The sequence below is a fragment of the Kogia breviceps genome, chromosome 3, assembly GCF_026419965.1.
Source record: "Kogia breviceps isolate mKogBre1 chromosome 3, mKogBre1 haplotype 1, whole genome shotgun sequence".
NCBI lineage: Eukaryota > Metazoa > Chordata > Mammalia > Artiodactyla > Physeteridae > Kogia > Kogia breviceps.
The window spans coordinates 102815139-103060111 of record NC_081312.1 but is presented as its reverse complement, the minus strand read 5'-3'; the positions used below and the strand labels follow the sequence as shown (position 1 = coordinate 103060111).

At 53.6% G+C, this 244973-nt stretch overlaps 1 protein-coding gene and 1 long non-coding RNA gene across 10 annotated transcripts; one reads left to right on the top strand and one right to left on the bottom strand.

Annotated features, from left to right (window-relative positions):
• Positions 1-7756: 7756 nt before the first annotated feature.
• Positions 7757-208323, bottom strand: LINGO1 (leucine rich repeat and Ig domain containing 1). 9 transcript variants are annotated; one of them, XM_067029383.1, is made up of 6 exons: positions 207450-208323; positions 184538-184651; positions 128481-128532; positions 87102-87267; positions 73190-73287; positions 7757-10606 (listed from the first exon to the last, which is right to left on the bottom strand). In XM_067029383.1, the coding sequence occupies exon 6, from the start codon at positions 10592-10594 to the stop codon at positions 8750-8752; it is 1845 nt and encodes a 614-aa protein (XP_066885484.1). In that variant the 5' UTR covers positions 10595-10606; positions 73190-73287; positions 87102-87267; positions 128481-128532; positions 184538-184651; positions 207450-208323; the 3' UTR covers positions 7757-8749. The 9 variants fall into 9 exon arrangements, with proteins under 9 accessions (XP_066885484.1, XP_066885485.1, XP_066885487.1 ...); XM_067029384.1 differs by lacking the exon at positions 128481-128532 and having other exon boundaries at positions 207450-207566; XM_067029385.1 differs by lacking the exon at positions 73190-73287 and having other exon boundaries at positions 8381-10606; positions 207450-207635.
• Positions 207840-233837, top strand: LOC136793825 (uncharacterized). Its single transcript, XR_010839730.1, has 4 exons — positions 207840-208670; positions 209461-209535; positions 215198-215246; positions 231267-233837. It is a non-coding gene; the product is annotated as an uncharacterized lncRNA (long non-coding RNA).
• The last annotated feature ends 11136 nt before the right edge of the window (positions 233838-244973 follow it).

Below are 244973 nucleotides of genomic sequence, written 5' to 3'. Positions count from 1 at the left end.
CTCAAGTCGCCCTCCCTCCCACAGGAGCACCGAGAGCCAACAGGAGCGGGGATTCTGCCCCTGGTGCAGGGGAGGCTTCAAGAGCAGGCGTGAAGAGTTCAAAGCAGATTTTCTTAAACCTAAGCCAGGGGAAGTGGAGCTGAGGGTCTTAGGAGCCTTGGAAAGCTGGGACCTGTCTGCTGTCTCCCCTATTTTCTCTCTCTACACGAATGGTAACCTTCCCTTAGGCCCCCAACTGCCTGTGAGACACTGGACTCCACAGCTGTGGGGTGCTTACCAGGTGTTATTCCCTCATCTACCTCCCCACCCCATCCTCCCCTGCCTGCAAGTGTGTTTGGGAAACTTTCTTTCATGCCGGGAGGGCTAGAGGCCAGCTGGAGCGCCCAGCTGGGACCTGGGAACCCATCATAGCCTTTCCAGCTCTTTGCCTCACCACAGAACAATCCTCCCATCTACCCCACACTTTCAGCAGTCCTGTCTGCCTCTGGGCAGGAGTCCATCAACCTTGCAGTGTCCCTAACACTTCCAGCTGCCCCACAGGACAAAGGAAACAGCTGTTCTCCTGACTACTGGCCAGCCAGGTGCCAGCCAGTGGCCAGGCAGTCCTGCTTGGCACTTCTGGCTGAAGGGCCTTCCACCAGTCCTACTTCTATGCTGGTGGCTCTACCTGGACTCACCATGGGGCAGAGGATCTTGTCCCACTCCTCATGGGCCATCCTGCCTAGCTGAGCTCTTGGGGCCCACCTAGTCCAACCCTAGCTGTGCAGAGAGAGGAAGTGAGGCAGAGGGGCAGGGACTCACCCCAAGTGTCAGAAGATTGGCAGCCTCCCTGAGGAGGACACAGGAAGACTCCAGAAAGGTGACCTCCAGGGTATGTGTGGGGAAGGGGCTGCTCTGATGACTGGGCCTCTGGGGGCTTTGGCTGTCCCGGCTCCAGACTGAGAAGCATCTGAGGAAGGTTGAGGTGGCCTGAGGCGGCCAGGGCTGGGGCAGGTGGATGGACCAGCAGGTCCCTTGGGCCTCTGTGCCAGGTGACTGAGCGGTTGGTATCAAGCATGGTGAGGGGGATTTATGAGCCCAGGCCAGGGCTGGGCAGTAAATGTCCTTGTGCTAGAGAGGCTGTAACCCTACTTTGCTTCAGCAGCAGTGTAGGGGCAGGGAAGTGAGACGGGAAAACCACTGAGTTCTGGGGTGAACCCTGAAGCTGGAAGGGGGTAGGGAGACCCAGTTGGTATAGTCCTCCCTCAGGAACCTGGGACGGTCGGCCCAGAAACGCTCAGGGACCGGTGCAGGGTCACACAAAGAAGTGTCTTCCCCTCCCAGTGCTGGGCGCTGGACAGAGCCAGGAGACAGGCACACGGACAGCCCCACTCTGACCCAGCTCTGTGCTACCGGGGGGCAGACGAACTCCCCTTCCCACCCAGGGCTGTCCCCTGTGCCCTTGGCGTGTCCTGAAAGAGGCTCTGGCGCTGACAGGAAATGGAAGGGACAAGGGTTTACGGTGCCTGTGTCTCTCCTCTTTACGACACTATATTTTTTAACGAGCTATGTAAATGTCTGCTAGTCGGAGAGCAAAGTCAGGGCCCCCAGCTGCCCCCCTCCTCTGGGGCTGGGTGTCCCCTGGGGCCAGCCTGACCTTGTGTTTCCTATGGGAAAGCTTTCTGGATGCTACAGTGGTTGCCTCCCTGTCGCCACATCGCAGTTCAGCGGAGTCAGAGCTGGTGCTACTACTGATTCATTCTGTGACCTTGGACCTGTCACTCCCCCTCTCTGAATCTCAGTTTCCTCATCTGCAAAATGGGAGCACACACTGGGCATTGTGTGCGTTGTGAGGTGCCACGCCTTAGCTGTGCAACTTTGCACAATGGCTCAGCCTCTCTGAGACTCGTGTTTCTCATCATCAAACAGGGAGACAGTCATGCTGATCACTGCTTTGGGCTCAGCTTTGGACACTGGGGCCTGGGAATGGTGGACCATTGGGAGGGTCCGCAGTCCTCTCACCTGCCTGGCTTTCTCTTTCCTCCACCTCCAGCTTTACCTCCAGCTTCTTCCTCCTCCTCTGTTCCTCCAGAACATCTTGTTGCTCCATCCCCAGGATTGGCTGTCTCCATGGTGGTGTGTCTCAGCCCAGGCTGGGAGTGAGGGGGTGCAGGACAGGGTGGAGCTGGTGGGGGGTACAGGAACAGCCATGCTCTGGTTCCTGCTGGGGTCACATCCAGGGCATGAATTGGCATGCGGGTTGGGGTGTGAAGGAACTGGGAGAGGAGGGGTTGGGGGCCGAGACACTGGGGCATCCCTCAGCCTCTGTGGCCCACAAGTCCCCAGCCTAGCCTTCCCAGACAACAGAAATCACCTGGCCTGGGCTGGGATATAGGATGAACCATAATAGGGTTTTTTGTTTGTTTGTTTGTTTTTTGCGGTACGTGGGCCTCTCACTGTTGCGGCCTCTCCCGTGGCAGAGCGCACGGACACGCAGGCTCAGCGGCCACGGTTCACGGGCTCAGCTGCTCCACGGCATGTGGGATCCTCCCAGACCGGGGCACGAACCCGTGTCCCCTGCATCGGCAGGCGGACTCTCTACCACTGCGCCACCAGGGAAGCCCCCATAATAGGTTTATGGGGAGTCTGTAAATCCCTTCACAGGCTAAGCAATCAGTTCCCTCAGGCAGTCAGAGCCAGGGCTTAGTTACATGGCCACTGTTCTCAGACCCCTGCCCCATAGTCTCCAGTTGCCTGGCAGGTACCAGGGCCAAATTGCCAGGTCCTTAGAACAGGCTGCTGGGCCTTGTGTATATCATGCTCTGATCTCAGGAACCCACAGAGATGCCAGGTAGACTGGGAGCCTGGAGGGGAGAATTGATTAGCAGAAGCTTTGATTGTGACCCCCACCCATGCACTCACCCACCTGTGCCAAAGCATACTCTCCATCACTGACTCATTCCCATCTCACAAAGGAAGGAGGCCGCAGGAGGTGATGGGACCATGCCTACTCCACAGCTGAGAAGGCTGAGCCTAGAGTGGCTCAAAGTAGAGACCAGTCTGGTGCTTTTTTTTGCCATGAAGTACTGGTGTCCTGAGTATGGATCCTGGCTTCATCACCTACCTGATGGTGAGCCTCAGGCAAACAATTCTCCTCCCTGAGCCTCAGGGTTCTCATCCAAAAGGAAGCACATGAGAACCTCCTTGTGATAGGATTAAATAAGAGAATGTGGGTATAGTGTCTGGCCTGGTGTCTGGCACAGTCCTTGATAAACAACAGCTGTTACTATTATTGCTGTATTAACCCTGGTGCCACCTGCCTCCTGCTTCTGCTTGAAACGACACTGCACCAGGGGCAGCGAACTTGGGCTCAAGTCCTGGCTCTTACTTACCACCTGTAGATCATCTGTAGCCCTGTCACCATCACTCTCTAAGTCCCCTACTCCTGGGTAAACTGTAAAGGCCTGTTCACAAATGAATGGCTCCTGAAAGAAAAAAGGCCCTGTGGAGGTTCCTATGGAGGGTGACTTCCGACAGTGGCTGCATCGACCCTCGCATCCATGTGACTTTGCAGCTCCTCCCACCCAGAGCTGGGTCTGACCTCCCTCACCTGAATCTAGGTGGGCCTGTGACTTGCCTTGACCAATAGAATGCAGCAAACGTAAAGCTGTGGGACTTCCTGGCCTAGGCCTCAAGAGACCTGGCAGTTTTCGTTTTGCCCTTCTTGGAGCGCTGAGCTACCATAAAGAAGTCCAGCTAGTCTACTGGAGAGACCATGTGGAAAGAGAGAAGCCTGCTGTCCTCCAGCCCTTCCAGCCTCCCCAGCTCAGGTGACAGACATAGCCAGAAGCGGCCCCGGATCTTTCAGCCCCAGTCAGTTCTCCCCGGCTAACACCAGACACGGCAGAGATGAGCGGTCCTTATCAAGCCTGCCCAGATTATGAACAAACAATAAATGGTTGCTGTTATTTTAAACCACTAAGTTTTGGGGTGCTTGTCATGCAGCAACAGATAACTGATATAGTCCTTTAGCCCTTTCTGTACCATCTTTACCCAGACTTGGCCTGGATGGGTGGAGCTCCTTGGCATCAGTTGTTTGGACAGGAGATGAGCACCTGACTTAGAGGCAGCACATCCATTGGCTGACAGGTGGCCAATCAGATTTTTTTTCCTCTGGAGACTACGAATGAAAAGATCAGAGATCCTAGCAAGCCAGAATATGAAGTCAGCTGAAGCTGGGGTTTTGTAATAGGAGCTGAGGATGACTTTCAGCCCTATGCAGGCTGTCCTGTCATCAAAGGACGCCAAACTGGGGAGAGGAGCAGGAAAGCTGATAGACCATGGAACCAGGTTCTGTGAGGGCCCAAATAAATCACTGAACTCCAGTTGGTCTGCTCTGACCTTGCTCCTTATACCTCACGAACCCTGACTTCAGGCCCTGAAAGGCTCAAGGTCCCCCAGGACTCCTAATACTTGCCAGGGGTCTACACTGCTTCTCTGACCCCCTCTCCTTTGCTCACGGTGACCTCCATGGCCCAAAACACATACAGGTTGTGGCCTTGTCCTCCAGGGTCCCAGGGCATGGCCACTCTTTTTCCATCCTGGGCAGTCAGGGGTGATAGCCTAGAGTCTGCTGCCATCCAACCCACACAGCCCCAAGGCCTTTTGTGGCAAACCAGAGGGTATGACCAGGTTTGGTTTCGACCCCAACCCCACTGGAGTTTCAGCTCTTTGGGATTCCCCATTATGTTCCCCACGCAGTTCCTGAGTTCAACCACCACTTCTCTGCTTGTCCATAATGAGGCCATGATAATAACAGTGGTCACTGTTGTACACCAAACAGGTGCCACACCTGAGATGGTGTTTGAACCAGGGTCTGCCTAACTCCAAAGTCCATGCCCCATCCACCGCTCTGCTGTGTGACTCTAGGCAGGTTACTTCCCCTCTCTGAGCTTCAGATTCACACTTCTGACGGGTAAGCCGGGGGTGGGGGGCATGGTGTTTTCTGCTCCCTCTAGTACTTACCCTGCTGGATGCTATCCTTGGCCCAGTCCACTTGCTTGTCCAAGGGTAGGCTCCCAGTCTTATCACCCTTTCTCTTTAAGGTATGCTGTATCCTGAAGGAACAGGCCTGGAGGCTGCCTCTGGTCTTGGTCTTCTGGAAAGCAGGCTAAACTCTCAGGATTCAGTATCTTGCCTTTTCCCTAGTAGCTTGGACCCAGGCTGAAAGGTGAGCAGAGAAGCCAGCTCCCTATAGGGCTTGACGTGGCAGGACACCCTGACTCCACAACCCCATTGGGTCTGAGGCAGACTGGGGTTATGTGGTGAGTGGTATCTGTGCCTTCTCTTTCTCTGTCGGAGGCTGTCAGGCCATGGAGAAAGTAACCTCTCCAGTCTGACTTTCCACGCTATTCCCCCTTAAATCTGCCAGGATTCTTAGCAGTTGAGTTCATTACCCTCTTCTATAGATGAAGGTCCCACAGTTAGGAAGGGGCAGAATTAAAACCCAAGCTGCCTAGCTCCCAGCTTGGGCTTTTCCCGGGGCCCAGGCTCTTTGGCTTGGGCCAACCCAGCCCCCTGACCCGGGGTGCCCACATCCCCATGAACTGACTCTCTCCCCCGTCTGAAAACAACCTCACAATTTTCTTCTGTACTGAATTTCCTCAGGGGTCCTGGTCCCTCACAGTAGCCGGGAAGATATTGGCCCTGCTCTTACTAGAACCTCGTAAAGCCCGAGGTATCCCGGCATCCCAGATGGGTTAAGTAATAATCCCATGGGCTGCCTTCTGCGTGAGGTCGGTGCCCACCAGGGCATCCAGGGCTGTGGCGATGGAGAGCCTATCCTCTGGTCTCTCTCTGGAGGTGGGCAGGCCTGTCGAGTTCTTGAAGCCTCATGCGATACCACTGGCCTCTTGTTGCATACAAGCCACCCCCATGTCCAAGGACTCCTCTCCCTGCCCTTGAGGTCCCCAAAGTTGTCTCCTGCTAGATGCGGGTCCCCAGGCCTGGCCCTGAGAAGCCCTGAGCCAGGCTTAGAAGTCTGCAGCTCTGGACTTTCCAGGCCCTGGTCCTGTCACTTAGAGGCCCCGTGACTTTGGCTAGGCTACCACCCTCTCTGCTCCTTGCTCTGCATCACAGTTGGACCCAACAGTAATCATCACCACCACCACTGGTACAGGATTTACTGAGTGCCAGGCACTACATCAATCAACAAATATACCTATGCTCCATCATTTAACCTCCTAATGGCCAAAAGTCTTAAGATCATCTTTATGTTACAGATGAGAAGACCGAGGCTCAGAGGGGTTAAGAAACAGTCCCAAACAGCTAGTAAGTGCTAGAACAGGACCTCAAACTCAGACCTGACCTCAAACCTCAGGGTCTTATCATCACTAGTCTAGGCTACCCCCCGACCCCAGGACCAGCAACATTTTCCACATCAAAATTCTAGGATCCTGTGGGGAGAGGATCCTGTTTCTTCCCAGGATAAAACCACAGTTCAGAGGGCTTGAGGCTTCCCCAGAACCAGGGACAGTCTGGGGTGGTGGTTGGGAGATGTTGGGCAAGTGTACACAGACGGCCTGGAGAAGAGCAGGCTCTTGGGTACATCTGTAAACTGAATGAATGAGTGAATGAATGAATGAGTGCCAACTCCATGCCAGACTCTGCTCACTCTTCCATCCCACCAGAGGCTTGGTTTAGAAGCTGCTAGGCATGCAGCTACCCAGTTCATGACAGCTTGGGTGGGGGGGGGTGAGCCCCAGGAGGAGCCCTGATTGGAGGAGCTTCATTCTGGAAGTTTCTTGCTGCTGAGGGCTGACTTCCCTATTGCATCCCCCCACCCCCAAGTTCAGCTAAGTCTGTACCCATGGGTTCCTGCATTGATGGATTCTCCCCTAGCCTGAGGGTTAATGGGCAGCAGGGTCACCCTGGGCCCACTGTGGGGCTGAATCCAAGGAGTCCCCGAGTAGAAAGAGGAAACTTGGATGGGTGAAGCCAAGCTTTCCTGAACCTGGTGCCCCTCCCTGTCCGACAGAGATGGGGGGTGAGCACATGGTCTGCTGGCTGAGCTACTGCCCCAAATTCTAGAGCCCATGGATTCAGGAAGAGTTACAAGGTGAACTGTCTGGCTCTTCACACTTCTATCATCCCTCAGAGCATCCCTTTCCAGGGTTGAGCTTGGAGTGTCTAGGTTTGGTGAGCATGAACAGGGCCACTTCTGACTCTCCTGGTCAGCTCACATGCAGGTGGCTCCCAGTCCCAAACCCAGAGCCCTTCAAAGCCCAGGGGAGGCTCAGAGTAAAGCCTGGTGGAAGACGGGGCATGACTGGGTTGGTGACCTGGGTCTGGGCGGTCCTAAGGGCAGCCCCAGAACTGCCTTCCTAGCCCCAAAGACTGGGGACTCTACATGGGAAGTGGCATACAGTAGGCACTTGATAAATGCTTATGGAAAGAAGGCTTGGAGAGATCTGGTGTTCCCAATCCCTGGGTAGGTCCAGGTCAAAGCTGTAAGGGGCTTCTGCCTGGGGGGACCCCACACCAGAGGTGGTGGAAGCGATCATGCTCATGGGCCTCGGGGCTCCTCGGGGGGTCTAGAGCCCTGGCCATCCAGGCAATGCTTATGGTCACCGCCAGGCAGCTGTCGTGGGAGAAGCCTCTGGAAGTCCCTGGAGGCGGCCCTCCCTTGCATGCCCCCAACCCTGACGCCATGGAGATCCCTTAGGAGCCCCACCACCCACACTGAGATAAGAATGACCATAATGAGAACAGTCACCCACACATGTGCACAGCGCTTTACAGGTTACAAAGTGTTTCACATACATCATCTCATCAGTTCCTCACAACAGCCCTGTGAGGTAGGCAGGGCGGGGAGTAGCGTTTCCGTTTATACAGATGTGGAGACTGAGGCCCAGAGAGGGTCAATGACCTGTTCGAGGCCACACAGCAAGTCAGCAGCAAAGCTGGGACCAGAGTTAGGCCTCGGCCCCTGGCTCTCTCCACTGACTGTGCTGTCCTCCAGGAGGACCCCAGCCCCTGCCCAGAGTCTCAGCCACACCCGAGCCAGGCCTTGCCCCCTGGCAGTAGTGCTGCCTGGGAACTCAGCAGACAGGCCCTCACCCCCACTGGGCAGCCCTGTCCCCTCCACCCGCTCTCTGCAAACAGCCAGCCCAGAGCTGGGCCCAGACCCACCACCCAACCTGCTCCTGGCGACTGCCCTGGCCGGGTGGGCAGGCAAGTGGGGCTGGAACCTCCTTCCCTGTTTTCCTGAGTGATCCCTCCCCACAGGGGAAGAGAAGAGAAAGGAGGAAGAGAAGGAAGAGAAAAACAAGAAACTGAGCTGGAAGAGGGCCCTGGAGCAATCAGGACATCAAAAGTTTGCATTCCGACTAGCTATAGGAAATAGTTTTTTTTTCTCTTTTTATTATTTCAAGTTTTCATAAAAATCCATAATTACTGAAACCCAAGTTACAGAGGAAGTTCGTAACTTTTTTATTGAATTATTGACTGTGCCGTGTCAGCTTCCGACTCCAGTCTGTCAACGTGTGCCCCTGTGCAGGTGGGGTCCCCAGGCCTGGACTTCTGAGGTCCTGGTAGAAATTGGGCAGGCGGTGAGGGCCAGCGGGGGCAGCAGGGGACGGCGTGGGTGGGAGAAAAAGAGTGTGTGTGGAGGGGTTGGGGGGAGGTGGGAAGGACTGGAGAGTGAGCAGATGGCGGCCAGGTCCCTTCCCCCGCCCAGCACGCCCCAGGGTCCCCGCCCCCCGCCCCGGCCTCATATCATCTTCATATTGAACTTGCGAGGTGCGTCGGCGGAGCTGATGCCTGCGTCCGACTTGCGGGGCACATACTCAATCTCGATGTTGTGCTTGGTGTTGCCCTTGCCACGGCTCCAGAGAAACAGCAGCACCAGACAGAAGAGGACGACGCCCAAGAAAGAGATGAAGCCCATGGTGGTGGCGATGATGAGGGTCTTGATGTCGAAGGGGAAAGGCACGGTGGCGCGGGTGCTGTTGGCCTCTCCCTCGCCCGGCTGGTTGGAGATGAAGGCGAAGGTCTTGTTGGGCTGATGGGGCCAGTCGGGCGAGTAGCTGCGCACGTGCAGGTGGGCAGGCATGGAATCGTTGCCGCCTGCGTTGGCCGCGATGCACAGGTAAGTGCCGTTGTCCTGTACCTGGGCGTAGCGCACCTCCAGCGTGCCATCGGGGAAGACTGTGAGCCGCCCGTTGCTCTTGGCCGAGACCAGGTGCTTGCGGGGCGAGAGCCAGAGGATGGCGGGCGGCGGGTCGCCATCCGCCCGGCACACGAACTGCACTGTGTGGCCCTCATCCACAAACACCTGCTGGGCCTTGCGGTCCCGGATGCGGGCACGGCGGCAGGTGAAGTAGTTGGGCAGGAGCACATCAGGGAAGTCCTTGAACTCCTTGCCCTGGACGAACTCGGGCGTGGCACACGTGGGCTGCTGCCGGTTGAAGTTGAGCCGCCAGCGGCGCCGGAACACCCACAGGAGCCGGCAGTCGCAGGCCAGCGGGTTGGAGTCCAGGATGAGCGTCTCCAGGTTGCCCACCGAGTGGAAGGCCGACTCCTCCAGTGTGGTCAGCTGGTTGCCGGAGACATTGAGCACGCGCAGGTAGTTGAGGCCGCGGAAGGCGTAGGGCTCCACCACGGCCAGCTGCCCACCCACCAGCTGGATCTCCTGCAGCCTTAGCAGCTCATGCAACATTGAGCCCTCAATGGTGCTGATGGGGTTGTAGGAGAGGTTGAGGAAGCGGAGATAGACCAGGTGGCGCACCGCCAGGTAGGGCACAGCGGTCAGGTTGCAGTGCGTGATAGACAGGGACGTCAGGTTGAGGCCGTAGAGACAGTTGGGAGTCATGGTGTCCAAGTAGGGCCAGTGAGAGATCTCCAAGACCTTGAGCCGGTACAACCTCTTGAAGGAATAGTCCCGGATGGCATTGATGTTGAGGTGCCGGAGCCGCAGGACGATGAGACCGTGCAGGTGGGACAGCGCCTCGGTGGGGATGGAGGTCAGGTTGCATTTCTCCAGCGTCAGCTGCTCCAGGCTGTTGAGGCCGCTGAAGGCTCGGTGGGAGATGTAGACGAGGTCGTTGTCACCGACTTCCAGTGACTTGAGGTTGTACAGGTCCTGGAACATGTAGTCCAGCAGGATGACAATCTTGTTCTCGCTGATGTCCAGCTTGGTCAGGTTACTGAGGCCGGTGAAGACGCCCAGGGGGATGAGCTTCAGGCGGTTGCTGCGGAGCCCCAGCGTCCGGAGGTTGAAGAGGTTGTTGAAGGCACCAGGCTCCACGGCGCTCACGATGTTCTCATTGAGCTCCAGCTCCTCCAGGTGCGGGAAGCTGGCAAACTCGTCCTGGTTGAGCGTTTTGATGCGGTTCTTGCCCAGGTCCAGCAGGCGGGTCTCAGTGGGGATGCCCTCGGGCACCGCCACAAAGCGCTTGCGGTGGCAGAGCACTGCGCGGTCCTGGGCGGAGCACTCGCAGCGGGGCGGGCAGCCTGTGGCTGAGCCTGACAGCACCGAGCCCAGCACCAGCAGGAGGATGGGCTGCCAGCAGGCCAGGAGGGGGCTGGGCATGCTCCTCACGCCCCCCGCCAGCATCCTCTCGCTCACCTGTGGCCAGGAGCAAGCACAGGACAGAGGGGGCGGTTAGAGGGCAGTGTCTGCTGGACCCCCACCCAGAGCCCTCTGTGCCCTCTGCCCTCCTGCCCTGTCAGGATGTCCCTGACACAGTGAGAGAAGCAGGGGTCCAGAGTGGCATATGACACCTGCCTGGGACCCCACAGTGAGGTCCAGATGCCCAGGCCAGGGGGCCTCCTGCCACCCCATGCTGCTTCCTCCTTGCCCCTTACCCTACCCAGAGCCCTCCTGAAGGACCCTCTGGCATCCCTGGGATCCAGGGGGGTCATGGAAGGGGCAGGGTCACTTCAGATGAGCCTGGTGTTGGCACCCTAGGCTGCATCCACCTCCTTTCCATTTTACATTTTACAGACAATGCAACTCCAGGCATGCACCTCACACCCCACCTGGCACCCTGAGCCTCAGCTTCCCCTGGTGTTCATCAGGGATAAAGCGAGACCTGTTGAGCTGTCCTCAGGGCTCACAGAGGGAATCAAAGGGGCTCAAAGGCTGAGACCTCTAGGAATAGCAACAGAGGAGCATGTCTGGGCCCCAGCTTGCCAGGCAAGGGCTTCTGAGGCTGCTGGGGCCCACCCTCTCAGAACTTCAGCCTGAGCATCCCCAGGCACAGACACCACAGCTCCCTCCCCATCAACACTGTGCTGAGCTCGAAGCCCAAGAATCTTGGGCAACCAGCATAGCCAGTGGTTCCCGCCAGTGTTTGTGAAACTGCTCCCCAGTGGGGTTTCTGGATCAGTGGAGGGTACCCCCTTCCAGAAAGCCAGGACCCAGCCACAGTGCCTCCCTGGGGAATCTTTCCAACTCTACCCTCCTCTGGGTCCCCATGGTGACCCACCCAGGCTCCTGAGCCCAGGCTCCTGAGCCCAGGCTCCTGCTATGCTTTCCTCCTGGAATGTCCCTTCCCCCGGTGTGTTGAAATCCCATCTTCAAGGCCATTGCTCTGAGAAGCTTTTTCTGATCCCCAGTTGGAAGTGTACTCCCCTTCAAAGACTCCCCCCAGGCTTCATTCGTCTGTCTCTCCGGCTTCCAATCACCCTCTTCCTAGTACCAGGGTCCTGTGCAGCTGCTGGTCCGATGGGGAAGCAGTCAGACCCCCACAGCCCAGGACGGCGCAGGCAGCCCTGGTGGTGCCGGTTCACACTGGGGCACTGGGTACATGAGGTTTGTTACAGCTGGGCCCTGAGGAACGTGCAGGATTTGGGTGGTGATGACAAGGGAGACAGTGCCGGGATAGGGGTCCAGCCTGAGTACAGGCTGCAGGCGGTGTGAGCAAGGGGTGTGCGGGAGCTCGCCCCCCGATTACTCTCTCCTGACCCGCATTCAGAGGCCACTTGCTCCCACTTCTGTTACACTGCCCTTCCCTCCTCTATCTCTGTTACACCCTGTGGGAAACTGGCCCAGCAGGGTACTTAGGGGGCTGGGAGGACTAGTCTGGACTCCTTCAAACTCCAGAGGCTGGACCAGACGGTCTCTGGGGGCCAAGCTGAAGCCCTTCTACTGCTAGTGGGGGCGAAGATACATCTCACCCAGCCTGGCACCCTTGGGGCTCTGCTGCCATCCACATAGCCCACACTCATGGCCCTGAGGGGGCCTCACTGTAGGAAGGGGATGCCCAAGCTGGGAAGGTCCCATCTCTCTGCCCCAGCTCAGGCCCTTCTCCCACCCCTTCAAGCTCCTCCCCACACCTGCACACAGCCTCCACTTCCAAAGCTATAGGTCTTATCATCTGCACTTCAACCCTTATGGCAACTGGGGCTCGGAGAGCTTGTGGCTGCCCAAGAACACCCAGCCAGTTGAGGAGGTGGATTTGGGACCAAGGCTCTGGTCTGTCGGACTTCAATGACAATGCTCCAGCGGTCTCCCAGGACTGACAGGCACTCCCTGGTTGTTGATCGACTAAGTGACTGATTAACTAGAGAGGGCTCCTGGTGTCACTGACATGTTATAGAATCTGCAAGGTTTTGTTATTCCCAAGGGCTCTGTCCACCACCCCCCCTTCCCCTCAGCCCCTCTCATCCTCTCTCCAGAGTTTTCTGTGGTTTGGCCTCCCCCACCCCACCCTCATCAGGCCATTTTCCACAAGTCACACACGCTCCAGTGACCCACCAGAAAAGCAAACATCCTGACAGGCAATCAATAAGTAATTGGGACGGCAGCTGGGGCTGGCGTGGGTGTGAGCTTGGGGACCGGGAGAGGTAAATAGGACTTTTAGCACCCAGCTCACCACTGCGCTGGGGCATGGGGTAGGCTGATGGAGAGGGTGCTAAGGAATGAGAGAGGGGATAGCGAGTGCACAGGCTACCTTGAGATGTCCGTAAGACCCTCATACAGACAAGAATCTGGCATACGAAGACTCCACCCCCTTGTCTCAACCTACCCATCTACCTCCTCTCCCACCATTCCCCCCAGGGAAAACACCCAGGTATCCCAGCCTTGTCCTGCACATTCCTGGCTCTAAACCATCTCCTTTTGGAGATCTCTCCCAGCCTCACTGCCCCAGCAGCCTTTGTGACCATCCATCCCAAAGGCCATCTCCTCCATGAGGCCACCCCTGATCTACTCAGTCAGAAATCATCTCTTGCCCACAACTCTGAAGTACCTTAGATTTATTAGTAATGACATTATGTAACTGATGTATAGCACATCTCATTCCAAAAATGATTTGAGCCAATGACCAAAAAATTATGTTACAAGATGATAAGATAAAGCTAAAGAAGGCAAGCCAGTCAAGAAAGAAGGTCACAAAATCCTATATAATGATTAAAGGTGAGAGCTTCCTAGTGACCTGAGCAAAGAGGGGAATGTGCTCCAAAGCCTCAGCATTTGGCGCCTCTCCTGTGTCGTATGTTTAACCCTGGGTCAAACTCCCATGGGTACTTTTCTCTCACCTGCTAGAGAATGAGGTGCCTGAGGGCAGGTGATGTGTCTGCAGCCTCAGACGAAGGTGTGGCACGGAAAAGACTCAACTGAATGTTCTTTGAAAGGAAGTGTGTGTGCATGAGAGAGTTTTTGCAGGGGCTGAAGTCACTCTGATGAAGCTGACCATGGAGCAGGCCCATTGAGCAAAGAGAGACCTGGTGGATTCAAATATGTTGATAGAAAAAGAAAAGCTGATCGGCATTGCCCTGTGTGGCAGGCTTGGCAGTTAGACCCCCAGAGCAATGGGCCATACTCCACGGGACCAGGATAGCTCCAGAAGGGCACATCCTCCGAATTGCCTTTTACATGTGACTGTCCTGAAAGATGGGGAAACTGAGGCCTAGAGGGGCTAACAAGGCTTCCCAAGCTGGTTCAGCATACTGGGCCTGGTCTCCAGGTCTAACACCCTCATGGAGTCCGTCATCTAGGGATACTGGTAGGGTCGTGTCTGACGGGGTCACCAAAACTGCTGAGTGAGCAACGTGCTGCCCCCGCCCTCCTGGCACCATTAATCCTGCTGGTTACTCCTGCAATGGCCAAGGAGAAGTGTTTTATGCATTTTAATCAGTGTTTTATTTTGGATCCTTGCCCCCTGAAGGGCTTCCCACAAGGGCAAGACTTTAAAAATTGGACCAATAAATACAAAGGAAATGAACATCAAAGGCTGGCAGGTGGGCAGGCAGAGGAGAGCCGTGCCTGGGCCACAGCATACAGAGCCGACAGCAGCTTGCGTCCTCCCAACCCCAGAGCGGCGGGAGCAGCCGAGCCATCAGACCTGCACTGCAGAGGGCCACCTGCCATCATCACACCCTCACTCACGTAGTGGGGCAGACACAGCCTGGCTCACTTGCTCCCCACACCAGCCACTCCACTGTCTGCCCCTCAAGGACGCCTGCCCTCTCTGCCCTTTCCCCCGCTGTGCAGGGAGGGGCTGATTCCAGGGTCCCTGAGGGAACACACACAGAAACTGGATCTTCCCCAGCTAGAAAGTCAACATCCTCAAACCTGCTTAAGGAATGAAGATGAGTAAGGGCTCAGGCCCCAAACTGCAGTTTTACTGGGACTGGAAGGATCTGAGGTTGGCATGCCCAGTTGGGGCCTCACATAGGGGCTGTCCCTCGGGGCTCAGGGTTGAAGAACAGGTGGAGACAGAAGGGGCATGGGATCATCCATGGGTGGACTTGGAGGACCCTAAGGGAGGTCAGGTGTCATTCTATCTCCTAAGGCAGCATCTGGAGGCCCCTGGGGGCAGGGGCGTGCCTCTACCACGCAGCCAGCCTGGCCCATACAAGCTGGTCAGACGCCTGCACTTAGGGAAGGGTTGGGACTAGCATCTTCAGACCACCTGCTACAGGCCAGGTTTTAGGCTTTATACACACTGTCTAGAAACCCTCACCCAGCATTCAGGGATATTTCCTACCCATTTTACAGATGAGAAAAGCTGAGGCTTCCAAAAGGAAATTCCTTTGCCTTTAGGCCTAGGCTACAAAGCTAGGAAACAGCAGAGCTCCGTTCCTCCTGGTCAGGCTGCCTGTCCCAAGAGCTACCACAAGTGGAGCAGGACTTCTTTCAGACACACAGGCCAGTTCAGAGCCAAAGGAGGGGCAGGTGTGTTGCGGCAGCGCTAGGGTAAGGCCGCCAGGGCTAAGGGAAGGCACTAGTTCTTAGGTAGCTGCATGTAGGTAACTTGCCCCCTAAATGACAAAAGCTTTTCCCCAACTGTCAGAAAATGGTATGTTGAACACACTGAATTTTTTCAGGGTTTTCCCACCATACCATTCTCCTTCGCCTGCTGCCACTGTCTATGCTAGAATCTCACCTAATTTGGGGTGGGCTGCAGCACAGGATAGAAGGTTCAGTTATTTTTGGTTTACAGTATCAATATTTCATGGTGTTCCCACTCAGTGTTCCTCAGGGACCGCAGGGATCCCCAGTACACAGAGGCATGAGATCCCTGGCACAGAGGTGCCCACTGCCATCCCCGGGACCCGTGGGCCCCTGAGTTCTCAGCCTGGCTGTGTGACCTGGGGCAACTGTCACAGGCTGCTTCTTCACTGGGAAATGAAGCTGTTATGCAGGATCTCATCTTGTCCTGACACCCTACATTCCTAAGACTGGGCCTGCAGCAGGAAGGAGGGGGGAGGGAGGGCAGACGTGGGATGGGGGGCTGAGGGCTTCAGAGAGTCAGCCTCAGGCCCTGCCCAACTCTACTACCCTTTCCTGCTGATTGTCGAAAGCCCTGGGCCTGTCAGCACATCCTGTTCCCACCACCACCCCTTGAGGTGGGTCGATTACTCGGAAAGGTGAAGGGACTTAACGCTGTGTCACCAAAGACTGGAGGCAAGGCAAGGTCTAGGTTCTTCATGACTTGCCCTGTCCCCAAGTTCCTGCCTGTCTGAAGTCGCACAGAGCAGCTGGATCCATTCCATGAAATGATAAAGCACGTTCGTGATAAGAGTACCTGTTCAGAGGCAGCTGTGGCCACATGGCTGAAAGTAGGGTAATGGGGGGGTGGAGTGAGGCCTGTCTAGAAAGCCCCAATGGTTGCTCCATCCCGGAGCCTTTCTCCCACAGCGATGGTCGACCATCTGCCCCATGCCTGGAGATCTCCCACCCAGTCTTCAGAATCCAGCTCAAGGGTCTTCTACCCCAAGCCGCTCTTTGCAAGTCCCCAGGAAGAAGGGATCACCTCCTGGGGGTCCCTCTGGATCTTGGGTGGTCCTCTGCCAAGCACTGCTGGTGTGTTTACCTCTCTCCCTTCCTCCCTCTTTTAGAGCCTCTGCTGCCTCCCCTTCTGTGGCCCCCAGATTGAGAGCCCCCAGTACAGGGCTGGGGCTGCTATAGCTCAGCACCACCAGGGCCAGCTTCAAGGAGCAGAGAGCCCCGGCACACAGCTGCTGGGACAGCTCCCCAGAACAGCTCTTGACTCCTGGTCTAAGCTCTTTACAGAGGCTTCAAGGAGGAGGAAGAGGTGTCACGTGGGCTCAGGCTGAACTAGATACATTTCCACCACCCAAGTCAGGGGCGGGAGAGGCGGCATTTCAGCCAGGAGAACGGTGCGGGCAAAGGTGTGCAGGGTGGAGGTGACTCATGTCCGGGAACGTTTGAGAGCATCCAGGGGCTCCTAATTGCTTCTCTCCTACCCCAAATCCTGACCTGGGTCCCTGGACTCCTTTTAAAGATCCTCCATTCTGGCTTTCCCCAGCTAATCCCTGCTGAGGTGTGAATGGCTGATAATGGCTTAAGGTGTGAGCTGCTAAGGGGAAACTTGGTATTCCCTGGCCAGTCTAATCCAGCAGGGCTATGCTGAGAGCCTGGGGAAGGGCAGGGGCTGCCCCCTGGCACACGGGGAGGGGGCATGGGGGCAAAGGAAACCCTGGGAGGAGGGGTTAGCACTAGGTTGAGCTCTGGCAGGAGAAATCCAGACCGACTGTGGCCTGCAGGCAGGCAGCTGGGCCGCGTCCGTCTGTCCGTCTCCTCCTGGGCTGGTCTGCCTGCCTTTGCCTGCCCTCTCCCTCTCCATTCTCCTCCTCCTTTATCCGCCCCCAACGGGGAGAGAAAAATCAACCTTAAAGAAAATTGAGGTCATGTCCTTTGTCGTGTATAATTCTTTATTTTCCTCTTGCTCTTGGTTCTAGCAAACAGTTGCTGGGCCCCTGGGGTGTCTGTCTGTGTGTGACGTTTGTGAGCAGGCAGCCATGTGTGGCCTATGTGGGTGTGTGTGCCTGCTGTCCCTCCCCCTGCCACTGCTGCTCCCTGCACCCAGCCCCACCCCCCACCACTGCCATCAGCCCCATCTCTTAGGTGCACTTGGAAACTCACTCCTCTCCCAAAGGTGCTCACCTGGCCTCTCAGCCATGGCCGGGCTGGAGGGTGCTGACAGGGCGCAGTGTGGCTGCCTGCCTGTTTGCTAGGGCAGCTGCCCCTGTGTGGCCCTGGGCAAGCACCCGTGCCCCCTGCACCTACAGGAGGGACGCCCCTGCCCACCCCACCGCCTACCCCACTGAGCACAGCTGATCTCAGGAGCTGACAGTCTTCCAGCCAGTTCCCAGCCCCAGGCCATTTGTGGGATAAATTATGAATTTTAATTGGCAAAGCATCTTAGTGTTTAAAGGCTTCTGTGTATAGGCTTTGCCCTCTAGGAGCTGCTGGCTCGTTGCAGAGGAGCAAGGGTGGGGTAAGGCCTAGAGAAGGCTACTTCTGAGTGGGCAAAGGGCACTGGGCTCTGGCCAGGGCACCCTGCCCTGCTGTGTGACCTTGGGTGAGTCCTGGACCACTCTGGACCCTGCCTGACCTTCCACACGGTTGTTCTGAGGTGAGAGGCCAGTGGGGAAGCTAGGAGCCGGTCTGGGGGAGGCACGAGGGAGCCACTGGTTCTGGGAAGCTTCCTTGTTGTCTGCTGTGGGCCTGCCTGACCAGACAGCACTCCTAATTAGATTGGTGCTGTCCCAGAATTGAGGAGGGGTACACAAGCACCCTTGTGGTGACCTGACGGGTCTCAAGGAAAGTGATGGTCCTGCACCCCCATACCTCCCTTCCCATCTCTCTCCAGGTCTGAGATGCCAACCCAGGCCCTCGGGGACAGGAAGATGCCCCCGAAGGACTCTGGCCCCATCCACCGCCCAGGCCAGGGGCCCCTTGGGAGGTGCCTAGCAGACATGCCTGCTTCATCTCCCCTCAGCCCCCCTCTTTCTGGGGCACCCAGGGCCCTCTCCCAGTTGCTCCAACCCTCAGGCTCCTCTACCTTGGGAACAGCTCAGGCTGGCCCATTTCAGACTTTGGAGGCCTGAAAACCAGCCAATCCCCACCTGGGAGGGTCACAAGCCTTGGGCTTGGGAGATGGGGGAGGTCACAGCCTCAGAAATCCAGGGTGGAGATGGGGGAGCTAAGGGGAGTGGTGGATCTAATGTGGGATTTGAAGGCCAGAGACCTAATAAATATAATGATGATGATGATGATGATGATTGGAAAAACCCTAACAGAGGACTTTTGGTGTGCATTATGCTAAGTACTTTACATATAAAAATTAATTTAACCTCACCACAACCTGTTGAGGTAGGTCCTGTTATTGTTCCCATTGTGCAGATGGAAAAGACGAAGCACAAGGAGGTTCTGTAATTTGCTCAAGGTCACAAAGAGGTTCTGTAACTTGCTCCAGGTCACAAAGCTAGCATGATATGAACTCAGAAATGAACTTGTTTAATCTTCACAACAATCCTATTAGATTGGTACTATTATCCTCATTTTAAAGATTAGATAACTGGGGCAAAGAGAGGTGATGCTACTTGGCCCAAATCACACAGTGGTAAGTAGCAGAGCTGGAATTAGTCCTGAGGCAGTTAGACCACAGGTTGTCCTGACCACTCTTATATACTGCCTCTCTCTGATTCAAGTTCAAGGGCTGCTGAGCTGCATGATCGTGGGCAAGTGGCTTTATGCCTCGGGGCCCTAAACTCCTCATTTAGAAAAGGGAATGGCAGATTTTATACTGCTCTCATAGAGCTGGGGGCAGAGAATTCAAGGAGAAGGAAGGGAAGAGACATTTATATGGAACACATAAACTAAATGCTTTGCAGAATGACCCCACCAACCCTCACCACATACCCTGTGAGGGAAGTACCATTAGCCCCATTTTACTGATGAGGAAACTGAGGCTCCAAGCCATTAATTCACCTGCCAAAGGTCACTGAGCTTGTCTAACTCCAGAGGCATGATAACCCTAGAGACCATCACTCAGGTGAGGAAACGGAGGCCCAAGAGCATCAGCAACTTGTCCAAGGTCCCACAGCATCTCAGAGTTAGGGCCTAGGAAGAGGCCCGGCCTCCTGACGGCATCCTTCTCTCTCCAACATCATGCAAGGATAACATAGCCTCTCCATTCATGCTGCAGCCAGGTCAGGGACAGGTGAAGGTTTGCATTATTTCTGCCTCAGAAAAGGGAGAAGACTTAAAAACAACCACCAGTGCATCACAAACCAAGGTCCAGTGAGTTATTTACACCATGGACAGGCAAACTATAAATAAAAACACTTGCCCTTCTCTTGGCACTGACTGTTCAAAGCCCTCTCTGCTCAACTGAATCTTGGCCAACCTCTTGCCAAAGCCCATTTTTTCCAACCTGGTATGTATACTAAGCTCAGTATCAAGAGGCGATGAACACATCTGGTCAGACACATACAGGTGGTGTGTTCTGCTCAGGCACAACTGATGCCACCACCTGACTGTGCATTCACGAGAAGCCCAAACTTGGGACGGCCCTGGCATCTCTGCAAATCTCTAAGGTATGTCCCAAGGCAGAGGGTATAAAGGGTCCAGTGCACACCCACAAGGTAGAACCAAAGACCCACGTGCGGAGTCATAGAAGAAGTCTATTCAGTTCAGTACAAGGAATCAAATGGAAGATCAGAAGGCTCAGGATAGAAGATGTACCTTGGTAGACAATGAGTGAGCAGGCTGTCATGAGAGGTACGCAAGCAGAGACCGTGGATCAGGGACACTGCAGGAAGACTCCTCTGCTGGGTCCACATCTCAGCGGCCCCTCTTAGCTCTGAGATACCCCCATCTTGCACCCCAATAAAGGGAGTTGACATGGCCAGACCCCCAACTGCATCTGCAACCCTGTGCTGGGCCAGACAGAGGAAGCATGCTGGCCAGGCCCCCACCCCCTCCTGCAGCCACGAGCCGGTTCTCTGCAGAGGGAAGCAGAGGAGGTGGCAGAGAGAGATTAATTCCCTGAAATGGGAAAAAACAGAAAAACACACACACACCACACACCCTAATAACACGTAATAAGAGGTTGGAGACAAGGAACAATGCCCTGGTAATGTCACCCTGGCGGCAATCAATTTGGGTGTCACATGAAATAGGCATAATTATTCCGCCAGCCCCGTCGCTCATCTCTAACCAGCTCCAGGGGCCCAGGCCCGGGCGGGGAACGCTGAGTAGAATCAATTGTTGGTGCACCAGGCTGGCAGAGGGAACCGCTCCAGATTAGCTTGCCAGCACCAGGTTTCTCAGCCCCTGAGGGTAGGCAGGGGCTTGAGGGCCTTGCAAATGCCCAAGAGCCACCTTGCTCAGCCAGCCCTCGCTTGCTCAGTGGGCAAGGGAAATCAGGGAGGACTCCCCAAGGAGGTGGGAAAGAAGGAGGAGCGAACATATATATGTTCATCATTGTTCATTCCCCAGGTCACCAAACTCCTAGCACTCACAAAGGCCAAGCCCCACACCAGGTGCCAGGGGTTTATTGGGGGCTGTGCATTATTAAAATAATGAAGCAAAGTCTCCTTCTACCTCCCAAGCTAGGACCACCCTTGCCCATCCTGTGGGTGAACACAGAGCCACTAGGATTCCTTTGGCTCTAAGTGTGCAGGGACTTAAGCTCTCCTTGCTCCTCCTTCATTCCCACTTCACTGGGGAGAACTCCATGACTGCTCTTGCCCATCCCTGACCCACTTGCCCAGGGTTTATACAGACAGCACCTCAACACCTGGGGAAACTGAGGTGCAAAGGGAATGATTGCTTAGTGAGCACCCATTACACACTGGCTGCTGCTGCCTATCTCAACCCCCATTTCATACAACAGAAACTGTGAATTTTGGATATGCAAATCAAGGCCATAATATAAGATCATCTTACACTCATTCTATCAGTAAAAGTCAAGATGTCTGAGCATACCAAGTGTGGGTGTGGGTGGGGAATAATGAGGATACTCATCTCCTGCTGGCAGAAGCATAAACGGTCCAACCAATTTGGAAAACACTGTGGCACATTTCCTAGTAAAGCTGAATATGAATATGACCTACAGCAATTCCGCTCCTAGCTGTGTGCCCCAGAGACGCTCTGCCTGTTGTCTCAGGGGAAGGGACAAGAAAGGACACCACAACACTGTTTGTAAGAGTAAAAAGGGAAACAACTCACGTGCCCATTAGTAGAAGAATAAATACACTGTTTATGTTCAAACAACAGAACATTATGCATCAGTGAAAATGAATGAACTACATTTATCATTATTTGTAACAATATAGATGAAACTTAGGCATACAGTGTTGAAGAAAAAAGGCAAATTCCAAGGACTGCACAGTTTCATGTTCCTTTTACAAAGTTCAAAACTAACTAAAACTGAACAATTTCTCTATATTAAAGTGTGATTTTTAAAAGGCAAGAGAATACTAAATAGATAATTTAGGGTAGTGGCTGCCAAGGGATGGGGTGAGAAGAAACATATGGGAAGATGCATATCCTTATTAAAGTGCTAGTGCTCAGGTTGGGGAGTAGGGTCATGGTGTTCATTATATTCGTAGTCATAGTAGTAGTAATCCTAACTACATTAATTAATTAACAGGCCATACCTGGACCAGTGAGCAAGAGTCGCAGACCAGAGCTCAGGAAGAAGGCATTCTAGACTGAGCCTCATGCTTGTAAGCTGTGGTCTTTGGGCAAGTTGTTCTACCTCTCTGGCTCTCAGTTTTCTCAGCTATAAAATCAAATCTCTGTACCACCTACGAGTCTAAGATTGAGAGCACATCATTGATACAAACTATGGAGTAGCTAGCAGTTCTGGAGAGTTTTCTGTATACCAGGCACTGTTCTAACTGCCTTGCATACATGAACACACTTAGTCTTCATAATGGCCCTCTGTTATCCTCACTTTACGGATAAGAAGACTGAGGTCCAAAAGATTAAGTTACTTGCCCACAGTCACTGAGCTAGGCAGCGTGGAGCTGAGATTTGAACCCAGGCATCTGGCTCCAGGTACTACACTCAACAACCTCACTATAAAATGACACTAAAGGAACTGAACACAGGAGGAGAGGACTGTTGTCAGAACAGCTCTACTGGGTCCACAGAGCCCAAGGATATTCATTCATTCATTCAACACATAAATGAAGGTCAGCATCCCTCAAATGCATTTGGAAATGAACTTGCCTTCCCACTGTCTTTCTACAAAAAAACCGTCCCTGATTCTGGAATCCTGCTTTCTGTGTCTCTGCCAAGTCTTTTACTGCCTCAAGAGATACCCAGTCTCTCTCTCTTCCTGGAGGATCCCTGACTGCCACAGCCCCCAGGAGCAAATCCCGTCCTGCTCTGAGTACCAGTGTGTGCTACTGAATACCCTGCCTTGGCTCTCCCCAACCCCTGCCTGGGGCATCCTTGACACCACCTACCTCTGTCCATCCATTACAGGCTGAAGACACTGTGTTCCTTCCAGGTAGTTTTTGCTACCAGAATCAGCTGCTCCCTGGTGCCTCCCAGCATCTTTCCTATCCCCAAGGCCAGGCAGGGGAGCCCAGGGGATGGGTCCGGGATTGCCCCGGGTGTTCAAGGCAATCCATGGGGGCCATGGGAGGGCCTAGCCCAGAGCAGAGCAGGCAGCTCAGCCAGGATGTGTAGAATAAATGCATGAATGAATTGGCTGGTACAATATTAGGTGCAAACCAGGCACTGTAGGTGTGCGGAGGAGGAGGGTCAGTGACGTGGAACAGTCAGGGAGGCTTCCTAGAGGAGGGGCCAGGAGAATAGAAGACCTTCTGGGTTGGTCTTCTCACAGCTAGACCAAGAGACCCCAGGCAGCAAAACCAAGGCTCTCACTCTGAAACCACCACCACCTACAGCCTCCCCTCCCTGGTTCTTCCCTAGTCCCACAGGACCCACTTCCTCAACCCTCCACCTGACACACTGCCTCATGCCTCCATGGGACCCTGTGCAAACCACTGCACTGCTTCATCTCTCAGCAGGAATGCATTTCTCCCACCCTCCGGACCCAATCATGATCCTCTCACCATTTGCTTTGGTGGCACGTGGAGAGCAGTACCAGATGAGCCATCGCTGGTACCAGGGATCCTGTCTGGCTTTATGCTGACCAACCCTTACAAGACTTTTTTTTCTTTTCTTTTTGATATCCCCCTGGAATTCTGGGTTTTAGAAAATAATATCTAGTATAGGAAAAATGGGTGCTCCGGGGCAGGGGATAGGGGAACTGATCCCTAGGAAGAAGACGACTGCAAGGAGTAGAGTGGTCTCTACAATATGCCCTCAGCCCACAAGCCATGATACCTTAGCCTTGAGCACCCACCCATCCCCCCAAACCTGGCCCCTTGGATTCAGGACCAACTCTAACTCCAGGCACTGGGGAGCACTGCAGCCTTGACCAAGCCCTACCCAACGCCCATCTCACACATAAACTGGCAGGGAGTGGGAGAAGGGGCAGAGACAACAAGAATACCACAGGGGGCCTGCCCTCGCCTCCGCTAAGCCTCCCTCCAGGAGGGGCAGCTGGGTGCTGCCGGGGAGCCCCTATCTGGGTTCCGAGGAGTTCTTGGCCTCTCCCTTCTGCCACCTCATCCCCTGTCTCCTGCCTCTGGCCATGGGGAGAAAGCAGGAAGGGCAGGCAAGCTGTCCCAGCAGACCAGGTGCTGGCATCTTCCCAGAGGTGTGAGGACTCTGAGCCCCTCCTGGCCCACACAAGGACAAAGGGTCTGGGAGCAGCTGACCCTCCCTTCCCGCACAGCACTCCTTGCTGGATGTGCGGAAGCCCCAGGCTCTCTGCCGCCTCAATGCCCCGGCTCATTGCTCCCTGGGCATGGGAGGCACCGGTGCTGGAGCCATTGGCATAACGACCAGCAGGGCTGAGCCAGAGCCGGAGCCGCGGGCCAGGTTGGGCTGCGCACCCTCCAGCTGCCCAAGCCGAGCAGAGGAGGACGGAGGGAGGGCTGGGCTGGCAGGAAAGGGGCTTGCCCAGATGGTACTGCCCCCACCTCAGGGCTTCCTGCACTCCCACCCAACCAGGGCAGAGCTGTTGCCATTCTCCCAGACGCCCCAACTCCCCCACCCCGACCCCAGGACCTCTGAGAACAAAGAGGAGATGCGATGCCGGCACAACCAGGGCTGGATGGAGTTGGGCTGGGACCCAGGGCAAGAGACAGGAGGGGGCTGCCCACTGGGCCTGGCCCCACCCCTCCCCAAAGTGGGATCCACCTGGAGGTGCCTGGGGGAGCAGGAAGCCCACTTTGCAGAGGTGGGGGGCCGAGAAGGAGACCCCTTCTTCTCAGCCGGTTCCTACCTCCCAGCAGCTCTGCTTTGGAATGAAAAGTGGGGCAGGGGGAAGTGAGAAGCCAGGGCTGAAGACAAAGGGGAGGCCCCCCAATGGTTCCTGGGTCCTCCTCCACCCCAACTCCCTCTCCTAGCCCCTATTTCCCCTTTCCTCCCCCTCACTGGGCAGGAGCTGGAAAGGGGCTGCCCCTTGTTAGGGGAGTCAGGTGGCGCCCAGCCCCGTGCCTGTGGAGAAACCTGGTCCCTGACCTGCATCCACCCGCTTGGGAGTGCCTGGTGCAGGCTAGGGCTGCCTGGGGGTGTCTGGGGTCTATGGAGAGAGGCAACCACCCAGTGCTGAGCAGCGGGCTTACCCTTCAGGGTGACCAATGCTCAGAATGGGAGGTGGGACAGAGGACGAGCAGGACTGTGACCCCTCCCCAGCTCCGGGGGTCCCAGCTAGACAACCTGGAATTTGTTAGGTGGGAGGGACGGGAAAGAAGAAATCTTCATTTCTGAGGCTTCGGGGGGGGCGATCAGATCTGTGACCCCCAAAGCGGGTCTGGGTGACGCTGGGGTGCCCCACAGCCCCAAGATGGGCACAGCCCGGGCCGACGGCGGCCCCCAGGGGCGCTCGCCGTAGGGCTGCCCACTCGGGGCTGGGCCGCGGCCGCCGGGCTCACCTGCATTTCGGGCGCGCTGTCCGTCCGCTCCGCTCGGTCACCAATCGCATGTCTCCCCCGCCAGGGCCCCAGCCCCTGCCCAGCCCCTGCCCAGCCCCCTCCTTCGTCTCCTCCTCCTCGTCCGACACCTCCGCCCGGTAGTCCGCGCGCCCTCGCGGGGCTAGCCGTCCGTCTGTCTGCCCCACGCGGGCAGGAGCCAAGCCGGAGCCGGGGCCGGGGCAAGGGCCGGGGAGTGGAGAGGCGGGAGGCCGGGGCCCCGGCGGGCGGAGGGGCGGGTGCGCTCAGGACTAGCGACGCGGGCTCTACGAGCCTCGTTCTGCGCCCCGGACCAGCCTGGAGCCGCCGCCGCCGCCGCCGCCTCTGCCACTGGGGCCGGGGTCGAGGCCGGGCGCGCTCCGCAGCGGGGCCGGGGCCAGGGCTGAGGCCGGCGGGCAGCGGCCGCGCATGCTGCTCGGAGCCCCGCGTCGGGAGAGGAGCCGGAGCGGCGCGGGTGGGGACTCCGCGCGCTCCGGGGCCGGGACCGGGACCCGCCGCCACCGCCTGTGCTGTCGCCGGCCGGCCGCCCGCGCCGGCTCCCGCGCCGGCTCCCGCCCGGGCTCCGCGCTCTGCCGCGGCGCGGGGAGGGAGCGCGAGGAGCGAGCCAGGGAGGGAGGAGGGAGGGAGCTAGAGAGAGAGCGAGCTAGCGGCGGGAGCCGGGCGGGGGAGGAGAAGGCGCGGCCGCAAAACCGAGTGGGGGGGGGGGGGGAGGTAAGGTGGAGGACTCGGCTCCTTTCAGCTAAGGGGGCGGAGAGGGAGGAGCGCCCCAACCACCGCCCTGCACTGATGGGGCAGCGAAACTGACAAAGGGGCGCGGGCTAGGGTTGTGCCAGCCTTGCGCGGGGGCCGGCGCCTCCGAGCTCCAGCCCCGCACACGACCGCGCTCCTCCGAGTCCCAGGCCAGCGCGGCCGCGGGGAGTCCAGTCTATGGTCCTCCCTGGGGGGTGTGTGCCCACCCTCGCGTGTGGCTACTTGCGTGTACATGTGAGCGCGTGTGTTCACACGTGTTAACTGGGGTCATTGCACACTGCCATGTGGACCGACACACGCACGTGAACCGGCAAGGCTCCCCACCGACCAGGGTTGTTTGGAGGACGGCGTGGGAAGGGTGAGGCCTGGAGCCGCGGTCAAGCGCCTTGTCCCCGCTTTTCGGAATTGTCTGCGAATCCCTGGAGGGCCCACATCCTGGCGGCCTTGGAGCGAGGCAGGTAGAGAGGGAAGCTCCGGGGTACGCCGAAGAAGGCGCGCCAGCCCCGCGGCTCTACCCCAAGCGTGGTCTTGCGCCCTCTTTTGCAGCCTGGGTCCCCGCCCAGCCTGGCTTCCTGTCCAGCAGAGGGCAGCAGGCCTCTCTGGCCAGCTCTGGCCGCGGGCACTGCATCCAGAGACCAGCAGAGGGCAACACAGAGCCTCAGGATTCGGCTCCCCAAGGGTCCAGGGATCCTGAGTTGAGGCACATACTCAGACAGGCCCAAGGAATGGGACCTCTCCTCAGATCCACATGCTCCTTGACCTGCAGATACAGAGATTCAGCTGGTGGAGGTGTCTTGGCAAAGCCTGCAGAGTGGGCTAAGACCCTTGGGACCTCACCTTCCCTGTAGCACCCCCTTCCATCTCCTTGAAGCCAGATGCCCTTTAACACTAAGCTAGTTTGATTAGAATAACCATCAACGCTGACACCACCCCTCATGCTCGCCCCTTCTCCACTGTTGGGAGTGCATCACATGAGCACATTAGGGGTAGGGGTCCCGGCAGGCAGAAAAGGAAGCTGAGGCTGGGGGCCACAGACGTGGGGGAGGAGACTGGCCCAAAGCCTTTCAGTCTCTGGGGCAGAAACGGAGAATCCTGCTCCCAGTGCCCTGACCCCCATGGAGCCTGTCTGACATTCACTGCAGTTACCTGGCTAGCATGGTGGGGCCGCCAGTCCCCCCCCTCTCCCCCCCAGCACCATCTTACTTCTCCACTGTTCAGCCTCACACACAGCCCAGAGAGTTGCACAGACCTTCTGTTCTAGCTCGACAGAGTTTGCGTACTTCTCAGTCTCACAGCCACACCACAGCTCTGAACAGTCATGCCTGGAGAACCATCTCCTGTCTCCTATGTCCATCCTCATCCTAGGCCAGGCCTAGCTGGAGCCCCCTCCTAGTAAGTGAGGATGCTGTGCTGTGCACTCTACATTCATCCTGCAGCGACCCTGGGAGAAGGCGCTGTTGTTCCCCCTGTGACAGAGAGAAGGAACCCCAAGTTCAGAGAGGTTCTGTGATTTCCCTGTGGTCAAACAGCTAGTAAAGCCTAGAAAGGGAATTTGAATCGCCTTCCAGGGCCAATTCCAGCAGGGGGCAGGCTTGGCAGAGGGACTTATAAAAGCTGGGAGGGGAAGAGAGAAGGCGACACAGGAGTCCCCTTCGCTTCAACAGCCCAGCGCAGGCGGTTCCCCGACCCCTCAACCCTGTGCCGCCTGGACCCCCATCCCAGGCTTCCCAGCTCCCCAACCCCGGCTGTTTGTGAGTTACCCGTGAGCTCCCGCCCTCCCGCGCCGCCTCCTCCCACCAGCCAGACAGGAATAGACGCTCTCTCGCTCCTGCGTAAAGGCTCCGCCAGGCACCCGACGGGCTAGCAGACCCGCTGCGGGGCGGTGGCGGGGGCGGGGGCTATTCCTGGTGCGGCGGCTGACGCAGACACTGCACGGCCACGGCGTATCTCCGCCCCCGACTCACCTGCTCCGTGCCTCAGTGATCTCGACGGAGAAATGGGGGAGAGCCCACTGCTCCCACCCCCAACCCCCAGATGCTGGCTGAGGAAGTTGGCGTCCCGAGGTGAGGTCTTCTGCGGTCCACAATTGCCCCTCTGCACCTTGGAGGCAGCAGGGATGACCAAAGAGCTGTGTGTCTGGGAGGAATTGCCCCAGAGTCTTAGTTCTCCGTGTGAACAGTATCCAAGCCATTTCCCCTTCCGTTTCTCTAAAAGAAATGACCCCTCCCAGCATTCCCTGTCTTATTTCACCAATGGAAACAATGGGGAAGGGAAGGCTTGGGGGTGGGGAGAATTTGGAGAAAAGGCCTTTTTGAGGGTCTAGCCTGGGCTTGATGAGAGTGCGGGTCCCTGGCCTTGTCACCAGAGACCCCATGAAAGGGGTAGGGTGTCACTGGGGACAGGAATCTTTCCACTCCTGTCTGGTGGGCCGGTCCCCAACACAGCCCTCTCAGGGATCCTAGGGCCATGAAGAATGTGGAACATCAGAATGGCCCAGTCCAAGATTTCACTGGCACAACCTGGGGATCATAACCCTGGAGCTTCAGCTGAAGAATGTTCCCCCACACCTCCAGGCCTTTATCCTTACTGGTCCACCTGCTCGGCCTTTCCTCTCCCTGGTTTCCACCTGTGCTTCAAGACCAAACTAAGACCATTTGCGTCTATTCCTGTCTCTCCTCCTCAGGCTGAAATGCCCTTAGAGGAAAGGGCCCAGTCTCCTCCCTCTTTGTCCTCAGACTAGGAGCTCCCAAGAGCAGGCCTGAGACAGCATGTTCCTGGCTTCAGGGTGAAAACTCAGCAAGTCCCAGTAAAGCAGGAATTGATGGCTGCAAGGAGTCAGTCTGCTACAGCCTGAGTGCTCACAGCAAAGCAGAGAAGCTGGGAATGGGTTTGTCAGGGGACTGTGGAGGAGGGGCAGGACCCTCCAACATTTATTTGGCTTCTACCGTAAGCCAGGGTCTAAGCTATACTTTACATACTTCATCCCACTTCAAGATTGAGATTGCTTTCCCCATTGTACACATGAAAAAACTGAGGCTCTGGGAGGGCTGGTGACTTGCCCAAGTTTACTCTGTGAAAGAGGTAGAGCTGGACTTTGAAGCTCTGTGTGTGTCTGTCTGGTATCAGAGCACAAGCCCTGCACTCCCCCCAGTGTGGGAGACTAAGGAGGCAGGGCCTAGTCCCCTGTGGCACAGGAAGAAATGGGTGGCACACACAGACCTGCATGCATGCCTGCTTTGTGCTGGTCCTGCCCGCTTGCATCCCAGCAGCTCTCAGGGTTTTACAGTGATGATTATTTCTGAAGGCACTTGAAATTAATGACAGCTCTAAAATGTCTGGGACAGTGGAGTCATGGCTGAGACCTCTAATTAGCAAGAAAAACAGAGACCAGGAGCCAGGGAGGCAGGTGGGGGCTGGGCAAGTGGCACGGGACATGGAGCAGGGTTGGGGAAGTGGGTTGGAGCTGGCACCCATCTGGAGGTCTCTGTGGGGCAGGTGGAACCCATGTCCCACTTTATGCCACACATTTGATTCTGAGCACTCATTAATTTGCTGTGTCATCTTGGGGGGAGTCACTGCCCCTCCCTGGGTGAAAGTTTCCCCAGTTACACAGTAAGAGTTTGGCCTGGGGGTCTCTAAGTTCAGGGTTCTATGGGGAGAATAGGATGAAGGCGCAAGAGGGGGCTCCTTGAAAGACCCTGAGTCCCTAGAAGGCTGAAGCCCAGAAGCTGGGGGTCCTATAGTCTCCGGGAGCCACTGAAGAAGCCCTGCATAGCTCTCACAGCCCTCCATGTTGGGGTTGCTGAGGCTGCCGGTATAATGAAGTCCTAAAGACTCAGGCTGGAGTGAAGTGGATCAGGAAGTGGCAGAAAATCCATAGGTCAGAGCCCCGTGCTGGTGCAGCTATGGAGGGGGCAAGGGATGGGGGGACACCTGAGGGGGCCGGCAGGAAAGTCCCCTCTAGGAGGTAGGCCTGGAGCTGTGCCCAGGCTTAAGGCCTTCCTGCTCCCTCTGAAGTCCTTCCCTAAGAGCCAGAAGGGACTCAGGGACTCCAGGGTCCCACCTAGGCATGTTACGGAGGGTCTGGCTGAGGTACCTAAAAGGGAAAGGACTTACTCAAGGTCATTTGTCCAGGTGCACCCTAGCTCTTGGTCTGCCACATCCTGCATGGAGAAGCTGGTACAGGGAGGGTCACGGGGGGGGGGGTCAGCTGAAGGGGACCTATTTGCACAGTGGCTGGCCCAGCTGGATGTGGAGATGTGCTGGCTGACATGGAGGGACACCCACTGTGGTTACAGGCTGAGGCCAAGACTCTAAGGGCAGGGGTGTGAAGAGCCCACCCTCACTTCCCTGGGGCATCCTCTTCCCTGGCAGACCCCACTGCAGCCATGTCTTATTTATCATTAACAGCTTTAAGACCCTAGACCCACTTCCCTGAATCCTTTCACCCACTCCCCTTCCAATGCAGGGCACTATGTGGCCCCCTCCCTCCAGAAGCCTGCTCGAAGCACCTCAGTCTCCTGCTCTTGAGCTGGCCTTTGCATCCTTGGGCACCTCTCTAAGCCTCAGTTTCCTCCTCCGTAAGATAGGAATATCAGTAGAACGCATTTCATGGGGCTGGTGTGAGGATCTCATGACAATGTACAGTCATCCCTCCAGAACCCCCCACAGATACCAAAATTCACAGATGCTCAAGTCCCTTAAAGTCGGCCCTCTGAATCTGTGGATGTGGAAACTGTGGATACGAAGGACTAAAATATATATCTAGTACTTGATGCTGGGCCTGGCACACAGTAGGTGCTTAATAAATGTAGGTATTTTTATGGTTATTATACTGACTGTTATGGTTGCTCTCTGCCCTCTGACCCTGTAGCCCTTCCTCCGTAAAGACAGGGGTCTACCCTAAGCTCCCTTTCAGCATTCCCATCAGGAGAAGCCTGGACCAAGTTCTTCATTCTCTAAGAATCAGGAACACCCTGAAGGCAGGGATTGTTCTTGTGTCTCCTCCAGTTTCCTCAGAGAGCCCAAAGCCCAGATTCCAGAGAGTCTGATGTGTGCAAATTAAACTCAACTGAAATCCATTCATCAGGAAGGACCAATGCGCTCCTCTGGAGAAGGGAACCAGGGCATGGGGGTGGGGGTGGGCAGGGATACTCTTGAATCCCCAGCTCTCACCTCCCCTCACCTTGGGGGCCTCGATCACCCACGCCTCCACTGGAAATGTTCCAGCATCAGTGATGTTCACTTATCTAGAAACAACATAGGTAGCAGCCTCCACTACTTGTAATTGCACTGAGAATTGGGGGAGGCCAAAAGGCTCCTGGAGGACCCAAGACAGAAGCCCGCAGGGAGATGAGGTCCTGGGGCTGGCCCCTACTCAGTGTGCTGAGCTTGGTGCCTGGTTGCTGCATCCATAATGGCTGAGAAGCAGGAAATTTGTCTGGGGCCAGTCAGTGAAGGGGCTCGTCTGCCCTGCCCACCCTGAAGTCCCTCCAGGGGAATAACTGATGTTCCTGACCTTGAAGTTAGCTCTCCTTAAGAACACAGGGAAGCGTGCACGCCATTAAACATGCACACACGTGCACACACACACACACACACACACACACACACACACACAATATCCAAATGATTAAATTGAGAGCAAAAACAAAAAAGCAAATGTAAAACGTAGTTTGTATAAAGGGATACTCCCTGGCTCCTTGGGAATCTAGACTCCAGACTTGGCAGAGCGACTTCTCCCAAGAGTTTGGGCTCGGCTGTCCCCACGGATCATGTCAGGGGGAACTTGAGCTAATGTGTGTAAACAGACAGCACTATTAACAAATCCATTTATTAAGCACTTGTCTTGAGTTCTGTTGTGCAGGAGACTTGTTTATTAAGTCGGAACCTGTTATTAACTTGAGCCAAAGGCAGCAAGGCAGCTTGGAAGATGTCCAGCCCTAGAGCCAAGCAGTCTTGAGTTCCAGTCCTGGCTTTGCCTCTAACCACTGCATGACACTGGGCAAGCCACTTCACCTCTCTGAGCCTCAGCTGCCCTGTGATAGGCAGCCCCTAAGATGGCCACAAATCGTCCCTGTCTTCTGGTATTTACCTCCCTTGTGTAATCTCCTCCCCTTGATTGTGGTCTGGACTAATTGACCCAATTCTAGTGAACAGAATATGGCAGAAGTGATGGGATATCACTTCTGAGATTAGGTTACAAAAAGACTGTGGCTTCCATCTTGGGCACCCTCTCTCCATCACTTGCTTATTCACTATGACAGGGGCCAGCTGCCATGTTATTAGCTGTCCTGTTGAGAAGCCTGAATGGAAAGGAACTGATGTCTCTAACCAACACTCCACGAGGGCCTGAGACCTGCCAATAGCCACACAAGCAAGCGTGAAAGTAGTCCCTCCCCAAGTCCAGCCGTGAGATGACTGACGCCCTGGTGGACGTCTTGATTGTATCCTTGTGAGACACCTTGAGCCAGAGGCACCCAACTAAGGCTCACCCGGATTCCTGACCTACAGAAACTGTGAGGTAATAAATATTTGTTGTTTTAAGCCACTATGTTTTGGGATGATTTGTTATGCAGCAATAGATAACTAATACATGCTTCATCTGTAAAATGGGCATAAAAATTCCTTCCTCCCAGTATGGCTGGGGGCATTGAGATAATGCAGGAAAAGTGCCTGCTGCCTGTCAGGGTGAGGAATGACACAGCAACTAGGTGGTTATCTGGTAAAGTTGAGGAGATGCACACTCTATGACCCAACAATACCCTCCTGGGTATACACCCTGGAGAAACACGTCCACAGAAGGCAAGCACAGGAATGTTCCCAGGGGTAGTGTTTGTATTAGTGAAAAATGGGGAAAGCCCTAAATGCCCATCACGGGGAGAAGGCATGAACAGAATGTGGTATAACCATGTGGTAGAATACTACGCAGCAATGAAAATGGACAAGCTGGAGCCACACATGTCAGTGTGGGTCCTCTCACAAACACAAAGTTGAGGAAAAAAACCAAAGATGGTACCATTTATATAAGGTTTAAAAATAAACCCCAAACCCTATAAATTATGTATGGACATCTACATATATAAGAAAAGCATACAAACATGCATGAGAATGATCAACTCCGATTCCAGGGGAGTGTTACCTCTGGGGACAGAGGAAGGGAAGGTGGTAGAGTTGGGCTTATCCTGAACCCCATACTCCAGAGTGTTTACCATGAGCATGCACAGTGGTTTTAAGTCACTCATTTAATACTTTCAACAACCCCATGGGGTCCATTCTATTATTCTCTCTTCTTACAGAGGGGGAAACTGAGGCAAAGGATCTCCAGGGAGATTTTCTTGGAGTGCAGTGGGAGGCCAGGGCTTTGTTCCTCACTTTATTGCTAACTTGGGGGAGGCCACATTACCACCCTGGTCCCGGTCTATTCTGTAACATGGGAGAGACTTGCCCGCCTTCCCCCTTTCCCCTTCCCCCTTCCTAGGTGTGGATTGAGATGCTGGGAAAGTGTTGATTAATCAATCTGGAATATTTGCAGAGGCTCCCCATAAGCCAAGCCTGGGGCCAGCTACACAGTAGGAGAGACTAAAATCAAGGAGGTGTGGACAAGAGAAGGTGTGAATAAGATGGTTAAATTCAACACAATGCAGTTCAGTTCAATTTTGCATTGACTCAGTTCACAGACAATAGTTGAGGTGAAGGAATATTGCTTGAGCACCTACAACATGCTGGGCCCTGTATTAGGTACTTTTTCTAAATTATCTCATGTAAGCCTCAACCACAACCCAGTAAGTAGGAACTGTTATTATCCCCACATAACCAACGAGGAAACAAAATCAGGGAGGGTGAGCAACTTCCCCAGGTGGCACAGCAGAGCTGAGATTGTCAGGATTTGTCTTCCCTCCACCCTGACCTGCCCTCTGTTCGGTGCTAGGGGCAGAGATGGAGGGTCCAGGCCTTGTTGCCCTCTGGGGATCCCAGCCCTGACCAGGAAGGTCTGGAGGAGTTGGGAGGAGAGAAAGATGTGTGTGGCTGGAGCAATCAGGTCAGGTTTCCTGGAGGAGGGGGCGGGGGAGGTGCTTCACTGGGCTCATTAATGCTGAAGCAGGTGGAGGCATTCATCCATCCCTTCTCCCATTCATACCCTCAACAAACATTCACTACAGCTTTCTCTGTGCCCCAAAGAGCCCATGGCCCCATGCACAAGACTCAGCTCAGCGTGATCTAGGCTGAGGCAAGGGAAGCATGGGGGTTCATGCACACACAAGAGCAGGCACTGGGCAGGCAGGATAGACAACCAGGAGCTGGTGATGGCTGAGCTGAAATCCAAAGGGTGAGTAGGAGTCAACCAGAAGATGGAAGGTGGGGGATGGTACTCCAAGCAAAGAGAACAGCAGGTGCAAAGGCCCTGGGACGGTGGGGAGAGACAGCAGACCCCAAAGAAGGCCAGCAATGACCAAGATGGTTCCAACTCAGCTGAGAAGCGGGTGTGGGGCTGAGGCTGCCACCATCTCTCTCCCAAGTAGGGAGAGTGTCTGCCTGCTCGGTTCTCTAACCAGCTGGGTTCTCACACCAGCTCAGCCCTGTTGGGCAGGCAGGGCCCCTCTCCAGAGGGCTTAAGAGCAGGGGAGTTCAAACCATTAACGGCGTATGTAACTATGTGCAAAAATGAAGGAGCGCTCCGTACTAATCAATGGTGGGAGAGAGTAAATATCGGCAGAGGCACCCGGCTGCATCTCCCCGTCCAGTCTGGCTGGGACCCAGGGCAGCCGCCTGGCCACTAATATGCCCATAAATTATTGAAGTTATAAAGAAGAAAGCAGGTGTCATGTGGCACCCATAAACAGCATGTTAGCCAAGACTAACAAAGGGGCAGCCTGCTGCTTGGCGTTGCGTGGGGTCCCCCCACACCCTCCCTGACTGCAGAGGGAGATGCATGAGGGTGGGTGTGGAGAGAGGCAGAGAGACTGGCTGCCCCCCTCCCTGCCCCCCTCCAACATCCTGACTCACTGTGGAGTCCAGTGGTGCTGGGAGAGACAGGAGGTCCACAGACATAAAGAGCCCAAAACGGGCCATGAGCTCCCCATCACTGCAGCAGGCAAGCAGAGTCTGGACAAACCTGTCACAGAGGACAGAGGAGCTGGGAAAACTCTGAGGCCTGCCCAGTCTGATGTGCTTAGGCCAAATGGGTGCTGGGAAAAACCGGATGCTGAGGCTAGACACACAGGGTGCACATCACAGGAAAGCCACCTGCCAGCTGTGTGACCTTGGGTAAGTCACCCACCCTCTGAGCCACTTTCCATTCATGCTACCTGGGTATAGCCATGCCTATCATGGAGGATTGTGGAGGGGGTCCTAGGAGCATATGTATGTGATACTCTGGGTGCACATAAGCTGTTGTGCATAGGACACTCCTCTACCTCCCACATCCACCCCCAATCTCACAGGGGGCTTCTAATTAGATCAGGCCTAATGAGGCTTCCCTCTGCCAGGCTCTCTTTACGCTTCATTTAAGCCTGAGTCTGGGACATTAGGAGGAAGGGGGAGGCAGCCGAGGAGGCGGAAGGTGTCCAGCTGCCAGGTCTTGGCCCACCCCAGGCTCCACCTCACACAAGGCACCCTCACCCCAGGGGAGCAGAGGAAGAAGATGGAGGTGGTGCTCTAGAGCTAGAGCTGCCAACAGAGAGAGGCCTCAGGGGGAGTGGGGAGGTGTAGGAGTGATGGTTGGGAATGCTAGCATTTTGGATCCTTGATGATGAAGAGCTTGAACCTCACTGTCTCTCACGCTGGGGATCTGTAGTCTCTAAGATGCTTTCTTCCAGGAGGTGCAGCCAGGCAGCCTGATTGGGGCACTTGGGTGCCCATGGTGTGCTCAGCTACCAAAGGCCACACAAGACAAGAGGAGGGGACTAGGGAAGGTGCCCTGGAGAGGCAGCCAGATCGCCCTCCATAACCTGTCTGAGGCCACACAGGGAGCAGAACGGGGCGACATCTGGGCTTGGCTTGGCTTCGGGCAACAGATGGGTTCCTCTCCCCAGTCCTGAAATACCCCCAGGAGAGCGTTTGTTCTGTCAGTGGTTTCCTTCTTCCTGAGGAAAGAAGGGAATCCTGAGAGTTTTTATCAGCTATGCTTCGGGCTGGGCCTCTCCTCCAGGGGTCCTCTCTGCACCCCTTACCTTATCTTGTACAGGTTTGGTCTGTCCCACTGCAGCCTGTTTTGCAGATGCACAGAGAGGCATCATCGCTGCCCCAGGTCACACAGCAAGTCAGTGCTGACGCCTGAAGCTGGGGCCTCCTGCCTCTCCCCACACCTGCTGGACTCATCCCTGGGAGGAAGTGGGAGACTCACACTGTCACGCTGGGCGCTGGGCATTGCACTGTGACTGTTGAGATGAGCGCACTCTGACAGCCACTGTGGTGTGGCATTCCCAGGGGCACCCTTCCTGCCTAAGGACTCCCAGCCCTCAGCACCTGCCTATCTATCACCTGCCCAGCGGGGTGGGGGCAGCTGGGCTAGGTGCCTGAAGTGACAGCCAGGTGGCCTGGTCAGAGAGGGATGGAGGCATTTTGGAGGGACAGCTCTTGGGGCTGGGTGCTCACCTGGGGCCTAAGGACAGCTCCCCCCCACCTCCAACCTGAGAGGGGACATCTTTTGCTCAAGATCACAAGTCAGATGTAGGGGGAGCTGGAACATATCTGTCTGGTTGCAAAGTCTGCACCAAACTAAATGGGGGGAGCATGTAGATGGTGCAGCGGTATGGTCACTGGCTGGTGTGTACTGTGGGCTGCTCAGGTCAGCCCACAGACCCTCATGGCCCCGAGATCAGCATCAGCCCCTCCTTGACCCCTTGAGGGTCTGTCCCTCCCTCCATCTCTCTGGCTTACCCTCCTTCTCTCAAAGGGTCAGGGGAAAGAAAGGCAGGCCAGACCCCTGGGCCAGTGACAAGTGGATCTGACCAGGCCCCCTGGATGGTGCTGGGAGCTGAGGAGTGGAGAGCAGGAAGGCTGCCTGGGCTGGACCAGGTGGGAAAGCAGGGCTGTCCAGGGGGTCAGGGGAAACACAGGGCCCTGGTAGGACTGGGGGCTGAGGCAACCCTCAAAGGCGAGAAGGAACTTCTCTTCTCCCTTAGCTAGGTCAGACCTTGATAAGGACTGCAGACCATCAGCAATAGTCAGGCTACACAGAGGGAAAGAGAGGCTCATGGGGGAATGTGGAGAGTGGGCACACAGGGAGGAAAGCCCAAGAGCCTCAGGTCTGTGGCACTTCCTCAGGGCCTCTTCCGGCTACGTGGGCCTGCGCCTCCTTTCCTGCCATTCTTGGGTGTGCCGTCCCGCCAGGCATAGCCCCGGTGTCAGGGAGGGCCCATCCCAGGAGGGTTTAGGGTTTCTACCTTGAGAGGAGCCACAGCTCTGGCCCAGAGGCAGCAAGCCGGAGGAAAATCTCAGGTAGGGATGTGGGAAGCCAGGGCATCCCTCCTGAGAGTCTAGTGCCACACCCAGGCAGGACGCCTGGGGTTTTTGTCCTCCTATCCCGTCTCCCTCTAGTACGGGACGGGGCAGGGGGATGATATATCTGCAGACAGGGAAATGGGTGGGTGTAATGAGTGGGAGAACGTTCTGGAACATGGAACCCTCTGGGCAGAGCACTTAGGCAAATCCCTTAACCTGCTCCAAAGTGTCATGAGGATTAAATGACATAATCTATTCAGGTCCCCGGGAACAGGGCCCAGCACATGGTCAGCGCTCAAGAGGGTGCACTGTTGTGATAATGAGTCTAGCTGGTGCAGGGATGTCCGCTTTGTGTGTGTATCCAGTTTTTTGTGCTATGGTTTTTTATGATAATGGTGTTGTATTACAGATCTGTTCCGTGTGTATCACTGTTAAACGTGATGTGTCATCGTTGTTGTGTGTGTCAGGGTTAGGTGTCCTGAGCAGGTCTTTTCTGCATCTCCCCCATTCTCTTAGCTCCATCAGTCCACAGACAGAAAACCCAAGCCCTCATTCAGGGCTTCCAGCTGTATGGAGAGGAGCAACAATTGTGGTCTATACCTGGACCATGCCTGCCCTCTCTATCCCTTCTCTGCCCATGTTGTCCTAGAAGCCCACCTCCCACAACTGGCTGACCAGAGCCTGGAGGGCAGGTGAGTGAGGGAGGTACCCTGGTTCCAGGAGTCCCAAGGGCAGACCTGAGTATCTACCTGCTCCTTCTGGAGCAGGTAGACTACCACCTACTTGTGGCATTTCTATAACCTGGGAAATGAGGTTGGCACTGATAGAAGTGTGAGTGATACCAGGAGGGCAAGAAAGAACCTAGCGCATGTGCCCCTGAGATGACAGGAAATGGGTCCCAAAGCAGGGTTGAGCAAGGGGAAGGCTGAGCCCTGGCTGACTTCTCACTGGTCACCCCTGAAGCTGATAGACACAGACTTGGGCTGGTTCCCTCACTCCCTTCAAGCAACACGCACAGAGGGCGTTACTGTGCCCATTTCACAGATGAGAAAACTGAGGCTCAGAAAAGTGAGGTGACTTGTCCTAGTCAGTGGAGCCAGGACTAACAGCCAGGTCTGGCCCTGGTGATAGTCACAGAGGTTTGGGGGTAGAAGGAGAAACCCCAAATGGAAATGTGTCCATGGGGCAAATGATGTGGCTCAGGCTGGCAGCCTGAGGTGGAAAGATCTGGAAGTCCCCAAATAATGGGGGCCCCCACCCTGAACCAAAACATGGGCTCATACACTCAGATGCAGTGTGCTCACACCACCTGCTGGGGTGTGAAAACCAGCCATAAATACCTGCATTGTTGTGGTGGCTCATCAGGCAAGTGGGAAGAGAGGTCTGGTGTGCCCTCAGGAAATTTCAGTGACTCACAGACTTGTGGACCCCCGCCTCTGCACACCCAGACACTCCTCCCATATGCACACCCCCGAAACTGGCTTGTCTGGGAGCCTCCTTCCTCCCCCAAAGAGAGCGGGGTAGAGAAGACCACCCATCCACTCCCCGACTCAGGGGGCTGAGGGGTCTGGGAGTGGGGAGCCCTGGCCAGCCAGCTTGCAAAGACTCCATACATCCCAGCCCAGGAAACAGGGGCCAGGGAGGGTCCCAGGGCACACAATGGGGTGGGGAGAATGGGGTGGAATGGAGGGCTGACCCCCGAGGCCCACTCCTTCTCCCTGTCTCTCTCCCCAGAGTCAGCCCAAGCAGAAGTGGAGAGGTGGAACTCATCACCACTCATTCCACCAGTGCCCAGCTCTCTCTCCACTCTTGAACTTGGCAGGGACAGCTTCACATTTAGTTAACACGCAGGAGGTGTGTGTTGGGGTGGAGGGGGTACCTGCACATTTCATGGCTAAAGATAAATGCCAGCTAATATCTGAAGTGTAGGAAGCGTTATGAACAAATTCAGACCCACAGTGTGTGCCCTCCCACCCCCAGGCAGGTTATCCCCTAATGCAGGCAGGGCGGCTGCCTCAGACCCTCGCTCACTTTGTTACACACCTGCACTCACTGCACAGCTTACTGGTCCCCCTAGAGAGCAGGCTCCAGAGCCCCATTAGAAAGGCTAGCGGGCTTTCCTTAAGCCATTAGTTAGCTCTGGGAACTGAAGAAAAAAGAGAAGCAAAGTTAAACATCTTGCTGATAATTCTCCCCTTGTGGTGGACATTAGTCTGCCTTCCCAGTGGACGAGGAGACAGCCCAGGGTCATAGGATGCCCCAGAAGAGCCTCAGCTCGGCTGGTAGTCCAGGGTGAGTCCAGGGAATGAGCGAGTGCATGACGAGACCTCAGTTTCCCCATCTACAAATAGGGACTGCACTGTCTATCCTGCCTGCCTCATGAAGGGGCCAGACACATGAGAAGGGCCTTCTGCACGAGCCTGGTGGGGGTGTGATGGGGGCAGACACCCAGCCACTGAGGGGAAAGACACATCTATGGCCCCCATAGTCAGTAAAGGCATGGATTGTTCCTGCCTGTGCTTTAGCTACATGTCAGGGAAGTGTGTGTGTGAATCAGGCCTGCAGCCCTGAAGGGACCCCACCCAAACACACGGCCCCCACCGCCACCCCACCACACCCCAGTGTGCGGGAGGACCCGGGCATGTACACGAAGCTCCCCGCTCCGGGCACACATGCTGGCAAACTCTGGTTCTGTCCCCATACGGAGTCCCACTTCCCAGAGCCCTGCTGTCATGGCAACCAAGAGAGCTGAGTCAGGGCAGGGATGGGGAAAGAGGAGTGGGCTGAGGGGACTGGGCTGTGGCTCACAACCCACTTGAGAGGGCCAAGTGCTCCTTCCCTCCTCTTTGTGCCCCTTCCCTCCTCTTTGTGCCCCCTATATAGGTCACAAATCTCTGAGCAGGTAGAGCTCAGGCTGGAACCTGGAGCTTCCCCCACCCCCAAGTAGACCAGAGCAGAGGCCGGCCGGCCCTCTCTCCTGGGGACAGATGCGGGAGAGTAAAAACCCACATTCAGGGCAAGGTTTGAGGGCCAACCCCTGGCCAGGACAGCTCCCCCTGCTGAGTCTGCTGCGATTCTTCTCCCATCTCCATCCCCACTGCCTGAGGTTCCAGCATGAGCGATGTCCTCCTTGGGGCCTCTGAGGTGTCTCTGTCCTCAGGAGTACCCCAGGAAGGGCGGGGACTTTGACAGTCACAAATGACTGGGCTGGGATTAGCTGACAGCCAGGTAGGGTGTGCTCCTCTAAACTAGGCCCAGAAGAGAGAGGCAGGCCCCACCACAGATGGTAGGAAAAAATAGAAATGCCTGACACTTCCGGTGCATTTACTCTGTGCCAGGTACCAGAGCCCTCCTGTAATCTAGGCATTAACTTATTTCATACTCTCAACAACTCTATGAGGAAGGTGCTCTGAGCGTCTCCATTTTATAGGTGAGGAAACGCAGGCACAGAGAAGCACAGTAACTTACCCAAGGTCATAGAGAAGTAAGTGGCCCCCTGGGTACATTCCAGCTGTAGAGTGTGGAGGTCGGGGAAGGCTCTAAGCTGGTTGAGTGTGTGGTGGGGGACCTAGAATTCATTTGCCTAATTGCCTATTTTATAGGTGCTAATGCTGAAGCTGGGAGGACAGTTTCTCTTGTAGCTTCCCTGGTGGGAGTCTAGGGATGGGCCAGTGCCCTGCTGAGAATCAAGGCCCCTAGAGGCTCCCAGACCAGGCCCTGCTATGGCCCCCATGCTGTCCTGCCCCCGACAGAAGGCACTAGGAAGCCAGAGATGAAAGGGTCCCAGTCTGTTTGCCAGAGCACAAGCCAGGGGATAGGAAGGCCCAGCTCACAGGAGGGTCTGACACAAGATGGGTAGTGATCAGAGCAGGAGAGAAGGAAAGATGAACCCCAGGGAAGGGAGGAAATCCCAGTGGCTTCCCTGGAGGAGGCAGTCTTTCAGGACTGGTAGGATCCTGACCTTCAGAGAGGTGCACAGACATTCTAGGAGGAAGGAACAGTAGGTATAAAGGTATAAAGGCTGGACAGAGTGGGGTCTGTACAAGGCCCATGGAGTGGCCACAACTGCCCAGCATGGGGTCAGAGTCAGAATACAGTCAGAGGCTGAGTGGAAGCCTGGGAATTCCTCTCCAAGGTCTCCCTCCCCAGCACCGAGGGCAGTGTTTTAACTCATTGCTGAGATGCAACCTTTTCTAAAAAGCCAAGGGATCAGAGAAGCTCCCTGAAATTGAGCAGGAAGACTCACAAAAACAATCCTAGTGTTAAAGATCACAGATGGCTTCTTTCACTAGAGCACATGCGGGGTCAATGGCAGCCTTGCTGAATGCTATTCCAGGCAGCCTGAGAAAGGCCCTGGCAAAACCTTGCTCCCCTCTCTGCTGCTGTGCCCCATGCCCTCTCTTCCCTGTCTGCTTTGCCCACCCCTCCCTTCCCTCCCTCCCTACCCTCCCTCCCTTCTTTCCTTGTGTCTTTCTATCATTGTTCCTTATTTTATTTTCAGCCCTCAGCACTTTTCCTGAAAGAGAACAGCTGAGCTGCTGGAGTCAAAGAGAAAATATTTTTTTTGACTACTTTGCAGATTCCCCTTCTCATGAAAACTGACGCCACCATTGCTAACTGATGGATGGACGGTAAGATATCTATTTCCTTGTCTCCTTCTTTCCTCCCCATCTCTGGGCTCTGTTCTGTGGGAATCTAGGAAAGACCGGGCAGTCATAAAGCAGCTGGGGGAGAAGGGTAGTAAATGGGGATGACTTTGGCATCAGGTGGGCAGCTGGGGCCCTCAGTAGCATCATTAAGCCCATTTTACAGATGAGGAGACTGAGCCCCAAGATCACCCAGATACAACAATAATTACAATACTAACACTAACCATAGAGTCAGCACTTAAGGAGCACTTGCTGCATGCCAGGCACTGTGCTAAACATTTCACATGCAATGAACCTATGAGAAAGATACATTACTGACCCTGTTTTACAGAGGGGGAAACTGAGGCTCAAAGAAGGGAAGTCACTAGCCCAAGGCCACACAGCTGGGCCCATAGAGCTGGAATGTCCCCCCATACAACCATACCCATGTTCACTCTGTGAGCTGCAACCTTCCCCTGCCCTCCAGCCGGCTGCTAATGGGAGAATCAAGATTTGAACCCACACTTGTCTACATTCTCATTCCAAAGCTGGGCTCTACTCCATGTTGACTGCTGTTGCCAAGAGAACATTAAACAGCAGTTCTAATCACAGGATGACCTGGCCTGATCCTGACCCACACCTAATTCCTCAGGCCAAGGGGTACAGAGCTCCCGGCTAAGCCTGGCTCATCCTCATGACCTACCTGCCCTGTCTGGGCCTCAGAGACCCTGCTAAGAAAGGGGGAGACTGGACAGCCTGGGCCCTGGATAGCAATACATGAACTGGGGCCAAGGCCCCCCAGGACCATGCTGAGGAACCCATGCCTCCTTCCCAAGGGTTACCTTTTGCTCACTCTGTTCTCCAGGACTGGAGACCACAGGCAGGGCCCTGCTCCTCTGGGATCCCAGTCTGCTCCCTGTGGCCAGAAGACACAAGGAGGGGACAACAGGAACCCTGGCCTGGGCCTCAAACCTGCTGTTACACAGCCCAGTGGCTCCCAGGAATCTTGCACACACACCCTGGAGCACCCCTGTAAGGCCAGGAGGCCCTCAGCTATGCATGTGTTATCGTGGGTCTTGATCTGTGCACTCTCAAGTCCAAACTTAGGGAAAGTGCTTTTAAGACACATCCGAGGAATGACTATCAATCCTGCAAGCTAAGAAAGGTTGTTTGGATCAGACCTGGGAGTAAGATAGGATAGCGGTCTGTGTTATCTGCAAACTCAGAGCCCTGCTTGGCTGTCCAACGTAAATGTGTTTAAATATCAACACACATGTTCATGTCAATGGGAATGTTCTAGGCTAATTGTGGCTGGTGTAAATGTTCATGAATTCAAAGTGAACATGATAGGTGGTGATGTTGTGTTCAATGTAAATGTCCAGTCTTTGGTAAGACAGAGGACTTCATGAAAAATACATTTGGTTGATGGAAATGCACATGTGGGGTCAGTGGTAACGCATGTGTTCACTACAGATGCAAGCTTGAGGCAAATACCCATGTGAATCTGCAATATGGGGCTGACTATCAGAGATGGAAATCACGGTGAGAAATGGTGGCACAGGGAGAGCCAAGACCCAGGGGCACGATGTGGAAAGGAGAGGAGGATTCTGAGTGGGGAGGAGGGTGCAGAAAGAAGCTGGGGGTAGTGGACTCTGGCTCCTGGGTCAAGGTGGAGAACCTGCTCAGCTGGGGTCCAGACGTGGCTGGGGAAGGTCTCTAGCTGGAAAACAGAAGCCAAGAGAACACAAAGTGCAATTAGAGGACCTTGGAATCCTGTGTGCCCAGCTGGACCCAGGCTGGGCTCTACTGCTCATGACTGGGCAAGTGAGGCCCTACCAAGGGGAGAGTGGGGAGGATGAAAGGGTGGGGATCCTTCCACCCCACCCCCAACTCTATCATCCCAGGGGGTCAATGACAGAAAAATAAAACAAGAGTGTCAAGAAGCCTTAGTTCCAGCCCTAGTCAGCCACCAGATAATACTGGTCAATGCACCTAAGATCCCAAGCCTCGATCTTCTCACATGAATAATGGAGGGTGTGTTAATACCCCCTATGTGGTTCCCACATGAGATAGGATGTGAAAGGGCTTTGAAAGCTGTAAAGTGATGTGCAAACGTGAGGTGGAGGAGTCCTGGTCCCTGGGGCTTATGCAGTTGATTGATAAGCACCAGGGAGGCCAATTTGATGTCTACGTGGTGTGTAAGCATGTGCACAGCATGTGCACACATGTGTGTATATGTTTTTAAGACCTGAGGCTCTCGGAGACTCTGCCACAGAGTTTTGAAGTGAGGGGGAAGAGAAGTGAGATTTGGGGATAATCTTAAAAGCAAAAAAAAAAAATTATTACGTGTCAAAAGGAGTGTGGAGGCTTAAATGGCTCCCAGGTGGGACACAGAATAAAACAGTCTTTGCTTTTATTTTTCAATTGTCTCCACGCAGGGAAGACAGGCAGCGGGTTGCCATAGCAACTCTGGGCATCCGGCAGGGGGCAGCCTGGACTCTGTAGCTCTGGGCTGAAGAGGGTGAGTCAGCCCAGCAGATCCTAGAAGGTGGGGCTGGGTCCAGTACTGTACCCTTGTCCTGGAGGTCACCAGTTCCTTCTCTCCTGGAGGCCACCACGATGGACAAACAGGAGTTGCCTAGTGGTGGGGCCAGGCCAGGTTGAGACTGGGAGCTGAGTCTGAAGGTAGAGAAGTCTCAGGATGGGAAGGGGATGAGATGGGGGCTCTGAAGGGTTGACAGAGGCAGCAAGGGAGTCCCACATGGTGGTCACAGAGGGGAGAGGCCATGCATGGCTAATACAGATGATGGAATAAGGATTGGGAGATGGAGTAAGTGTTGGAGGGTCCAGGTGCTGGAGTGGACAGGGCATGGTGTGGAAGCTAGTGGCTCTCCCAAGCCACCCCTGAGCCTATGTTAATGGAGGGCAAGTAGTCATTTTAGAGGCTGGGTCTAGAGTGAATTTGGCCTCAGGGTTGGGCTTCAAAGGCAGGGGTCAGGCAGGAGAGAAATATGGATAAGAAAAATCCTGATTGGAAAAAACTAGCTATGGCAGATTCATGCATCTGGGTACGCACAGAGGCCACGTTTAATAGAAAAGTGAACTGGGGGGAAGAGAGAGTCCTACATTTGTGGAAAGTAGCTGGGAGTTCACTACCTCTTTTATTGTGTATCCTTAGTGACTGACTTCAAGGAATACTCTTTTGAACAAATGAATGAATGACAAACGACTGAATATATGGTGTTCAGAAAGCTACATGGAAGCTCTAAGGAGGCAGTTGACACCTTGTCTCTGATCATTTGCAGGCTGGTATTGAAAGCTAAGCAGCAAAAGAAGCCAAGCCAACCTAAAAATACAAATGAGGAGGTTGCTGGCCCAGGAGACCAAAGGACTCTGAACATCACGTGGCCCAGGGCACACCCAGAGCGTCTGGCAACACAAATTTGGAAAAAGTGGTCACAGTTCCTTCTTAAGGTCAAATGATAAAAGCCCAAATTTGTATCAAGTAGTGACTGATAACAGTCCATTTCTACCAAGAAGGTACCACATTGTACCCACGTGTTTAGATTTCTTTAGGTCATGCTTTAACTTAATAAGCCCTGATTCTGAAGCTCGTGCTCACCTCACAGCTTGAAGTCCTGGAAGTCATGCTTTCCAAACAGCTTCAAATGAAGAACAAACACATACAAACTCCAGCTAGTGGAAATATAGATTCTGGGGCAGGGTCGTGGCTGACCCCTTCACCCAATGAACTGGCTACTTTTGCCACAGTCTTGCTTCAAGAGAAAGAGGCTTTGAAGTAATTTGGGGCCTGGGGTCTTTGGATCTCTGGGTTTGGTCAAGCCCTCGGGGACTCTCAGCTGAAGGCTGAGCAAGGGGAGCCTTGGGAGACCTCTCAAACTCGAGAAGTCAAGGAAAGCCACAGAGCAGTGAATCTAAAAGCCATTTCCCATTCATGCGAGAACCATACTCCCTCTATCACCAAGGAGCTGAGGAGCTTCCCCCTCATGAGGGCCCATTCGGCTTCTGAAAAGCAGGCAGAATACACCACGGAGTCAAAGGGCATGAGCACACCTCATGGACCCACCGGCTTTGGGCAAAACTTTTGCCTTCTCTGTGAATCAGGGAATCAATGGGACAGAGCATCCCTCAAAGAGCCACTGTGAGGATTGAATAAGACGATGAATACTCGAGTACTTCATTAACGGTAAAGTGCCAAAAAGAATTACTACTATTCTTGTTGCTGTTATTGATTCACTGAGTAGAAGGGGGTCCCTTCCTACAGTCCCCGGGGATTCAGAAGCCAGTCTGGGCCTTCCAGCAGCATCTCTGCTCTGCACTATGAAATCTTGGCTGACAGCTCTTCTGTCTTCCTGGGCAATCCCAACATCCCTTGCCTGTGGCTGCAGCTGGGGAAAGTGTGTGTGTGTGTATGTGTGTGTGTGTTGCTAGAACATGGAAATCACCTTTCTGCATGTAAATATATCCTCCAGGTGACATCTGTCACTCACACCCAGTCCAGATGCACCCCACCTCCAAGCTATTGCTCCTGCTGTTCTCCACCTAGAACCTGCTCCCCCTCCTTGTCCAGCTAAGTGGTTTAGGGTCCAGATCCAATTCTTCCTTCACCAGGGAGTCCTCCTAGATTTCTCCGGCCCAGTAGTGGTCAATGGCAGGACCAGGGAAGAGAAGGCAGGAAATTGGGCTCAACCTATAGCCTGTCTGGTTTGTGCCATGGCTGGCAAGGAGTGAGCCTCCCTGGAGGGAGTGTGTCTCTGTCACACCACCTGGTCTTTGCCTGGTTACCTGCCTATCTCTTCCTCTGACTGTGAGCTACTGCAGGGGAGGGCAGGGTCTGACTGGCCCAGTGAATATAGGGTGAGGGGTAGGGTAGGAGAAAGCCACCTCACTTTGGGGAGGGGGAAGTGCTGGCTGGTAAAGAAGTTCTCAGAACCCTGATGTCAGAGGTGGGGGTGGGGACCTAGGTCAATCCCTTCATTGGAGGAGACTGAAGGCCAAAATGAGAAAGGGACATGACCAAGGTCACACAGCCTTATGTGGCCGTGGACTCAAGCCCAAGTCCTAAGTCACTGTTCCTGCCCCCTGTCCCCTCCCTGTCCCAGCTCTTGGTTACTCATCTTGGACTCTAAGGCAGATGTGTGGCCTCCAGCAAGGGGGGAATGGCGCCTTCCTGAGTGATGAGGGAAGGTGTTGAGTGAGAGGAGGGGTCCTCAGCCTGATGGGTCACGCAGACCACCCCAGGCCTTCTCCATGTCAAATGCAACATTTGTTGAACAGAATTGAATTTACTGTTCAATTGCAGGAGGTGTAATTTGATCTGGATCTTATGAAGCCCTTAGTAAAGTCAAGGTATTACTGGTATCTCCTGCTTTTTTTCATTTGTTAAAAGAGGCACTGGCGGCAGGGGTTGCGGGGGGTGCTCAACTGGGAGTGAGGACATCTGTCTGCTTTCTGCTTGTCCTGGCTCTGCTGCCACCATGCCATGTGCCCCAGGGAAAGACACCACTCTGCTCTGTCCCAGAAGTAAAAGCCTTCATTCTCAAGGCGGGGACTGTTGGTCAGCCCTGATGACATCAGGGGAGACAGCCAGGAAGGGAAAGGGGGTTGGATTCCCTTCGAGTTGGAAGTGCAGGGGAAGAGAGCTAACATTTATTAGGCACATTCTGTGCGCCAGAGTCTCCACTGTATTAGCACATTGTATGCTCATGGCATCCCTGTGGGGCAGTGCTGGTGGTCATCAGTAAGCAATGTTTGCTAAGATCTCAATTGTCTTCTTTCAGGCATGTGGTAAGGAAATGTACTTCCCTATTGCCTTTGAAGCTGGGAACGGCTATGTGACTTGCTTTGGCCAATGAACTGTTAGTGGCAATTACCTGTGTCGCTTACAAGAGGGAGCTTTAGAGCCACTGCCAGCTTGGTCAGGCCTCTTCCTGTTACTATGGTATCATGGGCGCACATGTTGAAATGGGGGCAGCTCCTTCAGCCTAAGGTTCTGAGTGACAATTAAGAACAGACCCTCCCTCCCCCAGTCGCAGTCATTCAAGAAATGCACCTAAGCTGTTTTAAGTCTCTGAGATTTTTTTTTTTTTTTTTTTTGGCGGTACGCAGGCCTCTCACTGCTGTGGCCTCTCAGGTTGCGGAGCACAGGCTCCGGACGCGCAGGCTCAGCGGCCATGGCTCACGGGCCCAGCTGCTCCGCGGCATGTGGGGTCCTCCCGGACCGGGGCACGAACCCGTGTCCCCTGCATCGGCAGGCGGACTCTCAACCACTGTGCCACCAGTGAAGCCCAGTCTCTGAGATTTTTAAGGTTGTTTGGTATCGCAGCAAAACCTATCTAGTCTGACTGATACAGTGCCGCTCTGTTCCCGTTTTCTAGATGAGAAAACCGAGGCATAGAGAGGTTCAGTACCTTGTTGGGGAACCAGAGTGAGTAAGTAGCAAATTTCGGTCAGTCTCAATATACCTGATGCCAAGACCATGCTCTTCCTAAGCTGGGGTCCTGTGTCTGCCCCAGGCTGGCTGGGTGTGGTCAGACTCCAGCAACTGGGGATTGGGGCCTGCTGCTCAGCATCCATTTCTCCTCATTTTCCACTCTGCTGAGCATAGTGTCCCTGTAACCCCTCCCAGTGGCCCACTGGAGAGGCCGGACTGGGGCCTTTCAGTCTGTGAGGGCTGGTGGACGTCAGAGGGGAGAGGCTTGGAGAGGTCATGGATAGGGTTATGAGTTAGGCAGACCTGGGTTCTAGTCCTAGCTCTGCTACCCTAGCTGGGTGACCTTGGGCAAGTTACTGCCCTTCTCTGAGCCTCAGTGTTCTCAGGTGTCAAATGGGAATAATGCTACTTCCCTAGTTATTGTAAGAATGAAATGAGATGCAAAGATCTTGGCACATAGTAGGACCTGATACTTGGGCTCTGTTATCACTGTTGGCAACGCCCAGAGCTGAGTCCACCCCACCTCTCCACCCCTGCCCTCCCCACCTCCTCGACCGGAATAAAGCCAGACTTCCCTGCCCTGTTTTCTCTAGACACATCCTAAAGGAAGCTTGCCCCATCATCTCATAGGGCCCTATCAGCCCCTGGAGGAGGGAAGGATAGCTCTCTATAAACCCATTTATAGTCAGAGAGGAGAGGCTTTCCCAGCATCACACATCAGGAAGTTCTGGTGGAGCTGGTGTCACAGTGTTGTTAAGTAGCCCCATTTTCCAAGGGTCTGGAGGGGACTTCCCAAGAAGGAAGGCTGGCCGCCCCAGACACGCCAGGCAGGGCTTCCAGGAAGACGAGCTAGGGGAGAGCTGGAGATTCAATGGAGGCGACGGTCCTGCTTTAGAACTGCCCACATGGCCCAGTTCTGCCCCCAGACCCAAGATCCCTAGTTGCTATCCCAGCCTTTTTTCTGCCAGCTCACTCTTCTTGATCTGGATAGCCCCTCTCTACACTGTTGCTTACCTGGAACACGGCCACACTAGGTCCTACCACCACGCCTCTGCTCAGGGCAGGTCCCCCTCCAGGCTCAGGACCACATAAACTCATCCCTATGTCCCCAGCAAATGCCAGAGATCATGTCCTGAATAACCACACCAGTGGCAGCTACCATTTAATGAGATCTATTCTAGGCCCTGTGCTGTGTGCACACCACAGGAACCCTTCAAGGTAGGGGCTATCAGCCCCATTTTACAGAATGAGGAAACTGAGGCTCAAGGAAGCTCATTTACCAGAGGTACCACAGGTATGAAAAGAGGGAGCTGGACTCACAGCCATGTCCCCAAAGCCTGTACTCTTAGCATACCTACCCCCGCCATCCATGACCAGATGGATGGGTGGAAACAGTCCTCTCCTTTCAGCTCTCCAAATCCTCCCGAGCCTCACCTCCCACCTCTGCACGATTCCCTGTTCTCCAGGCAGCCTTCCGCATCTGCCCTGGCCATGTGGAGTTCCACTACCACCCAATGAGTCTATGATGTACTCCGGTTAGATTTTGATGCCTGCCCCTGACCAGGAGAAGAGCCCGAATCTTCTGCTGTCTCTGCCCTAGTTTCACTGTCCACAGGGTGAACACTCAGGAGACAGGGATAGGGTGAGGAACCCAGAAAGGGCCGTGGGGTTGACGTGAACCCTCAGGTAGGGCACAGGGCTGCATGTTCTAAGGGAAAGTTTTACCCAAGGCCTGGACAGGGGGTCCCAGGGGACACCAGGCCTGTTTTGGCCCTGGGCTGAGCTCTGGGGAACACAGGACCCCAGTCAACCCTCAACAGCCCCACAGAGCCCCCGCCCTTCTACTGCTCCCTGCGTCTTACTCCGTCTCTCCCTCCTTGCCTTTCCCACCCCCTTCCCCTGCCCTTTTTCCCTTCCTAAAAAACACAGAGAAAAGGGATTCAGAAGCCTACACCGCCTGCGAAGTATGGTTCAGCCTCCCCCAAAGAGGAAATGCCAGCATGCGGGTTCTCATGGCAACCCCAGCTCCTCCCTGCCGCAGCCGCCCTGCGCCCATATGGTGAGATTCACATGGCATTGACTCAGCTGGGCCCTGGGGTCCCAGGCCTAGGCCTCAACGTGGATAATGTTGGTTTATTCAGCTGCCTTGGCCAAAACCTAACCTCCTGAGCAAACAAGACCACCTCCTGCAGGGACTCTTTGGGGGTGCTAAGTCCTACCAGTGTGCAGGGAGCGGGGTGCAATATTCAGGAGCTGCCTCAGCCCTGAGGAGGGGGCTTTTCTCACCTGATGCAGACTTTGTTTCTCACCTTCAAAGGCAGAGCACAGTGGGCTGGCCTAAAAGGGTAGGAGGGGGCTCCCTTGCCTCCCCCTTCCCTCTGCCTTTGCTCCCTGGTATGTTTCCTGGACTTTAGGACTTCCATGTTAGGTGTGGATGGATACAGGAAACAGTATGGAACTGGGCCTTGTTTCTTTGCTCCTGGCAATCGTGCACCAGCTACTTGCCCCCATCCCAAGCCACAGCACGGGTACCCAGCAGCTCTGGTCTCTGAGCTGTGGAATAAGGAAGCAAGGTTTGGGCCCTTGCCATGGCTGAGCTGCCCCAGGGCACTGCCCGTTCATGCCTCTAACTGCTCTCCATGCCCAGGGCAGCTCCTACCAGCCTACTATGTGGACTCATGATTTTCCAGGCCAGTTGGCATTTCCATGACTAATGAAATGGAAGCTAGTGCCAGACAGGCTTGGGGACAGCAGGGCAGGCGGCTGAGAAACAAATCTTCCAGGGCCTGGAACCCAATCTGCTTCCTTTCCCAGGGCCCTGCAGGACAGACAAGCACAGTGGTGCAGTGGAGGGACGTCTAGGTCCCTAGTACTGCCTGGATCCCTCCACCTGACCCTGGAGCAGCTGCCCGGAACTCAGATCACCTGCAAAGAACCACCCTGGGTGGGTTAGGTGTAGTGGGAGTTAATGGGGGGACCAAGCCCCAAACCTGAAGGGAGTGAAGGTTGGGACCCACTTAGTCTGGCTTCATGAATGTGGCTCCCTTCACCACCTTGGGGCCATTCTCCCTGGATGCTCTAAACCCCAAACTTCCCTGTCTTGATCCCTCCTGCGTTCTCCCATTTCTAATCCCCTCTCCCCAGATATTTCTATGAGTGTCAGAGTCAGGGAACCCCAACGGGGATGGGCCTGAGCCCTTAGGAGCACATAGTTGGGGCCCAGAGAAGGTCAGAAACTGCACAAGGTCACACAGCAAGTCTGGTGTCAAGTAGTCCCAGAAATAGGGACCCTGCTTCCCTGCCCAGTGTCCTCTTGGAGTACCAATCTGCTTCCTCTGATTCTCTCTCCCTCCCTCTCAGCTGATGGGAGAAAAGGAAGGAAGGAAGGAAGGATGGATGGATGGATGGATGGATGGTTGGATGGGGGCGGGGGGAGCTGGGAGCAGGGATTCAGGAACAGATGGGCTTTGAGGCTCCTCCGCAGGGGCTTGGGGGAGGGGGAGGAGGCCTGGAGAAACTGGAACTGTTACAAAGTTGCGAGTTAAAACATTCTTCACACTCCCGCCTCCTTTACTGTTCTGATGCACCAAGATGTGACAAAAATGTGTCAGATTTTTAAAAAACCACACACATACACAAATGCCAGTCCCCATCTCTGCCGCCCGCCCAAGCTTGGGCCATCTGTTCCCCGGAGGTGGGAGGGGAGTGGGGCTTGGCAGTTGGTGTCATCACTCTGGACACCCCCAATCCTAGGTCTGGACCAATGTCCTGGCCCAGAAATGGCCCTCAGGTAACAGCGGGATGTCTAAGAAGGTGAGCGCTTAGACGCTCTCCCCCAGCCGTGCTGCCCCACCCTGCTGCCAGGCCACTGCCAGCTCTGCCCACCCTGCAGTCCAGCTCATGCGCAGCCCCTCACTGAGCTGGGCACTGCCCTTCCTCTCCAGTTTGCTGCATTTGGATGCACTGGGGCTGGGAGCCCACCCTCATGGTATCGATGGGAAAGCAAGGCCAGAGAGGAGGAGAGGCTTGCCCAGGTCCAAGTCCATGCTCCTCATTCATTCATTCAATGAATGAATGTCTTCCAGCAGAAGGGTGGTGAAGACAAGAAAACAGGTGGGCCTGGCAGCAGGGCTGGAGGGGAATTAGGGTGACCAATCATCCTGATGTCTCTGGGACTGTCCTGGTTTTACCTTTAAAACTTCTGCACCCTGGAAATACCTCGGTCCCAGGTGGACCAGGATGACTGGTCACCTGGTGGCTACTTTAAGCTGGGCATACATAAGCTGAGTCACAAACATGGGGATTCAGTGTGAGGGTCTGGGACACTGAGAGAGAGGGGGTGGGCTCTTGGGGGAGGGAGTAGGCAGATACATAGGGCCTTATGGGCCCTGGAAGGGAGTCGGGGTTTTATTTGGTCACAGAGTCAAATTTTATCGTGGTCATAGAGTCAAATTAGGGAGAAGCTGGTGCAAAGGTTATAACCTGTAGAGAATTTTTTAAAAATTCATCAAGGCTGGAGACAGTGGCTTGAGTATGTGAAGCTGGCGGAGACTAGATCTTACCAGGCCTCCGAAGCTTCCCAAGGGAATGGGCACTTTAGCCCAAGGGCATCAGGGAGCCACTGAAGGGTATAAAAGTCGGGGCTTGATGTGGTCAGATTTGCAAGTAAGAAATCCTAAGGCCCCAGGCTGGTCATGCCTCCATGTAGGGCCCTAGAATACCATACATCACTGTCCCCAACCCCAAATGTAGGAGAGTCTGGTCATCCTTCAGGGCCCAGCCCAAATGCCACCTCCTCTGAGAAGTCTTCCTGACTTGCTGAGAGAGGCAGGTGCAATCATGCCCTACTCTGGGCTCCTCCACCCTGAGGCCCCTCAAGCATGGTTCCCAAGGGAACCCTCATCACAGTGGCCACCCTGCCAGCTCCCACACATTGTCACACTAGACCCCCAAAGCCATCTGGCCAGATCCACGTCCCAGGTGTGGACACGGAGGCTCAGAGAGGGCAAGTGGCTTGCTTGAGACCATACAGCATTTGGTGGTTGAGGTCAGTTCAGAGCCATGTCACTTCTTTCTGAATTCAGAGTCCCTGGGGCCCTGCCAACAGGGCTGTGGGGATGGGGAAAACAAGGAACAGACGAGCGGTCATTACCAGGGAAAGCTGGACGGAATGGGCTACGGGATAGGGCAGCTGGCTGTATGGGAAAAGCCGGCCACGGCTGGGAGATATATAATGGAAGTGTCCCAGAACAATTACTGAATTACCAGGCAACCTGACCTTGCAAGCTGGCAGGCAGGAGAGGCTGGGGTGAGGTGAAGCCTAGGAGCAAGTGCTCAGCCTCCTCCAACGGGGGGTCCCCTGGGGAAACAGGAGACCGCCTGGTGGAGAGGGAAAGCGGTGGGGACTGAAATGCCACCATTAACTCACACTTGTCTGTTTAAATTGGTGAGGTCCCTGTCAGAATGCAATAAGCCCTCCTCGCCCCGCACTACAGAGTTCATCAAGGCATCCTTCTGGATGGGAGGATTCAGCACAGTTATTTCTCTTCTCTGAGTCTCCGTCTCCCCATCTGCAGAATGGGGATCCTCATCCAAGCTCCACTCACCCTACAGGGTTTGTTTGAAGCTCACGTTAAGTCAAGCTTATAGACAGGCTCTGGGTCATGTCCAGCCTACTGTAGAGTCAAGGGTGTGGCCAGAGGGCCGGGCAGCTGCTTGGCCACAGGAGACTTGGAGGGGTTCAGAGACCGTGGAGGACGTTGCCTTTGACTTCTCAGGGGGCCTGTGAGATGACCCTCAGAACCAAGGGACTTTCTAAGGGATGCTCTGAGGTTCCTGCAGGGAGGCTGCCAACCCTGGAGCACCAGCCTCCCAGGCGTCTCCTGGGAGAACCGTGAGCCCCCAGGGAGGAGCAGAGACTCTCTTGCCCTTGCAAGGTGACCTCAAGTGAATGCCTGACATAGTTTGCAGTGCAAAACAACTGGACTCTCTTCTCTGTGCCAAGTGGGAGGTAATCCCTGTACAATGGGATTGTACAGGGTACAATGGTACAATGTACCACTGTAAACATGGTACTTCTCTGTACAACTGGGGTAGAGGTTTGGAGGAGGCAGGGGTTTGCCTCCTGCTCCCCCATTCTCCTCCTGCCCCTCAACACTCTTCCCAATTAATGTGGGTTAGTAGATTAATTAAATGGCTTAATACAGCTTTTTAATACTTGTACAGTGTTAACAACAGTGCCTGACCCAGAGTAAAAACTGAGTGTTAGTGATTATTATTGCTATTATTATTAACACTATTACTATAATGCTCTTCTGTTCAAATCCAAACACCATAGGCAGGATAAGTTGCTACCAACCACTCACACCTTAGTATGAATTAGTTTAAAAAACCATCTTGCTTTCCTGCTCAACCATCTAAGGTCAGATTCTCTTGGGATGAGGGTAAATTTGGAGCTTGTCATGTGGGGGGCACATAATAAGAAAGACCTGGGCCTCTGAGCATTGTATTTCAGGGTGATGTTGCCCAGGGCTTCCTAGCCTGGGTAGGCGGAGAAGGTAGAGAGTGAAGGGTGAAAGGCCGTCAAGGGCTTAAGAGTCTGCCCCTAGTTCTCGACCAAACCAGGAATCTGGTCTGGGAGCAGGGAAATCCACAGAGGTAGGGGTGAGATGCCTGCCTGGAACACAGGCCTCTTCCCAAGACAGGCTGGCAGTAGAGGGGAGGCACTGAGCTGTGCCCAAGCCTGGCTGCCTGCCCACCACTGCTCTGAGCACTGCAGGGGGAGGCTGGGGAGATGGGGATGGGTGGGGGGGTGAATATGGGCAAACAGAGTAGAAAATGAAGCCCTTCAGATGGCAAATGAGTTTAACAGAAATGAGATGGGCAGAAACTGTGATGAGAATGGCAATGCTGGGCAAAGGTGAACTGACTCTCAAACAGGCCTGGCTGGGAAGGCTGGGGTAGGTCAGCTTTGCCCCTTGCCCTCACGGGCTAGCCAGGCCACAGGGGCCAGTGTGCATGCCCCCATACCCACCTGGAATGAAGAAGGCAGAGGAACCGAGGAGAGGTAGTAGGACCTTTGGATTAACAAGATCCCACAGGAGTGGCAGGGTGAAGTTAAAGCATGAGGGACTGTGGTCAGACTTGCAGAAGAAATTCTCGGCCAGCACAAGGAACACACTGAGGAGTCTGGTGTCCTAAAGGCAAGCGTCGACCCCTCTCAGAGGAGCTGGTCCCAGCTCTGCCTCAAGGGAGCAAGAAAAGCTCCCTTTGCTAAGAGTGTTCAGTTGTGGGAGACCCCTCACCAGGAGCAGGTCTGTGTCTCCTACGTGCAGGCACTGTCCCTCCCTATACATAGGCCTCGGAAAGGCCTCCCTTTGGGCCTCAGTTTGTGCATATGAAATGGGAATAACAGTGCCTACCCTGCCAGGCCATATGAGGCTCCAAATGAGACACAGTGCAGGTCACTGTCCATTCCCCAGCTGGGCCACCATCCCTGAGGGCAGGGTGGAGACAAGCCCTTCTCTGGCCCAGGGGATTAGATGTCGTTTGCGGAGTGAACAGTTGGTCACATCCTCACACCAGTCTAGATCCTACACCCCTTTCCTCCCTGACCTCCCCACACTCTGCTCCTTTTTTCCCTCCTATCCTTCTCAGAGCAGGCTGAGCAAGCTGGGACAGGGCGGCCCTCACCACACACAGGCACGAGTCAGCCCTCTACCTTCGCTGGGCCTCAATTTCCCTGTCTGCACGATGGCTATGCTGACTCAGATGTTCTTGCAGACCCTCCAAGGGCCAATGGCTCTGGGCAGGGAGAGGCTGTCCCAGATTCTGCCTCAGTCTTCACGGGTCATTCCTACCCGGGACACTGCCCAAGCTGCATGCGGCCCAGCTCTCCTTCCAGCAGGATCCTGCTTGGCCCTCTGAATGGAGGCGAGAGGAGAAGGCAGAGGAGCGGCAGGAGCCACTGCCAGCACGGTAACTGGTAACCGGGCTGACAGATTGAATTATACCTTTTCCACTTCCTTACCCTATTGATCCGGGAGGACTCACACGTGTGAGAATGTGTGTGCCCCTAGCCCGTGAGGTTCTGGGGGCTCCAGTGCATGCTCTGAGCCAGTCAGCTTATCAGGGGATGACGTGCTGGCAGCTTGGGCCCTCCCGGTGGGAACTGAGCTTGCCCCGGCTGCCCTAGCCATCTGGCTCCTGCCCGAGGGGCCCTGAGCATGTGCTTGCAGCTCAGCCTGGCCAGGGCCGGAGGGAGCGGGAGCGAGGGAAGGGCCCGGGCGTAGTGAGAAGGGAAAATGGATGGGCCTGGCTGGGGCCCTTGGGAATGAGGGGGCAGGAAACTCTTTTCCACAGGTTCTCAAGGAGGGGCCAGGCTGTCCAGGAGCCTAAATAATGCCACAGGGACCCCAGTGTGAGAAAAAAAACCCAGTCCAGCTCTGGGGCCCCATCTCAAGAGGCCATGCATGACCCTGCCCTCACCTCTCAAACCTCCACCCACACCATCCTCTCTTCCCTGACCCTAGTTAACTCCTCTCACAGCCGGACCAGTGTTTCCCTGAATGCCCCAGCCTGGGAGTCTTCACTCTATAAGTGGCTGGTGAGTCAAGGGAGGCCAGCCACCCTCTCCATGGCCTCAAAAACAATCCCTTTAGCCCCTAAAGATGGATGGTCTCTGCTGCCATATTTCAAAAGAGTTTTTAAGTCCATGAAGCGACTCCTGAGCCATCCTGTGCACATACACACACAGCGCAGATGTGTGCCAACACATCCACACAAGTGACACCAGCATTTCAACAGCCAGCCCTCACATGGGACACATGCACTCTGAAAAGAGACGAGCATCCCAGCAGGCTCTGGGCCTGGAGGTTCTGGGACAAGCTGAAGCCCCTGCAGGCAGGCAGCTGCCGCTCCCCACACCTGGCAGGCAGGAACTGGCCTCTACGGAAGCTGGGGGTGGCTGGGTTCCCCCCTTCCACACGACAGCCCTTTCGAGGATCTGTCTCACCTCCATCTGCATCACACCTTGAGGCTAAGGCTACCCCAGTGGCATTAGGAAGTCTTTCCAATGTCTAGCTTAAATCAAATCAATTCCCTGTCCTTTCACTAAACAGACATTCTTGGGCAGGCACTGAGTACCCCATGATCATGCCCTGGTAGAAGGAAGGAGAGATTTTCTGGGTCACCTGAGAACTGTGTGCCAGGGGCAGTAAGAAGGAAGTGGCTTTGGTGTCTCCCAGGGGTGGAGGTAGGGGAAGGCATCCAGTGTCCCCGGGTGACTTAAACCACAGCAGTTCCCCATGATCCCGTTTTCCCAGCTGAAGAGGAAATACCCCTTCCCGCCCTGCCCCCAGTCCAGTGAATGTCTCCCTGAGCTCACTGGGAGTGGCGAGGCTCCCACCCTGGACTTAGGTCCTGTCTCAGACATTGATTTAACTTAGCTGAGTCCATCCTGAAATGGCAGTAATGTCTTTAGCCGTTTATCTGTCCACCTTCTCTTGGAAACCCCTTCCCACCCCTGAGGCATCCTACCCAGACCTCAGACCCTGCTTATTGCCTGAAACTCCACCACTAGGGGTCCCTCCTCTGTGTCAGGCATTCTCTCCATGGGAGTGCTATTACACAGGCCCCAGCTCCAGGCAGGCCTCCCCAGTCACTCCTCCCCTCATCCCCAGAACCCAGGGGCTGAAGCTGGAGGGGCCAATGGGGGAAGGGAGAGCTTCTGCCACCCTCCATGCAATCAGCAGAGAGTGGCAAAAATGAACTGTGAGTCCCGGGGCCTGGCTGGGGAAACACTGAGGCCAGAACATGAGGTCACCTGCACAGAGAGGCCCAGGGAGGGGCCAGGAGGGGTGAGTCTGGGGTCCCACCACAGGGCATCTGAGGCAGGACTGAGACAGGCCTTGGCCTTCAGACCACAGTCTGAGTTTGCAACGTTGAGCATCTGCTGTCGAAGGTGGGGAGATGTCACGGAGCTTTCCCTGGGAGACTGACCCAGATTTCCCTCCCTCTCTCTCAGCCACATAGGAACACCGGGTATGAGTGTGTGTGCGTGCGTGTGTGTGTGTTATTCGCAGGCCTGGCAGGCAGAGGGGTGGTGGGAAGGGAGGAAGCCTGCTGAAAGCTCTGGGAAATGAGAGAGAAATCCTCCCCAAATCCCTTGCTCTAGCACTAATAGCTAAAATATGCTCTTGACAACAAGGTGAAAGGCTCCGAATACTTGGGCCTGACCTTGCCACCAGGAGCTAGAGCCCCAGGCCTGGCTGTTGGGGGAGAGCCCCAGGCCCTGAGTGGTCAGGGCTGAGCCTTAACCCCACCCTCTGGCCTTCCTGACCTCTCCTTCCTGGGCAGTGTCCTACAGGTCACACTGATGCTGCCCTGGAAGGCAATGAGCTCCCCATCATGGGGGCTGTACAAGTGGCAGGGGGAGGGTACCTACCTCTCAGGACCCCATGGCAGGCACTTAGGGGTGGGTAGGGAGGGGGCGAGCACAAAAAAGAGCTGGATGAAGGGCTTCCCTGGTGGCGCAGTGGTTGAGAGTCCGCCTGCCGATGCAGGGGACGCGGGTTTGTGCCCCAGTCCGGGAAGATCCCACATGCCACGGAGCGGCTGGGCCCGTGAGCCATGGCCGCTGAGCCTGTGCGTCCGGAGTCTGTGCTCCACAACAGGAGAGGCCACAGCAGTGAGAGGCCCGCGTACCGCAAAAAAAAAATGGGCTGGATGGCCCCTCCCAGCATGAGCTGTCCCCTTGATGCCAGGTCTACCCACAATGCCTGTCCCCAAGGGATTAGACCTTAGCACTCAGGGAAGGGCTTTGTGAGGGGAGGGCAGAGCTGGGCCCAGGCCTGGCAGCGAGATGTTCGGTAGCTTTCTGGCTCCGGTGGAAGGAAAAGGGTTTGTCCGGTAGGGCTGCTGGTCATGGCCGGGGGCTCTGGTGTACACATACAGATGCAGAATTGTACTCACAGGGTCACACTCCATCAGACACACACACATGACATACACAGAGACCTGCATGTGCAAACAGAAGCAGGGCTGTACACTCAAATATGAGCTGATACAGTCACGGGCACACAGTGGACAATGGTTGGTTCCCTCGTGGGCTCTTCTGGGCCCCATGAGGCATGTGAGAGAAATTTTCCCCAGAGACTACTAGGGGCTCTAGGTAAATCCTTGAAAACCTTCTTGTGGTAAGACTCCAGAGGGAGACGTCCTCCTCTGCCCTCGGCAAGGAACATTCCAGGTTCCTTGCCAGACGTCTGCCCTCGGCAGGCCCGGCACCAACTCCTCTCCAGCCAGGCCTTCTCTGCGCCCTGCACGGCGGCCACCCTGGCTCCATCCTGAACCCTGAGAGCTGGGGGGTTTTTCCTTGCTGAGTCCCCCAACATCCCGCTGAAGGGTGGGAGGAACCCTATGTTCACCCACTGCTCGTGTGAGACCCTGGGCATGGCCCTGCCCCTGTGGGGCCTCAGTCTCCCTTCTGCCCGATAAGGCTGACCCCACCGGAGGGGTCACTGTGAGGACTGGAGGTGTGGCACAGGTGGATGCAGCCACAGCCATGGGTGCCCTCCAGGCCAGCTGCAGCCCACAGCACCTAGTTCCTGAGCCCGAGGCAGCCTCCCAGCATGGTCAGGATACCCTTTGCCCTCACACACCCCCTCTACAGTGGGCTCAGTCACCACCCATGGCTGCTGACCTGTCCACACCTCACCCGACACCAGGCAGGAAAGGAGCAACGCTGAGCTTCCCCAACATGTGTGCTGGGCCTGTGACCGTCTGCAGAAGCCCTGGTCTCTGTCCTCACACGCCCTGCAGTGCATCTCTCCAGCATCTGCAGGAGAGAGGAGGTGCACCCGTCCTCCCGACAGCTCCCTCAGCCACACCTGCCCTGTCTCCACAGCCAGGCCCCCTTGGGTATTCTGTAATTGAACTCCTTGCCTTTTCCTGAGTCTGCCTGGCTCTCTCAGACTCAGAGCCTTTGCACAGGCTGTTCCTTTGCTGTGATGACCTTCCCTCTCCATCAGTCTGAAAACGCTTCCCTCTCCTTAATGAATTCAAATGTTTCCTCCTCTGTGCAGCCTGCCTCCCCCATTGTGCTCATACCCACATGATGCTCTGGTACTGTCTCGATGGGGCAAGACTTAACCCAGCACTGGTCAGGTCTGGCTGAGCTCTTGTCCTGACTGGCTGTGGGCTCCCCCAGAGCGTGGCCAGAACCTTCATCTCAGCATGCTTAAGGCTCTCCTTAGGGCCTTGCACTGAGTACCCAGCATCCAGCAAATATTTATTGAATGAATGAATGAATGAATGAATGAACGATGCGAACATGTGGACATCCTTGCCAAGTCCCAGCGTAAGCTGAGACACAGCTTCGAAGGTCTCTTTCAAGGGGGTGGATGTGCTTTAGGGAGTCTTACAGTCAGATGCTGGTCCTTCATTCAGCAGACACCACCAGCGAGGCATACAGTGTATGAAGCCTCCATCCTCAGGAAGTGCACGGTGCTCCTGGGAGCAGCAGAGAGCCCTGGGAGGGGAACCATCTGCATGACGCAGAGCTCCGAAGAATGTGTTGTTGCCACCACTACCTCATTTGCCGACTATGAGCACCTGCTGCAGGACCAAGGAAGATGTGGTCCCTGCCTGCCCCGGGAGCTCATGAAGTAGAGATGCAGGTGGAAGAAACGACTTGATGGGCTAAAGCTAGAGGCAGAGGAGGGTGGCTTGGGAGCCACACATCCTGGTTCATGCTGCCCACCTCTTAGCAGCCCTGTGATCTTGGGCAGCTAGCTTAATTTCCTTGCATCTCAGTTTTCTTCATCTGTAAAATGGGGATGATACGTGTATTTATCCCATAGGGTTGTTATGAGGATCAAGTGCTTATAAGATGCTTTTAACAGTGCCTGGCACAGAATAAGCACCCAAGGAACAAGAACGGCCACTATTATTTGTTTTATCACTAGTTAGAAGCAGCCCTAGACTAGGTGTGCAGAGAACAGGCAGGCTGGCAGCAAAGGAGGTGGGGAGATGTCTAGGGCTGAGTAAATCAACCTCACCAGAGGATGTTTGGTTTGGCTTTCTCTGCTCAAGGAACCAACAGATCTAAAGAGATCTGGGTGGAGGGACCCTGAGAGGAGGAAAGAGGGGAAGGCTTCACTGAATGGACAAGTCGTTTCCCAAGGGTCTGGGAGTGCTAATCTTAGCCGTTTTGCTCAGAATGTACATGGATGAGAGAAGGTGCGCTAGGACCTGCTGGAAGGGGCTGTGTTTGCCTTGCCGTGGAGGCCAGCGCCAGCAGGGGGATGCAGATCTGATGTGGCAGGACTGGGGGTGGGGTTGGGGGGCATTCTCCCAGCTGGAGGAGAAAGACAGAGGGCTGAGGAGCTGCTTTCCCACCTCTGGGGAGGCTTCCTGAGATGTGGGGGACCTCAGGCTGATGCCTGTGGACTTTCCCAGGGGTGTGGATGCGTCTGTTTAATCCAAGCTGTCCTGGCAGAACAGGTGGGGGGGGCATGGGGTGAAGGAGGCAACCTGGGAAGTGAACTCTCTTGGGGTACACGGGACGAAGCATGCTCTAGCGGGCTGTGCTCAAGGAGAACAAGTGCCTGGGGAGGAGGGAAGAGCTGTCGACCTTCTGCTCAGCCTCTCGCTTCTCCTTCTCCCTACCTAAGGCCACCACCCCCACCCCCATCAGCTGTGTCACTGTGACATTAACGGGCTGACATTAACCAGCTGGAGCTCCTCCATTTGTCTGCCAGATCGAGCCTCAGCCATGGAAGAATTGCTAATTACAGCCACAATAAGGAAATATCAATGATGGACGTCAATATTATTGCCTCTGCATCCCTGCCTGTTGATTTGGAGATGATGAAAAGACCCCTGTGGCTGCCTCCCCAGGACAATGTTGAATGATGACAGAGGAGAGGAGAGCTCCATGTGGAGAAGGGAGCACCTTCCAGCTCGATTCATTCATGAAACTGGGGACTGTTTCCTCTTGGCAGGGTCCCCTCTACCATGGGCCAGGGCTGCGGCTGCAGGCAAAGGGTTCATACACAGCGAGGAGAAGCTAGTGATCTTGCTTGAAGCCCTGGTTCACCACGTGACTTCAGGCATGTCTTTTGCCTCCCTGGACCTCAGTTTCCTCATCTGCCAAATGGGTACAATAATTCTAGTCCTGCCTATCTTGTGCAATGTGGAGGAGTAAATTAAGTTCAAAAGCAAGGGTTGAGAAGGGTGACCTTCAGTGCAAATACAGGGGCTTTAAGGGCCAGAGGAGACAAGTGGGGTTAGGGTTAGGGGCTTGGGGGCACTGACAAAGAGACAGACATGTCCCAGTGCAATGAACTCTCAGAAGCAAACATGCTCCCCCAAGCCTCCATCAAGCACCCAAAACTTGGTGGAAACCAAACAAACGATAAGCCAGAGAGAAGAGAGGCAAAGCTTGACTCAAATGTGCAGCAAACCAGTTGACACCTCTGAGTCCCTGAACTTGTGAGGACTTCAAGGCTTTCAGTGCAAACCCACAACCCTGAGTGCCGTGCTGGTCACAGGCAGAACTCACACACAGGGTGGACTTTCACCCACCAAGAGGGTCTCATAGGCAGCCTCCCCAGAATCAGAGAACAGGGCACAGTGGAGAAGCACCTTCAGAGACAACCCAGAGAGCCGTGTGAAATGCACTGTCCATGCCAGGGTGCATCAGAGTCATGTGTAAGCACGCACCCTCAGAATACACACGCACGGCCAAGTTCATAAATGAATGTGCAGAGACGACACAGGCAAACACACACACATATGTACGCAGCGTCTTAGGCCCAAAGCCAAGGTTCTTCCTAGTCCATGAAAAACTCTCCCTATCGAGAAGGAAATAAAAAGCCCCATGCGGCCTTCTAGGCACATGTGGCCTCTCAAACTGTGGCCAAGCCAAGCAGCAGTGGTTAGGTGCCTGGGAAGTGAAGCCCAGCATGGCCTGAATATTTCACGGGAGATTTTGCTTCACAGAAAATCCCTTCTTTGCCTCCATGCATGTCGGGGTATAATTACCCATTAGGTAGTGGAGCAGAAACCTGGGAAGATGTGTGTGCAGCTCCGAGTCTGGGCCCCTCGCTCTGCCTCTGCCTGCAGGCCTGGTCCAGCCTGGCGAGGCCCATCCCACCTCTCATCTGCCCCCGAGGGAGGGAAAATTGGATGCCATTTGGGACATGGAGTGTTCTGGCTCAGGGTCACCTCTGTTCTAGGTTTTCGGACTTGGCCCCTATAGCTAAGGAAGGGCCGCAGTCCCCCATCCTTTTGCCCCTCACCCCACCCTGCTCTCTCTGCAGGGGCTTAAGACCACTGGTTTATCTCACTCCCTCATCTTCCCTCTTCTCTCCAGCCCGTTGAACTGTTTGCAGTTCCCCAAACAAGCAACAGAAAGGACAGAAAAAAAACAAGAAAACAGAGAAACAGAGAAGACTGAGAGAGAGAAGACAGACAGCAGGTAAGCGCTAGAGGAAGGGAGAGAGGGTAGCTCGGCTGGCCCCTGGAGCACCGCCCCCCCATCCCCCAAGGCTCTCCCCTCAGGGAAGAGAAAGAGTAAGAGGTTTCACACCTCTTTGCTTCTGCTTCCCGCTGGAGCACTCTCCCTCACTCCTTTTGCCCTTAAAAGTGTCCACTCAGGGGACTTCCCTGGTGGCGCAGTGGTTAAGAATCTGCCTGCCAATGCAGGGGACACAGGTCCAGTCCCTGGTCCGGGAAGATCCCACGTGGCCACATAGTAACTAAGCCCGTGCGCCACGACTACTGAAACTGCGCTCTAGAGCCTAAGAGCCACAACTGCTGAGCCCACACTCCTAGAGTCCGAGCTCCACAAGGGAAGCCACCACAATGAGAAGCCCTCGCACCGCAACTAATAGTAGCCCCTGCTTGCTGCAACTAGAGAAAGCCCCCGCACAGCAACGAAGATCCAGCGCAGCCAAAAATAAGTAAATAAATTTATTTTTTTTTTAAGTCCACTCAGGACTTCCCTGGTGGTCCAGTGGTTAAGACTCCGTGCCTCCACTGCAGGGGGCTCGGGTTCGATCCTTGTCAGGGAACTAAGATCCCACATGCCCTGTGGTGCAGCTAAAAGTTTAAAAAAAAAAAATGTCCACTCAGCCTAAATTAAGCTCAGGTGATAACTCCTCCAGAAGGCCCTCCCAGACCCCTCCCCAGGTCAGGAGCCTTCTCTGGCTCCTACAGCCCCCTGTGTTTCTCTCCATCACTGTTCTGTAATCAAGGGCTGAAAACTTAGATGCCTACAGGGACCAGAGAGGAAATGACAGTGAGTGAAGAGGTGTAGGTAATGCAATCGGGAGATGGGCAGGACTTGAGAAGTAGAGAGCACACGCCCTGCCTAAGGCATCAACACCAAGCCACTTTATGGCCCAGTGATTCCACTCCTGGGATAAACCCAAGAGAATGGAAAACAGGTTTCCACAAAGACCATTACACAAATGTTCATAGTGGCAGTATTCATAATTGCCAAAAAGTGGAAATATCTAAATGTCCATGAACGAATGGATAAACAAAATATGGAATATCTGGAGAATGGAATATTATCAGGCCATAAAAAGGAATGAAATACTGACACATGCTACAACATGGATGAACTTTGAAAATATTGTTATGGGAAAGAAGCTAGTCACAGAAAGCCATCTCTTGTATGATTCTATTTATATGAAATGTCCAGAATAGGCAAATCCATAGAGACAGAAAGCAGATTAGTGGTTGCCAGGGCCTGGGGGATGGAAAGAGGGGGAGTAACTGCTAATGAGTACAGGGTTTCCTTTTGAGGTGAGGAAAATGCTCTGGAATTAGATACTGATGATGGTTGCATAATCTTGTGAATATACTAAAAAAGACTGAATTGTACACTTTAAAATGGTAAGTTTTATGGTACGTGAATTATATCTCAGTGAGAAAAAACAAATTGTTTAAAATGGAACAAAACCTATCCATAAGCCACATCCCTGGCTGGGGCCTCCAATTTTCAACCTCTAGTTCATACATCTGTCTCCCCCACAAGAACGGGGATTCGGCCCTACCTGAGGCTCTTCAGTGGTCCCCAGAGCTGGTGCCCCAAGGGCAGGCATTTGAGCCACAACAGTGACCACAGCAGCATGTTGACCCAGGCCACATTTTGTGGTTTGGTCCAGAGTCCCTCCCTCAGACAGCTCTGGTCCAGAGTTACAGACGTGTCTCAGGTAAGGCCACAGAGGCCCAGGTTCAGGATTGACTGAACTAAGGTCACATGGCAAGTCGGGGGCAGAACAGAGAAACCAGGCCTCCCAACCCAGTACAGGATGACCAGGGCAGCTGGTAGCCAGACTCTGGTGGGCAGAGGAAGGTGGACACAAAAGCATGGACAGCTCTGCCGCTGCTTCCTGCCTCGAGGCCCCCCATATTCCCCAGGCCTCAGAATCAAGTGCACCTACTGGATCTGGCCTCAATCCCCTGGGGCCCTAAAGGTATCTTAGCCACTGCGGTGAGGCCCCTGCCCCTCGCTCCTTCCTCAGCACTCCCGTCCCCCAGGGACCCCAGCGTTGCTTCCCACAATTCCTAGGCACAGCTGGCACCATGACCTAGACATCCAGGTCCTAAGAGGCCCAGCACGGCTTGCCTGGACACTGTGGTTTGTCAGGGGCAAAGGCTGAGCTTCCAGTGCAGAATGGCTTTCTGGTAGGGTGATCAACCATCCCAGGACTGAGAAGTGTTAAAACTGAGACAGTCATGGCCTCCCTGTAGACTGGCAGGTCCTGCAGGGCAGGAAACTACTTTTTGTTTGGTTCACAGATGTGCCTAGTCTAGACAACTAGGTGCCCATTTGCTGAATGAACAATTGGGTCTATTTTTCACTCTAGGCATCCCTACTGCAGGTTTGAACTGCTAAAGAGGTCTTCAGGTGGCCATGGAGGCCTCCTCTATCTGACCCCTCACACCTCCTAGCCACTCCCCAACTCACTGACAGGCCCCACCTCCAGCACTTCCAGAGACCCCCAGCCTTTTCTCCCATAGATCCCCTTTCTGGAGACTCTCTCAACCTGTTCCTAGGCATCAAGCTCAGTTCCTCCCCTCCTGGAAGTCTGACTTTATCACTACCTGCCCCTCCCATGAGGCTCCCTCCCCAGTTGAGCCCTTGAGCACCTTAGGGAGGGTGTGCAGGTGAGAAGGAGGGAAGAGCTGGAGGTGTGCCTGACTGCAGGTTACCCAGGACTCGGGCCAGCCTCGAGCTTGAAGGGTATCTGGGTGTCTCCGGGTCTGTCTGCCAGCAACTGGGTGCAAGGCCAGCGTTGGCTGGCAGAGGAGAGGAGGGGAGGGGAAGGGAGAAAAGGGGAGAGGAGGGACAAGATAGGGAGGAATAGGGAAGATGAGGGGGCTGCTTTTAGCCCCGGGGTCCCAGGAAGGCTAAGTCAGAGTCCAACACAGTGATGAAGCAGCTGGGCAGCCAGTTACATGTGGACACAAATATCCCCCAAAGACACAGATCATTCCCCCTCTGTTCAGAGTGAAGTAAAGGGGGGAGGAAGCCCCTCCTAAGCCTGTTCATACATTGACCCTTGAGCCTGGTCACATGAGTGCCAATCCTCTTCACACAAGGAGCCCTGACACCCAGACCCCGGTCCCACACACCGAATTGAGACCCTCCTCACACACTAAGCCCAAAGCCTGCTCACATGCTGAGCCCAAAGCCTGTTCACACCGAGTCCCGACCCCCCCTCACACAAGGAGCTGCAGCCCTGGTCACACGCTGAGCCCTGACCCTAGTCGCACGGGAGCCCCGACCCTGATCACACAGGGAGCCAAGACTCTGGTCACACACCGAGCCCCAACTCTGATGACACAGGGAGCCCAGACCTTCCTGACACATGGAGCTCCAACCCCCATCACACAAGGATCCTCAACACTGGTCAAACACAGAGCTTTGTCCTTAGTCACACAGTGAGCTTGGACCCTCCTCACACACAGAGCTGCGACCAAGGTCACGCACGGAGCCCTGACCCGCAGAGCAGACTGGCTCTCAAAGATAGAGAGGAGGTTCCAGAGGCATCAGCCTCTCACCTCCCCCAATTCCTCAGGCCTGGGTGACAGATCCAGTGTTTGGGTGCCTGAGACAGATCCCAGCTCTGAGCGACTGTTGGCAGCTGGTGCCCAGGGTGGATGGTGGTGGCTGATTTCCTGACTTTCTCAAGACCAGGATTGAGCAGGTGACAATCTCCTCTGTGTCCAGGACACAGAACGTGTCTAGTAGACACCAGGTCCTCTAGGAGCCCCAGCCCCAGGCTTCCGTGGAGAAGCTGCCATGTCCCTCCATTCCCCCCACCCCAGCTCTGCAGAGCTTGCTCCCTTGCTCCTCTCCCCCTTCCCCTCCCACAAGGATTCAGTTCCCCCTCCCTCTTTTCCAGGAAAAAGCTGTGAATTGCCAGGTACCTGTCCCCTCCGCTTTCACCCCTCCCCTCTCCTGGCCTTCCCCAACCCAGATACACATGGAATAGGTCCCCCTTCATTGTCCTCAACTGGCTGTCAGTTAATCCCTGCAGAGGTGTTAACTGATAATTAAGATGTTAGCTGTAAACTTAAAGTGTGATTCCTTGCCAGGAGTATTTTGGTTTTAACAGGTTGCTCTTTGAAATGGGAAAACCTTCAAGATCCAGCCAAATGGCAGACGGGAATGCTGAGTGGGGGGGTGGGGTGGTATTTTGTGTCTGGAGCCCTTCCAGCCTTCCTGAAACCCAACCCCTCTCACCTCCCCTGTCACTGGGATGGATAGAACACAGGCATGGGAGCCAGAGAGAGCAGCCTCCAGGCTGACTCCATATGCTAAGAGTTGACGCCACTGGACACGTGATGAAACCTCTCTGAACCTCAGTTTCCTCATCTGCAGACACGTATATAGAATACCAACCTTGCAGAATTGTGACAGCACATAGGAGGCCCTCAATACTGTAGAGCTCCCATCATCCCCAACTTCCCTTTGTTTCTTCCTTCCACTCCTCCCACCTCCTCACACTCTAGCCCTAATCAGTCACCAAGTCTACCTATTCTCTGGACTTCCTAAATCTTTCCCCAGGCAAAGATCAATGGAATCAAACAGCAAGGCCTGGACAGACATGAGAGTGTGAGGACATTTGGCACATGATAGAATTGGAGCTTCAGGGCAGGGAGAAAGGACAGCTCACTCAATAAACAGTGTCCAAACAACTGGCTAGTCATTTGGGGAAAAACCATGTAGATCCCTATCCTCAAACCACACACATAAGAACATTCCAAATGAACTAGGTATTTAAATATTTTTAAATATCATGAAAATTAGAAAACAACATAAGACAACTTTTCAAAACTCTTCAGTGGGTAAGCCCAGAAACTCTAAAGGAAAATAGTGACAGACTTGACCACAGGACAATTTAAAATTTTAAGGGCTTAAAAAAAAAACTCCATAAATTTAAATGACAACCCCCCCCAACAAAACTGTGGAAAAAAAATGCAACATATGACAGGCAAAAGGGTTAAATCTCTTACCCTCTTAAAAATCAGTTTGCTCTTGCAAGTCAATAAGATGCATTGCACACACCCTCCCACCATCACTGAACCAAGGTCCCCTGTGACCTCCCCACTGCTAATGCATGATCAATGCTCAGTCTGCATCTTACTCGACCTTATGCTTGAAACATGTCTTGCGCTTGGCTTCCAGGATAGCATACCTGGCTCTCTTCTACCTCATTCAGTGCACCTTCTCAGTCACCTTTTCGGTGCCTCCTCAGCTCCCTAATTTTGGACCAAAGGAGGCTCCAGGACTAGGTCTTCTCTTTTCTACCTATACTCAACTCCCTTGATGCTCTTATCCAATCTCATAGCTTTAAATGCTATCTTTATGCTCATGACCCCATATTTGTATCTCCAGTTCAAACCTAGCCTCTGAACTCCATCCTCACGTATCCATTTCTACTCAGATGTCTACTAGCATCTCACACTTTACATGTCCACAGCCAGGGCCTGCTCACAGGTATGCCACCTGGGCAGTCATACTGGGCCCTACACTCAGAAAGGTCCCAGGCTTAGTTTAATGCTCGACTGTCGCCACTTTGAAATTCTTAATATTATTTTTTAAACAAAGGGCTGTCCACTTTCATTTAGCTCTGGCCCCTACACATTATGTAGCCAGTCCTATCCACAGCTGAGCTCTTCTCCTCCATTACACCAAACCCACTTCTCTGCCCTGTCTCTGTTGATGGCAGCTCCATCCTTTTCCCTACTTGGGCCAAAACCTTTGGAGTCATTGTTATGGACTGAATGTTTGTGTCTCCCAAAATTTGTATGTTTAAGCCCAACTCCCAATGTGATAGTATTTGGAGGTGGGACTTTTGGGAGGTAATTTGGGTTAGATGAGGTCATGAAGATGGGGCCCTCATGATGGTATTAGTGACCTTGTAAGAAGAGGAAGAGACACCAGAGCTTGGTCTCTCCATGTGCACACAAAGGAGTCACATAAGCACATAGGGAGATGGTAGTCATCTGCTAGCCAAGCAGAGGGTCCTCGCCAAGAACTGAGTCTGCCAGCACCTTGATCTTGGACTTCCCAGTCTAAAGAAGTATGAGAAATAAATGTATGTTGTTTAAGCCACCCGGCCTATGGTATTTGGTTATGTCAGCTTAAAATGACTAAGACAGTAATCTTTGGCTCCCTCTCTCTCTCTCACACACACACACCACTTCATCCAATCTGCCAGGAAATCCTATTGGCTCTACCATTAACAAGCACCCAGAATCTGTCCACTTCTCCCCACCTCTGTCAAGACCCCCTGGCCCAAGCCCCTACCATCTCTTCCCTGGAGCATTGCAACAGTCTACTGACTGATCTCCCTGTTCCCATTCTGGCCCCCTTCACAGTATATGGAATGATCTGGTTAAAATGAAATTCAGATCATGTCATATCACTATTCAGAAACTTCCATGTCTCCCTGCTTTCCCTGCTTCATTCTGAGTAAAAGCCAAGGATTTAGGGTGGCCCACAAGGCCTTGCGTGATCTGGTTCTTGATCCCTCTCTGGTCACACATCCCACTCTCTCCCTCCCTCACCCTGTTCCAGCCACAGTGGCCTTCTCACTGAGCCCTGAACAGGCCAGGCCTGCTCCTGACTCAGGGTCCCAGACATTTGTGTGACTCATTCTCTCGCTTCCTACAGGTCTTTTCTTTACTGCCACCTCCCAGTAAGGCCTTCCTGACTACCATATTCAAGTCACCCAACACCTCCCATCCCCTCACCTGTTTTATTTTTTTCTCCTTAGCACCTAACACTCATACTACACACACTGTATTTCACTTGTTTATTTTCCCTTGGCTGTCTCTCCTTCACTAGAGCTCGTTCCATGGAGCAGCGGGGGGTTTTTTTGGTCAATTTTGTTCACTGTTAGGTCCCTAACCAAAATAGTAGCTAACACATAGTAGGTGCTCAATCAATGTTTACTGAATAAAGGGACAGATGAATAGAAAAATGAGCTGAGGGCGTGACATACATAGGCAATTCACATATAAGTTGAAGTGGCCAAAAAACATACACAAATATGCTCAGCTTCATTAGTGATCAAAGAAATGTAAAAGAAATCAGTTTTACCTATCAGATTGGCGGGGATTTAAGTGATTGATAATGTCATGGTTGGCAAGGGTGAAGGGAGGAGGCCTCTTGTACACAATAAGTGGGCACAAGTTTCTGGAGGTTGATCTGGCCTATGGATCAAACCTCGAAATGTGCGTAACCTCTGACCCAGACATTCCACTTCCAGAAACATTCTCAAAGGACCCATAACACAAGTGCACACAGAGGTACAAACTGGGAGGTTCTCTGAGTGAGGTTTATAAATAGTCAAACACCGGAAACAATCTAAATGGCCACGAACAGGATTAATAATTGATAAAACAATTTAAAGACTATCCATGCAATGGGCGTAAAAGGATAGAGAAGAAGGTTAAAATGATCTACACAATATATTAAGTGAAAAATCAAGTGACGGGGCAATATATCTCATGTTTTTTCCTTTTAAAAATATGTTTATAAGTACACAGAAAAAAGTCTGGAAGGATATGATATATGGAACTAGTTAGCAGTGGTTAGCCCTGGCGAGGAAGAGATTATGGGAAGAGGTTGAACTGCATGCTTTAAATACTTCTACACTGATAGATAGATAGATAGATAGATAGATAGATAGATAGATAGATAGATAAACACATAGAGAACATGTTACCTGAACAGTTGGAAAAATGACTCCGCCTAAGGAGAAGACACTTCCTTTGTCTCCCCAAATGTTGAAGGATGCAGAAATAGGACATTCTAAGCCCTTGTGATCTGGCCCTGTCTCATCCCTGATACCCCACCACCTCCACCCCAACACCCCCAGCATGCTGGGTTCCAAGCTCATGAAACCATTTTCTATTCCTAGATCCTCTCACAGCTCCATACCTGTCTCACAGCTCTGATCACGGGCACAAGGGCCTGACCAACCTCACCCAGTGACCGCCTCAGCCTGAATTCTGCTGTCAGAGAGCCAGAGGGGAAGACAAGGACCCCAAGAGCACTTAACAGCCAGGACTGCTGCCCCAGCATCCAGCAGGAACCCCAGGTCTCTGCCCCAGGGACAGCCTGTAGGACCTGGGCGATTAGGAAATACCCATTGACTGTGGCCTGAGTAGCCTCCGTGGCCCTTGGCTCCAGGGCACCCTCCATAGGCACTGGATGCAGCTGATCCGAGGGGACCAAGGTGAGCCCAGCAGGGAGGACTGAACAGAGGAAGAGGGAGCCTGGGGTTTCAGCTCCCACTAGCATTGCCAGATTTAATAAATAGAATCGTATGTCCCATACAATACTGGGGACATACTTATGCTAAAAAAAATGATTTGTTGTCTTTCTGAAGTTCAGATTTAACTGGACACCTTATATTTTTCCTGGCAAGCCTAGCTCCCACCGCATCCCAGCCCTTGGGGAACTTGGCCCCAAGCTGAAAGCCTCCCTCCACCTGGGGCTCCCAGGAGCAGCAGAGAAATGTCCTCTCTCAGGCCCAACGAACGAGGGGATTAAAAGTGAGCAGGGCTGTTCTTGGTGGCAGAAAGAGCACCTCTGCCCTGAGGGTGTCCTGTAGAGAGTGGGGACCTTTTGGAGTAAGAGCCACCACTCACGGAATCACAAACATCAGGGGAGTGAGTACAGCAGCTCTGGCAGGGAAAAGCCAGTGACAGCAAATGGATGAGAAACCTCAGATGCAAAACCTCCCACTGCCAAAGAAATTGGCGGGTGTGTACCACGAAGGATCCTTAACAAACTGCAGACAGCGAACATGTGAGAGCCGAACGGGGGGCCTCTCAGTGTCCCAGGGACGCGGCCTGGTGAGGATGGCTTGCTGCTGGAGTGGCCCACTTCCTGGAGGTCTGGGAACTCCTCCCCAGGAGGCCCTGCAGTGACTGGGGACTTCAAACCCCATGCTGTGCCCCTCCCCATTGCCCTGACACTGGCCCATTCAGCCGGGGCAGGGGTCCTTACACTTAGAGCCATCCCACCCAGTGCAGGGGCATGAGGCAGGGAGAGCTCCCCTTGATCTCCCCCTACCTGGGTTAGACGGCACCAGGAGGCAAACAGATGGTTCTCTGGGGGCCCGAGGAACGGCCGGAGGAGAAGCAGCCTGTCCGTCTCGGTCCCAGCATGCACTGTGGGAAGAGCAGGAAGGTTAGTGCGGACAAAGATGAGGCCTCTGCTACCCGGGGTGGGCCCGCCTCAGCATGGGTCCCCCAAGGCAGATCTTGACCCTCTAGACCAGCTCAGCGCTGCCTCCCACCTCAGGGATGGGCCTTGCGGCAGCGGCCTCCCTACCATCTCCCAGTCCCCTGGACTGCCCTCCCAGGCCTGGTGTCCAAGGGCCGGTTCGAACCCGTCCCTTCTCACCATCTCACACTGTCTTCAATAGGTCAGGCCCATCTTGGCAAGTCTTGTTCAAAACACACACACACACACACATACACACACACACACACACACACACACACACACACACAAACCACACACACCAGAGGCAGGTCTACCTCGCTCTCTCTGAGGTTCCCTTTGCTACCCACGAAGTCTGTCCCCTGCCTCCTGGAAGCTTCATTCACATGTCCTTACCCCCAGCACCCTCAACCCAGGATGTATGGCTTCTGTCCCACCACTGCCCACAATACCCTCAGCAAGGACCCCTACCTGCCCCAGACTGCTGGGTCTCTGGCTGGCTGACCACTCCCTCCTGTAGGAGGCTCCTGACACTCTCCTCATTTTCATTGCACCCCTTCATCACTCCTCCTTACACATGGTCACAAGCTGCTGTTCCCATCCTCCCCTCCCTTCTCCTCCCTGGGCCATCTCACTCACACCAGTGTTTCAATCACCCTCTATCTATTCCCCCCAGTAGCTCCCATCATGCCCAGAGGAGAGTAGAGGCCCCTGACCTGTCTCCCACCCTCCCCTCTCCTCCCTCAGCTCCAGCCACAGGGGCCGCCCTGCTGTTCTCTCTGCCTCCCTCCAGATCCACACAGACCTGGCTCCTCCTCATCCAGGTTCAGCTCAAGACACCTCCTCAGAAAGCCTTCCCTGACCACCATGTGCAGGAGCCCCTCCTTACCCATGTCAAACTACCCTGATTGACAGATTTCTCATTTGGTTTTCCCTGTCTCAACAATCCCACAGTGAGCTTTATTTCCAGTCAGGTTAATTGAGGTATAATTTACTTGCAGTAAAATTTACCCTTTTCAGATAACAAATACTAGTGAGGATGTGAAGAAAAGGGAATCCTTGTGCACTGTTGGTGGGAATGTAAATTGGTGCAGCCACTATGGAGAACAGTATGGAGGGTCCTCAAAAAATTAAAAATAGAACTACCATATGATTCAGCAATTCCACTTCTGGGTATATATCCAAAGGAAATGAAAACACTAACTCAAAAAGAAATATGCACTCCTGTGTTCACTGAAGCATTATTTACAATGGCCAAGATATGGAAACAGTCAAAGTGTCCATCAATGGATGAATGGATAAAGAAGATGTGAGATATATATCTATGTAACAAAATATTATTCAGCCATAAAAAATAAGGAAATCCTACCATTTGTGACAACATGGATGGACCTTGGAGGCATTATGCTAAGTGAAATAACTCAGACAAATACTGTATGTGGAATCTAAAAAAGTAAAAATAAAAAAACAAACTCATAGGAAAAGAGATCAGACTTATGGTTACCAGAGGCAGAGGGTTGGGGGAGGAGGAATTGGAGGAAGGTGATCAAAACTTCCAGTTACAAGATAAATAAGTTCTAGGGACATAGAGTACAACATGATGACTATAGTTAACACCACTGTCTGTTATATAGGAAAGTTATTAATAGAGTAGATCCTAAGAGTTCTTATTACAAGGAGAAAAAACGTTATCTCTTTTCTTCCTCCTTTTCTTTCTATTGTACCTATATGAGATGATGGATATTAGGTGGTAATCATTTCACAATATATGTAAATCAAGCCATCATGCTGTATGCCTTAAATATATACAGTGATGTATGTCAATTATTTCTCAATAAAACTGGATCAAACTTTACCCTTTTTAGTGCACAGTTCTAAGCTTTGATAGCTGCATACTGCCTGTTACCACTACTGCAATTAAGATACAGAACAATTCTATTAACCCCCAGATCCAAAAATCTCCCTGAGCTGTCCCTTTGTAGTCAACTTCCCCCACTCCCTACCTCTCACAACCACTGATCTGTTTTCTGCCTCTATAGTTTTGTCTTTTCCAGAATGTCATACAAATGGAATCATCTATAGGTAGCCTTTTGAGTCTAGCTTTGTTCATTTATCAAGTAATGCATTTGAGATTTACCTGTGTTGTTTCTTGTACCAGAATTTCATTCTTTTTTTTTAAAATTGCTGAGTAGTATTCGATTGTTTATCCATTCACCAGCTGAAGGACATTGGGGGTTTTTTTCCAGTTTTTGATGATTATGAATAAAGCCACTATAAATATTTGCATACAGGTTTTTGCATGAACATAAGTTTATATTTCTCTTGGGTAAATACCTAGCAGTAGGATTGCTAGGTAGGGTTATATAGTAAGCACATTTTTAACTTTATAAGGAACTGCCAGACAGTTTTCCAAAGCAGCTGTACCATTTTGCATTCCCACCAGCAACATATAAGAGTTTCAGTTGCTCTGTATCCTCACCAGCACTTACTGTTGTCAATTTTGCAAGAGTCACTGTAAGAGATACTCAGTGATATCTCATTGGGGTTTTAATTTGCACTTCCCTAATGACTAATGATGATGAGTGATTTTTTTATGTGCCTGATTTATTATTTTAGTACCATCACTATTTGAAAGTACCATTGATTTAATTATTTCTGTTTATTTTCCATTTCTCCCATCATATGTGAGAGCAGGGATCTTGGCATCTACTCCCCCAATATCTAGAAGAGTATCTGGTACTGGATAACGATGATGATGATGATGATGATGATGATGATGATGATGATGATATCGAGCATTTATAGAGTCCTTATCATGTGCCCAGTGCTGTTTTGAGTGCTTTACAAATATTAACTCATTTAATCCTCATAACCATCCTAAGAGAGACAGATGCTATCCCCTTTTTAAAGAGGAGAAAACAAAGGCAGAGAGAAGAATTAACCAGTAGCTAATAAGGGACTGAGCCCAGCTTCAATCCCAGGTGTTCTGGAGTCAGAGTCTGGAGTCATAATCGATACATTACCTGGCCCATAGCAGCCACATTTGCTAAAGGAATGAAAACGTGGAAGAAAGGCAACAACTTCAATCCAGCATGCCATGGACTGAACGTTTGTGTCGCCCCAAAATTCATATGTTGAAACCTGATCTCCAATGTGATGGCATTTGGAGGTGCAGCTTTGGGGAGGTGATTAGGTCATGAGAGTGCAGCCCTCATGAACAGGATTAGTGCCCTTATAAAAGAGACCCTGGAGAGCCCTGTCACCCCTTGTGCCATGTGAGCTCACAGCGAGAAGATGGCATCTATGAACCAGGAAGCAGGCCCTCACCAGACGCTGAATCTGCCAGCGCCTTGATCTTGGATTTCCAGCCTCCAGACTGTAAGAATTAAACTACTGTTGTTTATAAGCCACTCAGTCTCTGGTATTTTGTTATAGTAGCCTGAACAGACTAAGACAGAGTGGCTTCTAGATGCCGCCTCTTGGATTTTCTCCCTCCAAAGCTGAACTAATTTTCACTCTCAATCCTGCTTCTCCTCCTAAAAAATTCATTTTATGTTGGTATGGCAGGTGTCCAATGGGGATAAGAGGGGTGAGGCTGAGTCAAACCTGGAGCCTGATGGTAGAGGGCCTGGGCCTGCCATGGGGCTGATTCATTCACGGAGACTCTTCCTCAAAGCTTTTCCCATCAGTCCCTCCCACAAACCCCTGGGCCTCCCCAGGTGGAGAGAATGAACAGGAAGTCATGACCTTGGCAATTCTGAAACCCTTGCTCTGAGAACACCCCATAAAACCCCTGCTACAGATAACTTTACTGCTCACTGAATGTCTGGGCACATTTCCTCCCCCCCACAGAATGTCCCCATACTTCCTCAGCTCCTTTACAGGTAGCTGAGGCCATATGAGAAGTTCTGGCCAGTGGGCTGTGAACAAAAGTGATGTGTGTCACTGCTGGGCCAATGCATTTAGGAGCCAATGTGTGCCTCTACCTTTTTCTCTTCTTTGCCACAGTGGCTGAAGACGGCCACAAATTCCAGATGGGGCAGCTACCACATGGTGGAGCTTCTGTCAGCCTGGGTCCCCGCGTGACTAAATGGACCAGAGGCTGCCACCCTCCCCACTTCCCACAACGAACATGTAATGTGAATTCATACGGTAAAGGAAGAAAGGAGAAAGGAGCCTTGTCGCATTAAATCACTGAGAGTTCAGAGACAGCTTGTTCGTGTAGCACATCACTATGCTACCTACATCCCCACTGGCCACATGGGGGCATATGGTTTGAGAACATGTTTGGATGACTTTCTGGGTGACAGAATTGTCACCAGACAAAAACACTAGTCATTTAGGGGCTCCATTTGGGAGCCCCTAGATGACTAGGATTTCAGTGGGGGATGGAATATCTCAATCACCAAGTTGAAAGGTTCCCCATTCACAAGGGAAAGGGGGCAGTTCCAGGCCCTTTGGCAGGATCCACTAGCAGGACAATCCCCATCTGGGGAAGGGAGGTGTGAGCCGAGGCAGCTGGGAGCATCTCCATGACAGCTGGGCACTTGGCCTACATTCAAGGGCTTGAACTTGACCTTAGAACAAAGGCTGGAGTGTCTTTAGAGCTTTATCCCTAACTCAGGTTTGGGACCAGCTCTCAGAAAGGCGCTTGGACCCCAAACTGGTCTGTCCTGGATGGACAGTTTGGGGTCGGGGAGGGGGAAGGAAACTCCAACAGGGTCTTGGAGCCGCAAATGACAATGCACTGCAAGCTTAATTGTAGATTTATATTTTGAACTTACTGACACTTTAGCAATTATCACCTTGAATGTTGTATGCTCCTGTGGGACAACACAGGGAATAGGGAGAAGAGGGCTCCCCTCAAGATAAGAGCGGGGCACTGGTAGACGATCTGAGGGGAAAGCCCTTAGTTTATATAAAGCCCCTGTGACTTCTTGCCTTTTCCAAGAAGTAATATTTGGCTACTGTGAAATACACTGTCTCCTGCCACACACCCCCTCCAGACTGGTACAATACGGCTTCTTCGAGGCCATTAAAAAGACTTCTTGAGAATGAGCGCTGGATGCCGGTGTCAATACTTGTCTACGTGCATCCAGAGGCCTGTGGTTTTGAAATGGGGCCAGGGTAGCTGGAAACTGTGGCCTTGCATGGCACCCTGCAGTGGTACTGGGGTGTGCTGGGGTGGGGACTTGGATCAGAGGCAGGGGAAGCCCCTGGGGCAAAGGTGGACTTGGTGGAACCCAGGGACCTGGGGACAGGGGCTTCTAAAAGAGCAGTCATAAGGAATCCTCTCTCAGAGGCTTTGGGGGTGGGGGGCCTGCAGTTGGGTGTGGCTGTTTCCTGGGAAGGACTGAAGCGAGTTTTGCCATCTTTTTGGCTAAGAATAAAAGGGTGTGACTGATACAGTTCAACTGAAAACAAAATCCCCCAAAGCAACAGGCAGTAACTGCTCCATTCTTTACCACGAGGGTTTTTTTACTTGGGGGTTTATTTATTTCTTTAAATTTTATTTATTTATTTATTTATTTGGCTGCGTTGGGTCTTCATTGCTGCACGTGGGCTTTTCTCTCTAGTTGCGGCGAGCGGGAGCTACTCTTTGTTGCGGTGCACAGGCTTCTCATTGCAGTGGCTTCTCTTGTTGCGCACCACGGGCTCAGTAGTTGTGGCACGCGGGCTGGCACACGGGCTCTAGGGCACAGGCTCAGTAGTTGTGGCGCACGGGTTTAGTTGCTCCGTGGCATGTGGGAATCTTCCCGGACCAGGGATCGAACCCGTGTCCCCTGCACTGGCAGGCGGATTCTTAACCACTGTGCCACCAGGGAAGTCCCTATTTGGGGATTTATTTACTTGGGGGTTTATTTTGATGATGAGAAATCCATAATGATAAGTTTGGTGATTTCAGTGAGTTTTTTGGCATAGGAGAACATCTAAATTGGGTGCAGACCTGAGATTTTAACCCAGTTTGGACACCTTGCACCTACCCTCATGACCACAGGATTTGCTTAGATATGCTAGTGGTAAGGAACTGTGCCCAGAATTTGCTGTGCTTTCTGCTTTTGTTTCCTACGGGCAAGTTTCCTGACAAATGATGCTGAGAATTACTCATCTTGGGGTCAAGGATCCAGCAATGGCTTGTGGCTAGAGTGGAGATTTGACTGGGCTGGGGTCAGCTCAGGCCCCTGGCTCGAACGTAAACTTGAGGATCTCCACTCAGGGAGGAAGGGGTTTTAGATTTGGACCTTATGGTCTGGCATCCAGAGGCCTGGGCAATGTTGGGATGAACACATTGGCTGGTGGAGAATGCCTGACTAGAACTGCTTGGGGGAGAATTCCGTGAGCACGACATGAATCGTTTTCCCCCGAATGGTTTTTGCTGACTGACTGGGCTTTAATTCACTGTCTGCTAAGGGTTTGGGGGATGAAAATAGAGGACGAAGTTTCAAAGGCAAACATTGAAAGAAGTTCCTGTGGGGAGCCGAGGAAGAGCCGGCACAGGAGAGAGGTGGCAGGTGGAGGGAGGATGGAGAGGGATGGGAGAGGGTAAAGGGGCACAGACATCACCATCTCATCGCAGTCACCATAGATGGCATCCCGAGCGCTCCGCCCTCACTGGGCTAAGCACTTCCCATGCACGAACATGTTCAATGCCCACCAGCACCCTAGGAGGTGGTACTGTCACTGTCTGCATTTTCAGGATGGGGAAACCAAGGCACAGAGAGGGGGAGGAGCTTGCTTTATAAGGAATGGGGCTGAGTTTCAAACCCAGGCAGTCAGGCTCCAGCACTCATCCTAAGAGTCCCTGATGAAACTGGGTTGGTCACGCTAGAAATGGATGAAAGGCCCCTCAATGCCATTGGCAGGAATTCTGTCTGTGGGTGGTTGGATCTAAGTTGTCCCCAAAATCCCCTTTCTGACAGTCACCAGCTCTGTGACCTTGAGCAAGTTACTTACACTGAGTCTGCTTCCTTATCTGTAAAACATACTTTATATGGTAGTAAAGATTACAGAGCATGTGTGAGTGTGTGTGCGTGTGTGCGTGCGTGCGTGTGTGTGTGTGTTGCCTTGTACAGTACTTGGTAGAGAACAGGAATTCCACAAAAAGTAGACACCTCTCCTCCCTGCCATGGAGCCACAGCACAGATGTGCTAGCCTCCAGAACTTCCAAGCATGGATATGGGCATGTACATGTACATGCATGTATGTACTCATATGTCCACATGTCCCTGCCTGGGTGAACACTCACATGCACAGGCATGCATTTCCCTCCCTGGTCCTGCCCCTAACTCAGGCTGGTGGTGGCATCAGCCATGCAGTCCCCAGACAAACACCCAGACATCACTCTCGAGTCCTTTCTTTCCCTCTCTCACCCTCACATCTTCTCACCATAGTCAGCCAATTCCCGAATATTTCTCAAACTCATCTTCTCCCGGTTCTCCCTCACCCCCACCCCAGCTGGCTTGCAGTCCTCGCTCCACCCACCCTCCACACAGTGGCAACCAGAATGACCTTTCCCAGTCACAAATTTGACCTCACCCCCGCTCCGCTTAAAAGCATTCCAGGAAGCCTGGCCAAGCAAGACGTGAAACTCAGAAGCCCTAAGGAGAAGTCTGACAGATTTGACAGAATAAAGATATAAAGCTTCTATATGGCCAAAGATACCATAAACAAAGTTAAAAAGACAAACAGCAGACTAAGGGAAATATTTCCAACACATATAACAGATGAACATTTTAAAATTCCTAATATACTAAAAGCTCCTTTTTTACCAATAAGAAAAAGGCAAAAAGAAAAGAAAAATAAGCAAAGGATGTGAATAGTCAATTTACTGAGAAGAAAATACAAATGGCCAATAACCACATGAAAAGATGCTCAGCCTCATTGGGGAGAAGGGAAGTGAGTGTTGAAACCACAGTGAGATGTTCTCCTGGATTAGCAAAAATTAAAAAGCTTGATAATGTTCAGTGCGAGGATGACTGGGGAAATGGCTACCTGCAGATACCAAGGGTGGCCCAACCTTTTGGAAGAGCAATGTGACAGTAGCTATCAAAATTTAATAAGCATACCCTTTGCCCTGGCAATTCCACATCTAGGAATCTATCCTATAGAAAGGCTTACACGTGTCAGCCAAGGTATATATACAAGGATGTTCACTGAAGCATTATTTGCAAGAGTGAAAAATTGAAGACCACCTAAATATCCATCAACCCAGGACTAGTTACATAAATTACGTTATGTCCAAACAATGGAGTATTAGGCAACAATTAAAAAGAACATGGGAGATCTGTATGCAGTGACACTGACAGATGCCCACAACACACTGGTAAATGAAATATGGAAGTCGTAGAGTAACGTGCATAATACAATTCCATTTCTTTTTTTAGATAATATACAATAAGTATGTTTATAAAAGCACAGAAAAACTTCTGGAAGGAGGCATACCAGACCAACAATAGTGGGACCTCGGCAAAATGAAATTTAAGGGCAAAGAGGGAACTTCCCTTAATAGGACACACTTCTATACTGTTTCAATTTTTGCATGAGCAAACATTGCTTTTGTGGTTAAAAAAAAAAAAAAAAAAAAGGAAAGGGAAAAAGAAGAAAAATACTCCATCCATGGCCCCTCAGTCCAAACTCCTCGGGGTGGCCCCTAAGGTCCCTCAGGACATAGCCCTTGTGTGCCACCAGCCTAGGTATCCCCTTGTCCCATTCTTTGCCTAAGTCTAGACAGACAAGCTCAGCTCCCTTTTAGTCCTCCAGACTTCCTCTGGGCCTCTGTCCCTGCGGTTCTACCTTCCCGCAACGTCCTTTCCTGCCTTCTGTGCCTTATCTTTCAAGTCGTTCCTCGTGTGTCGCCACCTTCTGGAAACTCCCTGAACACTCCCCCACACTCTGGCTTCTCTCTCCCTCCCAGCAACGGTGACAGCCAACAACCAGGGAGGACACATGTGTCTGTGCCGGGGCTGTGCTGTATGCTTTACATTGTACTGATTCCTTCAATCCTCATAGCAACCCTAGGAAGGTCTGTCATCACCTCATTTAACAGATAGGAAACTGAGGCAGATAGGGGTTACCCAACATGCTCAAAGTCACACAGCCAACAATCAGCACAGCCAGTGAGTGGTGCCAGGCAGGGCACCTGTGCAGCCCCCCAGCAGCGCTCAGCACAAAGTACCTATACCTGCCAGGCTTCAAGACTTGGCTGGGAGTCTCAAGGTTGAGGTTTGTCTTGTTCTTGCCCCCAGAACCTGGGCAGGTCAAGCATGCACAGGGAGGTCTGCTGGGCCCAGAAGCCAGCCCCCAACGCCACCCAGACAGGGCTAAAGGAAGCAGCTGGTCTCCTCAGGGAGCTGGAGCGGCGGTGAGGATGGGGGCTGGTACCAGCGCAGTTGGGGGCCAGCGGACCCAGGACTGCTGAGGAAAGGGACGGTTTGTGGAGCTGCAGCCCCACCCGAGGCGGGGACCCAAGCTACTCCCTGCACACCTACTGTGTGTCAGGCCCTGGGGGTAACGGGCCAGGGAAGCCGGGGGCCAGGAGACTACTCTGCCCTCCACGTGCTGTAAAGTCAGACACATGGAGGCCAGGAGCCTAAGAGATGGACAGGCCAAGAGCCGTCGGATGGTGTTCGCAGGAGCGCGGGCCTGGCTTCTGATTGGGATGAAGCAGACAGGGGTCTCCATGAAGGAAGTGGCGTCTGGGCCCAGCCTAAAAAGATGAAGGGGATCTGGGCAGATGGAGTTGGTCAAGGGAACTCCTGGGGGCTGGAACAGCTCGAACAAGGGCCTGGGGGTAGACAAGTGTGCGGAGCGTTGGGGAAGAGTCACTGGTTTTGGCTGGAGCACAGGACAAGTAGGGAAGCAGCAGTGGATGCGGGGGTAGGGGTGCTGGGGGCCCTTGGAGGGGGCAGCTGCCCGCAGGCGAGGAGGGGGCACTCTGGAGCGGGTGGATTGCCTACGATCGGAACCTGGCAGGCAAATCCACCTTTGCAGTTAGCTGCAGGACAGTGGCCTAGCTCCCCACTTCGGCATCCTCACCTGTAGAAAGACATGCACCTTCCTAGACTGCTGAGAGAATTCAATGAGAAAGTGATTTGCAGCACCTGGGACCCAGGGAGGGGGGGATGGCCGCGTCTGGCGGGGGCGCCGTGCCCAAGGAGGCCAAGGTGGCTCGCGGGGCATCTGCCCATGTGATGTGAACTTGTGGGGGGCAGATGAGCCACAGGGCCTCCCAGCCCAGCAAAAGTATTCACATATTATCCTTGTGTTTAAAGTATAAACTTCAGGTAATGTCATTTCACACTCTGCACCTTAAAGAGACACGAGAGGCAGAGCCCCACGATCTTGAGCAGGTCCCTGCCCCTCCCAGGGCCTCAGTTTCCCCATGCGAGTGGTAGGTGACTGGTCGGGTGGCTTCTCCCGGCCTGGTTATTCAGAAGGGGTTGAGCCATGGAAGGAGGGGACCGTAGGGGCGGAGAGAGGTGCAGAAATCCAGAGGGGTGGCATTCAGAGAGGGAGGAGTGGGGATGGAGGAAGGAGAAGACCCTCCTTCCTGGGGCTAGTCCCCTACCCAGCCAAGGCCCTCCTCTCACCCCCTACTCCGAGGCCCACCAGCCCCCACCCGTGCCCAGTAGTATTCACTCAGTTCGGGGTGGAGAAGTTGGAAGAAGAGGAGCCCCTCCCTGCCTCCTAGGGCAAGTTCATTCGCGGGAACAGTGGTGTGCAGGCCTGGAGACAGTAAGACCTGGGACCATGCCCCACTGGGCTACTTCAGGCTGAGTGTCATTAGGCAAGTCCCTGCACGTCTCCATTTCCTCTTCTGTGAAATGGATAAAAATGCTTTCCTTGTAAGTAATATTACCAGCCCAGTGCCCAGCACACCACCAACCTGCCCCAGAGGTGAGGCCTTTGGTTCACCAGGAGCTGAGCACGCCCTGGGGGAGTCACAGCCAGCTCTTGGAGGTGGGGAGAATCACTCACCCTAGGCACCCCCAAGACCCCCACGGGTGCCATCCTCCTCATCGCTCACAGGGACCCTATCTTAGCTGCTTCCCCACTGGCCCATCTCCAGCACCTCCCCCTCCCACCTGCTGCCAGAGGAACACTCCAAGTGAGGCCCACTTCGACTTTGATCACTCGGCTGTCATTGACTGCTTGCTTGTCACCTCCCCCACCAGCCCTGTGGGCAGGAACCACATCTGATTCATCTTATCCATTGCAGAGTGTGGGGTCTGGCACAGGAGTCCTGCCCACAGGCAGCAGAGATAGCAGTGGGAATGAACAAACACGACCATTCACCGCCCGCCCCCCCCACACCGCACCTGTTGCTCTACTGAGTATCCATGACAATGCTGGGCTCATTGTGGGGCTGGGGTCAGAGCTCAGCGTGGGACCAGGATCAAGATTCAGTCTGTTCAAGATCAGGGCTCAGTGTGGGGCTGGGATCAAAGTTCAGTCTGTCCAGGATCAAGGCTCAGTGTGGGACTGGGGTCAGGGTTCAATGAAGGAAGTTTTCTGCTCCCTACCATGAAGGGCTCAGGACTTCTCCCAGCCTTACCCACAGCTTTGAGAACAACATATCCTATCCCTGGGGTGCTGGGGCCTGTCTTCTGAGTCTCCACTATGCCCTATGCCCACCCTCTACTCAGGCAAGGCCTGTCCTCTGCTCCACTCCAGGAAGCTATGCTGGGATTCCCATACTCACTATGCTCCAGCCACCACCTGACTCCTACAGAAGGGGCTCAAGGCAGGAAGTGCTTCCTTGCATCTTAACTGGCCTTCAGAAACACAGCAGGACAGTCAGACTTCTGGCATTCCTAAGCCAAGGAGAAGTGGTTTGTGAGTTAGCTCAGATTTTTCTATTATCCACCCCACTGTCCCCACTCCATTAGCCCAGATGATCCAGTGCCAACAGAGGTAAACCCAGGTCTGGCTGAACATGAAGGCGAAGGTGTTAGCTGGTACATGGCAGTGAGATATGCCACCCAAATACCTCCTCCTATCACAGTGCCTGAAATCTCTCCTTTGTGCTCCTTGCTTTAAGTAACTCTTGCTGACCCTCCTCTGAAACCTCCGTCCTGAATCAGTTTTCAGCTGGGTGCGGGGACTGCTGGATCCCTCAGCCCTGGGTGACTCAGGTCTAGCCCAGGTCTGGCACTCACAGGGCTCAGAAATGGGAGCTGAATCAAGAGACTGGCCTGAGTGGGCATCGGAGCTGGGCAGAAGGCCGCACTCGCCCCTCAGGAGCCCCACTCACCCAACCAAACCCTCCACTACCACTCTGCCTACTACTCTCAAGCAGAGGGTCAAGTTGGTTTGCTGGGAAGACACATGGTTATAATTTTAATTAATTAAAGAAAAATCTAATCACTGCATTAAACTTCTCATTACTCCACTTGAATACCCTTAAAGTAAATTTAATTACCAGAGGATTGGGTTTCCCAGCCTCTTTCATTAGCTTCTGATAAGATGAGGAATGGGAAGGGAAGAGAGTGGGAAGCAGAACAATGCCATTTTTAACCCAAGGAGGGCAAGGTGGGCATTGTACTGGGGCTACCATGGTCAGGCTTTGGTGCCGCCCTGAGGACAGGCTTGGCCTTGGGCCTGGGGAGACCTCCACCCCAGCTGCCTCGAGAAAGGAAAAGGCCTAGCATTTGGCTGCAGTTAGTGCTGAATGCTTCATTTATGGCCACTCTTGGTTATTTATACCCCATCTCCTTCTAAAAGAGTTTGAGGCTGCTAAGAACAGCACAAACTGAAACATAAGAGAAGAAATCAGAACAAGGGAAAAACATGAGAGAGAAGAAGATGAAGCCAATGGTAAGACTACTGAACAACTGCATGCCACAGCATCCTGAGCACTTATCAGAAATGGGCCACGAACCAGCTATGAGCTTCCTAGCAGCCAAGGCAAAGAGAGCAACACACTTTGGCACTAATGCAGTAACCAATAGAGTATTCATAAGGAAATACACACTGAGCCTCAGGCTTTCCATCTGTAAAAAAGGTGGAGCTGGCGGATGAACTAAAGGAAATAACCATTGGCTGGAGCAGTCAGCAAAGGTTTCCTAGAGAAGGAGAGACCTAAACTGTGCCTTAAAAAAAAGGATAGGGCAGACTCATCTATAATAATCATTTGTTATTTGCCTCCCCCAGTTGGAGGCATCTCTTCCTGCCAGCAGGACCCTAAGCTTCCTTTGGGAAACACTCTCCCCCTCATTCCTGGTCCCATGGTTGGGGAAGGATAAACCCTTATCCCCAGCCCATCCATGTTTCCAAGCCCAATTAAAGGAGCAGGATGATCTTAATCCTGCCAATAGGGCCCAAGAGATCAACTCCAGGACTTTTATTTGTTCTATCAGGAAAGCAGATTTTGTCTCTAGCCCGGATCCCAGATTTCAACCTGGTAGCATGTTGCCCCAGAAACTGCTGGCAGATGTCTTATGATCACATCATGTGAAAAGCCACTAGGAGTGGAGCCATCACCAAAAAAGAGAAGCAGAGAAATACAGACAGAAAACAGATCCTGTTCACATTGTTGAAACCACTGGATCAAGCCCTGCCTGAAGCCCAACCTACCCCTGGACACTTCAGTCACAAGAGCTGATAATTTCATTTTACTGAAATAAGATTTTTGCTCCTTGCAACCAAAGGGATCCTGACAGATACAGTGTTCAGAAATGTATCCTTCCTGTTCCAGAGACCAAGAAGGCTCAGACATCCCCAGGAGCTAGGGAGTAGGCAGGGTGGGTATGCCACCTACCGTGACTGCTATTGTGCCTGCTGAGTCCTGAAGCTTGAGGAGTGCCTTCGCGCAGGCTGAGGGGAGGAATAGGTGCGGGAGCGGTTGCAGGGGCTGGACAGGGCCAGAGCCCTGGAACGCTGGCAGGAGGCAGACTCAAGGCAGCCAGGACATGGCTGTGTGGTCCCTAGAGAAAGGAGAAGCAAGAGTGAGCGATACAGTTCACATGGAAGACAGAGGGGCACAGGGCGTAAGGCAGATGGTGGCCACACCTTAACAAAGGTGAGACCAAAGTCAGCCAAGTTTATCTTCACTTCCTCACATCTTGTATCTCATTTCCCCTATTTACTGCCCCCTTCCCCTGGAGTACCTCCAGGCTGTAGGAGAGCATCTGTAGAAGGCCTTCCCCCTGAAGAAAAGGGAGGGCAGGGGGCAGGCATGGCTGGAATGCATGTGCTGTTGCCAGAGGGCATGTGCCTGGTGTGGGGAGAGGGCGGGGTGGGTGGGTGGGGGCTTCACCCTCCGTGCTGTGGACTCATTTCTCACAGTTCCTCTCCCAGTGCGCGCCCAGAACCAGGCCTAGGGTCTGAGGCAGCCAGAATAGGACAAAGCTGAGTGAGGCAGCCGCCTCCTCTGATATCTGGTCTGGACTTCTAAAAGAATCCTAGAGAGGAAAATGCTTAACTCAAGGGCATGAATGGTGGTGTTCCAGGCATAGGCAGAGAGCAGTGCAGGCCTTCCAAGTGCCTTCCTGTTTGAGGAACCAGGAAACCAACTACTCTGGCTTCACACCAGCCTCCCTTGGGCACTGTCCCTGGCTGGGGGGCCACCCCTCGAGGGGCCCACACTCTTCCCCAGCTTCTCTTTGAGACCAAGCTGGGACCTTTGGGGAGAGAAAGAGGGTGAGGATATTTCAGTCTCAGGACACTGCCAGAGGTCCTGGGGTTTGGAAAGTCACTAAGCCTCTTTAGGCCCTTAATGAATCCTCTGATCTAAAGGATGCTGGCAGGGCTTCCCTGGTGGCGTGGTGGTTGAGAGTCCGCCTGCTGATGCAGGGGACACGGGTTCGTGCTCCGGTCCGGGAGGATCCCACGTGCCGCGGAGCAGCTGGGCCCGTGAGCCATGGCCACTGAGCCTGCGCATCCGGAGCCTGTGCTCCGCAGCGGGAGATGCCCCAACAGTGAGAGGCCCGCGTACCGCAAAAAAATAAAAAAATAAAATAAAATAAAGGATGCTGGCTTTCTTCCCAGCTCCAGAAAAAGGCATGATGACAGAGATCTTGAATCACAGAACATTGGGCTGATTGGATCTCTAGAAATGTCTCTAGACCAGCACAGTCGAATAGCGCTTTCTGCAATGATGAATGTGTTCAATACCTGTGCTGCCCAATATGGTAGCCACTAGCCACATGCGGATACTGGAATGTGGATAGTGACGCTAAGAATCTGATTTTTTCTTTTCTTTTATTCATTTATATTTAAATCAAAATAGCCACATGTGGCTAGTGGCTACCACATTGAATAGTACAGCCCCAGACCAACACTTGCCCAGTCCCTGGCCACAGTACCCAGAGAAAACTGAGGTCCAGAGAGGAGAAGGGATTTGCTCAAGGTCACATAGAGAGTGGCAAAGGCAAAACCCAGAACTTAGGTCCTCAGACTCCTAGCCCCGACTCTCCACAGCATCCACTACCCTTCCCATAGTGGCCTTCTGTTCTCCCATCTTTCTCAGCACTGTCACGGAGTGTCTTGCTGCCCCACTACCCATGCTGCTGCTCCTGGGGCAGGGTATCAGGCCACTTTTGAAGGGACCTAACTCTCCCAGCCACTGCTGCTGGACCATCCCCCAGGCCCCCAGCAAAGCAGCCTCAGTGACTATCCCTGAGGTTGGTTGGGGAAATCATCTATCAGAGAAGAAGTGCTCTGGGCACAGAGCTGTTCACTGCAGGGTTACTAATAACACCAAAATGCTGGAAGCTGCCTAAACATCCCACACTAGAGATGACAGAGTGCATCATGACACCTTTGTTGGATGGAATATTACACAACCATTAAAAATGATGAACACGGAGACTGGTAGCAGCACAGAACAATGTTTACCTAACAATATTGAGCAAGAAAACAGAAAATGGATGAGGGTGGGGCTGAGTTGCAGCAGTGTGCAGGTCTCTGCGCTCACGGAGCCCACTTATATCTATTACCCCCAGCCCGCACCACAGCATCACGACCTCCAGATTTCATAACCATTCTATAGATGCAGGAGCTGAGGCTTCGAGAAGCCACACACATACGCCTGGTTACACGGGGAGTGAGGGCAGAGTCGGGGCTCAAACTCTTGATTTCTGACTCTAAGGACAGACTTCCACTGCTGCCTTTTTGTGTCATGATGGTGGCATTAATGGTGCCCTTTCTTTTCTATTAATTAACTCATCCTATTTAACAAAAACACATTCTAAGTGCTTTACAAATGTTGGCCCATGTGGTCTGTACAACAACTGTACAAGGAGCAATTTATATTCTTATTTTTTGGATCAGGAAACTGAGGCACAGAGGTCAAGGGCCACTTTTACTTCCCACATGTTCTGCAAGGTTCCAGTATTGTCTTCACAGGAAAAAGGTAAGGGGGCAGAGAGGGAACAGCTGTGGACTTGGAACAGTAGAAATACAGATGTGTGTGTGTTCTCCCGTTTTTTAAAAATAAATTTATTTATTTTATTTTATTATTTATTTTTGTCTGCATTGGGTCTTCACTGCTGTGCGTGGGCTTTCTCTAGTTGCAGTGAGCAGGGGCTACTCTTCATTGCAGTGCCAGGCTTTTCATTGCCGTGGCTTCTCTTGTTGAGGAGCACAGGCTCTAGGTGCGTGGGCTTCAGTAGTTGTGGCTCACGGGCTCTAGGGCAGACTCAGTAGTTGTGGCAAACAGGCTTATTTGCTCTGCGGCATGTGGGATCTTCCTGGGCCAGGGCTCGAACCCGTGTCCCCTGCACTGGCAGGTGGATTCTCAACCACAGTGCCACCAGGGAAGCCCTGTGTTTTCTCTTTTTAATTGCATGGAAATTATTTCTGTAGCAATTGAAAGAAAAAAAATTCCAGAAGTAAAATATGGTATCAAAAATTTTTTTTTAAAAGAAAACATACACAAAAATGAAAACATTCAAACTGAAGCTACTGATGCATCCAAGAGACCTCGACTGTGAAAGTAATCCACCTCCTGGCAGCAAAGCTCATGTCTCCAGGCTTTCCTGCCAATTTCCTGACCTCGGACTACTCCCTCCTGCCTGGGTGAGATCCTCACCTTAGAGGGCAGCGGGGAGCAGCCGTGTATGGAGGTGGAGTTCAATAAACACCTCCTGGCACCCCTTGGTACAACGCAGCAGGCCAGCAGACAGATCTCAGAGCCCCAGCTGCCTGCAGTGCTGCTGTCGCTGGCCAGGGCTGACCTCAAGAGGCCAAGATGTCCAGGCCTCTGCCTCCAGCCCCAGGCAGCCCCATTCTACAAGTGAAGCAACTGAGGCCCAAAAGGTAAAAGACCTTGTCAGAGGTCACACTGCTACTGAACAGGGAAACGAGTGTATGCACATGCATGTGCATGCATACAACCCACATGTGTACATGTGTGTCTCCCATATGTGCAATGCTTCAGGCTCAGGCACCCTCAAGCCTATAATTAAAAGGGCAGGTGATCCCCAGCTTATACACACACACACACACACACACACACACACACACAAAACAATTATTACATTATTAACTGCTACCATATCCACAATTGTATTTCTATTTCTCCTTTACATTTTTCTCTGTTATTTTTCATTCTGTCACCAAATACTTATTGGGCACTTACTATATAGTAAGTATATAGTATATAGGTGCTAGAGACTCAGTGGAGTACCCCTCATGGGGATGGGGGGTACAGATGATAAGCAAATAAATAAGCAAATAAAGAAACAAGATAATTCCAAAGAGTGACAAGTGCAATTAAGAAAATCGAGCCTGGTAATGTGAGAGAGAGTACCTGGGATGGGGCTAAGGGGTCACTCTAGCTGGAGGATCAGAGGAGGCCTTTCTGCAGAGGTCACATCTGAATTTATACCTGGACGATAAGAACTCAGTCACTCCTAGAGGAGCAGGAGCAGGGCAAAGAGCAGAGTGACTTCCCTGGTGGCACAGTGGTTAAGAATCCACCTGCCAATGCAGGGGACACGGGTTCGAGCCCTGGTCCGGGAAGATCCCACATGCCGTGGAGCAACTAAGCCCATGCGCCACAACTACTGAAGTCCGCGTGCCTAGAGCCCGTGCTCTACAACAAGGGAAGCCACTGCAATGAGAAGCCTGTGCACTGCAATGAAGAGTAGCCCCCACTCACCGCAACCAGAGAAAAGCCCACGCGCAGCAATGAAGACCCAACGCAGCCAAAAATAAAATATAAAAAAAAAAAAAAAAAAAAAAAAGAGCAGAGCTGGGAAGGAGCCTGGTGTTTTTGAGGAACAACAGCAGGTCAGCACACGGAGTAAGATGGGCAGAGGTAGGGGCGACAGCAGGAAAGGAGGCCACAGAGGGAGGGTGGGCCCTGAAGGCCAAGGTAAAGTTTTGGACTTCATCCCTAGCGCAACGAAGAGTCACCTGGGAAATGCTGGGATGTTTTATTCATTGTGAAAAGTTCCTTTGGGCTGCTGAGTGGAGCCTGGATTGAAGGGGAGCAGGCACAGGTGCAGGGGACCAGTGGGCTGACTGTCGCAGTCACCCAAGACAGGAAGATGAGGCTCGGGCTAGGGTGAGGGAGGGACCAGACAGATGCAGGATATACGTTAGAGCAAAAACAACTCATCGGCAGTTAGTTGATGAGTTGGATGTGAGGAGGTGAGGGTAAGAAAAAGGAATCAAGGATGACTCCTAGATCTCTACCACAGACACGTACTATTTTTGCTACCAGACCACCCCACAAAAAAATTTAAATAACTATTAAAAAATAACAGCAGATGAGCCACCGGGAAGACTGCCACCCCCCACACACGCTGAGTCTCACACCCCCTGGGGAGCATCTTTCTTCCCAAGCCCCTGCTCTGTTCTCTGGTCCTATGTGTGGCACACAGGGAGGGGCAGAGATTGGGGCCCACCCTCAGGCTGACAGGAGACAAGACTGTCCAAAAAGACAGGACAGGGTAGGACGAGGGAGGGTGCGGAGGGGCTGGCCCAGAGCAGGCCCCCAGCACATGCTTGTGAAGAACATGCTGGCTGAATCTGAAAAGTTATACCAAGGGGTGTGGGGACTGGGGAGGTAGGGCCCAGAATCTAGAAAAAGCAGGAGTTTGAAGCTAAGACAATCCTGGGTTTGAGTCCTAGCTCCACCCCTTGCTTGCTGTGCGACCCTGGGTAAGCTACTTCACTTCCCAAGGCTCAGATCCCTCATCTTCCAAGTGGTAACCACAATCCTCCCACAGAGAGCTGTGATGAAGACTCGCTGAAATGATACATGTCAAGAACTGGCATTTATAAATATTAGCATCTCTCCCCTTTTTATTAAACAGGGGGCTAAAAAAGCCAATCTAAGCTTAGACTGCGAAGCTTACATCTATTCCAATAGAGATTCTAGAAGTGCTGCCCAGAATGCCAGAAAAGACAATAGTAAGTTTGAGAAGTTCACTACATAAGAGTCCTGCGGGATAACTGCATGTCCTCTCTTGGCTGCTCAAAATGATGACATGCACTCCAACCAGCCACGAGCGAGGCCCCCGTGACATCCCTGATGGATGAGACAGAAAAATATGGGCTGGGCTTCTCAGTGGTTAGCTACATAACCACGTCCAAGAATGTGGGAGAGTCGGTCAGACTGGTCCCTGGGGTGGAATCTCACTGGCATCAGCAGAGCTGGTCCTTGGCCCTGCCTGGAACGACCTTTTTTTTGGCAGAGACTAGGATGGAGCTTCGAAAGTAGGTCCAGTCTGGGAGGGTTCAATTAGGGAGGCAGGATCCCCTGTTCGAAGCCCTCCACTTGCCCTAGGAAAGGGCCAAAGTGGACAAGAGAGAGTTACTAGGCTCTGGCTGAGTTCTGTGAGTAGCTCCGTGAGGGGCCAGGGAGTCGTGGCCTCTGTGGAGCCTGGTGGCCAGGAGATGTGGCGGCTGGGTAAGCCAGTCACTCCAGTTCTGGAGACGGTGCAGCCACCTCCAGATAGCCATGTCAGTCATCAAGGTACCTGTCTAGAAGATTTTTGATACAGTGGGGTCTGTTCACAGGGGCTTGACAGGAATAGGCCTGGAACCCGTGTACCCTGGGGAAGGCTCGGGGGCCTGGTCAGGACTTCAGGTCCCTGATAAAGACACTTGGCATTTATGGGCCCAGAGAGCTGAACTAGGCCCAGTGAGAGAAGATTCCAGGAAGAGAGATCTCTCTTCAGCATGAGGAGTAGTGAGCTCCCTGTCCCTGGGGGCATGCAAGCAGAGGTCTAGAGAACATATATTTTGGGTAGGGATTTGCACTAAATGGGGGGGTTGCTTTCAGCCATGAGGTTCTTTAATTCTATTCACATATGAATCAGGGCTAGATTGTGTGGATCAAAGACGGTTTTACAGAGAGTGAAGGGAAGGCAAGATAATGGCCAGAATCATAGTTATTATTATTATTACTACATTATAGATCACCACACATTCCCATCTATTCTCCAACTGGATCTTCTGCCCACCCCATGAGGAACATAGGGCAGGATGATTAACCCCATTTAGCAAGTCTGGAAATTGAGGCCCAGAGAGGGAATGGGACCAGCTCGAGGTCCGACCAGCACGTCAGTCCCAGACCTAGGGGCCTTCCCCTCCTGCACTCCAATGGTCATCCTGCCACCCCTGCCTCAGAAGGAGGGAACAGGAATCTCCCCTCCACCCTGGGCTCCTGTCCAGCTGCCACAACTCCCCATCCCTGAAGGTTAGAGGCTCTCTTTGCACACCGCCCCACTGAAACCTGGGAGGGGAGACCCAGCCCAGAAGGCTTTTCCTCCCAGGTTACAGAGGCCCTGCTCTCCCACCCTTTCGTCTCATTCCCCTGGTAGTACTGCCACAGCCCCTTAGGTTGGATCCTTCAAACCAGACCCAGGACCAGACACTAGGCTTTGCCCAGGAAATGAACGGGAGGAGAAGGGTCCCTCCCACTCAGCCTTATTCTTTGCCTCACCCCTATACAGGCAGCTTGTGTCCAGGGGAACCAGAGCCCACCTGCCAGGTATCCCTCCTGAACACCTTCCCTTTTCCTAGCCGGAGGGTCAGAGAGAGGGCATCTGGGCAGGAGAGGTGGGAGTGTCAGGAGGTGGGGAGACTGGGACCACCTAGGCAGGAAAGCTGCCACCCCTTAGCACCACTCCATGTCACATCACACACTGAACCCCAGGATATTCTTGTGAGCCAAGTAGCAGCATCTCACTTTACAGATGATGGAATGAAGGCTCAGAGAGATTAAGAACTTGCCCACACTCAAAATATTAAACTGAACAGAAACAGCCTGTAAGTTCTAGAGCCAGGATTTGAACCCAGGACTGGCTGATTCGAAATACCCTGTGCTTTCCATGCTCCCTGCCGCCTCCACAGAAGTGCAAGGAAGCTCAAATAGGCAGCCTGGTGAGCAGATGAAAGAGGGGCAGGGGGGGGCGGCAGAGAGAGGGAGACAAAAGGCAAGACAAAGACAAGACAGAGAGCAGCAGGGACAGACGAATTGACAAGTGGACCCTGCAGGGGCCAGAAGGAGGCAATTGCAGAAACCACCCTCTTGATCAATGAAAGGCCCCCCAGTGCCACCTCTGCAGCCATCTGCTCCTCCAGTTTAGCTACTAGTCTTCCCTAGGTCCTTCCCGGGATGCCCAGGTCCAAGGAGCAGGAGAAACCTCCTGCCCTAGGAGCCCCCAGTCAGCGAGGGTGTCAGGCCAGATCCCTGGGCCAGGGAGGTGGGCAGAGAAAGTAGTGGGCCAGTTTTATCCCTGGGCAAGGCCATCTGCCCGGCCTCTGTCTGCCCAGGCCAGGCTGGAGGGTCCAGCTGCCCAGACTGCCCACCAGGTACAGCATACCCGCTGGCCCCACGTGGCTGTGGGAGTGTTCCGGGCTCTCCAGGTGTTCCCGTGCCCCACTGGCAGCCGAGCGCAATTGGCCTGTCCCCAGAGCATGCAGGGTTTAAGCAACAGCCTCTCAACTGAATATTTAAGAAGAAAAATACCTTTGTTTTTTTAAGAAAGAGAGAAAGGGAGGGAGGAGGAAGCCAGCAAAGGAGGGGGAGGGAAGGAGGGTGGGAGAAACCTACCCCATCACCGCAGTCAAGGTCACAGGCATCCTTGTGGGGCAGGCGCAGGCAAGGAGCCTTTAATCTGGGAGTTCAGGCTGAGGAAACTAAATGCTTGAAGCCGGAGTGCATTACTGCCCTGAATGATCTGTCGGCTTCTATTAGGCTAAATATCTCTGTATAATGGGGAATTATCCTCTGAAAAGGCAAACTGCCGGCCTCTCCAGAAAGGGGGCACGGTGGGAACCTCTCATCGTGAGGGCTCTTCCACGGGGGTGGGGGGAGGGAAGAACAGGACCAACTAGGAAAGCCACCCCCCCATCCCACACCCCCTCCCCGGAAAGTCACAGTCACCAGCTGTGTGATGCTTGCGGCGGTGCCAGCATCCCGCCCCCTCCTCCCCAGACTCTCCCTCCACTAAGGAGTCTGAAAAGATGCTAGACGTAGAGTCGAGGCCTGACAATGCCTCAGTGATAGCGGGTGACCCTGGGTGAGTTCCTGCCCCCTTTGAACCTCTGTGTCCCTGCCTGTTAGATGGAGCTGATGATACGCACCCAAAGGCTGTGCGGTGGGGGTAGGAAGCTGGCACAGAGCCAGCACAAAGTGGGCACCCAGGACAATTTTGCTCATGCTGTTCTGCCCACGGGTGAAGACCTCCTCTTCATCCCCTCCTCCTTGTCCTCACTGGCGCCCATAGGGCACCACCACCTCTACCAGGAAACCCTCCCTGACTCCCACCCCTGGGTATCTCCTACAGCCAGAACCCCACCTTCTGGGCTCTACCATTCTCTGGTGGTTGTTTACATGTGGGCCCTTCAGCCTTAGGGGCTCCCTCTGAACGGGACAGCATTTCCTCCTTCCCATCCTCCCCAAGCCCTCTCACACGTAGGACTGGCACTCAGGACTCGGCTCAGATTTGCAGGCTAGTAGGCAAGGGCTGGAGGAAACCAGGATCAGGCATGGACTGGGTCCACTGTAGGGCATCACTCATGGTAACACATTCAGCACCGGGGAAGCCGGGCCAGGAAGCCAGAAATTCCAGGCCATGAGTCTGCAAGAGCAGGGTGGCAGGCAGACCATCTGCAGGCTGGCCAGGGCACAAGGCAGGGCTGGGGCCAGGTTAGAGGAGCGTAGAGATGGGACTCAGTGCTGGGTTCCTGGCACAGTACTGAGGCGCTGGAGGTGCTCAGGCCAGTAAGGGTCTCAGGGGTCAAGAGGGGCAGGGCTGACCGGTGGGGGGAGAGGCAAAGGTCAAATGGCTCTAGCTGGGTGGGCAGCAGCAACCCCCCGCTGAGTATCATGGATGCTCACGTCCAAACAACACCGTCCAACTCTGCAAAGCCCCTTTAAATTCCATTAGTTACTTTGATCTGCACAGCCCTCAGGGATTAGTTACTTCGTTCATTAATTCAACAAGAACTGCTTGAGTGCCTACTCTGTTCCAGGCATTGTTCTGGCTCACTCAACAGAGGGGAAACTGAGTCTCACAAGTGCTGCCCAGGAAGTTCCATGGCTACATGGGGTGGGCAGAAGTCCAGGGCTGCTGTCAGTCTCCATTAGTGACAGGTGCTATAGGGCTTCTGCTACAGCCCAAGAGTCTGCAGGAGTGATCGGGCATGATGATGGGCTGGGGGATCCAGATAATCCTCCAGAGTTGGGGAACAAGCAGGGGCAGGAGCCAGACAGGAGCTGTGGAAAGGGGAAGCCTGATGAGGGTGAGGGGGGGATCACGGGGGGCGGCAGGGAGGAGCCTCAGCCTGGAGTGAAAGCTCCTCTTCCTCTAAGGCAGGGGTGGGAAGCCAGAGAGAAAGCGTGAGGGGGAAGGAGGCAAGTTCACGATGGAGTTCTCCTCCGTGGGCGAGAGGCTGGAAAGGGCACAAGAGGCACAGGTGAGGAATGACAAGGTCAACAGCCCCACCTGAGGAGACGAAGGGGCACACAGGCAGGGTCAGAGGGTGAGAGGGGTCAGAGTGGGCACATCAGGAGGACCCAGAGCTGGGCTGAGCCCCCTAAGATGTCTGAGCTAGGGGAAAGGCAGAGGGCAGGGAACCCCAGCAGGGAGGAGCAGGCCCCATGACTGCCCTAGCGGGTGCCCCATCCAGTAGCCTCAGGCTGCCCTGTGCTCCTAGGTCACTAAGAACCTCCTCAGAGTGTGGGCTCCCGAGGGCCCAGCCACAGCCCAGAGCAGCCCAAGTGCCTCCAGACTCTCCCTGCCGCTGATGGGAGCCACCTGGGTCAGCTCAGGAGCAGCTCTTCCCTTTTGGCTCCTCAAGGCCAGCCTGTCACACTGAGCATTCGCCCACAGGCTCCTCACTCCCCTGGGCCCTACTCTCCTCATCAGTAAACTGAGGCAGACCCCACCTCTCCGTGGTCAGGTCAGGAAAGCACTGCCCCGTGCCCGGATGCACACACAGTAGGTGCACATGGATGACTGTCCCCTTCCCGTCCCTTGTGGTGGAGTCTCCTCTAGTCCTCACAGCATCCCCAGTGTCTCACACACATTTTTGCTCAATTCACTCTTACTGAACTGAGTTCAACTGCCAACCGCTGGTAGCAATGTAGGGAGGTCAGAATTCTGCCCACTGGACCCTGTGGGGAAGGGGCTGAGAGGAAGGAGGACATCACAGAGGGACATGGCAGATGCCCCAGGGAGCAAACACGAGGATGAAGCAGAGGCCAAGGTTGCTGGGGCAGCAGAGGCCCTGCTCTCAGCACACATATTAGCACTCCTTAATCCTTTAGCAGGCCGGCGGGGGAGCCCGAGGAGGGGAGTGAGGGCTGGGGAATGGGGTTCACCCAAGTGGAGGGTCCCTGGGCAGATGGGCCTCCTGGGCCCAGGCCTCCTCATAGCACCCATAGCCTTGTGAGCTGCTCCTCCAACTCACCCCGCCCACCTCAGAACCTACCCCACTGTGTGCCAGGCCCTATCCAACCAAGAACATTGGAGAGAAACTGAAATAAGTCAGGAGGAAGGAAGAGCCACTTCTGGGAGAAGGGGCAGAACCTGGAAGGCTTTACAGAGGTGGTGGCTTTTCAACTACTCTGGGCCTCACCTTGCTTTTCTGTGAAATGGGACTGCTATACTACTAAGTACTACTAAGTACTCCTCTTCCTCCTCCTCCTCCTCTTACTACTACTACTACTACTAATAATAATAATAACAATAATAATAATAGCTTAAGAATTTGGAGCGTTTACTCTGTGCTAGTCTTTGTGTGAGCACTTTGTGCCCAGAGAGACTTGAGGTGGAGCTGAGGGCAAGCCTGCTCCTCTCCTAGACTCTCTTTGGCTGGACCAGCTGGTGGAGGGTTGACTGAGGTCTGAGCCTTGGGCCAGCTGCAGGCACGGTGGTAGGTGAGGTGGGTGTCACCAGTGGCCAAGGTCTGCGAGTTGTCCCATGTCTTCAGCATAACTCCAAGTGACCACTCTTGAGCCTGGGTGAGTGGGGTGGGGGGAGGTGTTGGGGGAGGGAAACTTCCAGAGTCAGGTCAGAGGTAGCAAGGTCAGAGGTTACACAGTGGCTATGGTGGCAGCTCAGTTTGGCCATCCCAGTGTTTAAAACGCTGGTGCTGAGTATGGCCTATACCTGCAGCTCCCCCCGCCTACCTCCCACAGGACCCACCTCACCCACATGCCAGGTTCCAGAAGATCTCGGGCTCTAAAGAGGCACGGTGGTGAAATTGCACAACAATGTTAGGCAGTAGATGTTATTATTCCTGCTTGATGTGGAAACAGGTTCCGGGGGATTATATTATACTTGCCCAAGGTCACAGATGGGAATGGCCAAGGCTGGGACTGTTTCTAATGAACAAGGAGATGCCAAAGGTCGAACAGGCTTATGGGGCTGAGGTTGGAGGGTATCTCAAGCATAATCAGTAGGCCCAAGAGAGGTCTTCGGGGGTGAAGTCTTCCTGGCTCCCCTCCCAGTGGCTTCAAATTGTCCCACGCCCAGGACTCAGGGGGTCAGGCAGTTTGAGAAGATGAGGAGGTAAGAGGCAGGGGAGGGCGAGGGATATCTCTCCTGCAGCTTCCAGCAGCCCTCTGCCTCGTTCTACCGCTGCTCAAAGCATTCGTCCCCCTGGTGAGATGGGGCACCCTGGAGGCCTGATGTTGCCAATAGGGCTTGAGAAGCACCTTCGTATGAGGCCAGGGCGTGTGAGGGTGTGGTTAAAGAGAGATGAAGTTCAGCCCAGAGCTAGGATAAGGGGGCTGAGGTGGGCGGTGGGGAGGCGATCAGGAAGGCCCAAGAGAACAGGTGTCCATTGCCTGGACTCCCCCTATTTGAGTCCCTAGAGGTATTTAGTTTCCATAAGCTGTGAGCCAGGGAGAGGCACCATCCAAGAATACTGGCAGAGTGGGAGGTAGGGCCCTGAGGTTCTGGTCCTCCTCTACTTACACACTGTGTTTCTTGGCACAAGTGTCTTCCCCACTCTGGTCCCCAGCTGCCCCATCTGCAACACGAGGTGTCCAGGCCTAAAGGCAGGGGGACACGGAAGGGGAGTGGAGACGCTCCAGACAAGCCACCCCTCTCAATGCCTGTATCAACTGCATGCAGGCTGCGTGCTCAGCATGATCCTCTGTGACCTTCCTTTACCCTCTCAACAAGGCTGTGATGTAGGTATCGGTACTCCAGTTGTCTAGGTGAGCAAACTGAGGCTCAGACATGAGAAAGGACAGTTTCCAGGAAGTTTCCAGGAAGACAGGAAGAGCTGAGGACAAGTCCTGTGAGTGTTGTTCTGTTCAGCACCCCGGACAGCTCTTGGCTGCTGCCTTCCTGACCACCACCTGGTCACCTCCACCACACACACACCCTTAGCTATGCCTGCTTTTCCCAATTCCCTCTCCCTATACAAACTTCACCTGCCTTCCCCTAACTGCTCTAGCTGCACTGATCTCTCCTGGGCTCCTGGCATGGCTAGGATCTGTGCTCACAGCACTGAGACCTAGCTCAGTAGCTCTTGCTCCCCTTTATGTCTCTGACTTAAATCTCATTCTCTCAGCAACTCCTTGAGGGCAGGGAACTTATCTTCCTCTCTATGCCACAGTCTGGGCACACAGAGGGGACTCCACTGGCTTTAGATCAGATGTGGGTGAGAATCGGCTGGAAAACTCTAGGCCCATCACTTCACTTCATTCACTGAGTTTCAGATTCCCCAGCTGGGGAATGAGCTGATCCTGTCCATCTCACAAGCCTGCTGGGGTTTACACAACAGAGTGCAGATAAGCCACGCCAGGGTCTGCTGCCTCCCATGTCAGTGTGGCTGCCTGCTGACCCCACTTCAGTACCCTCCCGGGACCTCGTTCAAATTCTGGACCCCTTCTCCCCATGAAATATTCTAAATGACTCACAAATGGGCAGATTCTTATCACTGAGAAACGTCTGAGGCTAGTAGAGGGGTCAGGAAAGCCCAAGAGAAGAGCTGGTACAGTGCTCGGAGTCCCACTATTAGAATTGATTCCTTTGTAGGCTCATGAGTGTTGTTTCCACAATTGTCTTGAGCCTGAAGGAGGGAACACCTAGGAATACTGACGGTGGAGGTAGGGTACTGGGGTTCTGGTCCCTCTTCTCTACTAACATACTATTTCTTAGTACAAGTGTCTTCTCTTCTCTGGCCTGCAACATGAGCTGTCCAGGCCTACAGGAGGTGGAGTGGCCCTCTTTGCACCACTTCCTAGAAGCGGAGGAGGAAAATACCTGTAGGGGAGATGTCAGAGGTGCTGGGAAGGACCCTCTAAAGCTCTCAAATCCAGAACCATGATGCCCAAAGGCCTCCACTGGGATTGCCATGCTCCTTTGTCCTCTAATAGGGCAAAGCCAAACCTCTGGTCCTTATGGGACCCAGCAGACTTACTTACTATATCTCCTAGTCCATCCTCAGGCCCAGCTGACTTACCCAGGGAACTTCAGCCTGAGGAAGACTGAACTTACACCCCCAATCTAGATGGAAAAGGGAATAAGATTCCATGGGGGGACCTGGGCAGGAAGAGCTCTGCTGAAGGCCCCTCTCTGCCCCAGGGAGGGATGCTGAGGGAAAGGGGGAAAGGGACAGAGAGTTTTATCCTGGCTCCATCAATCAACTAGCTGGCTGACCTCAGAAAGTTGCTTTTCTTCTTTGAGTTCCAGTTTCCTAATCTATAAAATGGGGGAAATAATCACACCATACAGTGTCCAGTAGTGGCAAGTTCTGGAGGAACTGTAGACATTATGACCAGATTCCTGGCCAGGGCTTTGGTTTTTTCATATCAAGACCCAGAGTGGGTGACATCAGCCTTGGGCACGTAAATAACAGGGCCCATGGGGGAGATGAGTGCTGAGAGCTCAGAGGAAGTGTGGATGAGGTGGGTACCAAACCTGCCCCAGCAGGGTTCTACCTAGAGAACCAGTCTGAGCCCTGACCCTGGACACACACCGGGTCTCAACTCTGGTCACACTGAGCCTTGAACCAGTCACCAGCCACTGCGGCCAGTCCCCACCAGAGACCAAGGTCATAGTCAGCCCTAAGGAGGGCTGTCAGGCTCCCATCTTCTTGTAGAAAAGCTGCTGAGTAATCTTCCATCAGATGAACTGGCTCATCCCTGGTGGCGAGGAGGCAGGAGCCTGTGGGCTCAGTGTGTGCTCCTGGCCTTTTGCCCCTCTGTTCACACCCTCCCCACACCTTTCCCCTATGCCACTGGCTTTTGTCTGAAGATGACCCCCCCACACACCCCAGTCCTGCTTCCATCACCCTGGCCATGTTTTCCAGGCCCCCTGACGAGTTTTGTCCCATGATCACAACCCCATGACCCAAGCTCTTGGTATGTTTTGCCACTCTGACCTCAGAAGGTGGAGATCCTAGGACGCCTGAGAGAAAGGGCCCCCAGCCTCACCCACTCACTGGGTTCACTCTCCAGGTGGGGACACTGAGGTCACTGGGGGAAAATGGCAGCCTCAGGACTCCCATCTTGGTTCAGCATTTTTTTTTTTTAACCCAGCCCTCTGGTTGCCAAATGGCTTCCCTTCTCTCCGTGCCCCCCCGCAGCCAAGAGAGGAGGGGCCCCTGCAGATGGGAGTCAGGCAAACCCCAAGCCCCCTCCCACATCCAGGAAGGTAGCAGGAAGTGGCAGAGTCTCAGGGAACCACCCTGTCCTGGGCTCCTCTGTCCTCGGAAAGCCCCAGCTCCTGGCTAATTTTGGACATCTCAGGCTGAACAACTGAAGAGATTTTCCAGATCCTCCCTGGCGTTATGGGGCCGCAGGAATGAGCTGCCCCTCCCTTCCCAGGGCAGCTGAGGCCTCCTGGCCAACAGCACTACAGTGTGATACTAGGGGGAGAGTGTGCATCTGCATCCAGACAGGGCCCTGGTTGAAGACCAAGGTGGCAGCACGGGGAGATGACCTGCCCACCCAGGCCTGAAATCCCACCACTGGTGACTCATCCTTTTGGGTAAAGCACTGCTCTTCTCAAACACAAGACTAGGCAAGGGTGGGGAGTCACCCCTAGAGGTGACGGCTCTGGGTTCATATCCTGGCTCTCAGTACTATCAGCTGTGTGGCTTTCTGAGCTTCAGATCCCACATAAGCTGTGGGATTATGGGAATAATAATGTCAGTCACCTGACTGTTACCACTAAGATCCTGACATCCTTGCCATCTCCCCCAGGATGTCCCACAAACCCCTCATCCCCCATCTTCCTCCAAGCCTCTCCTCCTCCTATGCTCCTGCCTCTGTGAATGTCTCCACCGTCATCCCAGCTGTGCAGGCCAGAAACGTGGGAGCCCTTGTAACTCCTCGTGACTCCTCCCGCACTCCCTCCCCCATCCCACGCAGCACAGTCCTAAAAGTGTCTCCAATCCAAACTCCTCTCTGCACCTCCGTCCAGGCCAAGCCTACCACTGCCTGCTGGACCGCCACCCTTTGTCCTTATGCCTCTCCACTCTGTTTCTCACAGGGCCACCAGGGCAGTATTAGTGAACCCTAAATTAGATTAGGTCCCTTCCCTCCTTAAAACCCTCTGGCAACTTCCTCCTTCTCTTAGAGCAAAACCCACCCACCTTCCTCACCATGGTCCACGGACTCTGCCAGACCCACCGCCACCGGCTTTGTTCCCCTCACCCCAGAAGCTTCCTTCCAGCTCCTCAACACATCAAGGTTCCCCCAGGCATGGAATGCTCTTCCCCACTCCTTGCACACAGCTCCCGCCTCCTCATCCATCTGATTATGGGACGAGACACCTCCTAAAGAAGCCCTCCCAGACTGCCCTGTCTCAGCGGGCCTGGAGCCTTCCCCACCTCCGCATTCTCTATTATTCCCTTGTACCACTTGTCACAGTTTGCAATTATACATCTATCTGTTTGTTTACTTGTTTATTGTCTGTCCCCCCTTTGCATCTTCCTCTACCTGGAAAGCCCTTCCTCATCTCTCTATCCAGATTTCGTCCTGATCAAGTCCCACTCCTTGCAGGAAGCATTCTTGGACTCCCCAGCCCCAGGGAGCTCCCAGGGAGCAGTACTCTGTTCCCGTCATTGTTTCTGCAGGTGGAGGTCAGCACACCTGGGAGATGGGATGGAGACCTGGTGAGTATAGGTGGAGTGCTGGTAGCAAACCAAGGCCATGTGTGTGGTGAGCGTCCAGCACCTCCTGCCCCTTTGCTAGTCGTGTTCTTCTGAAAGGAGGGTGGAGGGTGGGGGGAGACACCCTCCACCCTCAGATGAGCCTCAGTCTTAGAGCCAGGCGGGATCCCTGCCCCTAAGATTCGCTGGCCTGATGAAGGAGACCTAGCCACAGGGGCCCACCCTCCTATCATCCAATCATTGAGCAAATCTGCACCAGGCACCTGGCACTGCTTGGGCACTGGGGGTACCAGAGTGAATAAGCCCGGCACGGTTCCCTGCGTGACGACTGGGAGAGAGGACCACACAGATAACAGTCCTTCACGCTTGCCTGCTCGGGGCCTCCCAGGTCCTGGGCGGTGCACAGGTGAGTGGAGGGAGAACTTTTTGGTGGCAGTCCAGTGTGCTGAGAGGGCTCACAGTAGGGCCACATAGACCAGACTGGGAGGGCTCAGGGATCCTGGAGACAGATGTCCTGGAGGAAGGGTGTCTGTGCTGAGATGCAGAGTGGGGCAGAGGCTAGGGGAGAGGTGTGGTGGCAGGGAGGGTCTCGGGCACCTGGCACTAAACCCCAGGAGCCCTGTCCTCCCACTCGGGGGCCTCCTCACCCAGACTGCACCCCCAGCTCCTGACCACCAGGCCTGTGGGGGGAGGGAACTTGGTGTCTCCTCATAGCTGTCCTAACACTGATACAGCAGCCCCCCTCCCAAGAGAGCCACTTTGCCAGGCTCCATGGACATCACTGACATTTCCACATGCCGCCATCTCCTGGCCGTGGCCCATCTAACTAGTCAGTGGGGACTAAGGCAGTCCCTGGAGCCTATCAGCAAGCCAAGAATTGAAAAGTTCAGGATGGCAAAAAGGCTCCGGGGGTTGGGGTAACTCCGGTGAGGGGCACCCTGATGCCCCCTCTTCCCTCCCATTGCAATTCCCCCAATATACTGGTGACCTCAGGGGAGGGGGAGGCTTAAGGAGTGGCCCGGGCTGTGCCCACAGCTCTGGCCTGGGCACGACTAGGAGGGGAACCAAGAAAAGGGAAGTAATCACCCCTGACACCAGCCCCAAACACACACACACACACCCCTGGGCTGGGGAAGGGGGACAGTGTATGAGGGAGGAGAGCCACACCCACCCAGGGCCACTGAGGGATGCTGGGGAGCCATTCCTCAAGTCACCAGAGTGGCCACTCGGTCCAGCATTAATCAGAGAGGAGAGGGAAAGAAGCCCCCACGGCCAGTCTCTTCTGGGAAAGGAAGCAGTGTGGATTCACTTCCCACTACATGCCAACACCAGGTGTTCCACATGGGCAGCCATAGCCCATCTCACTACACCCTTTTTTTTCTTTTCTTTTTTTTTTTTTTTTTTACGGTACGCGGGCCTCTCACTGCTGTGACCCCTCCCGTTGAGGAGCACAGGCTCTGGACGCGCAGGCTCAGCAGCCATGGCTCACAGCCCTGCCGTTCCGCGGCATGTGGGATCTTCCCGGACCGGGGCACGAACCCGTGTCCCCTGCATCAGCAGGCGGATTCTCAACCCCTGCGCCACCAGGGAAGCCCTCACTACACCCTTGAAGCAGAAACAATCCTGACCATTCTGCAGGTGAGGAAGTTCACCTCAGAAAGATCACATGATTTGCCCATGGTCACACAGCCAGGAAGAGTGGGGCTTAAAATCAGGTCAGCACTGGGGCAGCAAGAGGTTTTAGCCAGACACGAAAGAAATCCTCCGAAAGGTTGGAAAAAACTTGATCCCAGGAAGATGATTCCAGGAAGGCTGGAGTCCCTTCTCAGAAGGCTGCTGGGGAGGACTGGGTAAGAGGCTGAGGGCAGGGACTGGACCTATTGACCTCCAGGGTCCCGCCCCACCGTGATTTTCTTCGACAACCGGGCAAGCTGCACATACCTCCTGGAGGGTGGGCTCTGGAAGAGCTAGGCAGCCCCTGAAAATGGCTGGGGGAGGCTCTGACCATCGGAGCATAGGCCCCCATCCAAGGCCGCCACCCCCAGCCCTGGCCACTCTGCAGCTCTGCTCTCTCTATGGGAGGCTCTGACCTCCTGAGGCCACCAACAGCGACAAAGGTGCCCAGATTCCAGAAGAAAAGGGACTGGAGAGGATTAAGTGGGGGAGAGGAGGAGCTCAACCCTAGTGGCCAAACCAGCAAGCGGTAAACCCTTGTCTGGAGGTTTGGACAGTGCTGGGCACCAGCTCATCCAGAACCTCCTTCTTGTGCAAGATAATTACAGTTCTTCCTGTGTAATGAGATGGTTTTTAAAGGCCATTCAAAAGAAATTTCCTATAATGAGGTGAAGGGGTTTAAAGTATTATACATCAAGGCAGCTGGTAATTGGTGGGACCTGGGCTGAGTCCTGGAGTGGAGCGATGGGAGTTCCATGTCTAAAGGCAAGAAGATGAAGAACCCAGGGACAGGACAGGAATAAAGATGCAGACGAGAGAATGGTCTTGAGGATATGGGGAGGGGGAAGGGTAAGCTGGGACGAAGTGAGAGAGTGGCATGGACATATATACACTACCAAACATAAAATAGATAGCTAGTGGGAAGCAGCCGCATAGCACAGGGAGATCAGCTCAGTGCTCTGTGTCCACCTAGAGGGGTGGGATAGGGAGGGTGGGAGGGAGATGCAAGAGGGAGGAGATATGGGAATATATGTATATGTATAGCTGATTCACTTTGTTAAAAAGCAGAAACTAACCCACCATTGTAAAGCAATTATACTTCAATAAAGATGTTTAAAATATTAAATAAATAAAAGCGAGAAGAGCCAGAGGAGGGATGCCAAAACCTGGGAGGTAAGACGGTCACTCTGCCAGAAATGTTTCTGCAACTTCAAAAGGTGTCCCGGAAGAGCAGACAAGGGCATGGGAGGCTGACAGAGCTGGGGCTGGGCAGGGGATAATTTCTGGGGGTGGGGTCACAGGGGTGAGGTCAGGAGAAGGAAAATGAACATACTGGTTGAATTGTGTCCCCAAAATTCATGTCCACCTGGAACGTCAGAATGTGACTTTATTTGGAAACAGGGTAATTAGCAATTGCAGGCGTAATTAGTTAAGATGAGGTCATACTGGATTAGGGTGAGTTCTGATCCAATGACTGGTATCTTTATAAGAAGAGGGAAATTTGGACATAGACACACAAACATGAAAGAATGCCCCGTGAAGAGGGAGGTAGAGATTGGAATGATGCATCTACATGCCAAGCAATGACAAACAACCACCAAAAGCTAGAAGAGGCAAGAAATGTGCATCCCTAGAAACTTCAGAGAGAGCACAGCCCTGCCAACACCTTGATTTCAGACTTCTAGCCTCTAGAACTGAGAAGATAAGTTTCTGTTGTTTTAAGCTACTAGGTGTGTGGTAATTTGTTATGGCAGCCCTAGGAAATTAATACAATGACCATTCTAACAACTGCAACTATCTAGCAATTAAAAAGGCAGCCTCAAAAGTGGTGAACACCTCACCTCTGGAGGTATGCAAGCAAATCTGGGAGTGTCCCCATTCCTCCCGACCCCATACTCTGAACAGATGCCAGGGCAGGTTCACACTTAGTCCCTCATCTGACCTTATTGTATGCAGTCCAGAGAACTGGACAGGAAAGAGTTATCATTCCCATCCCACAGATTTGGAAACTGAGGCCCAGAGAAGGCAAATAACCTGTTCAAGAGCACAAGGTAGCCAGTCAGTGCCAACCACAGGCCTGAAATCCTGGAATCCTGAATGCCAGTCCTGGCCTTTTTCAGGCTCATGACCCTGAGTCTTCCTTCTGTGCCTCCCCTGTCTCTAGACTCAACTGTACTTCAACATCCTGAAAGGCAGAGAAAGATCCACAGTCCCCCTGAACCCAGATGTTCCAGATTGAAAGTGACATCACTGCTGAAAGCCTTGCCCAACTCTAAACGGAAACTTCTAAGCAGCACTGTTGGTCTTTGCATCCTGGTGCAGTCACCAGCCTCTCACACAGCATTCGGCTAAGACAGGGAGGTGCTGAGACCCTTATTGAGCACCTACTGTATCAGTGCAAAGCCCTTGGCACAGTGTGGGGTGGGGGTGAAAACCAGGGAAGGCAGGTTACTGCATCTCCTTGGGGACCCAGAGTCCATGCAGATCAGACCACCCAGCAAGACCCCATAGGGTGTCCCCAGACCACGTGTGACCTCTGGCTGGACGTCCTAGGTCCTCTTCTGGGGCCTCCAGAGGAGGAGCTGGGCGTGGAAGTTGAAGGGTGGGTGGCGACAGTATGGCCTTCTCCAGCTCCTTCCAGGCCCTGAGCCCCGGTGGGCTGCACCGCACCCCAACCTGCAGCTGGCACTTGGCTCCGTCTACCCCAGGAGCTAGAGAACAGCATGGAGGCCCCCAGCTCTGGCACCAAACGGAGCGTGAGTGCAGCCAAGCTCACCAGCCAGGGCAGAGCCCGCTCTTAATGCTGCTTAGTTGGCGCCGCACAGCCGAGGGATGGGAGGAGTGGGCTTTGAAGTCACCTGGTATGAATTGTCCAGCGGGAACAATGGGCCACCCAGCCAGTGGAGAGTCTTGGCTCATTCTAATTAGGTGCCTCTTTGAACACGGAGGCATCAGATTAATGAGGTTTACAGCGCTCAGTTTCATGGCATGGCCGGCTGCCTCTGTTCCCTGATCGCAGTTTGACGCCAAAACCTTGTTCTCTAAATCAAAGGTTCTCCCTAAACTCTGCTTTCTGACGTGCCTTGGGTTTCTGCTGGGTGTCTAAAAGCCTTCACCTCCATCCCATCACTCCCAGTGCCAGCTTTTGTTTCACTGAAGAAGACTTCACAGGGCTGTGACCCCTCACACATCCCGCCTGGGAGAGGCAAGGGGCAGCTGGGGTAGCCCCATTTTGCAGACCTTGCTGGCCCAGTGCACCCGGGGGCCAATAGCCCCCCTCCAGCCTGCAGGCCCCTCTGCTTCAGTTCTTGGAGGCTTCAGGTGTGCTGGGCCATAGAGAATCCACTGGCCAATTTCCCACTGTTGGCATCTGTTCACAAGCCTTAGGGACATCTGGTTCACCAGTGTTGGAGAAGATTGAGACATCGCAGGAGCCAGCCTGCAAGGCCTTGCCCTCCCACCTCTTCCGCTCTAGCGGAAGCCTCCTCCCCACCCCTGCTCTGGGCCTTTGTTAGTACAGCTCCCCTCTCCTCACCCCCCACCCTCAAATGCCCCTCTCTCTAAACTCACACGACCCTTCAAAACCCAGCTACACCCTTGCTCCTCCTTCGCCACCACAGTCACCAGACTTCTTTCGCCCTCTGAGATCTCCCAGCCCCATATCCCTGTCACCTTGAGCAACTGTTCCTTGCCTTGTATTCCATTGTTTAATGCTACTACCTTGCCTCATTATTTTGTCCTGTCTCCCTGTGAGACTGTGGCACAGGGACAGGAACAGTGTCTGTGTCAACTCTGTGTCCCCCACAGTGAAGACTGGCTGATAATAAAGATTCTACCCTCCCTTGGCACTCTGGGATACATAGGGAGGAAAGACACCATCCTGCCCTCAGCTTCCCCATCTGCCAGATGGGAACGAGACCCTCATCCTGCTTGCTTCCTGGGGCTGCTGGAGCATCCAGGATGACATTGACAGAAGCATGTGTTTGGGGAAGTGGGGCAGTGCAGTGGGTGGGGTACCCCTGGAGCAGGGCGGTGGGCTCTGGCAGGGAAGCTGAGAACCACTGGGGCTTGGACAAGTCAATGCCTCTCTCTGAGCCTCAGTTTCCCTATATGTAAATAGGGTTGGGTCCAGGACTCACAGAATGTGTGTATTAACTCACTCAATCCTCGTGCCCACCTCTGGAGTAGACACTGTTACTAGCTCCATTTCACAAATGAAGAAAGGCCCAGAAAGGTTTAGAAAACAGCTTATAGGTGGCTGGAAGCAGGACTCAAACCCAGCAATATGCTAGCTCCTGAACCTACCTTCTTCACCACTCCATTGACTTTCAAGTGGGCCCTGGCTAAGCTTCCACAAAGCCTATCATTTCTGAAGCTTGTTTAACCGCTCTGTGCCTCTATTTTCCCATCTGAGGGCTGGGTGCACAGTGACACTCTGTAGATGGTTTCTGATAGGCCAGGCAAGGCTGACGTGCTCCCTGCTCCTCTGAGTCCCTTCCAGACCTCAGCTCCAAACCTCTCCCACCTAGAATTTTCCTGCCCTTTGGATGCCTACCCCATCGGGCTGTGCATTGCCCATCTCTTCCTTCCAACTTCCTGGCCACTCCTCCTCACCCACCGAAGGCTCCCATCTCCCTCCGAGTCTCAGCCCTTGTCATCCTCTTGGTGACTTCACCACGCTAGGGAAGACCAACACTGGGGCTCTCCGTTCTCTGACCTCCTGCCTCCAGTGACTTTTGGCTTCCATGCCCTCCAGCTTCCATCCCAGGCTGTAGCCTGGCCCTTGTCTCCACCACAGCTTCTGATCAAGCCTCCCAGCCCAGCCCACCTGTGCCTCTGCCTAGCCCTCTGCCACCACTGAGACCTTCACACCTCTCTCTCTCCCTCACTGCTCTTCCATCCTCACTCTCTTTGCCTAGCTTGGGTTCCACGGTCCATCAGTATAATAAATCCTTCAAGCACATTGCCCCACTCTCTCCCTTGGCAACACTTTCATGAAACCCATGTCTGGAGGAACGCAGTTAGCACCCTCTTGACACGTACAGCTGGAAAGTCAAATGTGATTGGAAAAAATGAGCCCACCATGCAGGCTGTGCCCTCCGTGAGCTCAACATCTCAGAATTTGAGTGGTCCCAGCACTGCCCAGCAGTCCCAGCTTATGTCACGGGCTGGCTCACTTTCCTGCTCTCCAAGATGGCAATGTCTCCCCTAGCCCACTTACCTCATACCTCCCATCTCTGTCTGACCCGTCACTCTCAACTGAGCCCTCCCTTCAATTTCCCTGAGGAAGCAGAAGTCGATAGATGTGAGGTCCCTCAAATGCCTACTGCAGATTCCAGAAGACCACCTGCTTCTGCCTCTATCCCCTCTTCCTGCCTGAAGAGGGGTCACGCTGCCTGTCGAAGGTTAGTTGCTCCACTTGGACTCTGAACCGATCACCTCTGGTCCCAAGAATTTGGTTCCCACCACTGTGCTGTCTCTTGACATCACCCATCTTGCCCTCTACTGGATCCATCATCCCCTCCCCCAGCAGCAATCATGTTCTGGTATCTCTCGTCCTTTAAAAACTCCTTCCTTAATTACGCTGAGTTTAAAAAAACTCAATCTCAGAAGGTTCTATACTATATGATTCCATTTATATAACACTCACAAAATCACAAAACTACAGAGATGGAGGATAAAGTAGTGGTAGCTGCGGGGGAGGGACGGTGGGGGAGGGGAGGGGTATGTGGTAGCACAGGGAACCTCATGGTGATGGAACAGTCTGTGTCTTGACTGTGGTGGTGGTGGTTACAAAGCTACACATGCAATACAATTACACAGTAGTGATGCACACGCACGCACGCACATGCACGCATGCACATGAACACACACACGCGCACACACACACACACAAATGGGAAATCTGAATAAGGTCTGTGGCTTGTACCAATGTCAGTGACCTGGTTTGATATTTGATGTGTATTACAGTTATACAGAACATCACCGCTGAGGGCAGCTAGGTAGACGGTGTCCGGGACTTACACATTCTTTGGATTTTCCTGTGACTCTCCCCCTTCCAGCCCCCACTCCATTCACTTCTCTTCCCATCTCCACACAATTTCTAGAAAGAGTCAACTACACCTTTTCTCCCTTCTCTCTCTACCCATTATCCTCATCCCACTTGAAGCTGGATTCATTCATCCCTTCACAACACTTCTCTCATCCAAGCCTACCATGGCCTCCTTGTTGTCAAAGGCAATGGCGGTGTCTATGTCTCCATCTTACCCACCCTCGCAGCATCCTCGACCATGGCTGACTTTGCCCTTCTGTTTGGAACCCTCTCTTGGCTTCTGAGTTGCCATACTATCCTGGTATGGATCTTACCTCGCTCTCCCTGGACATGCCCTGTCAGCCTCTTGTGCTGGCTCTTTCACCTCCATCAACTCTCCACATTGGTGAGCCCAGGGCCCAGGCCTGGGTCCTCTCTCTCCACCATCCACATCTCTTCCTGGGCAATCAGAGCCTATGTCTATAAACATCACCTACAGCTTCTGGTTCCTGCATCTCCATCCCCTGCTCAACTTTCTCCCTGAGCTCCAGCCTTATGAACCCAACCATCAGCGGACATTTCTGCTCCAGGAGGTGGTCAGAACCAAACTCCTAACTGACTCCCAATCTCAAACCTCATCTGGTCCTCCGCATCTCAGATAACGGCCACAGTGGCCGAAGTCAGAAATCAAGGCGGCCTCCTTGCTTCCTTCATCTTTCCCCCACCTCCCAGTTCTGCCTCCACAATGGGTCTGGAATCATCTGCCTCTCTCCATCCCCATGGCTACCATTTTGGCCCAAGCTTCCATCACTTTTGCCTTACCCTGTGTCCCCTCTTGGTCCCTCCTACAGCAGCCAGAGAACTCTTTTTAAATCATAAATCACATCAGTCACTCCCCGGTTTAACCCATCAAGAGCTAGCTGGACGTTGCCCCTTGGAAAACATCTCAGCTCCTCCCCACAGCCCAAGAGTGCCATGCAAATGCCCTCATGTGAGGCCACCTCCCTCCCACCACACAGTCTCCTCTTCCCCACTCAGCGCCCTCCCACAGGTACTCCCTCACCTGAGAGGGAGCTGGGCCTCATCTCACGGGTGACCCCACTCATCTCATCACTGCACCATTAGCAATTTCGAATCTCCTGTTTGCCTTTATTTTGTTTGTCTTCCTTACCCACCAGCCAGAGGGAGTTTGCACGTCAGTGCCTGGTGCATAGTAGGTGCTCAGTAATGCTTGTTGAGTGAATGGACAATAGCTCCCTTGTCTCCTCCCCCAGCAGCAACCTCTCTCCCCTGAGGAGGCAGGCTCATCTGCACATGGGGGAGGGTGCACATGTCTATAAATATCCACACACTCCACTCTCCCCAAAACAGTAACTGTTACCCAGATGACTCGATGACATGATAATTTCCCCACGTCTTGCTGGGAGCTGCTTCTAGCAGTAAAAGTTTGCTGTTTATGGCCCCAAGAAGACATCAGCTGTAAGGTACTAAAATTATAACCTAGTAGAATCATGTGTTTAAATACTCCGGAAACCAAATACTCAGGGCTGAGCACTATTCTGGATTGCCCTGGATGCCAGTGGCGGACCTGGTTGTATGGAACACTGAACGCCCGGGACTGGGCACCACCCTATTCTACAGGGTGACCGTGGTCACAGGTGGAATGCGGCGGTGCCGTGTATCACGTCCGGCACACTGCAGGCACTCAATATGGGACACTTTCCATTCCTTTCACACGTCAGTGGGGCCCACTCAGCACGGGCCCATTGGGCAGAGCATGGCCGAGGTGGGTGTACGGTGTATGAGGGATGAGTTATAGCAACTGGATTTTGGCTGAGTCTGAATATCACGGTTAGAGTGCAACCATGTGAAAATGACATGAACTGTCCTGAAAGGTAGTGAACTCCTGTCACCAGAGGTGTCCAGCAGAGCAGGACATTGTAGGGGAAGGGTTTGGACTGGCTGTCCTTCTCTAGCCTTGCAGCACTGGGACTTGAGCCACGAGTGGAGTAGAGCTTCAGGGTCAAACAGACACGCATTCAAATCCCACCTTTGCTACAGACAGCTTGGGTGACCCCGGGGCAAGTCACAACGCAGTGCTCAGATGCAGTTTCCTCATCTCCACAGAGAGATAACATATACAAGATATCTGCATGCAGTAGGTGCCTACTAAATGTTTGTCCTTCCCCTCCCTGCTTCCCTCTGAATCAATGTAAGCACAACCATCTGGGCCTTGGGACTCTCCAAATATTCTTCCTGCCCTTGCAGGTCCACCCTCCTATCTACCTGAACCCTAGTATTGGCACCACCTCCTCCAGGAAGCCTCCCCAGGCTGCTGATAGACGCTGAGCTCCTCCTCACTTGCAAGCTGTGTTGCACACCAGGTGTTGGAGGCTGGTGGGTCTGGGCACATGTGCCTACTGCATCTCTGGTGTCTCATGGTCAGTGGGTTGGGGGAGGGGAGCGTGCTCTGTGTGCGTGTGTCATAAACAATAATGACAGTAAACATTTACATTGCACTTACTATGTACCAGGCACTTTACAGGCAACTAACTCATTAATGTGTACAACAAAATTATGAGGGAAGCACTATTTTATCTCTGTTTTACAGATGGGGTAACTGAGGCTCAGAGAGGTTAAGTGACTTATCCAAGGTCCCACAGCAGTAAATGGCAAAGCCAGAATTGCACCCAGGCGGTGTGACCCCCAGAGTCTGTGCTCTTAACCTCGACCTCCACCATTCAGCCTCTCAATGCAGATGTGGTTCCCCCTGTGAGCACTTTCACAAGTCCTGCAGAGGGTCAGAAGTCATCTTAGGTGAACAGTGGTGGTGCTTCATGACCCTGGAGGCCAAGACACATGCATAAACACTCACACACAGACATATATACAGATGCAGGCATTAGTGAACATGCAGACGCTTGCACAGAAAAGGAGTGTAGAGCCATCATTACCAGTCCCTCTGCCTGAGAGGCTCTCACCTCTCCTCTCCCCAAGCCACCATGGGCAGGGGAGTAACAGGGGGAATCTCAGGCGCTGCCCACTTCTGCTGTGGAGTCTATCCTAGATGTTAAAAATCAAATCCTCATCTGCCCATGTGGTGAGATCCATTTATTACATAGGTGGTGACCTGGAAGCTCAAAGAGGCTCCTGTTAGGTCACACAGCAAGTCAGGACAAAACTGGGCCAGTGCCCAGACCTAGGAAGCTCTCAACAAATGCTTTCTCACACCATCCCAGGTTCCCCTCCACAATTTCCAATTCCAGACATCTCCTCTATTCCTGCTTGCTTTGAGCAGGACAGAAATAAAGGACAGAGATGGAGAGAAGACAAGAAGAGAAAGAGGGGAAACAGAGGCAAGAAGGAGAGAGACTTGGGAGAAGAGAGGAGAGGAGGGGAGCAGCAGGGAAAGTCTGAGCAGTGAGCTGCAGGGAGCCCAGCTCAGCTCACCAGCCCCCCTCGCCCGCCCAAAGCTGCCCACCTCCGAGAGGAATACAGTGAGGCGGGGGTTAACTCTCTGTTGTGGAGCAGAAAATGAGGTTCCAGTTATTAGTTGATTTATTGCTCTGTCCTCACTCTGCGCTCAGGTCCTGGAAGGAAATGTTCCACTCAAAAGCATTAAGCGTCTTCAAAGAGCAGAGGCATTAAAAATTGAAATCATAAAATAGACACGTAAATACAGTGGAGGTGAGAGAGGGGCAGCCTCCTAGGCAGGCTGAGGTAGGGGTGGCAGGCCCAGGTCCCAGCAGGCCTGTGGGGCCGCCACACGCATGCAGGGGCCGCCACACGCATGCAGGAGCCAGCTGTGTCTGCTGAGGCGAGGGGGTGGTCCTGCCCAGAAGGGGAGCACTGGCATTGCTCACAGTGCCTGAAACCCCTCCATCAGCACACCGCAACTTAGGGGTCAGAATTGTCCCATCTTTGAAAACACATTCCCTCTTCGTAGAGGGACAGCCCCGGGGCCTGTCAGATGATGGGAGGAGAGAGAAGGGAGGGGAGGCAGACTGGGAGGGCTGAGCTGACCCCACCTTAGCCAGCGTGCTGGTGGGAAGAGGAAGAGGCAGCCCTGGGAGCCTAGGGCAAGCGCAGCTTCTTCTGTGCCAGGGCCCAGGCTGCTCTGTGGGAAGGGAGCCCCGGCAGACAGGCACCTAGTCCCAGGCCCTCCTCAGTGGTGCTCAGACCCCACTGCACAGCTGGGCTTTGGTTGGGCCATGTGGGGACCGGCCCACCCCCAGTCACGGCTGGACCTCACGGGGAGTGGATGAGGAGGGTCCCTGCTCTGCGCTCAGTACATCTGGGCAGTGGAGTCACAGGGCAGGTTATACAGCCCATGCTTTCTCCATACAAGGGCTAGCGGGACGGAGAGATGCCAGTGGGGTGCAAGGCCCACCTAGAAACCGGCACCCAAGAGGATACTCACTAGCATCCTGAGTGGGCCTGCTCCCAGAACAATCCACACATACACACAAGCACACACGCACACTCCTATGGAGAAGATTCTGCCTGAGCAGCATCTATGATCCTGGCCTAGGCAGAGGTGAAGAATCGAGGCTGAGAGACAGTAAGGCCAGGCTCAGAGTCACACAGCACGTGGCTGGAGACCCAGGCCCAGAACTCAGATTTCTGCTGTCAAGTCCCCGCTCTCATCCCCTTCCAGCTCAGCTTCACTGGGAGTGGGAAACAGGTGTCATCCCCACCTCCCCCTCTTCCTGCCCTCCCTCTGTCCCTCCCTCACTCCATCTCTCATCCCTGCACATCCAACAACAATCCCACTTTATTAGGGAACTCCCCCTGCTCCTTACCCCCCCCCCAGCTAACCCTCCTCCCCCCACTCTCTCCACTCCCACCCACCAAGGCCAGGATGGGGTCATCCCCCAGGCTCACCTTTCAATTCTAGAACCACTCCTGGCCCCAGCACCTCTTTCCCCCATGTGTAATTTTTCTTAACTGGGAGCTCATTAATTATCCCTATGTTTTCCAAAGGAAATAAATAGCAATTAGAGAAATAAGTGGTATTTTTATTCTCCAGAAGACTCAGCAGCACGGTGTCCCATCCCATCCCCGCCCCGATGGCCAGTCCAGCCACCTGCCAGGTCTGCTCTCTTGCCCTCTCTCCCTGCATCCATCCCCACGTGTATGTGAGCAAAGTGCCTGCCACCAGGCCACCCAGCAGCAGGTCACCTCTTGGAATCTGCGTGAAGAACCATAAATTGCTGAGAAAGGGCCTCCTTCCCCGTGCAACAGAAGGTTAGAGTGTTAAAGAGAGCAGTGAAACTGTTTTTATTAATCAGAACTGCTATAAAGAAAGCATTTTAATTAACATAATTATCCCAATTGAGAAAAGAAGTCCTTACCCCATAGATACTTTTCAGACTAAAGATGCAAGCTGTCACAATCAGTCATAATTAAGTAAAGCGAGCCATTTTTTTTCTTCTCCTGCTCCCTTCCCCTCTCGGGCACCTGCTCCTCCCTAGGTTAGATCTCAAAGTGGAGACAAGGCAGATGTCACACCTTCAACGCACTCATGCTCTCACACCCCGGTTGCCTCTTGAGCTGCATTTCAGAGAGGGTGTGCCCCCCGGGCCACTGCGCCCTCCACCATGACCCCCTCTCATGCCTGACCTCAGAAGGGCCTCCCCACCTCCTAGGGAAGTAAGGAGACCCATCTCCAAAGGCACCCACCTCACCCCCTGCTGGATGACAAGTCCTAGAGTACTGTCCCTCCTGGACACCTGCAGGAACTTTCCTGGGTCAGCAGGCCCAGAAGGAATAATTGGGGAGGACAGCCAGTGGGCACCCCAGACCATCACCCTGGTCCAAGCCACCAGCCCCTCTCACCTGGATGTTCACCTTCACCCCCTAACTACCTCTCCAATCCACTCTTGACTCAAATTCAGGCCGTTTCCCCACATAACAGCCAGAAATCTGTTCATATCACAATGTAAGTGTATAACCCTCCTCGGCTCTCATGGAGGCCTGGTCCAGCCCCCTTCAGCCACATTTCCCACTATTCCTCCCTTGGCTTTCTCCACTCCAGCCACACTGGCCTTTCCTCATCCTTCTCAGCTCACGTGCTATTCCCTCTATACCTCCTGCCCTCACCCCTCCAGCCACCACCTGCCACCCTCTTAGCTCACATGTTCATCCTGAAGTGCTCAGCTCATGTGTCACCTCCTCAGGGAAGCCCTCCTTGGCCTCCTGGACCTGGTCCATCCCCTCTTACCTCCTCTCACAGCACCGCATATCCGCCCTTTGCTAGTGTGCACACAGTGGCTTTACAACAGTGCTGTGATTCTTTATTTAGCTTTAGTCTCCTCTGTTCAACTATAAACTTCATGAAGCAGCCAGACCCTTTATTATTTTGCTTTGATTGTATTTTTGTTTGTTCACTGTTGTGTCCCCAGTGTCCATCACAGTGCTTGGCTTGTGGTAGTTACTTAAGAAATATTCGTGGAAGGAAAGAAGGAAGAGAGGGAGGAGGGAAGGGGAGGGAGCCCTGGCCTATGGCACTCTCTAGGAGACTGTCACAGCCCCCGTGTCAGCTGAGGGCATTTCAAGGAGATAAGGGGTCACCCCAACAAACTGTGAAATTCTCCACTCCCCTCATCCCATCTGGGCATCATTAATCTCCCCATTTTACAGATCTGGACACTAAGATGTAGAGAAGCAGGATATGCCCAAGGTTACAGTGAACCAGTGCAAGAGTCTGGGCCTGCCTGAGGATCTGAGAATGTCTGCTTTGAGGTGGGATGAGGAGGGAGGAGAGAGATGCAGGACCACCCACTGTGGATATAGTGTCCCCCTTGGGCTTGGGGGGCCTGAGAACCGCTGGGAGCACCTCTTAGGATGCGTGACCTGGGACTTTTCAGCCCATCTGAGCCTTAGCTTCTCCATCTGTGAAATGGGTGGTCTGGAGCAGGGAACATCCTCCACCCTCCACCCATGACTCCCACTCCACCCCACCCTGACATCTAACACCCACAAAGCTTCAGACCTCCCTCCTCCTCCCCCACAGAGCTGGCGATGCTGACAAATGCACCTGCTCACCAAGTACGTGCCACCCTCTGTGGCCACACAGGGAGGGTGAAACTGGGAGCTTGCTGCTCCCGAAACAACACCTACAGGGTGACACGTGCATAGGCGACACCACGGGCGTATTTTACCCCAACATGCTTCAATTTCCTCCCTGAAAAGGTGCTTATTTTTTAGTACATCTTAAATAGGAGCCGCAAAGTGTATTGTCAGCTCTTTTTAAATGGCTTATTAATGCTCCTGTAAAGCTCAGCACTGGCCAGAGGAGACAGCTCACTCCTGGTCCTGGTGTGGCCTGGACTCCCTTGCAGCCTGCACTCTGAGCACACATCCGTGCTGAGTCTTGCACTGGACTCTGGCATTGCCAGGAAGCCCAGGAACTAGACACCCCCTGACAAAAATATGCCCAGATTCCTGCTGGGGTCACAAGATTTGGCAACCCTTTGGGAATGGCTAGGAGCAGAGTTGGGCCCTGCCTGGCAGAGGAAAGAGGAATGAGCACTGGCTTTATAGTCAGGTGGCCCAGGTTCAAATCCCTTCTGGCCACTTACCAGCTGTGTGACCTAAATCCAGTTACCAAAACTCTCTGAGCCCCAAGTTTTCTCATCTATAATATGGCAATGCTAACTCCTACCTCAGCGCTTTTTTGAAGAGTGAATCAGGTAATAAATACCAAGTGTGACGTAACATTCAATTTTTAAGGTGTGGTGATGGCATGGTTATGTTTCTTAAAGGGTCCTTACCTTTTAAAGATATACACTGCAACATTTATGGATAAAATTATACGATGTCAAAATAACCCAGTGGTGGTGGGTAGTAGATGGGTATAGAGGAAACCAGTCTGGTCATAAGTTGATGCTCGCTGATGAGAATGTGCAGTTCAGTAGACTAGTCTCTCCACTTTCGGATAGGTTGACATTTTCACACCGAACCATCACACAGGCATCCACCAGGTGTTCATTAAATCCAGGGGTGCACTCTCCTAGCCGCAGAAGCCTTGGACCCCTTGCACAGCAAGATTCAGAGACAGGTGGCAGCAAGACAACATAAAGCACCAGGAAGGAGCATGGGGTGGGGGGCTAAACCTTCACAGAGGTACCCCCAGAGGCTCTTGCAGTCCACAGAAGGGGAGACAAGCAAGTGAGGGGTCCCTATAACCCGGAGACTTGGGATCCCAGGGGAGTCAGGCAGCCTCTGTTTCAGGTCCGCTGTCCCAGCTGTGTGACCCAGGGTCCATGGCTTTCCCTCTCTGAGCTCCAGGTTCCTATCATTATAATGGGGGTGGCAACACCTCACCCCACTTGACCCATCGGTAGCAGGAGCCTAGCCTGAGGCAGGTGCTTAATCACCCTTAATCACCCTTCTACTGGCCCCTCCTTCCTCAGCAATTTAAATACAACCATCTTCAGCTACTGAAGGCGGGGGTGGGCAGGCCTGCTTCCCACTGGGCACAGGGATACAGACCTGATAAGAGCCATCCTGTCCTCAGGAAGCTCCCAGGGATAAAGTCATTTTTTTAAACTACTCTGTACCCAGCAAAGCCTCAGGAAATGGGGCTGAGAGGACTCCAGGACTCAGGAAAAGAGGGATTCCGGGCCAGGAAAAAGGCAAGGATGATAGTAGTAATAGGAACAACAATGATGGGGCCTGACTTACTGGCACGGGGTCACAGTCTTCACCTGCACCTCTTGTTCTATCCTCACCACCACCTACCAGGTACACGGTACCTTTATCCCCCCTGTAGGTGAGGAAACTGAGGCTCTGGGGGAGATGTTGCAGCAAGAGAGTGCAGAGTCACGCCTGAACCCTGCCACCCAAGTCCAAGGCCCAACAGGGTGGGGAGACGCTGGGGACACCTGGGCATCCCGAGGGGCCATCAGCAGAAAGTGCTGTGTCTGGGAGCCTGCGGCCCCACCGAAGCCAGCCCTCTCCAGGCCTCGGTTTCTTCATCTGTGAAATGGGGGCAGGGAGACCCCAGCCCCACCTAGCGGGCAAGAGGGGAAAGCAGCACAGGTTGGGGAGGAGGCCACATCACGAAGGTTCCAAAGGGAGCCGAGGCGGCTGTGAGGTAAGTCGGGGCGCGGGGGTGGGAGGCGAGAGAATGAGACAGATCTCTCAGGCTCTGGCTCTGGCGCTGTGATATTTTCCCCGGGTTATATTTTTAGATGGACTACTTTCTCTCCCCTCCCCCCTGCCTCAGTAGGAGGAAGAACACAGAAATAGCTGGGTGTGTGTGTCTGAGCAGCTATATATAGTGGGCACAAACCCTCACCCAGGGCATCTCCCACTCACTGCCCCCTGGAGCAGGAGCGGGGAGCGGTGGGGGGGCCTCCTCTTGCCCAGTAGCCACAGAGTCTGCTCGGCTTCCCTGGCTCCCTCCAGGCACATCCCTCACCCCAGCACACACGTGTGCACACGTACACACAGCCAGACCCACATCACCAGTGACTGCCGGCTTGGACCCGAGCCTCAGGGGGCATTGGAGAGGGCCCGGAGCAGCCGGCAAGCCCTACCCGGGAGGGTGGATGGGGTGAGGCGGGAAAGGGGGTGACTTCCATAGAACTAACTCTAATTTTCTCTGCCTCGGGTTCGCTGGTCTACAGACTGCGATCAGGGCCCTTCCTTGGACTTGTCAAATCTTCAAAGCTGTGGATACTCTGACACTTCAGCATCCTTAGCAGAATGTATATCTGAAGTCAAACATATTGCCCCAAAGGCATCTGTCTGAATCGTCATTGCTCAGATGTGGCAACTGAGAGCTGAAGATCACAAGTAATCAGTGGCAGAGCCGCTTTCTAGCTTCGAGCTCACCTCTCTGAGCTCAGTATCGTCATCAGTAAAGTGGGGATAAGATTGGCACCCACTTTGTGGGCTAGTGTGAGGAGCAAACGGAGTGAGGCACATGAAGCCACCATTCCATAATGAGGAAGAGAGCCGCGAGCTCCCAAGGGCCGGAAGTACCCCACAGCCTCCCTTGGCCAGAGCCCCACTGGGCCAGGCTCCAGCATCACGGCCAGGGGCTGGTCCATTTCCACCCAACATCCCGCACTGGCAGGTCTCCACAAAGCTCACACCCATCGCACGTAGATGCTTCCCAGACGGCAGGTGGACCCTGTTACTACCTTCCCTGGGGGAGCCTGAGATGGCATCCTGGCCTCCTCTCCATCCTCCCACCGGTCACATAAGCTATGGTGGAGGATCAGGGTAGAAGGATTTACCCTCATGACCACTCCCCTCCAGGTGGTGGGGCTCCCGCCTGGGTATCAGAAGCTGGTTTGGGTGTACCCAGTCCAGAGGCAGTTCTAATTGAGCTTAGCTGACTTCCTGTGCCAGGATCTGAATAGGACAAAGAGCCCTGGATGGGGGATTCAGTGACTGGAGTCTGAGTCCTGGATCAGCCATATGAGCTTGAGGGTATCAGTTGACCCATCCATACAGTGCAGGGAGTGGATTCATGGTGCCTGGGAACCTTCGGGCTCACAGTCCACTCGTAGCACAGCTGACGCCCCACAGACAGACTTACAACCATCATCTTTTTGAACCCTCAAAATTCCCCTATGGGAAGGAAACAGTGATCATTTTACAGATGAAGAAACTGAGGCCCAGGGAAGGGAAAAGCCCTGCCTGGGTCACACAGAAAGCTAGTGGCAGACTGTGTAACCCCCTAGCTCCATGGGCAGCCTTGTCAGAGGTGGAGCCTGCATCTGCCAGCCCTGGGGAAGTCAGGACACCTGGGACACCTGTGCTGAACCACTGGCTCGCAAGATTCCTGAACATGTGCCAATGGACACACCTCAAGGAGGAGGTGTGCAAGCTGGCTCCAGCACAGCACTGCTGCGGTGTATGTGAAAGTGGCCCTGTCCCCTTCCTGCACCCATCCCCTGGCCATTGAGTTTTCGTACCCAAGTGCAGAACTTCATTTTTGTACCTCTAAGATTCCATTTGGTTTGGTGGGTTTTAGCCCAGAGCTTCCATCAGCTGAGGACCCAAGGTGAGAACCACCTCTCACTGGCAAATGCGGGACTCTGTGCCTTCATCTAAGTCACCAGAAGATTGGGGCAGAATGAGGCCAGAGCCCTAAGGTGCCCCACTGGGGACCTTCTTCCCACAGACCAACATCCAGTGTTGACTCTTTGGGCCCTTGGTCCTGCCCAAGTCCTCCTGAGCGCACTGTCACTGGGCACCGGTATCTGTCCCGTCACAGAGCCCCTGAATCCACCCAGAGGCCCCAGCGGCCCTGGAGATGGGCAGGGAAGAAGCCTGCATCCCTGCAATGGTCCACACCACCCTAGTGGGGCCGTAGGCCACTGTCCTGCCTAACCAGGCCTGGGTACAGCAGTGCCTAAAGAGGGAAGGAGGAAGGTCTCATGGCCAGGGCAACAGTCATTCCCCAGGCGGAAAGGATGTGGGTCCGATGGACCCAGGTATATAGATACTGCATAAGAAAGAAGAAGCTTGCAGTTGCTACAGCCTATGTTCAGTTTCAGGACATCCGCATGCAAAAAAAAAAATGAAGTTGGACCCTTATGGTACACCATATACAAAAATTAACTCAAAATGGATTAAAAATCTAAATGTAAGCCCTGAAACTATAAAACTCCTAAAGGAAAACATAAGGGAAAAGCTTCATGACATTGGACCTGGCAATGATTTCTTGGATATAAAACCAAATGCACAGGCAACAAAAGCAAAAATAGACAAATGGGGCTACATCAAACTTAAAACCTTCTGCATGTCAAAGGAAACAATCAACAAAGTGAAAAGGCAACCTAGTGAATGGGAGAAAATATTTGCAAATCGTATATCTGATGAGGTTAATATCCAGAATATATAAAGAACTCCTATGACTCAAAACCAAAAACCAAATAATCCAATCCAAAAGTGGGCAAAGGACTTGAAAAGACATTTCTCCAAAGAAGATACACATATGGGGGATGGGGGGATGAGGAGGCCCCTCAAACTGAGCCTCTTCAGACATGACCGCCAGGTCAAGGCTGTTTCTCCTCACTCAGACTGGGCCCCCTTCCCCTCCACCCCTGGCTGCCCCCTCACCCTCCCAGTCCGGCCAGGCCTGGTGGTGATAGATGCTGTCCCAGAGCAGACATTTCAGGCAGCTTCCTCTCCCGCCACCCGGCAATATGATTAATGCTCAGCCTGCCAGGAGCCCATTCATCACGGCCACGCCACATCCCCACGAGCCCAGGGCAGATGGGCTGCACTGGGGCCTGCCTGAGTCCTGGCCCACAAAGTCTTCCCAGGTCCCAGCCAGGCCAGAGACCAAAGCCTCACTGAGGGGTGGGGCCCAAGTTATGGCCACATGGGAAGAGGGCTTTCTGTAGCACTCACCACCTCACTCCTGCCCCTTCCTTTCAGCCTCCAGGGAGGGAACTCCAGGGGCAGCTCTAGGGGATCAGATAAAGCTAATGGGAACACCACCCCGTGTACTCCTTCCCAGCTATGTGGCCTTGCAGACCTCATCCTCTCTTCACAGCTCAGCTTCCACATCTGTAACATAAGAACAGTAAGAAGCTGCCGGCAGGTTCAGCTGAGGTGATTTGTATCACATGCCCCCCTGAGGCCTGGCCTGCAGCAGGGCTGGGGCAGGATCCTGACTCCTTAGACTTTGCGGGGCTCTGCTGAGACTGCCCACTGAGCAAAACCAGAGCTAGGCCCCACCACCCAGGTCAGAACCCTGCCCCACAACTGCATAGTCACTACACCCCCTCCGGCCTCAATTTCCACAGCAGCAGAATGGGCATAATAAAATTATCACTAACCCACGCTTGGCATACAACATCTTAGTCACTGATCATTTTTATTATCCCGGGGCATCTTCCAGCCCACCTTCAGCACCCCCATCCTGGCAGGTAGGCTGGGTGGGGGGCTGGACAGAGTCATGGGAGGCCTGTGCAGGAGAACCGGCTGGGCCCGGGCACCAGGCTCCGATGTGGAAGCCGCCCCCAGGTGCCAATACCGTAGGAGGTGTCAGGGAGCCGCCCCACTGCCCCAGTTTCCCAGAAGTGTCCAGCCGAAGTCGGGGAGCGAGGAGGACGTGCAGTCACACATGCACATCCAGGACCATGCGTGACCACTGCCCGGGACAGCCAGAGCCTAGCACTACAGCCCCACCCGTTCCTGGTGCATGCCCCCCAGGGCAGAGGACACAGGTGGGTTCAATCCCACCCCTGCCTCTTCTGTGACTTGGGTCAACTCACCTTCCCCACACGGGCCTCTGTTTTTCGTATGGCAACAGGGCTAGTGACATCCCTCTCCTGTATGAGGAATGAACAATGCTACGTGTGTGAAAACTGTGCCAAGTGCCTGGCAGGTGGCATGTGCCAGGTCTTTCTCCTTCCGCTCTCTCTTCCCTGTCTCCCACCTCCACCTGCCAGGCCTTTCAGGCCAACCCCGTCATTACTTCTGCTGCCCCCCTCCACCCCATTCAAGCAGCCTCCCCATCTCCTCACATCTTGGATTTCACCCCTCTGTGCCCATCTCCACCCTGGTGGCTGAAAGCACCAATCACCAATGCAGGGACAAGCTGCCTCCACCTCATACCCAGCAGTGCCCCCAGCAGCCTTCAGTAATTGATACCCAGAGGAAGGCAGCAGAAAAGAAGCCAGAGCCGCCGCCCCAACCACAGCCACAGGAGCTGGAGGACAGAGATACCACTGGCTTCAGCTGTAGCTGGCTCTGCTGCCTGCCCCACCCATAAGAGCAACCGGCCACCAATCCTGGCAATAATAATAGCTCCACTGACAGGGTCCTCACCATGTGACAGGCCATGTTTAAAGGCTTCTCATGCATCATCTTAACCAATCTTCCCAACATCCCTGTGAGGAAGCGACTGTTATGCCCATTTTACAGATGAGGAGACTGAAGCACAGAGACGTTAGGAAACTTGCTCAAGGTCACACAGCTCACAAGCGGTGACAACAGTATGAACCCAGGTGGCCTGGCTCGGAACTTGGGCTCTTAACTCTATACTTTCCTGCTAAGTCCATCCCCCAGCACCACAGAAATGCCCAGGACCGGAGATCTGGTGGGGAGAAGGGAGAAGGCCATGGGGTCTCCCTTCTGTGTTGAGCTGACTGAGGTGAAAACCAAGGAAACAGAGCAGTATTTAAAGCAGAGACACTCTGACTTCCTAAAGCTGAAAATTACATCCCCAAGAATAGGATGTCAACTAGGGCATAGGCCTGATACCCAGCCCCATCATTCCCCTGTTTTAGAAATGAGGGCAGTCACAGCTTGGGTCTGCATCTCAGACCCACATGAAAAAGGCCAGTGAACTCTGGCAGCGATGATAGAGTCGGGGTGGGTGTGTGGCAAGCCCACCAATCCAGCCAAGACCCTTTCCCCAGGCCTCCTGGGCTCTTCTGGGTGGGCCCAGGTCTCCTCTGGAGTGGCCCTCACACTTCTGGTCCCCTCAGATGAGTGTACACCCCTTGGTGCCCACGTGTGGCTTCACGTGGGGCAGAGCACTAGCCAAGGCTGGCCACCACCCACACCCAGCCTTGACTGCAGATGGAGCCTGTGCCCTGGTGTGACCTGCGGACCTGCGGCTCCTCCTTCTCCCCCTAGACAGATGCTGTTGTAACTGTGGCTTCCACACTTGCATAATGCCTCCCCGCCAGCCTCCCCATGCACCACACACACACACACACAGAGGCTCTGATCCAGCACAGGTTTCTTCTATTCCAAAGATTTCTCGGGCCATCCCACAGAGTCATAAATAATCAAACATGCATCAGATGCCAGTTCCAGGTGTGCCAGATGACATCCCTTCAGGTCTGCGGTCAGCCTTGTGGATTTGAACCTGCCCTTCCCAGCCTACCCTTAGTAGCATCCCTGCTACTGAATCCCACGTCTGGGACAAGCGCCTGGAGCTTGCTCTCAGTCAACTGAATGGGGCTAGAGCCCACTCAGCCACCCAAGGGATGGCGGGCTGGGGAGGGCAGCTAAGGGCAGTTACTGTGGGCTAGCTCCTAAGAGCGGGGACAAACTCTAAGCAGAGGGGCTGTCAGTGTGCAGGCACAGAGGAGAGGGAAGTGGGTCATGTCTAGGAAGGATAGATGTGCCCCAGAGAGGGAACATGAGAGAGCAGCCAAGTGGCTTCATCTTGCAGCCCTGCTGATTGTGGCCTCCTGGTCCAGACAGGAGGCCAGCTCCCACCCCACATGCCATGGTTTCTCTGGAGGGCAGACCGACCCCAGCTCCTGGGGGCCTGGCCAGGGGACATGGTGGCCAAAGGTGTGGCCTCCAACCACGCCTCTCCCCTTGGGAGGCCCCAAACTGGGAGGAAAGGTGCAGAGTAGTGGAGAGTGATACATATACTGTGGGACTTGGAGGGAGAACCTAAGCCAAATCCTACCTTGGCCACCAGGGTCCATCCCCACCTCTCAGCCTCGGCTCTAGGCTCCTTTCCACTTCTAGGAAGGGAAAAAACTGCTCCCTCTCATGAGTTGTTGGTAAGATTAATGAGCTAATTGAAGTGTGAAAAATGTTTCTTGTAGACTTAAAAGAGGTGATCAACCATGGCAAATTAATAACAATTAACACCCCTCCTCCAGGCAGTCTGCCTGGATTGGGCCCACTGGGCACAGTTTTCCCTCGCAAGAATGGCAGGAAGGCTGTGCCGGCCTTTGTAGGGGTGTCTGAGCTGCCGTGGGCTGCTCTTCTCTGTTCCCCAGAGTCCTGCAGACTCTTCCCAATAACCAGACCCACCCTGTGCCTGGCCCCAGGCCCTGTGTTCACAGAACTCAGTCCATGGGGCAAAATAACTGGTGTGTCTTTTAACATTTACTGAGCATCAACTGTGTGCCAGCCTCTGTACCAGTCCTTCTCCATACAACACAATGCCCGGAAGGATACACTGTGAGAAGCCCCCTTTCAGAGATGAGGAAATGCGGAGGAGTGGGTCACACAGACAAGGGTGAAGCCAGAACTCCAACTGGTTATCTCAGTTACCCCTGTCCTGGGCTGTGTAACAAGGTTAGGTTGCCAGACAAGGGTGGAGAACCAGGGAGGCCCGCCCTCAGGTCCCCCACTGCTCCCCACTGGCTGCTGCTATTGCTGTGAAAGGCTTGGGGGGGAATGGTGCCACCTCCCCTACTTCACACCCCTCTGCTCCCTCCTGTGTGTGGAGGCGAGGCTGACTTGGCAGACACACTTGGGCCCCCTGACGCCAAATAAAAGCCAGAGCCCTCTTAGAAATCATCCACTCTGCAAAGCCTCGTTGGAACTGAAGTCCGAGGAGACACAGGGAGCTGGGGGGAAGGTAAGTGTCTTCCCCGAGACCAGCTGGGGCCTGCCTGTGCAGCCCCTCATTAAACAGTGTTCCCCAGACCCAGGAATCGTGTCCCCAAAATGCTTACTCATTGCAGAGCACGGCCAGCCCCCCAAAGCCTGAGTTTGACCACCTAGAGCACCTACAGCCTAACTTAGGCCCTGGCCTGGCCCCACAGGCAGGCCCACCTCCCTTGAGTGGCCCACAGCTCTGCCCCCTGCTCAGTGAGGGGCCTCCAGGGTCCCTCCAGGGTCTCACTCCTGGCTGGTACCTCCGCCAGCAGCCCCCCAAACCCAACAGCGCCCATAACCCTGACCCCTCAGACCAAGGAGCCACCCTCCTCTTTTCTTCCCCGAAGCTGGTTCCCAAATCCTTTTTTTCACCCTGCAACTCAACAGGACCCCCAGGAGCATGACTGGAGGAGGGCAAATGTGGGCTCCAGGAGATGGAAGAGGAGAAATGGTGGCAGAGAGGGCCGAGTAGAGGGAGACAAGGCCCCTGGAACCTGCCCTGCACACACACACCCTAGGGCCCAGCCTCATCCACCAACCCAGACAGCCACTGCTGCTTACCTCTGGGGGGGGGGGTAGCGTGAGCGGGCTCAGGGGCTCTTCAGAGGGACACCTGCAGAGAGACAGCAGAGAAGGGGTGAGACCGCAGTCAGATGGAGACCAGCAGACTCCTCACCCACAGGACCCATCCGGCAATCAACCCCACCAAACCTCTGCCCACAGCTGGGGACAGAGCGAGCAGGAGACCGGGCAGCCAAAGGATGCCAGACTCACTTCAGAGTCAAGAATGCACTCTGTAAAGCAAGTGCCTGGCTGCAGCTGGCTGGGGAGGGGCCTCAGGAGGGATGGAGCTGGGGGAAGGGGTGCTCCCTGTGGAAGGCCCGAGTGCCCATAAACAGAGAGCAGCTGTCTCCATCTACCCATACCTGTGGGTTCTCTGGCCCCTGGACACACAGGACTAAACCTCAAATTCTCCCTCCTGAGGTCAGATGTGGTAGCCACAGGGAGCACCCAGGCCCTCTCCTTCATCTCTAACTGGGACCTTGACCTGGTCATCTCAGCTTTGTCACTGGCTTGCCCCATGACCCTGGGGCGGCCCTTCCCCTCGCTGTGCCTTGATTTCCGCATCAATACCAGTAAGTGCATCAGAGTTACCTGGAGGGCTTATGAAAACATGGCACGCTGGACCCCACCTCCAGAGTTTCTGATTCAGCAGGTCCAGGGTGGGGCCTGAGAATCAGCATTTCCAAGAAGCTCCCAGGTGATGCTGCTGCTGCCATTTGGGGATCACACTTTGGTAACTGCCAGTCTAGATGTGTCTGGCCTGTAAAGTGCATAGTCCACACCCTCAAGGAGTTCATAGGTTGACTGAGGAGACCATGCTCATGCACACACACAGCTGATTCAAAGCAGCCACAGCAGGTCAGCTTATCTTGAATAGATCTGATAGGTGTGGGCTATGGGCCAGTGCAGTCATGGAAGGCTTCCTGGAGGGGGTAGGGACTAAATTTACTATTTTTACATATTGTAGTCTTATTACTATACAAGTAATACAGGCGGACCTTGTTTTATTGCACTTCACAGATATTGTGGTTTTTACAAATTAAAGGTTTGTGGCAACCCTTCATCGAGTAAGTCTGTCAGCACCATTTTTCCAACAGCATTTGCTCACTTCATGTCTCTGTGTCACATTTTGGTAATTCTTGCAATATTTGAAACCCTCCACCAGCAAAAAGATTATGACTCACTGAAGGCTCAGATGATGGTTAGCGTTTTTTTAGCAATAAAGTATTTTTTAATTAAGGTATGTACTTTGTTTTTTCAGACATAATGCTATTACTTAATAGACTACAGTATAGTATAAACATAACTTTTATATACACTGGGAGACCAAAAACTTCACGTGACTCACTTTATTGCAATATTCACTTTATTGTGGTGGTCTGGAACCAAACCCACAATATCTCCAAGGTGTGCCTGTACATGAAAGCTTTCTCTTGTTAAGAGCTTCAAATACAGATATCTGTAGGGTAAACACGCTCTGACTCCCAACCATGTCTCCAGAGGTCCTGACAGCCCAGCTGGTGTGAAACTTTCACTATGCATTTGCACAGACATGCAGAGAGGTTCACAAGTGTTTACATAGAGAACAAACCTGCAGTTACGCACCAGAGATTATGGTCTCTATGCTGGTGTATAATTGCATTCCTTACAATGGTACATCAAGATAACAATAATCACTGCTTGTACTCACTGAGCACCTACTATGTGCCAGATACTGGGTTGAGCATTGTATTTATTAACCCATTTAATTCTCATAACAACCCCCCCCCCCAAGACGGGTGCTGCTGTTAGCCTAATTTGTAGATGAGAAAACCGAAGTGCAGAGTAACCTGCCCAAGAACGCCCAGCCTAGGGAGTGGCTGAGCCCATGAAGCGCCAGTGTCTGTGCTCCAAACAAAGCCCCACGAAGAACTCCACGTGGTGAACATACCCTCACCTACGTAATCAGACCTCCCAGGATGAGTGCTTAGGGGGTTCCAGTTTCTTATTTCACACATTGCTGGAAAAAAAGCCCGCCTCTTTGTACACATGTATTTCTAAAAAGCAGGTCAAAAGGTATACACATTTTAAATTTTGATACTCACTGCCAAATTGTCCTCAAAAAATGTGCCAATGCCAAGCTGACCATTTCCTCAGGTGAACGCCTACTTAAGAACAATTCCCATTTACTGAGTACCTACTAGGTGCCAGATCCAGTAACATCTGGGTTGTCATCTATATTTTACAGATGTGGAACTGAGGCTCAGAGAGGTTAAGTTACTTGCCCAAGGTCACACAGCTGGTAAACAGCATATCAATTCACCGCAATATTATGAAGGAAGAAAGGGAAGAAGAGAAGGAGGGAGGAAGAGACAAAGGGAGAGAAGGAAGGAGATTCCTCAATCCACGTGCCCTTCCATCTTTCTGCTCCCTTTTATAGCAAAACTCAAGAGCTCTCTCTACTAAGTGTCCCAGTCTCCACTCCCTCACTTCCTGCTCTCCCTCACTCCCTCTCCAATTGTGCTTCCATCCCCATCACTCCACAAAACTGCTCTTATCAAGGTTCCCAGAAACCTCATTTTTGCCAAGCCCAGTGGTCACTCTCTGACACGGCTGACTGCTTCCTCCATTGGGAAACACTTTATCTCTGGGCTCCCAGGATTCAGCCTCTCCTGGTTGTGCTCCCAGGCTTTCCTCCCTTCTTACCCCACCCTCCTCCAAACATCCGAGGCCACAGGGCTGGCCGGGGCTCCCTGCTCTCTCTTATCTACGCATTCCCTGGTGGGTTGGACGTGTAGCTTTAAATCCCAGCCACGCCCCCAGATCTCTCTGCAGCCCCAGCCCTCTCCTGAGCACCAGCTGGGTGTATCCACAGGCCTATTTGTCATCTCCACTAGCTCATCTAACAGACCTGTCCAAAAGAGAACTCTTAATTTTTATCCCCCAAATTATGTCTCCCTCAGCCTTGACTCCTCTCTTTCTCACCCCACACCCAAGCCATCAGCACACCGTGTCAGTTCAACCCCAAAAACACATCCAGAACCTGCCCACTTCCCCGGCTCATCTGCTCCCGCCCCTGTCAGCCCTTGCCTGGATAATTGCAGCAGCCTCCTGCCTCTCCAGGCTCCCTGATCCCACCCTGGCCCCAGACTATCAGGGCAGCCACATGATGGTACAAATGGAATCCTGTCACTCTCCAGCCATAGCAAGGGGTTTCCATGGCAGAGAGGATCAAGTCTAGACTCCTCAAAGCCTACCCACTGCTCAGAACTCACCTTCGACCACAATCTGGCCCCCTCCCACACTGGCCAGTTTCGGGGACTCTGTCATTGCTGCTCTTGCTGCCCAGAATGCTCTTTCCCCAGACCTCCCTGGTCAAATGGGACCTCCTTTATCTTCCCTGGTCATCCCCATGCACCCCAATCTCTCCCATCTTTCATAGACGTTATCCCTACCTGACATTCTTGCTGATTTAGTCCTTGTTTCTCATGGATCTCCTCATCATAATACAAACCCAGTAAGGCAGGCCGGGACTGTGTCCATCTTGTTCAGCTTTATATCCACCTCTCACTATGTGCAGTACTCAGCACATAGCAGATACTCAGGAAATATTTGTTGAATGAATGAACGAATAAATGAATGAAAGAATGAAGAGGCAGAGGCAGCTCTATCTGGCTCCAAAGCCTGTGCTTCTATTTTCTACATAGTCTGCTGCCATATGAAGTGGGAAGGAGCCGGAAGGCACACCCAGCAGGGCAGGACCCTCTGAGCAAAGGCTGGGAGGTGGGCACAAAGCTGGGACAAGGTCAGCTGAAGCGGCAGATGCACACTCAAGAGCAGTGGGGCCTGAGGTCTCCCTGGGATGCCAAGCCCAGCAACCCCACCCCAGGGGGGGAACTGGGGCTCTCACACCTGCCAACCTGTCCCATTCAGGAGGGAGCCTTGGGAGGCAGCCGACAACTGAGCATGACTGGCAGGGGGCCAGGATGCCTGCCAACAGCTGGCACTGCTGCCTGGCAGCCAAGTAATCGTGTTAGCCAGCGGAAATTGGTCCAGGGAGCTTTTTCCTTCACCTCCCATTTTCATTCTCTTCCCTTCCCCCTAGGAGCTGCAAGACTCGGAAGATTGATCTTTGCCTGAAACAGAGGAGATAACTCGATATAATGAACTCTACTGTCCTTCTTGCTGTTTGGAGCTTTTAAAAAATTCAAAAGGGCTGGGGACAAAACACCTTGTCCTCAGGGCTCTCTGGGGCTGCTCATCCTCCCCTGGAAGCCCCCACCTCTGCTCATGCCCCTCTCCCAATTCTCTGTCTGCCTCCTTCCCCCTTCTTTTTCCCTTGGGATGCCTTGATGGAACAAAGGTTAAAAATATCCACTTTCTCTTGCAGGTTTTAAAAATAATTTCGTTGAGGTCAGGGCTGGATCCGCCAATCGCCCTGCCTCCTACTGCCCTGCCCCTGTGGCTGCCCCCCACTCCCCAGAGTCACCAGCCAGCCTGGGGGTGACAAGTGGGCTCAGTCCACCTGTTCTCAAAGCATTTCCAAAGGGAGCAAGCGAGGCCTGGCCTGCCCACTGAGGGGCTGCCAGAGATGGCTTTTGTTCCAGCAAACGGATCTTTAAAGAGCCGCCTAATGACACACAAAGGAAGCACAGCTCCAACTGCGACCCAGGTTTTGCCCCACCTCACTGGAGGTCCATGCCTCCCACTCCCCAATCAGCCCCACCGTCCAGCCTGGGCCTGGGACTCACGGCTCTGTGCCCCTACATACATCCACATAATCAATCGACATTTATTGAGCACCTACTCTGTGCCAAGCATTGGGCTGGGAGCTGGGGATGCAGGGGACAACAATCCCTTCTGATTCCTGCCCTCAGTGGCCTGAAAGCCTGGTGAGCAATCAATGGTCACACTGGTGGGGGGGGCAAGGGGGAAGCCCACTCCACACTGGGATGAGGGGGCTCTGAGAGCGTGGACAGTGGTCAGGGAAGGCTTGCCTGAGGCAGTGTCCTTAGAGCAGAAATCTACAGGACAAGTAGAAGATCATAGGGCAGAGGGTGTGGGTTGAGGGCTCCAGGCATTATAGGGAGGGTTTGCTCTCAGGAGGATGCCACCCAATGGGGGTGGGGGGAGGAGTTCTTCCCCAGGGCTCTCCACCTGCAAAGGGAGGCCAGATCCCATGATTCCTTACCTGGCATTCAAGGTCCTTCCTAGCCTGGTCTCTGACCCCAAGACCCCCTCATCTCCAGCCTCCCCCTTCAAGGTGCAGCTCAAGTGTTGCCTCATCGGCCCCAGGGAAGGAATTTCTGCTCCCTCTGGGCTCCTACACCAGTGCTCCTCCCCATGCCAGCCTCCTGCTGGATGTTACAGGCCCACCTGCTCACACAGGCAATGCTGAGCAGTCTCTGTGTAGCCAGAGCCCCGCACAGAGCCAGGAGTGTGTGCCAAGTAGAAGGGAGCAACTGGGGACGCCATCAGGTTCCGACTCAGATCAGGGACAGCTGAAGGTATCAGAGAGAGCTTCCTGAAGAGGTGGGTAAGGGCTCTGAATAAAGAAGGATTTGGACAACATAAGGGGGGTGGGCAAGGGATCCAGTAACCAACAAGGACTTACTGTATGGCACAGGGAACTCTGCTCAATGTTATGTGGCAGCCTGGATGGGAGGGGAGTTTGGGAGAGAATGGATACATGTATATGTATGGCTGTGTTGCTTTGCTGTGCACCTGAAACTATCACAACATTGTTAATCTGCTATACTCCAATATAAAATAAAAAGTTTAAAAAATAAAATGGGGCTTCTCTGGTGGCACAGTGGTTGAGAGTCTGCCTGCCGATGCAGGGGACACGGGTTCGTGTCCTGGTCTGGGAGGATCCCACATGCCGCAGAGCAACTGGGCCCGTGAGCCATGGCCGCTGAGCCTGCACGTCCGGAGCCTGTGCTCCACAACGGGAGAGGCCACAACAGTGAGAGGCCCGCGTACCACAAAAAATAAAAAATAAAAATAAAATGAAAAAAAAAAAAAGTGGGTGGGTGGGACTTCCCAGGCTGTCCAGTGGTTAAGACTTCACCTTCCAATGCAGGGGGTGTGGGTTCAATGGGAGCTAAGATCCCACACACCTCCAGGCCAAAAAACCAAAACATTAAACAGAAACAATATTGTAACAAATTCAATAAAGGCTTTAAAAATGGTCCACATTTAAAAAAAAAAGGGGGGGGGACTTTCCTGGTGGTCCAGTGGTAAAGAATCCGCCTTCCAATGCAGGGGATGCAAGTTCGATCCCTGGTGGGGGAACTAAGATCCCACATGCCGCAGGGAAACTAGGCCCACGTGCTACAAATACTAAGCTTGCACGCCTCATCTAGAGAGCCCGCATGCCTCAAACTACACAGCCCATGCACTCTGGAGCCCATGTGCCATAGCTAGAGAAGAGAAAACCTGCACGCCACGCCTAGAGAGAAGAGATCCACGCGCCACAGCTAGAGTGAACTTGAGTGCCACGACGAAGAGCCCACATGCCACAACTAAACGATCCTGCATGCATCAATGAAGATCCTGTGTGCCTGCAACTAAGACCCGATGCAACCTAAATAACTAAATAAAATATTTTTTCAAAAATTAAAAAAAATAATAGGTGGGGGGGATCCAGGGCGGCAGAGACAGAGCAGCTCAGAAAAGGCCTGAGGAGGTGGGCACCCAAAGACTTGAAGCCTGCCTAGGCTGATCTCTAAGCCACAGCACTTAAGAAGTCAAGTTGGAGAGGGGGAAACTGAGGCTCAGAGAGCAGCTGCTTCCACTAGGTCATGCAGCCAGGCAATAGCAGCAGGCAGGATGCTGTCCAAAGGTCCTTAAGCAGTCACTGTCCACCAGCACCCATTTCCAGCACCCTCGACCCCCACTAGAAGAGCTCACAGACTAGTACTCAGGCAGCTACCACACCATGTGGCCCATGGAAGGAGGATGGGAGCCTGGAGAGCCCAAACCTGAGCTAGGGAGGCAAGAGGTACCTGAAGTGGTTCTCTAAGATGTTTGCTGGGCTAAGAAAGACACTCCAGATGGGGTCATCCTGGGCAAGGCCCCAGAAGAACCTCCGCCAGATTTGCTTCTCTGCCCACACCCAGGGTTTCTGGCCTGGCTGGGCTCCTGGGAGCATGGGTCAGCCCACTCAAGCCCAAATCTTGAAGAAACCAATCCCTTCCCCACCTACCACCACATTGCCCTGAGAGGCTGTTCTGGGAAACCCCTAGCCAGTCTCAGGCTTTCTGTCCCCCACTTTTGGTCCTGAAGTCTCAGCCCCCTTGGGTCAAGGACACAGAAGAGGCTAAGGGTTCTTGCCCAGGAAGGTCCCTGACTACCCCTCCAGCATCCCCCAGGCGGCCCCGGAAACCAAGCCTGGCCACCCCAGAGGGGCAGGCCATGGCCCCCACAGACTGCAGTGTGGCCAGCCTCTCTCCCCAGGGCCCACCACCGCCAGGAAGAAACGGAAAGGCCCAGCCTGCCCCTGTAGTTCTGCAGGCAAGGGGCTTCCTCCCTCAGCTTCTCCAACACGGCCCCCTGGGGCCACGGGCTCTGCGGGTCTCAGGCCGGTTGGAGGTATAGGAAGCTCAGTGTAACCAGCCCGGCCCCGCTGCTGGGGGCTGAAGCCCTGATTCCACACAGACCAGGGAAGCCTCACCCAGAAGGTCCAAACACAAGGCTTCCCAAGACCTCAGCTGAACCCAGAGAGGAAATCAGGGTTCAGATAGAGTGGGGAGAGAGTCTGGTGGTGGGGGGGGGACAGAGAGCAGCTTGGGCCATACTCAGTGGGCAAAGCCTGGATGTCAGGCGGATGGAAACATTGGGCATCACCCTCTGTGCCCAGTAGCTTCATGGGCTGAGCCAAGCAGAGGAGTAGAGCCTTCAGCCAGTTACTGGCAAATGCAAGGCTCCCTCCAGGGGAGCCGGCTGACCTGGCTGAGCCTCCCAAGCCCAGCTCGGGCCAGGCCAGAAAAACTGCCACTGGGCAAGTGTGGAGCTGAACATTCTTTCCTAAGCCTCTGAGGGGTAAGAAGGCCCAGGCTGGTCCCCCGACCATGGCTTTCTGGCCAGCCCAGCCAGAGCTGCCCCTCCCTGTCACTGTACCCGCAGCCTTTGGGAAGCAGAGTCACAGCCGACAGGGTCTTGCAGAGCCACCATCTGAGTGGCTGACACAGCAGCTTACCTACCCTCCCAGCAGCCCTCTGAGGGGGCTGTGAGTATCCCCCATACAGAGGGGAAAACTGAGGCTGAGTAGAAGACACAGAGAATCCTGCTCCCAGCCCAATGATGAGAGAAAAACCAGATGATGGGCAAAATCATAACTTTTATCCAGCCCATCAGAGAGCTGAGGTCACAAGGCAACCAGGGGAACCAAACTGCAGAGGGTGACAAACTGCTCCAAGGAGAGTGGGACACACAGGCAGTTTCACCTCTGGCAGAGTCAGGAGGAAAGGGTGCTGTCAAAATAGCAGAAGAGGGGCTTCCCTGGTGGTGCAGTGCTTAAGAGACCTCCTGCCAATGCAGGGGACACGGGTTCGAACCCTGGTCAGGGAAGATCCCACATGCCACGGAACAACTAAGCCCGCACGCCACAACTACTGAGCTCAAGTGCCACAGCTACTGAAGCCCGCACGCCTAGAGCCCGTGCTCCGCAACAAGAGAAGCCACAGCAATGAGAAGCCCACGCAACGCAACAAAGAGTAGCCCCCGCTTGCTGCAACTAGAGAAAGCCCACACACAGCAACGAAGTCCCAATGCAGCCAAAAATAAAATAAATAAATTTATTTTAAAAACCCAGCAGGTGAGCAGAAAACAGTGACAGGTGGAGGAAATCGCAGGGACTGAGTGTGGACCAGCATATGACCATTTAGATTCCACGGTCCCAGACAAAATGGGGGTTGGCCCTCCCCACCAGCTTGTTTCCACAGCCCCTCACAACACTCATGAGAAAGCGTGGGGCACCGTGGGAGATGGAAGAAAGACCCCTCAGTGCGCAGACAGAACACCCAGCCACCTCCCCTCCCTGCTGACTTGGCTATCCTCCCCAGCTGCCTGCCAGCCTTCCCTTCCAGGAGGAGTCTCACTAGGGGATTTGGGCAACCCCTTATACTCTCTGGGCTCCTTCCCTTGTCAGTCACATCCATCACTACCATCACCTTTGCTACGGCCCACAGGGTAATGAGAGTGGGCCTGAGGGGAGCCCAGGGACCAGGGGAGGGGAAAGAGAGCACCAGAGCCCACACCTTCTCTGTGAAAGGGGGAGCATGACCCTGACACCCCCAAAGTGGAATTGAGGGGCTGAAAGGGCACAGATTACTGGGGGCAGGGGGCAGAGCCGAGGCTTCCTAGCCTCAGGCCTGTGCCCTTCCTAAAGGAGCCCCAGCCAAAGGAGGGTGGGCAGGGTCTGCACCATTTCTTCTGAAGATGGTCTACTCTGGGCAGGGAGTGGGGGGTGATTTTCTTTTCTCTCTCCTCGAAGAACCTTTAGACAGTCAAATTATAGTTTGATATAAAAGCAGAGGCAAAGACATCAAGTTCGGGAGTTGTTCTCTTCTTAACGAGCAAGTGGGGAGGACGGAGGGAGGCAGGAGAGAGGCTGAAGATTTGCAGTGACTGGAGGTGGGGGGCAGAGTAGAAGAAAAAACCCCTAGGCCACTGCTCTGGGGGAGTGCAGCAGCAAGGCAGGGAGCTGGGCAGGCATCACAAAGGCCGGAGGGGATGCTGCTGTGAACCTAGGGGGAGCGGGGGTGTTACCTCCCAACCAGGCAGGAAAGGTGGCGTCTGAGGAGCTCATGCAGGGAGCAAGGCAAGCTCCAGGAGCAGGTGGGGAGCCCACCCCAGACAATCAACAAGTATTTCTTGAGCACCTATTATATGTCAAGCCTTGAGGGTCCTCAGTGTAAGACAGACAAGGTCCTCGGAAGGGAAGAGGATCCATTGTAGGCAGGCCTGATCCAACACCTCCAGGGAGGCCTTGACACTGGTTGTACATTGGACGCATCTGTCAGACACTGGGAAAGCCCAGAGTAGAAGAAAGAGAAGAGGTTTGGAATTAAAGAGGCATTGGCCTGAATCCTAAACCTTCATCACAAGCTGTGTCCATGGGCAAGTCCCCTAGTCTCTCTGAGCCTCAGTAAGAATAACAATAGCAGGTAACTTTTATTAAAGAGTTGCTATGTACTCAGATTTGTTCTACAACTTTACATGTATAAACTCACTTAATCAGTACAACAACACCATGAGGTAGGTACTATCATTATCCCCCTTTCCTTGGAGGAAACCAAAACACTGAGAGGTTTAGTGCCTCTCCCAAGGTCACACAGCTAGTAAGTGCAGTAGCCAGGATTGACAGCAGGGACAGCCTGGCTCCAGAGACTGCACCCTTAACCACTGCATCATGGTCAAGAAGCTGTTCCCAACAGAGACCTTTAGCATTGTTCCAGGTATTCCACTATAATCTAGAATTATTACCACCCCAACCTGTCTCTGCCCACTGAACTCCTATTCACACTCTGGAGCCCATCTCAAATGCCCTCTCTGCAGTGAAACCTGACAATTTCTCTCATAATTAAGGAGAATTAAGGCTCAAAAAGATGAAGTGGCTTGTCCAAAGTCAATTAGCTGGTTGAGGGCAGAACTTGCCATATACCACATGCACCACACGCCTCTAGCAGGGATGAATCTGGGGATATTATGTGAATGGAGGCCAGCATAGGGTCACCTAATAGTTCCTGGGCCACCTGGGAAGGATGTAGAGTACCTGAGCCTGAATGAGCAGGAGATTATAAGAACTGGAAACAGGCTCAATCAGTTAGTCAACAGCACTGCCTGGGCACCCTCCATAAGGAACATGGGTATGAATGAAGGATCTCCTCCACTTCGTTCCATGGTCTCCCATCCCTCCTCCAACCGCAAGGCTGAAAGCACCTACTCTTCTCTCCACCTGTCCAATTCCTGCCCAGCTATTTTTTCAGGTCCAGAACCAGTACTGCTACCTCCTCCAAGAAGCCAGCCCTGATTGTCAAGTACCCTTTAGAGCACCTTGAACCTGCAATCTAGAGGAAGACTAAAGCAGATCTAGAGGGTAGAATTGCCCCCATGCCATGGGTAAAGGGCAGTCAGGTGTAGAAGCATGTCTGGTGGGGAGGAGAACACTGCCTGGAGGATAACAAGGCACCCTACCCTGCAGGAGACTCAGGCAAGACACTGCGCTCGCTGGCTTGATGGATGACACCATTCGGTAAGAAACAAATCCTGAGACCCGTTCGCCAGGTGAACTGGGCAGGGGTGGGGAGGTGGGGGGTGGGTATCCATCAGAGAGATGCTTAATGAATGTGCCAGCCGCAGCGGATGGCTTCACATACATCTGCCTCCTACCCCTCTCCAGCTCCTTGTGCTCTGGGACCACCCTCTTCACCCACCCTCACGTTCAGCCCTTTCCCTAAGCTTTCTTAGAATCATGGGCGGAGGATGCAGAGATTAGCTGGTCCAGACCAAAATTCCCATTGCACAGACTCGAAAACTGAGGCCCAGAGAGGGCAGCAATTTACCCAAGGTCACATAGGAAGCCAAATGCAGAACCTGGACTAGAGCCCAGGCCTCCATCCAAAGCCCACGTGGCCACTCCTTTAGAATCTACTCTCCAGGGACTTCTCCAAACCCTCCCTGCCTTCAAATTCTGCTGAGTCCACCCCCATCCCCAGGCCCAGGGCTCCTCCAGAGCACCAGTCCTGGATCTCTCTATCCTTCTGTTCCCCTCGTCTACCCATGACAACATGGCCACACCATGGCAGACACCCGGGGCTCATGGCCACTTCTGGTAGGACTAGTGGATGAGGGTTCACAATGAGTCAGAGCGGGAGCACAGGAAGGTCCTGAGGGTCTGCATTAATGACCAGATAAGACCCATCCCCAAGAGTCTTCCCAAGGACCGTACCCCTAAGTTCCCTCCCCGGGGTTAATCACTCCTGCTGTGTGCCTGTTAATTATTCTCTGCCTGGTGACCCCTCACTTCCTAGAAGAGCAGAAGTCAGGCTGGCCCTGGCTCCATCAGAATGTCTGCCAATTCCCAGGCTGGGCTTTCACCAAGCTGATGGGCAAGTACGCTCAGAACAAATCCCTCAATCAAATTAAAGAGACACTGATCTGCCCATGAACAGAGTTGAAGGAGCCTTGGGGAAGGTGGGTGGAGAAGGGCCAGAGAATGAGGGTGCACACGACACAGGAACCAGGCAAGCCCCCACTCCAGCATCTCCCACAGCTGCCACCACACCTGAAATGTGACCGTTAAAGGGAAACATCATTCCTTTGGGGTTCAGAGGCATTAAAGTCTCCTATTAAAGTGAAAATATCCCGGAGAGAAATCACACCCCCAGTCATTACCCACCTCCACGCATCAGCAGAGCAAGTGGGTGGAGGGAGGGACAAGCACCGAGAACCTACTATGTGCCCAGTGTTGGAGGCAACACCGAGGCTCACGGGCCAAATGGCTGGCCAGAGGCCACTCAGTCTGTGGGGGACAGGGCTAGGATTTGAACCCAGAGCCAAGCTCGCTCCTTCCATACGATCCAGACAGGGGCTGTGGCTGCCTCCCTGAGACTCCCTCTGGCAGGATGAGCTGCTGCCAACCCTCCCATCCCCAACAGCCCTGCGGGGCTTCAGGGTGGAGCTTCACTGGGCCCCTGTGGGTGTGAAAACCAGGAATCGAATCCTTCTAGGACAGGTACTCTGAGCCCTCCTAATGAGGTGTACTTTCCACACTATCCCACCCTCTGAACATGCCACCCCCTATCCCCACCCCTGCAGCCACCAGTTTACCACCGAGGAAAAGGAACTGTCCTTGGAATCAGACGACCCAAATTCTAATCATGTCCCTTAACGTCTCTGGGCCTCAGTCCCTCCATCTGTAAAATGGAGAGAGTAACAACAGCATTGCGGGGACTCCCTGGGAGAAGATCTGGAAGAAGCCCAGCCCCTAGAGTAGCCCCCTCTGCCTCCATGTGTAGCCACCCCACTTGACTTCTTGCAGAGCCCAGGCCTCCTGGAACTCCTGGAACCCTGAAGTGGCTGCCACCAGAGGAGGGCTCAGGAAGAAGCAATGGGTAGAGAAAGGCCGGGTCCCTGCCATGTCTTCCCAGCCCCAGCCCAGTTCCCCCTGGTGGTCCTGGAGGGAGGTCTGGGCCCAGCATCACCTGCCCGGCCCAGTACAGGGCTCCTCTGAGGCCCCTGCCTTTCCAGTCAGGAAACAAGCACAACTCCATACCCTGGGCGAGGCCCCAGTGAGCACCCCTCCACAACCGTGTCTCTGGGCAAGTCTCCCTGATGCTCTTACTCTCACTCAGTCCTCCCACACCCTGGCCTCGTGGCCCGGAGGAGGAAGCAGGCTCAGCGGGGGCTGCTGGATGGCCCAGAATCTCTGCAGCTGAGCAAAGACTGGAGAAGGGAGGGGTCTCTACCTCCTGACCTATTGCCAGCCAGGTCTGGGGACATGGCTCCTCAGGAATGGCTCTTCTTTGTCCCCTCGCACAGCCACTTCATAGGCCTCCTCGTTGCTGCCCAGTGAGGCTGCTCCAGCGCCTCTGGGGTCCTCCCACAAGACCACCCATCAACCCACCCCACACCAAGCCATCACCAAGGCGTCCTCTGAAAAAAGGGGCATGACCCCAGCTACTTATTGGCCCTTGAGTTACTCAATCACTCAATCACCTCTCTGCCATGAGGGCTGTCTGCGAGCAGCCAGAGAGGTTGAAACACAGAGAAGTGACCAGCTTGGGGGTTGGTGAGGGGAGTAAGGAGGGTATAGGAACATGCATTAATTAAGCACCAGATATGGGGCAGGCTTGCTCTATTTCATTAAATCCTCCTAACAGCCCCTTATATTATGCCCACTTTACAGATGGAGAAAGTGAGCCTCTCCGAGGTTAAGGCACATGGCTTAACTTGGGATTTGAACCTGGATCTACCTGACTCTCCATTGTTCCCCTGACCCCCACCCCAGGTGCTGAATAGACACCATCAGATGGACTCACTGCCCTGGCGACAGAGCTGGTGCCATTTCCCAGATCTCCCTTGGGACAACCTTGCCAGTGACCCCTTCCTCCCTGACCTCAGAGTCAACAGCTGGCCTGGCCGATCCCAGGGTTGGAGGACGCCTGCTGCCTTCCTGTGGGGCTGTCTCCCTCCCCCACTCTCTCTCCATTCTCACTTACAAATGAGAAAGAAGAATAGAATTACAGTTTGGCTACACAAGACACAGAATTAGCAGGATTAAATATAAATAGCTATTAAAAGTGCCTTATAATTAAATTCATTTTCCAGTTATTTGTTTTACACACACACACCCGCCCACACTCGTGCACACACGCATGTGCTCCAGGCCGCAGCTCCACACAGAGTGGGTGTCAGGGCCCCAGCTGCTAACCAGCCTCCTCCCTACTGTTGCCTCTTCTTTGGAGTTCTGGTGCCTGCCTCTCTCCCTCTCCTGCCTCTCTTCCTCACCCCCCTCCCCGGCCCTGTTTCAGGTCCATCCACGGAAACTACTGCCACAGCTGTTCCCACGTGCTGAGCCTACGATGAGCCAGACACCTGACACCATCACCTCCTTTGTTCCATCCAAAGATACAGTTTTCATTCAATAAATATTTGTTGAATGCCAAGTACTTAACATGCACGACCTCATTTAATCCACACAATGACACTCATCCCTTCATTAGACAAGTATTAGTTGAACGCCGACTACATGCCAGGGTCTGGTAAGTGCTAGCAATACTTCAACCAACAAGACCGGAGCCTCTGTCCTTGGGGAGCCCACCTTGAAGAAAGTGCAGAGCCAGAGACCAGGCCAGGTGATGGGAAAGATGCAAATGTCACCTGAGTTGGGCTCAGGTGAGACGGAGACGCACAGAGGGGGTGTGTTGGGGAGATTCTTCCCACTGTGAGCTCCTTGAGAGCCAGAGTGTGTCCCACCATCTCCCTGTGTCCAGGGGAAGAGGTGGGGCACAGAGTGGGCACATCATTCATGATTGTCAGCCTGAACTGACCTAGCCAGGTGTGAGCCCGTCTCTGCCGCCTCTCATCCTATGCCCTCGAGAGGCCCCTCCTCCCCTTTAGGACTCATCTTCCTTCTCTGTAAAATGGGAGTAAACCTAGCCCTGTCTACATAAAGTACAGAGGTGAATACATGTAGAGAGCTTTGAACTGTGCCTGGCACATAGTAAGTGCTCAATAAGGGCTAGTTGTTTTTATGACTACCATTATTACTACGATTACTACTATTACTGTTATCCATCTCACCTATGGAGTTGATCAGTCATGATATGAGAGAACTTAGAAAAAGCCTCATAGAGATGGGAAGGATTATAAGACCTGTAATAGTGGGAGTGGGGAGGATGCCCTGAGAGGAGTACAGTGAAGGTCTATGTGGAAGGGGTCACACAGGGAAGGAATATTTCCAGCTAATCCCTGGAGGGCTTCCTGGAGGAGGGAGCAGTGCTTTTGGCCTCTCCATCCCAGCTCCCTCCCCTCTGCTCTCTCGGCCAGATCTTCAGCTCCTTCCCATGGGAAGACCCCAGCCCCAGAGCCTGGACTCTAAGGGAGGGGGCACTTCAAAACCTTCAGCCTTTGAATCCCGCCATTCAACCAGCCCTACTGCCTCCTGAGCCCTGGGAAAGGAACGAGAAGAAGACCCCATCCTTCTAAGGGATCAGATGGCTAGGAGGAGGGCACATGTGTCCAAGATGAACAGGGTCTGAGACAACACCAAAGTAAGGGCATGACCCCAAGCAGTGAACTGTGAGGCCACCAACATTTTCTAGTCCCTGCTGTGCATCAAGCACTCTGCTCCATTATCTCTCTCAGGTCGAACAGCCACCCTCTCACACAGTGGTACGACCCTGGCCCCTTCTTCGGAGGAAGAGACCCAAAACCCAGAGAGGTCAGCAGTGACTTGCCCAAGGTCACAAGACCTGCAAGTGGCAGAGTCGGGGATGGATGGACCCCAGATCCATCTGATCCAAGGCCTTTCCTTACCCCACGCTGCCCCTGAACCAGGGAGGCTCTGCTGGGGGCCACAGGGCCAAGGAAGCAGTGCTCCTAGAGAGGTTCCTCTGTTCAGGCCCTGCCTGCCTGGCCCCTCTCATCCTCCTGCTGTCACCCTCAAGGTGGACTGCCCACCCTACTGGCCCCCCACAGAGCCCCTGCACTCAGCCAGCCCCAGGAGCCCAAGAGTAAAGACTTCTTGTCCTCAAAGTAGGCAGCTGAGCTTGTTAGCACAGACTCCATCCTTTCCTCAGCGAGGACATTACTTCATTATCCAAAGCCAAACATAGCCCCACGCTGTCCAGCAAACACTCTCAGGCAACTGGCAAAAGCAGCGCAAATCGTTGGGCAGTAATAGGCCTGCTCTGGCCCAGTTTCCGCACAGGGCTTTGGGGCTCTGTCCCATCTTTCTGACAAATACCAGGGAAGAGAAAGGAGCCTGTGTTGGATGAGAAAGATTACAGGTCGAGCAATAAGGCACAAAGACCCCGCAGACAACCCACACCTATTGCCACTTCCAGACGAAATCGGCCAACCCCAGGTGAAGGAGGGAGGGTGGGAGAGGTGGGGTGGGATTCTGGTAGGAGGCCAGGCTGCAGCACCGGAGAGCCGAGTGGAAATCCCGCAGTGTCCATGGCGATGGACAATCCCTTGTGCCCACAGGGCAGAGACCAGCCCCTCAGCAGGGGCACAGCCTACGTTCCTAGACTCATCACTGCCACCTGCCCTAAGCCCATTGGATGGGCTCCTCACCATCTCCCCCACACACAGGTGGCCTCACGCCAGCCTCCTCTTCAGTGACCATGCTCTTTCCCCCTCCTTTCTGTCTGTCCAGAATTGGTGCCACCTCCTTCAGGGGCCTTTCTGACTATTCCATCCTGCAGGAACCTGCTCTGCCTCATGGCTGGAGCACTTCTCACAGGCCCCACAGAATCAGGCACATGGTTCTGTGGTGCCTGCCGTGCCCAGCTCTCGTTGTTGTGGTTGCTGTTGATTTGTGGGTCCTGTTGTGGAGAGAAAAGAGATCTGGCTGCCTCCATCTCTCCTCCATCATTGAGCTTGGAATAGAGACAGGCCCACAGTAGGTGCCTGATAAGTGTTTGTTGATTGAACACTAGGAAATCCTTTGAAAGCCTCCCTGTGCTGCAACGGGGGACACCTGGAGAGTTTAGAGACCGGTGCTGTAGTCAGCTCTCATGCTAAGCTTCTGTGTGCTCTGAGAAAAGTCACTGGCATCCTCTTGGCCTTGGAATGACAAGCTGCAGGAGATCGTGAGCCCCAGGCTGAGCTAGATGCTGTTCGTGGTGCTGAGTCTGGGTGTGGCCCTCTCTGAGGCTGGTGGGCACAAAAGCTGAACCGAGCCCAGAGACAGAGGACTGGAGGGAGGGAAGGAAGGCACAGCTGAGAGACAATTTATTTGGACTGCTGGCTCTGGGCATTGCCAGGGTCTGTCAGCATGGGGGCCACATGCTCAGGCAGGGGGAGGAGGTTCAGCCTCAGCCATTGGGAGACCAACAGTCTGGCCAGGGACCCAGAGTCACATTGAGAACACTGTCTGGTGGAGGAGAGGCTGGAAGCACACACACACGTCATGTGTGCACACAGCAGCACACTCACCATAATGTCTCCATAAACAATGTAGGCAAGCCTCGCAGGCATCGAGCTTCCCAGCCCAGAGTGCCCTCCCAGGCATTGCCACACTCCACCCCCCCACACCTGAGGCGGCACAGGGAACCCGTTATGGACCAACTTAAAAGAAGAGGCAAGTAAGTCTCGGTTCCTGGACCCTTCTCACTTCCAGAGTGTGAGAGGCTACTGCCGGATCCCCTCCTTCTCCAAACTGGGCCAGGTGCCTGTCTTCATGAGAGATGAGACAAAGAAGGCATTCGCTCTGGAAGAGCAGGCAGCAGGCCCAGAGCTGGGAGAGAAAGTGTGAGCAGGGAGGGATGGGGGAAGGGAGGAAAGGAAGGAAAAAAGGGAGAAAAAGAGAAAGGGAGGGAGGGAGGGAAGGAAGGAAGGAAGACAGATTCCACTGCTATTGAGGAGCAGATCTTGGCAGGGCCTTCTGCTGGGCCAGCCACAGTCCGCTTCTGAATAATTTCTCCAGCAGAAACTCCCTAATTATGGGTAATAACAATCACGCTGATTTGCACGTATTGAGCACCTTTCAGCCTGAGATCTCCAAGTGCTTTGCCAACATTAATTAATTCATTAGGCATGCCTGCTTCCCTGGGACAGGGCGACATGACGCCCCGCCCAGCACAGCACAGCTGGCTCGGCTACCCAGCCGGTGGGTGGCAGCCCCACCATGGGCACATGTTGGGTGTCCTGGGGGAGGGGCTCTGAGGAGGAGAAGACTGCAGAGCGGGCCCCTCTGGCCCTGCATCCTGGCTCAGTTGCCCCCCGCAGAGGTTGAGTCCCTGCCCCAAGGCACAGCTTCCCTGCCCCAGCCTACTAGAGGGCCAGGGCCAGACCGGTGCACAGAGTCGCGGAGCCTCAACTGTGCCCTCAGTCACTGGGGACCTTGGGAAACTCACAAGCTTCCGGGAAATCGTTTCTTCACTTGTAAAAAGGGGCCCAGGATCTCCAGCTCCTAGGGTGGTTGTGGAGCTCGCGGCAGGCAGTGTGGGTGGGAAGCGTTTAGACCTGACCAGGGTTCTGCAAAGGAAGGACTGCTGCTTCTCCCTCTGCCACAGCCCTGACTGTGGGAAATGGGACGAGATGGCCACAGATGGACACACAAACCTTCCCTACTGGTAGGACCCTCCTACGGCTATACTTGGGCACTCAGTCCCCTTCAGAAACATGGAGACGCCCCTCACTCCTCACTCATTCCTCCCCCTATTGCCCACCCCAGGCCCCATCCCACACTGGCCTCGGTGTCGGAGGCCCTAGGGATCTGACTGGGAAGGAAGCGGTTCCCTGAAGGCCAGGCTCAGAATCAGGGCCAAAAGGGAACTCAGGGCCAGCAGGCTGTAGCCCCAAAGCAAGGCACTCCCCAAACTCAAAGAGGGAGGCCAAATCCAAGTCATATCCTCCAGGTGCTGACAGTGCAGATGGGAAAAACTGAAGCACAGAAGGGAGAGGAATACAAGCTTTGAAGTCCCACCTGGCATCGAATCCTAGTACCACCATTTCTTTGTGCTATCATCTTGAGCAAGTCACTACCTCCCTGAGCCTCCATTTCCTTATCTGGAAGATGAAGTGGTAAAATACCCTTGGCTAACAGCACTGCCTACACGGCAGGTACTTAACAAATGGAGCCATTGTCATTAATTACGCTGCAGGTATGCTATCTATTTAACACCTTCCCTATGGTTACATAGAAAACTCCATAACTGGATCCCTGGTTTCACCTCACAACTCTTTACTGAGCATCTACTACGTGCCAGGCACTCTGCTGCCCACCTCTCCAGGCCCTCTGCTTTGTACACATCCTCTGCCCAGGTAGTTGGCTTCATCCTTGGGTAGGCAAAGAGCTGGGGAGGCAAAGTCTCAACTACAAGGAACATGCGAGTCCATAACCACGCAGAAGGGCTAGGGCAGGCCATCTCTTCCCCTCCACCACTGGCTACACCCTGCCCAGCTGAGCCCACTTCCTTCCTTGATGGGTCCTGATCTCTACACGGACATCTCCTCATATGGTGACAGAAGATGACCCCTCATGTGCAAAGAGTGCTTTACAGTTATAGAGCCCATGGTCCCCTTGGGGTCCATGAGGAACTCAGGGTCCAAGGAGCTCAGACACTTGACACCCACACTCACAAGCACAGTCCCACATGCATAAACACTAGCACACAATGACACAATCAGGCATGCACTGTCATACACACAATCACACGAAATACATGGTGACACACACCCTCTCACACAGAGTTACACAACACATACACTGACACACAACGACAACCACACACCCGTGAACACACACCATGAAGGGGAGGCCAAGCCAAAGTGGTGGCCCAGGCTCAGCACAGCTGGTTGGTGAGGCAATGAACACAAGACTGTTTCCCTCCATCTGGGCATCTAACTGGTTTCCCATCCTCCTTCTGCACATTTTCATCACGGTCTTAAGAACGCTCGTGTCGACACACTAACTTGAAAGATGATTACAAAAGTGCCACTTCAGGGGAATGTGCTCAGGGCACTTGACCCTGCACTCCCCTATTTCCACCCACACATCTTCCCCCACAGGGCACTGGATGCCTCTACATGTGTGCACACATGCCCAGTGCTCCACTGCCTGCACACACTCACAAGCATTGCCTCTCATACACACTCATCCAGGCTCACACATGCTGACCTCAGGGACACCTAGGAGCCCAGCCCTAGGGAATGGCCCCACTTCTGCGGTACAGGTCTCCCCACACATACCTGCAGCCCCTGCACCCGGGGGAGTGGGCCAGAAACCCAAGGAGTCCCACCGTTCTTGAATAAGGTGAGATGCTCAGGGCCTGCTGCCTCCCTCCTTGGTCAAGCCACCCTCCCTTCTCCCTCCCCAACCAGTGTCCCTGTCTCGGGGTCATCTCTTCCCGGAGGCCTCCCTGGTCCCCAGGAATCATCTTGGCTTGATGTTTGAGACTATGTCTTCGAGAATGATCTTCTCAAGCAGTCTGCCCCGGGGTCTTGGCTGTGGGCTGACACGAAAGAAGGTCCAAGCCTCTGGAACAAGAATGGTTGTGAACCACTCTTGCGGGATGGTAGGATGCTTCCCCAGGCTTGGCTTCCTGCCTCACGCCCCCAGATTGGGCTCCTTAGGCATCCACCATGTGTAGGGGTTGACTCCAGGGACAAGGCATCACAGGGGAGGGGCGTCCAGTCAGCCAGAGCAAATCTGAGGTGGGGATGGGAGCACCACATAGGCAGAGACTGGGCCCCCATAGACCTTATGGTGGTCACTTTCCATCTTTGTGCCTCAGTTTCTTCATCAGTCAATGGGGATATTGTGAAGATCAAGCCAATGTGCTTTTGATCTAAAAATGCCATGTAGGTGTTAGGATCTCATGGTGTTTTCCTGCAGGGTGTCCTCAGGGAAGTCTTTTATTTCCTTGACCACACAGGGTCCTCAGTGGACCCTGAGCCCCAGAGATGTCCCTTCAAGTCCCCCGAGGAGAAGAAAGAAGGTGTGGAGACAGGGTAAAGAGAGCCAGCAAGGGGCGGGAGGTGGACCTAAGGGACTGATAGAAGGATGAAGAGAAGAAAGGCAGCCATAGGCGTCTATGAGCACGGGCTGCCTGGAACTGCCCAGAACCTGGGGCTCAGCCCCCCACCCTGGCACAGGCCTCAGGGCACAGGGCCCCTGGTAAGAAGCCCAACCTCCAGCTCGTTAACCAAGACCTGCTCGTTAATCACCGAAGCCGCCTCTTTCTGCCTTGGCTGTGTCAGGCCACAGTAATATATGAAGAACATTCATTTATTCACCAACTTCCCACTCAAGAAAAGATATATGATGTTGTAGGAATGGGTTTATCCTGACACCCAGCTTTCAGCAAAGTGAGGCTAATTTAAACATTTAAGTCAACAGCTCACCCCTCCCATTGTCTCCCAATTTTTTTTCTTTTTTAATGGTGGGAGGTGAAGGATGGGAGGGAAGTTGAAAATGCACAAGCCTGGATGGCTTGAGGGTTAGAGGCAATGGAGGGAGAGGAAAGGGATTCTTGGTCGGCTTTCCCTCTGGCCTCTCCCCCCACCACCCATCCTGGCCCCATCTCTGAAATAAAATCAGTGCAACAAGTGGGTGTGGAAGAGAGAGCACTGAACTTGGGGTCCAGAGTCCTGCTCCATCTCTAACTCACTGCACCCTGACAAGCCCCTCCCCGTCTCCGGCCTCCATTCCCTTGTCTGTATAGCAGTGGGTTGAGCAAACTAGACCGCATCCAGGTCATCTCCAGCTTCCGGAGCCGGGTTCCTTTGTCCACTTCTGGGCATCTCCTCACCCCTGTGGTCTACCTGCATGCTCTTAGGAGAGTAAGCAGGACTAGGCCCTGCCACAGAGAGCCCTCAGGAAGGGTTGAGATGGCCTCCCTGCTAGGGAGAGTCAGCTGAACCTGGGGGAGTTTAGAGCAGGCTGGGCAGTCAGGGTGTGCTTCACGGAGGAGGCAAGACTTACATTCAGGCCAAGGGAGCAGCTCTTTAAGAGCACAGCCTCTGGGGCTAGATGCTTGGACTCAAATCCCTGCTCTCCCATCTATTCTGTGGCCTTAGCAGATTACTTACCCTCCCTATGTCTCAGTTTCCTCGTCTGAAACATGATAACGAGAGGGCCCACCCCACAGGGTTCTTGAGAGCATCAGACGGGACCACCATCCATGAAAAGCCCCTGATACCACGCTCTACACAGAGGAAGTACTCAAGCAACACCAGCATCACCATCACCAGGGGTGGGCCGGGCCGGGGTTGGGGGGCAGAATATCTGGGTGAGGTCCGCTGGCCCCAAGTCTCCCCACTTCAGCCCAGGCCTGTCTGAGGTATACCAGGGTGGGGTCTGCTCCTCTCAGCCCATCGGAAGCCCACCAGGCCCCCGACCAAGGCAGCAAGATTTCTCTTTGCTGCAGGCCAAGACCCAACCACCCCACCCTCCATGAGTAAGAATTAAAATCAGGGGCTTCTCTGAAGCCCTGGAAATCACTCAATAGCAGGGCAGGGGAGCAAGTAGCAGGCACCCCATGGGCAGGCACATGACATGAGTAAATGAACCGCCCTCGTGTGTGTGTGTGTGCCTGTGTGTGTGTACAAGAACACATGTAGGCACACACTAACTTTCCCACAGCTTCCCCTCCCTTCACTGGCCTCTGACCTGAGGTTACAAGCCATCATCTGCCCCCAGAATCCTTGGGCCTGAGAGTGGGCTAGTGTGGAGGTGAGGTACAGACTGCAAGGGCCTTGTCCAGATGGAAGACTGGAGATCAGTTGGGAAGGACAGGAAACCTGCTAACCCCCTCAAGTGGGCCCGGGGCAGCAGGCCATGGCCAAGTTACTCTCAGAACCTCAGTTTCCTCACCTGAAAAAATGAAACCAATTAACACCAACTTCACAAGGTGACTGTAAAGATTAAGTGAAGTCATATACTGAAGCACCAAACCCAGGGCCTGGCACACAGTTAGTGCTCAGTGAGCATCCTTCACTGCCCCTCCTCTAATTTCGGGGGTGCTGGGAAAGCTGAAAGCAGTTTTCTTCTCACACCCCACCAGAACAGGAGACCCCATTAGACAGTGACAGATTGGAGCTGGTGACTGGGGAAAAAGGAGCCAGCTTATGTGGGGGGCGTCTGCATCTCTGCAAATCTCACTCTCATTGAGCGTTCTATTAAAACACGTTGATTGGTAGCACAGCCACTTTAATAAAAGAGTTCCTGTGTTATTTTTACAAGTCATAAGTGAACAAACATGCCAGATCCTCTCCCCTGGCCACGCCCGAAGGGAGCCTGGCATCTGAGCCACATCTTGTAACTGGGATGCCACGGCTCACCTGGTGCCAGCAGCTTCCATACCTCAAGAGGCCTGGAAGGCCGCCACTCCCCAGAAAGTGACAGCCAGAGGGCCCCTCCCTCCCCAGGCAGGCCTGGGTGACAATTCTAAGGAGGCAGCTTTTTTTTTCCTCCTCGAAGGGAAGCTTGTCGGTGACTCACGCCTGTTTCCCCGGAGCAGCCTGCTTCTGTGCTGTCGCTCAAGCACACCTGATGGCTCCCTCCCCTGCGGGGGGTGGAGGGCACCCGGGGGTGAAGGTGACATTTAACAGCTCAGGCTGGGTGTGGAAATGTTCAAGGAGGCAGAGTGAGCCCAACCACTGAGGGTGTCCTGGGCCCCAGCCAGTGGCCCCAGCCCCACTGGGCCTCAGTGCCCATCTATAAAAGCAGAGGTTAGACCATACACAGCGCTTGCAAACTGGGCAACGGAATGCTTTATTGGGCCTGCTCAGTGGTTTTTAAAAGATTTGAGTCAGTTACCAACTTTTATGAATTACATAGAAATCTGGACTTCTGGTTTCTCTTGGAAAAATCTAATCTGGCCACAGAGGTCTTGCATTTCCACGTGGCAACAATCAGCTGGGGCTGACAGTGGCCCTCCAGGTCCCTACAGTCCCCATCCAGCCTGCTTCGTTCATTTCCATTCCCTGCCTGGCCCCTAGAACCTTTGAGCCTGAGACCCCCACCCCCGGGATTCCAGTTCTGAGGTTCTAAATCTCTAAATCAGTATGAGCTCGATTTGCTCTGCCTGGGGCTGGGGGAAATGAGGAAAAGGAGGTTAACAGGACTCACAGCTAGACCCCGATTGCGGATACTACCTAAGAACATATAAACCGTGGACTCTATTGTGAAAGGTTTTCTTTTGTTGTTGCTATTAATAAGTATCCATGTTTAATTCACACCATTCTATTAAACCAAACACTTGCTCCAGTGTATGGGGTGGGACAGTGCTGGGACCAGCCACCCAACTGTGAGGGACCAGGCCATGACAGCCCAGTCCAGACATAGGACCCCACACGCAATCAAAGGCTGTCCTAGTAATTTGCTGATAGCACAGATGTTGGGATGGACATTCTCTGTTTTCAAATTTGGGGACATACTAACCACTTTAAAGGGCTGAGTTGTAACTGTGCAAATACACAGAATGAAATAAAAGCTTTTTTCCGCTATGATTGAGCTCTTTCCAGTTAAGATGCCCAGTCTCTAGAAATACCATTAATCTGGTCCAGGTCAGGTACAGGACATTCCAGGTAAATAATCTCCCACTGTAATTAAAGGCTGGAAGGAGAGATTCTGACAGAGGAGTTCTCAGGAGGGAGGGCATCAAGGGTTGAGGGAGCCCAGGCAGTTTCTTGGCCTCAGGGCATGAAACCAAGTCCCCTTATGCCTGCCTGCAGCTCCTATGCTGCCCAAGAATTCCCCCAGGGGAGTGATGTCAGAGGATATGACCCAAAGGAGCTCATTTAGGCCCTGCCACGTGCCCAGTGCCCAGACCTTCCATCCTGGCTCCTGGCCTCTTTGAGCCTCAGTTTTCCCATCTATAAAATGGACATGAATGATGGAGTGAGGCTTGGCTTGCAACTGTGTTCAGGGAGCAGGTTTCTGCTTCCATTTCCCCTGTTCCCCAAGGAAAGGCCCACAAGCCACCTGAGACCCAGTTCTAGGCTGTGCTATGCTACTAACTGCTGGCTGTGTGACTCCCAGGCTAGACCCTGAACATCTCTGGCTTCATGTCCTCCATCTGTAAAATGGGGCTTTACACCCTCTTGGGTCTTTTGATCCCTAAAACTTGATGAGCCAGCCCTGAAATCACCTTTGTTGAAGTCTTTGTTGAAGCCAGAACAGTCTGAGGCTTCCTGATACCTGGGGGTGGAAGAGGACAAGGAGCAGGCTTGGGAGGTACTGGGTGGCCCTTGCTGAGTGAAGGCAGAGCAGGCTGAGGGGTGGGTAAAAAGCAGTGACATGAGGACAGTGAATGTAAGCCAGTCTTTTAGGACCCTGGCTGTGGTGGTCAGGCCTGGATGGAACGTGGGGCAATGGCACACACCAAGCGCATCTTATGCTCAAAGACCCAAGTGCAAGGGCAAGATATAGTCTCAGAGCTTCAGAGGAGCAGGACTTGGGCAAGCCTCCTCCGGGAAGCCTACACTGATCACCTTCCTCTCAGGACCCCACTCCCCACAGGCCCACATCGATTCCTGATCAGGCCCTCAGTGTACAGATGGGATGAGGTACCCTGCCCAGGGCTCTCTGCACGGAGCCTCCCAGCCTCCTGTGCTTCGCAGCTAGGAGATCTGGATTGGAGCCTGGGAAAGCAAGACCACAGTGGGAGAGCCCTTTGGGGAAGCTACACAATGGACAAGGCTTCAACCACCAGGTCTTTGCCCTTCACCCAAACTCAGGTCTCTTAACTACCTGGTCAACACCTTTCCACTTCTAGCACTCAGTTCGTGGGCCCCCTTCTCCACGAAGCCTTCTCTGACCCCCCACTTAAGGGACATACCACTTCCTCCACTGGACCACCCACCCCGCGAAGCAGTCCCTCACACCTCTACCTCTGTCCCAGGGGCCTTCACTGTAACATCTACTCACAAGACTGCCTCCCCACAGGGCTGGGAGCTCCCTGAGGGAGGGACCAGGTCTGACTGTTCTCTGTCACCCCAGTACCAGCTTCAGGACCCTGCTTGGCACATAGTAGGTGCTTAATAGATGTCTAAGGAACTACTGGAGGACCAAAGGTGAGAAGGCAAGAGAGACTTGGCCCAGAAAGGGAGATGCCCACCCACCCCTGCCTCCCAGGCAGGCAGGCATGCCCCTCCCCAACCCGCCCTCACCCAGTTGGCAAAAGCTGCAGAATTAAGCACAAGTTATAATTAAGACGGGATGTTTGAAGAGAAACATAATCTCCGTTTCCGAGGGATCCGCGGGCACAACAGTAATTAACATCTCATTAACATTTGCCTAATTAAGCAGTTTATGAAACTGTATGGATTTGCATACTGCCATGCCAGGCTCAAGGCGGCAAAATTAACCCCTCAGGCCCTGGGTCGGCCTGGGAGGCTGGGAAGGCTGGGTGAGGCCTGGGGAGGAGGTGGGATAGAGTGACACCAGTCAGCAGAGGCTGGGAGAGGGGATGGTCCTCACCTGCCCACCTAGCACCACCCCCAGCCCTGCCTTACCAGCCTCTCCACCGGCCTGAGGGCGCCCAGTTCACTCCTCCCCTCTCCCCACTCTCTGGGCTAACAGCAGAGTTTCTCCAAAAAGACGTTTTCTTACAAGGAAATGAAGGTCATTTGTCCCACCCCCTTCATTACCCCCAAGCTTTTCCCGACCCCCCCCCAACCCCTGAGGGTCTGCCTGGAAGCCCACTGCTCACCCAAGCTCCTGGGTGCCCACCCTTCCCTGTGGCTCTCTGCAGGGAACAGACCTTCTACCTAAGAAAACCTTTTTAGCTTCAGGTGCTTTTACCTGCATTATCTCACTCAGCAGCTCCTCCCACCAACTCCCTGAGGGCTGTGAGTGTCACCCCATTTTATCCCAAAGGAGAGAGGCTCAAGGAGGTGTAGACCCTGTCCAAGATCACAGAGCTGGCGGTGGCAGACCCCTGGGCTCTGTGACCCCCTAACCCCTCCCATTTCCCCAGGGGCTCAGTTCTAGGGGCACAAACACTCCCAGCCAACAGTAACAACACACACAGCACACTTGTAGCCCCACCTTAGGAAAAAGCAGTCTGCTCCCTCTGCCTCCCCTGGACTCCTATTAACCACCCTCTGGGAGCCTCCTCAACTCCCAGCCCAGCCACCACAGGTGGATCTGAGTCGAACCAGAGTCACCTGTGACGGGCCATGGCGGGAGGCCTCTGTTCTCCAAAGGAGACAAAGAAAGGGGACTTTTAGGATGGTGTCAAGGATCAAGAAAAGCATTTCTCTCTAGAGCACTTTGAAGACTTGAGCGCTGCACGCATTTTGGTGTTCATTAATTATCCTCTTACTCCTTGATCTCTGCTCCCACTGCAGTGATGCCCAGCATTCGTGCTCCTGGGACATCTGTCAACTCTCTCCTTCCGAGGGCAGGTTCAGACAACTTTTCTCAGTGAAAATTTAGCAAGATACATCATGAGCCTTAAAAAAATGCTCATTCCCAACAAGCTATAAAAAGCATAAGCCATAAAGGTGAGAAATCTGACTTTGTTGCAATTTAAAGCATCTGTGCCACCAGACACCACAAAGGGAAAAGACACGCCAGAGACAGACCCGAGGAGTACACCTGCAGTATATATAGCCAACAAAACATTTGTTTCCAGGCTGTATAAAGAACTCTGCAAATCAATAAGGAAAAGACAAATCGCCTTCTTTTTGTAAAAGGGAAAAAATAGGAACAGGCAATTGGTGGATGAGGAGACCCAAAGGGCCAAACGCATGACAAGACTTGCCTCAGGGCAGCAGAGTTCCCAGCAATGCCAAGTAAAACGAGATACAACTCTGTACCCATTAAGTTGGTAGGCATCTAAAAAGTCACAGTGCCGAGTGTTGTTGGGGGCTATGGGGCAACAGGACAACTCCTGCACTACTGGTAGAAGTAGAAGCTGTTGCAAGCATTTGGGGAAACAATTTGGCCTTATCTTATAAAGCTGAAGTTGCATACAGCCTACCACCAAGAAATTCCACTTCAAGAGAAACTCCCCCGCCACACAGCAGGAGGATGCACAATGCTCACAGCCGCCTTGTTTGTAAGAGTGAAAAGGGGCAATGCTCTAAATGTCCACCGGCAGGACAATGGATCAGCTGCAGGATGTACAGATTAACTGTGGCAGGTTGAACACGTGCATTTACCTTCACTCCTTTCCAAAACCCCATTACAACAAGAAAGGATCTTTTTTTGTTCATAAATCCACCAGGACAAAGAATGGAAGAAGAGGAAAAGAGCAACATAATTTTGGAAGTTGGAAAGCGGATAGGTGAGTGGTCATTGATTCGGCAGAGCTGAGAAAGCAAGTGCTGGTCCTATTACCTGGCAGAACCCACCAAAGGCTCAGTAACTGGAGGCACCAGGTAACCCTGGACATAAGGACTGGTCAGAAGGCAAGAAGCAGGTAGACCCCAAGGAGCTCCCAGCTCTGCCCAGAGAAGACTGGGAGACACCAGGCTGCGTGGAGCGTGGGGGACCATACTGAACACGGAAGGAGTCGGAGAAAGTTTATGCACTGGATTTCAGGTCTCGGCTCCAGCCTTCCACCCCAACTCAGCTCCAGGAGGCCCTGCCATCAGGGCTCCCAGTGAACCAGGCACAGCAAAGCCACAGTTGATGAGTCTGCCCCCAAATAGGGGATACCAATCAGCCTTTAGTGCCCCAATGCTAAATAAGAGCCACCAAACAAGCATTACCAGACATTTGAATGTCAGCTCCACCAACTGGAGGATTTTGACCATTTTGTTCAGGGCTACAGAATAGGGCTGGTGCAGAGTAGGCCCTCCACAAATTTCTGCCAAGTGAATTAACTGAGGAAACCTCTAATAGGAAAGACAGAGTCCCAAACAAGTAAGCAAACAGAAAAAAAAAAAAAAAAAAAAAGCCGACTTGAAGGAAACAGGCAATGCAGATAAAAGGAAACTTTAAAAAAAAATAGAGAGAGCGCTATTATTATCCTCAGAAATAAAATACAGTATCCATGAAATAAGAGTTGGATGCAACATATTTTAAAGAGAACATTCAGCAAATAAAAAGGAATCTTTGAAATTTAAAATTTACAAAGCAGAAATCAAAAACTCTATTAGAAGGGTAGAATGATAACACAGAAGAGATCTCCTAGAAACAGGGACAGAAAGGTAAAGAGATGTGACAAAGGAGGGAAAAGATAAGGAAGTTAGGGGTCCCTCCGAGAAGCACAACATGCGGCTAGTTGGCGTTCCAGAAAGAGAGAACAGAGAAAACAGAGGTCAGGAAATCACGAAGGAGTAAATCAAAAACTTTTCTGGAGCTGAAGAACATGAACTTCCAGCTTGAAAGGGCAGACCCTCACCAAGGCCCAGCACAGTGAGTTCTCAGAACATGGAGGGAAAGAGAAGGTCCTACAGGTTTCCAGAAAGAAAATCCCAGGTAGGATGCCCAGAATCGATGCCAGAGCAGCCGTGGACCCCTCAACACCAGCACGTTAAAGCAACAACTTTAAAGGGAGGGCCCCCTTTAAATTCTGGAAAAAGAGATCTCCATCTGGGATTCTATACCCAGTCAGACTACCAATAAAGATTCAGGCAGAAGGAAGAGTTTTCAGATGTGCAAGGTCTCAAAACATGTACCTCCCAAGCACCTTTTCTGGAAGCTATTGGAGGATGTGTTCCACCAAAATGAGAGTGTCAACTAAGAAGGGAAGCAAGACATCCAACCCAAGAGAGGTGAAGGGAAGCCGAGTAACGGAGGGGGGCCATCCCGGTGTGCCGGCAGCACAATGGGCATCTAAATAAACTGAATTGCGGCAGGTCAGAAGGCTCAGGGAGAAATTTCATCAAGAAGATGAAATTGATAGAGTACTTTACGTGTTTACTTATGAGAGGAGATTACCCAACTGGGGGAGAGTTGGGAATCGAATAAGTGATAAGTATTTAAAAAAAAAAAAAAAAAAAAAAGGCCCTAATCCCTCCCACCCCTCCTTCCCTGCAAGAAGATAGTTATAAGCTCCAGGGAAAACAGAGCTGTCAAGAAAGGAAAAGTAATCATAGTATTCTACGTGGCTCAGCTGGGAAGCTCAGCCAACCAAGAATGTGGTGACTGGAGTGGAAGCAGGGGGGATGGTGATCAAATGGAACTAAATCCTCAGCTTCTTCTTTTTTTTTCCTTTTAATATTTATTTATTTATTTTTGGCTGGGTTGGGTCTTATTTGCGGCACGTGGGCTCTTTCGTTGCAGCTTCTCTCTAGCTGTGGCACACGGGCTTAGTTGCCCAGCGGCATGTAGTATCTTAGTTCTCCCACCAGGGATCGAACCCACATCCCCTGCATTGGAAGGCAGATTCTCAACCACTGGACCACCGGGGCAGTCCCTAAATCCTCAGCTTGTATAGTAAAACTCACTAGGTAATGCCTGAAACTAAACCAAGGAACAGCCAGCCATACAAGCCGGTTATTTAGAAGAACGGAAGTAAACACACAAACGATCCACAAAAAAGTTGAATAAGTTTGCTCCAGAGGAGTGGCAAATGGCCCAGGGAAAGGCAGAGGACTGTAGGGTTTATGACAAAGTAACACACGCGGCCTCACCCACTGCCAGTGGGGCCACTTCTGGCCCTAAACACCACAAACCCTGCCCTAACCTGTGAGTGTTCATTGTCCCACCAGCACCCCAGCCTCCTGGACAGCTCCTGCCTCCACCCCTGCTGGGTTTCAACACCTGGGCCCCTCGCCCTCCTTCAAAGGGGCAGAAGCAGGTCCCCTGGGGCAGACAGGGAGGCCCTCAGCTTCCTCTTCCTCCTCCTCTTCTCCCTGGTTGGGGGCTTCCTGAGGGTGGGCGTCTGTCCAAGCCAGCGGTCTACTGAGTTTTTCTTTCCACTTTTCATTCAACAAATAGTTACTGAGCACCTCCTCTGTCCCGGGCACTGGAGACAGGGCTGTGAACAAGGCAGCAGCATATTAAGCAAATAAAGCAATAAATACAAATTGTGGGAAGAGCCATGAAGGAGAAGAACCAGGTCTGTGAAAGGAGAACTCTGATTTCTTCATGGGGACCCTGAGGGGCAGACTGGGATGGTGACAGGAACACAAGTCTCCTGTCTAGAAGGAGGAAAGGAATAGGTGGTGGGGAAGGAGGAGCATAAGAGTCTCTGACCCCCTCCCCCCTCCCCCACCCCCCTTTGCTCCCCACCCATCACCCAGCCAAGACCAGGGCCAGGCTTGTCAGAGGACAGCAGGAGAGAGAAATTCATGGCCCCGGCTTTTAATGGAAATTGATGCCCACCTTGCCAGGGTGTTCTACACCCTCAGTTCATTCCTCACTCAGGTCAGATGAGGCACTTCAGCCAAGTGGGGAGGGCAGGGCAGCAGGGTGTGGACGCAGGGTCCCTCTGCCAGAGAGTTCTCTCTGCTTACTGCAGCCCTGTCACCTCAGGTGTCACCCTGCCCTGTCCTTCCTCCATGAACCCTGCTTTCATTCAGATCTCCCTTGCTCAAGATCCTCCCATGGCTCCCACTGCTCTCGGGGACCATTTATGGGCTCTGGCATGCAGTCCCAGCTGCAGCCTGACCCAGGCCAGGCTCACGGCCACAGAGCTGAACTAGGGACTGATGACCACTTAGCATCATCCTGGCAGAAACAGAGGAGGCTTTCCATGGCAGGGCGAGGCTCAGAGCAGGAAGCCCCCACCAGCTGCCACAGAGTCAGCAAAGGCCTCCAGAGGGACCATGCTGAAGCCGGCCTTGGGATGAGCGGAAGTCTGCCAAGAGCTCCAGGAGAGGGCCAAAACCCCACTTGGCCCATTCCTACCTCCAGGACTTTGCTCTTGCTGGGCCGCTCGCCCAAGGACCCTCCCTTCTCCTACCCAGTTGGCCCACTTCAAGTCCTCCTGAGGCTGCTCTTTCAAGCAGCTTTCCATGACCTCTCAGTCTCCCCCATGACTTGGGCCTCTCCTTCCTCCCTGTAGCACAGAGCAGGTGCTTTGGGAGGTCTGTCAGCCGACAGAGTGGCCAGGGTCAGCAAGGGGTCAAGGAGGGTACCTTCCCATGGGAGGAATTGCCCTCCTTCCCTGCCATACCCCAGCTTGGGCTGGGCAATGTCAAAGCCAAACACAGCCATGGATGGAGGCAGGGGAACTGACATGGAGAGAGAACGAGGGAAGGAAGCCAGCCCCTCAGCCCCTCGCCCACTGCTGTGGACAGTGACCACAGCTGACGGTGCCAGACCGCTGTCGTCCTCTGGCCTATGCTCCCTCCCCCACCTCACACCATGAGCAGAGATGGTCCCTGGGAAGAGGGGTCAGGGCGGACCTGAAATAGCCACCATCACCCAGAACCTCCTAGGTGCCAGGCACCTCACATAAGACCTGTCACTCAGCGCTAAATGTGCAACATACGTGAGCTTGTTTAATTCTGAGACCCTGCTGTGCCCCATTTTCCAGTTGGAGAAATTGAGTTCCAGAGAGGTTTAGTGACTTGCCCACAGTCACACTGTGGTTATTGGTGGGGCTGGGATCTGGGGTCAAATATGCCAACCGGGGGAGCTTAGTTCTTCCCAGGGACCTCCTGAGATGGGGGTCCCTGGGATGGAGGGACATACAATTTGGGGCCTGCATCCCAGGAAGCAAATAAGCCTTCGTGCTCTCAGCTGTAGTGGCGGTGCCCAGAGGGACAGATCATTGCTGCCATCTATCACTCCCCATAGATGGGGAAACTAAGGCTCTGGGAGGCCACAGCTAGGAAAGGTGGATTCAGATTCAAGCCTGACTCCAGACCCAGGGGCTCTTCCCCAGGAACAATTCATCCTCCTCAACTGGGCAGGAGTCAGTAGGCCCTTTCTGAGCCCCTGGACTGGCCAGGGCTGGGCTTAGCCATTCCGGGCCAGGGACACAGGAGGCTGGAGCTCCCAGCCTGGCCTGGCAGGCTGCCACCCAGGGCCAGAGAGAGCCCAGACACCTGCCCCCTTCCACCCCCTGCCTTGGCCAGTCAAGCTGCTGGGCTGTGAAGAAAGGGGCTGGTCCCACCTTCAGGCTCCCAAGTGAGGACTGCGACCCTTCCCTGGGCTCAAGTCACCCAGTAAGTTGAACCACACAACACACCCAACACAACATCTCCTCACCCACAGGCACCTGGTGGGTGAGACAAAGTCAGAGGATGAGGCCAGATAGAAGTGGGATGACAGCATCACAGCCCTGGGGGAGGAGCAACCCCACTTCTCGAGTTGGGCCAGGGGCTCCGAAAATCCAACCTCTTGACAGTCGAGGACCCTGCACCTCCAAAGGTCTGTGATTCCAAGATTTCATGCTTCTCAGAATTTTACATCTGCCACCACTTTTTTTTTTTTTTTTGCGGTACGCGGGCCTCTCACTGTTGTGGCCTCTCCCGTTGCGGAGCACAGGCTCCGGACGCGCAGGCTCAGCGGCCATGGCTCACGGGCCCAGCTGCTCCGCGGCATGTGGGATCTTCCCGGACCGGGGCACGAACCTGTGTCCCCTGCATCGGCAGGCGGATTCTCAACCACTGCGCCACCAGGGAAGCCCCAGGAGATGGGTTTTAATTCACTTTTCTCACAGGGAGCGGGGACCTGCCCAAGGTCGCCAGTGAGGAAAGGCAGGCTGGGTCAGACTCTGGTGCACTGACTGGAGCCACTGTGCACTCAGCTCACGGCCCATGAGTCCTCACAAATCCCACTGTCCCAGATGGGGCGGGAGGAGAGGGCAGAGGGTCTGCAATAGATTCCTCTGACCTAGAAAATCAAGGATCTGAGAGCCAGGATTTCTCAGCCCCGGGATTCTCCACTGAGAGTTCTCAGAGAGTAGAAAGGAAGCGCCAACACTGCCCTGCCCTCCGAGACCTTCTCCACGCTCTAAAGACAAGAGCTCCCAGTGTTCATGGAGTGCCCTGTGCAGGAGCTGGTGGGGCTGGGCCTCAGGGCCCTGGAAGCTGGGCCAGGAGCCTGGGGAGCACCCGAGAGGTAGAGGGGGCCAGCAGGGACCTCAGAAGCCACTGCCACCCTTCTGCCTGCAGGATGCTGTTGGGCCCATTCCACAGATGCAGTAATTCGGGAAGGAAGATTCTGGGCTCAGCTCCACATCCTGCTCCCATCCCAGCTCCGGCCCTGAAAATCTGCGGGGGGTTAGGTGGGCTGCCTGCCCTCTCTGGCCTTGAGTTTGTCTCTGTTCAGTAAACTGGGTCATCCCCCTCCAGCCAGGCTCTGGGGTCTGGTGCTAGCCCCACACTCTGATTCAGAGGCCACTGGAAAGATGGGATGCCCACCTCCACTGTGGGCCCTGCCTCTAGACCTGCAAAGAACACCATTCAAGCAGCATCCTCCGTGTGGAAAGAAGAACCCTGCATCCCTTCTTCTAGAGCAGTGTGACCACAGGTGCTCTGGGGCCAGGGCTGGCCGGTAGCCTGAAGACTCTGCTAGCTTCTCCAACCTGTGCTCCCTGTCCCTGGGAGAGACCTGGGCAGACAGTCCCACTCTGGCTAGAGCCCCACACACCCCTGGTCAGGCAGCGAGATGGAATAGAAAGAGTGTGGAGTTTGGTGTCTGACAGCCCAGGTTCAAAGGCCGCCCACCAACCCCTCCAATTCCAGAGCAGTTTGGGGCAAGTCTTTTAACTTCTCTCGACCTCCTCAGCCACAGATGGAGCCCACAAAAAGGAGGGGATGCATGTGAGCAGGCGAGCCGGTGAGACAGAAGCGGGAGACTCTGCGCATGCCTCCCTAAGCGGTCAGCCTGCCCCCAGGTCCTGCCAACCTGACACCTCGGTTCCACTTGCAATGCCCAAAAGCCACTGACAAAGGGGGAAGTCTGTAGCTTAAAATAAAGTGGAATTTGCCTCTCATGAAAATGAAGTTTGTCACCTCTATCATAAATTGTCCCTCTCAGCTACAGGAAAAGGTCCATTAACACATTTCTTTTCCTTCTCCAAATGAGATGAGAGTGGGTAGGTTTGAAAATCCCTGTGGACAGTAAAAAAAGCCAGAAAAGCCCTCCCCCTCTACCACCTCCAGCTACCCCCCAGAAGCCAAAAAAATCATTGTAATTATCTGGCTGGGAGCAGGCTCAAGGTTCGTTAAAGCACTAATTATCAGGAACCAGCTTCAGCTATGGGGGTTGGGGGCCAGGGGAGCGGCCTTCAGCCTCTCCCTCTCCTCCTACCATCCCCCAGTCTTCCACCCTCTCAACTTCACCTGGTTCATGGGCACTTGCTCTCAGAGCCCAGGTCCCTGCAATAGCCCTCTCCCTTTGAGGCCTCAGTCTCCACATCTGAGCTATGGAGACTGATCCCTGTGACTGCTGAGGACTCACAGAGCCCTGGATACCCTGTCCCTGGGAGGCTTTGGCACAGACAGAATGATAGAGCATGGAGGGGGCAGGCCGGTGGGGGGAAGGGGTTGCCTGGAGCTCTGAGCACTTTCAATTCCGATGTTATAACAATGATGACCTATATTTAATGAGCACCTACTATGTGCAGGGCTTGACGGAATGGACTCTTAATCTGAGCACAAGAGCCCCACGAGCTCGTCCCTCCCAATGTCCTTTATAGATGAGGAGGCTAGTCACAACAAAGTTGAGTGACAGCTAGTAAGTGAGATCTGAACAGAGACAGCTAGTATCTGAACAGAGGCTGGGAAACTGAGCCCGGTCCCCACCCACCCACCACCCTTGGAGCCCATGCATCCCAGCCCCTGACTCCACACAGAAAGAACACATGATTTTCTAGCACCTTCCAGCACAAATGGCCCTATGAGAGGGAAGTACTACTGTACAGTGATATACAGAAATAAAGGCACTCCCCAGGGTCACACAGACCAGGAGAGTGAGGATTTTAAGAATATGTGTCCCTGCTCCCACTTCACAGCCCTGGAAACTCACTTGGGGCCAGAGCTCTCCTCCAGTGCCCTCACCTGGGAACCTGCATGAGGCACAGCTGTGCCTCCATGGGCTCAGAGACCCCATCTGTCATGCCTACTCAGCTGTCTCCAGTCCCCACCCAACTCTCCCTTAAATCCTGAGAGCACCCCTCGGCTCCTGCCAGCCGTCACAAACAATATCCCTCTCAATCCCACACCTCCGTGGCTCCAAGGGGGTCACTGGGCCATGAGTTCTGGGAGGGCTCCCAACCTCTCCTGAGATCCAACCACCAGAGCAGCTCTGATCCCTGACCTGCCAGACCTTCTGGGGGCTGCAGGCAGTCCCATGCCCTTTCTGGGGAGGATGGGTGAAGGGAGCCGGAGGCTGCAGAGGGGCAGTCTAGGGGATGGTGAGAGTGTGCAGGGAGGGTGCCTCAATTTCCCAGAAGGTTTTCTTGGCTCCTTAAGTGAGCAGGGAAGTGTGGGCCTTCACTCACACGAAACGACGGCCACACCCGACAGGTCTGTCTCCCCTGCCTGATGTCCACTCTGTCCCCAGCCAAGCCCTCCAGCCCCTTGCTCACTTCACCCAGGGCCCACTGCCCCTCAAGCACCTTCCAGTTTAGATTCCGCCTCAGACTCAAGGAGCAGCCGCTACCCGATTCCACTCACACCCCCATGGACACCAGAGTTTGTGGGGCATCCTGCAGGAGCCCTGTTCCCACCACCATTGCCCAATGCACACACACAAACCCACACACACGCTCATACACATGGTCCTGGGTGCCTGCCCACGGCAGAGCGTGAGCGCCCACCACCCACGCAATCCATCTGCCACCCAGTTCAAGCCTCTGGTATCAGTAATGAGAGCAGCAGGCCAACAGGTCACAGGGCTGATTACCAGTCAGCAGCAGCAGATGAAAGGAAGCTTCCTGACCCTGGGCTGAGCCCTGACTCTGTTCACAGGTATCAACGATGGGGATGAGTACTCCTGGGATTCTAGCCTCCCCCTTTACCTGGGTTCAACTGTCTGCAGAGGAAAGTGGCCAAAAGGGGCTGGAGTCAGTGACCGGCATCAAGCCCTAAGGTTCTTCCTCAGCAGCTCCCAGCCCACAGCCTCGGAGCTCCTTGCTCCTGCCCAGAGAGGCCAAGGGTTCTATCTGAAGTCACACAGCAAGTCAGGGACAAGCTGGCACTAGAACTCTGGTCTCCCATCTCCTGGACCTGGGACTCAGATGCAATGCACATTGTAATAGGGGCAGAGCCACAGACACAATTCTCATGTCATGGGCCATCTTATCTCCTAGAACTCAGGATGACAGTGCCTGCCTCGGGCCTAGAAGGACAGGCCCCAAACTCTCCCCTTTCTCCATCAAGAATTCCTTCTCTGGGGCTTCCCTGGTGGCGCAGTGGTTGAGAATCTGCCTGCCGATGCAGGGGACACGGGTTCGTGCCCTGGTCTGGGAAGATCCCACATGCCCACATGCCGCGGAGCGGCTGGGCCCATGAGCCATGGCTGCTGAGCCTGCGCGTCTGGAGCCTGTGCTCCGTAACAGGAGAGGCCACAGCAGTGAGAGGCCCACGTACCACAAAAAAAAAAAGAATTCCTTCTCCAGTCTCCTTGGCCATGGTCATTGAGCCCCTGCTTGCATACTTCTGATGAGAGCAAGCTCACTACCAACCAAAGCAACCTGTCCCATCTGTAGCTCTAATTGGGACGCCCCTGGCCAGACCTGGCTCTGCCATGGGGCAGTTGGTGACCATTGCAGGTCGGGGTCTGGGGAAAGGGCTCTGGCCCCTCAGAGATTTCTGGATGACAAATGCAGCCCTCGAGCCTACCATTTTCCAGGTCCCAGTCCCTCTTTGCCTTCTACTTCCTGTTAGTGTCCTGGTGGGCCCAGGTGGAGGCCCAGGCTGGAGCACCAACTGGTCGGTGGCTGAAGACTAGTTCCTTGCTCTCTCTGAAATGAGACAATTTAGGTAAAGCCCTGGCCCCAGAGGTTCTGGCAGTGTAGGTCCATCACACTCAGCCCTGGACAGGGCCCTGCATACCAGGCACGACCAAGCTTCCCCAGTCATCTCCTCCTTCACACCAGACTCCCTGCTCCTTGTGATACAGTCTCCCACAGCCTGAGCCAAGGCTCTCCAGCACTCTGCCCTATGTCTGTGTCCCTCCAGGCCTAGTAAAACATTGTGTCTCCCTGCCAGCTTGGCCTGTCTCTGAGGTTGGCCCTGGGCCAGAGGCTGGAGGGTCTCCCCCAAATCCTGGCCAGCCACAGGCACCCCACTGTCGCCCTAGATGCCCAGTTCCAAGCCCCCATCCCTCCATCAGCATCCCCGCCATGCCCTCATTAGCACAGCCGGCTGTCCCCGAGCCCCAGGCTTGCTGAGTTACAGCCCATTCATCCCTCCCAACGTCCTTGCCACTGCCACCGTGGGCCCATATTATGGCGTGCACATCTGCCAGACTGTGGCCGCCACCACTGCCACCGTTTCCAAGGAGACAGACTCCGTTTATGACATTATCAAAAAGTCCAGCCCCTCCCTCCCCCTCCCAACTCTTAGCCCCACCTCCCTTTATGGGGACGAAGATTTGGGCTGTAAATATCACCGCATGTCTTACCTGCAGATTCTAATGGTCCTGAATGCATTGCTGCTGTGGAGGACACCACAACCAAAAGCACACAGCCAGCGCGTGCTAATAGGTGCATTAAGGCCTCACTCTGGCTACCCTGGCCACCCTCCCTGCCACACCCAATGCCACTGGAGAGTCCCCAGCCCACCCCTCGCCCGTGCACCCCCTGTTTCCCTCTAAGCCCTAAAGCAGAATCTGCTCACTGTAGAGGCAGGCTAGGGATGGGTCACTAACCCAGGGCTTTGCGGGAAGGAAGGTAGAGAGCTGGCCCTGACTGAGCCCCCAACTTGGGGGCCCCAACATAACAGACCCTTTACACATCAGCCACCAAGTCCTTCTCCCAGGAGCCCCGCAAGCAGCTGGTGTTAAGAGGAGAAAACCGAGCATCTAAGGTCACACAGCTGGGGAAGCTGGAATTCGAACCCAGAACTGGGGACTGCAAAGCTCCTTCTGCCACAGTCCTGGTCCCCCAAGGCCTGAGGGTTAAAAGCTGACATGTGATAAGCATTTTACATGTTTACATGTAATAATTTAAGCCTCACAATGACCCCATGAGGCCGGCACTACAAATACACCCATTTTACAGACAGGACACTGAGGCAGAGCCAAGGCCACATGGCTTACAGGTGGAGGAGCCAGGATGCAAAGCCAGGCAGGCTGGCCCCAGAGCCCAGCTCTTACGGGTTCTCCTCAGAGCAGTGTTCTAGCCTGGCCAGGTGAGGTGTTCCCACCACCCCGGGAAGACTCAGCCCCTTCCCTGCACCCACCCCACAGAGATGGGCCTTGTCACCAAGATAACACTAGAGGAGCGAAGCCCAGGCGCTGGGCCTGACCCATTGTAAGCATTCACCCCAGCCTTCCTCAACCCCCAGTCTTAATCACAGGGGAATCATGAGGAGCAAATGTTCAAGATTTACTCATCCATCAAGGGCCGGGCAAGTGGTACATGGCAACATCATCATCATCATCATCATTATTATTATTATTATTATTGTCATTGCTATCATCACAGTGGAGGTTTGACACCATCATTGTGGGCTTTCTGACCTCACGCCCCACAGGAGAGCACACACTCCCTCTCTCCATGACCCCGAGACACTGAGGGTGTTTCACTAACTCTCTAGGCCTGTTACAGCTGTATTCATTGCCAAGGGCTGCTGTCAAAATTACCATGAACTTGGTGACCTAACAGAAATTTATTCTCTCACAGTTCCAAACTGGTTTCGCTGGGCCAAAAATCAAGGTGTCAGGAGGGCTGATTCTCTCCAAAGGCTGTAGGGAAGAATCCATTCCTGGCCTCTTCCAGGTGGCCTCCAGCACTCCTTGGCTTGTGGCCACACCACTCCAATCGCTGCCTATGCAGTCACATAGCCTTCCCCTCTTTGTAGTCAAACCTCCTTCTGCCTCCCCCTTATAAGGACATTAGTGATTGCATTTGGGGCCCACCCAGACAATCCAGAATAATCTCCCCATCTCAAAATCCTTAATTTCATCACATCTGCAAAGACTTTTTCCATATAAGGTAATTTTCACAGGTTTTAGGGATTAGGATATGGACATCCACGGGAGCCATTATTTAGCCTACCACAGTCACCAAATACCCAACTCAACACCCCTCCTGGACAACTAACAGGTATATCAAGCTTCACATGATCACAGCTGAGTACCTTACTTTACCCCAAGCCTGATCCTGCCAAAGTCCCCATTTCAAAAGTAGCTAAACTCCCATCCGCCCAGCTGTCGAGGCCAAAAACCAGGGGGTCAACTCTTAGTTCCTCCCTTTCTCTCCCCCGGAATAGGTGATCCACCGTCAACAAGTCTCACTGGTTTTCCCTTCAAAATTGATCCAGGATCTGACCATTTCTGGCCACCCGCACAGCCACCACCTGGTCCAGACACCATCCCTCTCTCCTGGATTACTGCAACAGCCTCCTCCCTGCGCACCTGCTTCCACAGTGACCTCAACACAGCAGCCAGAGGGACCCTTAAAACCCAAGTCAAGGTGTCACTCTCTCAAAACGCTGCAGTGGTTCCCGACACACTCAGAGCAAAAACTTCACAATAGTCTGCAAGCTCTGGCCCCATTTGCTCTCAGACATCAAGTCCTACCCCTCTCTCTCTCCCTCTCCACTTTCCTGCCACTCAGGCCTCCTCCCTGTTCCTCACACAGGCCAGGCATGCTTCCAACCTGGGGGCCCTTGTTCCCTGGCCTTGAATGCTCTCCCCAGGTATCCACGTGGTTCCCTCACCTCCTTCAGGTCTTTACCTAAAGTCATCTTCTCAATGGAGCACTCCCGCCGCTGACATTTCCTTTTTTCCTCCGCCTTGATTTATTTTTTTTCTCCTTGACATTATCACGATCTAACACAATACGTATTTTGCTTATGCATCTCGTTTAATGTCTGTCTCCTCTGCTAGAATGTAAGCTCCATGGAGACAGCCTCCTAGGTCCAAAAAGTGCCTAGAAAGTAGGTGTTCGGTAACTATTTGTATTCATTCACTCCACAAATAATTATGGAACCAGGCACTGAGGAGGTACTGGGACCCAGTGGTGAACCAGACACAGCGCCTGACAAGGACCATCCAGGGTATCAAACACAGAGACAGGAAAGCACAGAGTGCTGTGGGAGTTCAGAGGAGGGAGAGACTAACTCAACCCAGAGAGTTGGGGAAGACTGTACTTCAGAGGGTTTTGCAGAATACATAGGAGTTCACTGGCTGGAAGAGGAGACAGCTTTCTACCTGGCAGGAGGAACAGCTGGTACAAAAACAGGGAACAAAATAGTAAGACCTGTTCTTGGGACAAGGGAGAAGGCAGGATGTGAGGCTAAAGGGGTCAAGTAAGGGTCAGGTTTGAAGGACCATGGAGAGTAGGCCAAGGGAGCTTGAACTTTTCCCTGTGAGCAATGGTGGGGATTGAAGGGAAGGGCGTGGCAGGTGTGGATGTCTGGAGGCTCCCCTACCGCAGATGACCAGCAAGCAGCCTAGATGTGGGGAGAGGCTGCGGTACAGGGCCCACCTACCCAGGTGCCAGGGGAAGGAGTAGGAAATTCCCTCAAACTGTGGTCTCAGCCAGGAAGCAGCTCAAGCCACAGTGACATTATGGGGCCCCAGTGTGCCCAAGACTTTGCTGGGAGGAGACCTTGGGGAAAATTAAAGCCAACAGTTTACAACAAATTCTAGACTGGGCAGCTTCGATGCAGCCAGGGGACAGGAGAGCAGGGATGGCATTATGGACTGAATTGTATCCCTCAAAGTTCACACGTTGAAGCCGTAACCCCCAGCATGACTGTATTTGGAGTAAAGAAATAACTAAGGTTAGAGGAGGTCATAGAGTGAAGCCTTAATCCAATAAGATTAGTGCCCTTATAAGAAGAGACACCAGAAATACCTCTCTCACCCTCTCTCCCTCTCTCCACGCCCCCCTCCTCACTCCCTCTGCCATGTGAGCACACATCGAGAAGGTAGCCACTGCAAGCCACAGAGATTACTCTCACCAGAATCTGACTGTGCTGGCATCCTAAGTCTCGGACTTCCAGCAACCAGAACTGTGAGAAAATTAATTTCTGTCGTTTAAGCCACCTAGCCTATATTATAGCCCCCCAGTATTTCGTTACAGCAGTCAAGCAGACTAAGACAAATGTCAAAGTCAAGGAGAGTTTCCTGGAGGAGACAAGGTTTGGGGCCATCCTAGGGCTTGAAGACAGCTCAGATCCTGGCTGGCTGGCCCTATGGTCACACAGCAGACCCCAGACAAGGCCCTCCTTCATCTGGCCTGCAAAGTCTCAGTGGCTTCTTTGGGGTTTAATTCCTCTGCTGAGGAGCACAGAGATAGTTGCAGTATTGATGGAACTTTGCATCTTCCATAAAGTATAGCCAGACCCCTCGAGACAGGGGTAGGAAGTTGGAATGTTATGGTTCCTGAGCACCGGATACCCACATCCCCCTTCTGCCACCACGAAAGCTGACTCAGCCTGGCCCGAGCCAACCAGGAGTCAACGTGCAAGGGCCTCCCCCCAGCTCAGGATCCCACCCCTAACGGGGCTCCCTGCACGTGGAGACCTGGGCTGGGCTCTGAATGACATATACATTTTTATAAAACATGTTTAATTAAAGTGGATTAAATATACATTTTTATAAAACATGTTTAATTAAAGTGGATTAAAATTAATTTGCTTTAAGAAAATTAGAAGTGCCCTAGAGGATTTCAGAAGCAGGGCAAGAGACCCTGAATCTAGAGGCTCCTTAGAAGGGCCTGGGAGTGGGATAAGGGGGGGGCGCCCATTCCCCGCTCATGGTGTCCTCAGAAGGAGGTGGCTCCCATTTACACAGCACTCTGTACACCTCAAGGTGTGATCCCATGGGACGGCAGGCACGTTCAGTCTCACTTTGCCAGGGAAACTAAAGCCCAGAAAGGGCAGTGATTTGCCCAAGGTCACATAGAACAACTGTGGCAGGGCTCAGTGGGAAGCCGCCGGTCTTTCTGCCAGCCCTGAGCATTTTGTTCATGCTCAGCACTCCAAAAGCCCTTCACCCCACATACAGGGCCCCTCCCCGGCCTGAGCTTCTGCCCCCCAGGATCCTCGCATCTGCAGGGCCGGGACTCTTGCTCTGTGACAATCTGGCTCCTCTGAGGCCTGTCACAAGGAAGGTGGAGGGAAGCAGCCTGGGGGTTGGGGATAGGAGGCAGAAAGGGAAAGGACCTGAAATCAACAAGCGTTCCAGAATTTTAAGCAGTTTTTGGAGGAAAAGGAGGAGCAGGTTCAGCTGTAGCAATTTGCTCCAAGGGAAAATTATGTTCCTGTGCTCTATTATACAGAACAGAAGGAACATTTGGTGGGTTGAATACTTGTTAATTTATTTCTCTGTTTGTTAATGGGCCTGATGCATGCGCATGCTCGTGTACACACACACCCCAGGCATCAGCAGGAGATGATGCCCCGCTCCCTGAGTTTTCCTGCCACCTTCCTATGAAGTATCACTCCTGTTCTTGCTCCCTCCTCTCAACGTCGACGCCGGAGGTCTAGAGGGAGGCAGTGTGCAGTTCAGGGACTGAAGTAAGAGCCCCTCAGTTTCCTCATCTGAAAAATGGACTTGGCAATGAGATGACCCAATGTGTTTGATCTTGGAACGAGTATAAAGAAATGCAAGAAGTCTTTTGAGAGTGTCCAGAGACACGCAGTAGGTCCCCACAGGGCCTGAGGGAATGATGCTCCACTGGACAGCTCCTCGGCTCGTCACACCCAGCAAGTCCAAATGAGGACTGTCACGCTTCTGCCTGGCCCAGAATCCTATCTCAGAAGTGGGGCCACTCAGGCCAAGTTGACCTCCCCAGACCTGGACTCTCAGCCTTCCCCCCACACGACCCATCTCCAGCATCTCCCCTTCCATCCATTTTTCACCATCCCAAGGCCACGCTCCTCCCTGCTGTGACCCCACGGCTCCCCTCCAGATCCAGTACCCACCTCCCCACCAGGCTCCCGGCTTTCCCTGCCACTGGCTCTAATCCATTCTCTCCCCATGGTGGCCAGAACAGAATTTGAAAAGCACAAATCAGATCCTGTCACTCTCCTGCTTAGCGCTCTCCAGAGTTTCCCCCACCCCCCAGTGGTCCGAATAAAACCTGCTCTTGGTAGGGCCTCCCCCCTCCCTCCTTCTCTATCCATCAGCGTGCTGTCTTCCTCCTGGTCTTCACAAACACCCAGCTCCTTCACATATCCAGGCCTTAGTCTTGCTCTTCTGGCACCTGGAATGCCATTTCTTCTCAGACTTGAGGTCACCTCTTCAGAAAGTCCTGCCTGGATCCCTCCCACTTCCAAAGCCACTCAGCCCAGCCCAGCCACTCCCTGTTTCATGGCCCTGTTTACTTCCCTCCCAAAATCATCACAGTCTGACACTACTGAAATTATTTGAGGTTTGGCTCACTGCCATTCCCACAAGAATGGAAACCATCTGAGGGCAGGTGGAGCATGTGTAACTTTCCTCTATCCACAGAACCTAGAAATAGCACCTGGTACTTAGGAGGTATTTTATAAACACTTGAATGAATGAATGAAAAGACAGGTCAGCTCTAAGCCAGAGGGGTTAGTGAGAAGGGGGCCAGGGCTCCCTGTCCCCATTGTTTTCTGCCCCAGCCTCTGAAGGGTATCAGCACCTCTTCAACTGAGAAAAGGGCATGGGTAGGCATGAGGTTTGTGGAGCAGCACCTATGATCTGGGACCTTTTCTCTAAACAATTTCATGAAGCAGTTACAGACCTGAGACTCAGGCCTGAGTCCTGGCTCTGCCACTCTGTGCAACTTGTTTGACCTCTCTGAGCCTCAGTTTCCTCATCTGCATAATGGGGATAATAACAGGACCCATCTCCTAGGACTGTTCTGTGGGTCAATGAGATCTTGTTTTCAAAAATATGAGACGAGGGATTTCCCTGGTAGTGCAGTGGTTAAGAATCCGCCTGCCAAAGCAGGGGACATGGGTTCAAGCCCTGGTCCGGGAAGATCCCACATGCCGCAGAGCAACTAAGCCCATGCACCACAACTACTGAGCCTGCGCTCTAGAGTCCATGAGCGGGAACTACTGAAGTCCCCGTGCCACAACTACTGAAGCCCTCGTGCCTAGAGCCTGTGCTCCACAACAAGAGAAGCCACCGCAATGAGAAGCCCGGGCACCACAACGAAGAGTAGGCCCCGCTCACCACAACTAGAGAAAGCCCATGCGCAGCAACGAAGACCCAACACAGCCAAAATTAATTAATTAATTAAAATAAATTTTTTAAAAAATATATGAGACGATGATGATGATAAAAAGATCCCATCTCTTACAGATGAGGAAGCAGGAAAGGTTGTGGGTGCTGTCTGGGTCCCATAGTTGGAAAATGGGGAGCTAGGACTAAATTCAGACTTGCCCCCAGAAATCAGGGCTCTTGCCCCTGTGCTGGTCACCCCACCCCCACTGGCTGGGAGTGGGCAGTGGAGCACAGGAGGCCTGTCTGTCATTTGTGCCTCAGCGGTTGTGTTCCTTTATGTTCCCCACATGAACTGGCTTAGCCTCCCATTCCCCCAGGTTCAGCACAAAGACACTTTAGGAGGCTGGGAGTGCTAGCCAAGGAGAACAATGTGGCTCCCACCCCCATGCCTGAGGCTAGGGAGCTGGGGAAGAGGCAGTGGCCCAAGCCCTGGACAGGTAAGCTGTGGCAGCCTGAGAGGAAGTCTGTGCAGACTCCCCAGGATGGTCTAAGGTGGAGGAATGGGCAGGCCTGAGACTCAGGAAATCTGAGAAGAGTTGGCCCACACAGCAGGGGAGGAGGAATACCACTTAGCAAGCACAGCCCTGTCTCCCGGGCCAAGGGCACAGAGCAGGGGGAGGTGGCAGGACTCCAAAGGCCCTGGGGCGGGGTTCTAAGGACAGACTCGGGGCACACTCACTCCCACTCAGACTGGTTTCTGGGGTTGGAAGGTCATCACTGAAGGTCCAGAGGCCTAGAGGTAAGGCCGCCCTAGCAGAGACCCCACTCAGGTCCAGCAAATGAGGGACGCCGCTGCGAAGAGCCAAGGTGCCTTCCGCTTGCAGCCCATGCACATTAAGAATTATTCCTCTCGCCAGCAAACAATTTGTTACAATAGCCATCGCACACTTTTCCTAGCTGGGTGCCCTCCCATACATCCTGGATTAATCCCGGAAGTCACTCCATTCATTTAGGGTACGCCTGAGTGTGCCTCCTCTTTTATTAGGGAAATTTTTCATTGTTTTGAAGCACTTATAGGTTTTAATCTGGGGCTGAGATTTTAAAGCATCCTTCAGTGGCTAAAACACATGAGTAGGCTTGTGGCTGGAAAGATTACCTCTGTCCTCAGATCTGGAAGGGCCTGGCAGGGGCCACCAGACCCTCTAGAGGAGAGGAGCAGAGCACCTCCTCTCCAGGGAGCCAGGGACTGCAGACCTCAGTGCTGTGTGGCATTGGTGCACACCCTTGACCTCTCTGAGCCTCCCCAAGAGAGGCAAAGTCAAGGAAGACTGCATATTTGGGTGTCCCTCTACTGACCCCACCCAGAGAAATCTGGGAGATCATCACCTCTAAAACCCACAGCCCTGGGCAGTAGTGTGGGGCCACTGAAAAAGCTAAAAGTTTGGAGTTCATCAACTATGCTCCAATAAAAATTTTAAAATAAAATAAAATAAAAGTTTGGAGTTCAGATCTGAAATGACCTGGGGCAGTTGAGTCATCAGCCTCTCTGAGCCTAGCTTCCAACTCCTCAGGATGAGCTAAGTGCCACCCCCTCTCTGGGCTGTTGTGCAAGCCAAAGTTCAGAGCAAGTCTGACTCAGGGCCTGGCACATAGTGGGTGCTCAATAAGAATTACTCTCCTGGCCCTCCCAATCCACCACAGACCCCTCCCACTTCTCCATCTCTCAGTCTTGTGGCCCTCAAGAAGCCAGACCCCCTGGTTCCTTAATCCAGGCTTGAGGCTGCCCTCACGCTGCAGCACCTCCAGCCAGAGCCTCTCCGCAGGTCCATCCTGCCAGTCTGGGTATCTGCCACCAACCTCCTCCCAGGCCTTGCGTGAGGCCTCCATACCCCCAACCCGAGGCCCCAGGGCCTGGGGAGTTTTGTCTGTACACAGTGAACCCCTGCCCCCCGCCACAGGCCCCATCCCATGCCAGGCTCTGTGCTGGGATTCAGGCTGCATGTTTGCTGTCCCCCTGCCCTAAATCAAGAGACTGCTGTCCCACTCCCAATTTCTAGTCCCTCACCACCACCAGGGGTCCAGGACTGGGACTTCTCTGGGCTCTGACTGCAAACACCTCTCACCCCCCACTCCCCACCCCCATTACCATCCCCTTCCTGGTCTTTGCTCACCCAACCAGGCCTGCCGTCTCTACATTCCTCCCTGCCCCACCTCCTTGCCCAAATCTTCCTGAACACTAAGGTCCAGCTTCCTCCGGGAAGCCCTCCCTGACTTCTCCAGCCCTCATCTCCTTCCCTTTCCTGTACTCCCAGCATTTCTCCTCAGTCCCGCTAAGTCCACGTTGCTACCCAAAAGCAGGAACTATGTCACCTGCTCATTTCGTGGCCACCAAGCCCAGTACCACTGGGTACTCAGGAAGGATGGGCTCATTAAATGATTCAGAGGGAAGGGTGTAAAAGACTCCCACTGATGGATACACACCTCTGTGAATATGTCTCATCATGCCCATTGAGTTGATGGAGAAACTGAAGTTAAGAGAAGTGAATCACCTACCAAAGCAACAGGGCTGGCATGTGAACCAGCCCCACCAAATGGTGCTGTTAAGACACAGTCCAGGAAATTCCCTGGTGGTCCAGTGGTTAGGACTCTGAACTTTCACTGTCAAGGGTGTGAGTTCCATCCCTGGTCAGGGAACTAAGATCCCACAAGCCGCAAGGTGCGGCCAAAAAAAAGACACAGTCCACAAATCCACATGACCCACCAGCCTGCAATTCACACACACTACCCCGTGTGACCCTCACCACCTCAGCTCCACTGTTATCTGTGCCACCAGGAGGAAACTGGGATCCAGAGAGGCGGGGTCACTTCTCAAGGCCACAAAAACTGTTAAGTGGCAGCACTGGAACTTGAATCCTAAGTCTCTCTGTTCCCAACCTGGTCAGAGGGCCTGATCAAGATCCCCCTCATGCCTTCCCACCCTGGTGCCCTCCCCTCCCCAGGCTGCTGGATGGCCCTACCTGTCCCCAACCAGCACATCACCTGCTCCCAATTATCGGCCCAACCCCAGGACTCCAGGGAGCACTTGCACAGTTGGTCGACCTTTTGGAGGTGCCTGGCTCTCACGGTTCTGGGTATTTACACAGACATCCCTGCTGCGGTGGCTCCTGGAAAGTAGGACGTGTCGGGGGAGGGTAGGAAGGCAGGTGCAGACTGAAAACACTCCCGCCATCCTCCACACCACCTGGACAGAGGAGCCACCCGTGGCACGGTCTCCTCAAATGACCTTGACAAGTCCTGGGGGCGGACCCTGTGGGGACTGGGGTAAAGGCCTGGACTGCCCACTGAGGGAAAGGCCTTGGCCAATGTCCCCTCCAACTCCTCTCTGCTCAATGACCTGGAAGACCTCGGGGGACATGGGAAGAGAAGTCCCTTTTTAGCAAGAACCCCTCTCTGGGTCTAGGGGTCACTTTACGTCACTGCTCCCTCATCTGTAAGTGGGGTTCAGGAAATAGAGGCCTCCACATTCTAGACATTCAGGGAAACTAGGCTGGCTTATCCCAGCAGGATCTGAGGATGCAGCTCTCCTGGGACACCCAGCAGACATTCAGCTCCAAGCAGGACAGAGATCTGGTCTCCCAGGAAACCAGCTGTGTAGCACTGAGTAGGGGTGCCAAGCTGAAAGGCAGGTGGACACACCCACCAAACAGCTACAAAACCATACCCAGGATGTTACCACGGAGCCCAGGGTCTCAGAAGCTAAGAGGTGCTGCCCCCTATGCAAACTTTCTGCTCCTGAGCACAAGGTCAGGTCATGTTCACCATTACAGACTGTCATCACCACACCCCGGCCTCCTCCCAACTCTCTCCTGGCCTGAGTGGAAAAGGACAGAGGGTTCACAGTAGAAGGCACCAGTGTGTGGCATTCAGGCTAGAGCCAGAGAGGCGTAAGGTCTGCAGGGGGTGGAGGTAAGGACAGTTTCCCCCTCTTTGCCCTCCCCATGACAAACCCCATCTCTACCGCTGAGCAGAAAGGAGCTGCACCCCACCCCCATCACACACAACCATCATTCTCAAGGCTGGGGGCACCCGTCTTCGGTGTCCCCCACCCTCTCATCTGCAGCTCAGGCTCCTCTCTGTCTCTCTCCAAGCCCAGCTCAAGCACCTTTTATTATTCAGAAGAGCCTCTTGATTGAAAAGGCCTCTAAGGCATCTCGCAAATAAGAATCCTTTAATTGGAAAGTTGTTAACTTCTCAAAGAAGAATTTTAATTTTGGTTCCCCACCATCTTCTCTCCCCGAAACCTATGAAAACTATGGACTAAAAACAAAGACTAACAAAGCCAAACACCCCAAGCACCCTGTCCCCAACTGCACATCGCCCAAGGCAGCAGAAGCAGAAGTGGCAGCTGCCCCCCCAACTTGCACAGACGCCCCCGGACTCCCACCTAAGTCTGTGCAAAGGCCTTGACCTCTCCCTTTGGGCATGCCTGCTCCATACTCCCCTCAACATCCACACAAAGGGTGGCAGATGGCTGAGGGGTTAATAGGATGACAGGGTACCCAGACAGGGCAGGGACTGAGACTGTTGGGTTCCCAAAGCCAGACTCTCGATGCACATCTCCCCTTAACCTCCTCTGCTGTCCTCTATCACACTGTCCTGTAGCTGATGACTTTAAATTATATTTATTGAGCATTTACTATGTGCCAGACATTGCTCTAAGCCCTTATGTGCACCAACCGACTTAATCCATACAAGGCCAATGCTATTATTATTCCCAATTTACTGATGAAAAGACTGAGGCCCAGAGAGCTTAAGTAAATGGCCTAAATTTACACCATTAGTGAGAGGCAGAGCTGGGACTGGATTCCACGCAGTCTCACCCCAGAGTGGGCATAACCTAAAGTGCCACCTTCACCCGCCCGCCCCCCTCCATGGCCTGTGCGCTCCTTGAGGACCAGGGCCATGACCATTTCATCTCTGGGTTCCTGGGGACAGCACAGAGCCTAGCAAACAGCCCGCACTTAAGAAATGTCTGCAAAAGGAAAGCACTTTCCCAGTGGTTCTCTCCTTCAAGCCTCACCAGAGGCCTGTGACAAAAACAAGCAGGCAAGATGGTCCCTGGTTCACAGTCAAGGTAGACTGAAGCTCAGAAGTGAAAGCAACTGCCCCAGGTCACCCAGCTAGGGGGTGCAGAGGCCAGGGAGTTCCTCCTCCAGCCTCAACTGTGTGTACCTGCCTACCACCCTGAGTGTACAGGGACTGGGTTTTTACCGTCACACACCAGGTACCATGTTCCTGGGCCCCAATTAAAACCCCGGCCTGAAACAAACACCAGGAAGCCCTGGGGAAGGAATCACCTCTCTCCATCCCTGACAGCTCAGGGCAGCCTCAACACCACCTTGTATACCTCAAGGCATGAGATGCTCACCACCACCAGGGCTGCCTGGTCTACTGTTCACTGCTCTGGAAATCCCAGGCTAGTCACATGCTGTTACCAGTTGAGTTTTGCCCCTCAAATTTATATGTTGAGTTTCTAAACCCCAGTACCTCAGAATGTGAGCTCATCTGGAAATGGGGGTCATTGCAGGTGTAATTAACTAATTAGGATGAGGTCATACTGGAGTAGGGTGGGTGTGGCCAACCAGTATGGATGGTGTCCTGATAAGAAGGGAAATTTGGACATACACATACCCAGGGAGAATGCCATGTGAAGAGACACAGGGGGAAGATGACCATCTATAAGCCAAGGAGAAAAGCCTGGAATAGATCCTCCCTCACAGCCCTCAGAAGGAACCAACCCTGCTGACACCTTCATTTCAGACTTCTATCCTCTAAAACTATGAGAAATAAGCCACCCAGTTTGTGGTTACAGAAGACCTAGGGAGGGTGAGCTGACAGCAGTTTCTCCAGGCTAGTAAATCTAGACAGCTTGTCTGCAAGCCTGGGGTAACAGGCCCACCCATGGGCAAGGAGCCCCCATGGGCTGGATCGCTAAGCAGTAAGGCCCAGATTCCTCCTCTACATTCTCTTGTCCAGGCTCTAAGGCTTTATTTTTTATCTTTTTTAAAAAAAATAAATTTATTTATTTATTTTTGTTGTTATTTATTTATTTATTTTTGGCTATGTTGGGTCTTCACTGCAGTGAGCAGGCTTTTCATTGCAGTGGCTTCTCTTTGTTGCAGAACACGGACTCTAGGCACATGGCCTTCAGTAGTTGTGGCACACGGGCTCAGTAGTTGTGGCTTGTGGGCTTAGTTGCTCCGCAGCATGTGGGATCTTCCCGGACCAGGGCTCGAACCTGTGTCCCCTGCATTGGCAGGCAGATTCTCAACCACTGTGCCACCAGGGAAGTCCCCAGGGTCTGAGGCTTTACACACACCCTTCCCCCCACAACCCCACCCTTGGTCAGACTGCTGACAACTCCTTCATTTACATGCCCACCCCAGCCTCTGCCCGCAGCTGCAGTCATACAAAGCCACAGTCTTTATATCATGATTGGGAGCAAACTGTACTTACTGTTTTCTAACCTGCCTTTTGCACTTAATACTATACTAAGATCATTTTCCCATCATTAAATACTCTTCTGTAAGGTGATTTTTAAATTTTATTTATTTATTTATTTATTTATGGCCGCGTTGGGTCTTCGTTTCTGTGCGAGGGCTTTCTCTAGTTGTGGCAAGTGGGGGCCACTCTTCATCGCGGTGCGCGGGCCTCTGACTATCGCGGCCTCTCTTGTTGCAGAGCACAGGCTCAAGACGTGCAGGCTCAGTAGTTGTGGCTCACGGACCTAGTAGCTCCGCGGCATGTGGGATCTTCCCAGACCAGGGCTGGATATCCTTCACATGGATACTGGCATCTCAAACATACCACTTCCAAACACGACTCTACCTTTCCCTCCCAAATTCATTCTTGGCCCCCTGAGCTCAGCTCAGTCAAAGGCTCTACCAGCCACCCCGTTCTCAGGCTCTGACCCCTCACAGCCCACAGTCCATCCTTCAGTACCCCTTCAGTCTCCTACCCTCAGCCACTCCTCCCCACCCAGGCCCAGTCCGCCAGCTCTCTCCGGACTGATGCTGGGGCCTCCGCATGGGCCTACCAACTTCTACTCTTCCCTCCGACCCACAACCTCCTCCCCAGTCTTTTCCCCACAATTCTATGAGAGGGAGCCTGTGAGCCATGAATAACCTCCATTCACACTCTCTAACAAGAGGCCTCGCAAGCCCATTTCTCAGCCCTTCTTCCCTACCGGCTGCTCCCTGCTCAGAGCCTAGCCAGACCTCCAGGGGCCTATTCCCTCTCCTCAGGTCTTTGCTCACAGGGCAGCTCACCTGAGAGGCCTTTTCCAGACCACCCAGCAGAGAACAGCTCTCTCGCATGCTCTCTCCCTTTTCCAGCCTTATTTTTCTCCATGGCTCTTATTATTCCCTAACCTTTATTATGAATTTACTTCTCTGGTCATTTTCTATCTACTCTTAGAATTTAAGCTCTATGAGGGCAATGACCTGGTCTAACTTATTCACCTGTGAATGCTGGGCACAGAGAACAGTGCCTAACATGCAGCAGGTGTTCGATAATTATGTGTCAAATGATGAATGATCCATGGAATGAATGAATGACTTCAGCAAGCATTTGTGCAGCACCTGGTATAAAGGGAACAGAGGGGCAAATCAGGCTAGGTCTGCCCTGAGGTCTGTGGGGAGAAAGACCCACGCCCATAGGTAATCCCACCCAGCGTGTGAGCAGTGCCGGTGTGAACACACGTGCACAGGGAAATGAGGACAGGGAGGGGGCCACCAGATGGGCCCAGAGGTCAGGAAAGCTTCCTGGAAGAGACACCCCACCCCCAGCCTCCCTTCCTGGCTCTCCAAGGTCATGGGCCACCTCCCACTCTCCACCAAGGGGAAGAAGGGAGGCCTGTCTGAGCAGCAGCACTGATTCAGAAGTCAGTAAGTGTTCAGAGCTGGTGTGTGTCCCTCCTGCAACAAGACCTGGGTAGGGCTCACCAGAGGGAGGGGGGGCTTGATTTAAACGCCATTGATCCCTCCAGGGAGCGAGAGGTCAAGGGCTGTGGCATCTGGGACCCCCAGCCTTATCTGCCCTTCCCCCACTCCACCAACCTGCCCCCTCCCCTCCGACCACAGGAGCAGCCAGAGGAGGCAGGAGACGGCAAAGAAAGACCTGAGCTCCCTCCAGGGCTTTGCTGAGTCAAGTCTCAACTCCTCAGCAGGCCTCAAAGGCTCCCAGTGACCAGCCCTGCCCCCCTCCTGGGCACCTCACTCCGCAAACACTCCAAAGTCCCCCACCTCTATACCTCTGCTTAGCCTAGGCCCTCCTCCTCCCCCAATCCTTTTCCACCCATCATAACTCTACATACGTCATCTTGTTCATCCAGGCATTCTTTATGATGACACACCAAGGGAAACAATCAAACCCTACCACAGAGAATTGGTTAAACATGCTATGGCACACACAGGCTGGAACATTACACTGCCATTAAAAATCACATTACAGGGCTTCCCTGGTGGGGCAGTGGTTGAGAATCTGCCTGTTAATGCAGGGGACACGGGTTTGAGCCCTGGTCTGGGAAGATCCCACATGCCGCGGAGCAACTAGGTCCGTGAGCCACAACTACTGAGCCTGCGTGTCTGGAGCCTGTGCTCTGCAACAAGAGAGGCCGCGATAGTGAGAGGCCCGCACACCGCGATGAAGAGTGGCCCCAGCTTGCCACAACTAGAGAAAGCCCTCGCACAGAAACAAACACCCAACACAGACAAAAATAAATAAATAAATAAACAAATAAATAATCACATTACAGAAGAGTATTTAATGATGGGAAAATGATCTTAGTATAGTATTAAGTGCAAAAGGCAGGTTAGAAAACAGTAAGTGCAGTTTTATCCCAATTATGATATAAATATGTATTTTGTAAAAGACTGACAGGCAGGGCTTCCCTGGTGGCGCAGTGGTTGAGAATCCGCCTGCTGATGCAGGGGATATGGGTTCGTGCCCCGGTACGGGAGGGTCCCACATGCCGCGGAGCGGCTGGGCCCGTGAGCCATGGCCGCTGAGCCTGCGCGTCCGGAGCCTGTGCCCCGCAACGGGAGAGGCCACAACAGTGAGAGGCCCGCGTACCACAAAAAAAAAAAAAAAAAAAAAAAAAAAAGACTGACAGGCAAAACACCCAAGTGCTCACATTTTCTATGAAGAAATGCAGGGGTTTTTATTATCAGCAAAACAGAACATTTTAAATGAATCCTACAGCCTTCCAGGCTCAGCTCAGGCAGCCCTCCTTCAGGGCTCTCCAGCCCCCCAGCTGAGATGGGCCCCTGTCAGTTCCCCTGTCTCCCTGCCCACTGAGCTTCCTGGTGCCTCACACTGTCACCTAACCAGCGGGAAGGCTGCTGCGGCCCCTCATGGAGAAGGGGGGGCAGGGCCCAGCCACCGCCTCCCTGACGACCCTTCCCCCAGTCCTCCCATCACCCCTGGCTGCCTTGCAGATAACCCTGACCACATCCTCTCTCCCCATCTCCCAGCAGCAATTACAGGTTAAACTGGAGGGGCTAATTAGCTGCTCATTCCACCCAGTGCTGACTGATTAGCAGGAATATTTTGATGGAGGGAACTGGACTTCAAAACAAGCCCTAGCGCCCAGGAAGGAAATCCAGCCGTCTGCTCCCTGCCACACCCCACAGCCTCCTGAATGGGAGGACAGTGTCGGCTGAGCCGCAGCCATACCACAACTGTCACCCAATCCTTCAGAAGGGGTTGAGGCCCACTGCCCTGCTGAGCCGCGAGGTCTCTCTCTGAAAAATGGGGTTAACATTCCAGTCCAGACTGCTGCCCTGAGCCCTCCCCCGGTGCTCCTTCTGTGTAGCAAACTTTCTCAGGGGTCACAGAGGCCTGTCCAGAACAAAGCATTGGCCGGGAAAAAGGGTGGAAGTTACCAGTTCAAAGTCACAGGCAAGGCAGCAACCTAGCCCCCCTCCTTCCCCATCTACCACCTCTTTGGGACTTGCTATAATTTCTCCACATCCCCTCACGTGAGACACAGAGTGGGAAGGCCTGTCACCTCCCACATTCTGGGTGTCCTGCTCCTTGTGATACAGTCCAAGAGGACATCTACTCTGCTCCCACAGAGCCAAGGTCACCTGGCCACCAGTGCTTGTCACACGCACACACCTGGGGCTGAGCCTCATCCTGCCTTGAAGGTGTCTGGATCCACACATTGACTCTGGCTTGGAGCCCCATTAAATTCCACACGTCGGAGCCAGTGCCAGCCTCTTGACAGTTTCCTGGACCCTAATTGTCTCAGTCCACACGTTCCCACTCCCTCCTGACCTAGAGTCATGCACACATTTGGTCAACGATGGGATAGAACCAAGGACAGAGCCCCTCAGCGCACCATTAGAGACTTGCCATGCCACACGGGAACCCATTAGCCAGCACGCCCGTGAAACTGCATCACTCAGAAAAATGCCCCCGGCTTCTGAGCTGGCTGCCAGAGCCCTGCCATAGCAAAAGCACTACTAGGAGGTGGCCCAGCCAAATCAAACCTCCTGGACTTGAATTCACGTGGGGATGGAGAGATGGGAACACCCCCCAGGAAGACTGCCCCTTGATGGCCTTCCCACAGCCTCTCCCTTGGGGACACCACATCCACCCCTCATGGCCCACGCCAGCCCCGCTCTCCCAGCGGCCCAGAGCAGCTTCTTACCTCAGGGTGGGCAGGCGTTTGGGGAGTGCAGCTGCTGCGGGATCAGCCTGGTTTGACTCGGTCTCTCTCTTTGCCTGTGGGCACAGGAGCCTCAGGGCCTGTGGGAGCAGGAGGCTGTGGGAGAAGGAGATGAGCCCGTCAGCCAGAGCAGAGCAGCAGAGGGCAGTTCTGGGGAGCAGCGGGGGGCCATGCACACAGGGAGTCTGCTCCCACCCGGCTGGGCAATACACACTCACACATCTCACACACACACACTCTCCCTCTTGCTGACACACTCACACTTGCACACTCGCACATGCCCGCACTCATTGGCACACTTGTGCTTATACACACGCACATGCTCTCACATGTACACACACATGCACTTACTCTCTGACACATATCACTCACACACTGGCATTTACACACACGTGCTCTCACTCGCTGACACTCACATACACTCACATGCCACCATCTAGGGCGGGGGGGCTCTGGGAATGATGGAGCTTCTGGCAGCAGGCAGAGAGGGGGGTGTCTGAACATGCCTCCTCCACCCACTGGCTCTGTGACCTTGGGAAAGTCAAGTCCCTGGGCCTCACTTCCCTCATCCGTAAAATGGGGATACCGTCCCTCCTGCCAGGACTGCTGGGAAGATACAAGCAGACAAGGGATGCATGTCCTGGGGCACAGTAGGTGCCCAGCCAACACCAGGGCCTGCCTTGCCCCTAAGCCTGGCTCCAGGAAGCAGGCCCCGGGGCTGGCCCCTGAGAGCGGGCACAGCTGAGCACCAGGGTTGCCTCTCCCTGGGCCTGAGCCCCAGCTTCCTGGTTCCAAAGGATACCCTCCGCTCCCAGCCACCCACCTCCCTGCCTTCCTTCCCCAGCCTCTTCTAGTTCATTCCTTCACCAAACACTCTCCAAGGGCAGCTCGGGTCCCTGTCCCCCTACCCTCCATGAGTGGAGGAAGACACTAGGGAGTCCTGTCTCCTTGGCAAGGTCTCCTTGGCAAGACAGAGGCCTGGGCCTGGAAGTCCAAGGAGGCAGGTCGACTCCCAGCTTCCTCACTTGCTGGCTGTGTGGCTCTGGGCCAAGCTTCCCCCTCTGAGCCTTAGTTTCCTCAGCCTCTCAGACCAAGACCCAAATCCCCCTCTCAGATAAAGACCTAAATCCCTTTCTGAGCTATTGCCAAGATGTTCCAACCCCATCAGTGATTCTCTAAGCATGGGACATGCTGCTGGAGGTACATAAGGGGATTCTAGGTGGTATGTAGACAAACATTTTTATTTTCATAGGTGTGTGTTTATATTTCTGTGTTGTTTTTTTTTTTTTTAATGACAAGTAGGGCTTCCCTGGTGGCACAGTGGTTGAGAGTCCGCCTGCCGATGCAGGGGACACGGGTTCGTGCCCCGGTCCGGGAAGATCCCACATGCCGTGGAGAGGCTGGGCCCGTGAGCCACAGCCGCTGAGTCTGCATGTCTGGAGCCTGTGCTCCGTCCGCAACGGGAGAGGCCACAACAGTGAGAGGCCCGCGTACCGCAAAAAAAAAATGACAAGTATATCACAGCTGTGATTTCATGGATGTGTGGCGTGGGGAGCGCTGGGTAATCCACCTTCAAACGTGAGTCAACGCAAAGACAAGGGTTAAGAAAACGCGAGTGCAGGTAGCACCCAGAGGTGGCCATAACCATGATGGTGAAAGAGAGACACAGAAAGTCGGCTTCTAATAGCATCTGGCTCCCAGCAGCCCTCAAGAGGGTTAGCAGCTCCCTTCTTCCCTGACAGACCAGACCAGCCCCTCCTTTTCCTCTTAATTCCCCACATGGCACCATAAAACACAGGCCTAAGTCCCCAGGGGGACTCACAAGGCCTTCCAGATGGGATGGATGGACGCATGGATGGAGGGGGCTTGGAGGTATTTGCCATAACGTGGGCGGAAGATGGCAAAGGGCTCTGAGTCTCTCCCAAAGTCAACATTCCCTCAAGTCTAACATGCAAAGATAGAATTTCTAGCTACATGGTAGGTGAAGATGGAGGGACCCTCTAAAGGCAAGTCTTCTCGTTTCATGGGTTGTAAACTTCTCCTCCAAGAAAGAGGCAGAGAATTGGGCGGGTTTCAGGGTCCACCTTGGCTTTCCTCTCCTGACAACAGAGCCACAAGCAGTGTGGACCCAATAAGAGAGGCCTGCCTAGCCCCACAATTCACCAGCCCCATATTATGCCCCCTGCTGCCATCAGGTCCCAAGGGTGCCTCCCAATGGCTGCTGATCCTGGAGGACAGGACAGAACAGGACATAGTGATGCTAGCCTGGGACAGAGGGGTAGCCAGAGTCTGGGCAGTTCCTCAGGCCTTGGTCCTTCAAGCCAGGCTTATCCAGGCAGGGGTAACCTGAGTGGACACCCAAGCTGGATCCCAGTAGACTGGCACAAGTCAGCAAAGCCCAGACCAACCCAGGCAGCCCTGTCCCGGGCAGGCCTCCGGACCACCTGGCTGGCAGCCCTGAGCCCATTTCCACCTAAGCTGGCAGGACAAACCATCCTCGGTCCACTGGGTGCTCCTCTCCAAGCACCCAGCTGCCATGTTCCATGATAATGAATGGGCCTCCTGCTCCCTTCTTCCCAAACCTTCCTGAAGCTCCCACTCTCCACAGTGGCATCACAAGGAGTTGCTATGGAAATGCAACCACAGGCAGAGCATGACAATGATTTGGGGCAGGGGAGGAAACACAGTGGGAGCCGTGAGCTCTCCTGGACACGAGGCCTGCCTGTGTGCTGAGTCCTAGAAAGGACATGAAATCCTAGCTACAGGCCTCACAGCCCAGGGGGGTGATGGGGACCATGGCAGAGGTCGGGGGGGCGCTTCCAACCTGCCCACCTGGCTCCTAACCCCCTCAGTGGAGCCCAGGGAGGCCTGGGAATCAGATGCCTGTGTCTTCAACAGAATTAACACATGCCTCCGGGGAATGTTAGACTTCCACAGAAACAGCTACTTCAGGATGCTGCTAAAGTGGCTTCAGTACTGTGGGGGGCTGGCACCAGTAGGTGCTCAGCGAACACTGTGATCAAAAAGGATACTACTGGCGTATGTATATGCAAGTGTGTGTGTGTGTGTGTGTGTGTGTGTGTGTGTGTGTGTGTGCGCGCGCGTAAGAGAGAGAGACAGAGACATGTGCCTGCTCTGGTCAACACAGTCACAGAATCACAGAGCTTGAAAGGCCCATTGTACAGATGGACAGATTGAGGCCCAGTGACGGTCAGGGTCAACTCAGCAAGTCAGCCAAAAAGTCAAGTCCAGAACCCAGGTCTCCTCTTCCTCAGACCTGAACCCTCTACCTAATACCCCTGGTTTTCCATTCATTCATTCATTCATTCTTTTGGTAAGCGCCTACTATGTGCTTGGTGACTGGGATAAAGAGACGTGAAGGACACTGCCCCTGTCTGCCAGAAGCTCAGAGAGGAGACAGGCCATCATAGTCAGGGGGAGGGGGCTGGGACAGAAGTCCAAGCGGCTGCAGGAGCCCAGGGAAGTTTACCTCAGAGATTTCGGTTATGTCTTCTGAGCCGTGCTTCAAAGAGACCCCGACTTGTCTCCCAACTGCTCCCTCAGCCCAAGGCCCCCTACAGCCCCCACGCAGAGGCCTGCAGAATGGGGCAGTACTGAGCCCACCTGCCCTCACCTCCAGGAGGTCATGGGGTGTTCCCCATTAGCACCCCCAATCCCCAGAAATGAGGAACCATGAGAAAAGTACCTTGCTACACAGCAAGAGCTCAAAGAAAGTTGGTGCCCTGGCTGCCCTTCTCCTCCCCCAGGCTCAGCATCCTCCTGCACTGTTCACTCTTTCCTTGTTCATTCTTGCTTTCCTGGGCACCTCCCATGAGCCAAGCATAGCACTGGGCCTGAGGTGGAGCAGAGAACATGTGAGCCCTAGTTATCAGCCATCACACTCGTGGAATTCAAGTCCCCATCTCTGTCAGCAGCATGCAAATTCTCTCCTGTAGTGGGTTTTTTGGAGGGCGTAGTACTGAGAGGGCAAGAGGGGACACCTTCCAGAGCTTGGCTTGGAAGACCTGCCAGCTCTGCTGTATCCCACATGGGCCACACCTCCCAGCAGCTGGTATATATGCCCACAACCAATTTCACACAGGCGGAAACCAAGACCCTGAGAGGTGGCCAGGTGGACCCCAGGTTGCTCAGCACTGAGAAGGCAGGACAGGGAAAGAGCAGTGAGGGCATAAGGGAAAGGCCAGGTCCAGGGCTGTGGAAGTGGAGGAAGGAGCTGTCTGGGATGGCTTCCTTGTAGAGGAGGGATGGGGGTTAGCTCAGAGCCTTCCCTCAGCCTCCCAACAGGAAATGAGTTCCTGTGAGAAAGAGAACTGAGCCATGGGCTGTTCTGCCAACCTATGTGACTTGGGGCTGTGCTGGCAGGCGGAGGATGAGGGGGGCATGTTCCCTAATGGCCACTGTCCCATCGCAACCCACTGAGGGCTGCCACAGCCGCCATCTCACATCCCTAATTACCGCTGCTCAATGGGGAACCAGCTGGGGATGGGAAAACAGTAGAGACACAGAAAGGGAGGGACAGAGCACATGAGAGCCAGAGGCCGGAAGAAAGAGCAACTGTCTCCCCAAAGCCAGAGGACAGAGAGAGAGTCAGAGAGATGAAATGGATGGGCAGATGGGGCCATCCCTCCCTCCCCCAGAGCCAGTGCTGCAGCTGCCAGGAGGAGCCCATAAACCAGGGCTTTGCAAAGATTTCTCAGCAATAAAATTCTTATTTGAAATGAAACCTTATGCAGTGGGGGAAGCCTTCTATGCCAGACATTAAATCCGGAAGCCATAAAGTGAAAATTTGATAAATCCGACTATAGAAACACGTAAAAACATCTGCACAGCAAAGACACTATAAACAAAGTTAAAAGGCAAGTGAGACACTGAAAATATCACTAATATACAAAGAGCCCCTACAAATCAATAAGAAAAAAAGACAAAAGAAGAGAAAAATTGGCAGTGAATTAGAAATCCGTAGAGGAGGAACTAAATTGGCCAATAAACATATGAAAAGATGTTCTATCTCACTAGCAATCAGGGGAATGCAAATGAAAACAACATGATATAATTTTTTGCCCATCAGACTGGGAAAAATTAAAATGATTGATAACAACCAGTGCTGGCAAGGATGTGGGAAAATGAGCACTCATGGACCATGGGAAGGAGAGGGAATTGGCTCAACCTTTGGAAGGGTAATTTGGCAGTACTGAATAACGTTTTAAACCCACACACCCTACCACCTAGTAATCTCACTTCTAGGAGCTCCTCCTACAGAAATGATAGCATAGGCACTCACATATAAATATTCTAGGATGCTCATAGCTGCATTGCTGGTAAGAGTAAAAAAAGAAATGGCCTAAATGTTTATCAATAAGGGAATGTTTAAACAAAATACAGCACATCCATACTATGGAATACTCCACAGCCACGCAGCCCTTTGACAGAAGGAGGCACCTCTATGTATAACAATATGAAAAAAAATCAAGTTGTATAATGCTATTTCAGAAGGAACCCGTTTTTATAAATAGCAGATTGTTGGTTTATGCCCCCAAAGGCTGGAGGATAATATCCAGACAGTACTGTGATCGCCTCTTAGGTGGGGGACGAGGGGGCTTTCATGGTCTCCATTGCCTACAAAATGTGTTATTGAATTTTCAATAAAGAGTTAATTTTTTTCTTTAAATCCTGCTGGGACCCCAATATAAAATGCAGATCTGAGCAGATCTGCTGTGGTTGAAATGGAGCCCCACTTGCTCAATTGAGGCAGCCCCACCACCACCCCCATAGCCCCCAGGCCCCTTCAGGGACACCAGGGCTCTAGGACCAGTTTGAGGACCTCAGCTGGAGAATGTGGAGCCCATACCTTCACTCTCCCAAACCAAGGCCAGCGGGGCAGAGGGTGGCCCAAGTCACACAGGCAGTACAGACGGGTCGGGGCTAGAGGCCTCTGGCTCCTCGGCAGGGCTCTGGCCCTCCAGGGCTGGGGCGGGAGGTTTCCCTAGGTGTCCAGGAGACCCTGGAACATCACAGTCTTGGGAACCCTAGGCTGAAGCTCAGGGGAGCCCAGGGGGTGAGGTCAACACGGGAAGGGCCTTGATAGAAAACTCCAGGGGAGGGGGATTTGAGGTCCAGCTCTGAGCTCTCACAGGGCTCCTGTGCTAGGGAAGGAGAGGGAGGGAAAGAGAAGGGAAAGCAACAGGGAAGCTGTGGTGTGCTTCCCTCTGTGCAGAGAGAGGCTGGGCGAGCCCGTGGGTACAGGTAGAGGGCACTGCTGTGTGCAGGTGTGCGGTGCTCGGAGAGAGGGGGCTTGTGTGGGTCTGCAGCGGTGACCGTGAAGGGCGTGTGTGTCGTCGTGTCTACATCTAGAGTCTGTGTGTGTGTGTGTGTGTGTGTGTGTGTGTGTGTGTGTGTGTGTGTGTGTGTGTGTTAGGGCGTCTGGGCAGCCAGCAGGCCTGTAGAGAGGCCAGGAGCAGGTGGCAAATTCCAGAGACCCATCCCCAACTGGCCCTCAGCCTCATGCCTGACCCAGTGCCTCCCAATACTGCCCTACCCTCCAATGAGAGGAGGCATCGAGGACTCAAGTTTGTGGAAAGAATGAGTGGGTTATCACAGCACTCAGGCCCCAGCCAGGCACCGGTGGAGCAGCTCTTGAGCATGGTCACGGGACTGAGATGCCTAGCTTCCCATCCTAGGACAACATGACAGATCACATTAACCATGTCACCTGGGAATCGATTAAAGCAGAGTTCCTAACGGGGGTCCCCTGGGACAGGGAACTTAGGAGGTGTGTGAGCACTGAAATTGCACAAAACCAGATGTGCATTTATGCATATGGTGCAGGGAGGGGAGGGTGTATTGTTTTGGGTCGAGGGCCCTGGCTTTCATCAGATTCCCCGAGTGGCCCACAGACCAAAGGGACTCAGAACCATCGAGCAGGAAGGGAGCAAGCCTGGGCATCCGGAGGACAGAGGTCTCAGGGGCTCGGTGTCTGCCTGTACGTCCATGGGAGGTGTTGGAAGGCAGGGGCTAGGACAGGTTCTGTGGCTCCAGGCCCCAACCAGGACCCTCGCGAGAGTCCCACGGGGTAGATGCTAGCTCCGAGCAGGGACGAGAGCCGTCCAAGGTGAGTGGGGCTGCCTCGGCAGCGTGGAAGCACCTTGTCGTGCAGGGGTGAGAGCACAGGTCGGACGGGCAGAGGTCAGGGTGAGCAAATGGCGACACTGAGTCTCAATCTCAGACTCTGTGGGCCTCAGTATCCCCATCTGACACCCCAGGGCTACACAAGGTGTACCCTGGGAGTCCATTCTGAGCGTGTGAAAGGAAGGGCCAGGGCCATGCAAGGGTGAGGCTCAGGCTGTAGGGTTGAGTGTACGGTCCTGCATTTGGGAGGCCTCCCACCTGGTGTTGGCCTCAGCCCCTCTTCCCTCCTGGGGTACGGGGGCAGGCTGCCCTGGCTGCCCCACACTGCTGACTAGGTCTACAGAGTCCAAGACCTTCTTGGGTGTCACCACCTCCCACATGACAGTGACCCCAGAAAGTACAGGAATAAGAGGTTTCATTACAATCCTGGACTGGGGCCAAGGGAGCCCAAGGGCTGGACAGAAGCACTGAACAGGGCTGGCAGCCAGGCCAAGGTATACAAGCTCAGTGGAGCCCCCAAAACTCTCTCTGAGCCCTCCAGGGGCCTCTCTCAGCCTGGTCTGGGGAAACTGAGGCACAGAGAGAGCCCTCTGTCCTGGGTCACACAGGGAGTTGGTGGCAGATCTGGGCCAGGATCCCAGGCCTCCCGCCCCTGGCTGGGCTTACTCCGGGCACAAACGCAGCTCGTCCCCCTCAGGTGACTCAGTGCCCGTCTCAGCACCCCTAATCCTGCCAGAAAGAGGCAGCTGGCACTGCGGCTCCAACACACTGATTCACATGCAGGCCTGCAGGGCCCCCTGGATCCAAACACCCTGAGCCTCAGTTTCCCCCTCTCTAAAACAGAGGTACAAAAACTCCTGTTGTGAGGATTAGAAGAGCACAGATGCACAGGCTGCTTAGGGGAACATTCCAACCTCCCATCTCTGGGCCTCAGTTTCCCCACCTCTAAACAAGAGGGTTGCTCTGAGTAATTCCCCAGGTCCCGAGAGCCTCTGAGGCTTCTGGGAAACTTGCCTGGGTGCCCAGCCCATACCCATGTCTGTGGGAAGACAGGCTGCAGGGGCAGAGACCAGGGCCTGTCCTCAAGGAGCTCCTTGTTAGTTGGAAAGTGAGAAGTGTAGGGACTTCCCTGGTGGCACAGTGGTTAAGAATCCGCCTGCCAGTGCAGGGGACATGGGTTTGATCCCTGGTCCCGGAAGATCCCACATGCCATGGAGCAACTAAGCCCGTGCACCACAACTACTGAACCTGTGCTCTAGACCCCGCGAGCCACAACGACTGAGCCCATGTGCTGCAACTACTGAGCCCACATGCCACAACTACTGAGCCTGCGTGCCACAACTACTGAAGCCCATGCACCTAGAGCCCATACTCCACAACAAAAGAAGCCACCACAATGAGAAGCCCGCACACTGCAGTGAAGAGTAGACCCCGCTTGCCACGACTAGAGAAAGCCCGCACGCAGCAATGAAGACCCAACGCAGCCAAAAATAAAAAATTTAAAAATTAAAAAAAAAAAGAAAGTGAGAAGGGTGACTATGGAGCAAAGACTACTTAGCAGAGCTGGGTGTGAAAGCATCCATGGAAGAGCTCCCAAACATGCCTGCACACTGCCACAGTCTCCACCTCTCCCTTTTGCTTCACACCTAGCCTGCTCCACTCATTACCTGCCCGTCCCCTTTAGGCACTAGGTTTGTACCCCTGCTCCAGGGGCCACAAGAAGCTTAAAAATAGAAAACCCACTGTGAGCTGGGCAGTAATCAAGGAAGGCTTTCTGGGGGAGACAGGACAAAAAGAATCAAGTTCACACAGGGGACCTTGAATACCCAGATGAGGAATCCAGACCCTAAGGAGCCACTGGCAGTTTCATACGGGCCCCCTCACCCTGGGCAGAGATGCCAGACCCCACCCCAGGCTGGCCTCAGAGCTGTGTCCCCAGCAGACGGCTTGAGGGGGTGGGGGACCTAGGCAACAGGCCCCCTCCACCCCTCCTCCACAGCCATGGACTCTGACTCCATCCCAGAGAAATCAGTCCTGGTTGGCGATGCCCAGCGGCCGCAGAGGCCTCATTGCAAACAGCTTTGCTGCTGGTGAGTGCTGCCTGGCCAGGGAGGGCTCCCCGACAGATTAAGAGCAATGCCGGTCCAGACTCATTCATATTCCGGTCTGGCTGCTGGATTCAATATGGCTGAGAGACACGAGGGCAGAGGCGGCCCTCCGAGAATGCCCGGCGATGATTCCACTCCGATTCCAATTTATTTTCTATCATTAATGCTTTTGAAAAGCCCCACATGCTCTGCAAACAGGGAAGGAGCACGGGGCTCGGGAGGGGAGAAGAGGAGAGGGCTGGGGGTGGACGGGGGCACAACAGAGGTGGTGCAGGCAGCCGGCGAGGGGCCCTGAGACCTGGGTTCAAATCCGCACCCCATCTCCACCTGCCTAGAGAACCCTGAGGGTAAACCTGGCCTATACGTGGCAGTGGGGAACGGCCCCTGCTCTGCCTACCTCAGGGGACAGTTTCCAAGATCTTCAGAGGGGTCAGAGGCGAGCAGGCTTTATATATTGTTAAGGGCCATACACCTTGAGGAACCGAGAGCGAAGCAAACCTGACTGACCGTGGCAACAGAGGCCTATGAACTGGACGCCTGCCTCCCCAGCTACACTGGGGGACCCCCACCCCAGGGTGCAGGAAAGGCCTGGGCTGCCTCTCACCCCAGCACAAGCAGAAGAGATAAGGATTTGGGTCCCCTGTCCCCTGCCTTGTCTGTCTCAGACTCACACTGCCAGCCTCCCTAACCCCCCCAACAGGCTTACCAGAACCGAAAGGCCCTAATCCTTCCCACCCCTCCAACCCTGCAAGAAGAAGATAGTTATAAGCTTCCCAGCTGAGCCACATAGAATACTCTGATTACTTTTCCTTTCTTGACAGCTCTGTTTTCCCTGGAGCTTATAACTACCCTTGGGATCAAGTCCAAACTCCCCACCTCCATGCAAAGCTCTCCCAGGCAACTCAGGCCCATCTGGGCAGCCTCAACTCCTCCCTGGCCTGACCCCACCCTCAGTTCCAGCGCTGACCACCCCTGGTCTTCGCACATGTTATTTCCTGTCTGGAACTCCCTCCTCCTTGGCCACAGTTCAAACTCCTACCCCCTCTTCAAGATGCAGCCCAAGTTCTCCTCTATGCAGCTTTTCCCAACTTCCCTGGCCAGCCCTGCTCTGTGCTTCTAAGTATCCCATACCCACCTATGTTACATCTCAGCAATATGGTAATTACGTTTGTGTAGCAGCTCCCCTCCATTCAGCCAGCGGCCAGGGGCTGCGACTGATTCATCCCCTGCATTCCCAGTGCTTGACAAAGTGCCTGGCTCACAGTAGAGCCACTGATTCAGTCAACTGATCTTAATAGAGCACCTACTGTGTGTCAGGCTCTGTGCTGGCTGCTGGGGAAGCAGTAGCAAAGACAGAGCCCGTCCTTGCCCTCAAGTTCTTCCAGTGGATGTACTCAGGGTAAGGTCTGTTGAATGAATAGACAATACGATCACCTTGTAAATGGGGAAAATGAGGCCCAGAGAGGCAAAATGCCCTGTCCAAGGGTGCCTCTGCCTCCTTGCCCACACCTCTTTCTACTCCGTTTCTCTCCCAGAACCTTAGCAGCAGTGAGGAGGAACTCAAAACTAAAGGTTAGAATCAAAAAAAAAAAAAAAAAAAAAGGAAGAAGAGAACGTGGTGGATTTTCCTCCTTTCTCAATAATGTAAAGAAAACTGCTTTTGCCAACTATGGCAGCTTAAAAGCAATTAGAGTTTTTGGAGGGGACTCTGGGCACAAGTAGAAGAGACAGAGTGAGCGCCCGGCACAGAATTTTTCCAGCATTCGTTTGTATCAAGCAAAAGGGGGAAAAAAAGTGTTAAAAGCAGAAATTTCTAGCAGCAGAGATGGTGGAGATAAAATATTTACATCCTCCAAGGGAGGGGCCTGGGAGGGGCCAAAGACCCCCACTCGTACTCCTCTGGAGGCAGGAAAAGGGAGGGCAACAAATGGGAGACAAGGAGAGATGAGTCACCTCCCCACCACTCCTGTCCCGACAGGAGCCGTGGGGCAAGGAGGAGAGAAGCCCCCAGATGCCTCTACTCTCTCACCACTTTCCCACCATTCATGGCCCACAGCCACTAACCAGCCCCCAGACATCAGAGATCCATCCCTCCAATCCTCAGACCTGGCTCTGCTCAAAATCCAGAGAACATCACCACTCCGAGCTGGCATTTGAGGCCTACACAGCCCAGGCCCCTCTCCAGCCTCTTCTCCAGATGCTCCCTACAGGGCATGCTGCCCTGACTGTTTTCCGAGCACCCTCACTCAGTCCCACCTCTAGGCCTTAGCCTGAGGAGGGACTATAAGGAGTGTGCACCCCTCCCCTCAGGGGGAGGTAAGTCAGGTTGGAGGGTGTAGACCCTGAGCAGATGACAGAGTCAAGGACACACAGCTCTAGACCGCACGCTAGACTTCTAACCACCCCTCTCCCACTGAACCACTCCTTCCCTACCTGGACCCTTCACCTGCCCCTTGGCCTCCTCTCTCCAAATACACAGCAGCCTCCAGCGGCATCTTCCTGAACCCTAACTTCCTCCGTCCCAGCTGCAGCACAGACTCCCCTCGCGTGGCACACAAATGACACAGTCTCCAATAGAAGCAGACGTTCCTAGGTTCAAACGTCAGCTCCTCCACTCACTAACTGTGTGACCTTTGCAAGTCCCTCAATCTCTCCAAGCCTCAGTTTCCTCATCTGTTAAATGGGAATATTAATAGTACATATCTCATGGGATTGTTTTTAGGATTAAATGAGGTAATGTATGTAAAGCACCTGGCACTATGCCTAACATTTAGTAGGTGTTCAATGAACTCACCTCTGCCCTACTTCATGTTCAGTCCTCAAGTGTGACTCTCCAGGCCTCAAGATGGCCCATACACTTGCACACAGCCTCCCACACCATCTTGTCATCACCTGATAAATGCACAGAAGGCACACACCAGCTGGGAGCAGAGGGTGGAGGAGGTGCTGAAGGGTTCTGCACACTCAGAGGCCCAATCCCTCTGCACAGAGCCAGGGAGCCTCTCACTTTGCTTAGCTTAGGAAGGATTCCTCCAAGAACAGCAGGAAGCCTCAGTCAGAACCCTGAGAACTTGCCAGGCCAGGAGGAGGTGACTGGAGGCTCAGCCTTCCCTCCAGCCTGTGGCTGCAGCGCTTCCCTCAGCCATCCTTCCAGCCCTACTGGACAAAGGCAAACACCAAGGCCCAGGGAACAGCAGTTAGTAGTAAATCCCAGAGCAGAAACCAAGTCTCGAAGACAGTGTGGTCCAGCAAAGCTGGGTAGTTCTGGTCTCAAATCCCAGTCCCACCGTTGACCAGCTGGGTGACCTCTCTAAGCCTCAGTTTACTCATCTGTAAAATGGAACCCATAATGCCCACTCTGCAGGGCAGTTGTATGCACTAACAAGGGTAGCGTTCTTCCAGCACCCTGCCGAGGTTCCAGCATGCAGTCAGCATGGGGACGTATGTTTGTTCTGTCCCACCTGCTCCCTGGACTCCAGGCACAGTGCACTCCCTACGCCGCAGCACAGGGAGAGCAGAGGGAAGGCCTGGAGGCGGGGGCAACAGGACCTGCCCTATTTCCTGTGATCCTTCCCAGCCCACTGCCTACCCAGCAGGGGGCTAAAGGACCAGCCAACAGACAGGACAACAGCCATGGCCAATCCTCCCTGCCCCACTCTCAGAGCAGAAGAGGTCCATTCCCTGCCTCATTTTATCCAGGAGAGGTAGTGGCATGTCCCAGGTCATAGAGCCCCCATCAAGCCACGTGGTGGAAGTTGGGTGTTTTCCTCTCCTTCCCCAACTTCGGAGAATCCACAGCCTTGATATAGGGTCTGGCAGTGCCACAGGGCTGTAGACCAGGAATCAGAAGGTGTTTTGAGGTCTCTGTCTCTTGCTTCCCCTCTGATTGCCTTCCTCCCACGGGGCTCTCCTGCCCACTGCCCCTACTCCTGTCCTCAAGAAAGAAGCCCAACAGTAAGCCTGGCACTAATCAGGGCTCTCCTCATTGTGGGGGCAGAGATGGGAGTACATGAAGACTCTGTGAGCCCTGGATGGCTGAGCCTCAGGACACCCTACTGCAGCCTCCTCCCCAACCTACATACCCATTCTCCCCACTGGTAAGTAACTGGGGCGGGGGGGTGTGCGTGTGTATGCAGACAGGATCTCGGGTCCTAAGAACCTGGGACCCACCCCCAGGATGACTGACAGCCCTTCCCCAGCTGGGCCCGCCTCCACCCCTTTGCATCTAGGAGAGAACTGGTCTGTCTGAACCACAAGCCCATAAGGCCCAGGAGCTGGGCATCCTGGGACTGAGAAGCCGGATGCTTGACTTATTGCCTAGGCTCTGCAGTGCTTTTCAATTGGGACCCAAGATGCAGTTGGCCACTCCCTGTGCCTCAGTTTCCTTATCTGGAACCTAAAAGAATGAGATCATCTCTGAGCCTGCCTTCTCCTTCCGACATTCTCCAATTGTATACCTATGACCTCTGGGACCCTCACAGAGTCAAGAGGGGCTCCCAAGTCACCAAGGGCACTAAGGGCAGAAAAAGGATTCCCAAGCGTGTGTGGGTGCCGGAGGGGCAGGATCACCCTGACCCCGAGGAGACAAGGAATCCCAGGGAGACCTGCACCTACCCTAGGCTGGCAGAGGACACCCATCCTCCCTCCCCAGGGAGGAAAGTGGGCCCAGGCAGGAGAGCGAACACGGCTCCTCAGTGAGGCTAGAAGCAGCCAGAGCCCTCTCTCCTTTCTGCATGTGCCCCAGCTCACCCCTCCGTGCCTCACTTCCCATCTCTGTTCTGAGGCTACAGAAGATTCAGCCCAGCCCAGATCTCAGGCTCGGCCCCAAGCTATCCCACCTGCCTCCTGGACTCCAGGCACAGTGCCCTCCCTACCCTGTAGCACATACAACCCCAGTTCCCCCAAAGCCCCTGGCTGCCCAGGCTAGGATCCTGAGCCCTCCCTCCAGGCAGCCCTCCCCATGCCTTTCCCACTGGCCTCCAAGGCGGCTGGTAGGGGCAGCCTTACTCCTTGTGCCAGCAGGGGCTCCCCTGGCCCTGCATGGCCAGAGCCTGATAGCAGTCTCCTACATTAAACAATAAACAAGAAGTTGTTCTAGATTTTCCTGACGCTGCAGTTCCTGATTAATCCCCGTAGCAAACAAAAGGAAAAGAGCCTGGGTTACCCTAAAAGAGACTCACTTCCTGTTTCCAGGCAGGACCTCCAGCCTGAGCCAGATGAACCCCCAGAGGGGGATCCTGCTCCAGCCACCTGCCGGGCTCCAGACCACTTACCCCCTCCCTTTCCCCCCACTGTCTCAGCCAATCCTGGGTTGACACCCTTAGCGGCCTCCTAGATTCCACCTCTCTTCCCCTCCCGCTCTGCACTATGTGACCTTGGTCAGGCCAGGTCACCTCACAGGCCTCAGTCTCCACATCTCTCAAGCATCCTCACTTCTCAAGGATAAAATGAAATATGTGACCACTTGAGGTTAGACAGAAATTTTCTTGTATTTTTTAGAGATGGATGCTGCAATATTTAGGGCTGAAATGTCATGATGTCTATAATTTACTTTAAACTACTTCAGAAAGAAAATGATAAAGCAAAATGTGGCAAAATGTCAACAACTGTTAAATCTAGGTGAGCGGGTATATGGGAGTTTCCTACGCTATTCCCTCTATCTTTCCGTATGTTTGAAAATGTTCCTAACGAAAAGTTAAAAACAAACAAACAAACATTGGTCACATGAGCCAGAGTCCCAAAAATGATGCCTCATGCTCCTGGCAGGCCTGAAAGGCAACTGGATCTCTTAAGTAGGTTAAACGTCCCCCCTGCCATCTCCTTTATGTGGTTTCCCTAGAAATCTTTTTTTTTTTTTTTTTTTTTTTTTTTTTTGCTGTACACGGGCCTCTCACCGCTGTGGGCTCTCCCATTGCAGAGCACAGGCTCTGGACGCACAGGCTCAGTGGCCATGGCTCACGGGCCCAGCCGCTCCGTGGCATGTGGGATCTTCCCGGACCGGGGCACGAACCTGTGTCCCCTGCATCATCAGGCGGACTCTCAACCACTGTGCCACCAGGGAAGCCCCCTAGAAATCTTTTTTGCACAAATTCCGCTGAGTCCTAGCTCAACATTTAGAAGCCTTAGCACATTCAGAAGCCAGACACAGTGCTTTATGCTTTACTGAAGCAACTGTTGTCTTTTTTTAATTAACTTCATTTATTTATTTATTTTATACAGCAGGTCCTTTTTTTTTTAATTTTTGAATTTTATTTTATTTTATACAGCAGGTTCTTATTAGTTATCTATTTTATACATATTAGTGTATATATGTCAATCCCAATCTCCCAATTCGTCACACCACCACCAGCGACTGTTGTCTTCTGACCCACCACCTCCCTGTCCTTTCTGCAAAGAAGCCCTGGGCTAGAGATCGTGATGCTGGCTCCATCCTCATGTGGCCACTACCCTCTCTGAGCCTCCGAATGTCGCCCCCCACCCCGCTTAAGCACAAATGATGACAAGTCAGTGACTGCCTAGCATTCTCATTCAAAGGCACAATGTTACCCCACAGAGACTGAAATCCCCATTTAACAGATGGGAAAGCTGAGACTGAGACCAGGAGAGACTGGAAGCAGAACACAGAAGGTGGGGACAAAAGGAGGTGGGAGTGAGCAAAAGCTCCCTGTCTGCCGCCTCCTGCCTCTTCCCCATTCCTCTACCCCAAACCTGGCAGCACAAATCAGAGAGAGGATGGCCAATACCTCCCTTTCTCTGGTTCCTATTTACAAGCTTCCTGGTCAGGAATAAATGGCCATGATCACAATCTCCCAGCCAGGCCCAGCTAACCCACACCGACGTTGGCCATGTCCACCATCTCTGCCGATCGATAATGGAAGAGTTAACAGTACCCCAAATAATCAATCGCTAATTGCTGAATGCCATGCAATTCATCAGGGAGAGTTACGTGTGGCCAGTGACTGGGCATCCCTGCCCTGGCCTGGCGGAGCCTCCAGAGGCAGAGAAGTCCTCGTCTGTCGTGAGCACCTCAGCAGAAAAGCCGCCCATAACTTGGAGCTTCACAAACAGACGTCCTAGGCCCAACTCACATCCCCAGGAGCAAAGGAGAGGCGGAAGAGGCAGTGGCCAACGAGGCCCTGAGGGATGGGCCACATGCCCCTGGTCAGCCCATCTGGCCCCAGGTCCCTGGAAGTGCCAGGTACCCAGGATGGATAAGCCCAGTCCCTGTCACCAAGGCATTCCCAGGCCATGAAGAGAGACGGGCCTTGCACACAGTAGGCCTCACATACAGTAGGTACACAGCAAACGTTTGCAAAATATAAAACAGATATGCTGCTCTCAGAGTTCTGAGGAAGGAGCAGCTACTCCCGGCTAGAGTGACCAGGAGGGGTTTCTAAACATGGCATTTGGGCTGAGTGTAGAAAAGTGGGTGGGGTCTATGGGCAGAGACGGAGGAAGGAATCAGGCAGAGGGGACAGCAGAGCGAAACCCTGGAGGAAGGAAAGCCAGAGCGTGTGTGAAAAGGAGAGTGACTGGCATTTGGCTGGAGCCTGGGTGCACAGAGGAATATGGAGGAAGATGGCTAGGAGAGAGAGTCAGACAGTGCAAAACACTGAGGGCTCCAGATGCCAGTCTGAGGGAATGAGAAGCCCTTGAAGGGTGCTGAGTAGGAGCCTGACAACGAGCATGTGTTTGGAAGGACCGTTAAATGCCATGGAGTCCACAGTTACTGCCACGTTGCACGCCCTAAGAGGGCGGGGGCTGGTCATATTCATCTCTGTCCCCATAGCAGCCAGCACAGCCGGGCCCAGAGGAAGCACCCAACAAGCGAATCGCTGAATGATTATAGGACCATCAGATGTAGGACTGGGGATGCCTGAACTCACAGCTGTGGAAGATGATGTTTGTATAAAAATATATATTTACAGTAGAGTCTCAAACACAGCCTTTTGAGGCAGGCTGGGAGAGAATTATCTCGTTTACAAAGAGGGAAGCTGAGGCTCAAAGAGGGAAACAGTGACCTGGCCAAGATGACACAGCTGGCAGAACACAGTGCTCTCCCCACCCGGCCCAGAAGACTGAGCCCTGCTTGCCTTGGCATGGCCCAAGGCTGCCTAAGATGGGCCCAAGGCCCATCCCCTCCTCATTCCCTGACACCGCCACTGCTACCCTGTGCTGGCCAGACAGAGAAATGCAGCAAATGCACTGGAGCATCCCCCATACTAACTCCAGCTGGGATTGGCTGCTGTCACCATGGCAGCCTATCTCTGCACCTATAATGTAAACAGGGCTAGGCAGGGAATCTCTAGAAGCCCCAAGCTTGGTCTAGACAGACCTTGTTGAAGACAGACCCACTTCTCCCCAGCCTCCAGCCCTCAAAATTTGGGAAGCATACCGATGGAGCAAGAGTCCTGGACCAGGAATCCAGAGACAGTGTAAAGGCTAACTCACTGTGTGACTCTGGAGAATCACTTCCAAGCTTCCTCATCTGTGAAATGGGTCGGTGCTCTCTGCCTACTTTACAGAACTGCCATGAGGACTAAATGAGGGAGGGAGTATAAAAACTTATGGAAAACTATAAAGCAAACTTTGTCGTGGAAAATAGTAAGTCTCCTCTCTACTTCAGCCTGGAGATTGAACCTCCAACAGGACTCACTTCCCTCTCCCAGCAGAGAGCAAAACATGAGCTAACATTTACTGAGATTCTTCAGTGTATCAAGCTAGTGCACATTTTACACGTGTTATTTCAAAGTACACTAATGACACCCCTACAAGGTAGGTATCATTCTCCCATAATAGATGAGGAAACTGAGGCTCAGAAAAGTGATTTGCCCGAACTCATCCCACTCAGAAGGAGCTGAGTCAGAATTCAAACTTGGTTCCAGATGGCATCCAAGCCCAGGCCCTTTGATTGCGGGGTCCATTTCCACACCCTCAAAATCTCAGAGCTACAGAATTAGTGCTCAGGGTAAGGCTGCATGTCCACACCTGGGCTGCATGTAACACACATACACTCCTGAGGCCTAAGACCCTGACATCAGATGCGCAGTGCCACCGCAGGGCCATCGGAGCAGCTTGGGGAATGGGGGTGGGGATGGGGGTGGCTGGCACAGCTGGTCTTGAGCCAATTGGATCAGTCCTGGGCATGCAGCCGCCTGTCCGGCTGCCCTGGCAGATGGGTGCCAGAACTGGAACACCTGCCAAGGCTCCACCTCCATGTCCAAACCAACCTGGACACTGAGGTCCCATTTTGGCCCCCTCCCGTCCTGACCCTGGGGGCTGGCAGTGCCTACATAGATCCAGAAGGTCAGGGTGGCAGCCGCTATCCCTCCTTCAGTGGCTGGCATCTCCCCTAATGTGGCCATATGGCCCCATACGCTCCCTGACAGCTGGACTGCCAAAGCAACTGCCTGAGGATGTCCTCTGCAAAGGCCCCGAGGCCCCAGCCACCCCGCCCACCACTGCCCGGCAGGCCACAGGTGCAGCCAGGAAAACCCCAGGCGGGAACGCCCTGCCCCCAACTTGCTTTATGATCTTGTGTAAGTCACTGCCCCTCTCTGAGTCTCAAACTCTTCCTCTGTCAAATAGTGATGCTGACCACCCCTCTACGCCTTCTCTTTGTATTCCACTTAAAGGTCACTAACTTCCACCCAAACTCACTCCAGGTATCCAGGGAGAAAAACGTATCCGTTTTATAGACATAGAAACTGAGGCCCAAGGGACCTCAGGGACTTGCTCAAGTGTGCACAGTGGGAGGGCCAGTAGTAAAGGCTCATTTTATGACTCCAGGATGCCTGCCATCTCTGAATGCCCAGGAGGTGGGAGTGGTGATAACCGAGGCCCTGACCCACTCTGATGGTCTCCATCACCCCACCTGGCTCCCCACCCAGCCCGAGTTTCTCTCCATCCTCCATCAAAAGGGAACCATGCACGGCCACTTGGCCATCAGGGCGAAGGCTGACAAGGTGCCTGCCCCTGCTGCTGCCCTCAGTACCAGCCTGAATTCCTAAAGCAGCCTCAGGACTGCCTCCCTGCCTCTGGCTCTTCTGGCCAACCCCTCCCCCGACCACCAGAGGGAGAGGTTTAAATTGCAAATCTGATCCCGTCCCTCCAGAACTTCAACCCTACAACCCCTGAATACGGAATCAGCCCACACTCTTCAGTCGGGCACTCAAGATCCTCCTCCGTCTTGTGCCAACCTGCTCTGTGCCTGCTGTGCCCCTGCATATACTACTCCACTGCAAACACGTTCCACCCATGCCTGGCGCCTCCCACCTCCGTGCCTTTGCTAACACTATGCCATCTGCCTGGAAAGCCCTCACTTGGTCACATGCTCCATTCATTCACTTATTCAACGTATTTACTGAGCATCTACCAAGTGCCAGAAACATCCGAACAGGTCAAATTGCAGCAGCCCTTCCTGTCCATCTGAAATAACCCCTTTCCAGCCTCCCTGCCCCATACCTCTGCAGGGGCCCAGCCCAGTCCGCCTCATACCCAGGGGCGTGGGTCGATGTCTGTGACCCCTTTCAGGGACAGCCCACCCAGGGAGGGGCCCAGGTTTGTCATCAGTACCCCCAGTACTCAGCCCAGGCCTCAGACCAGGAGATGCCCCCGATACGGAGTGAGCCCCAAGTGAAGTGTTCCAGGCAGTAAAGAGCAAGGCCAAGCAAGACATCGTTCTTGGGAGCAGATGTCTGGGCCCTGGAAGTCTGCAGAAGAGACTCTGATTGGCCAGGGTGGCCCCCAGTTCCCTCAAAAGGAGGCCTGAGTGGTCAGGGGTAACTTTACCCTTTCAAGTCACCCAAGGGCCCAGCCCAATCAACAACTTATCACTGAATTTGTCATAATTTAAAAACACAAACATGGCAGGGCCAGGGCCTGGCTGGACACGGAAACTAAGGGGGCCACGCTGAGCACTACCCATTCCCAGTCAGGAGGTTTAGGGAGGGGAGTGGCTGTCTTTAAGAAGACAGTGGGGGCTGGGGGCACCTGACTGGGATTTTCACCCCTAACACACAGATCTGGGGCCAAAGAGGTACTATGCTCTCTCCCTCTCCATGGCTTGAGATCCCATATGGAGGGCTCATCCTGTTGGAGTCAGTTGGGGGCAGTGGGGGGCGGGGGGGGCGAAGTAGACATCTGGCCATGCTCCAGCCACGTGGGTATCAACCAGAGCATCAGTCAGGTCAGCACACAGGAGGCAAAAGTCCAGACTCGGGGAGCCACACAGGGACAAAGGGGTAAAGAGTTGGGGAGAGAAAGAGAGAGAGAAATGACAGCTAAGAAAGACTGAGTCAGCTAGAGCTGGCAGAAAGGAAGGGGTAGAGGCAGAGAGAGTCTGCCCCAGAGTGAAGCCAGCAAAGAGGCTGAGGGAGCCGCCACAGGACCCAGCAGGCCACCACCACCACCCCCAGCCCCAGGATGAGCTTTGGTCACTCCTGGGCAGCAGCCTCCCCACCAGAGGCCTTCAAGGGCCTGAGTGGCCCTGGGGATGAGTCTAGGCTGTCATCAGGACTGGGCTGGGGGGAATGGTCACAGAAGCCTGCCTGGAGTTGATAGCTACTCTAGCCTCCTATGTCTCAAGTGGGCCATTTGGGAAGGAAGTGGTCCCAATAGTCACCAGACCCCATCCCCACCAATGCACATTTAGACCTCTGTGTGGAGAACCCATTCACCTGAGGGTGAGCTCTTTGGCCCATAAAGGGACTCCAGGGTAGAGATCCTGAGACAGTAGGAAGGGTTCCAAGGCCCAAACAGGAGGACCTAGTGTGCCAGGCTGGGGTTGGGAAACCACTCTGATTCCCAGAATGATACCGACATCCTGGTGCCAGAACCACGTTTGCAAACCATCAAGCAGAGCCCAGGCAGACTCTGGCCCCAGATCTAGGAGACAAAGATTAATGAGGCTGGGGTCAAGTCAGGGAGAATCAGGCTGAGAGTGGCTGCACCCACCTCCCTGCCCATCTGGAGAGGGTGTTGGCCACAGGCAGCAGGAGAGCTGCCCTGGGGAGACCTTCCAGCAGCAGGCCCCCAGAGCCCCGCTGCCCAGTCAATAAAGAGGGCTTGAGGGCCCTCCCTGCCCCCTCCCCACTTCACCAAAAACCAGGTTTAAAGGATACCTTCACAGTGAAAGGGGCTGCCCTGAGACTGCAGTTCTCCTAGCTCCATCTCTGCATCAAAATCCGCTTCTTACAAGGTGGCAGAGAGATTCCAGAAAGGGTAGTGGAAGTGGAAGTGAGTTCTAAGCCTGAAAGCTGGTCAAATAAGATATTACCACACCTCAGAAACCCAAGTAGATACTGACTGGCCCAACATCACAATCCTTCACCCAGTATCTAGGCTGAGAATGAGATTTCTGACCCCACAGGCTCAAACACTGAGTGCCAGGAAGGAGGGCACATGGACAAGGGCTGCTGGGGAACTCAGCTGCTCCAGCCCAGAATCCCAAGCCAAAAGGAAGGATTGGGAGCAATCAGAGAAGTCTTCCTAGAGGAGAAAGAACCTGCCTGGAAGCAGGGAGGATTTGGTAATGCAGAGGGGCCTGCAGGGGGCCTGAATTCTGACCCTTTCTTGGGCCTCTCACTCCTGGGGACACTGGCCTCCCTCCCTCTCGGGGCACCATCCTGGACCACATCTCCCCATCCTAGCTTCTGCAGGGGCAGGGCTGGCATGGTGGGGTGGTGGGGGTAGCTAGGAAGTTTCCTGAAGTAATCAGCAGTGGACCGGAATGCAGGAGGAGACTCAAGATGGAGGTGGGGACCGGGGTACAGCACAACCACAATCTCATCACACTGAGTGAGGCACACAGGATCTGGCTCCAAGCAAAGCAGGGATGGGGGGCGTGGGTGGCACTATGCTGGGGCCCTAGAGGTTCCCCTTCCAATCACTAGCCTCTTGGGAGCTCCTGCGGTCCAGGGCTGATGGGATGCACCTTGCCGGCAGTTCCCTTCTTCCAGCCGCCTGTCCCACGGAGCAGAGGGAGCAGGGACACACACATACACGCACACGGGAACGTCTCCCAACTCTCCCCACCTCAAACCCGTGTCCTCAGCCTGGCTGCAAAGATGACCTCGCGGCCCTGGGACCTGGAAGCTGTGGCTGTGCCTGACCCTGGAGGGGTCACAGGGGTCCAGCGCCCAGAGCGGCTCTAGAGCGGGGCCGCGGCGCTGGACGGGTGTCCCAGGGAGCCGGCGGCTGCGCTGATGGGGTGGTGGAGATGCACCCTTTGGCCCGCCGGGCGGCACAGCCCGCGCCCCCGCCCCATTCCTCCCTCTTTCCTTGAGAAAGAAAGGCCGGAGTTCCACCACTAAAGAGCCTCCATCCTCTCCCCCTACACGCAAAGTTGCTCCAAGTCCCCAGGGTTCCCGCGACACGCGAAGGTTAGGTGGGGCCGCGCAGCGGGCGAGAGCGCTGTCACGAACAGGGGTGCCGAGCGCGCCCCCCTGCAGCTCCGCGCGTGCACCCTCCCACAACGGGCGCGCACCCAACACCCCACCCCCAACCCGCGGCCTCTGAGGCTCCCGCCCAATCAGAGGCCGCGCACGCGGCGCTGCCGGCGGGCAGAGACACCCCAGCTCCCTGGCCTGCGCCCCCGCGGCCCCCGCCCCGCCGCAGTCTCCCGGCCCGGCCACACTCACCGTCCCGGGCGCGCACTTCGCGCGCAGCTCCTCTCCGGGGCCGCATTCCCCGGCTCTGTTCCCCTCCTGTTCCCGCTCCGGCTTGGGTTCCCGCTCCGCAGGGCTCGGCTCTGAGATGGTGGCCGCGGCAACGAGCGAGGCAGGGAGGGCGTGTGCGCGTGTGTGTGTGTATGTGTATGTGTGTGTGAGCGCGCTCTGTGTGTGTGCGTGTGCACAGGAGGGCCCCGCGCTCCCCTGCGCGCCCCGCTCCTGCCTCCTGCTCTCCACTCTGCGATGCCAGCAGAATCCCTAACGCGCGCTCCCACCCTCCTGGGCGCTCACACTCGCACACACACGCGCACACCCGGGCGCGCACACACACACCCCCCGCCGCCGCACACACGGCTCCGCACTCCCGACTCTCGCCCTCCTGGGGCGCTCACAAAGGCCCCTGGCCCCGACCTGCCGGAGCCCCCGGAGCGGGGCCTGAGGAGTGGCCCTGCGGAACTACCGGGCTGGCCCCGCCTTAGGTCCCCTGGTGCTCCCAGAAGGGCCCCCTCGGGCGTCCCTGCTCCTTCACCCTGCCCTGCCGGGCCGCGGCCGTGCTCTAAGCCTGATCCCCGGCCGGAGAGCCCGACTCCGGCTTCCGGCGCTCCCACCCAGAGGCGCCGGCTCCCTCCTCCTCGCCTGCCCCGCCGCCTGCAGCCGCGTGCTCTCCTGCTCCTTTCTTTCCCCCTTTTCTGTCACTGCCTATCTTTTTATCTCCTCTCCTTTCTCCCACCTGCAGCCGCCCCGATCCCCGTCCTCAGTCTCTCAGGCTGCCTCTCAATCTTGCCGACGCCCTCTCCCGCGCCTCCTCCCCACCGCCCTGCGCTGCCCTCACATTCTCCTCATTACATGGGGTGCCGCCCGCCACTCGCCGGGCCCAGGGTGCGGACGCACTGTGGGCGGCGAGGGGACCCGCCGAGCCCGGGCCCCACCGCCCCCTCAGCTCTCCGCTTGCTCCTCGCTCCTCGCTGCGGCCAGGCGGGCGGCTACGTCCCGCGCTAGCCTCGGCTGTCGCTGACAGCTCCCATCTCGCCCAGGCTTAAAGGGATAGCGCACCGGGCTCGACCTGCTCCACCCGGGGGCGCCGAGGAGGGCGGCCTCCTGCGCCGGCACAGTCCGGGGCGGTGGCGCAGCCGGGATGGTGCGGGCGGCGCCCTGTCCGCCGCGGTTGAGCCCAGCCCTCCCGGGCTGGAGGTGAGTCAAGGAGAGGGCGGTCGGGCCTGACCATGCCATCCAGGGGGCGCTCAGTGCTTGTTGGCGGCTAAGCCTAAGGGCAGGCTGGAGGTGTGAGGCAGTGCAGGCTGGGCGCCCAGCACTGCCGGGTGGGGAGAGGCAGCAGCTGTCCGGATCTGAGCACAGGGTGAGGACACCTGTCATGCTGAGAGGACAGGGCTCACAGGATGGCCTCCCGCTCTTGCTGTGTGACCTTGGGCAAATGCCTGCCTCTCTCTGGCCTCAGTTTACACTTCCTTGGAAGGCCATTGGCTTCCATCATCTCTGGGGCTCTGATTTGGTGGTAGATCCCTCCAAAAATGAGAGAGCAGGAGGTATGATGGAACTTCGGGTCGGGGGAGGGGGGATGTGGAGGGTGTCCAGGAAAGCTCCTGGAAGAATTGAAGGATGAGTAGGAGTTGACTGGGCAGAAAGGGCATCCCATGCCAAGAGAAGAAGATATACAAAGACCTGGAAGTAGGAAACAGGGAAAATGCATGTATTTGGGGGGAGGAGAAGCTGTAAGATCCTTGAATTGAGGAGTTTCAACTTTGTTCTGGGGCAGCAGTGGGGATGCCACTTAATTAATCTAGGCAGAAGCCCTCCCCATCCTTCAACCATCACAGAGGCATTGCTAAGGGCTCCCCAAATCCAGGAGCTTTTGAAAGAGGCCTCCTCTCCTCTCCTCTCCACTTCTCTCCTCTCCTCTCCTCTCCTCTCCTCTCCTCTCCTCTCCACTCCACCCAGTCCCAACTTCTCCCAATATCTCCAGGCAGGCGCAGCACAGCCTCCCCCTGCTGACCGAAGCTGGAAGTGGGAGAAGCCCAGGCCTTGCTGTAGTGGTGCTGTGAGTACCAGAAGGGTCAGACTTTAGCACCCACCAACCAAGGTGCCCTGAAAAGACTCAAGCCTTTGTTGTCAGGCCATACCCAGTGCCAATTCCAGCCTCACTGTCCTCTTCTGTACAATGGGAATAAAAATACTCAGCCACAAAGGTGGTTGGCAAAGAATTCACACACAAGAGTGACCCAGCTGGGCTTCCCTGGTGGCGCAATGGTTGAGAATCCGCCTGCCAATGCAGGGGACACGGGTTCGTGCCCCGGTCTGGGAAGATCCCACATGCCGCAGAGCGGCTAGGCCCGTGAGCCATGGCCGTTGAGCCTGCGTGTCCAGAGCCTGTGCTCCGCAACGGGAGAGACCACAACAGTGAGAGGCCCACGTACTGCAAAAAAACAAAAAACAAACAAGAGTGACCCAGCACACAGGAGGCATTCAGCAAATGTCCTTTTCCTTCTGCACACCTGGCCTTGGCTCTATGGACCATCCCAAAGGCCCTTACTCTCTCCCTTTTCCCTTCTTCCATGGCCATTTTCCTTCTGCCTTCCTACCAGACTTCCTGGAGGCCTCAAGGGAAATGAGCTTGCGGCTGTTGCCTGCTCTGGTTCAAAGCACCTCCTGAGGAGTCTTCCCAGGGCTTCCAGGTGGGCCTTAAGGAAGCCAAACAGAGACAAACAGCCTTTCCCCAGAGTCCCTGACATCCAAGCAGAGCAGCAGTCTACAACCCCATCCATTGCTCCCACTCTCCTATTCTGGGAGCCACACAGCCTTTGTGTTTGTGCTTGGGAATTTATGCTCCCAGTTTTGCTGTGCAACCTCAGATAGGCAGCACACCCTCTCTGAGCCTCAGCTTCTTCCCTAAGTATGGGGACATGCTGGTGTGCCACACAGGGGCAATGAACATAAATCTAAGTCATTTATTTTCCCTCAGCAGGCCCAGGCCGTGTCCCTCTATCCAGGAACTCTGCACAGAGGCAGGCAAATACAGAAGACTCTTTGGGACCCCCTGCCATTGTGCTAGTGACCAGGAGCTGTTACCACCTCTGCCTCCCAGCAGGCTTTACAGAGAGGCAAGGCATAAATATGAACAGACCCAGTTGGAAGAATCACTCTCCACTGCCAGAGCAGCAGAGGCCAGGGGCCAGCCCACTGTGGGCGGCTCCAGGAAGGAGCTCCTTCACGAGAAGCTAGGAACTACCTGCTTCCTGCCACAAGGGCTGAGTCAGTGCCTCTGCTGATGTCTGCTCAGGGCTCCTCTGCTGTTTTCAGCCAGGTCTGCAGGCCAGTGGGGGAGCCCTTGGAAATGTCCCAGACCCAGTCACTACGCCAGGTCCAGCCAGGGGCTAAGTGGCCCACATGGAGTCCCAGGAGGCAGTGGGCATTGCCTGCCTGCCTCCTCAGCCAATCCCTGGCTTCCTGGATCAGGCTGAAAAATAAATAGGGTCACTAAGCGTTCAGAGAAATACCCCACCCAGGCAGGCTGTCTCTGTGCTGTCTCTCATCCCATCTCCCCACCTCCAAGTCTTTTCCCACCTGTTCTACAGCCTCTTGGCTTCCACACACCCATCCACCTCTCAAGTCCTTGCATCCCTAAACAGCTTTCCTCGAGTACCCCTGCCCACTCCCATCTCCCTCCTCCTCTTTACTCTTAACCTACTATGTGTCAGGAGTTTTCATGCATCGGTTCATCTTTACACTAATCCTGGTGTTATAATTCTCATTTCAGAGAAGAGAAAACCAAAGTTTAGTGTGCAGTTCCAGGATTTGAACTGAGAGCCACTGTTCTTCATTCTTTCCATGAACATTTGTTGAGGGACTGCTCCATGCCAGCCTCTGTGCCAGGTGTGGCAAATACACATCAGAGGACTTGGAGTCTGGAGAAAGAAACAGACAGAACTCTTTACATTGCAAAGAAATTTAAAATTACAACTAGGACAAGTGCCATGAAGATCTATGAGGCTGTTAGGCTGAGGGCCAGGCTGGTCTTGGGAGTCGGGGAAGGCATCCTGCAGGATATGACATTTGACCTGGCACCAGAAGGTTGGGTAGACATTAACTTAGAGAAGTAAGGAGCTCCGGAGAGAGGGACTAGCACATGCAAAGGCCCTGTGGTGAGAGGAAGGAGAGAAAGCCCATGTGGCTAGAGCATAAGGAGAGGGAATTGGAGATGGGGCTGCATGGGGCCAGGACAACAGGCTCTGGTGGGCCCTGCAAGGAGTTGAAGGTTTAGCCTGATGGCTCTGGGCTGGCCCTGGAAGTTTGAAGCAGAGGACAGTGTCCCACTGTTCCTCCAACTGCTTCCCAGCCCACCACCCAGCACCTTTGTACCCAGGGACCACTTCTTCCCCCTTCTTCTGATGCCCCGGCCCTAGCACAAGGTGGGGCATGCTGGAGGCTCAGACTTGGCAGCTGAGCTGGCAGCATGGTGGTGGGGAGCAGGAGACCTTGGCTCAGCCTTCACTGAGACTCCAGCTGAATGACTCTGAATAGCTCCTGCCCCTCTCTGTCCCTCATTTAACTGTAAGGCAAAGATTAAGACTGATTCCCTCTGCCATCTCTGGTTGATCCTGGACTATAGCCATAACAAGGGAATGGAGAAGACACAACAGTCAAAGTGACCCCACCCGAGCCAGATTCCAGGGCCTAGAACCCCACAGTGGGGACAGGGGTGGGGGCTGCTTGGGGACTGCTACTGGCCTCGTGCCTTCCCATCCCGCCTCTTCTCCTGAGCTCACCCTCCCCAGCCCTTCCCGAATGAAGCACTCTAAGGGGCTTTCCTCCTCCCCTCCACCCCCAGCATGGCCCATGCCCTCACCCACTTCTCCCCCATCAGATGTCTGGGAGTCCCTGTTGGCCTGTAAGAGCTGAACTGGATTCTTTGGGCCTTTGGTTTTCCCATCTGTAAAAGGGTGTCATTCTTTACTCCTCCTGTCTCCCTGGGCAGGAGAGAGGATGAAGAAATGAATTCTTGGTATGACCTCCATCTACTCCATCAGGGGCACTGCTCCCTTGTCAAGCATCTTCCCGGGACCTTGAAGTCAACAGCATTGGGGGAAACAGACACACCAGCGAACCTTTTAAAACCTACTCCTGGCAGACCATAGCCAGCTGCCCCTCCTTAAGGACACCACATACCTTCCAATAGGACTGCATCACCCTCATGAGTGCCACTGGACAGAGACCGATGTGTGGGTCCCATGTATAGATGGGAAAGTGAGGCTCCAGAGACAAGAGGCTGGCCCTGGTCATTGCAACAAGCCCTCCTACCTAGCTTCATCCCAGCCACCTGGGGGGATTTCAGGGAAGGAGGACTCTGTGGGGTGCCACCTCCCCTCCCCCAGTGCTCCCTTGTGCATCCAGACAGCAGCCAGAGGGGGGCTGCTTCAGAACTTGCTCCCTTCCTGGGCAGCACTGCCCTCTGCCCTGTGGGAGGCTCTCTTCTCTGAGTTGTAATAGCTGCTTCTGAGCTGGCCTTATCTTTTTAAGGGCCCATCCGAAGGAAGCTGGGATAGCCCTGCAGGAACTGTCCCCAGGTCAGCAGGGGCCAAGCCAGGTCAATCCACAGTTCTGTCACATCAGCTTTTTCTACAATAATCACACCTACCTATAAGTGGGGAAGTACTTTGCTGTCCAGAAGACTATCCCGTGTGCCTTCTCAGCGAAGGCATGCTACAGCCTGGGGAAGTAGGAACAAGGATTATCCTTATTTTACAGATGAAGAAACTGAGGCACAGAGTTAAGGTCAGGATGGACATGGGGGACCTGCAATCCAGCACAGTCACAAGACGGGGTGTCAGGAAAGGATGGTGCCAGGGGCAGCAGGAGTGGTGGCTATTGGGGATCTGGGCAGAGAGGTGACCCTGCCTACTACTGAGAGGTGGGGTTGGAATTGCAGTTTGAGAGGCCAGTGGGGCAGGGGGCTCTTTAGGGACCTGGGAGTGTGCACAGCTCAGGGGATAAACCTCACTTCAGCTCCCACTCACAGAGGACGTGCTCTGTGCCAGGCTCTGTGGGGCCCTGTCCTCAGGGAATTCACAGGCTGTGGGCAGACAGGCACCAGGACAGCCACATCCACAGAGGAAGGCCAGGTCTGGAGTGGGCACTGTGTTGGGGTGGCTGGCAGGATCACGGAACTAAGAGTCGGAGCCCATGGGTCATGTCCCTGAGCCTCAGAGGAGAGGAGGGGCCTCCTGCACTTACCTGGGCTGGTGTCAACCGGATCTGGCTCTCCCCAAAAGACTGTGGATTGGCTGACCTTGAATGATGCATAGGAATTCACTGGGCACTGGAAGGGGTCCTGGGGAGGGGAAAGTGCAAGCAGGAGTCACCTCTGAGTCCTCAGCGCCCAGCAGTCCAGGCCTGGCTAATGCAGGGATTTAGGGAGTATGTGCTGGCCACTTGGATGGTGTTTGAATGAAAGAAGGAAGCCAGGGAAGGAGGGAGGGAGGGAAATAAGGAGGGAGGGAGGGAGGGAAATATGGAGAGAGGGAGGGAGGGAGGGAGAGAGGGAGGAAGGAAAGAAGGAAGGAAGGAAGGAAGGAAGGAAGAAGAGGGAGAGAGGGAGGGAGGACTGCATGAGAACAGACAGAAAAATAATGAAGTATCCACACTGTCGAGGGAGGGGCAGGATAGCAAGTAGGGTACACTGTGGGGAGGTAGCAGGGCAAGGGCAGGGCTAAGTCACCAAGGTCCTTGAATGCTGTGGGAGGATCATTGAACTTTGAAGGATTTTAAGGGGAGGCAGACGATCAGATCCGAATTTGTGGACACTCCCTCCGGCTCCTGTGGGGAAGATGGATGGAGGGGGGTAAAACTGGAGGTCAGAGCTGGAGAGGAGGCTATTGGGGTCCTCCAGGCAAGGAGATGGGGTGGGGTGGAGGGTAGATACTTAAGAAGTGAAGAAGCAGTACTTGGCGAGTGTCTGGGTGTGGAGGTGAGGAAAGGAGGGGCCCCCAAGGCCTTTCAACAGAGTCTACTGTGAGCTGACCCCGCCAGGCTTCATGACTTCATTCCAGGGAATCCTCACACCGACCTCCCTGGATAGCCTGCCATGTGTAGGGGGCACAGACCCCCTTCAGGCTGAAGCACTTCTCTCTGCTGCTGGGAGTGTTGAGGCTGGCTGGCCACAGATGAGCACCTGCCTCTCAGCTGAAAAGAGAGGCTCCCTCTCCAAGGCCTTGCCCCTCCATGGACAGCTGCATCCAACGACTGGTCAAGGCAGGGGATAATGGCCCAACCCTCTTGTCCCAATTCAGGACAACCCCACAAAGAGAGCTCAGGTCCAGAGATTCCCATGGCTCTGTACTGTGAATGCATCGCAGCCCAGCTTCCCCTCTGCCCCATCCTGCTTCCCTCACTCCCTCCCCACCAGGGGGATTAATCCCAATAAACCTCTTGCATGCTAATCTTCCTAAACACGCTGGTATTAACATCCCCATTTCACCCATAAGGAAATTGAGGCTCAGAGATATAAAGTGACTTGTCCATGGCTGCACAGCTGATAAGTGGCAGGTCAGGGGCTGGCTAGGGAGGGAAGAGGCCAGGGACCCTGGCTGGCTGAAGCAGGGAGATGGTGGTGGAGTCAGTCCCCAGGGAAGGCTGGTCCAGCCAGTAAGCCAGCACTAGAACCAGGAGTGACTTATTCCATCTGCCTCTTTCTCTCCATTTCACAGACAGGGGAAAAGGACATCAGAGAAGAGACAAGACACCCAAGCTCATAAGGTCAGTTAATGATGGCCCTGGGAGTATTCCCTAGGGTTCGGCCTCTCAGACCAGCGTGGGTGTTTCCTTTGGACCACACAAATGTTCTCTTCCCACCTGCCTCCCTTTCCAAGCCCAGCACTAGGTCTCAGGCTCAGAGACCTGGCTGGATTGACCCTAACTCGATTTCCCAAGGCTGGAATGAGGTGCCTGCAGTTCCCCAGGCCTGCAGAGACCTTGGCAGCAGCCTTGAGCTGCCCAGCCCTAGCGTGAAGTTGGGAAGTACTGGGCTGGGCAAGCTGGATCCGACTGGCACGGCAGAGCAAAGAGACGAAACAGACGGGAAGGAAATCAATTTGAGTGTTTGATTAATTTTCATTTTTAATTTGCACAGAGAGTAACGCAATCCATTTGACACTGCATACTCTCTGTGAGCTGCTAGCATTCGCCATTGCTGCCACCGCCGCAGCTTGGGGTGCCCAGCGGCTCCCTGCCCTTCTGTCAGGCGAGCCAGTCCCTCTCATGGCAGAAGGGCCTTCGGCAAAGCAGGAAGGAAGGGTTTCCTCCGGGACCTCTGCCCCTTTTGCCCGGGAGAAAAGTGTCTGGTTGGTAAGTCCCTTCTGGACAAGGTGGGAGGGGCCGAAGATGTGCTCCCTCCTGGGAGGAGACCCGTAGGCAACTGTCTGTTCCAAAGTCAGGGTTGGCAAATGAACTCTCGGGAGTGGTGACTGACCAGTTTGGGGGGAAAGGGAGATTCTGGGTGCACATCAGTTCACAAATGCTAAGTAATTGCCCGGGCCACCTATATACAAGGGCAACCCTGTACCTAGAGTCAAATCTGTCTTAAAACTAGGACAGTCTCAGCTCTTGTGTTCTGAGACTTTACCGGTCAAAGCCCTGCTATCTCTTTGTTGATTTGGAATTTAATCACATGCAGGTGGGGAAAGTTGGTCTGAATTGAAGAGACTAATTCCACACACCCTCTTCCTGGCCCTTCCTTCTTCCCCCACCGGGCCTCATGCCCTGAGAGCATCATCCAATGGGACTGAGAACAGAGACTGTAATGAGGCAGACCTGGTTGCAATCCTGCTCTGCCAATTATTAGCTGTGTGACCTTGGGAAAGTCACATAATCTTTCTGAGCATGGCCTTCAAGGACCCCTTCAGACCTCATCCTCTCTCGGTATCTACAGAGCACAACATTCCATGGCCTCCTCCAAGAAGCCCTCTCTGATTAAGGCTTCTATTTTCCTCACCGCTACTATTCCTGGGTGCTGGCCCTGCCCCTGAGTATGAGCCCTTTCCAACCCCTCCTTGACCCTCAGTAGCTCAACTGTGTGCACTGCACACTCTGCATGGGGTGATGTGCTAGAAAGAACGTGACCTTTGATATAGACATCCCTGGTTCAAATCCAAGTTCACCTCCATGCTGGCTGCTTAGGCCCATCTCTTGAGCACCTCAGACTCAATGGATCCAAACTGAACTCCTCAACCCTCCTCAAAGTCACCCTTGCCTCTTTTTCTTCCCTATCTCATTAAACAATACCCCTGTCAACTCAAGCCAGTGAGCTAGGAACCACTGAGACTCCTCCATCTGCTTCATTCCCAGCATCCTATCTGCCCCAGGTCCTCTGTGCCCACCCTCCACTACCTACCCTCTGATGGGGCAGGCAAAGGGGAGGAGAGGGATGCTCCGTGGTACTTACTCCGCTGCATGACAGGGCTAGGAGAGCCTTCAGGGAACAGTCAGTCCTCCCCTCTCATTTTACAGATGAGGACACTGAAACCCAAAAAGGGGCAAAGACCTGCCCTGGGCCAGACAGTGAGTTGCCCACAGCAGAGCCACTCTGAGAAGTCAGATCTCCTCTGCAGCCCAGGTGTAAATCTCAGGGAGGTCATGGTCAAGGCCAGGCCCTGTAACAGTGACAGAAGGGAACATGAAGCCCCTGAGGTCTCGGCCCACTTCCCCTTGCACCCCAAACCCAAAGAGGCTGCAGGGGAGGCCTGGGGGGCTGGGGCTATGTTCAAGTTCCCAGGCAGAATAAATAATCAACTACTGAGAAGCTCATGAAAACCAGACATCCCTCCCTGGCGACTCCGCAGCCTGGACCCTGGAGTCCTGCTTGGAAGTGGCCATGGCAGCAAGCAAGAAGGGGCCTTAGACATGACCGGAACCAGTGGCCATTCTCTGTGTCCCCCTCCCCACACACCCAACTCTCACACTGCCTGAAATTCTACCACTGTGCCAGGCTCAAATGCAGATTAATGTGGTCTGGCCATTAGAAGAGCTGGTACAAAGGTGGGAGAGAGGGCCTGAAGAGAAGTCATCCAGTTAGAGGTCCCTGAGAGGGAACCCAGGGTGGACAAGGCTTTCCCCTTTTACTGAGCACCTTCTGCATACAGGGCACCATGCTGAGTGCTTCACAAGCTTCCTCCCTGCTGCTCCAAGGCCCCCTGCCCATGACCCAAGCATCACTCAACCCCTCCCAACCTGTTTCCTCTCCTATAAAATAAAATTAGTAATAATAGCTACCTCCAGAGGCTACTGGATGATTAAATAAGAAAAGGCGTGTAAAGTGCTTCCTACATTGCTGGACATAAAGTAGATGCTAATTAAATGCTAATTATAAATGAGATAACTCCGGTGATAAGGCCGAGAATGGGCCCAGTTCATGCTGGTCAAATCTGAGCTGCTAATAAGATAAATGTTTTACCACTTGCCTCTGGAGTGGGGCAGAGCTAGGGGTGGAGAGGGGAGTCTGTCCACGGCTATGGGACAAAGGAGTTGTCTAGAAACCCAGAGCATTAATGCTAAGACAAAGCATAGAGAAGGGGTAAGGCCACAGGAAATGGACCACCAGAGGCCAGAATCCACTCTTATCTTTTTAAAACCTCTCTCTCTGAGGTTTGGGCCTGGATGGGCTGACTCCAAAGGTTCCCAAGCCTTTTGGCTTGGACCAAGTGAGGCAGTCAAGGAGAAGGGATGAGAACTTCATCCACTGGGAGGGAGAGGGGAGTGGAAGAGACCCAAAATGAGACAGAGACATTATGAAGACAGTCCTGTGACAGCTACCAACACACAGCCCTTAGAGCACGTGTGCTTGGCCTTTGCCTACATTTTCTCAATTCATTCTCCAAACAACCATGTCAAGGGTATTGTTATGTCCATACAGAGTTGAAGCTCCAAGAGGCTAATATAATGACTTGCCCAAGGTCATTGCCTACAAGCCTTGGGGTCAAGATTTGAGCCTAGATCTTCCTGGTTTCTCAAGACCATGCTTAGAACCATGTGAAGAAGGATCAGGGAGGGAGCTGGTGCCAGCCTCTCCTCTGGGTTCCAGAGCCCCTGGCCCAGGGCAGTGGGGCCTCCCAGTTTCCAAACCAATGCTTCCTCAGATACTCCAACAGTTTACAAGCCCAGGAAATGTCTGCCTCTTCCCAATCTGACCCTGGAAGCAAGACTGGGAAGAACCCGGCCATGCACCAGAGCTGGGGCAGACATGCTTGAGGTTAAAAAATAATAATAACATTTTGCTGCAATAACTACATGCCAAGCACCGCTTTAAGTGCTTTATATATGATGTTTCATTCTATAGCACCCTTTGAAGTAGGTGCTTTATCATCCCCATTTCACAGATGAGGAAACTGAAGCATAGAGAAGTTAAGTAATGCCCCCAAAGTTCACACAGCCTGGGAGAGACAGAGCTGAGATTCAATTTCAGGCAGTGACGTTGCAGAGGCTGTAACTATAACCATCTACCATGCTGCCTATCAAAAGGGCCAAGTACTGCCCCCAAGCCCACGGCAACCAGGATAGTGTTGGGTGTAGGATTCGACTTACAGCTCTCTTATTTGCACACATTTTTTAGAGTGAAGAAAGTGAGACACCTGTGTCTTTGCAGACTCAGCATAGAGAAGCTAGCTGGGCTGTCCCTGCTTTTGCCTCTGTTCCAGAAGACACAGCCACAGGCAGTCAGGCTGCGGGGAAACCTGAGGCCACTGACCCACTGAATGACTTAGGCAAGTCATGTTCCCAGGGCTCTAGTCCCCAGGTCCCACCCATATGATGATTTCCCAGGATGACCCAGTTCTGAAAAGCCCAACTCCGCATTCCACGCACCTCCCGGGAGTTTGGGGCACTCTCCAGGGTCCTGAAATATCTCCCCTGCCTGTAAGCAGGGAGTCTGGAGACCCCAAAGCAGCTGCCTTGGTTCTCTGAACACGTTCTTAAAAACCAGGAAGGTACATCAACATTTTGGACATGGACTATTACCCTAAGCACATGTGGGGAGCTATTTCTTAGATTCATCACCACCGCCACCAAGGGCAATCCTTTTGTGAAGTCAATGAATTGATGCACCTCTCCCTCCTCCCTGTGGGTGGCTCCATTTCCACTTGAATTTTCATGTAAAGGATGTGCCTCAATGAGGTAGGCTGGTCCGTAGCCCTGGAATTGAGGCGAGTGCAGCACGAAGTGTTTAGCCCAGGTTCTCGTAAATGTCATCGGCTGCCATCATCACCACCATAATCCTCATGTTCCCTGTGTAGACCCCTCTTCTGGGATAGCAGCCACACCCAGATGTGTACCTCCAGCTTGTGGCTCCAGAAAGCACACCTGGGGAGAAAGCAGTGGTCTCCATTGCTCCGTGCAAAAGATGGCCAGATGGCGACCTTTAGGGGACGGAGGAGGAAGGCCTTCCTTTCAGAGGCTGCTCAGATCCTCTCTGTCCAAAGTTCCCCCTTGGGGGACCTGGAATATCCTTGTCCCACCTGTGCTTTCAAGTTAAGATTGGGTAAGGATCTGAGAGTGTCTCCCTCAGTCCCCCACCCACCATTCACAAGTCCTGATGGCGAAACCCCATGAAGTGACTCCAGGACCGGTTGATTATAAAGCCATCTTCTCCCTCCATACCTGCTGCTTCGGGACCCAAGACTCCCCATCTCAGTGGAAAATCAGGCAGCCAGATTCTAGTAATTCTTCTTCTGCCTGAAGAAGGCAGGGGCCCTCTCCATTTAAGGAAGGGGCCCAGATGCTGGGGAAAGAGCCGTGTCCCCACCACAAGGGTGGGGAGTGAGGAAAGAGAAGGACTTACTACCCTTTGCTCACCCGGCACACCTTCTCCCAGTTACCCCAGCTTGGAAGGTGCAAGATCTCAAGGCAGAGGCCCCTTACTCTTGTCATCACTTTCAGCCCCAGCCATCCAGTACCCTGTTACTCAGTCTCCATTACAGAGCAACTCTGCAGGCTCCACTGCTGGGCCTGAGAACCCTCAAGTCCTCCTTTCAGCAGACACTTATTAAATACCTACTGTGTGCCTGACCTGTGCCAGGCAGTTCTCTTAAACTTGATCCCTTTTGATCCTATGACAACACATGCAAGTAGGTATTTTACAGGTGAGAAAACTGAGGCTTAGAGATGTTATTTTCCCAAGGTCACACAGCTAGGCAGGGGTGAATCAGGAACACCAGATTGCCCGTTTTCCAGTCTGATGAGAGTGGCTCTCCTAGCCCTGCCCCAAATGTTTGATCCCACAGAGCTGACTACAGCACAAACTTTTGCCTTAGAACAGGTGAGCTTCACTGAGGAATCAGGGGGGAAAGGAATGTCTAGCCTCCTTTACACCTGCTCTGGGAGAACCTGCCCAGCTGGCTCCCTGGGTCTTAGAAGGATACCCCATATGGGCAATGGTCAAGATGATGAAGGAGGAAAAGTAGTCACTTCCAAGGCTTGACCCCTTCCTTGCTCCCCACCTGACAGGCCATTAGGCACTGCTGAGACTGAGGGGTGGGGAACAGAGGGGGTTGTGTACCGTGAGATCCAGGAGGCAGACGTGCCCTCCTCCCCCACCAGAATACAGGCCCCTCATTTCTCAGGGCCACTGGAGAAGACCTCTTCTGAAATGCCAACATTTTCTGAAAGGGTCAGGGGTCACTACCCCCAGGGTCATGCAGGTAACCAGAAACGGACCTGCTGAGGAAGGGCCAGGGAAATGCAGGCTCTGCCTAAAAACCCCAACTACCCTATGTGGGCCTGCTGATTTTTCAAGAGAAGCCAAAAGCCAGACTTCCCTCGGAAACTTCCCATTTTTTAAATATTAGCCACTGATTCAATTTTTTAAAGTACCCTAAGGGCCAAACATTTGCCATCTCTGGCTCATGCCCTTCGATGCTCCCACTGACCGAGGCTTCAGTGGAGACCAGCACAGTGTGGCCCAGCAGTTCACAGAGCCCCTGCCCAGCCCCCCTCATCTGAGCCTTGGGGATCATGGTCCCCTTTTTACAGCTGTAGAAACTGAGGCTCAGAGGGAAGACTCCTTGGTGAGGCTGGGCCCTGACCCCAGCCGAGGCCTCCTCCTGCTCCCCAGGTCGGTGAGCTGACCCCTCATGGTAGCCTAGGGAGCCCAGGCAGGCTCTTCTATGGGAGGACAACAAGGCTCCACCCAGCTGGAACTGCCCTGAGCACAGATGAGGACACCAGGCTGCTCTGAGGAGCAAGGCTCAGGAGCCTGGGGCAAAGGAGGCACAGATTTTATTCACCCCACCATCCTCAGTGGGCCCTTTTGATTGAGTTGCAGGAGCAGGGCCCCAGGGCCCAGAAGAGGTAAAACTGGTGGCAAGAGGGCTGCCAGCAGCCCTGTTATTGGGAAAGAATGATGGATTGGATTGGATTTTCTCCATTTGGAGGTGATGTTGGCTCCACTGTCCACTAGTCTCATCAGTATTTTTCATCGAGAAGTTGCTACATTGGATGAGGTGGGGACTGAATGGGGACAAGGTTCAGGGGCCTGGGCCCCCAGGGAGCTAGAAGCCAGGCTTCTGATGGGGAGACCACGGGGGTGTGAGAAAATCCACAAGTCCAAGACAAGGAGGCACCAATGTCCTTTCTCGGCTTTTTACACACATGCACACGTGTGCCCAAGACTTTTGCATGGAAACACCAGCACATGCACACATATGTGTATATGGGCAGGTGTACGTGCAAACGTTCTCCCACATGCCTCCAAAGCCCTTGCTTAAACTGTGCTCCCCGCCTAGGTTACCCTCCCCTTCTCTCTGAATCCTCCTTTATCATTTCTTGGGCCGCCTCCATGCCTAGTCTCTGGAGCCAGAGAGGCGTGTCTGGATCATGACTCAGGCCTGGGGGTAATGGACCCTGGGTGTATGTCTGAGAGAAAGGGAAAGGGTCCTAGGGCAGAGTAGAGCTCAGGGACCAGGACAGTGCCAGTGCTGGCAGCGGGGCAGGGAGGTGTCCCAACACTGCCAGAATGGGAATGCTGAGGCTGCTGTCAGGGGACTGAGAAGGACCCGCTGTTCACAGAAAAGGGCACCAAAGCTGGGCCTGAAAAAATCTTCCTTCGGCACCCAGCGGGAAGTCCTGCAGGATTACCCCAGGCCGGGTGCTCTCTCCTTTTTCCTCTGAGCTCCGACAGCCCTGATGGTGGGCTGAACCCACTGGACACTGTGCTCAAGAAATCTTAACTCCATCTTCCCAGAGCACCCAACCTCCTGGACCAGCTCCAGATCCAGGACTGTACTTTTAAAACCCAAGCCCTTTGGTGGTGGGGAGGTAGCCTTCAGCACCTAGCAACAGAGAAACCCGGCTGAGTGTGATTGGTCAGTTCCAGCTTACGGGAGGGAAAGTGTGAGCTGATTGGTTGGCGATGCTTATAAAAAGGAGACACCAGCGACCATGAAGGAGTAAGTCCATGCAAAAGACCTGGTAGGGCTTGGCTGTCCTCCCGAGAGAGCCAGAGAGCCGGCCGGAAGGAAGAAGGAGGACAGTCTGCAGCTCAGAATTCCCCCTCCCACCCAAGCAGGCCATAGAGGAGCACTCCCATTGGAGGTAAGTGTCCAGTTTCAGATCCCAACCTTGGTGTTCCAGGAAGATAGGCCCAATTCTCAGTCTGCTCATGGAGACTGGCAATAAAGCAAAAGTTTCTGGCACTCAGAGGGTTAAACCTGAATTAACTAGAACAAACCTAAAAGCATTCCCCAGAGGGTCACAATACCTATGTCCCCAGGCAAATTCCTGGAAGGTAGGCCAAGAGCTTCCAAGCTGGAGAGGCTTTGGGGATGAAGTAGCCCAGTTCCCATTACACAGGTGAGGAAACTGAGGCCCAGAGGAAGCAGTAGGGGGTAAGGGGAGGATTTGTCCTTGGTCACACAGGTACTTAGAAGCGGAGCTGGGACTGAGACCCGGGTCTGCTGACTCCTGGTCTGTCCAGCCATCTTCCATCTGGCCCACACAAGCCTGTAGGTCCTTCACAGGGCCCAGCTATTGTGTACCTCCATGCTTTTGCATATGTCCCTGGAATGCCTTTCCCTCCATCTCTACCAGGCAAACCCCTACCCATCCTTCAGTTTTCAACTCAGGGATCACCTTGTCTAGGAAGCCTTCTCAGATGCTCCCTCTGTCCATCCTTGTGCTCCCATGGCTTCCTTTGTGCTGCCTGTCATAGCTCTGGTCACAGTGGACTCCTACGGTCTGTTTACATGTTTGTCCCCTGACAAGGCTGTAGCCCCTCAAAGGTAGGGTCAATCTGCTCCATCCTCATGTCTCCACCAACCAGGCAGGGCCCAGGGTGCAGCTGGAAGTTGAGAATTAAAAGTCTTTTCGACAGAGGAATGAAAGACTTTGATGTTTTAATTTCAGTTTGCCTCCAACATGATTCCCATTTTCCATGTGCCCAGCCCTGTGCTTGAGAGGAGAGAAGGGGAGGACAGAGGGCCAAGTCCTGCCCTCCAGAGCTCCCAGACTGGAGCTATAGAAGAAGATGTGTTAAGGCAGGGGTTCAGGCATGGTGTGCTCAGGGTTATTACTTAGAGGCCTGGGTGCCAGTAGAGGGGGTAGCGTTAGACAGGGCTAGGACCCTGTCTGCCCTCGCCTGGGTACCCATGCAACAGGTAGATCCAGGGAGAAGGCTGTCCCCTTCCTCAGGTCTTCCTAGTAGTTGTAGAGCTGTGAGACTGCTACCCCGAAGAGCTCTCAGGCCTCAACTGCACACCTCCAGGGGGCATTATTCATGTTGTTTTCCACTAATGGCACCCCCTGGAGCCCAACTCCATAGCCTATAATGTGAATGGCACCCCCTGGAGCTGGGTAATGTGGTGGCTCTGGGCTCTCAGGGCAGGCAAGCTGATGGTGGACCCCAGAGGGACTATTTAGTCTCACCTTCGCAGTATCCCTAGTGGTGGTCATGGATGGGGGCTGACTAAAGACTGCCAGCTCAGATGCCCCTGTACAAGAGAGTCTGGACACTATCAGCCCGGAGCCTCTCTTCCCAGCCCCTGCTCCCAGCCTCCCCGCTCAGCAGTCATTGACCAGCTAGCTGGACAGGCCCGTGGATGACATGTCTGCAGCATGTCATCCATGGCAGCCCGGCAGTTGAAAAGCACAAGATGCCCATTTACTGCAGGGCAGTATTTACATTTTCCAAAACCAGGCAAAGAGGTGGGTAATGTAACAATATTGGGGGCATAAGGGCTGTTCCATACAACAGTGACACCATTAGAGGAGTACCCTCTGTGTGCCAGACACCATGTAGCGTCTCTGATTCTCACAAAAATCTTGGGAAAAAAGTATAATTACAGTAGAACCACTTCGCATATGAGGAAACTGAGGCTCAAAGAGGCTCAGGGGCTTGCCAGGCCACACTGTGTCATGGCAGACCTGAATTGAAGGGTGCCTTGCCTGATACCAGGGCTTTCCACCTGCCCCCTAGTAGCCCAGCCCCCAGTAACCTCCTGTCCTCCAGGGCTATAAAGGCAGCAGGAACTTATGTCTGAAGTAGCTTTGGCCAGTCCAGTGTGATGAGAGGTCTGCGCTATAAGGGTCCCCTCCCCAAGGCCGTGGGCTATCCTTTCCTGTAGCAGGTAAGAGATGTCTTTGTGCTGCATGCAAATGTGGCTGCATATGCATGTGACTCTATGTACCTGTGCTACATGGAACAGTCTATGTGCTCTGGTCCCAAACAAGCTGGCCTCAAATCTCACTCATTCACACAGTAGCCTGGACCCTGGCGAGTCATGTCCCAGCTCTGCCACTTACCATCTGTGTGACCTTAGTGGGCTACTTAACTTCTCTGTGCCTCTGAGTCTTCATCTGTACAATGGGGATAATGATAGCACCCTCCTCAGAGGTATATGAGTTTAATGCATGGTAGGTGCCATATGGGTGCTGGCTAGTATATTTTATCAGCAAAGGCTTACTGAGCACCTACTATGTGCCTGGGAGTCTGATAGGTGCTAGGACCGCATACTTATCCAAACAGGCACAATTCCCACCCTCAAGGGGATCTAGCAAGGTTCCTCAAGGCTGTCTCCTTCCACAAAGATGCACTTGCAGATGGGACAGGTAATGATTGAGACAGAAGATGGGAGAGTGGCATCAGGGACCCTGCTCTCTCTGGTTTTCCTCCTGCCCTCTGGCTGCACCTTCTCCAGCTGCCCTTAGGCTCCCCGTCCTCCACCAGCCCCAGCTGTTGGGGGCTCCCAGGGCTCTGTGCTTTACCTCTTCTCTCCCCACTGCCCACCCTCGCCAGCCCACCCACCCTCTCCCATCTCCACAGCCATGGCACCCACATCTCTTTAACCTGGCACACCCAGCTGCCTGCTCCACACCTCCACCTGGGGGTCCACCATGTCCAGATAACAAATCACCCTCCTCCCCCACCAGGTCTACCCTCTTTCTGGGTGCCCATCTTAGAACCTAGCCCTCCCAGCTACCCAGTCACCCAAACCCCTTGTCATCTCACTCTCCACATCACCCCCTCATTCAACCACTAAATCCCATCGACTCTACCTCCTAAATCACCATGAATCCATCCATTTCTCTCCAGCCCCACCAGACTCCACCTGCCCCAGTAATAGGTGCTGTTGGTGCCTCACCCAGATCCCTTTCACCAGTGCATTTGCCCCCCAGCTGCTGTGAGTGCTGGCTGTTAACAGCTCACAGCTGCCCTTCTCTGGAGCATTGCCCTCCACCAAGGAAGGCAGACCTTATCAGGAAATGCTTGAAGGTTTACAACCCACAGCCAATGGCTGACAGATCCAGGAACAAAAGCCCACTCCCCAGCCCCCTCGCCTCCTGACAAGTCTGACACTATTCAAGCTCCAGGGTTCCCCTGGGATCAGGCTGAGACCAGACTTCAGCTGACCCCCCTCATGCTTGCCTAGCTTCCTCCCCATCCTATCTCACTCTCTTGTGGGCATCACTTCAAAGAACTCATTTAATAAACCTCTAGACTCAGATCTCCTTCTCCTACTCTGCTTCTCAGGAACCCAATCTAAGAGATCATCTCCTTGCTGGGCTAGTCAGAGTGACATATCCCAGCCTCTAGGGGGAAACTTGAAGGACAGGTGGGGGCCAGGCTGGGGTAGGGGACTGTCGGGTCCTGGGAAGGGAAAGAAAATGAGGCCTGATCCTCCCCACCCATTCTGTATAGGCTGGCCCGAAAGAGCAGCTAGTACCCACCTGGCCTCCCAGACACTGTGATTAAGTTTTGTGCCAGAAGGAGAATGGGGAACTAGTGCTTTCCCTCCTCCCTTTTTCTTTTTACTTCTCTTTTGCTTTTTTTCAAAGGCTGAGCCCAAGTTAATCAGATAAATTCTTCGCCAGTTGCACCAACAATTTTTCTAAGGTTCAGTCTCCCCAGAGCGAATCATAATTACTCCAGACTGAGACATTAAAGCCAAGGGGAAAGAAGAGGGGGAGAAAAAAATGTTTTTAATTAAAAAATTAATTTTTCCAACAGACCCACTGATGGCTACCCGGCTGTGGTGCTTCACTACCCCGGAGACAATCCCCCTCCATCTGTCTTTTCCTCATTAAATCTCGAGGAGGGGGGTGGGCCTGGAGAGAGCAGCCCCTCCCTGAACAGAGCTTTCTCACCCTCCAGCTGAAGCATCCAACTCTCTGCCCTCCTGTAAAGTAAGTGGTTGGATTGCAGGAGTCTAGGTGGGAACAGCAGACCCAGAGTGCAGGCTTTGGAGTCAGACAGACATGGGTCCCTAATCAGTCCCTTAGGACATATGCAACCTGGAAGAGCTCCCCAGCACCTCCCTACTCAAGTGAGGTCCTCCGACCCGCAGCATCCACATCACCTGTTAGAAACCAGAATCTAGCACCCCTCCCCAGATCACCTGAATCCAAATCTGTGTTTTAATAAGATCCCTGGTGATTCACGTGCAGACTACATTTTATGAAGCACTGCCAGGACTTCCCTGGTGGCACAGTGGTTAAGCATCCGCATGCCAATGCAGGGGACACGGGTTCCCTGGTCCAGGAAGATCCCACATGCTGCAGAGAAACTAAGCCTGTGTGCCACAACTACTGAGCCTGTGCTCTAGAGCCCGCAAACCACAACTGCTGAGCCTGCCCGCCACAACTACTGAAGCCCGTGCGCCTAGAGCAGTGCTCCGCAACAAGAGAAGCCACCGCACTGAGAAGCCCGCACACCACAACGAAGAGTAGCTCCCGCTCGCCACAACTAGAGAAAGTCTTCGCGCAGTGAAGAAGACCCAACCCAGCCAAAAAATAAATTAAAAAAAAAAAAAAGAAGAAGCACTGCCGAGTGGCTCTAAGCCTCAGTCATTTCCTCTAGAAAATGGGAAGAATAAGGACCTCTGCCTTACAGCTTAGTTTGCAAGGATTATGAAGATGTAGAAGAAAACAGTTTGGCAAACCATAAAGAAGGAACCTCAAAAAACACTCACTACTTATTACCCTGAGCCACTTTGTTGTTTGCTGTCAAACCTCCTCACATCTGGTAGCATTTCAGGAACTTGATTTGGTGAGCCAGAGGCCTTCCTGTTCACTCAGGCACTTTGTTCCCTATATCTGGGGCCCAACCAGGAATCTCTTAAAGGAACTAAAGAGTTTGTAATCAGGGAACTCTCGACCAGAGGAAATAAAGTCACTCACTGTCAGAAGCATTATCTGGGTGCCTCCCCTGCTCACAGCAAGCTAGGAGCTGCTGGGAGGGGGTAGGCTGGGGTGAGGGCAGCTCAAATCCCAATGTCATAGGGATGCAGGTATCCACTCTAGACAGATAGCAATAGCCAGGGCCTCTGATTTTTACTTTGTCATTCCCTTCTGGGGTCTTTCCTGAAGACATAATCTCAAGTGTGGACAAAGTTTTATGCTATCAGATTACCTCTAATTAAGAGTAAATGGGGGGGGGGGGGCTTCCCTGGTGGCGCAGTGGTTGAGAGTCCGCCTGCCGATGCAGGAGACACAGGTTCGTGCCCCGGTCCGGGAAGATCCCACATGCCGTGGAGCAACTAAGCCCGAAAAAAAGAACATGGTACATCTTTCCATCTGTTGGTATCATCCTTAATTTCTTTCATCAGTGTCTTATAGTTTTCTGTGTACAGGCCTTTTGTCTCCCTAGGTAGGTTTATTCCTAGGTATTTTATTCTTTTTGTTGCAATGGTAAATGGGAGTGTTTCCTTAATTTCTCTTTCAGATTTTTCATCATTAGGGTATAGGAATGCAAGAGATTCCTGTGCATTAATTTTGGATCCTGCAACTTTACCAAATTCATTGATTAGCTCTGGTAGTTTTCTGGTGGCATCTTTAGGATTCTCTATGTATAGTATCATGTCACCTGCAAACGGTGACAGTTTTACTTCTTCTCTTCCAATTTGTATTCCTTTTATTTCTTTTTCTTCTCGGATTGCCGTGGCTAGGACTTCCAAAACTATGTTGAATAATAGTGATGAGAGTGAACATCCTTGTCTTATTTCTGATCTTAGAGGAAATGCTTTCAGTTTTTTACCATTGAGAATGATGTTTGCTGTGGGTTTGTCATATATGGCCTTTATTATGTTGAGGTAGGTTCCCCCTATGCCCACTTTCTGGAGAGTTTTTATCATAAATGGGTGTTGAATTTTGTCAAAAGCTTTTTCTGCATTTATTGATATGATCATATGGTTTTTATTCTTCAGTTTGTTAATATGGTGTATCACATTGCTTGATTTGCATGTATTGAAGAATCCTTGCATTCCCTGGGGTAAATCCCACTTGATCTTGGTGTATGATCCTTTTAATGTGTTGTTGGATTCTGTTTGCTAGTATTTTGTTGAGGATTTTTGCATCTATATTCATCAGTGATATTGGTCTGTTGTTTTCTTTTTTTGTAGTGTTTTTGTCTGGTTTTGGTATCAGGGTGATGGTGGCCTCATAGAATGAGTTTGGGAGTGTTCCTTCCTCTGCAATTTTTTGGAAGAGTTTGGGAAGGATAGCTGTTAGCTCTTCTCTAAATGTTTGATAGAATTCACCTGTAAAGCCATCTGGTCCTGGACTTTTGTTTGTTGGAAGATTTTTAATCACAGTTTCAATTTCATTACTTGTGATTGGTCTGTTCATATTTTCTATTTCTTCCTGATTCAGTCTTGGAAGTTTATACCTTTCTAAGACTTTGTCCATTTCTTTCAGGTTGTCCATTTTATTGGCATAGAGTTGCTTGTAGTATTCTCTTAGGATGCTTTGTATTTCTGCGGTGTCTGTTGTCACTTCTCCTTTTTCATTTCTAATTTTATTGATTTGAGTCCTCCCCCTCTTTTTCTTGATGAGTCTGGCTAATAGTTTATCAATTTTGTTTATCTTCTCAAAGAACCAGCTTTTAGTTTTATTGATCTTTGCTATTGTTTTCTTTGTTTATTTCAGTATGGAAGGGTAACAAAGGGGTTATTTCTCCCCTTTGCAGGGCAGAAATAGAGACACAGATGTAGAGAACAAACGTATGGACACCAAGGGGGGGAAAGGGGCGGGCGTGGTGCTAGTGTGATGAATTGGGAGATTGGGATTGACATATATACACTAATATGTATAAAATACATAACTAATAAGAACCTGCTGTATAAAAAATAAAATAAAATTCAAAAAAAATTAAAAAGTAACTGAAAATAACACTGAAATACTGAGTAAATGATAGTAAGGACCTTTGAAATATTAAACTATTAATGACAAGAAGAAATGTTTATAATGTAATGTAGGATACAGAACAGCTATAAACTTATACCTATGTTTAAAAAAATTGTAAACATAAGTTTGTGTGTGTGCAAGTGTGTGTGTCTGGGCTTCTGGCCAGAGAATGCTGTAGTCCTGGTTTCCAGGGTCTCTATAAGCCCAGGTCCCCATAGCCAGGGCATCCTGTAAGCAAGGCCCAGCCCTGGGAGAAGAGGGCTGAGGGAGGAAGAGAAAATAACAGAGGAGAAGTATCAGGGCCACAGCAGATAGAGCCAGAGTTCAGGGCTTATCTCCAGAACCCACAGAGAACTGCAGAGACCAACAGAAGGAAAACAGAGAATGAGGCAGGCACAGACCACATTGCAGGGGTGTGAGGGGAAGGCTGAGGCCCCAAGATGGAGCTCACTCTAAGCCATGGGATGCAAGGCAGAGCAGCTCCCAGTATACTCCAGGCGTGGCTCCTGGAGCTGGGGCCAAAGCTTCAGCATCAAGCCTTACAGTTACGTTAGCCCAGAACAGGCAGAAACTGACACCTTGTCACAATATCCAGAGGTCTTTGGCACTGACAGTGTTTAGGGGGAAAGATGCTGGGGTTATATAGTAATGTTGAAGTCTATCCAATAGCTAAAGCGAGTGGAGCTTCAGTCAAGATGCTTCTCTAAATTTGTACTCTGTGGGCCTACCACTAACTCCCTCTACTTTTCTGCAAAACTGTAACAGTGACAGAGAAAACTTAAAAAGAAAAAATAATAAATAAGGCATAACCTAGGAAGGCCAGAGGAAGATGACCCAGTAAAGCCACATTCTGGCTCTGGGACTGGATTTGCAATACCTACAAAATCACCAAGGGATAAGAGCCTTAAGCAGGGTATAAAAGGAGGGTAAAACCAAAATTTTAGACAATAATAAAGAAAAAAAATACGACCTGGTTTTGCACTTGGGATTTCAGGGGATTAAGGGAGCAACTGCAAAACCAACAGTTGTTAGGGACAAAAAGGCAGAGAAAAACTTTGTTTTGAAAGTTATCACTTGTTTGGGTAACCCCATTATATCTGATGTTTTTCTTTTCAGGAGGTTTGATGATGGACTTTAAATACAGGCCTGAATGTTTTGACCAGGGAGTGGGGGTAGAAATCTTTGCCAAATACTTTTAGGCTTCCTACCTCATCCCCATCCCCTCAACACCCAGTGAAGTGGAAGGAGGAGCTATCCTGACGGCCAGAGAGGCAGAGACTGTGGACAATGGTTAGTGGCACAGCCAGAAACAGAATCCATGTCCCACCCCCCCACACAACCCCAGTTTCTCCCGTGTCTCCCCAGGCCACCTCCTAGTTGCAAGGGCTTGTGAAGTCTCCTTGAAGTCTCCTTCCTGGGGCTGATTCAAACCAACCTCATGCATATGACCTCATTCAAGATGCCAGAGGTGAGAAAACGCCAATGCCCTTGAGGGACACTGCCAAGCAGTCCAGGCTCCCCTCACTCTCACTTGGGGAGTACGACAGATCTTAGACCAGGAGAGCTCTGCACTGGAGCGCAGTCTCCAGCACCTGGTGTTTGAGGCTCACCTTTGCAGGCAGACAGCAGGGAGGGGCTGCCCTATAAGATCAAAGACAGCGTTTTCCAGATGGACAGAAGAAAAAGCTCTTGTGAAGAAAATCATCGTTCTTTGGGTCTGCTTAAGATGATGCCCAACCGTTCTTTAGTTAATCTCTCCACCTACTTAGGAAGAAAGGTAAATCATTGACAGCTTCTCACTAGAATGACTTGGCCCAATATTGTGGTTATAAAACCTTAGGCTGGTAAATTCCCTCATCTGTGAAATGTCCTTCCCCAGAGAGCTACTGGAGCACGGCAGACATCCAGCGATCTGAGAGTGGGCACAATTAGATCCAGCCTGAGATGGGCCAGAGAGGCCTGCACTGCCACCCGTCTCCCTGCATGGTCTGCTCCATGTTTATTGAGTCAAGATGGCATCTGGTCCCCCCACAAGCTCTGACCTAATGGGTTGGACTCTAAGACAACCTTAAGGAGAATCACCAACCACTGGCCTGGGGGCTAGTAACATGTTTCCCTGGAGGAGGAAGAAGGATGCCCTCATCGCCTGGCGTTCCTGTCGAGTGAAGGGAAGACAGAATCAGCTTGCCCACCCAATTCCTTCACACTGTCATGATCTTGGAAGAAAACACTCTGCAATTTGCTTTGAAATCTTAAAAAAAAAAAAACTAAGTCACAGAGTAGTCAAGGTTGAAAGGAACCTCAGAGAACAACTGGTCCAACCCCGTGACTGTTCTGAGAAGGAAACTAAGGCCCAAGGTCACACAAGGAGGATGAGGTGGACCTGAGTCCGCAGCCCCTAGGGTTGGCCTACACTGCCTACAGCTCACATCCCCTAGACCCAAGCTGCAATGGGGACTGAATCTCAGCTGCCCAGAGGGGAAGTCTAAGGAGCAGGAGAAAGAGGAAAAGAATGGGGAGGACAAAATACAGCGTGGCAGGAAGCAGTGTGAATTTGCTCAGCCCAGTTGGACTTGATCAATCGTAAGCGGGGAGCAGGAACAGGAGCCGGAGCCGCTGCTGGAACCACAGGTCCCCGGAGTCCCATCACTCAGTGATATGGTGATAAAGTGGCCAGGGCTGGAAAAATGCTATGAGATTCCAGAGAGCTCAGTCTCATCCTGCTGGATTATAACCCTGTTATTGACACCCCTGAGGCTTGTTCTGTCTCCTTCGGCCCCAGGAGGGGATGCAGCCTGACCCAAGCCCAGGGCTGGGAGAGAGGGGAGGTAGGTGGTGGGAGAAACTGACTCCCCAGGGCCGCACCTGCCACCAATGTCCCTTCTCCCTGAACCCCAAGTCCTGTGTCTACTGAGGCCTCAGCCATTCACTGGCTGTGCCATGAGGGACAGAGGAAGGAAAAACTGGGGTCAGGCTTGAGGGTCCTGGAATGCTGGGAGCACAGTCCTCACCTGCCAAAAGGTTAGCAGATAGCAGAGTGTGCGGTTCCGCTGTTGATACTCAGAAAAGGCCATTGGGGTTTCAGAGGGGAAGACAAGCTTCCGGAGGGAGGTGCAGCTACACCGGGCTGGAAGGGTCATAATTCTATTCCGGAACCATTGCCACAGGCTCCTGCAGACCATCCTCCTCCTCCCCTCCTCCCACACATGGATCAGAGAGCATCCTAAACAGCAGGTGCCCGCTGTCATTCTACCTGGAGCTCTCCCCAACATGCCAACACTTCCAGGAGAAAGTCAAAATCCCATCATGTAACAATAATATTCAGCCCTAAACAGAAATGAAATTCTGATACATGCTACAACATGGGTGAAACTTGGAATCATTATGCCCAGTGAAATAAGCCAGACACCAAAGGACAAATATTGTATGATTCCACTTATAGGCTGTACCTAGAATAGGCAAATTAGTAGAGACAAAGTAGAATGGTGGCCGTCAGGGGCTGGAGGCAGAGGAGGTGGGAGGGGAATTATTGCTTAATGGGTACAGAGTTTCTGTTTGGGAAAATGAAAAAGGTCTTGAAATGGATAGTGGTAATGGTTGCACTACATTGTGAATGTACTTAATGCCAATGACTTGTACACTTAAAAATGGTTACAGTGGTAAATAAACTTCATGTTATATATATTTTACTACCATTTTTTCAAAATCCTTACCCTTGAAACTAATGTTGTATGTCAATTATATCTCAATTTTTAAAAAATCCATCACATGCTGCCATGCGAGGCACCTGCCACCTCTCCCTAATTTCAAGAGGGCATGGGACTTCCCTGGTGGCACAGTAGTTAAGAGTCCACCTGCCAATGCAGGGGACACAGGTTTAAGCCCTGGTCTGGGAAGATCCCACATGCCACAGAGCAAATAAGCCCGTTTGCCACAACTACTGAGTCTGTGCCCTAGAGCCGGTGAGCCACAACTACTGAAGCCCACGCGCCTAGAGCCCGTGCTCCGCAACAAGAGAGGCCACCGCAATGAGAAGCCGCACACCGCAACAAAGAGTAACCCCTGCTCGCCGCAACTAGAGAAAGCCCGCGCGCAGCAACAAAGACCCAACGCAGCCAAAAATAAAATATAATAAAATAAAAAAAAATTAAAAGAGAGCATGTGCCTAGAATGATGGGAGAACCAGAAGTCTTGCTGAGCACAGGTAAAGTCACCACAGGCACGTAGTTCATCCCCTGAATGACCCTCTGCCCTAGCCTCTGCAAACTGATGCCGCCTCCTGTCAGCACCATGTCCTGTCCTGTCTCCGTGACTTTGCACATGCTGTTCCTTGGCCTAGAGCTCCAGCTCCCCCTTCACTTCCTGGCTAATGCCAGCTGGTTCTTCAGGACTCTACGGATGTGCCACCTCTCTGTGAATTCTCCCCCACCATGCTCACTACACAAGCAGAGATAGAGCCACCCTCCTCTGGGCATCCACATCTCCTTGGATGCCTGCATCAAGGAACCTGTGCTGACACGTGCTGAATTTGTGGACACATAAGATGATACCACCCTCTTGAAGTGAGGCTGCACAAGACAGCCCAAGACATCAGAGAGAAGACTCCTGTTTCACTTGCTGTAGGTATTCTTAATTAAAGCAACAACAATAAGCCACATCACTGATCAGAGGTAGAATCTGGGTTACTTCCTCTGCACTTTCAATTTGAATGTAAGCCATGGCTCAAAAGCAGTAGATTCATTTCTAGGGTCAAGCTTAATATTAACTTCCCAAGAGAATGCAGTGATATTTTGGTCCACCAGCACCTGAGGAAAAAAAAAAAGAAGATAAGGACTTAGAGAAAATCAAAAGAGCAGCTAAAATCTGGAGCTACACATCTCTCTAGGAGCATTTTTAAGTGGCCATAACTGGAAGAACTTAAAACATGGATATTAGCTTAAAACCTTTATGATCTATAAAAATGATAATCTACCAATCAAGATTTGATTTCCTATTCTATTTCAGTACAGAAGATACTGAATTTACATAAGTAAAATCACATTCACTAGATGGATGGATAGATAGATAGATAAATAGAGACATGGAGATATAGAGACATAGAGACATAGACATATATGTAACTAAAAATACTAGATTATTTGAATCCTTGTAAATCCACGATGTGACTTGCACCCCTGCACATCTTATACATCAGCAAGTGCAGTACTGTGTCTATGTCCCTGTTTCCTCATCTAGACCAGGGACCACTTGAGGACAGGTCCCTTTGTTTGTGGTCCCAGCCCAACAGAGTTCGGCACTTTGTAATTTAATGAGTTAGTCTTTATTTCTCCAGCACCCAGCACAGGATGTGGTTCTCAGCCAAAACTTAGAATGTGCTGGAAAAAAGGAAGGAAGGACCCAACCACTGACACAATGTCCTCCACTGTAAACTGGCCCGCCTCCTGACATAAGCGCATGGAGAAGCAGAAGTAGCTGCAGACAGAGAGCTGTGTGTCCCTGTTCACTAGTCCTTCCACTGGGGAGGACGGCAGGAAGGTGAGGAGGCCCAGCAGAGTTGCCTCCGTCGCTGAGAGGCCGGAACACCTGAGTTCTAGGGCCGCGAAGCCTGAGGCAGGAGCCGCATGGAACTCTCCATGAACTGTGAGCAGCTCAGAGTCTGCAGTTTGGGATGATGAAATCCAAGTGAAATTTCAAGACGAGACTGTTCACAGTAGCAGTGTTTGTAAAAGCAAAAAACAAAACAAACACAAACAAATAAAACCTGAACAATCCAAATGCTCTTTGAAAGGAAAATGGGTACATGGGGATAGAATCATTCTATGAAATACTGAACTGTAATAAAACGGGAGAAATCACAACTACATACAACATATGAATAAATCTTGGCAACATAATGTTGAGTGAAGAAGTAAATCTCAGAAGATCCCATGTAACATGATGGATGCCCTTCTATAATGTTCACAACTAAAATCAAAAACATATTTTCACTCATCACAAAGAAAAAGAGTTTTCTATTTCTTTAATGTTATAGCTATATGAGATGATGGATGTTCACTAAACCTACCGTGGTCATCATTTCATGATGTACGTAAGTAAAATCATTATGCTCTACACCTTAAACTTATACAGCGCTGTACATCAATAATATCTCAATAAAAAACAGAAGAAAAACAAAAACAAAAACCTATTATTTCGGTATACACAGGTATGTGACTTTGGTAACATTACCCAAGCTCGATAAAACTTCCAGTTCTTCCTTCTTTCTAGGTACCTGCCCTCTTGAAATTAGGGAGAGCTGTGGGAAGAGCTTTGGCAGTGAAACATCACCAAAGTGTTCAGTGTCACTTTTGGGCAGAAACATCTAACTACGTGTGCTAGTTCTTACTCTCTTCCCCTCCCAAAGCAAACCCCAGATCTTAGTGTTGAATAGCAATCTCATAGGATGGTGGCTGCACCGTGCCTGGGGCCTATGTCTGCAGTGGTTTCGGCCATTCTACATTTATTTCTCAGCATGAGTGAGAAATAAACTTTTGTTGGGTAAAGCTACTGAGATTAGGGGTTATTTGTTACTGTGGCATAACCTAGTTTATCCTGACTGATACAATAATAAAATTATATTTAAAGTCAAGAGAATAATAAACACAAAATTCAGCATTGTAATTAACTCTGAGAGGGGGTCAGGAGAATAGGATAAGGTAGGAGCAAAAGATAGGTGCAAATATTGTTAAGGCTATAGATCTTGGGTTGAGTTCTGAGCCCATACGTGTTCACTATATTGTTGTAAACAAAAATATATCACTGTAAACTAATGACTTCATTAATTAAAGTGGCCCTGCATGGGCCAATAATGAGTGTGTCATAACCAGGGATTGTGATTACCCAGCTCTGTGTACCTGAGGTCCATTTAAAAAGGAAAAGGGGCTTCCCTGGTGGCGCAGTGGTTGAGAGTCCACCTGCCGATGCAGGGGATACGGGTTCATGCCCCGGTCTGGGAAGATCCCACATGCCGCGGAGTGGCTGGGCCCATGAGCCATGGCTGCTGAGCCTGCGCGTCTGGAGCCTGTGCTCTGCAACAGGAGAGGCCACAACAGTGAGAGACCCGCGTACCGCCAAAAAAAATTTAAAAAAAAAAAAAAAAAAAAAAAAAAGGAAAAGAAAAGAAAAGAGAGTGTCATTCAGATTTGAGCTGGAAACCCAGCCACCATGCCTGCCGAAGGGTGCTTGCCTCTCATCTTGTAGCAATGAACACCCACCAAAGTGCAGAAGGAGGGCAGAGGATGAGCTCAGATGTGTGGCTTTTTCCCCTAATTCCCTGAGGTCCAGGGCCAGAGATGCCATTCCCCATAGCCCCTCCTCCAGACTCCCCCAAGGAAATTGTCCAGCCAGCTGGTGGGGGAGGTGGGAGACAGGAGCATCACAGAGCCTTTGTTCCTGGCAGCTTATCAAATCTGCCCAAAGCCTCATTTCAATACATTTGAATGAAATGGTTTCATCCCAGAGTCTCCTCCTTCCTATCCCCATCGCCGCACCCCCCACCCAGGGAGCTCGCAGGCCTGGCCTGGCTCAGTGTCCTCACAGGTCCCTGGACCAACACCAGGCCCCCTTTGATGGTGTCATATTTAACAGGAAGAATTCTGCTTTTTCTGCACCCCGGGCATCATGAATCTTACATAAATTTTTCTCCCTCAATCATGATGCTAAAATCACTGCATTCAATGGGGAGCCATTGGGGAGTTTTCAGCAGAAGAGGATGTGGTGGGATTTGCAACTTGAAGGCTGCTCTAGTTACCAGTGAGGGACAAGGGTGGAGGCGAGGGGACCACTGGGGCAACAAACAAGGCATCCGAACTTGGGGTGGGGGCAGGGAGGCAGAGGTGTGGGAGGCCCCTGGGCAGACCCAAGAGCCACTCAGAAGGTGGAGTCAAGGACTTGGCAGAGTCAGAGAGGCAAAGCCTGACACCACGGTCACTGGGGAGGAAAGAGGAGCAGGCCTGCCACCCACCTGTTCCCGACACCACTTAAGGTATGGAGAGGGAGAGATATCCGGGGAAATGCCTGCATGGGGTTGTGGCCTCTGGAGGAGACTGGGCTGTAGGAGGGGGTAAGGCGGGACAGCCATTTATCTTTGAACTTTTAAAACTAGTTGTATATATTAATTTGACCCCAAAAAATCAACTGAGAAAAAAGCACTTAGAGTCAGAGCTCCTCAGTCGTGCTTTCTTACACATGTGAGGTTCCAGGAGTTCACAGTCCAAGAAATTATGCCGAGTTGGGTTATGTGGGTGCAGGTTTTTTCTGAAAAGGGGTCTGTATGTTGTATTGAATTCTCAAAAGAGCCTGGTGACCTGGTAATACTAATTAACATTTATATAACACCATACTTCAGGCTCTGCACTAGATATATGTTCATTTAATCCTCACAGCAGCCCTGTGAGAGACAATCTATTGTCATCCACATTTTACATATGTAAGGACTGAGACACAGGGAGACTAAGCAAGGTGCTGAAGTTTGCTCAGGTTAGTAAGATTTGAGTCTCCAGAGCGTCAGCCACTAACCTGGACCCAGTCTGGTTCTATACTGAACTTGCCCAGATGGACAAGTAAGGTCCCAGGACACAAGCGTTCACCCCAGGTCTGAGGACAGACAAAGCTGGGCAGCCAGGGCGCGTGGACCTCTGTGCTCCCAGCCCTTCTCATGATCAAGTTCAGGAGCAATAGGAAATCTGGGCCCTTCACTGTCATCCCGGCCCATGGCAGGAAAGGCAATTTTGTGCCAGGGTCATCTCAGGAGCAAACGTGGGGGAGGGAAGCCTCCTCCCAACACCCACCGGTACCCCTGCTGCTACTGGCCCCCCAGGCGCCATTGCAGAGGCCAGCCTAGCCTGGCCAACCCCCTGCAGGGACAGGGATCCTCTTTCCTCAATAACCAAGCCATGTTGTCTCCCTGGCCTCTCGTCGTGTGGCTGAGGACAAACCCCAGGCTCTCCACGCTGGGTGGGCCCAGCACCTCTAGCCTAACTTTCCCTGTCTCTCCTCCTTGCTGTCTAGCTTGAGCAGGGGTTGGTCCCTGCCCACCAAGTCTTGTTCTCTGAAGCCTTGACTGGGTCTAGCCCTGCTCCCTCCTGGGAATACGTGAGCCCCTCAGCCAGGCTGGAGCTCTCCCCCAGAGAACTGTGGCAGAGGCAGGGCCTGGAGAAGAGGCAGGGTAAGAGGCTGCCAGCAGGGTGGGGCTGCCTCAGGAAGCAGTGAGGGCTCTGCCCTAGGAGACATGTGTGCAGAGGCTGGACCCCCAGTCTCTGAGAGGGGCCTGGACCAGCAGTCATGCCCAGATCTCCAATTCTCCCCTTCTAGGACTCCGTGGGGGGCATGGCGACACTTACAGGATGTCACAATAGCATGTACAATGGGCTCCAACCAGATGGACCTCAGAGCCTGCTCTACATTGATTTCACAGAGGGACAGTGGCTTGTCCAAGGTGCCACAGCATCTTGAGGTGCACTAGGAGAAGGGCAGCCCTGGGGGAAGAGGGATATGCTTGGAGGAGTGGCTGGTCCCTGGAGCAGGAGGATCAGAGTACCTTCCTGGAGGACAGAAGACATACACAAGGGTCCCTCAGGGTAGATGGGACATCTTCAAGCAAAGCAGGAGATGGCTGGAGTCAGACGTCCTGATGGTGGGTCTCAGTGGGGATGCTGAGAACTTGAATGCTGAGCCTAGCGGGAGAGTCCCTTGTCGACAGCCCCCCACCCTGCAGCCCACCTAGGACATAACCCATCCTGGTGCCCTGTCTCAGCCTGACAGGGGGACTGCCTCAGTTATCCTAACAGTGTGGCAGTCTGGGGGGGGGCAGTTCTGGGCCTCCCCCACCCACCCTCAAGTCGGAGCTCTGTTTGCCCACCACAGCCTTCCCAGAGCAGGGTCCTGGCTCTCACCGGCCCCACCCACCTCCGGGCCCGGCAGGCCACGCCGACACCGGAGAGGTTGCCCCAGCTGCAGCTCCTGAGCTGATTTTCCCTGGTTCCGGTGGCATCAGCCAAGAGGGAGCGGGCTATTTTTAGCGGGTTCTCCGCCGCAGCGAGAGGGCTCAGAAGTGCCAGCGTGGTCGGTCCCACACCGTTCTCAGCTTTTAGCTCTTGCAGGGAATGATTCTTGCACCCAGCACGCTCTGATTAGCAGGGTGACCTGAGCAGCTGCCAGGCATCTCCTTGTGGGCTAAGCCCGCACGCGGGAGACATGAGAGGAGCCAGGGCAGGCCTCCACACCACTCTGGCTCCCGTCATATTCCAGGAGCGTGGGGGCAGGGGGTGGGGTGGGTGAGTGACTTCACTGGACTTCGTTGACTTGATTTGCATAGCCTACCTGGTGCTTCACGGGGTGTGAGGAACATTCCAGGAGCCCACCTGCCTCTGCCCTTTGCAGAAGGACATGTCATGGAGGGGGTAGACATAGGTCACCCCAGTGAAGAGGAGCTCTTTGAGAAGGGCCCCGCACTCCCCTTGACAGGGGTCAGACACTCAAATGTTTTCAGGGGGGTTCAGCGGGTGCCAGGAGTGAAATGATCTGCTTTGCATGTAAATGGTTCGTGCCATTCTTCAATTCCACAGAGGGATGTATGCACACTGTGTTGATAGGTCTTCTCATTTTTTTTTAAGAGAACTTTAAAATTCAAAATCTGTTGTGGAATCTCCCAGGTTTTAAATGTTGGCACCCAGGTCAAATTTTAAAAGAACATTGTGTGATTTAAACAAAACACATTCAGGAACCACACCTGATCCACGGGCCAGGAGATGGGAGCAGTGTTAACAGTGGGGCCAGCTTTCCAATGCCTCTCTTGCCCCAAACCAAGATGTGTCCCCATGGGAGGCCCCTCCATACCAGGGGACAGAGCAGGCCTCAGGACCCCAGATCCCAAAGGACAAGTCACCACACTTTAGGGCCCATCCAGCATTTTTCAAACAGTGATCCAGGGAAACTAGTTCCTAGAGCAGTTCAAAGATGTTCCTTATTTATGGGCAAACACTCTGGGAATCTCTGCCTTAATTAAAGAAAAACAGACTTCTTTACTACAGGACTTGTCTGATCCTTTAACATGCAACAAAGCGCCTTGTGAATCTCTGGGAACTGGAGCATATGCAGTGCTTCTCAAAATAGTTCCACACAGACCCCATTTTCAAGGCAGGCATACACATTAACTCCGGAAAAACACTAGTGTTCTATGGAATATGGTTCTGGAAGTAGGGCTCACAACACTGACCTAGGCAGTCCACAGACCAACATCCTAGGGTGGCTGGAGCACAGGAAGGGTGTGGAGAGGGGCATCAGAGAAGCTGAGACCAGCAGGCACCGGTCAGGAGCATGGCTTTGTCCTCAGGGCAGTGCGAACCACCAAAGGGTGTAGACAAGGAGGGGTGTAGTTGGTGGACCGCTCTCACCACATGGCGAGCAGAATGAAGAAGGGACTCCAGGCCAGAGGCAGGGAAGCTGGTGCAGAGGGGATGGGTCCCAGGGATGTTTTGGAGGTAGAACAAATTGTCAGGACTAGGTGGCTGGAAACCTGTGGCGAGTGTAGGGGACGGAGGAGGTGAAGACGAGGCCAGGAGATAGGCTAAATGGACAGAGCCCAGACCAAGGCTCTGAGCCAAAGGAGGGGAGAACTTCAGAGCCCAGGCTGGGAATTGGTCCTCTCCCTGCCCGTCTCATCAGGGAGCTGGCTTCAGGTAAACTTCAGCCACCTGGGGTTCCCATGGCAACTGGGAGAGAGACTCAGCTGAGCATCTGGGCAAGCAGAAGGTGGGGAAGGGGTCAGGAAGGGTTTCTGGCCTGATCAGTGTGCTGTGTGCCCCAGGGGTTCAGAACCTGCTCACCCCGTCCTCCAGGCAGCTGCCAGTGGCCAAGGGGTGGCCAGGAGGGAAAAGCTCCTACCCCACGAGGCTCCTGATCCCAGAGCCAAGTTAGGAGGGTTGTGCGGGTTCTTGCTGCTGCAGTAAACCCAGCCGCGCTCTGGGACCAGGCCTGTGTCCCACATCTTTCAGCAGCCCTGGTTACTTCCTCTGAGAGAAAAGGCAGGGCAATTCCCATGACTGTGTTTCCTGCTGCCCTCACAGCCACGAGGCTAATTTTAGCCCTGACATCAGCTTGTAGCTTGGGCTCTGGGTCAGAGAGGGCTGTGTGTCTGCCCAGCTCAGAATGTAGGCCCCGGGAGCCCTACCCCCAAATGAACCAAGTAGCTCAGCCAAACAGCACTTCTGACACTCCCACCTCCACCCCCAGCACCCACCTCACTCTCCACACCCTTGCCTGCCCTCAGGCCTCCAGGAGCTGACCCTGCCCACTTTTCGGTTAACCCCGAGGCTCTGGGCTCTCTCACCAACCGAGTTTAGACTGGTTGGTAGTCAGCTCCCCCAGTCCCCAACGCAGAGCAAACATGCTACGCCATCTATGTCGACAAAGATAGAATGCTTCCAGCACCCCCAGAATCACATGCTAATATCCGACCTTGTGGTGCCGGTCAAATATCACCTCCTCCGTGAAGCACCCCTACTCCTCAGTCAAAGCTAAATTCTCCCTCCTCTGTGCACCCCAAGATCCCTGTGTCCCCATATGTCACTATTTTTGGACACATGGTCTCCCACGTGAGACTCTAAGCCCCTGAGAGCAAAGACTGAGTCTTGTTCATCTCCGTCCCCCCATAAACCCAGCATGGTGCTTGGCACACGGTAAGCATTGCTGGAGCCCAGGTCAAGGGGGCCGGGGTGGGGGGCATGAGTGTAGCCTCTGAGCCAGGGAGGACAAGGCTGCTGAGCCCAGATCAGCCACCAGTTTGCCCGGTGGTCGTGGTCTCCTGTCCCTCCTCCCTCCCTCCAAGGAAAACAGCATCACTCCCAGGTCTGATGGCTCCCTCTGGGTCACCCTGGAGCCTATGAATATCTGACCTCTGAGGCCACGTTGTGGGCTGTTCACTGACCGTTGGCCTGGTGGGAAATAACCCCGACCAGACTGTCCCCCTAAGTAACTTGACCTGCAACCTTCCACATGATACAGTCAGCTCATGGCAGAGGCAGAAGCGAAGAGCATACATCTAGAGTGGCCAGGATGTAGAGTCAAGACCATAATGGAGATGTAGGAGGTGAAGATGAGGAACAAGCAAGGAAGAGAAGGAATAGTTCCATCCCAGGCTCAGCCTCAGCCCTCCCTCCACTGATGCCCCCACCTCCCACTCAGTCCCGCCCACCCAGCCCCGCCCCAATCCCTGCTCTGTGCAGAGGCCCTGGGCCATTCTGCCTGGCAGGTTCGTGAGGCTGAATCAGTACCTGCAACCTCCCTAAATAGACGCCCCATGCAGCCCAGGTGGTGGGTGACGGTCCAGCTCCCTCTTGCCCAGGTGGGCTCTTGCTCAGGGCAGGGAAACCCAACCTTGCCCCTCCCTGGAGGAGAAGGCTCAGGGAGGGCGGAAGGACCACAGCAGGGAGAATGCTGAGCCCTCCCACGGAGGTCAATGGCTTCTCTGCTGTGGGAAAGTGGGCTCCCGAACACAGCTACGGGCCCCAGCCCAAAGGAAAAGACACCCCTCAGCTGTACAGACTTCAGGGATCAGGGTCTCCAAGTCCATGCTCCCGCTCTGGCAGTAGAGACAAGGAGTTTCCTCAGGGCCTCTACTTGCCAGCCCACAGAGAAGGGTCTAGACAAGCCAGCATCAGGCAAGGCCCATGACCTCTCCAGCGGGTGCCAGAGCTCTCCCTGCCCACGGGCCATGGCCTCTGCTGTCCAGTCTTGCTGCAAGGACCCTGATGCTTAACCTCCTAGGCTGGCAGCTATGGATGTGCTGGGCTGAGGCAGGATACCACTGGCCATGTGATTCTCCCCCTGGGTCTCAGTTGCCCCTTGTGTGAGCTCCTGAGGGCAGGACCCAGGGTGGCCCCTCTGTCTCCCAGTCTGGACATTCTTCCAGGCAGGGGTGGAGCTCTTCTGATTCTATCCAAGGGCACCAGGGCTGGGCACATGCCAGGCCTGACACAGATTTGTTCCCTCTCACGCCCCTGAGCCAGGAGATGCTGGAGAAGGGGAAGGTGGAGAGGCCCCGAAGCCTGGGATGGAGCAGGCGCAGGAATGGCCACCCTTGCCTTGCCTCACTCCCACAATCCCCGAGGAGCCACTTCTCCAGGAGAAGGGACCCAGGTGGCAGCCGGTGGTCATATAGCCATCTCAGAAATGCTCCTGGCAGCCAAACATAAGTGCCCGTGCCACCGTGAGTAGCAGAGCTAATAAATTACCGCTGAGGGTTGCACACCCCCCCCTTCTCTATTTACATCCGCCTTGGTGCCTAAAAATGGATATTTATGCATTTTCAATATTCAGGGCAAACGCTCCATCACTCAGCGCTGCGTGGCTGCAGCACATTACCCCGGCCCCACTGAGACATTCCTCTTCCACCTGGTGTGCCAAATCACCTGCTTTGCTTCCAAGTATGGCCTAGACCCTGAGCCCCTGCAGAGCCCCCACCCCCATCTGCAGGCCTGTGTGCCCCAAGGGGAAGTGGAGGGAACAAAGGGCCAGGCCAGCGGGTTCGTGCCCTGGTCCGGGAAGATCCCACATGCCGCGGAGCGGCTGGGCCCGTGAGCCATGGCCGCTGAGCCTGCGCGTCTGGAGCCTGTGCTCTGAAACGGGAGAGGCCACAACAGTGAGAGGCCCGCGTACCGCAAAAAACAAAACAAAACAAAAAGGGCCAGGCCAGCCTCCCCGCAGGCCCCAGGGCCCACTCAGAGGCTGGCTCCCCTCCCCCACTTTACAGACAAGCAGCCAATGCTCAGAGAGGTAGGGTGGCCT

Excerpts from the sequence above, each read along its gene's own strand:
- LINGO1 (XM_067029381.1), bottom strand. Across the intron at positions 10,607-73,189 it reads CCTGGTGCCGTCTAACCCAG|GTGAGCGAGAGGATGCTGGC; the intron begins GTAGGGGGAGAT and ends TCCTGGCCACAG.